This window comes from Chelmon rostratus, chromosome 24, assembly GCF_017976325.1.
Source record: "Chelmon rostratus isolate fCheRos1 chromosome 24, fCheRos1.pri, whole genome shotgun sequence".
NCBI classification, from domain to species: domain Eukaryota; kingdom Metazoa; phylum Chordata; class Actinopteri; order Chaetodontiformes; family Chaetodontidae; genus Chelmon; species Chelmon rostratus.
This window is the reverse complement of record NC_055681.1, coordinates 9,309,892-9,558,191: the sequence shown is the minus strand read 5'-3', so window position 1 is coordinate 9,558,191 and position 248,300 is coordinate 9,309,892. Positions and strand designations below refer to the sequence as shown.

The 248,300-nt window shown below is 44.5% G+C and overlaps 3 protein-coding genes across 15 annotated transcripts; 1 reads left to right on the top strand and 2 right to left on the bottom strand.

Moving 5' to 3' along the window:
* Nucleotides 1-3,682: 3,682 nt before the first annotated feature.
* mbnl2 (muscleblind-like splicing regulator 2) lies at nt 3,683-51,816 on the bottom strand. Of its 13 annotated transcripts, none has more exons than XM_041965990.1 (10): nt 51,597-51,816; nt 41,545-42,449; nt 20,162-20,326; nt 19,026-19,229; nt 16,165-16,425; nt 12,967-13,020; nt 12,392-12,542; nt 10,398-10,433; nt 9,205-9,299; nt 3,683-4,959 (listed from the first exon to the last, which is right to left on the bottom strand). In XM_041965990.1, exons 2-10 carry the CDS (start codon nt 41,716-41,718, stop codon nt 4,945-4,947), a joined length of 1,155 nt encoding a protein of 384 aa, XP_041821924.1. In that variant the 5' UTR covers nt 41,719-42,449; nt 51,597-51,816; the 3' UTR covers nt 3,683-4,944. The 13 variants fall into 13 exon arrangements, with proteins under 13 accessions (XP_041821924.1, XP_041821929.1, XP_041821920.1 ...); XM_041965995.1 differs by having other exon boundaries at nt 9,205-9,257; XM_041965986.1 differs by lacking the exon at nt 9,205-9,299.
* A 15,001-nt stretch (nt 51,817-66,817) lies between these two features.
* LOC121627411 (zona pellucida sperm-binding protein 3-like) lies at nt 66,818-71,681 on the bottom strand. Its single transcript, XM_041966309.1, has 11 exons — nt 71,247-71,681; nt 71,057-71,159; nt 70,498-70,616; nt 70,301-70,419; nt 69,953-70,056; nt 69,105-69,282; nt 68,800-68,917; nt 67,839-67,930; nt 67,621-67,715; nt 67,069-67,209; nt 66,818-66,945 (listed from the first exon to the last, which is right to left on the bottom strand). Exons 1-11 carry the CDS (start codon nt 71,679-71,681, stop codon nt 66,818-66,820), a joined length of 1,632 nt encoding a protein of 543 aa, XP_041822243.1.
* A 24,761-nt stretch (nt 71,682-96,442) lies between these two features.
* Nucleotides 96,443-236,475, top strand: pard3ba (par-3 family cell polarity regulator beta a). Its single transcript, XM_041966272.1, has 24 exons — nt 96,443-96,872; nt 104,220-104,321; nt 124,296-124,473; nt 133,060-133,166; nt 139,143-139,225; nt 142,219-142,305; nt 142,532-142,657; nt 144,067-144,542; nt 146,480-146,619; nt 146,985-147,113; nt 153,677-153,862; nt 156,645-156,806; nt 157,838-157,924; nt 164,143-164,272; nt 165,423-165,570; nt 167,320-167,429; nt 171,053-171,097; nt 181,723-181,938; nt 182,813-183,014; nt 198,635-198,745; nt 199,077-199,367; nt 208,452-208,563; nt 223,324-223,394; nt 235,182-236,475. The coding sequence occupies exons 1-24, from the start codon at nt 96,756-96,758 to the stop codon at nt 235,588-235,590; spliced, it is 3,825 nt and encodes a 1,274-aa protein (XP_041822206.1). The 5' UTR covers nt 96,443-96,755; the 3' UTR covers nt 235,591-236,475.
* Nucleotides 236,476-248,300: the final 11,825 nt, after the last annotated feature.

The following is a 248,300-nucleotide window of genomic DNA, read 5'->3' as shown; positions in this document are numbered from 1 at the left end:
ATGATGGTCAACATCCATCACCTCATGCCCCTGCAGACTAGGCGGCTCCATGACAACACACTATTCTCCTTCACTCCTGAGACAAGAGTCATACTTCCTGTCAGCTTCATGTCAACGCATCTTCGGGCGTTTGCTGAAACCACTTTTGTCGACATCCACGTCGAGACAAGAATAATCTTTCTGCAGTAGCTTGCTAGTAATCAGATAGTTTGTCTTATACCCTTTTAAGGACATCCTGTAGCATTTTCTAGTGACTGTGTAAACATAAAGAGCAATGAAAGAAAGGGGAGTTCATTTAGCATTTCTGAGCACGTAAGTCTATTGATAATTTGCATTGCATTGCAGCTGCTTGTGAATGCTTATGTTCAGAATAGTGACATAAATAGAGATGCTAACACAGCGACGGGCAACATTATGTGTTTATATTTGAAATAAATCATCTCACTGATCCATTTAGATCAAGTAAAGCAGCAGAATGATTAACAGCTTTAATGCGTTTTTCTTTTATTTCTCCAGGGACAGCTGTATAGTGGTATTAATGACCCCTCATATGGATATGTTTTTCAAAAAATGCTCCACTTCAGTAACAGGAAATGACAAAGAACAACAAATGAAAGAGTTTGCTTGTCCCAGTTCAAGGCCTTGACCCAATGTTTAACATCTGTGGCAAAAGCTGAACTCTGGAAATCTCAGATCTACTTTGATGCAAGCAGCACAAGTGTTTTCCTCACGTCTTTGTGTGTCTGTAGAGTCTGTTAGCTGCCAGTTCTGATTAGCCTGGGATCTGCTTTTTATTTACTTTTATGGTAGTGATTCCTGAAGTGGAGTTCAGGGACCAGCAGGCGTCTGAGAGGGCCCTAAAGAAAAACTAGGAGACGCAGACATTTCAGTGAACCGACGGTTAGCCTTACTCATAGACAGTAACAATCCAGCCACAAGTTCAAAATCAAATGTCTTATTGGGGTCACTGAAATGAGTCTGGGACACTCACTCTGGGGTCTTACATGACACAAACAGGAGCTTTACATGACACAAATAAAAATGAAAAATCCAGGCAAAAATTCATTTGATTTTCTTTATTTCTTTCTTTCAATAGATTTTACACTATCTTGCTGGAACCAAAGAAACATTTGACTATAGAAACATAAAATAGCACAAAATATATGCAAAAAGAATACACTTAAAAATGATTACATTGAAACTATAAATCTGATGAGGGTCTTTCAATTCGTCGTTTTGTCTTTACTTAGTTGGTAGGGTTCACTGCAACAATGATGGCACAGACAGTCACAATTCGCAACCTGTAGTCTCCAGTGTAGTGCCCTCTGCTGGCTAAAGCTGTGAATTACAATCTCTGAACAGTTCCATTGTAAGGCAATGGGACAAAAAGATCTCACTACAGATTTGGGAGACCAAAGGTAGAGACCAATGACTGTTCACTCTGTTGCAGTCGCCCCTTTTGGCCTTGCGGTGCGCACATTAAAACTTTAAAAAATGATTTTAGATATAAAGATACATACTTGAAATGAAACCAAGAAGGGATCTGAGAAGAGAGACCTTTTCGAGTCTCTTGAACAAATTTCACAAGAGCTCTTAAAAACATAAAACCTTAAGCACGATGGACTCAAGATAAGGCAAAGTGTTTGGATAAGCTGAGTCTACTCAGTTGACAAACTGCTCAGAAAGTGCTTACATTTTTCTTTTTACCATCAGTCAATCATTGCCAACACATTTTCAAAAAAAAGAAGAAAAAAAAACATTACATCTCAAGAGGAATCCATACACAAGGGCATTGTGGGTCACCAAATGAGGACAGTTTGTGTACAGACTTTTTTTTTCCACTAGAAACATTCAGTACATTATCATTTAGTAAGAAAAGAAAATATTGTTTTCTCATGCAACATGTTGAATTAAAGTTATTTACCGGTAGTATCTGCTTTAGATTGATAAACAGATTTACTGCACTAGCAGGGGGCAACAACCTCTAAACCCTTAGAAGAAATGAAAAACAGATCACATCTTTAAACAATATGAAAAGTGCAATCTTAACTCTAGAGATACATACGCCTCGAATAAAATGACTTTGTTGGGGGAAGAGTTGTACATCTGAACTTATTAATTTATAGATTATTTAGTTCTTATATATATATTTATATATAATCTATGTAACATTGATGACTTTAAATCTATGTAAGTGTTACAGTCACAGCACTACAGAGGCTGTTATTTGCTAATGAAAATATTAGGTCATTGTCATAATCTCAGTGAAGAATAAGAAATGTTCATATCTTCTTTACAATCTACCTTGTGTACAGTGTTCTAGCAAAAAGAAACAAAAATCAACTTAACAATGTCATTTACAAAAATACCGAACTTTAGTAACTGCAACATTTGGTTGCCACAGCAACAACTTAATATTGTTATGAAATACTATTATACTAGAGTGAAAAGTACATCTTTTTTGAAATTTTCTTCTCTTTTTTTGGTAAAATGTCATCTATACAATAAACATTTTTTCCAACAACACAAGCAACTCTATAACTATGCTCATTACTGCAACACCGTGATCTTTTTATCAATGAGAAGGCAAGAAAGATCCAGTAGCTTTCTATTGGTAGGTTGCCTTTTAAACCCCACCCCTCAGACATGTGCGACTTCTCATTCGCTGACCTGACAGGTTAGACCTTGAAATGACCAACTGTGCAGAATGTAGCACAGCTCAATAAATTACATTCATTTCAAAATAGAATAGTTAACAACATTGTTTTTGACTAAAATTTGACCAAGAGTAACATAAGATAAATTACAACAAAATAGAACTTTAACCACCTTCCACAAATATTACATACAAATCATAATGCATGTGACGACAATCAGAGTGAATGAAACCAAAACGTGAAACCAGAGTGCAGCACTCTCGTTCCAAGGTATGATTGTGGATTGTCAATGTTAATCAAGCACCATGAAAATTACATCTGAATTTTTGAAGAATGGAAAATACGATCAATGGGTTAGAACACGGTTTTGATGAAATGCAAAAAAACGAAAAAAAAGAGAGGGTTGGTCTAAAATAATAAAATCACAATTTATGATCTTGGCTAAAAGACAAATGATTGTTCTGGTAGAGGTGGAGATGGTGGAGGGTTTGGGGGGTTCAAACATACCTTGATAATAGACACAACACAAATTTTAAATAACTTTGAATACATTTTTAGAACTGTGAATATAAACTCTCAAAATAAGAGACACTTTACATACATTAAACAGTTTACAATACATTTTTTTTTCTCACTCACGTTCCTCATGTAAACTACTCAAACCATGGTAAGAAACGATGGTACACCATGAAAGTCACCAAACATTCTACAAAGCTATTTTTGATTTGTCGTTTCTTTAACTTCTTTTGTTTCGATAAAGTCACTTGTGATGTTAATGAACGCTCACTAGAAAAAACTGCTTCCAGTAACGAGTCGCAGAATGCGGTGTCTTTCCCGAAAGGTCCATGTAGCTTCTGACGGCCAGTGTTTTGTGTCTGTGAATTTTAGTGATGCACTCTGGATGCGTGTGTTGTTGATCAGCATTTTTTAGGCACTTCTACAGTTTTCTAAAATGGAACAGGATTATCGGTGATAGTAGGGTTGGACAGGACAACCGACGGTCACAGATAGCCCTCCAGTCGAAGTTCAAGTCATCTTTTGCTTGACGAGCGTCGTCAAATGCACCGTTTTTTTTGTTTGTTTTTGTTTGTTTTTTTTTTGTTTAGTCTTAGCACTTAAGTCCCTCACCCGCCCTCACCTGTCTCCTACCAGGCCTGGTGTTGTCATCACCTGCTAGACCTCGCTTCAAGTCCCAGTCTGCCGGCAGACCATCAGTCTCCAGGTACGAACACACATGCACACACACTCACAAGGCTTGGTATGTCTGGAACGAACCCTCGCGCTTTGTTAAGCCCTTGGCACAGACCTGAGCCTTTAGGCTTTTCGGTAATGGCCACGACTATCTTCTGTCAACACTGGGCACTGTCTTCCCCAGTCCCGACTACATGCAAAAATCCGTGCACAATCTATCCCACCACTCCTCCCGAACAAAGAACTGAACCCAGCACCAAAACAAATAAAGGGTGCGCTCGGAGCAGCTTTCACAATGGCAAAAGAGAGAGAGAGGGAAAAAAATAAACATTTTATCGGGGTGTTAAAATGTGGCTCTGCTTTCCGGCAGGTTGCTTCCACCGACCTCTTCCAAGCTGCGACTTTGGCAAGATGTTTCCGGAGATGAAAAGTTGGCAGGGGGAGGGGAGGATAAGCTTCATCATGGCATCTTAACAGCATCTGGGGCAGATGGGGGTCACAGAGGTACCCTCGCAGGGACAGTCACATTAAGAAAACATGAGCCTGTCTGCCCCAAGGACATTCAACTTTGTAGAGAGAAAAGCAAAGACCGTGAGGCGAAAACCCACTTGAAAGCACCGAGTGCGTTGGTGTGGTTGTGCACGGGTTTTTCAGTGACTCTTCCTGTATTCCACTTCAACATTAAGCACTATAGTTTTCGCATAGTGCAAATCGAGCATCTTTTTTTCCGAACCAAAGGGATGAACATTGTGCGGAGGTTTTTAGAATAAATATGAAAGAGAGGGGATCCACGGTACTTTGGGAGAACAGTTGTTAAAATGACTTCTATAGTGTGTTTGCTATGCATGTAGTACTATACATAAGAATATTTTTTACTTTTTCATGTTAATAGTTTTTTCTAGCAACACATACAGTATATATCTTTTTATTTTGTGTGTGTTACACCGGCACTGCAGTTCTTACGGTTAAATTGAAGTGTTACACTCTTAGCATGCAGGTTGCTGGACCTCTATGGGAGAGGTAAGGTAGTATTTACACAGGGGCTGTTTTGGGTTTCCTAGTGCAGCTTCGTGACACTCCGTTCCCTTCCTGACACTTACTTCAGGATGATCTGGAGGAGAGAAACAGAAAAACGAGAAAAGGAGGGAGGGGAGAAAAATTTAGTTTACCTGCGAGAGAGAAATTTGATTTACTCACATATGCTGTCAACAAAACCTGCTTTGCATGGCTCAATACACACTCAGTGTGTGAAATTTCAGCTGATTTTGATTCACTGAAACATTTAAAAATGTATTTAACAAAATAAGTACATAGAATGAATGCTTTTATTGTGTTTGGTGTCGTCTTGAGATCTGGGTCAAACAGTATTTGCTTCTTTTCTGCTTACTTAAGGCCTCAGTGTGCTTCAAAGTGCTTGTTGGACCATCTAACAACAGCAGAAACCACCAAAACGAGAACCCAAGATGTCAATTTCTGCAACTTCCTGACAGAAAATCTGACAATAATGACTGGCTGGACTGGCTGTAGTTCATTTGCTCTGGTCTGTTGGTGTGTTCTCATTGATTTGGTCTCTTTCACACGGAAAAACATTCCAGCTAACCAAAACGCATCACTTAAAGGTCACTGGTTAGATGTGTCTGGGGTGGGAACAAGAAAGTAAACACAGGAAGAACATCTGCCCAAATATCAACAAGGCAGCGTACTTTCAGGCTAGCTGCTGGTCACTATGGCTGCGGGAGTAGTTTTACCTCAAACTCGCAGAAAACAGCTTGTAGTTGGGTCAGAGCGAGGTCGGCTCATGTAATAAACAAACTCCAGAATCGCTTTGTGACCGGATGGAGAACTAGTCCTGCAAAATATTTTGGTGCGGTTGTTTTGATTGGTGTGTTCAGATCGAAATTATACCAAGATTGAAAAATGAACCAGAGTCCAACTCAGCCAAAATGTGCGCTGCGATTCCCCTTTGTACGCTAAATTGTGCTGTGACTGCGAAGAGTTCTTGGAGAGAGATCAGGAAGGCAGAGGGACGGAGCCAGGAGGAGGCTATGATGACCACCTTTGAATGTGTCCATTCAGGTTAAGTGTAAACACTCTAGCTCTTAGATGCGGACACCATGTTTGTGCTTTGTTGAAGCATTCTAAGACATTTAGGCATCAGGTGGGTGGTGTGTGCCACAACAACAGTGTCCCAAAATGTTGAGACAACGGCAGATAAATACGTATCTCTGAATAGCAGTGTCCTGTCTCTGGTGTTCAATTGCGGTTATGCCACCCGCCTGGTGTTTCATGCAGATAAGAGCAAATGCTTCCAATTATTTGCAAATAGCATTGGACCCAGGTCTGGTCACCTCTGCGTGTATTCTCTCTTTAGGAGATAAACACTAATCCAACACATGACAAAGAGAGAGAGAGGAAGAGAGAGAGAGATTGTCTGTAGGGGAGGAAGACAGGTAGAAGAGCTGCTGGCTGCCATCATGTGGTTGCCACTGGCAGCAAGCCAACACTGAACAAAGCTGCATGGTGCTTGTTAATAGACAAAAGACAGTCAGCAAAGGACAGAAGCCACTGGTCACATCGCACATCACAGATGTCACCACAGGTGGAGAGCGTGTGATGTGCACAGGCTGAGAGGAAAGCCCGCTCTCCAGAGCAGTATGGAAATAGGAAAATATTACTGGGTGCCAGATGGGTGGGATCAGCCAGATAGGATGGTACACCCCACCCGTCTGGTGTCAGAGAGGGGTAAAAACAAACATCAAGAATTGTTTGCAGGTCCTGTTTGTCTTAGATTTGGCACAGGAACTCTTGCAGCATGTTTCAGACCACAAGTCAGGAAGATGGCAGCGCAGTTGGAAAATTAAATGTGTGTTACAGAATCATGGTGGAGCTCTGAACTGTTGTCCGTTTTTTACAGATTAATTTAAGATTATTAGTGTAATTGCAGTGGATCTTGGTGACCTAGTCTGTAAATTTGAATAAATGTGATAAGAATAATGACAGGTTCTCTCCACAGGGAGGTGAGAGATTGAACCTTGGTCCTCTAGCCAAAGAGCTGCTAAATATAACAATCTCTAATTCTATTTAATTCTAGGGAATTTATCTTCCTATCAGCTTCGTGGCCAGAGTGGGCACATATATCCTGTGAAGAATGTGATGTAATGCCACATTAAGCCAGTTGAGGGCGCTGTTACTTCACAGTCTCCAGCAAGAGCGGTGACGTTACCAGAGACCCCAGCACTGTTGGCACATGGTTAATATGAGCTGGAACATGGAATGACGTGATTGGTTACTGCTTGTCATGTCACAATGACAGTTTAGAGGGTCATGAGTTGACCAGACTCTGAAGCTGTCAACATGTCTGCAACAGCCTGTCCCTCTACACATGTAGAGATGCAACAAACGTACATGATTAATCCTGTGACTGAGATCTCCTCACTAAGTTCTGTACTAACTGGCTTGACCTGTAACAATAAGGAGATGCTAATGGCGCTGCAGCTCACAGTTTTGGACTGAGAGGCTGTTTTTTAGCGAAAACAATGACGTCGGCAGTATGTGCTCTCAAAGAAAAGAAAGGAAAAGAATCCTTATCTTGGTCTTAATTCTGGAAAACCTTATGATGGGGATGACTGTCGTAAATGAGGCGTGTACTATATGCAGTACAGCTGGTGATTATAAGTGTTAACTGTGTCCTAGCTGGAGGGATCTCTGTGCAGGGTGGGGACGTGTGGGGGGGGGGCAGAGGGGGAAGAGGGAGAAAGACAGCGAAGGCTGACGTCAGTGTTTCTCCGGCTCCTTGTCCCACATGCATCTTTAAAGAGCAGCTCTGCTTCCTGCTGCTACTGTTGCTGCATGCCAATTACAGGAAGAGACGGTGACTCACAGGAAGTGCACACACTGCTGGCCTATGAGGGGCAATAAAGCACAAGGCACTGGGGCCGGATCCTTGGTTAATGATCGAAGGGGAATCTCTGAGAAATTAATTTTCTTTTTTTAGTTTTAAAATGAACCTGTGATTTTTATTTTTTACACCAAGAGCATTTTTTTTCATTCCAGATGGGACAGGAGCTATTTTTAAAAGCATTCTTTGAGACTTCAACTGCTTGAAATTGTTTAATTTATAAAGAACTGATCTTTATCCTCTAACTTGGTTGATATTTATCTATTTTCTCTGTACATTGAGGAAGTAAGAGACCAAAGAGAAAAGAACAAGTGGTGAGAAGAAGTGGTACAAAAAGGTCAAATACCACAACAAGTACTAGTTAGTACTAAGAATAATAATGTCTTTAATTTAACTCTGTACATTTATTTGCACTTTGATTAAAAAAAGCCCTGCATACAAAGAGACTCAGTAGCTCTTGAATGTCTTTCTAAAGACAGATTATTTCTTCATGCCCTATTGTGGACAATCCTCGCTGAAAATGACATGACTGTTTGTTCGGGTCCAGTTCTACCTGTGGAACACTTCTCATCTGTTCATCTGTGTCTCCTCAAGGCACCTCTATACTGAACCACCAGTAAATGATTGCCAGCTGTGTGAGGCCAGAGTGCCAGCATTGTGCTGAAATTTCCAGGTTTAAAATGGGGCACACATGCGTCACTCTGGCATTCAAACCTGGCCCTGCTTCCCAGGCTCCTGCTGACACGCAGCAACAGGAGAGCTGCCTATCAGAGGCCATTTTTAGACAGCCTCTGTGATCATTTTCCTGTGTCTGTCTCACCCTGACGAGAGCGGCCTGTCACTGTTTCCTCGCATGTTTTATTCTCCCTTTTATCCCACAACCAGGAAAAGGTAAAAAGGTGAAACTGGGAGGAGTAGAAAAAAATCCAACATGGCAGCTGTAAGTGCTGAAGAAGTTGCCTGTATGTATTTGCTTGAATGCGTCTGTGCGTGTGTTTGCATAGCACACAAGCAGTACATATGATGCCCCCTACTGCAGATGGAGAGGCTTACTTGACAACAAGAAAAGTGGAAAATAAAACTTAAAACATAACATGCAAAACAAAACCAGGAAGTAGTGCAACACAACACAACTACTACTTTGCAAATGTGGGAGCTCTGAAGAAGTGCTTGCTGGGAGCGCCTAATGGGGCTGTGCACAGCGTTTTACAACAAACACAAGAGAGGGCACTGGCACCGGCTTGCTGAGGTAGCCCCTCTGCTTTAAATCCCCTGGAAACTACCCACTCACAGGCTTTCATGCCAGCGTGAGTTCGCCCAGTGCAGGTGGATGGATGGATGGGGTGGGGCTGGGTGTGGGCTAAGGCTCAGCTGCAGGTTACTGCGGCTCACTATTAGAAGGCAGTACTTATTCAGAGCTCCAGGGACTGATGAAAGAAAGCTTTAAAAGGAGCAAACCTGATTGGCTGGTGCTGTTGCTGCGTAGGGGACACTTGTGGCAGGAGTTGTTGCTGCAGAGACAGTAGCAGGCGTAGCACTGTACATCATTGGGACTTTGTTTTGAGGGTGGGAAAAGGGAGGTGGGGGGAGGGGAGAGGGAGGAGGAACGGGGGAGAGGGAAGGAGGTGGCAGCAATGGACAGGTGGGTGGAGCATTTATGGTAACCATGGCAACCGTTGTGATGTGTGTGTGTTTGTCGACGGTATCGTTTGTTGTTGTTGATGGTGGTGGTGGCGGATGTTACAGAGAGCCAGCAAGCCATCGTTAGGGTTACACCGGCAGATGGCATGCAACCATTCACAATGCAAAGCAAGGAGGACAGAAAGAAAGAAAGAAAAAGAGAGCATGGGAGAAAAAAAAAAACAAGAGGAGAGAAGCTGATTACAATCACAAATAAGGAAATTTATACGGAAAATCAGTTTGCTGTTTTTTCCCAGAGAAGTTGAGAGGGACAAGACACCAATTACAATAAATCAATGACATTTTTGGCATCTGGGATGGGAAATCCACGTGGGCTGACAACAGCAGGGAGCATGCCAAAACATGCAACTCTCACGGATTGTTGTAATATTCTGTTAAAAATCATTGTTCCTAGTGATCGTTTTTCCATTTACTAATGCATGACCTGCTGGTTAGCCCACTGGGACTTTTTGTAATTCCCATCCCCTTTTAGCAGGGACAAATGCTCCAGCTATGCGCCTGAGATCATTTCTCTGGGAAACTGATTTAAATTTCCTGATCAACACAGCACAGCAAACAGACAGTGGCTATCCTACAGCTTAAGAGCAGATCAATCTGCAGTATCTTATCCACACTACCATTTCAATTCATAAACAGACAGTCATTAGCGAGAAAGTCAGTCGGGAAACAAGAACTGAAAGTTACGACTCTTCCAGGTGACACAAAATGGACAAAATGCTTCATATCATATCTCAGCCTAAACACAATGACAGTTTGATGAAAATCAATCCAACACATTTTTTAAAAGTTTCACCGCTGCCTCAAGAGGTGATGCGCTGTAGCGATGACCTTTTGTCTCACCTGCAAGGGTTGCAGATATTGCCCAATCATCCCGCTCCGGTCCCCCCACCCCTCCACTCTTATTTATCAAACAGCGTATGTGAGAGAGCAAAGGGAAAGTCAGGACCTACCAAGACTGCTAGCAGGAGTCATGCACAAGACTGACCCTGTTGTGTTCATGCAGAGAAAGACAAAAGAGAGAGAGGGAGAGGGAGGGAGACAGAGAGGGAGAGAGAGGAGGAAATAAATGGGTTAATTGAGGGAGGAGAACAACAAGGTTAGACAAGACAAAAAAAAAAGCTTGAGGACTTCACTCAGCTCAGATGCTACTGTTACAGTGGTGCTGTCAGCCAGCTATAGATGCAGTTAACAATAGCAAGCAGAGGAAATCTCTTACTCAGTTATGGCATTAGTGAGAAAATACAGTATACATACAGCGGCAGCTACATAAAACATCAAGCAAACTTTGTTTTTGTGGCAACGTTTAGCATGTTGCAAAGCTGGTTCACTGAGGTTATTGGATACTATCTGATGCATAAAAGGAAGAAATGATAATCAGTTACTTATTTGCAATTTTGTACTTAATTAATATTATATAATATGTACTTATTTAATAAAATTATCATTCTTTTTCTCCATATTTTTCCTTTTCTTTATCTCAGGTCTAGGGACAGAGAGTGTCATTTGTTGTATTGATTGTAGAGAAACTTAATCAATCAATAAATAAAATTGATTCGACCATGCCGGTGACTGAATTTTGCACATTTTTTACTGAGCCACAAGCAGCCACCTCATTTCTTTACACGTGATTGAATCTAAAAAAAAAGTAGATTCATTATATATTTCTATATTTTATCTAGAAAGTGTCTACTTTCTCATAATGTTCTATGTCCTCTGTGGCCCCAAAATACTTGCAATTAAATGGATTCAATTACTGGACTACATTTATATATATATATATGCTATAAAAATGTGAGAAAGATAATCAAACAAAATCTAAATAAATAATTTCTAGAAAGAAGTCTAAATAATAGAGGGACTATAGAGGTGAGAGAGCCAAACAGCAGCACCATGCAGTGTCAGTACAATGATGTGCACAGACTTCTGGATGAAATGAGGTAGGTTTACTGCATCAGAACAGTTTACATAAGTGGAGAAACCCCACCCATCTGAAACTTAACAGATTTCTTTAAAAAAAAAAAAAAGATCTGCAACAAATGAACAACTTTAACCCTGGGCTACTTCCCACACACAGACACAGAGGGAGGAAGGGATGAAGGGCTGTCGGGCATCTCACACCAGAGGGACACAAAAAGTGCAGGTAGAAAGAAGAGTGAGGGATGGCAGTCTCCTCCTCATGACTCAGTGTGGCTACAGGCTACCATATTAGCAGCAGTTAACTCATTTAGCGTGTGACCCGAGGGGGCTTAAGCGACTGTTAGTGTCTATGAGAGGAGTAGACAGAGAGAGCATTTTGTTTGGGGGGGGAAATAACTGAAGAGGAATGAGGGAGCAGACTTGAATTAATTTTGGAACACTGGCACAAAATTGCTTTTCTAATATGGGATTTTTTTTCCCAATATCAACAACTGTCATGACAATTTAAATACAAGCTGAAATTGATGCACTTTCCTTTAACATGCTTAAAGTTTAGTTTGGAAGTTGTTTGGAAACAACTGGGCTTGTATGCTTGGGTGTTGGAGAGACAGGTGTATCATATTCTAGTAGTAATATGTCATATCTTCTATTGCTCTGATCAAAGCCTGCACTGTCCTTCCACCTGGCAGCAATTACCTGTCTATACAGGCAGGCTCTAGATCAAAGTTTAGGGATGGGATAGTGAGTAGTTGTAACATTAGCACACACTATCACAGCATGGCGCCTTTATGCATCACTCAAATTAATCCCTTTCAAAAAAAAATATATATAGGATGATCAGATGTACCTGATGATGAGAGGTGCTCTCACTTTAGCATGAGAGATTCCAAACAGATACATTTGTGATGGATGGGAGGTTAGCTGAGCACATTCAGTGAGTGCGATCTGCGTCTGTGTGTGCTTGCATGCTGCGCATACTTATGAGTGCTTCTATTTGCATCTGTGTGTATCGACTGGGAGCCCTCACCTGTGGGAAAGAAAGCGGGCTGCTGGAGCTGTGCGTTGGCCAGCGCCTGCTGGTAGTGCAAAACACTGGGGTTGAACAGGGAGCTCGCTCCGTTGCTCTTCTCAAGTGCTGGTCTCTTTGGTAGGGGCTGGAGGACGCCGTGGGGGAACGCCTATCCACCGAAACCACACACACACACACAACACAGTAGATTTGAACTGTATACTTACACAAGTCAACACTGATATTTGTAATTCTGTTACTTGTCTATGCACAGCAACAACAAGGCAAAAATGGAAACTTGCTGTAACTATCACAAGGACAATGACAAACTACACCATAGCAAGGCAATCAACAACACATTAAAGAAAATAGTGTGATTACTGGAATTATTTTAACATTACATTGTAGTTGTTCATTTAAGAAATGTACAGTACAATATAAAATTGCCACTGGTGATCATAATGACAAATATTTATACTTTAAAGTGATTTACAGGGTTTCACAAAAACAAAAGAGCCAACTTAAATTTTGTGAGTGGCTACAGTACAATTAAAGAAGCTACATGCAAAGCAAAAGGTGAAAGGTCAAAGTACCAGGTCTACAGTTGCCTCGAGGGGTCGCTTCATTGCTTTGGCAGTCGACTGAGTCTTTAATTAGCAGGCAGCGAGCACATGATGGCAGTGGGCCAATGGGATTCAAGCGTATTAACATACAGGTAACAGCAAGCAGAGGTGCGTCATGGGGGACAGCATTGCATTGTGGATAGGTGAGAAGGAAAAAAACAAAAACAAAAATAATCTGAATGCAAGTATACCACATACAAAACAATAGGCATGCACATAAACAAAAAATTGTTTTGTTTACTTTAAAGAAACATTGCTACTTTTTGAATTAGTAGAAAAGCAAAAAAAGGCATCTACATTAACCTCTGGTTAAAAAAGCAAGATTCTATGATGTACTTCAAAACTACTGGGAGAGCATTTAGTAATAACGTCAACTATGGCTGAACAAGTAAATCAACTTTTTTATAAACGCTACGCAAGAAGAAAATGCAGTACTGTAAACACAACTGATTCAGACTGTCAATACTGGGCTGACACTTTATGTGAGATTTGAACACAACTTCTCTATAGTTTTCAAAGAAGTCCTACACACACAATAACTGCAGTGCTCCTGGGAGTTTTCTATTTGATGATATGAGGTGGTTTTGGGCCTGAGAAATGTCTAAAACACCCAGGACAGACAGGGATGGGAGTGAGCTCTGGCCAAAGCCCCTCACATGAGTGATCTGTGCCCTCGCGGCTGGAAGCAAGAGCTGGACACGTTTGTGTGGGCAGGTTTTAAACACTATTACTAGCAAGAGGCTGCTGAAGTGCTCTCACCCATGTGGCAGCGACAATAAGTAGTCCTAACCAAAAGTAGTTTAACAATCACATCCTTTTCTGTGTGGTGTTGATTCGGGTCTGAAATAAGTGACAAACCTCAAACTGAATCTGCATCATGAGCGTGTGTCAGTGCGATCAGTGAACTTGGGGAGGTGACGCAATGTGAGGCAACGTTATAGTTCAATCACAGAATGTGGAGCTCTGTTTATTTGTACATTCCAACAAGTATCGTAAAATCTGGAAGCAATTTAATCAGTGTTTATCAATCTAATATTAGTATGAAGCCAACCTAAAGAGGTAATAACAAATTGTTTTATTACAAGCTATTGCTTTTGTTTATCTATTAAAAAAGTCCTTACATTTGATGGCACTGCTGAGGGAAAAAAAAAAAGATGACATGAATATGATGAGCACAGCACTTAAGGGGTCCATGCACAAGCCTCTTGCTTCATGTATGTGGATTTTCTAACAGTATATAACAACATATATCCTATTAAAGAGTGACAATGCATTGCTGATTCACTGTGGTGTTAACAGACTTAAACACTGTGGTTAGTTAAAATGGAAGATGGCCAATCAAAGTGACATGAAAAGCAAAGATGACTGCATCCGACTTGATGAGGAAGATCACAGCATGGCAAGCAACACATAATGTGGCACAATAAAACATAATCTTAATAATACGATCTTCTTACTGTGACTGTATCAGTTAATATGTAACCTTATCTACAGCAAACTTTAGCCTTTTGGCTTTAGATTAAAAAAAGTGAATTATGGATAATGATATTACCTATTTGCAGCAGTGCAGCAATACAGGTTTTATGTGTCTCTGCTTCAATAAAAGTGCCTCAGCTTAGGCTAAGGGCTAAAAGAAAATTGGATCAAAGGTGCTGACTAAACAAGTCATTGTCCTAAGATTAACCCTGCTCACCTCTAACACAGCTTGTAACTGCTGATGGTAAATTGGGAACTGGGTCATAAAGTTGATAAACTGAGGAACACAGGACGAGTATGAAGCAAAGGCTTGTGAGGAGAATGCACAGGGAAGATGAACTAAGTCTTCTTGTACAGTGAAGTATTGTGTAGCTGAAGGGGAACCTATTAAACTAAGTAGTGTCCAAAAAACAGTGCTGACTGGTCAACATCAGGTTACAGGTGTCAGGCTCTCTGTTAGTTATGCATGTTTTAATTCATAGTTGTTTTCCTGCTTTCATGCAGCTGCTACAATGTGCACAAACAAAACTAACCTGCAGTCACGGACGCCTTTATCATCCACACTGTGGATTTATGGAGGAAGGACAAGGAGAGCAAGCAGCAAATGGAGCCAGCCAATGAGAGAGGTATGTGCGACGCGTAAAGCATGCCCATGCCATGGAGGAAAAAGTCAGTCAGCACACTGGCGCAGTACAAGGTGTGCGAGTGCAGCAGCCAAAGGACCATTCAAAAGAAGCCACTCAGAGCCTGGGGAGGGTGGGGCACAGCCAAGACACACTGCCAAACCTTTCTCACTGTCTGTCTGCCTGCATTTCCATCTGTATGTCTGTCTCACTGTCTCTATGTCTCTTCCTCAGCCTGTTGGGGAACTTATCCAACTAAAGACAGAGAAGGGTAAACCCCCACCGCGTGGCTACATCCTGATCCACCCCTGATTCAATTTGCACTGATCTGCAGAGAGCCACACTTATCATTGTGAGCGGGGGGCACATTGTCTCTCTATGAACCAAGGGCATTGGAAAATAAAAGCAGACTGCTGTGAGATAATAACAGATTGTTCATGCGGCATTATACTGATGCGTTTAGGTCTCACTAAACCCTGTTTATTGCATACAATGGCCTCACTTTGGGATGCCTATTGTTAGTGAATTGCACACTGGAGTCCTCTAGAATAAACCAGCAGAGGTAGGTATGTTTTACACAGTAATAAAGCAGTGCTCCACATTTTATGTTACTGTGGGTGTCATCATCAACAGCATGTGTTTACATGTTGTGTAAACCAAGATTATTTGTAGTTATGTCACGTGTATTCAGTGAGATGCTCACCAAAAAATAACTTAAATCAACTCCAAAACATAGGAATTGTCATTACAGAGTATCAGAAAGTGGTGGGCTGTGTATCATAGTACTGTATGCATTCCTAGACATTCAAAAATCTCTGATCTCCAATTTAAACGACCTGTGTCAGGCAGCACCATCTGGGCACGGCAGCTTTGTACCAGAGTGTACAGTATGAATATTATTTAGAATGCGAATAATACTGTATATATTGGGTTTACTTCAACTTCCATAGCCACAAAACCTCCAATAATAACTAGTTTATTTGTTGCCAAGTACTGTATGTGTCTGTAGTTCCTGCTCTACCACTGTTTTGTCATAGGGTACAGTAGGTAGGTAGTGCTGTGCTCTCACCATGGCTGCAGCTGTGGCGGCGGCTTGCGCAGCCACAGCTGTCTGGTTGGCCTGGTGTTGAGCGGCCTTAATCTTGGCCTGCAGGTGAGCCGGGGGATGGAAGTACTTGCACTTCTCACGGGAGCAGCGGCTCTTGATGTAGTCCATGCAGACGGTGACCGTGTTGTCGCTGGTATCGATCATGGGGCTGTCGCTCGGGTGGGCGAAGCGGCAGTCGGTCTCTCCGCGAGCGCAGTTGCCCCGCTGGAACTCGCGGCAAACCTGGGAGCAGGAGAGTCAGGCGCACAAGCAAACACACACACAGGTGCACAGGCACGCACAGATGATGCAAAACGAGAAAGCAAAGAAATATACACAGAGATATACAAACTATGATTACTTGAGCTTTCAGTGCATGTCAGGAAACAATATAAGCCACAATCACTGTGTTCACCAGGAATATCATAATAATGATGGCATTGCATTGGCTGTATCCGATTTCATGTATTTCTTGTCGTCCTCTCATTGTACTGCAAGATCAACCACCTAGCACAGTAACTGCAGCAGACATCAAAGTCTTGTTGACGATATTAGATTTTTTTTTTTGTGTGGTGGTGTTGGACTGTTTTGAAAATGAGACTCTTGATGCAATGTAAACACTGTACAGCAGGGCCAACAACTAGGGCTTCAGAACTGCAAGATTACATGTCAGAAATTCAAAAACTTGTGAAATACTGTATTACAGTTTGCAATGTTATCGATCTCTGTTGATATGTGCACTACTTAAGGTAACTTAGGTCTCTAATTATGCTGCAAGTGACTATGCAAGTTTTGCGATGTGTTTTGGTATTGTGATGTTTTATATGGCATTTTCTTTGTGCCGATTTAGCCATTTTAATGCCAGGGCTAATCACCCCCGGTCATACTCAAGACTAATGCCGTCCCATTGGTCCAGAGATAATAGAAAAGTGTTTGGAATGAACAGAGTACTTCACTGGGACAAAAGGGATTTTTGTATGTACATATAACTATCGCTTAATAAATGATGAACTGAGCACAGTACTCATGCTGGTACCATAGTTGCTTTTACTTCATAATATAAGTATATATAACATAATATTATATAATAATATAATTACTACTTCAGCTTTTTTTCCTATTTATTTGATATTATTCACTTCATTTTATTGCCTTTTTTCCCTCTGTGCTCATGTCCTTGGCTTTTTCTCATTTTATCTGTCTAATCTGGTTTTATTTTTTCTTTTGTAAAGCACTTTGTAACATTGTTAAGAAAAGTGATATATAAATAAAGTTTATTATGATTGTTAGATAAACAAGTTCCATCCCAACACTATTTCGCAAAGGCACTATGGCTGCATCCTGGGCTTAGTGCTGCCCAAGACAAGTGAGATTCAAGGAAAGACAAACAAGCCAGAGTGTTTCCCCTATACCAGAATGATAATGGGTTCGGCCAGACCTTTGGACAGCACTGGCACAGCACTGAAAAGAAGTGTGGAGATAGATCTGGCTATGCGAGTACTATCCACCTAAAGTGTAATGTGTGCCAAATCCAAATGATTGTGAAATCAGTGTTTAGAGGCCTTGCTGAATCACAGGGGGATCTGCTTTGACTTGCACTCTGGAACTGAGACACACATCGTGTGCACATGTGAACACACGCAAACACAGAGCAATTGCGCAAAATACACGTGCAACGTTAAAACACACACATATGTATGTGCAAAGACACTGGTGCACACACATAGACACACGTGTACACACACATGCTGGCTTTGTGTGGGAGTGTATACGTGTCTCAGAGGGATAATGTTTCATTAGAGCCAACTTCATTCAGTTGCTAAGTGATAGCGCTCCCGGAGAACAACACATACAGGCACACACCTACGCATCACCTCCAGGTCTTAGGGATATTATTGTTTATCTTTATAAATGTAGTGGAAAAAAACTCCCCTTTTTGCACCGTTTCGCAATCAGCAAGCTATTCTCATTCAGAGACGTTTGCCAGAGGGCAGATGGATTTACAGTCTAACTGTGGCTGTCTAGCAGGTACCAGTTTGCATTGAGCAAATTCCAATTTTAAATCACCGTAATCGCACACTCTTTTTTTCTAATCATGCCTCTGATACGAGCCTTAATTATTTCTGGAAGGGATAACACAATCAGGTGCTCCATGACTCACACTCAAGGATAATGCAGAGGTAAAGAACTATCAAGTAAGAAGCCTGATAGTGTTACTTAGATGAGAAATGACTTGTTGTATTTTTTCTGAGAAGGAAAATCATGTGTGCCTTTGAGTCTTAGGTTCAAATACTACAGCTACACACAAAACTAAGTGGTATAAACAGATGTTTTATGAGCCAAAATTGATTATTTGGCCTTCAAAATGCGTAAGAATACTGAATATTTAACAGATTGCTTTAAACTTGCATATCATTTCAGGTCCTTATGTAGGACAATATTTACAACTAGCAGTTGAATTTAAAAAGTCAATTGAATGTTAAACATGTGTTTTAAAACTACTATGAATTTCCATATAGCTGCATTCTATTTGTTGCTATGCCAACTCCTGTGCTAACCACGGAGGAAGTTGGCATTTTATATTGTTTTTTTTCCCCTGTATTTACTGCACAGCATGTAGAAAATGATTTTAGACATTACACGTATATTTGTGCCAGAGGTCTTCCTGTTCTGCTCTGGAGCTATAAATGACTCTCATTAACACCATGCATCTATTGCATCTCTGTCACACCCATAATCACAGTAAGATGTTATACTTCATGACCTCAAAGAGAACATTAGTTATGATTAGCTGTCACGCTTGTCTTGTCTGAGAGAGGGAGTACAGGGATTGGGTGGGTCACCTCCAGCTTGTCGGTACGCAGCAGTTTCTGGTTGGAGGAAGAGCCGGCGGTCACGGAGACAGGCGGGCTGCCAGGGACGATAACGGGGGTGCTGGGCAGGATGTCTGTGGGCACCAGGCCCATGCTGTGGGACATGGGAGTCAGGTACGGTGTGTAGCTCAAACCTGCGCTGGAACCCAGGCCCTGGCTGACTGGAAACGTCTGCTGCAGATGGAGAGAACGAAAAAGTTTACCAACACTTACTTGAAAAGCTCATCTCTGTTGCCAAGACTGCTCCCGAAAAAATTCTGTTTGCTTTGCGTTTCTTGTTTTAGCTATTTTTCACATTCTTAATTAAAATGGCAAAGAAATGGCTGAATGGCAAAGATGTGAAATGATGTATGTAGGGAGGGACAGTGGGAAGTGGAGGGTGAAAGGAAGAAAGAGGGTGTAGAGATGAAAATAGGGAGAGAAGTTCAAGGAAAGAGACACAAGAGACAAATAAACTGAGGGCGCAGCTGTGCAGAGTGGTGAGAAAGATGAGAGGTGGCGGGGGGTGTGTGTGACAGGTAGAGGGAGGGCTGGGGGGGAAAGAGAGGAATAGGTTTCACAGAAAAAGTGGAGAGAGAGAGGGAGGCAAAGGGTTGAAACAAGAGAGGAGGTTTTTTTTAACCTCTATGTACCCCGGGAAGATTTTGCTGAGCTAGCATGTTCTTTTTCAGCTACACCCAGCCTTACATTGATGCAGTTAAACACGTTCTCACCTGGCAGCTGCCCAGTGCACCCACAGTCTACCGCTGACTGCCGAGCAACTCCTGAAGTGTAGCTGAGGAGTTTTGTGCTTTGCTCAAGGGCATCTCAATAACTATTGTGAGAACAAATTCATGATCTTTCTATCCTGATATGTGATCTGACACCAGGAAGATTAAGTACTTAATAGAAGGCTGTGACAGAGTTCTAATATTTTCTCAGTGAATCACGCCCTGTTTGTCAGTTAAAGCTTGTGCTAACTAAGAGTAAATATTGCAAAAGGATGAATTCACAAATCCTGAAACTTGATATGTAAAGATGTTTTAACAGGAACAAAGCCAAACTTTCGAGTGTATCAGAACAAGTTTCAAGAATTCACAGCTATTTTCATAGTGAGTCACACTAACCACTGGTTGCATGGTGGTGCCGGGGATCATGAACTGCATCTGTTGAGCCAACATGGCGGCCGCTGTCTTCTGCTGGATCAGGTTATTTCGCCCATTTATCTCCAGCTGGGTCTTCAGGTGAGCGGGCGGGTGGAGGTATTTGCAGTTCTCTCGCGTGCAACGACCCTGAGCGGGAACACAAAGGAGGATGGAGGAGAGATGGGGAGGTGGGAGAGGGAGAGACAAACAAGGTCATTAACAGTCTTGTCTGAAAACATCAAGTCTCTGATCAACAGAAAAAAATGAAAGGCTGCTATCTTTTGATAACAGGTTGGCGATGAACAGGCTGTGCGTCTGCCTGAGGACATGGCACATATGTAGGCATTTGACTCCAAAACATCAAGCGCTTGAAGGAAGCATACATATTCATACTTGGGGAGTGTGTGTCTGACAAATTATGAGTGCTACGCATTGAGGAATGTTTGCGACTATCCAGTGGGTGAAGCTGGTAGTTCAGCTCTGAGCAAAAACATTGTTAACCAGTTTTCTGACTTGCTGGCTTGTGGAATGCTTGCAGGTCTTGTTCCTGCCTGCATCCTGGACACACTCACTAGCCAGCATTCAGTGCAGACAGGGAAATGGTAGACAAAGGCAGGGGCTCTAGTTCTGACCCTAGCTAGCTAGCTAATCTCTGTATCTTTTTGATGGACAGGTCATCCAGTACTGTCTGTGGAAATGCAAATGCAGGGTTGGCAGGGTCAAGCTCGCAGAGACCCTGGTGGATGAAGGCAATTACACTGTCAACCCAGAGGCTAATGGCAAACACAATAATCCAATATGGGTCCTCATTGCAGTGCTTATTGCGAGGAGAGTGGGTGGAAGACAGGAGAGAGGTCAGGAGGGAGCAACATGGTGACGGGTTGAATACAGTAGTGGGAAAAGAGACAGAAGCTGTGGGGAAAATGAAAAGTAAAGGTGAGGAGTGGAGCAGTGGAAAAGATGTGGGCAGACTGGAGTTATATGAATTAGTACAGAGAGGGAAGGGGAGATAACAGAGAAAGGCCAAGCAGTCAAAAGGGCAGGACATGACATGGCACCTGTTTGTGAATGTGAAGGAGGGCAAGTGAAGCTAAATTACAATCAGTCTGGCATGAGGAGGTTCAAACACCCCCTGACTCCATGACAGGAAGGAGTCACATCGCAGTAGCCAGATTAGCAATGCCGTGCAGTTATTTCTCTAATTTCCTCTCATAAGAAAACATGACAGCTCTGCCACAAGGTGATGGATCAGTTTAGTTACTCAAGTGCAGCACTCAAACACCAATTTAAGTCCTGAATCAAACATACAAAATGACGACAAGTTACCAAACAGAGCCATTGATTTGAGAAACTGGCAGCGCACCAGAAGAGCCGGGCTCAAATAGAACTGGAGGATATATTAACAATATATCAATATCTTGATATATTTTTTAAGGAACTGAGTCGTATTAAACAGAAAGCAGTCAGCTACAGTAGTCGTACAAGCATTGAGTCAGAAGCAAACACAGTGAGGCTGCGTTTAACTAACATGATGCTTCTGAGATGCTACGCTTTCTGATGATCTTAAATGTGCCCTGACTATTTTTCAGTCGCCACAGGAAAGGCACAGGTGAAATTAAAACATCAGTAATGACTGCATCCAATTTAGATGTGTCAATTGTCTTACACTAATGCCATGAATTGCCTGTGTTTCAAAGTTATTGATTTTACTTTGTGTAATATGTTTTGAAGCCCCAACATCACCACTCAAGTACTGACACAATACTGATGTTGATGGTTGTGGTGAAAAAAAAAATACTGTGATATTTGGTGTTGTAAGTATTGTCTGATCAGCCTTCCAGAGGTCTGGAAACAGCAAGTGAAATCAAAAACAACAATAAAATAACAGATTCTTCTTCTTCTTACACTATTCTTAGTAAAGCACATAACTGGAACACGTCCCTTGGGCCGTGATGGAATGAATAAAAGCATTATATGGATTATTTCTGTTAACACAAAGGCTTGGAAGCCCAGAGTGTCACTCACCATGCCACAGGGATTTAAATTAGCTACGAAACCTGTTTAAATCTATAAAGCCACACAGAGACCTTTTTTTTTTGTACATTTAAAGGGAAGAGAAGAATTTTTAATCAAACACAACTCAAGATATAAGCCTGGTTCTCAGTGTAAATAACCAATAATCTTCAAGTCTCATCAAAGGAAAAACTAATAAAACCTGGCTATCATTTTCTTCCTGACAGATATTAAAGACACCCCACAGAGCATCAAACACACTATTGGTATTGCTCCAATTACTTTTCTTTCAACTGATTTGAAGCTGCCACAAAGGATATTAAGTCTATAGAGACTATGGGCTTCTTTGTAATTTTTTCACATTAATAAACACACAAAAATAAGGATTAAGACGACTTGCTTATGAGACACAAACACTGGCGGGACAAGTGCCAGACAACAGGTTCGACATTCACTGAGACCCTGGAGCAGCTCTATAATGATGAGAGTCACAAGTGAGACTGGACTGACCTCTACAATCTGAACCACTGATACCCCCTTTACACAATTCACATGCATAAAATCACACCTGCCCACACATACGCATACTAAATCACACAATCACGACAAGCATCGCCCACACACACCGGCACAGGCATACATGGAAACCAGAAACACACTGCTGCACACACACGCAGTTCTGTTAAGCCCTGTCCAGACCGGAGGAATAATGTAAGTGCTGAACCCCGCAACCAAAAACCTAAGAGGTGTCAAAAGTAATTGGAGCCTTACAGTATGCACTGACACTGAGAAAAGGTGTGTGTATGTGCGTGCATGTATGTGAGCCTTGTGTATCTGCAATCAAGAGAGAGAATGCGTAGGCAGGTGTGACAGTGCATGTGTGTGTGTGTGTGTGCGGAAGAAACTGTGTGGGCGGGTGTGACTGTGTGCGCGAGAGAGGGAGCTGGTGCTGAAGCTGAGCTCTGGACGCCGTCCCAAACTGAGTCTGCAGGGAAGCACAGCACCACCATCACGCCCTGCAGAGATCACAGACGCAGACGGACATAAATAAAGACACGCACACACACAACACTTGCAAACACACACGACCACAGACGCTCACCACACACTTTGTCAGTTAGGTGGACCTGAGAGTAAAGCCATTATCTCCCCTTTTGCTCCATATTCAGTTCATCTTTAGCCTGTGTGTTTTCACAAGCTTCTCACAATTGCTCATCATTATTCCCCATTTAAAGTGATGAGGTAAATGGTGGTGAAGCTACTCGGGAGAGTATTTCACAACGCACAGGTGCTGTCACACTAAGTGCAGGCCTTGGACTCATAAAAACCTCTTTTCATCCTGTCAAACTTTGTTTGAGAGCCTTTTCTCACTGATGTGCTCATGATCTATCGCAGCACTGTGCCTGGTCTTTGCATAAATTAGGTTCTCTCTTTTTGTCTAGTTTGAAGGTGGAAGAAGCAAATAAATGAAGTACATTCACTGGGGCTGTCATGGTAATGGAAGTTCCAACACTATTTAAAAATGGTGAAAGAATTAAGTTCAGCATTCAATTTGATAAACATCCATTATTTTCAGAAAAATGAAAGGTCATATACAGTATGTGAAAGAACTATATTCAGCTACAACCATATCCTCCAATCTAGAATGCTGCTGAAGGCAGGGATGATGACTTTTTTTTTTGTCTGGTTTGTTGCGGTGTGTCATATCTCAGTGCCAAACATTAAAGTTAGTATTGATACTGAAGTCAGAGTTATCGGGTCAAAAGTTAGTGGGTTATCCAGTTTTCTTAATGGATGCATTGCACAGGTGAAATATGATCAAGGAAGTCCAGTTTGAGTAACAGATGACTTCGAGGACGGCAAACAAGACACTAAAACACTACCCAGCCCTTTGCAAAACTATGAAACAGGATTTAAATGGTGAGTTTAGGCGTTACTACCTGGACTAAACACTTGCATGGCTACATTTTTACACTCAGTGTTAATCTCAGTGTAAAAGCGTCAAATACCATGCATGCAGTGTTATTCACAGTCTTTTACTGTCTTAGACTCCTAGAGGTCTCAATGAGTAATAGTGAAGAGGATATGGATTTGCTATAAATATGGTTAACGGACTTCAAAATGGCTGATATCCTTTGGGGGTGTTAAAGCATTAGGTTTCACATAAAAGAGCAGATCAGTTCATTTAGAAGAATTTGAGCATGCGTTCAGACTGGAGATATGAGGTCAGGTGGGCCACAGCTATATATTCTGGGCTAATCCTTTCCTGGAAAAGACATCCAGGCATTCACAGCTGTCAACAAGTAACAATGTTGATAAAAAGCACACCCCCACACACATATTATGATGCATTCATTAAACTCAGGGAGGCGTTAATTTATTGGTAATGTGCACAGCAGTCAAAAAGCTTTCACCCAAATCACATCTCTGATTAGCTCCACGTAAGGGTGAAAATCTAACATCTGCTTTCTGGGAGAAGTAATTCTTGCTTTAATAAAACATGATAAGGCCAAATGCAAGAAGTGCTTAGTGATGGCTACACATAGCAATTACAGTACATTTGGAGTGTGCGATAATACAGATGATCATCAATGAGGGGTCCAGGCTGCAGCTTGCCACACTTGGGAATTCAAAGCACATACGATGAGGTAAGCTTTGTAGAAAGGCGGCACTGCAAAGAGGAATGCTTATGGCTCATGGTTTAAGCAGTGAAGTGTTCTACCGATGTGACAGTGACGGTGCTAAAAAGCAACATGCGTGGCTGATGACAATGCTGTGCCATCATCTGGTTTCAGACCTTTATCTTTTTGAGAGGGTGGCAGACACACGCAAACACACAAACACCCACACAGAAAGACACACACTGCGCTTCTGTCTCAGCCACCCACTCGGAGCAGAGCAGAAATCCATTCATCGCGGGCATTGCCTCCGAGCAGCCGTCTATGAAAAGGATCTTTGAAAGCACCAAGGCACCTCTGTGATTCACGCGCCAGCCGCCGGTGTGTAGCCATAGCTACACGGTGAAATTATACCTTTCAGCAGGGTCGCTCACATGGCAACCTCTCATTGTAGGCTGCGCCATTGCCCTCGTGTGCATGAAATGCTATGATCCATGCTTTGGGATACACTAATAGCTGCTTTGATTCAGATTGGATAATTATCTCTTTTGCGTCGCAGTAAAAAACGAACAATGTAGCAGAGATCAAAGATAAATTATCGGTTGTTTTCACTTGAAATGGATCCCCTGTCCAAAAGACATTACTGCTGGCACGTTCTTCAAATCCCCCAGCCATCGCCAGCAAGATAGCACTTATTGTAGCACTTATAAGTTTCCATACAGTAGTAATGTCAATAAAAATGTGTTCCTTATTAGGGTTGATCCTGGGGGGAAGGGGATAAAGGCAGCTAATTTCATAAACAGATTAGGATTATGCTAACTTCACCCACTGAGGCTCCTTCAATTGTTTTTACTTCTTGTAATTACGGCCCATTAATTACTTCTGGAAATTCAGTCTGACAGATTTTTTTCCTCTCACATTCAACACCATCTGGAGGCTTTTATTTCTGACATGTGCATTCCTTGATACTGGCTGCTGGTATAAAAAATTTAACCTGATTCATTCTGATCTGCTGCTTTTCTCTGTTTAGCATCATTTTGCACTGTGAGTTGGGGTATTAGTCAGAAAAAAAGTCATCTGAAGATGTCAACTCGGGCTCTGAAACACACATTTTTCTCTGTCTGACATTCATAGACCAAAAAATACATACAAAACATAAGAAATCCAATTCACCCAACACAGTGACAGTGAGTGCCGAGGAGGGCGAAACATTTCTCTTGCCTGAACACAACATAACTATCATGCTGCAACACTCCAACTATGGCTCATGGATACACAGAAGCACGTCTAAAAAAAAAAAAAAAAAAGAAAAAGAAAAACAGAAAAACACTTGCAGGGCAAACATTCATCCTCTGACAATATACATTTTGATCATCTGCCTGTGAACCACTTCCTTCTTGCAATTTTTCTTCGCCTCTAATAACGTTTTTAATGTTGGCTTTCAATGTCTTGATGTCTTTCCACAGTTACCAGATGACATTTTAAGAATGAATATGTTAATAATGTTAACAAGACACAGACGGACAGGGAGTATCTCTCGTAAGATATCAGTACCCTGTGAACGTGTGATTGAGGGCTGATACAGCTGTGATATTTCACAATATTTCATAAAGAAAGAAAAATCTGACAGAAGGTAAAATGAAAAGCATTTTTTGCTTTTTTCTATGATAAATACTCGCTCAATTACAGGAAGGCAGTCAATGCATTCAGACAAGAGCCATTATTAAACTACAACCCCTCGTGGAACTGGCCTCGAATCTGAGAAACATAATTAGCCCCCCAGAATATAACACATTTACAGGAAATACTGGCCCAAATGGTCCACGTTTAACTAGCTGCCATCTTCGTCAGTGGCAGAAACCCTTTCCCCGACCCCCCGCCTCCTTCATCAGCCCGGCTGAATGGTTAGAGTGATGACTGTTGTGTGTCTGTGGGTGGCACAGACACAGAGGGCCAGTCTTCCACCCCTTCGGCAGAATAGCACTTCAGTTGTGGGCCCCTCCGTTCACCACTGTAACATTTGCATTTGCCCTCAATGGGCGCTCTATCCTCTGGCCTGCTGGAGACACAGAGTAGCTGCCTATAGACTGCATCCGACAGAAGAGCTGTAAATGTGCTCGTAAAGGCGACTGGAAACGCGCCTTCAGATTACATCCCTGTGGTTCCAGTCGCCCCTTAATAGGGTATCTAGTGCCTTGGTGATTATCCAATATGGATGCACTTGAAATGAGGCATTGCTATTCTTTCCCACATCAACACTTCAAACCGAGAAACAATATTGATGAATCACGCAGTGAGGAATGTTGGGAGTCTGGGATGTGTGTGTGTGTGTGTGTGTGCGCGTGTGTCCTCCAGCAGCACAGAGAAGCAGGACAGGCTTTGCATATCCCTGCCCTCATGATGCCTTTCTGATGCTAGCACAGCACTCAATGATGCGATCAGTGGCAGTGTGACTGGCAGTATTGGCAAACTGCAATCCAGAAAACGCAATCAGAGCAGAAGATCATAGGAAAAACTGCTTAGAAGATGCCGGGTCAGCACTGGACAGGCAGTGGCGCTGAATGTCGTGGCACCCCAAAGGTCAGCAAAACGGACTGTGAAATGAGAGCGAAGCAGGATACTGAAAAAACACAACTATAAATTCCCCAAAGGGACAGAGTTACAGCAGAATGCTAGCATGGCCATGGTCAGGTCTTGTTTATAGAGATTTGGCTGGTACAGTAGATTTTCAGATGGCTGTACTCTACAGAGAAACTGTAACAAGTCCCCCTCTTCCTCCTCCACCTCGTTTATCCGATTGTCCTTCTCAGCGCAAGAGGAGGAGGGCCGCTGTGAGTAACTGACACTAATTTTTCTGACATGAAGCCTGTGATATGTGTAATCCCCTTAGAGCATAGCCGAAGAACCTGTTGTATCCCCACTGACCAGCAAAGGCAGGGGGGTGGACAGGCGCCCGCTCTTTCGCTAGCTCTCAATGTTCCCTCATATCTCCTTCTTTTCTCTCTCCCTCAGTGCCTTGTTCTTGCAGCGTGGCATTTTCAACCTGCCATTGATGCTATGTCATTTGCATTGTTGAGGAATATGCACAGCTCGTGCTCATCCTTTGGCTGTGTGTTTTGTTTACAGATATTTGTATTTCTGGCTATAAATATCCAAATAAGAGCATTTCTTGGCTTGCAACAGCTACTGGAACTGATCCTGGAATGATTGGTTCCAGGAAGTTATGCCTCACCTCAACAGTTCGGCTTGTTACCTCCCCCCACCCCTTGCTTTCTCTCTTGTTGCTTTTATCTTAACATTTCAGTAGAAATCCCAAACTTGCAGCACATTTTGCCTTTTTCCTAGAGCATCAATAAGAAAAAGAGTTGTTCTTGTTCATAATGTCTGCCGCTTTCTTTCTCTCCTTTCTCAGCTTGCTCCGAAAGGCTCTGTTTTCCAGAGGCTCTAACAGCTGGTTATGGGTCAGCCTATAATAAGTTCACAAGGAAACCACTTCTGTGAAAGCCCCAAGCTATAAGACACCAACAGGATAGGCACAACAGTATTCACAAGGCTGTGAAAAAGCAGACCCAGTGATCCTAGAACCCAGCAAAGTATCCAGGCGCTGGATGCACATGGACAGGGCTTCCCTTCATCCTCAAACTCAGAGAATACTCCCTCTGAAGGATCCTGTTTTGTTTTTAGGCTCTAATGGATCCGTTTGGACTAATGGATCTGTTTGAAGTGGTGAGGCTCCAGGACACCAGGAAACACTGGAAATCCATTATGAAATGATAGCCAAAGGCTTTTTGGTTACATTTGGGCTGGTAATGGAGAACATGAATCAGTGGTGAACAGTGAGTAAGAACAAGTCATTTAAATGTAAAACAGCAGAGGTACCCCAGCTCCCAAATCCTTCTCAGCTCTGATTATGTTGTGATCAGGTAGTTTTGGCCTGGCTATTAGACTACAGTACAATTAGTGATAATGTGAGTGAACAAGAAAATACCCTCAGTGCAAAGGACAGAGAGGAGGTAATTTAGAAACCATAGTGTGCCTTCTTTTTTTCACACACGCACACCCGCACACACACGTTAAGACTGTGTTGCCTCAGCAGTAATTAAGTGCCTTTGTTTCACCAGCTGTAATCCCACAGATGGAGGAGTAGTAGTGCTGCTGATGCCTGAGATTACCTAAGGAGGAGGGCTAGGAGGAGATACACACAGAGGAGGGGGTGAGTGGGATATAGGTGAGACACAAAATGTTTGCCCCTAAAGTAAACGCTCCCACCTCCATCTGAGATGTGTAATAAAGGATGTCTCTGCTGATCACATGTCCACATCCAAGTATCTTAAGCAACTGAATGTGTTCATTTATCTTGTTTCAAGTGGCACCATTTTAACATTTCATCAGTCTTTCCTTTGGCTCACATTGTTTCCTCATAAGTCACTGTGGTGAGTGCTGTACATCAGCTGAAAATCACATGCTAGTTCTGTCACTATGCAGCACTGGCACTGCAGCTAGTGATCGGTTCGCTCAGACTGCAGCTCAGGAGGTTCTATGGGATGCGGAGGCTGTTAAATGTTACACTAAGGCCATGATGTTATCACTGGTACTGAATACATGGCTGATTGCATCTGAGAGAAAAGAAAGAGAAGAAGAATACAGTATTAGGAGGAGATTTAATAGCCTCGATGAAAAAACACTGAAAAGTCCACTACAGTCAATTAAGAGGGCACTCTAAAAAGCGAGTCTTCATTAAGCTCTTTAGTGATTTTCTATACCAGTGTTCCAAAACTGTCTGAAGGAAACAAACAATATTCCTTTAAGAGCTGTGATATATAGTTGTGCAGGTTATGAAACAAGTTTTTGTTCATCTGTCACAGCGGTTGAAGGATTTCAACAAAGGAGCTTTCATGTAGTCGTGCAGTAGAGAAAAGGCACAGGCAATTTAAAAGTGCCAGCCGCAAATTAAGGTTATCAGCTTTCAGGTGGTAACTACCCACGCTGGATGTGCATGTGTTTTTTAACATAATAACCTTTTTTTAGGGAATAGTTTTTAGTTTATGGTCAAAGCGTGGCGGCAGTGGCACCGGTGTGAGGCACCTGCAGAGTCCAAGTCCCTGCTGCTAATCCAGCTGGAGGTTGAAGCCCTGCTTCAGTTAATCTGATCATCTGTGACCTGCTGAGACATGAAACCCACCCTCCAGAGCTCCTCTAATCTGCACACACACACACACAAACATGCATCCACATAAACAGATACGAGGATGCAGGCATGTAGCTGACAGGTAAACATATGATCAACACTTAGTGTGTGCCAGCATGTACTCTCTCACATGCATCCAAGCACATTTGAAGTGAAGCAACTGTCTCACTCTCCCACACATTGCACAAATACACACCCTCGAGAAAGGCTCCGCTACGACAATGCCACCACTCAGTCTGTTGATAGGTGAGTCACGGCTAAAAGACTGAGGCATTAGCCTGCTTTCGACAAGCTGTCATTTCCCTATGCTGAGAAGATAGACATTGTCAGCTTTGCAGTGATATGACAGTAGTCCCATAGCCGAGTGGAACTTGAACTAGCCATGCTTGTGAAAGATTTCATAGGTTACATGATGCTGATGCCCTAGTTTGATAAGAACCATGCTACAGCCTTGCAAGAAAACAGCAGAAAGCTAGTGGGCCCTATTTTAATTTTGCAATTTTCCATTTGTTAGCAGATACCTCAATTTCAATCACTCTCTGGGGATCAAAGCCGCCACTACTCTGCAGCACTCTAAAAATAACACAAACCCAGTACAAATGCTAACGAGAGAAATTAAACAAACAATGTGAGAAAATAAAAAAACGTTAGCCTACATCTTCTTTCCAAACTGACACTATCGACCGCGTGTCGGAGCGTGTTGAGGAGTTGTGTAAATCCATAAAACAGATAAAGGCGGATAATGAGATGGAAGGGAGAGAGCAGATCTATTCATCAAAGCCTCTTTCTAACACACTCAGCAGATAGGGGCAGAAATGTTGTATGGCTGCTTACTCTCCAGTTTGGAGATTAAAGCTTTGGTTGCTGACAAAAAAAAAAAAAAAAAGTTGAGGTACGGGTTTATGATTCCAACGACAGAGAAACAGAAAAGCTCAGAGGCACGCTCATATTCCAGTTCCAAATCTTATCTTGTTTTTGATCATATTCAGGATATAATGCCTCACAATTAATCATATCCCTGTACATATGATGAGAGATGTAACTCATACTGACGGTCGGTCTGACTAGCTATTTACATATCACAGTGTGTTGGTTTCTTGCAGAGGAGACTCCAAGACATGATGTTTACATGTACAAACAAACTGGGTGGGAAACCACAAATGTACCATGTGTCTACAGTTTTCAAACAGAGGATTGTGCAACTTAATTTTGCTATATGCAACCAAAGGGGAATAGGATCAGCATCGCCTGGATCGGCATGTTGTTTGTTGGTTGTGATGATGAGGCCTCTGAGGATGCTCTCTCCCGTGGGCTGAGCAGACTCTGCGCCCACATGGAGATGATGAAAGCGGTCCTCATAAAGTTGACAACGCTGAGGTAGAGAGGGCCAAATGACTGCTTATATTAAGTTCAAGTAATAAGTGCCCTTTGGTCATGGGGATGAGATCAATAAACCAGGATACAGTGACTCAAACAGCCTTTGAGCAGCAAGGAGTGTTTCATCTTAAAATTGTGGGTTGCAGGTAAACATATTGATCTCACTATTCACCCATGTCATCACCCTGATCTTTTTCCTGTTTTCTTCAAGGTGAGCCTCGGCTCTGTGAAGTGAATGAGTCAAAAAGAGAGTGAGAGGCTGACTGAATCCAAGTCAGAGCTCGAGAAACGCAAACAGAATGGCATTAGAAAGTAGTTTTCAGATCCAACATCTGTTCGTTAAACAACCATGAAATGCCTTTGTTTGGTAAAAAAGAAAGCATGAATAAATTGCTACCAGTACTGTGTGCAATCGCTAAACCTGACGCTCTTCCTACCATAGATGTTTTAATGGTTTGCAACGGCAAATGTGGTGCCAATTTATGCCCCCCCCCTGGTGCCACTTCTCTTGTCATCCTCCTCTCCCTCCCTCATTCCCTCACCCACCATGGGTTCACCCTACCCTGTGATGGCGCGCGCTGCCAATTAGTGTCCTCCACCTGTCACTGCGGGTCACTGGTGCAGGCATCTGCTGGGTGTGAAATTGGCCATCTCACTTTCGTCCATGAACTTTGCATGGCCCCCCTGTCGGCCGAAACACGTGCACATAGAGGCACAGATATGCTGCTATGACCAAAAGTTGACCTTTACGGTATGGCCACCCTGTGTGGTCGAAGCAAGGGGGAAGGGTGTGACACAAATAATACCTCCAGCTTGGACTGGGTATTGAAATCATATCCCTACCGAGAATACGACACATTACCATGAATCTTTTTGGGTTATCAAAAGATCCGACAGTTTGTATCCTCACTCTCTGTCGCAACATCACCACGTTCCCAGATCTCAGAAAAAAAACTTTGAGTGCAATGCAATCAGGCCCAATAGGAATTATGTCCAAAACAATGAAATAAGTGCCAAGTAGTAATAAACCACATTTACGCTTTAATAATAGACATTAAGTCTTATTGTTGTGTGAATTTATATTGTGCTCAGTGGAACAAAAGAAGCCCCAATAAAGCATCATTTAAGAAGCAGAGTCAAATCTGAATGAGTCGTGTGTGTATCGGTATGCAAATATTTACAACAAGACCCCGCTCTCCCTCTAACTAGTCAGCTGTGAGCCTTTCATTCACTAATATGTAAGAGTCATTTACACTGACTCCAAGACTTTCATCTTGCAAGCTCTATCAAATTACGCCAATTTGGAGCAGCAACACTCCAGCCTATTAAGCTCGATGTTTGTATGGAAGGCTAGATTGACCTTGAATAAATTGTCTACTGTAACCTAATGGCAGACTGCGACAGCGGTATTGTTTTTGGATAATCAGCCATTTTAGACCAGACAAAGGCACACCTACGTTATTGCATCACTCTGATTCAATCTTTCACCTCAATCTGAGGTAAATGATTGCCTCTTCATTATGTGTGTGGTGGAGGAGCAAATTAGAACCGAAAGTTAGTGTGCAGAAAGAAAGCAGCAGCTTTTTCAGGGCTAACTTTGAGGTGGTCAGTGTCTGCAGCGCAGCAAACAGCATAGTGAGTGCAGTCCATCACTGCCACTCGTCCAGCCTGAATAAGATATGAGTCAGAACACTTCTAGGAGAAAGAATGAGTTCACAGAGGGCGGACTCCATTGTCAATTAAACAAGCTTTTTAAAAGGCAGGCCCATGTCAATCACTGCGAGCGCGGTTCAAACCCCCAAAATCATTTTGGTATCGAAATACCAACGCATAGACTTAGACGTTTTCGGCGCAGACACACGGGATTGGGGTGTTATGCTAGGCCTGGCACACAACAGCCTGTTTGACACAGACCAATAGACATTTAGACAAAAAAGTGGAGGGAACCCAGTCTGGTGTAGGGCCCCTAAAGATTGCACTTCTGTTGCCTCATTAGATGGAGCCAATTAAGAAGATCTCTGTCTCATTATAAAGGCTGGCTCCTGGGAGACAGCTGGGCCTGTCTATCTAACTGTTTGTAGCTGCTAAGGTGTGTGTGTTTGTGAGTGTGTGTGTGTGTGTGTGTGTGTGTGTATGAGATGGGGGTGGCTGGGGGGTGGGATTGTGGAGCATCTTAGGGCTGTGTCTTTGTAAGTTTGTCCGTTTTATAATCAGAGGAGAATTAACAGAAGCCTGGAGGGAGCAGTCAACACATTTCTGGAGCAGCGATTAATTCCTATGTTTAATATGGGCCACAGCAAACGGCATATGCTTCAGTATACTGGCAATACAAGGGACAAACCGTGGCTGACAGGAGATGTCGCTGGCCTTTCCAGGAAAAAAAACACTATGGTGAAGCTGCTGATTTTTCAAGTATGATATACATTTTTAAAAGAAATCATGGAAGACTGAACACCGCAGACAAATAAATGCTACTCTCAGTGGGAATGAGATCATGTCAACGTGAGTCTGTCTCTGATGAGTGATGATGAAACTACGTATCAATAATTAATGAGACCGATACTAAAGGTCAAGCACACAGAAAGCCTCCCGCCTGACTCGCCATAGATCTGCCCTCAGCTTTACTGCAGAGGTGCTCACAACAGCATCGACTACTGCAGCAGTAAGGGAGTTTGAGTCCAGCTGGCTTTGAAATCACCAAATGTGAGGATGGCATTGATTCTGCAGCACTGATTTAAGTTGCTGTATTTTTTTGTAGAGAGAAAAAAAATGCAGAGAATCTAGTACTTTATCAGCACTGTGGGCAGAGAGAGATGGAAAAAGAGGATGACTCAGAGGTAGTGGGTGGATTGAGACCAGGTGAGACACTGGTACAGCAGATGGGCAGATTTTCAGTGCTCAGACTCTCCATCATGTTGCAGGCGGCTCACTGGGTGACGAACACCTACCGTTCAATCTGACTTGACCATGTAGTGCCATACATTTTCTGTTTTCTAAAGAAGATATAATAGAGTTCAAGCTCTGCCACACCAAGCACAGTGGTGTAGAGAGTAGGCAGACTGGCCTACATATGTAAGGCCTGATTCGCACTATAAAACTGCTGTAGTTTCTCCAAGCTATACATTCAAAGGGCTGATATTCTGTATGTACCACTGCCCAACTGTTCACAGGTGGCTCTGTGTTTCATTTTTAGATGCTGCCCCACATTAAATGGCAAAACTGTTCGCCAAAATTTCTGTTGCTTTTTTTATTAGACTTTTGTGGAATCAAAAAAAAAGGGTTACACTAATTGTTATTAGTGTTAATTTCCTGTAATTCCTGAATATTCTAGGAATACTAGTGTCTACAGTTGGCTTCGTCCAGTTCTTCAGCTAGACCCAGAGGGAGACAGATAAATGTGGGGATCACACACACTGACACACATATGTGGGTCAGCGCAGTGGCCCAATTAAAACGCCAACATGTACCCAGCTGTATCAACTGCTCTGATCAGTCCGTAGTAACATCAATAACCTTTGTAAACAGTTATACCAAGCAAAACAAATTTATAATATACAATAATATATACAATATACAAATTGATGCCACGAACATGAAAATGTTACATCACAAGCAGGCGGAAAATGGAAAGATATAGCAAAATGTTTATATCACAGAAGAGGAAGTCTGAAAAAGAATAAAATAGAATTGCTACAGATAATTTAACTGTGAAACACAACTTTCTACAAGCTTTTGTTTATACAAAATAAATATATGTGGTCTTTATTGGACACCGTCCTCCCTCCCTCTTATCTCTTCCTATCTTTGGAGCTTTTTTCAGATCAGCTAAACCGGGGCTGTGGGGTATAGGGGGTGAAATCACACGGATCAAATGAAATTTGGCATGGTTTGCACTGGGAAGACAGTGAATGTGCGAGCATGTGCCTGCGTATGAGGAGGCCTGTTTAAGGAACGGTTGCGGAGGGGGTCTCCTAAGGGCTCATCAAAACATGCCGCGTCCACTGCAGCCCGGTGTTAAGCTCAAGTCAGTGCCTCATTGTGTTTGTGTGAATGACCCTGGGGGAACACCAACTCCCGCTGCGCCGCATGCATTCCCCTCCACATGTTTGCTCTGCCCAGGGTGTGGCCCAGTTCAAGAGGATTACGCTGAGGAATGCAGCCGAGCCCATCTTTTAAAACAAGAGAGGAGAGGGAGGCTGAGGCCATGGGCATGAAGTTCATGTTCACTGAAGCTTCCTAAAGATCCCAAAAAATGCAAATGCAATAAGCCCAGTGGCAGTTAAGTCAGAGGAACCTCTAAACTCAAAAAAGTGGTCTTTGATATCTGTTAGTGTTTAAGTTTCACTGTCTGGTTTCTGTCTGGATTGGTAGCTATGGAGTAGCAGATTAACTCAAGGTCAGGCACTTCTGAATCTTCATAACAATCTATGGTAATTGATTCCTTGGATGGCTAAACCTGTCTATCTAACTATCTAACTGCTTACTCCTGCCTTCATTTCTTCACTCCTTGATTGAATCACATGATCTCTTCCCTTCCTTTATTATCTTAGCCATTCAAACATTAACGCCTTCCCTTCTTGCCACGTTCCCTCGCTTCTTTATTTACCGGTTTCAGCCATCCCACGCCCCCCAAAAACACTCATGCTCTTTTGAAGCACGGTCCGGATTAAGATGTTCTTACCAAGTGAGGGAAACCAGGGCACCTCAACCCCAGGGGGGGGACTGTGGCGAGTCTGTGACACAAATGAGAAAACACTCCACACACCTGAAAGTAGCTTCTATTGTTTCTCCTGCTTCGCCACTTTCTTTTTGAAAACCGCAACTTGGTGAAACATGATAGTGCCAGGATGCACCAGACTATCCCCCACCTCCCAGACTATTGAAGCTCAGTCAAGCGTGGAGGTCGCTTGGTAAAATCTGACAAGTACTAAAGAAAATCTGAACAGACCTTGTTATCACGTATCTGATCTGCTGTTTAAAGGCTTGAAGGCCTCATGCTTTGCAGAAGACACCTTGACACATGTTTAAAAACACTCTGTAGTCTGTATGTGTAAAAAATATTTTGTGCAGTGTGGAAAAATAACTACTTCAATGGCAATCTCTCCATGAGCTGCTTATATTTAGTCTTACTTTCAGTTTTTTTGTTTTTTTTTTAAGTCTGCCTATGTGCATTATGTCACATTTGTGCAATTACAAGCAAAACTGTAAATTGAGACAAACGCTCTGGACATGGACAGTCTTTTACTGCAGAGGGAGGAGATAGTACGCAGTCGTTGGTAAAGAGAAAGAAGCAAGTGAGGCAAGCATCAACAAAAGGTTATTGTCGGAGGCAAAGGCAATGTGACATCATCACATGACTGGTGCGACTGCATTGACTCCATTAATGTAAGCATTCGCACACATTTTCTCCAGCCTCCTCCCCACTCAAATCTCCACCACCACTATATCGTGGTTTCCATAGTCAAAGTGCAACAAGTCTCAAAGAACTTATAGGAAATGGCTTCAACCACAACACATTTGAAACACAGCTGGAGGCCCTGTGCCGCCTGTATTGATTATCTATCGCCTTCTGCAGTGAATGATGTTAAAGCTGCAAGAAAGGAGTGTTCGACCCAAATAGAAATGATATGTCAATCTCTCACAATGGAATAGATTTAGTCTGCTTGATTTTACTTACAAAATTACATATATATGATATGATAATACAATGTTGAGATATCAGTTATCACATATGTGCCTTCACAGACCTGAACTGTATTTGTTGAGGTATAGTGCCAATGTTGTAACATTATAGCTTTACCATGTCCTTTGGTTTATGCCTGGTGGCCACCAAGCCTCTCAACGAATGTTTAGTTTGGCTGCATTTTTTCAGAATCAAAAGATAAAGCAGCGACAAACCTCAAATGTATGGGAGAGTCACAAATAAACATACCAACACTATTGATTACAACTGGATTTAAAGAGAAGAGCTGAGCAGTGACAGGTCCTGTAGCCATGTTGCAAATCATATCTCAACATTTCCCAGTGTTCCTCCTATTGCTGAGGTCACCACACTCAGATTTTCATGTCACGTCTCAATGGAAATTGATGATACCTGGTAAGCTGCATCGTATCTACTGACCAAATGTGAATACAGCTTTAGTTGGACAAAGATGAAGCAGCTTGTCCTATTTTGAGAGATGAAAAATGTAGCATAGAGGGACTATTTCTAAAGCCCACAGTGCAGAGCAAGAGGACAAAAAATTAATCCCCTAGACATTACACCAGGCTGGAAATGCTGAGAGCAGGGTAGTGGAGTCGGGACACTGCAAACTTTATGATTGAGAGAGCAGGAGCAAACCTACAGGTAGCAGGAATGATTCCTCATTGTCCTTTGTCGCATGCAAAGCACAGCACTTTTTTGTGGTTGCTGTTGTCTTCCCAGGTTGTTCCTCTGCTCCAGAGGAATGGCCCTAGTGTAAGAGGCCACTGTTCGTCTCCTGCCAAACCCCCACTACACTCGTCCCCATGGGCAGAGGCTGACACACCTATCCTTAGCGTGTGTCAGCCTCTGCCCATGGGTCTGCTGAATCCACAGCCTGATCACAAATCTAAAAGGCCTGGTTGTTCTCCAGGTCAATAAGGATGGAAGAACACACAGGAGCATTAACTTAGTTAATACTTATGGTTTCAAATGTAGTTTATACGACCAATGACAGCAACCCGCCTGACTAGTCCTACTGCACTGCAACACCTTTTAAGAGCGTATGCCAGTAGGAGACACCAGTAATTTACTTAGTATCATCTAAAAGAACATTTTTTTTTAATTTTGTGCAGCCTAAACAACCAGTTAATCAAAGGCCAAAAACATTTTTGTGGCTCTGCTTGGCACAGCAAATGTATTATTTATGTAAAACCTTTTCAAACTCTGGATCACAATTATAATTGATTTCAAAATATGTTGAAAATAAGCCTTGGTGCAAAGACAAGAAACAAAGTTTGACATCTGGTGATACATGAGTTCAACAGGAAGAAGGCACTGACTGTTTTTACTAACTCAGTCTGAAAACAACTAGAACAGTCAGATTCTCCACTGAGTCGGCATGCTTGTCTATCGCTGCTTGACAAGTGCAACAACAGAGTTACGCCTCTTACTCGACTCCTCTGCTGGGCCGTACCTTTACCGTGTTTATGAAATGGACCCTTCTGATCATTGGCCAAGTCACGCCTGGCAGCACACTCCCCTGGCATGATAACCCTATCGGATGAGAAGACCCAGGAAGACGATACGGGTGTAATGGGGTGGAAATCAGCCTGCCGTAGAGCGAAAACACATTTCCTAATGCATAATAAAGCATTCATTCTCTTAGCTGTCACGAGGAAAGTCTTTGTGAGAGAGGGGGAGAGTTGGAGTCAAAAGTACAGAGAATCCTGTATTCTCATTCTGTCACTGGGTTGTATGGTGAAAAGAGGGGGTGAGCCAGAGTGAGAGAAGAGTAGCTGCAATTAGAGACAGATCTGTCTGTACATTTGTCAATTTAGCTGCATTAGGCTTTCGGCTGATGGGTTTTCCCAGAGAGCCTAAAAGGACAGCAGCAAAATTCCTAGATTAACAATATCATAAGCAACATATAGTAAGCAGTGGTAGGGTCACAGCCATGAAGCCCAGACAGTAGATAACAAAAAATATTCCTACTACGATGCTTGACCCATGCACAATATCCTCAATATATTCTCAATATCCTTACCCCATCCAGCACTGATTGGCAGTCATGACACTTGGATCAAACAGACCGCTAAATTTTGTGCCTTGCTTAAAATACCAATGGAGAAACTACTACCATGCACTATGCACTTCTAGGTTTCAATACACAGTCCACCAGGCTAGTCTTTCAAACAAGGACCTGATATTGAGGTGTCCATAGATTACATCAAGTCATCCACACCCAGCACTAGCTGGCTGGATTTTGTAGTTCAACAGATGATGCTGACAACAGCTGTGAAGTTGCCATGGTGATGCGCTGGAGGCAAGCAAAGGCCTCCTTTTCAAATCCCTCAAAGGAATGTCAGAACGCCTTATGTCAGACAAGGAAGATGACCCTTTTGCCCACTAAGGTCAGGTATCCTTTGCAGAGATACATACATAGAGTCTGATGAAAGAATGGAGCGGATTTACAGCCTATACTGCCAGTAAAGACAAGAGTACTGATATAGAAGCTTTTGAGGGTAATGATGAGCGGGCATTCCTCATAGTGAGACACCTCATTCATGTTATCGTAGAATGGTGTAACAGGACAAGTGACCTCAAGTTCTTCTGAGCAGCAGCCTCTGAGAGACATCTTGAGTGCACACTGCAGGAATAGGCTTTTCATTCACTCTGCACATTAAGGTAAGATGATGCATGAATTGCCACTGGATTGTCTCAAAGCCACTATTTGTAGAGGAAATGTCAATGACAACAGTCTAAATAAAAGGTAGCGGTAGTATGAGGCTGAGTGTTCTGGTCATGTCGTTCCTCAGTCAGGGATGACTGGCTGGAGCTATCAGGAACAGCAAAATCATGTCATGTGCAGAGGATCCATGTCAGGCTTTCCCTCGCATGGTGCAACAACAAATCGATCCCGATTGAATGTCAGCCGTTTGCTTATTAAACCATGACTGCATGACAGCTCACAAAATCTGGCAGCTGGGAAGTAATGCCACTCAGTGACTGACTGCAAGCCATAACTCAGCGAGCCTTACCATGAGCTAAGTCTTAGCCAGGAAAACAGCTGATAGCACCATAAAGGCAGCTTGTTTTCATAGTGTCAAATAAATAACTGGCATGAGCAACTTGTAATGAAAAGGGCTGTTACACGCTCCAAAGATCATGATGGGTTTGAAACATATTAAAAGCGCAGAAAGCTTACCATGCATTTCAGGAGGGAAAATGCACCCTCCACATGCTGCATTGCTGTATATGTGATATGCAGCTACAGTTCACACTTACAAAAAAAGACAAACCCCTCATAGTTCCAGCGTTCTGCTCCAGTTTCCTTGGCTATTTATCATTGTCACAGCTGTTTTTTGGGTTTTTTTTTTTTTTATTCCACACAGCTTAAAAATACTGGGTTACTTTTGGATGCAGTCATCTTAATTGCAGCATGTTGGGACTTGTGTGAAGCGACCTTGTTGTAACTGGGGTGGCTTTCAAAGTGCCTGGTGTTAGGCTAATTTACCACTATTTTATCACTATAAGCAAACTGTAACAGTAGTACGCTGTAATAGTCAGCATATTATACATAAATATAACAGTGACATATTATCTGATAAGAAGGGCCAACAAATAATCTACTGGCCTCTATTACAGGAATAAATACTTCAACATGGCTTTGAGTACTCAAGTGGATTCTCATACAGTATCAACCAGATTTAGTCAATAATAAGAATTCCATCGATTCAAAACTGAGATTCTGGTCTCAGGTTGACAAAGGAGATTAACCACATCTTAAAAATGCAAAACCTATATCTCTTCTTGGTTCTGTAGGAAACAAACACAACAAAATAAGCTCTGGCTGTTTGTGTTGGTTGTTGGTTATGTGTGACAGCTGACATGCACCCAGGAATAGAAGTCCTGGAATGACTCAAGGCGATCAGATGTTCACACACAAGTATAAATGATGGACAGGGCGTGGAAACATTAGACGGACTTACCGTATAAAAAAAACCCAAACATACACACACACACACACACACACACACACACACACACACACAGACCTAGCTTCATAGGTCAGGCTGGTCTGCTAACTGCAGCACAGCATGGAGACCTGACACATGGTAGTTTTGAAGACAAAAATTTGACAACTTACACCCACGGAGCATTAGGAATCACAAAGCTGTAACACTGGTGGTGCAGAGATGTACTCCAATTATTCATATTTGCTTTACATCATTTGACAGTTGCAAGAGGTTGTGCAAAGAGAAATATTAACTAGCAGAAACCATGACAATCTCTGCAGTGTTACCTATGTGCCAAGGTATTCATGACAATAAATTTACCTTGTGAAAAGTTCTAAAAAGGTCTCAGTTTTTCTGTCTAAATCCAGAACTTTGGAGGAAAAAGTATAGAATTAAAGGATAGGATAAAGTCAAATTCATAAAATCCCAACAGAACACAGCAGTTACCTGTAGTATTAAAAAGTCCTTACCTTTAACGAGTCAAAACAGGCGATAACCCTTCCATTCTCAACCTGGCAGCTTTTGGGTGGGTGGGCAAATTTGCATTCCTCATCACTGCGTGAACAAGTCCCTCTCTGAAACTGCCGGCACACTTCCAGGGTCAGCCATTTTGTGTCCCGTATCGAGGCAATGTTTAGAGCCATGTCAGCAGCACTGGCTGTAGAGCACGGGTGGAGTGGAGCCACTTGGTTTAAGGAGGAGGCTATCCTCTGAGGAGTTGTTTCAGAGTGTTCCAGTTAAAAAAAAAAATAAAAGACACGACAACTAAAACTGATGGAACATGCAGCTATAAATGATCTGCTTCAGGTCAGCGGAGGAGGTTTGTCCTTGCAGACGGGAAAGTGGAGGTAATGGACTGGCAAAGTCTCTGTGACTGGAGCATGGGACTACACTGCTGTTGTGGAGTTTGTCAGTCAAACAGCTAATTGTTCATCAATCAGTAAGTCTCAGGTGCGGACCTCTGACAAGGCAGAGGGGGCATGCTCGGAGACAAGCTCGACTAGTTGTACCAATGTCCCCAAAATGTTTGCATGAGTGATGATATCTGTGCAAGGGTGGATGTTGGGGAGCAAATGTGGTGCTATTTTGAGGTTCAATGGCACAGTTTAGGACAACATAAAGTTTCTGTTGTTTGAGTCCTCAGTACCTACTCTAGCTGAGCTTTGGCACCTTGGCCAGCAGTGTAGCAACTCCACCTCTTCACTTGGGGTTTCTTCAGACTGAGCACATGTAAGGACAAACCAAAAGGTGAGGGGTGTTTGTGGCTGAGCTATGTCCTGTCACGACTGTAGAGGGAAAAATCTGGAGCTCTTCAGAAACGCCCAGGGATCTTCAAGTAGGGATGTCGTCTCACAAGGCACTTTCTGTCAGTGATCTGAAATGGATAAGAGAAAGAGGTAGGCAGAAAGAGAGAGACACAAAAGCAGAATGAGGTTATTTTCAGTGAGAGTGAGAAAATGAACTGCTAAATATGATGGCCAACTATTTATCTAACAGGCTTCAACGGGCATTAACAGTGTTTGTGTATGCATGTCAGTGTGAATTTGTGTGCACACTGTCCCAGAGGGGTGCTAGCGCTAAGGGTATGGGGCTGATGAACCAGAGAAAAGGCAGTTGTGAGGTTATTCAGAAGCCACTGGCTCTCCAACATATTGCATACAAAGCTGTCAATGGCAAAAGCCTCTGTGCGATGAGACAGTGGACAAGAGCATCGAGTCAGAGCAGAGATAGAGAAAAGCCCCAGGGTCCAACCCGCCCAGTAGAGCCATGCACGGCGGGATAGTGCAGCCAATAGAAAACCGCGCAGCACAGCACTATTCCGGGCAGCCATCCAGCAGCCACAGAGGGACCGAGACAGATGCATATGCCAGTGGCAGTGCCAGACACGATTATGACGCTGCCCAGTGTCCTGCAATATTCACTGGTCTCCCACCGTCCAAATTAGATACTGCCTCATTGACAACAGCCTGTCAATTTACATTCATGGGGGCAATGTGTGTAGGTGTATGTGCTCCCTGCATCGTCCTGTAAAGGTACTGGTCCCTGTGTCCCTTTGTTGTCTAAGGAGAGATGGGTGAACAATTGGTGGAGCAACAATCTGAGGAAGTGACCTTTAACTTGAGCGTACTAAATCCATTATTAAGCTACTGCACAGGGAGCTCTTTTCTTGGCACATCTGGAAATGTTTTTCAGCTAACTGGGGGGCAGGGAAAGGGGGCTGAGGACACCAGACTAAAGGAAGAGAAGGAGAAGGGTTAGAAAAACCTACAACTCTGGCAAAGAGATTGCCCCTTTACCGTTCTAAACATACAAACATATCTATGGAAAAGAGACACAACCAGGACCAAGCTCCAAAAAAACGTTACATTCAGTTGGAACTATATCTTATCAACACCTCTAAAGGCGTATGACAAGCTCAACTTGGTGTTAATGGAGGCAAGTTGAAACTTGTTTCAAACCATCTATGCCACTGTTAAAGGAAGAAAAATTCCCATCATAGACAGAAGCTCAGTACAGGTGTACTGTCCTTCAGGTCTGTTCAAATTTGGGTTAGGCACAATATTTTTGTGCAACTTTCGTCTTGGTCTGTCAGTTGAACTCTCTAATTGGAGACTTCTGAATTCTGTTTGTAGTTTTGTTTGAAGTCTGAAATATCAAAGCGAGAGAAAGTCAAAAAGACCATAAGGATAAGACCATATATCCAAAACGAAAAATGGCTTATGAAAAAAATAAATCTTCCAGACTGTGCTTGATTTTTTTTCTAGTAAAAAGACAGTTTGCTTTTCTTTAGACAACTAGCAGCCGAAAGATGCTTCCCCTTGAAATCTCCCACCACTGATATATTGTTTCAAGCCTATGAATCCAGACCATTGTCTAGCTAATCATATTGTCCCACTTTAGTGCTGATCATGTGAAATGAGATGAGAAGCTTCCTTGCCCGATCGTACTGACACCCAGGCTCCACTCTCCAAGGCAGGATTTAATTTCACACCATCTCCCCAGGGAGAGAGCCAATCGCTACAGAAGAGAAAGTCAGGTAAGAATCATGTCAGATCTGACCTTTAACAATTAATCCCTTCTTATTTTTAGAAGCCATAAGAAGTCTGTGATCAAGCTAACCTACTTTGTCAGAGTGTGTGAGGGACGACGGCGCCATTTCTCTCTGAAATGACTTGGCCTCGAATGATGGAGCGAGTTGTGCTAAAATGAGTCGGAAACAAAGCTATTAGCCATTATTTTTGTGGAAAAAGCAGAGGTTTACAGCAATGAAAGCTTTCAGAAAATCGAGTAGGCCGACAGGGCGGATAAGGGTCGGTTGGGGTCATCTGAAAAGCTCGCAGGGGACTCAACAGGCAACACTCAAGCAATGTTTGTCATGAAAGATATTCAAAACAATGTGAGGGCTGAAGCTTAAAAAGAACCTCATGTGGGTGATGGTATGATAAAAATCATGCAGGAACATGACCACATGTCTGTTCCCTTGCTGTATGTAGACTATTGTATATGTGTGCAATATGCCAAGTGAATTTAACTGCTGTTTAAGCAACTACTTGTTTGTCATTATTATGAATGCTGTTAGGAATGTTATGATATATAAATATTTTCAGCTTCTGACGATGGCGCAGCATGTTAGCTAGTGCTGGTCTCTCTTTAGCAGAGACGACTGAGCCCTCTTACACTCTTGAAACATAACAAAGCCCTTGGCTGGAAAGCAAACTGTCATCCAGGGGTGGGGGGAAGCTGCTACATCTGTCGTACGACAACAACCCATAAGAGCAAGAGAAACTCAAGCACACAGTGGAAGAAAATTGCTTTGCAGTAATGACTGCTTTGGAAAACTCCAGCTGAGGTCAGAGGCAGTGCATGCAGTTTTGGTTTAGTCTGGTTTGACGTGTCCTTGGACAGCGTGCCTCTGGCTTGGCTTAGGCTAGTTTAGCTTCTGCTAGTGCATTACACCTACAGTACATGCAGCCTGGCTTAGTTTACGCTGAGCTTAGCAGTCACGCTTCAAGCACAATGCTATTGATATAAAGACAGATGGTCAGCAGGTAGAAAGGGACCATACAGCACCCAATGTTTTGACCTCAGAGATTAGCCCTTCTGTACACCTTCATGACAGAATCAGGTTCTGCTGTGAGCAGTTTTGAGTCCTTCCAGGTACAAAGATTAATATTCAACAGAAACAGAGCCTGAGTCAGGGTCTAGTCTACAAATCTGGCTCTGACAAAACAGAAATATAATGTTTCCAGTTATTATAACTAAATGGATCTCATAATCTTTATACCAGATGAGCTGTGTGTGTGGATGTTACTATGGCTGTTCACATTGGTGACTAAATCATTAATCTTGATTGTGTCACCCTTTATGTTTTCAACTGCGCAGGAGCCTAAAGAGCCAAATCCTGCACATCAGTGTATATCCTGTTTATCTTTCATTGATGAGTTCCTGTAAGAAGCCTTTGTCCCCTCTGTGTCCTCAGTACAAACAGCGGACAGACATGGTGACCTGATAAAGCAGGGCAGAGATGTGAAGAAAAGCACCACAGTACTAGATTTTATGGATTACTGACGCTTACTAAGGCCAGCTGGCAGGGGCATTATCTTGGTCAGTCTGCTTAATTGAATGAGAGTCAGCGGGACTGGGGCGTCTCGAGTGAAAGTCATTGGCTTGACCTCTGAATACCATGTATGTAACCTATTAGTCTGGTATCTGTGCACTCTGGCTGTGCAGTGCAGTTTATCTTAGCTGCTTGTATTTGTTCTGCAGAGACGATAAGCTACCTGGTTTCCATTGATCGTAAGCCTTGTGACAACGTTTACTGTGGCATCAGCCAGGTGTTGCCAGCAAAATAAAGTAGAAAGACAAATGACTGTGAGAGACAAGCACATGAGCTGGGTACCTGAGTGCCTGCATTTCCATTTATTACCATTTTATGCTGGCAAACCACTGTTCTACGGTCATTTGCATGGCCAAGAGGAACAAGTGCTCAATGTTTTTCAAGGCTGTGGAGAGAGGGCCTCATTGTAGAGGGGAAATAGGAAAATGTTCAGTTTTCCAGTGAGTAATGGAAAATGAGTGAGCCTTATAGAACTGGTTTTATCAAAATGTCCTCTATCCCTAACAAACCTAACCTTGCTTTCAGTGTGACATCACCAGCTTGTTGGCTTACAGAATGTTCCTTTGCATCTTCCAGAGAGGATCAGAGCAAGGCTATACCCCGAAGCTTAATTCGTATTTAATTCTATGGACACTATGATGCTCATGAAATTGTCTTTAGCATAAGCTACAGCTCCTTGAGTTCAATATCAAGTACCATTAGCGATAAGGACGGGTGAGTGAGCTCAGCAGAGGCTATACCAGGACTAAGCTACTGTTCAGAGGCAACACATGAAGCATTTCACAGAGTCAGCAGATAGGTGTGCCCCATATCATAATAGCCTTAGCTAAACCACAATGACCCGAATGGCCCTCCTCATGATATGGGACTCAGCTTTTCTCTCCTGATCCGTGGCCCATTTCGTAACACAGAACAGATGATACCATCATTTGCTAAGTTTTTTAACCCTGCACATAGTAAATGAACGTGTTTACTGCTTAGCCACAGGACTCAGGCAAGTCTTCAGCTAATTACAGTATAGTTGGCAGCCAGAGGTGCTGTTCAGTTTCCTATGACACTTTATTTATACAAGAATCAAGAATAAAAAATACTAGGTTAGATTAAAGCTTGAGTATGTTGAAATATTAAGTGAAACACATCAAATGAATGGAAATCTTAAGCCTTCAAATTATAGCACTTGAAAACATAAGAGCTGAATGATTCAGCAAACTCACCCTCGTGTCACAGAGCAATCAGACTCCCTCTTTCATGCAGAAGATGTCTGAGAAACCTATCAACCACTAAATCCTTTTAATACCAACTGGAGGTGCAATTTGTATGAGAGTCAATTAAGAGAAAGGGGATTTCTGTCTGACAGGGTCTTGCAGAAAGGACTTGGTGCCTGTCTGAGACGTATCCCATTATTTTCTCAACAGGAAGGGCTGGACTGATGTTCCATTTTAGAAAACACCCACTTCCCCTTGATCCGTGGCCAGACGTATGACACCACCCTGGCCTTTTCCATGGAGGCGATGATGTCCACTACTTGACCGCACCAGGCCCAGTGTCTAGCGCAAAGCTAAATCGAGGTAGACAGCAGAAAGCTAGGGACACGTCAACCATGCCCCTTCTAACTCAAAAGGTTAATTATGATGTGGGCCTTATTAGAACTGTGAAGTTCCAGCTTATTCAGGCCATCAGCTATTTGTGTCCACGTACAGGAAGAGTGTCAAAACATCAGACCCAATGTTTGCCTCTGCCCTTAGTTTTTTGGAAAATTTACACACCAAGAGTTACGAGGAAAAACTTTGCGAGACCCGCACAAAGCGAGCAGTGACAGGGCAGACAAGACTTTCGCTAGGGAGTGAAAAATATGTAGCCCATGTGGCAAAAAAAAGCTCCTGACATTTGCACTGAGGAAGGGGCAAGTCAACTGCTGTGATAATAATGCCTCTCCCTCAGGAGTGGAAAGAGAAAGTCCATTACATTGCTGGAAACAGTAATAAGGCTAGTTACTGCGTGGCTGCAAGCAACCAGCGCTCCTGTACATTTATCCCTGCACTCTCTATATTCTCTGTTCCGTTCTTCCCTCGTTTTTAGACTCACACTTTTTCTCTCGCATAGATAAAACATTCCCTCTCCCTCCTCCCCACCCAGACTGGTATGCAGCACACTGCAGCAAAACTCCTGAAAAAAATCTTTAAAAAAAAAAGAAGAAGAAGGAAAGCCAGCCAATATGACGGTTAATCCCACCTCGTTTCACTGGGTCCCGTAGCTCTGCTGTGTGCCTCTGTCTGTCTGCTGTCCCGAGCATAGGAGGCAGCCGGTGCTTCTGTGACACGGAGCTACAGTGCAGCTCTCCCTTCAGCCTCAGCGACGGGACTTAATGACCATGTGAACTGTTGTCATTCCTCGCGAGCTGCCGAGTGCTGCAGCCGGAGGTCCATGCCGAGACAGGGATTTTCTCTCGATCTCTCTCTCTCTCTCTCTCTCTCTCTCTCTCTCTCTGTCTCAGCTACAGAGCAAGTGAGGAAGGCAGGCAGGCAGGAAGCAGAAGAGTGTCTACTCCAACTATCTGGCTGAAACACTTCCAGCCAAACCCCCCCTCTCCCTAAAGCCAGCCCCTTCCTGCCTACCAGCCTGTGGCAAGGGTCCGCCCCTTCACAGCTCCAGCCAATAGAAGGTATGCTACTGTGAATCACGGTTGTCTGTGCCTCTCGATTGGAAGAGAGTGTGCTAAGTGATGGGGTGAAAACTGTGCTTACAGTAACAACCTCTGAATGCTGATCTTAAAAGGTATTTCCCCATTTTTATGCCGTGCCCAACTAGTTATTACAGTGCTTATTCTTTGTCCATCCAGCTCATTGTGAACTTGATTACAACTAAATTCAAATCAGCATCAACTGAATGGAGAAAATGAGCTAAAGAATATTAAGTCTAGACTTGCTTCTCAGACAACAAAGCAATACCAGTGAGCAATAATCAAAGAGTTGCTGCAGTTGCACAACCAAGATCAGCCCTGTCCTTGTATATGTTCTATCATCACATTTAACACCATCCCCCCAGGAAACAAGAACACTGCACCTACTCCCCCTCCTGACTCTCCTCTACCTCCCCTCAGCATCCGTCCTCTAAGCTCATCTACTCCACCATCCAGACACTCCTCTCCTCCCTTTCACTTACGCACCCCCCCGACAAATTCTCCTCATCTCTCACCTGCATTTCCCCATTTTTCAAAACTCCCTTTCAAGCTCTATTTCAATCTAATTCCTGTGTTTACTGGACTGGAAAATTGCACAGTAGTGAACATTTCTGTTGTTGTTATTGCATCAGAATTTGTTGGAATAAAAAAAAAAGATTGGTGGTGAATGGGATTTCAAAGTCTTGGTCTGTCTCCTCCCCCACCAATCCTCTCCCCTCCACCCAGCTGATGACATGCTGGTTGGCATCACATGAGCCGTGAAACCGGAGCGTCACAGAACTGATGAGTCAGAGATCCAGCTTCATGACTTTTCGATCCAGATTCAATAGAACAGCTGTACCGTCTGTCTGTCTGTGTCTCTGTCTCTCCCTGTGTCTCTCTCTCTCTCTCTCTCTCTTTCTCATACAAAGGTTGTGAATGACGCGGCAGCCTGGGTGTTTCGTTGACATCAATGAGGCAAAACATGCTTTACAGTTCCATGATAAACAAATCCATTTACTGACTGATTATAGTTTAATAGCTCTATATAATCTGATGCTTCACAGGCAACAGATTTGTCAAACAGTTTTGAGGAGATGGGGGTTGGAGGGATTAATCTCTCGAGCATGAAAAATTGTCTACCTCAGCAAATGACACTGAATACTGACGTCATCTTAGGCATCAAGGCACCTGTAATCAAATTACAAAGAAAAGGGCTCTGCCATAACTTGATGCATGAACAGGGAGGCAGGGGATATCATACTTTGTCAAAAGCAGAAGTGTCACCTTACACCTTCCCTGAAAGTAGTCTTACTATGATATATCACTGATGCAAGAGATTTGAGGAGCAGGGATGCTCATAGATGGCAACATACATTACTGCAAGACGGAATTTGACTGCTATGACCAGAACAACAACTCAGAATGTTATGATGTTATGATTCATCCAGATCAATTACACTTGTACAGGCCAGCCTGTTCCACCATTGCTGATAGATGAAGCTTATCAATTTCTCATTTGGCAGCAACTGACTTCTCAATAACCATATTACTGAATAACTGTCAATAACTGTATAACAAGGCCTGCTTGTAGCTAATTTCCACCGGCAGACCTCAGATAGCCTACCTTCTAAATAGATTTGTTCGACAGGAAAACAAACAAAAGCCTGGCAGACAAACAAGCTGAGCCACTTCCTTCCCACATGGTATCCCCTCCCCTCTTATTATCCCTGTCCTGTTTGACCCCAAATGGCTTGGCTCACTCTCACACAGCCAGATTCTGTGGCCCAAAGCAACTTCATTTTCAAATACAAAAGGAGTATTCTGAAACAATGGCTAATTACAGCAAATGAAGCTTGATGGGTTACAATTGGGTTACAATGCTCCCCAGCAATACTGTATTCTGAGTTTTTACTACTGGTTTAACACAACAGTGAAAAAAGACAGGGCTCAGAAATAGGGCACCAAAGACAGATCAATGAAAAGGCAGCTGTCTTTTTCTATTATTAGCTGTAATCAAATATCAAGCGGCAGAGAGTTTGTGCTTCCTTCCGCTTGAAATCCATTCTGGTAAGTCTGTCACACACAAAGTCGACATGATGATTGAGAATAAACAAGAGTAAGTTCAAGGCTGTGCATTAATACTGAAATTAAAAAAGGATAAAAATCAAACTAGACGTACTGGTTTCGCAACAGCAAAATTCTTACTGAATTGGGATCAAACAGTGACTATGTTGTGCAGGTTAATCTGATATTAATTTGACCCTATAGGACGTTATTGGGCAATTGTTCATACTGCTGATTATACAAATCTCATTTCCTAATAACCATAGTGGTGGTGAATCGCTTTGTCTTACTCAAGTGTACAATTGCTGTAATAGAATTTCTAAACACAATATATTCCATGCAAATGATCATCGATAAATGGATAGCTCATGTGAACTTAATGTCTGCTGCCTGTCTGCACCTTGCTTCCATTGGTGCAATTCCATTCTGAGATGCCAGTTTGTGTTTTCATAAGGACCACTTAGTGCACATGACCTAGCAGCGAGTCTGATCTCAAGTTATTAACCTTACCCAGGTGTAAAGACTAATGCTCTACCAACCTGCCGTAGATTAAAATGTGCCTCCACTTACGTCTCTTTAGAAACAATAGTTTTTTTTCTTGTACACAGCAATTAAACCTAACAATCCATTAATCCACAATTATTGTGTGAGAACATTTGCATTGTAAAGTAATAACATACAAAAGTTAGTTCGTTATACACTGGGTGCAACCTGGGACTATGACGACAACGTCATTGTTTAATCCTGGTGACTGACGATCATATATGGAATCAATAATAAATGAGCTCCGATCAAACCTATCCCCGAGTGATATTATTGTGGTCATTAGCTACTTCACGAATAGCAGACAGCACATCACAGAAAATATTGCACTGAACCGTGCAGGAGAGACACATAGGGACCACTACGACGTAATGCATGCTGATTTGATCTTTGTTTTTTATTGAGCTGCTTTCACTAGTTTGCATTAGCTATCTAGGCAATGATTGTGTGAGCTAGCATAGCGAGGCAGACACCAGCGTATTACGTTTACGATACAGGAGTATTATCATTACAACCATTTTTGGCCACTTCTCATGTCCAAAGAGCCGCTATATTCGTCATAACGCCGTATCAAGTGTGTAAAAACATGCCACAGCAAAGGGTGCTAGCTGCTAAGCTAACTACCTGCAGCTTACCTGATGACGAACCTGTCACATCCAGCTGCACTTCAGCCGCCACCAACGCTTCTCGAGAGCGCTGTTTCGGTTGGAACGGGACCCAAGCTTCCGAACAGGACGGCTAAAATGCTCTTCGGCTGAGACTTCTCGCTATTTCCCTTTTGCGGCAAACTTTTTCGCTTTCGAAATTATACTGAGTGAAAGGCAGAAGTAGGCTATCACTTGCTACACGCTAGCTCGCTAACTACTTTTAAGGCTAAGGTAGGAAGCAACAAGCGATTTTGACAGTTCGAGGAAATGTTTAACGTGCTTCGCTAGGGGTTTGTGGTAAGGTCTAAACATTAATAACGCATTTATCATCAACTATTTCAGATATTATAAGCTACAGCTAAAATACAAATGGTATTTAATCGTAATTTATTCGTATATTTTGTTTCATTTAAACACAGAATTCTACTTCTGTTTGATAAACAAAACAAATCCCACCCTACAGTAAAGGTGGTACAGTCGAGAGGAACCAAGGGTAAAGGGAGGGGGTGCTTGTTACCTAGGAAACAACAGTGAATCTCCCTGGGGGAAAAGATGTGGCCACTGATTTCTGAACCAGTGCCTGTCTGTCTGTCAAAATAGCCTGCCATCGACAGGATGAAAACATTAAAGACAAATGACAAAGCTTATTGCAATTTATTCTGTGAATTACTCTATTAATCCGCACAAGTTTTGACACTTTTATTTAACTAATGTACAGTGGCCTCCTATTAGCCATGGTTTCCTAGATAAATGATGATTTTATTTTTAAATCCTGTGGTAGCTATTGATACAACAGTGATTTAACTGATTTGACTTAGATAATTTTCCTGAATACATATCTAGATTTTTGTTGTGACACAATCTTAATTACTCATTATACAAAGAATGTGTCTTAATTCTAATAGCAATCACAATATAGATGTACTGTATAGTTATGTGTATGCTTATTATATGTTGTTATTAGTATTTCAACCCTGTCAAAAGAAATCTAATAGCAGAAATGACACTAAATTAGACTTTTTTTTTTTTTTTTTTCTTTTTACTGTAAATCAGCACTACCTGATCAATTGCAGGGCGGCATGCACATCCCCAGCATTTTGCTGCTTAATTGCATTCATCTGACTGGATTTAGCGGTCTGTGACACACAGAGACCCGTTGTCAGCAAGAAGCGCAACGAGTCAACAAGGAGCAAGTCACAAATATCCCCGGAATGAGCAGAGAGGCACAAATTTAGCCCCACTGACTGCTGCCCACGCCATGTGCTGCCTATTGAGCACATGAACAATGAACATAGCCATCACAGACTGCTCTGTCACTGCCAAGGCCTGCTTCAGTGGAATGCTAACGGGAATGAAGGCATCAGAGTTTGTGGGGACACGGGTCTCTGCAGTGTCAGGGATGAAGACATTAGTTGGCGATGAATTGACGTGAACTGTGATATTTCATAAAGAAAACAACAGTGACAGCTTGAAGCGCAGAAATGTGTGGGCTCATTTTAACATCTGTCATGGCCGATGATGGTACCTGCTGACACATGTTACAGCCTCGTGTCCGTCACAGCACAATTCATCATGCGACATTTGACGCGCATCACCGGTGGCGACGTTCAAGTTCATGTTTGCTAAACATTATCTCAGGCAGACCAGCAGCAGAGGTCTGAGAGAGAACCAAGCAATGTCTCTTTATGTTTTTCGATGAGCATTGACGTTACTCCAACCTGCTTCTTTTCAGCATTTAATTGAAAAATGCCAGAGCCATTAGTCATTTCTTTTATATGTCCATATGGCATGTTTTTCATCTGAATATAGCAAGAGGAAATGTGAAATACAACACATTCAAGGCAGCACCTCTGTGGGGGGAAAAACAGTATTTTTAAGACGTAAGTGATTATGAAAAACTGCTCACATAGGTCAAGCTCATCCCCCAAGGCCTAACGTATTGATCTCAATGCAGAGGAGGCATTTGTAAAAACGCTGCTGCCGGCATACTTCTCTAAAAGGCCCCTGAACGCCCACGCACTTGTAAACAAACGCACAAGCGCACACTGGACTCACACTCATAAAAACACACAAATACATACAGCACAAGCTGCAAATATATTCAATTTAACAAGATATTTTCTTTATTTGACTGGTTTGAAATAAAGTATGAGGTAGGAGGTAGGCGTAGGCTCGAAGCATTTGTGCCACTTTTCCCTCCCAGTTTTATACATAGCAATTTAGCTGGAAGAGTATGAACAGCATATTTATTTCGGAATCTTTTTTTTTTAATGTTTAAGTGGAAACAGGTGGCATTATTTTGAAGGACAGACAAACGCCTCGTCTTCTGCAAAGTCTGCATCACTCAACTCAGAACAACTGTTGAAATGAGTTGATTTGCATGCAGAACAAATGTAGCTGCCTCACCTGAATTGCAAAGCAGAGGAAAATGCAGTTTTAAGGCTGAATACGATGCTTAAGATGGATACAAGACGGTCGCATACACGTTCAAGCACAAAATTCAAACGTTTGCACGCCAGCAAAGAAAAACATACCAAAGCAGATGTCTCTGTGTGTGTGTTGTGCTCATTAATGGGTTCTGACTCTACATTTGTTGCAGTAGCAGTCTGTAAAGTGGACCTCGGGATCAACTGAGGGGGCGTCAGGCAGAAAAACAACCGCAGTGTCTTCAGAACACCACTGTTAGTCCCTCTCAAACACAGAATGAAGAGATCACAGTAGGAAACAGTTTGCCCCTGCAGACAGAAGACAGTAAACAGACACTCAGACGGGCAAATACATGAACACATAGGCACACACACTCGGGCCAAAGCGCCGACTCTGAGGTGCCTCCTGCATGCACACATGCACGCCAACGCACACCTACACACAGCGGGCAAAGCTCTCACGTCAAGGACGGTATTGATCTTTGAAATCTCTGTACACTAAATGAGAACACACCTGATTATGAAAGCTTTTAACCCAAATGCTTAATGCAGCGCAGGTTTGATGGAAAGAGCTTATGGCCGACACAAAGCTCAGGAGAGTGTGTTTGTGTGTGTGTGCGCGCTTTTATTGTGGTTTAGTCAATTTGATTGATTGTACGGAGACCACCTGAGCATTTTATTCCCACTCTGACTTTGATGAGCATTTTACTAATCACAAGGCCTAAGTAATGATGGATTGAAGATGGTCCTGCTGTCATTAAACAAAACTGATCCCCAGATGCGGCCCACTGCGCCGGGAGAGCTTATTCAAAATGCTGAGAGGATCCATTTTGAGGAAGACTCCACCGAAAAAAGACTACTTATGCATCATCATAAATCATGTAATGCGGCTATTTGTTCATAGTGCTCCAGCCATTCCTCCAGGATCCATTTCAGCATAAAGGAAGATACTGGACTATCCGTACTGGATCATTTATGAGTTATTTCAAAAGAAACTGGAACATGACTGGAGTCTTCAGTCAGTCTTTACATTTCACAGTCATGAAAGAAGTATTCTGATCCGTTCCTACAGTAAATGTAGCAATACTGTTAAAATGCAAAGTGCTCGATAAAAGTCTTGCATCCAGTTTCACTTCAAGAAAACGTTTGTCAGTATTATCAGCTCGTGAGATGTGAATGAAAGTGGTGTGTAAAGCTAGTGAGCGAACTTTGAGTGAAAGGAATATTTTGGGAAATACGGCCTGTTAGCTTTATTTAGCACAGAAACTGGAGACAGGTAGCCAGGCTCTGTCCAAAGGGAACAAAATCCACCAAGCAGCACTTCTCAAGTTCAGTTATTAACATGGTGCATGTTGTTTGTTCAATCAGTACAAAATGCAAATGTAAAAAACTGCAGGTCAACTTTACGACAAGTCAAGGAATGAGTCTCAGCAAGAAAAAAAACTGTCCAGCTTCTACTGTATTCTCAAGTGTAAGTCCATAATTCACTCTCCCTTTAGCTCTGTTTTGGTCTCCATCAACTTCCTCTTCCTCAGCAGCTAAATATGTTCATCAGCTTGCGTCTGACTGTGGTGCTGCGCAGGTAGCGTACAGTTCTGATCAGAGAAACGGACGAGAGCACCGACAAACAACCAACACATTTAAGTTGCCTGAATCGAAGACAGACATCAAAACGCTCTGCAGAGCTGAGAGAAGTGATAATTCTCTCTAGGTTCATCACTACGCGTGACCCCTTTCACGTTGCACAGTCATCCGATCCATTATTAACATAAAAATATTGATTAGCGCAGCATTAAGTACAGCACATATTGCCTGCTTAGTTACTTTACACCGCTGGTTTTCTGAATAGAGTGGCTCATAAATAAAACTTCAACCCTGGCATGCAGTTCCATAAAATATATCAATGATAGAGGCTCCATTTGTGTGAGTTTGTTACCAAAATACAGTGTGTGGATTTTAGGAAACATACAAGACTCATTGCATCAGAAATATATGTTCTAGTCTGTAAAAGCAGGCTTTGGTTATACAAGGACTAAGTTAAAAGGTCAGAATTATGCATATAGTGTACTATAAATCCTTTGTTCTGAGTTTTAACTGCTAGTAATTCACAGGCATGATGAGAGACATTTAAGACAGTATTAAACTCCTTCATCATTTAGGATTTGCCTCAATTTTTTAAAAGTTTTTAAGGATTTCATAATTGTAAGATCTTGTCCCACAGCATGTAAATCCAATAATGAATGGTGGCATTTCAGAGAGGAAAACTCCCAGTAATTGTGAGAGATGAAAACCCTGGAAATGTCAGGAGAAATAGGCATATTACCATGACAACGCAGCGATTGTCTTGTCAAGGTTGCGGCGCGTGGAGTTCAGAGGCAACGAGACGAGACCCCGCCTGTTGCTCTCCATCGGGAATGATCGTTCATTTGCTGCAAGCCATTATTCACCACTAAAAATTGAATTTACTTGTTCCCTGAAATTGCACGACCAAAAATCAATCAGCTGCCCCTACAGTCCAAAGTGCTTCCAAATACAGTAAGGGAACTTATATTATTCATGAGATCCAGGTTCACACGAGGCCAGCAGCTCGGCCCAGACTCCTTAATGGGAGAACCGCCCTTCATCACAGCCGAGCCCGCCCTGTGATCCCGGCTTGGCAGTCACTTAGCCCAGAGGATTGAGACTCCTTTGAAATATTCAATAATGCATTAAGGATCAGAGAGAAGTCAGCTAATTATGTTCACACACACACACATACACACACACACTCTGTTTCGCTCTTCCACACACAAACACTCACACAGTCAAGTTGGAGGTGGTAATTAAGCATTTTGCACGCTGACAAGCTGCAATGATGTTTAGATTTTTGTGAATGAAAAATAAGTGTTTGGATTTATCCTGTGACGACATGTTTTGATGTTCCCCCCTCCTAGTGTCTGTGTCGAGGAAATGCAACGTTTGTGCGTGTGTGTGTGACGTGTTTCCCTCAGTCTAAGAGACAATAATAACCTTTCTCAAGGCGACCCATCAGCTTGAAATATTAATGCTTCTGCTGCAAGGCTGCTGGCTGCTGCAGCAGGTTAGAAGGACACTACCAACGCCTCATAGAAGAGCAGGCAAGCCCGTCCATTAGCGAAGAGGCGCTGCCCTCCCCCAGACTGTGGGGCAAACCACGGAAGTCCCGCCTCTGTCTCGGTCTGACCCTCGTTCTGTGTTCCTGTCTGGATCTGGAACAGGAATTTTCCAGTTGAACAAACGCATCCACGTTTTCAGGTGTATTTGATAAAGATCTGTCATGAATATGAAATATAGAAAGTGATTAAATTGAATTTTTTTAAAGCTTTTTAAGCCACGGTGCATTCAGGTGGTCATCAGCAAATTGGAAATTGGTGGTGGGCTCGGCTTTCACACCTCACACCTATAGCACAAAAAACACACAGGCATACAAACATATACAAACATGAACACAGCCCTGGCCTCAACATCCACATTGATCCCCCACTCAATGTGACACTGCATTGATCAACTCATGATCTCTTTTGGCTTCCTTTAACATGTTTGTTGGAATTTAAAAAGATGCACTGAAATCAGGCCTGAATTGACCCACTTTAGGCAGCCTTTGCCTCTGGTGGGTTAATTCAGCCCCAATCAGCCCTCTGTTTCTCCCACCTTCTTTGTATACACAAGTTAGTAATTAGTTTTTGGAAGCTTGATTAAACACATTTTGGAAAGGGTGAGGTGAGATGAGGGAATGATGCGGGTATTGCCTATCTGTCATTTCAGTCTAGAGTGTGTTTTACTGGGGCACACAGTGTTTCAAAACAAGTTTCCATTTAATTAGATCACCGCGAGCTAATTACCACATGGTGACCCCGGCACCTCCCGGCTCTCTGGGGGTTTGGCAGCCTTGAGCAGACTGCGTTGCCAAACTGGTAATCCAGCCTTGACTGAAATGGTCAGAAAAGAGAAAAAGCGCCAGTGGCAAACTTGTGTAACCCACCTCACTTTCAGACTTGCATGTAGTGATCAACAATCTATCCAGGAATTCATGCTTGGCTTTCTTTATTCATATCCTCATTTGAATGAACAGCGACCTTAAATTTTGCCACCTGTGAGTGAAGTCTGGCTTGGAGAGCAGCTTCTACAAGAATGACCAGTGACTGTGAGCCGAGAAAAGCAAGATGCACACACACACACACTCAATCACACACACTCCACTCCTGTTTCCTGACATTCACATCTCCGTTTTCTGCACCCCGTCCTGTCAGTGGATCAAACAGGCATTCAGATGTCCATTCTGCCGCTAAATGAATCGGGCACAATGTATTTTCTCACTAATTATCGATTTCTGAGTGGCCTTGCAAGCATCATCAGTCAGAGCGTCCTTCAAGTGCAGCAATTATGATATTACTGTAACCATGGTGATTTATTTGCTGTGTGATTTGCAGTGGGAATGTATTTATGGATGAGAGTGGGTGGAGGATCAGCGAGTGTGTGTGTTTGTGTGAGTGTGTTTGTGTTGTGAGCGGTGTGCCAGTGGCCAAATCAATTAAATACCTTGCCAACACACCCTTGCACGCACACATGTGCCTTGACCTCAGAGCTATAGGCACAGCTCTGAGTGTATAGTGGATAGCTCGCCTGTGCAGAATACACGATGTTCTGCAAAATAATAATGTGATCGCTGCTTCCAAATATTTCACTGGGAAGTAGAAGCAAATCTATGGAATTAAGATGGCAGATATTAAAAAATGCTCTGATTTCTGCGACATTGTGGCCACTCTATTCGGTACAATCTATCAATGCAGCACCAAAACATATCTTGGAATATTGGAAACAGCTCTGAAACACATAGACTTGAAATTAACTACTCTTGAACAGCGTCAAAAAACATTACAAGCATCATAAAAGTAGATTTGGTGGCAAAGCAGTTTTGTTTGATTTCTTTAGATTGTTCAGGTGTGCCTAATAAAGTGGCCACTCAGTGTCGATCAGTGCACACAAGTCTGCTGTCCTTCATTGGAAGTCTTTAACTCGAATGGTGGTTTGACTGCTCCATCTAGTGGCCATAGCTGGTAACAGTCAAATGTCCCTCAGTGTGAAATTCTGCACAGAGCTCATATCAGCAGGCAAGAAAATGACTGTCTAAAGATGTGCGGCGTCTTGTGTTGTACAGAATGAAGCCCCTTCAGGCCATTTTGAGATTTGAGATCCGGAGCTGTATTAAAATCGACCTGGCTTGATGCCGAATCAGATGAATGTTCACTGTGCTTAAATAACCCAGCTCCATCACGCCTTCTGGCTTTGCACAAATCCAGACCTAATGGTCATTAAAGGGCTCCCCTAGTGATGTAGTGTTGCGCACCCATAAAGGTGGGAGAGTCATTACAGCCAGATTAAAGACAGAATTATAAAGAAGTAAAGCAGCAGAGGCTGAGATATCTTGACTTTTAGTCTCCAGCATGGGCCAAGCTCCAAAAACACTGGATCACAAAACACAACGTTCATTTTTCAGACTTTGGAAAGCTCCCTCTAGAACCAAAGAAGATATTATGCAGCTGATTACCAGACTGTGTGGAGCTCCTCATGGGCGCCCCTTTAAGAGGCTGTCCTGTAATCTGGATCTTAGCTCCCATGACCTTTAAAAACACCCCTGCAAAGCCTCCGTCTGGCCATTTTAATGAACGGGAGCTTTCAGGGTGCCTGGAGCCTCGTCTTGAAAATAAACCATAAAGAGGAACACGTAAAAACACAGAACAAAAGCACAATGCCAAATATTAAATCCACCCACGCACCCCATCCGTTTTATAATGTGTGATATCAGAGGCTGCCACAGGAGGGCAGTATAGCAAAGGCAATGGCTTCAAACGCCTCATTCACTGACACAGCCATGGCTGGCAGCACAGTAATGGAAACAGTAGTTCTGTCTCTACTCCCTTCACAGGGACTTGCAAGAAGTCTGCTCTCATTGCAAAGCACAGGCAGCCCTATTCTGTTCACATGTACTGTTCAGCAAAACCTGGATGAATCTCCATTTAAGCTCCCAGGTTTGAGTGAGTGCAAACCCACTCCCTCCTCATATCCTTCAAAAGTCTTTATCTGTGTGTGATTGGGCATGCCTGGCAAGCCATGTAAATATCTCTTAAAGGAGCTTATTGACTGCTGCTGGCTGCAGGTGGCAATGTTGCCCCGCCAGAAAGCTGAATAGCACACGATTCGGGCCTCCCTTTCGCGAGCCTTTTTGGCTTCTTTTGTTCTGTGGATGAATGGAAAAACCTGTAGAATCGAGGCATCAAAGGCTAACAGTGATTACTCTTGACAAGCTGTTTTTTTTGCCCTGTGCAGATTAGAAATCATGTCAGCAGAATAGCAGAGATGTAGGACATTAGGGGTGTACGCTTTGCATCATTTCAAAGTCATGCATCCAGAATTTTAGTACAGTATTTATCGAAAAAACATAGTAAATCCCAGGCTCTGCGGCACATAAAGACATGAGAAATCCTGACCAAGATCTGGAGTTACGGAACAAACTGGAGTCCAGTTTGTCCACAGCAGCAACAGGTGTCAAAACAGGTGTGATATAGGAGGGCAATGGTGCTGAGACGAGTAATGGGAAATATATCTCGCGAGCAGGTTTAACGGCTGACAACGTGGAAAATCCTGTTTTCTCTCCTCCTAACCTGGAAATTTCTGCAGCGTTGGGGATTTATCAGCTGCTGAAAGATATATAGGCCCAGCGCCGAAGATAAGCAGGAAAGAGGGATCATGTATGGACGGTGTGGTGGGATGCTTACCTCTCACGCACACGGAGGGAAACAACTCTCCGGGGACTGAGAACCAGGAGGACGGATCGGAGAGAAAAACAGGATTCTGCCTCCGTATGAGGCGAGGGCGAACCAAAATAGAGGTGCTGACAGCTTCCTCCATCCAGACCCGGTGGGAGCGCTTATCCAGTTTTGCGTTGGGAGATAAGAGGGGGATTTATTTATTCAGGTTGATGGCTGTGGCACACTTTGAATGATAAAGGAGTGCGTTTGTGTTGTGTGTGTGTTCATCCACTTTCAGCGTGCCAATCAGGATTAAAGGTCGTGGTCTATAGGACAAATGTGAGTCTATTAGAATCCAGAAATGAGAGGTGTGACTTTCTGCATATTTCTCGCCCCTTTGTCCCGTGGCCTTGTTCCTCTTGTGTGCACCTGATAGCTGTGATCAAACGCCGTTCAGCACATTTCCCATTAAAGCGCATGAAAAACAGCAGGAGAAAAAAACGGCCACATCAAACACAAAGGCCAGAATATTTTTTCATCTATTGTCTCCCGAAAGAACCCGCATCTAAAGTGGGAATAAACGGAAGGGGGAGGGGGGGCTTTGTTGTGGTTATCCTCCTGGTGCTTAAAAGGAAGGTGTTGAGTTCGCCATGGGATGGATGTGATGTTATTTCAGTGAGAAAAGACATCTGTTCTGCACTAAGTCACATCCGTGTTAACTTCCCTGGTGCAGATGCTTCCCAGCATGGCGATTTATTTATCTTGTATGGTGGGTTTTTGGGCCCGACAGGTTCCGCACGATGCTGTTGGCACAGCTGATGAGGAGTCATGGGAACACGGGCCTCCAAGAAACACTTTATTTTCATTCTGGGAGATGTTGCGTTTGGCTCATGTGGCACATCTACATAAGGTGAAGAGGAATGCTGTTTTGGAACAACACGACTTTAAGGGAAGGTTTCGGTGAATTAATCCTTTCTTAAGATCTTTCTATTTTGCAAACTTAAGCTCTGAAAGGTCATCCAGAGGTAGAGCACAGACATCTGAAGGCCTGCAGGCCGGCTGCAGCGTGGTTAGGAATCATATTCTGTGCACTAAGGCAAAAATATCAAAGTTTATAATCCTGTTTATTGAAATAAATTAGTGGATTTCAGCCTTTTTTTTTTTTTAGCTTTATCCCCATATGTACATTCTGTTGCTCAAAGCTACTTTGGATGGTTTATTTTACAACCACATTAAGGGCTGGACAGAAGGGCTGAAATACGTGTTACAATATTAAAGGGAACCTCAGCCAATTTTACACTTAAAGGAGCCATCAGCGTTATGTCAGCTTGGAGCTACATTCAGAACAGCAAGCTTCAGGGTCCACCTTTTTCCCATAGCTCTCAACAACGTACATCTCATGGTCTTCATCACCAGATGGAGATTCAATCATGTTAAGAAAAAGCGAACTGTTTTATTCCCAAGAATGAACCTTCATGTTCATGCTTTTGGTTGCAGTATGGGAAATGTAGGATGAAAAAAAAAAGTTTCTGCCATTCTTCGTCTCTCGTGAGTCCCTTTAATGGATATTAAGGATAAAACTATAACTTCAAATAAAGGGATTATAGAATATATATATATGTTCAAATCACCACAATTCACTGGATTACTGAACAAAGTTTCCACATGAAAATACTGAATTACTGCACAGCCCTGACATTTGCCACACAAGAATTTCCAGCATCGACCACTATCTGCTGTGATTTAGTAAAACTAAAGTAAAACAACATTTATAAAAGGCTGGGAACGACACAAAGCTCTGTCTGTCAGCGCCATAGGTGGCCACATGAGACCCTCAGAACTTGGATGAAAAACAAATCTCACAATAGCATCAAGTGGAAAACAGAGATCAGAAGGTAGCAGCCCCCATTGAGGATGTTTAGGGATGCCGTGCAGAGAGGGGGGGGTTAAGGTGTGACTCGGCGGGTCAAACCACGGCCTTCCTCTCTCCTCCTCTGGGAGGGACCCCAGTGTCTGTTACAACAGGAAGAGGCTGAAGGTCAAAGCACAGACCTATTGTCTTCCTGCCTGTGTGACAGACGCCTGTCTATCTCACTTTACTATCTGTGTCTGAAGCGCGCACTCAAACACACTCAGCATGTGGGGTGAAAAAGACAAGCAGACAGACAGGTCAAAAGAAGCCAGTTTAAGCGCGGTAGCATGCTAACATTTGCTAAATAGCGGCTTTTAGTTCAATGCTAACAACAGCAAGCTAACATGATCACTATAAGAAGTTTTTTAAGACATGCAATGGCAGGTCATTCAGCGCTGTGTTAGCCAATCAGCCGCAAGCAACCACACACTCCTCTGAGATGACTGTGTCATGCCAACAGAATATAACCACCTTCAAAATAGAATGCATTAACCAAATTGGCTGTGCTTTTGTGCTCCAGTCTTTTTTGATCTAGCCTAAGAAGAGGCAAATTTAGCTTACAAGACAACTAAATGTTAAACATAAGCAATATATGTATAAATATGTGATTGAATGTGATTAAAGGATGTAGAAACACAGATCCACAGACAGGCAAGTCATTCAGCACCGTGTTAGCCAATCAGACGCAAGCAAGCACACAGTCCTGTTAGATTATTGTGTCCAATACAACAGCCTTCAAAATAGGATGTTTTAACCAAATTGGCTGTGCTTTTGTGCTACAGTCTTTTTGATCTGGACTCAGAAGATGCAAATTTAGCTTACAAGACAACTAAATGTTAAACATAAGCAATATATGTCTAAATATGTGATTGAACGTGATTAAAGGATGTAGAAACACAGATGACAGACAGGCAGGAACTTATTTGACTGTAAGCCAGCAGGAGTTGGTGGCACACGGTCAGACAAGCAGACAGATCTACAGCCCTAAAGCCACAGTCACTTCTCTGTCTATTATCTCGCCCCAATAAAGCCCTCAGCAGCACAACTTCATAGGCATTTCCTCCCTGTGAAAGACACACGTGGCCCCCTTGATAAGATAAACTGCAGAAAAGAAAGACACGGCAAAGCGAGGCCTCCTTTTAGCTTCTCCAGCCAAACAAATCAAACGTCTATTTTAGCAGATAAGGTCGCGCAGACAGACCGCCCCACCCCTGGAACCTCCGAGACACACACTCGTCCCTTTGTGCCCCGATAAAGGAGACTAGTGGATGCATGTAATCAGCATATTATTGATAGTCTTAATGAGAAAGGCTCTGAGTCACTGAAGCCATTAGCCAGGATAAAAGAGGCTTAATTGTTTTGTGTGTGCGCGTGGGTGCATGTGTGTGTGTGTGTGTGTGTTTCATGGCACGCACATGTGCATGGGCTAAGACCAGGCTAATTAAATCCATTTCCTTCGTTAGCAACTTTTTTCTCTCTTAATTAAGAGGGTTAATTATGGGTCCGGACAGAGGTCGTGCATGTTTGAGTGCATGTGCATTCTCCAGACCAGACCCAGATGTGATATTGCAATCAAACATTCATGGCTGAAATTAAACAGCCGCTGCTATTTATTTAAATTGAAAGAGGGAGTGAATATTTTATGTTGGATGGTATCTCTAGGAAATGATTGAGATGGCCACCTTGAATTCTAAAGTCTCAGAGCAATAGCACAACATTTTAATATTGCTTAATATGAATATTTTCAATATTCTGCTCTGATCATGGTCACCTATTTCTGTCTTTGCTGGAAAAAAACAGGAATCCACTTCCCAGTTTGAAGTAATTGCAGTTTTCATGTCTAGGGGAGGAATCCACATGTTGTTTCTTGTCAAACGCATCAACCAACAAGTCTGGCGTTAATACCGACTTCTGTCATCACCACCGCTGTGTGGTTTGAGTGGACGTCTGCAGCATACCAATGGTGTGGAACAATATTCCCCAGCACGCTCCATCTACAGAAATAATATCGTTATGGCTGCCAGACATGAGAGGACTCTCCCTGCCTGCCACTGGACACACACCATTACTTTTGATGGCCCGTGTGTGCACGAGAGCCAAAAAGCTTGCACTGTGTGCGTGTGTGCGTGGGCGTGCGCTCGTGCCCCTGGGGTCACACATCCTGTCGAGGAAAATGGCTGATTCAGGACTCTCTGCCATTTTGCTTGTCAACTCGGGTCCGTGCCGCCATAACCGTTAGACATCTGCTGGGTGGGCGAGCATCTCCGCTATGATGATGATGATGTCGACGACGATCCTCCGCGGCCATAACAAGACATTAACACCTTTTACACTCTGTTGACTCCTCTCAAAGCTGCAGGCAAGTTTTGTATGTTAAGAAAAAAACAAACACATTGTCTTGGCAGCATGGATCCCAGAGTCAGGGTGTAAATTGAACAGGAAATGGTCTCAGTGGGCATTAAGCAGGGGTGAAGCTAGGATTTCTGGGCCATCTGATGAGATGATTCTGGGGTAACACAGGCGTATATATCCATCTTTTACCCTACTAGTGGCAGCACTGACAGGAAGTGGTTCTCCTATGTTCCCTTGGTATCCTTTAATGTAAAACAAATCATGTGTCAGTATGTGTGTTTTTACCATTTACTTCTAACTGGGACTTCCAATATGTGAAACAGCCTGAGATCGCTATAAGATGCACTGAACTGGTCAATACTTGCACTCATCAGGTCGCCACGAAACACGACTCCAGATGAATGCTAATGCTGCTCCTTGTTGGCAGGATGAACCACCATGTCAGCGTTATTAGGTGACAACATGCCAGGGTTGTCTTTATAGCTTGTTCTGCTGCACCAGAAAACAATCAGTTAAAGAAATCTTGCCTCCCTGCACCTAATTTTGTGTTTTTATCTCTATTCATTCTCCTCTGTCTGAAAATCACAATGAGATCCTCAATGATGCTTGTCAGGGAGAGGCTCGTGGGTGTGAGTCCATCACCGCGCCTCTGAGTGCGCATTGCTTGTTGCTGTCATGCTTCCTGCTGGCGCGTCGTTAGGTATGGCTTTTTATTAGCCTCTGGTGTGTTGGAGATGGGAGGGGGTCAGCATCGCTCCGGCAGTAAAGCAGCGCAGCCGTCAGCCGTGCACATGGGAACAAACACCCCATTAAACCAAGGCCTTCACATATTACTGTAATAAAAGCCCCTGCTCTCGCCTTTATGGGCTTTTTAATTATGTCTATTCGTCTTCCTGGGCTTGTGAGCAACAGTTCATGATGAGCCCCATTTCAGGAATACTCCACCACTGGTAGGAAGCTGGAGGGGGCGAATTAAAGGGAAAAGCTGAAAATGGCCTAAAGCTAAAATATGACTATTGTTACTGGGATGGTGTTTTATACTTCAGTTCGGGTTTTGTTTGTTTTAGGTGTGGATTAGTATAAAGATGGAAAAAGCTCATGCAGCTCATGTGAATTACATGGCAGCTCAGCAGTAACAGTGTGTATTAAATTATCTCCCCAAGATCAGGGCAGTGGCCGGACCAGCTGCAGGCTCCCTAAAAATGAACCCTACAAATCATCCATGCATGAATTCAGCATAAAGGCCAGCACTCTGGCTAATTTCATACCTTGTTACTTGCCTTTTTTGTGTATTCACACCAATGTGTGTATATAAAGGTCACTCACTGGCCGCCTCCGCCTGGCCCCCCCTTATAAAATATACCGGACACGCCCCTGCACATTATGAAAAGCTTCATCATATTCAGTAAGGCATTCATTTCTTGCATCATGCTCCAAAAGCAGTGGGAAGCCCAGTCTGGTATTAAAACAAGATGATTGATAGAGCAATATACAGGGCCTTGTTGTGTACACAGCATACATTTTATGGCTGGGTCATTTTCTGCAAGGCTGGACACCCAGGCCAGCTTGTAACACTTAACCTACAAAACAGTGCAGAGGCACCTGAGCCGCATCCTGCACAGATGCAACCGAATGAAGCCAGAAATGCTAAAACAATTCTGAAAGATGAATAATATCATAAATCTGCGTTTGTGTCTTTGTCACTGCAAAAAAGGAAAAAAGGCTCGGCTCTAAATATTTTATTATCTTAAATCAGGTACAAACGGCGTGTCCGGTGGGTTTGTGTAGTCGGCTGCAAATGACGGCACCCATGAACACCAGCAACACCACAGCCAGCGCTGCACCCACTCCACACAGCAAGGCTATGGAGGTATAGGAGGCTGAGGAGCGAGGAAGAAAAAACATTATTGGTTCCATTAGTTACAGCATTTAGCGATGGTAACTAAGAGACAACAGCAGAAATGTAAACACAGAAGGCGAGGAAACCACCGGTGCCTTCTTGCCTGCTTGGGTCACTTTATGTATTTGGACGAGAGGCCCCGGACGAAGCTCGGACAGCTCTTCCTCCAGGACTTTCTCCTCCACCAGGATCGGGCCCAGAGCAGCTGTCCCCTCCCAATCCAGATCTGCAGGAAGCGAGTCCAACATTGGGGAGGATGGAGGAGAGAGAAAATCTTCAGCACCAGCTGACTCAACCGTTCACGACGCGACTGATTGGTTGGATAATTAAAAGGAATCAGCTCAAAAATCAATCCGCCCAGTGATGCATAAACAGATAAATGAAAGCAAGTTAGCTTTTCTAAATATGGGTGGAACCTCTGCTTGTTTGTTAGTCTGTGGCTGATTATATTTCCCTCCATGTTGCCAGCAATCATTCGGGCTCATTTCTAACATAATAGCTGGAATTATTTCATAACTGGACCAAATTCATGGTGTATGTAAATGCTTTCTGTGACAGAGCTGGAGACGGTATCAGAATTTCTCCCCTGGGTCAGCACCGAGTGTGCAGGGCTCATCCCCGGGCGTGATGTAGTGTGTGTATCTGTAAACTGTACCAGCATCTGCTGCAAGCCTCCTTTGTCGCCTCTGCTCGCTGCAGCTGGTCTCACAGCAGCTACACACCTTATTGTCTCCACCTGATGCCACCCATCTGTCCACAGCCAAACATGTATCCTCTTAGAAAGGCTGAATAGATCTTTTTATGGCATTAGGCGTCATGGTAATGCAGAAAGACAAACTTGCTTGTCCATGAGTTATCTTAGCGGGAACTAACCTGTTGGCTTCAGTCAAGAACGAGCACGCTTTGTGTTGCGGGTCGATGGGAACGGAGACGCTTGTTGCTTTCAGGCGACATGTGATGTAGACCTACGAGGAGGTGAAAGGACGTTAAAACACGCTGAAATCACCAGATCACACTCTGCTGTTTCTGGTTTAAACTCAGAGTAAGCCTAACTTGGTGTCCTTTGTAACATTGCTAGCATGTACAATAGATACATTTTAGTAAAATGGAAACAGAAGCTGTCGCCACCCCACTCAGCCCTGCTAAAAGATGTGATCCAACACCTCCAGTGAGAAAAAAAGGAATGACTGACAGGGAGTTCAAGATATTTAAGCAACCTATTGCAGTGGGGCTAGTTTATGATCTGCAGCTTTTGGGTCTGATGTATTCTTATCTAAGCATTACTTGCACATATTCAGTTGTGTTCTTTCACCAAAACCCCAATAGAGGTGTTCTTTTCTCTTTTTTGAAACAGATTTTGAAGCAGTCTGCCGCATTTGGGAGTCAAATTTCCTATTTGGCAGAGCGATCAAAGTTAAGATTCATCTAGACCTCAGATTATGCTTATGGCGCGGCTCCATTCTGGCATCCTCAACCTATATTATTAGTCAGCAGTTTGGTGTCGCCTGAGAGGCCGCTCACTTCCTCCATGGGAAAGCATCTGAACTAAGCGCCGATAGCAGCCGAGGGTATTATGGCCTTCAAGCAACACTTACTTAAATATACACAATGTGCCAATTTAACACCTGAGAGAATAACGGAGCAGCTGAAAGAAATGTTAAAGTAACACCTTGGCTGGTGAAAGTTAGCTGGTCACATCAACACACACCTCCTTACAGTGATCAGAGTGCTTTAATGGAGGACAGAAGAAAAAAAACTACCTGAAAGTCAAACCTCTGACTGCACGACACGTGATCTAAAGTGTATAAACACATCTCACGCTCGCTGTACTCACTGAATTCCTGTGATCTTGGTGGAACCTAAAGGCTTTCAGCTGGAAGTGGAGTTTATCCTCCTGGCTCCTCTGCATGAAGTAAGACTTGGCTCCTGTCAGCTTAGCATCACTTAAACACCTTATATGGCGAAAGAACAGAGAAAAGGGCCAGTCATTCCATCTCTTCACAGGACAATAAATGCTCCGGACAGATACAGCGTGAAACCTAAATATTGATTATTATGACTAGCTGACTCTTTCAGACAAACACCAGCAGCTCGAGTGTTTAGATTCAGCTTCTGCGCGGCCAGTCCTCGGCTTCTCACCCGTGGTTGCTGATGAAGGGGTATCTGGGTAGAGAGCCGGGGTCCGGGGTCACGGTGGCCACACAGCTGTCCACGTAGACCCTCAGTGGAACGTGGTGACCCTGGAGGACCGCCGCCTCGATGTGCATCACGTCACTCAGGAAGTAGACACTAGAAGGTCTCTGTGACTGCCAGTTCTCTAATCAAATACAGACCAAAGAAAAAAAAATGAGTGGAAAAGTAATGCTGGGGCCATCAATTTGATTAGATGAAACTTAAATGATGCCTGTGGGGGAGATGCAGGTACTGTAACAGTAAGAGGAGTCCTCGGAAGAAACAATAAATGAATTGCAGATGTAGCATCATCATTAACCTGGATAAGAAACGGATGAGGGTCTGTGCCTGCAAAAACTAGTTTAAAACTTTGATAATTTCCTTCATAACTTCCCGCAGTCCATGTTTATTTCACAATAAGCAAATCACAGGAGACGGTTTGAAGTTCTGCCAGGCCAGTTTTTTAAGATGCACAACAAGTTGGCGCAATCTCGATCTACAGTGTGAAGCTGGGAATTAATTAGAAAACATAATCAGCTGTTTATTGATCTCTTTGTTGTGTAAGTGACCCTGTTGGTTCAGCTGCAGCCTACGAGGCACGCAATTTCAGCTCATCACCATGCATCAAAAGTTTCCCTCCTGTTTATCAAGTCGCTGTTTAGCATCTTAAACAGTCGCAGGCAAAGTCTGCAAGGCCTTGAGTGATTGCAATTAAACCCGTCGCTGGGGAAATTAAGCAAACCGTCTGGCACAAATCAAAGCTCCAAACTGTCGAACATCAGCTCGAGGTTTGTCGCTTTTCGGCGCGTCCCAACCTGTCACGAGGCGCAGGGAGAAGCGCAGCTGCTGCTCTGCCAACGCGTCGGAGGCGAACGGCGTCCAGGCGGGCCTCACGGCGGCGCTGCTCACGTAGAGCCTCCTGCGAGGACAGTTAAGAGGAAGCACGGGCATTTCACTGGAGGGATGAATGTGTGGCTCGCTCACAGGAAAAGACAGGAGCGGAGAGAAGACGTGGTAAATATGACAAAAACACGGTTGCTGCATGGCTCACATGAAATTTTTTTTTTTAGAATAACATAAAGAATGGCATTTAAAACTTGCCAAAGTGTGAAAGTATGAATAATCTGTGTTAACAGCAGGGCTAGAATTGGACTTGGCTTTACCTTCGATAGTGGCATTCAATCACCACTTCGGCGGGGTTGGTCTTTAAAATGACGGTGTTGCCGATGGGTCTTGGAGAGTACATCAGAGAAAAGGAGTAGATGAGGGCTTCGTCAGTCATCTGAGGAAAACACAAAAGCAGTTACAGCGACTTCAATTACACCAGAGTGGACGGCCAGAGAGGCAGGAAGCCACACACCGTCAATGTGCTGCCGCAGCTCTGGAGCGCCGTCTGGAACTGCAGGACGTGGTCAGCCGTGTCGAGTGCAGCGCAGCCTCCTAAGGTCAGATCACTCGGACGGATCAACTGACCGTTGCCTAAGAACAAAGAGGAAAAGGAGCGGCTTGAATGAGGCCCATTACCTGAGGCCATTTCTTTTCCTGCTCCGGTCAATAACGCTCGCAGCAAGTGGAGGTTCAGCCACAGGACAAATAAAAAGGCCTCTTAATGCATCGCTGTAAAGTCAGCGCTTGAGCGCCAAACAGGCACGCAGAATGCTCCTTCTCCGAGTGAAGAAATAAGAGGAAACATAATATTGATCGCCAAGCCCACAGTCTGTGCCATTTGCAGTAATCAGCACTGAGCGTCCCATCTTCACCGTCCCACTCAATTTTCCAATTCGGGCCTCTAACCTGACCCATTCTTTTTTCAGACATCAGAGCAGAAGGCATGTTAAATGGACCTGTGCTGGTGCCACGGCGGACAAACCCCCCCTCCTCACAGTGGATCAATTCAAACAAGCAACCGGCAGCATTACCTAAGAAGTTCCTTTTAACCTCTACGGTGACCTCTGCATCGCCGCAGCGCACTGCCGCGCTGACGGCCGGCGCGGGCACCCGCGGCTCAAACGTCACCAGCACCTGCAGTGTCATTCAGACTCAATTACAGTGAAGGGAAATGGTGCAGAAGATCAAAAAGGCTGCGAAAGTCATAAAGATAAAAAGTACCTTTGATTCCTGCCTGACAGGTGGGTTCAGATCTGGGCCTTGAATCGGCAGCTTTAACAGCTCTGGAGCTGGGGCAGTTTCTCTTGGCTCCAGCTGCTCTGAGGTCAGCTCTCCGGCCTCGGATCCCTGCAGATTTTGAACTGTTGGCGTCCGCTCTGCGAGGGGCTGGAGCGGCTTCTTCTTCCTGAGCTGGTAGATCTTGAGCCGGTAGCTGACGGGAAAACCGACCGGATCGCCGTGCTCGGTGCGGTTTGACCGGTGATCTGTCGGCTGAGGTGGTCTGGGCAGCTCTCGGACTGATGCCTCTTGTTCCTGCGAGGTTCGGTTCAAGGTCTCATTGGTGCTGGAGTTAGACCAGTTTTGTGTGGCAGCACAAAGATTTCCACCTGAGAGGAGAAACACAAACACAAACAAAACCGCCTCCCTGAACCCCATCACAGCTTATCACACAAAAAACTGAGTTTTTGGTGTTTTTAGAGAGCACTGCTGCTTTTGTCCTTCCACCAAAACTCAGTTATGAGAACCTGTCCCGGGCGCCACCTACTCCTAATGACTTGATTAGATACCAGCCTGGAGGATTCAGTCTTTGAGGCTTTCCTTCCCTCTCCTCCTTTCCACTGAATAGAACTTTAAATTTGTGATAGCTGCTTGGCCCTGCACTCGAAATATCATTTACAGCCTGTTTAGTCAGCTTCAAACCCATCTTTATGTCAAAGACTTTAGACTTTAGAGATTTTATACAGAAATGCTTCACTTTAAATAATGATGTGCGCATTTCTAGTGGAAAACCGCAGAAAGAGGTGAAAATATTGTACATTCTTTAAATATTTTGAAGGCCGTCTGCCAAAGCTCCACTTGTCATGATGGTAATGAACAAAGACTTTTATAAACAGAAACAAGCCTGACCCTAACAGTGAGTGGCTTTCACTGCTCCCACGAGGCAAATCAATCAACGCGTTCAGGGAGTTGGAACCCCGGGCTTTCTTTTTTTTCTCGTGGTCTTGAACGTCAAGGCGATGCGGTCAGCAGTCTGCAGAGTTCAGCCGAGTCGCTCATAAAACTGAGATTTACGGTCGGCCTCGGAGAGGCCTCACAAGCGTCACCGCTGCCAAGTGTGTGTGTGACAGGAAGCAGGGGGCGTGTCTCGAACCTGTGTCAGCTGGCATGTCAATCACGCGCCGACATATCTGGTTTAAATCTTGCTCAGGTGAGACATACAAAGGCAGCACAGGAATGATTTAGGTGCTGTTTCACCTCTTGAACAGTGACTCCTTAAATTTAGAAAAAAAAAGTTTGCCATACTATATGGTACTATATATTCTAAATGTGCTTCTCTGGCACTGAGGTTACACTATATGATGCTTTTAGGTGAAATAATCAAGATTTATAGCGGATATTTTACATCAAATGTATAAAATAATCTGCGTCTTTATTTTATCAGCATGATAAATTATCCTTATGATCCTTTGTGCTGATATATAAATACGCTGTAAAGAAATAAAAAAAAATCAACCACGTGGAACTTTTTCCGGTAAGACCATATGGACAAAAACCATAATAAGATTTCATTCAAAGAAGCTCCTGTTTTAAAGGCTAAATTAGTTTAAATGACTTCCCCTTTATACAGACATACTAATCCAGGCTGACCTACAGGAATACATTATAGCTCTTCCTCTCTGTCAGAATCTCCCTGCAGACTCCCCAGCAGAGAGGCTGCTATTGTCAGGAACTGGCTTTTATCTTCTGCCGATCAGCAGCAAAACAAAGAGAGGAGGTTTGTGTGTGTGTGTTCGTGTGTGTGTGTGGAGTGAAATCTGTCCACCCCTGCCAGTCAGGCCCCCTCTGCTGCCGATCTCTAACTTGGTTAGCCGCCTCTAATTTGGCCCCCGGAGGGCCCTAATGTGGCCCCTGTGGGGGCATCTGAAGGGGCCTGGCGGCTTCCACCTCGGCACGCTCACACACACAAACTGCCGCCACACCCACGAGCTTCTGTTTCCAATAATCCTGCTGCATTCAGAGACAAGGGCAGGATGGTGCAGGTAAATAGACCGGTCCTCTGCTCTGACAATAAACACACACACACATCCGTCTACCAGATGGAAAATTGTCAACCAAGGATGGCTCACCGACGACGCAGATGCTCAGCGACAGTAACACGCACACACACACACACACACACACACACACGCCCCTCGTCAGGTTTTGCTGACAGCACAAAGTCACAGAAACAGCTCGATTTGGCCCGCGCCGCACTTCACCATACGGATAACGGTTATGGAGGCTCATTAAAAACATGTAGTGGGAGATGGATTAGTTATAGCCTGCTGTTGTGGTGGGCGAGCAGCGCTCAAGATCAGCGGATTTCTATGCGTTTTGTCAGCGAATAGATTTGCGTGGGACAGGGAGATATTTCTGAGGGAAAATTTGCCTTCCAACATGTACTGGCATGTGTTTTTTAGGCACTGGCATCAGTTGGGCTGCCACAGCTTAAACCTATCTTGGTATGTTGGCAATTTTTAAAAGGGAGCAGATACGTGGATGTGTCGGGGGGGTGAAGTGGAAGAAATGTGTGAGCAGAGAAGAAGCAGGAGAGTGAGAGTGAGAGGAGAAAAGAGGGAAGGAGTCACAGTATGAGGGGGGAGGGAGGAGAAAGTGAAAGCAACAGAGGGAAAGAAGAAAAATATGGTCGGGGTCAGTGAACCTGGGGGTGAGGGATAACAGACAGCAGCCCGGCTGGTGCTCGGCGTCCCAGTGGGAGCGACATGAAATAACAGCACGCCGGGCTCGGATTCACGGCCCATCAGCGGCCATTTCCAACACGTCTCCGCACAAGGGCGCACATTCCGCTTCCACACGCTCACACGGTGAACGTGCAAAAATACACACACACGGAGAGCTAATGGACTGTTATTAGAAACATGCATCACGCCACGTCGCCTACCGACCACACACAAAGCCGCATGCACATCTGCACGCTGACTCTGCACACACTCCGGCGGGATAATGATCTCCCAGCTCTGCAACAACGGCTGATGTATCATTTAGCGGAAAGCCACGGTGACACGGCAAGGCCGTGGTGACACAAACGCGCTCCCGCTCGGGCGACGAGTTCCGGCGTCAGCCGAGAGCACTCTTTCTCCTCGCGCTCCGAGCGGGCTGACCTCGCTTTTATCACAACGTCCGTGACATTTCTCATGGAGGGATCGCTGTCTCGCTCAATAGCCCGTCAGCGGCCTTTGTCACGGTATAAAGGTCCTCGGTGTGGGTTGATTGACAGGTGTCATAGCCCCCTGAAGAGAAGCAGGAGCTGACCTTTAGCCTCCTGTCCCACCCTACATCACGGCCTCCAAAGTTTCTCACAAGGGAGCAACTCTTCATTTTTTCCTGCTATCTGATGTGATGCGTGTGCTATTGAGGAGCTAATCTGATGATATTTAGTTTGTTAGTGCTTTTTTTTTTCATTTGTTGCGCTGTGTGACCTGCAAATATTCCAAAAAGCTATACACTGTGTGCAGCTTTCAAATGTTATGCTTCTACTTAAAGGAACGCTTTGCAGGAATTGTGGGTTTTCAACAGTTTTCAGCGCTGTGTCCACCATTTTCATAGCTTCCTCTTGGATGTGTGCTACCTCTTCATAAAAGTTTTGCAGAGTTTACCTGGAATGCTGCATAAATCTGGAATGCTAATCGAATCTAATCCTTAATACGGCCACCATAAAGTGTGGTTTTAAGATTCAGAAACAAGTACATTCGACGTGTTGTTGATTTTTTTTTCTTTTTCAAGCATCACAGATCTGTTTTCTCTCGTCCTACCAAGAAGCAATTACCTTGAAGCAGGAGTCTCAAGCTGCGAAACAATTTCCTACAACCGCCCATTTTTACAAATTATTTATGATGAAATCTGACCAGAAAACTTTCTTGTTTCATGTAGCCCCCCCCCACACACATCTATTATTTAGTAAAAATTTTTCTAATAATGGTACTTTTTTTCAGTTAGAGTATATGAATTGTCTCTTCGTGTCATATTCAAAGATCCCCTCCACTCAAAACTAATGTCTGGACTTCACTGTGGAGAGTGATCTGTGTGCGGAGACAACACAGTTGGAAAGTTGGAGCCTCCAGCGCACAAATCAGAAGGGACTTTTCAGTGAAGGAGACAGTAGTTCAGCGTTTGAAATCAGCAGTATTTCTGACGTTTCAATAGGGACCCAACCTGAGAGACCGACCTGGCGGCAGCTTCGGCGCTTTGAGGAGGCGGCTGCACCACACAAAAGCAGTTATGTTGAGAACCCAGGATCATACATTTTTACACGTCGTGACACATTTCCTGTGATTCTGGGTTACAGCAGCATAATCCGCTTCCATTGCCTCCTCGTAGCTCTGGATCTGTGTTATAAATAGCAGTATTTTTTGGTAGCAGGGGTGGTTTGAGAAGTTTCTGTGGACATTTCAAACTGCTTTGATGCGTTTGAGCTGTTTTGCTGCAAAGCTCAAAGCTACCAGATCCATTCCACTGTCGTGCATGGAGGGAATCTATGAAATGATAATTGTATAATGGGCATGTGCATCTTGCATCAACCTCTTTTTTTACTAAAAACAGCACTGTTGCTTCAAAATGCCGACTATAGAATAACATATATGAATTATGCCTAAACATGACCTTTAGGTTCCCACTGTTATATGCAGGAGATGACAGGAAACAAATGATCTGAGCACATTAACATACCATATGGTGGATGCTTTTAACCGAAGTGCTTTGCAGTGCCATTTGAACGTGGGTGGCCCCATTGGGAATCAAACACTAACAGTGTTAGTGCCATGCTCCGCTCATGACCTCATTGACATTGTTTTATTCCAGTGTTGATGTCCTCGCAGGGCTTCTTTAAATAATAGCTGTGCCTCTTGGCTGCTGTGGTAGAGAAGGACATAAATGGGGTGTCTGGGCGAATGAAGGTAACGTGGAAAACCTGTCTCCCTTACATGGGCATATAATACCGTCGGAGCGTGCAGTCACACACTCAAACATCAAAGTCCTGCAGCCTCCCACTTCTCTCTCGCGCTCGGATCTCTCTCAGCTATGCTGCAATTCAAGCCTTTTGTTTAATAAACAATTTGTCAGTGATGTATTGAACGCCAGCTCTAATTTGATTGTCTGTGAAACGTGCATGGAGGTGGCTGCCTGCTCGCGCTCCCTCCATCTCTCCATCTCTCTGTCTGCAAGAGCAGCAGTGATATTCAACCCCTTCCTCTGCCCCGCAGGTGTGTGTTTGTGCGCTCGCCGTGTGGCACGTGTGTGCGCGGGGATGAGGATGGAGGAGCAATCCTTGAGGGTTTGCAATTACATCTAAACGGCATAATCGGACATGATGGATGGCTATTGCCTCTCCACAATGTCTAGACCCCAGCTCCACCAGCGCAACAAGGTTATAGGAGAGTGGGAAATGATGAAAGATGTAATAGTTTGGTTCTGCTTTGCTCCAACCAAACTCTCTTTTTCTCCTGTGAAGTCCCCCTCTGGTGACCTCACCAACATTTGACCATTTCCATCACAGACAAATCAGCTAGTTTTCTGTTTAAAATGGGCTGAATAACTTAATTCTGCCATTTGCACAAGTTTAGATTTAGATTTAAGTGGTTGTTTTTCCTTGTTTTGTGGTTTAATCCTCTTTCTTCCTTCTGAACAGCAAATAATGCAAGAATTAACTTTTGTTGCAAACATATAAATATTAAATAGACTAATTTTGCTATCAAAAGCTTAAAAAAGACAATGCTGGGCTAAAATGACCCATTGCATATCTTAGTGTAAATGCTGGAGTTTCTTTTCCTCAGTAGGTGGCACTGTGGGACCAAAAGTTTGCTGCACAGCTCATGCTCGCTGCAGCTCAGAGAAGAACAAACCATGAGTGTAGCCTTCTGAATACAGGCTGGTGGAGAGGATGAGGAGTGTGTTCTGGTTCTTGAAGTTCGGCTCTTCTTCATCCCTGCTTAGTGCTCCTCAGCACAAAGCCAGAGGAGACGGTGTGACACAGCAGCCTTGCAAATGAAGGCCTCGATGCCCGAAGGATCCGTTTAGGATCTGAGGTGTTAGACGGACAGAATAACTGGGAGATTTTGCTTTGGCAATTAACTTTGACAATGGCGTTCTTTGACTTGCCAGGTGCTGAAAATGAAACAATCGACAATCTGAGCTGGTGATAATGCATGGGAAACATTCGTCTGTGGGAGTGCAGTGACTGTACAGTAGATTCCCACAGAACTCGTCCGTGCTGTCAACAGGCTGAGTGGAAAACAAAAAGAGAGAGGAAGCTTTGTCGGCTGTGCCTCGTAATTACCCAGATGGCCCGCGTGTGTGTGGCGAAAAGTGAAAAGCGGCTGGTAAACGCCAAGCGAAGACGAGAGGTTGTCAGACACGGAAAACAGACGTCTTCCTCCGATGAATGAGGTCAATCAGGAGCTGTCCCCACTCCTTGTCACCAATGAAGAAGAGAGGAGAGAGGGACACGTTGGAGGAGCAACAACCATACTCATGTGCTTCCTGTCAAATGAATCTTTGATTGTGCTTGTTCATCTTGGCTGTGACATCACCAAGCTGGCGACAGCGCCCGGCTCTCCCATGAGAGCCTCATTACCCACAATCCCAGAGGTTGGATACGATGTTATCATCACCCGAAACCATCTCTCTCTCCCTCCATCTCCCTCCTTGTCTTTCTGCCTCGCTGAACAGGCAGGCGAAGCTGTCGCTTGGGAGCATCACACAGATGTTCGGTAAGGAAGAAAAAAAAAAGAAAAAGACAAAGAACTCCAAAATAGACATGATCCCCGGTAGAAATACACATTTCATGTCCTGGGTGAGGCTGTTGTTGTCACTGCTGATGTGTAAAACAGAAGAGAAGAGAAGCAAGGAGAAGAGAAGATGGAGGCATGTCTCATCAGAGTCAGACTCTCATTCTCCTCTAATCCACAGCCCCCCCCCCATGCAGCTGAGCCCACCTCATGCAACTTGAAATGAGCCCCTGAACCCGCACGGCTGCTTCCCACCTGCAGGCCGCCCATGTTTATCACAGCCCTTTGATCAGATCTATATTTTTCCAGACACGACTGTCATCCACTTGATTTAGTGGCCGTGCAGACGGGAGAGACTCGTGCGAGGCGGCCTCGTCGCCCTCATCTGATTGCCGCTTTGCTTCTGCCGCTGCGGCAGCTGAGCTCGACAAAGGCTGCGAGGAGGAAGTTGTCCTCGGGCGGTTATGGCGGCCTTGTGCGAAAGCAGCAATTCACACAGTTACACTTCTCTCCCCTGCTGTCTGACCAGCTCTGCCCCAAAACCCCTCGTAGTTTCCTTAAAGGCTCCTTTAACATTAAAAACCAGCGACTCCCCCTCTGCAACCAGGCATTAAAATGCAAACACCCACGCCAATATGATCATCGGAAACACGGCAGAAACAAATGACTTTGTGAAATAGCCGCCGGCAGACAAATCTTTCTCGCCCTAATGTCGGCGGCTTGCAGCTCTGACAGTGAAAAACAGAGCGGGGAAGGAAAGTAGCTTCACCCCCCTCGACTCTCCCTGTGACATTCGGAGAGATATTTACCTTGTAAAGATCTTGACATTTTGCGGCGCGCTCTAATAACATCCAGAAATATGAATAAGAGCACAGAGAGTGGAGAGGAGCCCCGCAGAGCTTTTGTTAACAGGTATTGATTGATACTGAGGGGGAAGGAAGGAAGGAGCGGCGGCCACGGGGAGCCACTCTTCACTGATCGTCTGTTAACCTTGTCAAAAGATATCGCCGGCTACCTCAAATCGGCCGAGGGCTTCCTTCGTGGTCATCAGAGAGTCTGTGATTTCCTTATCAAAGCAAAAATACAGCCTAAAGCGTAATTCACATGTTCGTCTGAGGATGTCAGACAGCCGAGTCGATATGTTGGAGCAGCGGCTGTGAGACAGCTAGCTGAAATCTCCGAGAGGAAGGCTGATGGCTTCCTCGTCTGCACAGGTCAGCCACTTTAAAGGCCGTCTGAAGTGTTCCTTTAAACAACAAGGGACTTATAGCTGCAGTACGAAAATGGGATTCCTTCTGCTTATATAACACTCTCATATTGAAGTGATGAGACGTGTTACACAATCGCCCCCCCTATGTGTGGTCTTATCAGCGGCCGTTTTATGTTGTGGTGATCTGACATCCACTTTGATTGTAGGTTTTCACTGCAAATCTGTGTTCAAAGCAAACCAAACGGCCTTATGATAGAACATGGCAGAACATCTTGAACCAAACGGAGCTAAATTGAATCGGTGGAGTTCATCTGACAGCCGCTGACTTTGGGCTGCAGCTTCTGACGGCCTCGAGAGGTCGAACCAGGACCTGACAAACCTTTGTCACCCCAGATCGGAATAAATATGGAATATTGAATCAGTCATAACTTGAAAATTGAGTTTTATGCTTTTTTCCTGCTTCTACGCTTCTGTAACGCACATTTTGTACCTGCAGACTGTTCTGAAAGTTGTTCAGGTCCGTGCTTGCAGGCTTGAGAGTGTGAACTTCTCAGTTTACGTCTGTAACTTCGTTTTTTTCCAGTTTGTGCATTCAGTTTCATATCAACTACGAGCTATGAGGCTCAAAGATTATGGCAGGATGGCGTGTGTCTGCACGCTCACGGACATTTAACTTTTGACCTTTAGCAGGAACGTTGTGTGACTATTGCTAAAAATAAAAAAAAAACAATTTACAGGCTGCAACCCACGTGTTCACACTTTGAAGCCTGCAAGCACAGACCTGAATACAAACTATCAAAACCTCTAAAGAGCTTGCAGGTACAAGCTTAAATCCACTAGCGCACAATACCACAGGACACATATAAATTGCATTTGGAGGCATTTAGTGTCTTTCTCAAGGACACTTCAGTGGGGAAGATCCCCGCTGAAGTTTGAGTGCAGGGCTTTAACTAAGACACAATGCAGCTCCACGGTAAAAGCGGATCTTTATGATTGCAGCGATCAAGAGGAACCTCAGGGAATTCAAAATGAGCGCATACATTACTGCATTTTATTCCAAACCTCCAGGAGCTCGGGACGACTGCATACATTAATATATTTCATTTTAATGGCATGTAATTTGCTGCACACAGTAGCTCTGGCTAATTCCTCCTTCCATGATACTAAAAAGCAGTTTAAGGTAATTACAAGAGATTGTTTATAATGGAAGATAAATGGCTTACTGCAGGCTGCAGCTGAATCAATACTTTACTACAGTTTGAAACAGTGCTGCATCATTTGCTGAAATTACCGCCATTGATTGGTTGCCATCAGTCATTTTAATTTAATTTTAAATGACTGTAAGGAAGGATGGAAAACTGACTGGGACATTTCTTTGTTTGACAGTATATTGCTTTTCTTCCGAAGCATATTGGAGAGGAGCACCAGAAAAACAAAGCAAATTTCCCCCCTGCAGCAATACTGAACAAACCCGACTAATGAGTGAGCTTCAGTTTTGCGTGATTCACCGTAATGCAGTGACGACGGTGTTCGTTTTTCCTGTTTTCTTGTTTGATTTGATGTGCTGCAGTCGGATGTGTCAGAAACTGCCTTAATTAACAGACGAGTCGGCTCAGCTGAACAGCTCGGTGGTTGATTATCCGTCAAAAGTCCCACCATCCAGGCTAAAAAACCGGGAGAGTGGAATGGTCAGGTATAAGGTCAAACACTCAAGTCAAACGCCGTGCTAATGAGCCTGAATCATGCCGTTGACCACCCACGCGCTGTTGACTCTCAAGCGCTTATCGATTTTCCTGCTCGGACAAGAGGTTCCTCCTCTGACCGCTCGACGACCTTCCGCTCCTCAGCTTTTTCTCTGCCCGTCTCTCGCTTTTTAATGTTTTCGCCACTGTTTCAGCTCTAAGACTTTCTCAAACATGACAAGGCTTTGATTCCTTGCGCGCTGCTCTCTCTCAGGGCCTGACTGCCGGAGTGAAGGAGGATATCAGATAACAATAAAAGCTGCTGATTCAGTCCTTGGCACCGACAGTGTGTTCAATCTAGGATCACCTGGAGGGCAGCTTGTCTTACAGCAGCGCTGCTGAAGCAATCAAAGAATACGCTCACTGTTCCACCGGAGCAGTGACACCTTGAACTCTGACCTCAAATGAAATGCATATTTGTGGGACGGTGTGTTCCTCACTGTTGTCCAGTGGAGGACGCTGACTTTACCAGAAACACTGCAAAGGGAACGTCAACTTTAATGTGCATGCAGTGAGGTAACACTACAGCCCTGTCTCTTTTAAACAGGCATAATGTGTCTCAGTAGCAGCATGGCATGCTTTGGCGCACCTTTGATGACCTGGGTTGCACCAATCAACATTTTTATATCAACTATGGATCAGTGCATGCAGCTTTAACTTGCACTTTCCTCAACTTCTCTACTTTTATCTACTCTTATGTCACACAGTTGTGTGTGTGTGTGTGTGTGTGTTTTTAATTTTTTAAGATGCATGTATAAAGTATACATTATATTAAAAAAAGTGGTCACAAACAAGCTGAGGCCATATCCCGCACATTGCTTTGTATTAAACATTGAATCCATCGTGAATTGCGATTTAAATTTGCAGGTATATAACTTTGTCGACTCACCGTGTTATCGCCTGTCACTGGGCCTTGTGAGTGTGTGTGTGTGTGTGTGTGTGCGTGTGTTTGTGTGTTGCTGCGACAGGCTGATTTACAGGCTATCGGTGTGTTTAATGGAGCCGATGAAGCAATGATCGCTCATCCAGTCCGTTCTTGCCTCCTGCCCTTTCTGCCTGAGCCTGATACTACCAGCCAACACTCTAAACACACACACACACACACACACACTCAACATCTATGTGATGCAAGAAGGTGGTCACACATATACCCCAACGTCTACCGACACACACACACACACTCACAAATCCTGCTTTATAGGGGATAATCCAATGACAGCCAATTTGCTGGAGGGATATACTTTTTTTATGCCATTCTTTATTTATCCATCGCTTCTGCTTTTACAAGGCAATTTGTTAGGTGGCCAGCTGGAGGAAGGAAGTATTAACCTAGACTTCCATTACCATGCCCCCCCTCACATCCCAACCTCCTCCCACTCTCCCCCATCCCCTCACCCACTCATCCTTTTAAGATTAAGCCGGCCCCCAAAAAAGGGGGTCCAGTGTAATCATGAAAGTGTCACATTTCAGCTGAGAGAGGAGGGAATGGTGGCTTCAGGGTCACTCTAAAATTCTCCACTCCTCACTCTCACTTTTTATTCTTTTTTTTTCTCTCTCTGTCTCCCTATCTCTTCCACCCACCCACGCTCTCTCCATCTCTTCACCACCCCCCCACATCCCCACTCGTTCTTTTCCTTTCTGTCTTCATTTCAATCTGTGTTGCTCGTCTTTGCTCCCGTTACCTCCGTCTTTCTCTTGATTTCGTCCTCCCTTTCTTTCGGTTCCTCTCCGCTCTCGTTATGCCTCCACCTCCTCTCCCTCTCCCTCTCTGACAGTGGTTCAATAAGCAGTGCCTCCAGAGTGGTCTTGCTCAGTCAGTGGCCAATTACCCAGTCACACTGCCTGTCCTCTGGGACAGACAGGATTAGCAGGATCTGTCGTCTGACCAGGCACACACACACACACACACACACACACACACACACACATGCACACACACACACACACACTCTCAGGCTTGGACACCTGTCACTTAGACATGGACAGACAACCTGTGGGTTCTTTTTTGTCCGTGATTTATATATATTAAAAAAAAAAAAAAGCTCAGGCTGCGCCATCTTTTCCACCGACAGGCAATTTGACAGGCCAGTGAAGAGAGGCGCAGAGAGGCGGCGGAGAGGAGGAAATATATGCTGTACCAAATGCATAAAAGCATTGTACAAGCTCCACTGGTGCAGGTGGTCAGGTGGTGGTGTGGTAACCAGTAGAGCAACACGCCGAGGGATCAGAACCCACTTGGAGCAAGTTTTTGCTGAAGGGCAGCCTGCTCAAGGCGACTCGATGGCAACGGCAGCACAGCCAATGAAAGAGGCAACGGGAATTTAATGCCAGTCACTTCTGCTTCCCCCCGAGGCTCAGCTTCCTCCTCGCGGTTGCATTTCACCTCTGCACGGCCCTTTCGGCGCTGCAGGCTGTACCTGCTGATGCGCCGCTGCAAGATGACCCAATGTTCCATTATTTGGCCAACAAACATCTTAAAATGCTGAAACGTGCTGGTAATATCACCTCTACGCTGCTTCAGGCTATTTCTGTTTGTTTGCCTGAGTAGGGATCAATAGAACAGGAATAGCTTTTCTTTAAAGGGTCATTTCACTCGGCATATTTTCTCACTTACTTCTAGTGGTAGGGCTGCACACAAAATTAATGGTTCAGTATGCATCTTGTTTTTTGGTTTGTGGTGTGTTTTTTTTTTGGTGCAGCAGGGAAAACAAACATAGAAGATCCCATTTTGAAAGACCTAAACATTATATGCTGGTAAACATAGGGTTTCGTTTTTTTTTTTGCTCAGACTCCTCTCTCCTGCCGCAGTTCACTATGATGACAGTGGCAGATTTACTGCTTGATGTCTCTGGTAATTTGTAAAACAATGGGTCTTCGATTTCACACTCAAGTAAACAATAGCAGCCGTCTCATTCCGTCATCTCGTCCTGTCAGCCGAAAGCGTCGCTGGCAAAATGAGCATCGCTGCCACGCTGGGAAATCGCGGCGCTCCCGCACAAGAGATCTGAATGACCCTGGAGGCTCTCGCAGCTCTGGGTTGTCTGCCAAAACTTTCATTCATGTTCTGCACGTGTTACGATGTAGACCTAATTAGAGCGTATTGGGCTAATTTGACAGTAATTACTGTATTTGGTGTGTTTGAAAGTTGCGTCCTGGACGGTGCCGAGCTGTTTGGGAGGAACACCAGAGCTCTAGTGTGTTGTTGTGTGGATTGTTTTGGCTCTTGGTGCTCACAGCATGTCAGCAGTTTTCATCGGGAGCACTGCTTTGATAAAATGCGGTTCCAATAAAAAGTGGTCACAATCATGTATCCAGGTTTAGGATAGGAGATTTGTATCTTTTTTTTGTCTAAAAGCAGACTGTTACTTGCTTTTGTGGTTTATACAATGCCTAAACTGTTAAGCACAATCCCATTCTTCATCACAGATACGATCAATGTCCAATCTCAAGTATGAGCGGGAGCTTTAGCCAGGGCTTCCACATTATTCATGCGCCTAAACCTTCCCAAAGATAACACTCGTGTGATTGGAAGAATTGCCAGCCGGGCTGTGGTTTCACCTCTTCAGCCCACACAGAGCTTGAGGTTGGGTCTGTTGTTCAGGCACATGGTGCACATGCCAAGCTTTGTTCAAACCCACAGTGCATTCAGTTCGTTTTGAATTCGAGTCAAGATCCTGAAGTTTCCAAAGATACCAAACATGTCAGGCTGAATTACAGTGAAATGTGTGCACAGTGACTCATGAGGCATGTAGAACTTTCCGTTTTAGCAGCCGTGTGCATGCCAGTCTCCCGGGTTTCAACAGCTCACTAATCTCTTCTTGGTTTGCAGCATGTACAGAATATGGTTTTCGAACTTTTAAGGAAAACTGACAGCTATTTTCAGTCCCGGGTCAAAAGCCTGTCAAGCATGTCCGGACCCTGGCAAAACTTGGGGGCCTGCTCACCTCTGTCCTGCACTTTGATCCCTATTGAAATGCCTCAACTATTGGATGGATTGCGATGAAGTTTTGCACAGACATTGATTGCAGGTATATAACTGATTGATAATCCCCAGAGGATGAATTGCAATGACCTTGCTTAATTCCTGACTGATCCAGTGAAATACTCCAACACAAACTCTGCACCATGTTCTGAAAGGATGAATCCTATTGGCTCTGGTGATCCCCTGACTTTTCCTTTGGTAGTCTGCTACTGTACTGTCTCTATTGTGATGCCTCAGCTGCACAAGAGCTACCTTGTAGCTACATTAGCATTGTGATGTAAGCTTAAAGCATCACTGTGCTTAAGTGCAGCCTCATAGAGCTGCTAGCACGGCTGGAGACTCCAGGTGTTTGGTTTTTGTCTTCACAGTTTTTGCCATTTAGCATTTCTGTGGGGTGTCAAACACTGGCCCTCACCAGATGAGTTGAGGAGGATAGATGTTCTGCTTGACATGCACGAAAAGCTAACAGAACAATACAGTAAAAATGTCATGTTTTTGACTTTGAACCTCGATTCTGTAGCTGCTCCCTCTGAGTCTTTCTGAATCAAATACACAAGGGTGTCAAAATGAAGAAAGCGTTTGGAGATTCGTCTCCCCTTCCCTTTTCTGTCTGCCCTCCCAGAATGAAGCGACCCAAACGTCTGAGTCACTGCGAACCTTCCAGGATTTTTTTTTTCTCGTTCCCCTCTCTGACTGTTCGCTGACACGGTGGGAAATGAGGCTGGAAATGATCTGAGGAAGAGCTGGATTCCTTCCTCTGTTTCAAAATCCCCTCCGCGGACTCTTTTGAACTCGCCCACATCCAAGGGCCGGCTTATCCAGCCACTTCAAAGACGCTGGAGACCGCGTGTTACATCAGGGCTGCGGTGACCACTGACGCGCTCCCTACACGAGTGGAAACAGAGAGGAATGTCCTCTAATCTCAGCCCTGCAGAGAGGGGCTTTCAAGTAAGGCCTGGCGTTTTCCCTCTCTGGTTAGAAGGGGAAAAAAGCACTTGCAGGGTTTCCAGCAGGTAAGTGGCACCCTGCCTTTTGTCGCCTCGAGGATCCTATAGAGAGGTCTTACAAATCCCTCAGGTTCACCCAACTCCAGTGGAGATGTTTTGGGATTTTTTTGTGAGTGTAGGCTGCAATTTGCTTTCAACTCAAGCTTGTTGTCTTGAGTTCTACAGAAGAACTCGATTTATTTTTCTATAAAAGCATTATCACACTCTATAAAATGAAGCCATGTCTCTACTGTCTGAATTTTATTTCCAATGTACCTTTTGAATCAACTGAATTTAAAGTAAATTGCGCCCATCTCAGGCCGACACAATGGCTGGAGGACATTAAGCAGACAGAAAGATGGGATCAATATTAGCTGTTTCTACTATTATGGGATTTAAAGTGTACTTTCACCGAAGCCCTCACTTTAAAATCACTGTCACCGAGTGAAAAAGGCACAACAGACGTATCTGACAACCTCTCATCTATAATCAGTTTATTGCTCACGAGGAAAAAAAGAAGAAGAAGAAAAAAAGCAGTGCTCCTTAGAGCAGCGAACGGGAGCCAAACAGACTCAAAATTACTATCATTCCCTACCTCTCCTCCAGAAAAGCTCTTTTTGATACCGACTGAATCAAAGAGGCGGCTCTGAGTAATTAAGTGAATTATGGTTCGGCAGAATTGCAGACTTGGTTGAGAAACTTCGCCGTATGGATTCCTCTCTAATTACAAAGGAGAGCCGGACAGAAATAGCTCTTCCTTTCATCCTCAACCTTGGTGTAGTCTGGATGAAGCAGCTGTAATCCTGGACTTAACCCCACCATCGACCTGAGAGCCGGGAGAGAGAGAGGGAGAGAGTGCCAAGAGTTTATTTCCATCCTCTGACTACTTTACTCGATCCATATTTATAGCATTTCTTGGGAAAGTGTGGTCTGGATTTAGTGAGATGAGAAAAAGAGGATACAAGTATATCGTATATTGTTGAATTAATGGGGATACATGGGCCTGGGATTAGAGGAGATAGATCATCACAAAGTAACATGTGGCCTTGAGTTTAAGAAAAGAGGCAGGGCTGTGTGTAGGATTCTTGAAATACTGACATCCCCTCAAGCAGCCCCCCCTCCTTTTTTTTTGAAACCATTTGGATTTCTCGCATTTTATTTATGAAATTCTGGTGGAAAGATGCTGAATCCATTTGTCAAATAGGTCAAATTTAAATATACTGTGTCTAAAACTACTGGAATCATCCAATTAAGAAGCCTGTCTCCTAGAAACGACATTTGAATACAACTAATTATATCTGTAGATACATAATATCTGCAAAATATCGATTTCTTTTTTCCCTCCAGTGTCGGCTCATAGCAACTGAATCCCATGTAATGTTTATGTGCAGGGACTCACAGCACTTGGTTTAGATTAGGGAAAAGATTGTGGTTAAATATCGAAAAAGACAAAAGTGGCTTGAAGCGCAGGACGAGTAGAAGAGAAAAACCTCCCACCGTCCACCCCGAGCACATTTCTATACATTCAAATCATCTTTCTCTTCCAAATATTACATTTATATGTCAAATAAATAAAATATGATGAAACTGTCTAGTAGTCTGTAAATAGAAATAAAAATATAAACCTCTGCTGTGTTTTTAATGCACTAACCATCCTTATAATCACATTTTATCAACTCCTCTCTTCTCTCACGTGGACTACGGAGGCTGGAAAGTGATCGGAGAGATTTTAGGAGCAAAACTGACTTGAACAGCGCAGGTGAGGGGACCATGAAAAGTGAGCTCCCTGTGGGAATTACGCCGTTGCACAAAGTTTCTGTCTAAGAGGCATGCTAGCTAATTAAATACCCAATTGGTGAATATCAACTCCTTACCAGGTTACAAAAATTGCCCAAATTAGCATAAAAAAATACAGAGGAGCAAACCTCAGTGTCCTCAGCCTCCGAAAAGAAGGTTCACAATGAGATTACTTCCAAAACTCATCAAACATTGTCTCAAGATATTAAGCAAAGCCACTGACTGATTTATTCAGCACAAATTCACTTTTTAATTGAATCAATATGTTCATTTTGGATTCAGTTCTGCTCCATTAAAGGTTCACAGTGTATGAGCCTCTTCAGCCCCACACACACACACACACACACACACACACACACACACCCAAAAAAAGCAGGGCGCCAATCAACTAGTACGGTCACCATAGCAACCAAATCAAATGGTGGAGCTAGCTATGTAACTGCTGCTGGGTGGTGTCTGTCAAAAGCACATAGTCATTACCTGTACCCTTGTCCCTTTGTAATACAGGCAATCACAGTCCATTCACAGCCTGCAGAAGGCAGGGAGCCTTTTCTCTCCCAGAAAGTGATCGAGCCTGGATTGTGAGAGAAATGCAGCGTGACGCTTTCCCCGCGACAAGTTCAGACCACTTTCTCCTCCTTCCACCTCCTCCCTGTCATTGATCGGGGCCCCTTTTCTCCACGCCGAGCGGCTCGCCGATACAGAATCAAGGTCCAGGCCGGTCAAGTGAATAACACCCTCCGTCTCGCAATCATGCACTGCGGCGAGTCGGCTCTGTAATGATGGGAGAGACGTCCTCATCACCAAAAGCTCTGCTCATGGAGGAAGATTCAAATTAAGGGCATTTAGGTTAAACAGAGCTTCATCGCTCCGTACTGTGCTAGCTGAAGGGATAGAAAAGTAATTTCTCCACTCCCCGATCCGTCATCTTCCCCCAAAAGTACGAGGAAGTGCAAAAGTTCCAATAACGTGTTTAACAGGGTGACAGAGCTCAATTTTTCGACTGAGGCATTTTTCTCACCGTGTCATTTTCGCCTTGTTGAACTGCTCCTCTCTCCAACACGTACCCCCATTTTTCAGTCACAGCCTGAGCCGTGGTCAGCATGATGGGATCGTTTTACGGATGCTCAAAGGCCGGCTTTTCTCCCACCCGATCCTGCATGCAAATCAAAGTTGGATCAATCTGGGATTGTCTGATGAACTAATTATGCAGTAATTGTTCTGGTCTGGACCACTGATCCATTGTATGAGAGCGGCTCTTTGTGTCTTGCCAGCGCTGATTGAGAATGATAATTGGGTTTTTTGATTGGCAGAGGGGCAATTTTGATCTCTCTTTTCTTCTTTGCCCCTGCACACGTACATACAGAAACACACACACACACACGCATACACACACTCCTCCCTCCCTCCCACACTCTCTCCCCATCTCGCCCACTCTCTATTCATCCACTACTGAATGCCAGAAACAAATCCATCTTGTGAGCCCAACTGTAAGCTGGTATGGAAACCTTTGCACAGGTTACCACGGGTTGAGGTGATGTGATGAGGCAGGACTGCTATGCATTTGCAATTAGTGCATTTGCATAACTTAATTGAGTGTGTTTGGTTGATGGATTGTCATTAGCTCTCCCATCTCCGGCGGCACATGCAGGGAAGAGCTGTGCCGACAGCCCGCTTGCGCACCTACACCCATAACAGAGGAGCAGTGGGCAGGCCTGCATGCACAGACACAACAGCAGCTCAGTGTGTCTGAGCTTTATTTCTCTTTCTCTCTCTTCTGCTGACTTAACCTCACTATGTTCTCCTCAGTATGAGCCAGGTCATAATGGCCATTACCCAGAATCCCTGCAACTTGACCAGGGTCACGCAACGGCAACAGAACTCCCTTTGAAGCCCGGTCAGCCAAAACAAATGTCTGACCCTGTGGGAGAGGTAATGATGCCCCATAATGAGGTGGTGTTATTACAGTAAAGCCTTTCCCAACTTTTTGACCGTTTGACCTTTGACCTCCGAAGCCACAACCAGTCCGACGGCCCCTCCTGCTTGTAATAAAATCCAGAATGTTTGCTTGCAGTGGTGTCGCTGACCAGCTCGAGGCCTCTGTTATGGCCTTTCCTGTGGCTAACAGGCCGGGTTTAAACCCGGATTAGTTCACCTAAATCAGAAAAACGCATGGTTCACTCGCTGTACCTCTTGTGCCATGTTCCATTCTAATTGCAAATCTGCCACTGACCTTATGTAATTTTATTTCTGGTGCTTAAAGCATTGAAAAATTCCATTTATCAGTGGGTGAATTTGAATTAAAAAGTTGCCAGTAGTTTCCTGCATAGCATTTGCACGCAGCATTGGGGAATTTTTAATTTAAGTATATAAAAGACTCCTTTTTTATATGAAGTAATCATAATTCATGTGCACATATCATCTAAAGAAGATTGTGGAGGTCTGCACGCTCAAATCAACCACTGCTTTTTACTTATGAACAATTTCCCAGTAATGTTCATATGAAAGCAATAACATCAGTGACGGATGATTCAAAACCTCAGCAGAGTATACTGATGAACAGACCTTTTAAAAGCAGAAACATAAACGACAGTATGTAATCGTGGTTATGCAGTACGTAACCGTGGTAATGACACACGGGACCGTAATGGTGCCTGCTGTAAATAGAAACGTGCTCTCGGTCAAATTAGCGGGTTGAATAAGCGCAGAAGAAGAAGTCCGTGAGGCAGAGCCGCAGAGGCGAGCCGCGGGATGTCAGGCGGATTGAAAAGAATGACATCACTGGGACACTTAGGGGCTGCAGACAGAGAAAAAGGTGCCATTTTAGAGCCATTAAACTATCTATCCTCCGCTGTCTCTTTCATTGCTACTCTCTCACTCGGCCCCCTCCACTCTTCACCTTTCCCAACCACTGCCACCGCCTTGTTTGCCTTTGTTGCAAATGTAGCCCCATAATTGTCCAAATCAATGTTTAGCAGTCTCTCTCACTGCGATTAGGCGGAAAATGAGGTTATGCGGCAGTTGCCATGGTTTCAAGGCAGCGGCTTTCTAAAAAAGATCTTCTGCGAAGCCAGAGACTGACACGGTATAATGAACTTAAATTAAAGCAAGTTCTGTCTCAATGTAGATTTTAATTACAAGCCGATTGTCTCAGACAGAAGGAACGAGGAGAGAGGGAAAAGGAGAGAGGACAAGCGAGGGGGTGAAAGAACGGGTGGAAAACAGGGTTTATGTGCCAGAGCGCTAATTTGATCCATTAAGGGATGTGTGTGTGTGTGATAGAGTGTGATGTGCTACCTGCCTAGTGAATATAAAGTCTCATTCGCACCCATCAAGGAGCATGGTGCAAAGGGCGAGAGTAGTGTCTTGTTAAACTCCAGGCTTCAGCTGAGAAAAATCTAATTAGTCTAATTAGACGTGTGTAACAGTCAAAGATGGAATGACTTCTCCTTTGTGGCTTCCTCGCGGAGAAAAGTGAGAAAATATGCTTCCTCCTTGAGAGGAGTGTGAAAATATGTGCAGACGCGTCAATGTTATCGACAAATCAACATCCTACCTCTCACCGCGGCGCCTGTCGCCTGATCTCTTCCCTCTTAACCTGCTCTATGATCCTTTATGCTGCTGCTGATGACATAATAACTCATTCCTGGTTCCCTTCCAGTGGAGCTGCGCCAAAAGTAAACCATTAACAGAAAAAAACCTTACTCATCCACTCGCAAAAACAAGACGCTTTCAGTCAGCCTCTGGCACTTCAACAACACCCGCTCAAAGAAAAGGATGCATTTCGTCAAATAGCTGCATGGCATTTAACAGCTGAATCCTCATTCCAAAAATACACACACACACACACCTGCAGGAGTTAGATCACAGATGTTTCAGATGCGTGGAGGTGGTGGTGACATGCAACTGAACTTCATGTTAAGATCTCTTATTTTGAAGGATGTTTGCATGTTTGCAAAGCTACAACAGGACTTCCTTGTTCAACAGCGTTCCAAAGAATCAAAGGAATGTATTAAGTATGATCTACAATGCACATTTTGTGAGATTCCTGTCTTTCTGTAGACTTTCAAAGTCATGTCAGTTGGAATGAGTTCAACCGTACTCCGCAAAATAAAACCCTGATAAGTTTTTCACAATTGTCGACCTTTATCTCGCAGTGGAGAGGGCCTCCAGTGATAGAAATGCGGTATAAAGGGTGGAAGTCCTACGTGGGAAGGTTTTAACAAAAAGTGCAACATGCAGTGAACCATGTAGAGTAGACTCAGACCTAAACAATGAGCTTTGATATGCTTAACTGTAAACGCCAGAAGCAAAATTCAAATATCGGAAAAATGCAAATCATAAAAATCAAACGGAACACATGCTGAAAACCATGTTTCAGGCACAATCCCCAGGGATAAACTAATGGTATCAAACACTGCAGTTTTCCTTTTAAAGCCCTTATGGTTGCATTCGGCGTTTAACACGGTGCACAGCAGTGCGCTCCAGACAGGTTAAACTCTCAGCTGACCCGGCACGACCCTGATTTTGGGCCACGAGTTCTGCTAGCTGGGGTTAACACCGAAAGCTGAGCATTTCCTGGGTCACTTGTCCAATATGAAAGGGGTTAAAGAGGTCGCTTCCAGCAGGCTCCAGACAAATTCCACTGACGGCGAGGATGATGCTGCATCGACTCAAATTGGGTACATCTGTCTGCATTACCTCTCAAATCTATACCTGTGTGTGTAATAGCAACCATAAGCCAATCATTTTCCACATTTACATTTCAGCATGCAGATATCTGAGCTGGAATTACAGTAAACTGCATATTCACTCAAAAAGTCGAACTTCCGCTTACATTTATATTTCTGCACACTTTCCCCTACAATGTACCTCCAGTGTTTACAAGAAAATCCATGAGGAAGAGGACTGCCAGCAGCGCCTCACAAAGATCCTTCTAAGTTGTAGAAGTGTAATAATCTCCAAAGCACAATACGTATCTCTGTGTGTCCATAGATCATGCCATCTGAAGACAGCTGTTTTGCTCTTAATAACTGTCATTATTCCACACAACAATTCGGGCAACTTTGGCAACACTCGTAATTCACAGGCGAGCGATTCGATTTGAGCTTTTCAGCAGCCGGGCACAAAAGAAATGCAATTTTGCAGCATGAATATTATACCTGAGGTCTGAAATGAAATCCTCATGCTGAATGAAAGTCATATTTTGTGATTGCGAGCGCTATCTCTCCTGCTCTACTTGCACAGCTACACACACACACACACACACAGAGCGAGGGCAGGTTTTTATGAGTAATCCTTGCTACTGATTCAGGGCCTGTAATTGTAAGCAGCGCAGCAGGAAGTGAAGCAAGTCTCAGCTATTGACCAGCTTCAGTCTCACACTGAGCTAAAACACAAGGGTGGTGGCACTGCCGCTGAGAACATGTCAATTTTGCTCTTTAGAAAAGGGGCACTGCTTGAAGACTGAAAGCAAATCAACACGCCTATCGACCCAGACAACCCAACCCTGTAAATTGCACTCAGAGAGACGAACAAAACAACAAAAACCATCTCTGGGCTTTTATTGACGGCCAACGCTTTGGCTGGTGCGCCTTACTTCCAGACGAGCATAAGACTGAAAAGGCTCAAAAGAAAGGCTTGATAGACCGCTCAAACACACACAATCTGCACTTTGTAACAGCAGCTTAGCTTAAAGATGTTTTCAATTCTGATGAACAACAGCAACTAAACTCTCTGAAACTCTTGCTGCTTTTGCGTCGCCTGTTGCTCAACACCAGCACAGGTGGAAGGCGTGGCAGGGTGCACGTTGCCCTCTCAGGGGTGGAAGTGACATCACGGAGTCAGCAATCAACCGCAGGAGTGTTGCGCAAACACTGGAGCGAGGCATTGCTGTCAAACTCGACCGCTGTCAGGTCAGACAACGGCTCCTTTCTTCCTTGCGTGGGACGAGATAACATCAGCTTCTCACTGCCTGCGTGTTTTGTTACAACATTCTGCATTTCTGACATTGACATCTTATCGCTCTGTTCTTTCCACGTGTTCCAGTGTGAAGACATATTGAGGCCTGTCATGCAGTGCATTGTTTGACATAAATGGGATCTGTGCAGATAGGCAGGAGCCACCTTGAACAAACAAGAAAGCTGCGGTGTGCAGCAGTCACGTGTGCTAATTTGAGAAACATGTCAGTGTGTGTATACACAACGTATGTATGCATATTTCCATCAGTACGCACAACTTCTGCAATAAATGCAGGTTGATGCATACATGAGTGCATTAAAAAAAAGGTTACTGCAATAAAAATGCAGTGCATTTTTGTGTGTCCTAAAAAAGGCTGCAGAAGCAAGCCATTTCCAATCAAGGCTCACCAATATCATCCAAAGTATTTCTGTCTGCACCTGCTGTTACAAGCAGAACATTGAGGTCAGAAAACTGTGCAGTTTGCTGGTGCCACTTTACATGATTTCTGGGTAATGAAGTCCTCCACACTTTCGAGATTTCTACCGGGAATCTCTCATTGCCACTTAAAGCTGCTGAAGTGCAAAGCTGCCAAGTGCAGCCATAAGGAAGCAACTTGAAATATGCCTATTTTTGGAACCGGCAGGTGAGTGTGGAAAGTTCACGAGCGACGGCCTCCTTTCCAACGACAGCAACAGAGCGTGGGCCTTAACCGCAGACAGGTGTGACAGAGCATTACGTTAAGCAACAGTTTGAATGCAGGCAAGTCACTGTGTCCGTGTGAAGCAGGGTGTCATCATGGGATAAAGGAAAATTTTAAAAAAAGACACATAGGATGAAGCTTTATGTGTCAAGTGAAACACCCCGCAGCGTTATCTCTCATTTTCCCAGCTCACAGGTTGCAGTAATGTTGTATGGAAACACACATGTTCCACTGCTGACTGAGTGCGACTGCAGCCAAGTGCTGGCAACAACAAAGTTGTAGCGCCTGATGAGTCAGCAGCTGCCATAATCACAATGGGCGGAACATAACCAGCATCATATACTCTCAGTGGCTCTGCAAATGGCGTTAAACCAGGTATGAAATTATGTTCTCCCTTAAAAATCAGAGCCCAGGGATTACGGACCAAGGATGCAGTCACTGCAGGATTTGCTAATTAGGGATCATCTTTTTCTTTCTTTCTTTCATTCTTTCCATCATCTCTTTATTTGCTTTCTGTCCTCATACCTCACCCCTCCCATACTCACCTTGTATTACTGGGGATGAGAGGAGTGAGATGAAATAAGAGGCAGAGAGGCTGTCGGCCCTTCATTGTTCCGTGAATTTTGGACGAATTATAGCGGCAGTGGAAATAATTGCTTGTCCCAATTATGAATCCATCTACCGTGGTGGCTTTCTGATTTGATGGGGAGGAAATTCCCGAGAGCAACACCAAACAATGCGCGGGAAAAAGGCACGGGAGCATGTCAGCGGCCATTAATATCCATAAAGGCAATTTCACAACACACCTAATGACATAAAATGACAGACAATAACGGTTAGGTAATTAGTATGTGTGATGTGTGTGTGTGTGAGTAGAGGTGTGGTGTGTGTGTGTGTGTGTGTGTGTGTGTGTGTATGCAAGGGGATTAGAGTAGGGAAGGAGTTAGGTTAATACATTTCTCTGCAAATACATGTGGACAGTTTACCTAATCGTCTCCCTGTCTGTCTTCGAAAGTAATATGACTCTAAAGGACTATTTAGGCAGAAAATATGACATTTAGAAAATTATTCTACTAACTTTTTCAGGAAAGATGTTCCAGGGTCAGCTCTGGTCAAAATGTAGTTAAACTAAACTACGCTCCATTAAAACTATATGGTAATATTTGATTATTTTTTCAGAAATTAAGGTGGAGGAAATTTGAACCATTGCACTCTTGAGTAGTTTTATCTAAATCATCGTATCATATTCTATAACATGATTATATGTTGTTATGTTAAATACTTACAAATAAATGCAGTGGAGTAAACCTTTCAATATTGACCTTGAAAATATAGTGATGTAGAAGCAAAGAAACATAAAATTGTACAGTAATTTAATAACGTACTTTTTTATTTCATATGATTCTCATGTCTAATCCAAAATCATATCAAATCCAACAGAATATACAGAAATTCAATGCAGTAAGATTTGCTTCTATGGGATTGGTGTCTCTAAATTCCTAGAGGACTGAGTGATGTTTGTATTATGTTTTAGTATATTTTTATTTTTATTTATAATAATCGGACATGATAGATAGATTTATGTATACATATACATTTAATGGCCATTTTATGCATTGTATTTCTTTGTTTCCTCCCTAAATCAGTGAATTAAAAAGGGCTCAAAGTTGCATTTGCCATTTTGTCATTCTTTGTCACTTTTGCTATTATTATTATGTTATTATTTTTCTATATGCTCAACTTTATATGTAAAATGGATTTATTACATTTCTATAAAATATGAAAAAAATGTCAGCACCACAGCTGCTGACTGAGGGAATAGTGGCAAAAGCAGGAACAGAAAAAAAGGAACGAGCGGTAGCTTAATTTAATGAATGATATTTGTACCAAAACTGCATCAAATATATAAAACTTTTTAAATATGCACATAATAATTCAAAGTTATTATAATTCTAAGTGATGTTCGAGAGTCAGCGCGAGAGTAATTTCCTGGAGTGCCGGAGTTCCTGTGATTTCTTCCGGGTTCCTCTCTCGGTTTGTTTTGTTTGGGAGTATCAGCGGACAGCTCAACGTGACAGAAAGTCACACTCTGCGGCTGTAGTCCCGCTTTTTTCCGACTTATATGACGGCTCGTTCGGAAATAAGATGTCTTCTGAGGTTTTCCACCCCCATTGAGGCGGACAAGTTCCTTCGCCGTGATTTCATCCTGACCTGAGACACCTGTTGCTCCAGTTTCGGCAGACAGGTGCTACTTTGCGCGTCAAACAGGGAGCAGCTCCGGGCGAGAGACGCGTCGGAAACGTGAATTTCTGAACTTTTTTTTCAAAAACATTGGACTTTACAGCTGCTATGAAAGTTACGGTGACTTTCGGGGACACCGTGGTTGTGGTTCCCTGTAAAGCTGGGTGGACCGTCCGGGATTTAATGGACCAAGCCACGCGCAGATACCGCAGGATTTTGGAGCAGGTAAACACTCTCATAACCGTCACTTACTACGCTTCGTGGGGACTTTCGTAACCGTCTCCACCCGCAAAACAACTCGTTTCATTCCACACATGTCATTCTCCGCATTTTGTAACAGCTAGTTCCCATACCTTGGCAGAGGTGTGGGTCACGTGACAGGCGTCTGGTAATGACGTTCATAATACTGGAGCTAACGTTAGCTGCTAGCTTGAATCAGACAGGAGAAGTCATATTATTTGCGCTGAGGTCATTATTTATTTTGTAGCTAGGTAGAGTTTGTCAAAACATTTATAAGAAGACACAAGGCTCATTCATAAAGAATGTATTCGTTCATTGAGAGAGTTTGACTCCTCTTTAAGGTTTTTGCTGTTGCTAATAGTTTAACAAGTGGTGCTATGGTGGCAAAATATGTAAGAAATATGTTGTCTTTTGTCTCAAACCTGTTACTGAAGGAATAATCCACCTTAATATTTAGAAATTGACAAAAAGTGGTAATGTGTGTTGCATTTATACTTTTATTTTATTGTGGTGGTGCTTAATATAAGAGCAGGGGCTTCGATCTATCATTTTGCACTTTTTGATGACAATCACACAGTAACAATCCATCACAGAAAATGACCAACTTGCCTCCATGTAGCAGAATGCAATGCAACCGCAGGACCTTTTGGTTTATGACTTAGAGCTGTCACATGCCTCAACTGGAGAAAAAAAAAAAAAAACTCTGCGTCCTTGGTTGCCCTCTGCACATCTGGATGCAACAAGTTTGCACTTGTTGCATTCAGCCAAACAAAGCTGAGAATTAATAATGGTGGAATGAAACTTAAGGAGTGCTGTTTTCCCCTAACTTGTGCTGTTTTGAATGCACCACATAAAGACATGAACCCCCAGCTTTCTGCTCCCTGATGTCGCAATCACTTGAACATAAATCATTCTGCCGAACTGACCTTTTATTAATCAGCGGCGTCGTATGTGCATGCTGTCCTGGCGTGATAGTGTGCTGATGTGCGTTTCATCTCTGTGGATGTGAGTGAGCGCTGGCTGCACTCTCGGCTGTCTACCTGTACAATAGCTCCCTGTTTAAGCCCTGGTATCTCACCGGGCAGGTGGAAGTTTACTGTTTGATGTCCTCAATGTGGCTGCAGTCGGGGATGTGCGCTGCGGACAGGAGGCTTTGTCCTGTGAGTGATTGGGGATTAGGATTGGTGACAGGCCCCGGTCTTATCGGTTGGCTGGTCCCCCCTCAGCCCGCCCACACACCCTCCCCCTCGGCAAGGCGAGAGGCTGGCCTGCAGAGATGGGAGAGGCCGCAGAAGCAGGGATGGAAGGACCGATTGGGCGCCTGGATGGCTCGATGGATTGTTTCAACTCAGTGAGGGAGCACACGAACACCTACACACACAGAGGAGCTCATCTTGCTCAGTGTCCCCTGAGCTGTCACGTCTCTGCCTCACTGACAGCCACAGCCATGCCCACTTTGCCCGGCGGTTCCTGTTGATTTTCAGTGAGACACACTGTGGTGCACAAGCTGAAGTAGGCTAAATGCGAGTGCTTGATTATAATGCACCGGGCCCTTGATTGCTTTTCACAGGGCATGTTAATTAGGAGCCGTTGCTAGACGCTGACTCAGCAGTCTGTTGCCTTCTCCTAATAGAGGCAGATCATCATGGGGACAGTCCGGCTCCGTAGCTGCCAGAGAGGACCGACTAGATCTGACCGGATGTGCCGGTTGCTCCTGCCAGCAGAATCCACTTAGTGCCCAGTGCCACATTAACCGTGCATTTCTCCACTCTCTGGCCTCACCACTGACAGCAGGGACAGTGTCAAAAACCTGGGTTTAATCACCGAGGGTGTGTGTGTGTTTGTGTGTGTGCTGGTTTATAGCCATGTGCAGAGTGAGCCGGATTCTGCACTGTCTCACTGTGCATTGCAGTCATGGCATGTAGACCTTCTTAATTAGCAGTTTATTTTAATGTGATCTCAGCTGTGACCCTGTACATGTTCGTCTGCTTTCATCTCTGCTGCTGAGAAAACAGTTTCTGTTCACCAACAAAGCCTCTAACTAGCTGCATATAGAGAATCTCTGCTCATTATACAGTGTGGTTTGTAAAATGTGAATGCGTGTGCTATCATGGTGAGAAAAGATTTTCCCATGCAGCTTCCGCGCCTTATTTGACGACTGTTATTGTGGCTTGTGATTATGAAAGTGGAAGTTGTATAAAATTTTACACCTAAGGTGTTAAGATTTGTATGTTAAAGTCGATATATTTGTTGAATTTTAAATGCATCCTTAACTTACAACAATCTGTCATCCATATAATTACTCAAAAGAAAAACTAGGCTTGATTTGTAGAAAATTGTCTATTTCTAAAAAAAACGAGTGTCCCTTCAAAGGCTGCAACTCACAATGTTGAGTTAAATAATGCAGAGAAATAGTGAACCTGCTCATCACACCAACCAAGCTGGCATCTGAAGTTGCTTGCTTTGTCCACACCACAATGTGGTGGACCGGCATGTAGACTGTGAGTGTTGTGCCTTCTCAGGGGAAACAGCCAGGTAGCATCTTTCTTCACCGTCTCATGGTCTGTCTGTGCAGGGCCAGTTCAGATTACAGCCCCGATACCAACACTGCGCTGACACCTGAACAAACTGGGAGCGCTTTGCTCATTTCTCATGCATGTAGGAATGAGGGCAGTTGTGCACCGTGGGTTGGTATGTGCATCACAGCTCAGCTATGCGAAAGGCATTTTTCAAGTGAGATGTAACTGTTCAAACCTGCTGTTTCTGTTTCGTATGGTATGGAAGACAAGCTGTCAGATGTGTTCAAGGAAATTGTTGGCATTCATCAAACTGCTGGAAATGTGAATTGTAAATTTATTTAAAATCCCCTTCAGTCGGGGACCATATTGGATCGTTGCATCCCTGTCACTGTATATGTTTCTGTTGTGTTCAGGAGTAATTTTGGCCTAACAGAATGTAGGTGAAGGTCAGGTTGTCTCCATCTCTGGGTGTCGTCTCCCTTCAGAGAGAACGCTCTCTACAGTTTTCCTTTCGCTGCCCCCTCACTCGCACTGTCGGATCCGACTCTAAGACAGCTCCTCATCGACATTTTCATTAAAGGCTTTTTTTTTTTTGGTCACGGTTAAATCCACACTATCCTCCTGCAGCTGTGTAATTACACATTCTTGTGAGGATCAAAGTGTGAAATAGCAACCCCAACACCGCCACCACCACCACCGCTGCAGCCCCGCTGAATTTAGCTTCACTAATCGCCCCCGACACTTCACCGTTCTCGAGTGGTGTCATGTTTGCTCACCAGAGAGGGGGGGGAGGGAGAAGGAGAGATATCGCTTTAAATGGTGGGGGACTTAATGGTGTAATTTGCAGGGAATTTACTCTTCTAACTGTCACGGTAATTCTCCTCCACTGTTGACTGACTGACTCTCGCCTCCTTTTGTTTTTTCTTTCATGGGAAGCGTTCGGGATACAAAGGGGAATTACCGGGGATTGACAATGAGGGACTTCAGAAGAGTTTTTTTATTCCCCTCTTTCCTCTCTATAGATTACTCTCCCTCTGAAGTGTCATACATTCACCTCTTTTCAGCGCTCAGTAGAAAGAGAGGAAAGTGTCTTTCCTCGGGTCTTGTGAGTTCTGGCTCAGGAAACAGAAGCACAAGCATGCCAGGTGTGCTTACACACTGCCTGCAGCGGTGATGCTAATTAGCACTCAGCCTTTGTTGTACTTGGAACCACCGATGTGCATTAATCCTCCCCAAAAAAATCACTACTAATGCCTTTTATTTCATTAAGGTGTGTGTCTTATTGTTGCTGATATGATGTCATTGCAGAAAGAGCCAATTACTGCCTTTCCTTTACTGTTGCTGTCACACACACACACACACACACACACACTCACACATAAACAGTGTCAGTGAGGAGAGGCAGAAGAATGCCAGCAGTGGTTCAGGTTGGACCAGTTTTTCTGGCAAGGTGAAAATGCTTTGCCCTGAAGTCTCGGCTCCCGGTGTATACCCCGCTGATTTCAACATCTTCATCCCACATGTGCTGCCCTACAGTACATAGAATAAAACTGCCAAGAAACACACCATTTATGATTTATTTTCTGCATTTTTGTTTTCAGCACTGTGAAAAACCACCATGTTGAATCGATATCAGGACCTTTTCAGAACATATAATCATGAGTTTAAGTCTTGTAGCCAGTCTATATTTGGATATTCAATCTGGATAAGGAAAAATGCACAACCTTCACCCTGCACATTGTAGCGCTCACCCTTTGAGATGATCCTCCATTGCTTTCACTTTACCTGAGATTCACATTTGTCCACCTTAATAGCAGGAAGAAATAGGTTCTGAATTATGAGTTAACTGAATATCCAACTGTCCGCTTAACTTATTAAATTAAGTTATGTATTTAAAAGAATTGACTGTATTTAGACAAGAGGGTGGAGCTGGGGAGGATATGCGTTGCTATGCCTTTGTCCTGATTGAATCTGACGGAGAACCCAATCACAATGTAGCCACTTCCAAAAGCAAGCCCGGTTTTTAGTCGGTTTTACTTAAAAATGGGATAATAATTCACAAATTGAACGTCATGTTATAGTGAAGACAACTGAAACAAGCGATTGAAACCCTAAAGTCAGAATATAAAAATATACACTGAGGTAATAAAGCATGTGAGAAGAAGGGTCATTTTGTCGTAAGAATACCATTAATCGGATTTGTTTTTGCAACACCCCCCTGCAGGCCATTAGAGAGACAGGCACTTAAACCATGCAGAGGCTCCATCCACTATTTATACAGTCTGTATTTCTCCAAATGTCCTTTTTGTGTTTTTTGTCTTTTTCACGTACAATACGTGTCTCTTACTTGTTTTTTCCTGAGCTTTCAACCACATCTCACAATCCACCTGTTGATGAAGACGATGAGATGCAGTTGAACGCTCTGGAAAAGGCCAGTAAGTGGAACTTGAGTTACTATTTTCAAGGTCTGTTGTGAACTTTAATGCTTATAATGAAGATCCATACAGTAGTTTTTCTTTGTGTGGCCTCAGTCATGTTGTTATGTTGGTGCGACTTCATATTTTTAACATTGACCAACATCTCTGTGCTCTGGATCACTGGATTTCCTCCTTTTTTGCAACTCACACAATGCCGTTGCTTTGTGTAAAACCTGCAGTGTATTTTTGTACGCTGGTTGTTGTTGCAGATTACTTTGCTCGCTCCATCTCTCTCAGCTCTGGCGCTTGTATTGTGGGCACTTCTGAAGAAAGGGAGGTTCTGGCTTTATTCCTGTGATTGAAATCCCAGGCTCTCCCAACCATTTGTTTTAAGAGAATGGACTTGGCCCATTGTGAAAGGCAGACACCCTCTTTTTTTTTGTGCCCTGTAATTCACATTCGGATGCAGCGGAGCAAGAACGAGCCCATTCACAGCAGGGCTCAGTGATACAGCAGAAGCCACTTGCTGGGTCTCAGCCAAACTCATTCCAGCCTCCGAGGCTTACAGCCTATAGCTGTTAATTTAGCTGGTAATGTAGTCTTGTGTTGCTCTTGACAGATTGCTTATTGGTATGGGCAGTGCCTAATGGGCCATTTTCTGCTGCACACATTGTTAGAAACGATAAGCCTGGTCAAAGATTTCTTATTTCAGTCTAGAAATGACTTTTAATAGAAAATGTGAAAAAATATTGTGTAACAAGGCTAAATTTAACTCATCCAAGAGGTTGGAGCTACATTCTGTTCTCATAATTTCCACAATTTACCATCAGCCTCATCTTAAATTGTCTCCTGTCTCTTTTGCATTGGCGCAATAGAAAGTGCGTATACTAGGTCACAAGAAGGGGTAGATGTTTTATGGATGTCTCTGTTGATTTTGATGTGGAAATAGCACACAGATTTCAGATTGCAGCTCAGTCGAAAGTCCCCGGCCTCTTTGTCAGTGGATGCACTGGAGGCTTGGTGTCGGGTGTGTTCACTCTGACCTCTGTCTTCATGGTGACAATGAACCCGGCCTGGAATGTGCCCACCACCGTTCCCCGCAGACCAGCAAAACTGGAAAAGTTCCCGCCCTCCCCCACTTCTTTCTCACATTCTTCTGTACTAACTCTGTAAACCCAGTGTTGTACATATGCAGTGTTATGTAGGTCATCTCTTCCTACTGTACCTGCCAAACATACAGGAAAATCTGTTGCTCTGTCTGGATCGACATGTGTTTATTATTGACTGACTGTCAGTATTGTGTCACATTTGTTGCTGTAAAACATTCATAGTGGAGTCATTATTTTTTAACATACTTTAGTCTGAAACAATGACTAAAATCAAACACATGTTGTAATGTGGTTGGAGTGTGTTGCTTCTAACTAAACTCCCTTTTAGCATGTATAATTTTGTATAGAGATATTGATCTGTGACCCATTAAATCTTCAGGATAATCAGCTGAGAAACAGTTTATGTATAAATTACCCATTTCTTTCAGCAAATGCCTGCTGAATCACATCACAGCATGCAATCATGTAGAATTTGCAACATTGCCCACAGGATGTCCACTGCAGACAGAGATGTTAAAGGAACAAGCACTTCAGTAAACATTTTCTAATACTTACAAATTATATAATTCCTCAAGAATCCTCCCTTGCCTTCCTCATAGGGAGCCATCACAAGAGAGTAAATTCAAGAAGAGGATGAATGTAGGATGGAGTTCTCACTTTTGTTCATAAAGGGGCCCAAAGCTGCCAAACTTCCCTGCAGTGTCGTCACATTGGAGAACAAACTTTGGTACATGGCCATTGTCAGGGCAGACCTTGTTACTGTGCTGTGCACACGCAACTGGGAAGTGTTTTCTTTTTTTATGGCCGTTCACCCCATGACAGTTATTGTCAGCATTGTTTGACAAATATAGCCATTGTGTCTCTCAACTGTTTATGTGCTTCCCATAGTTTGGCATATGTGGTAGTGTATGTATAGTCGTTGGCTTTGTGTGTCGCCACTGCATTGTAATGACTACTAATTAGCCTCCTCAGGACTTCCTGGCATTTCATGTTTGTTGAACCTCTGGTAAAAAAATGTCTTTTCATGGGTAATTAACAAGGATTTTGATTAATTTGTGTTTTTTTGTGACACTTTGATTGGCTCACTTCTGATGTTTGTTCTAATTAATTGCAGTATGACCAGTTTAATATTCTGGACATCTGAATTAGAATGGAAGCTGATTGGCTGGTTAAAGTCCAACTCCGATATCATTGGTTGTTGTAACTTTTCTCAGTTTTATTGTACAGAAATTCTGACTGAATAATGTAAAAAATAATGTTATTCACCCTTTTCTGTTTATTGTCCAGCATGGGGAAAGTGCAGTGAAGACCCACCACTTGGAGTACATTGAAGGAGGGATCCTGGACATGGACGACCTGCTGAGTGATCTAGTGGAAGACAGAGACAAGGTGAGGGTGTGTCTACGGACAGCACGTGAAACTACAGCGAACGGTTACTTACATTTGATCCATCTATGCTCACACGGTTCTGTCCTCTCCTTCTCATCCACCCTGCAGCACGTAGACATGTTGACATGTGATTGACAGTAGTTTCTCGTGGTTGGACAGCTTAGCATAACAAAATAAGCTTTCTCTTCATTGTTCACCCCTGGTAGGAAGCACAGTAAATTACAGCAGAGAAGCCATCATTCTTAGCCGTGCTTAGAGTCTGGTAGCAGGTTTATTTTGACTCCTTTTGTAAAGTATCCAGCCTGGCGGGATGACAGGATGTCCAATAAACAAGGTGTTTGTAAATCCAAACCCAACCAGCTTGTCGCTGGTTGTTAGGACTCTGAACCAACTAAATACTAAATGACAAAATGTGTTTTTCTGCTCTGGGTCTGACCAAAGAAAATGAACACTGATTGGATGTGTTTGTATTTTTAAGACTTGGTGCTCGGTTTAAAACTAATCAGCCATGTGAAGAGGGAAGTTCTCTCAAACAGCAGTGATGTAACTCTACAGAACACACACACACACACACACACACACACACACACACACACACACACACACATACACATACACATACAGACAGTGGCCCAATTTCTATAAAGAGCAAAATTCATTCCTCTTGCTAATTTCCCATAATGCATTCCTAAGATGTGCTAATAAACTGCCCGAAATCCATATTCATAAGCCCTGGGCCCCGACGAATGATGAATTCTCAACACTTAGTCAGCAAGAAGGCCAAATGAAATGGAAATGGAATATTCAGCCGACCCTGTACCACGTGGCAACAATTGGTGTTTTAAGCTGCATGAACAATGGAGTGTGTTATGTGCATGTAGGACTGCAAGTTTGGCAAAACACTCTTTGAGGAAAAAGGGGGCACAACTAAATAATAGATGTGTAAACTCAGTGGGAATCTTCTACGGAGAGGAAAAAAAATAAAAGTTTTTACAATCACAGAGAACAGAGGCTTCATTTTCCGGGATGGTGGGGTTATAATCATAAGATCTGCGTCTTATTTGTGCATAAGAGCGGGAGTCACAGATTTTAATGACTCATTTTCCAACCTAAACCTGCTTTCTCTCAGCATTCCTCAGAGTGATGATGAAGTGTCTCAGATCAAATCGCGCTCCGGCATTTGATCAGATCCCTCCACTAACAGGTTACCCTGACGTTGGCTGTCTTCTCCGAGCCGCGGTGCTTTTTGTGATTACGGGCTCTGCTGAGCAAACGCTTCGCGAGAACCTGCACCATTGCAGGAACTGTCCTATTTACCTTTTGTTTCTTTACTCTCTCAGCTTTCACCCAATTCTCCAAACGCCCTCCCCGCTTTCATCTCACTTCTCATTTTATCCTTTTGTTTCTGCCGCTGATGAAAAGATAGCAGGCGGAATAGGACGAGCGCACGTGATCTTCATAACGCGCCAGTCATCCGACTTATCTCCGGGTTTCCAAACAGTGTCGGCTCTCAAAGATTAATGAGCTGTGCCTGGCATTCTTGATTAGTCTGACTTCCTTTTGTTTGTCTACGTTTTTATTACCTCGGCAAAGCCGACAGATTCTATCTTTAGTGCTTTTCTTTTTTGTGCTGTTATTGTGGCCGGCACTGTTTCACCATCAATCATACAGGAGTGGTCCCATTGTGAGGGCCCTCCACCGCACAGCATGGTTCCTGTGTTAGCCGTGGATGCTAATGAGAGATAATGGTTAGCTATTTGTACGCCTATGGTTAGCTTAGCCGCGAGCTTAGACCTCTTTATGTGGGCAAGCCCCCCGACCGTTATTCAACCCGCACACACATTTGCACACACAGTCCCACATCTGCTGTCTCCGCCGCCTGCACCGAGCCACAGGCAGGCGTGTAGCGTAGCATGTTAGCATTAGCGCGTACGGAAGGAGCGCCACTGGTGGTTGATGAGGGCGGAGATGAGGGGGCGGCTGTGATTTGATTACAGTTCTGCCCCCTGCATCTGTGACATGTGCGCACACACGCACACACCAACGCGCATGCACGCTCCGTTCATTAGCACCCCATCTCGAGACGCCGGCCACCAGCCTCCTCATGAATATTAATATCAATCTGATGAATGTGAGGAAGGCCGTGGGGCGTTGGTTTAGGTGTGACCACATCAACACGGCGCACACTCACAGACACAAAAGACCACAGTATAAAGAGAGCATTGCAGGTCATGGTTCAGTCAATTATACCCTATGAAGCTCTCCTCTTCTTTGACCCTTCACTGTGGGTGTGCTATGTGTGTGCGTGCATCCTCTGCAGCTCTCGGATGACAGTTGGAGGCATGGCGGTTGGAGTCAGTGACCTCTCAGATACCCCGCTACTTTAATAGTGGAGAGATGTGGGCAGACATAACAGCTTTTCCATCTCCTCCTTTTTTGGCATGCTGTTTAGAAATCACTGTAGTTTAGGGACTAGTTAACCTGCTTCATACTCTATCAGTCCATCTCTGTGTTTTTTCGCTTATGTATTCACTCACTCACACACATATCTGCTGGTAGGTTCTGAAAATAGCATGATAATATCATGTGATGAGAGAAAGTTATCTTCTGTCATTGACAATGTTAGATAAGCAGGATTTCTTGATTTGACATCTATTAACAGGCTTTTCCATCTATTGTCTCACCTTTACCTTCCTTTCCTTTCTTTATTTCCCCATCTCGCCCTCACTCCTCCCTCTCTCCCCTCTCCTTCCCTTTCAAAAGCAGTTATTAACAGATGTAGTGCTTTACTTCCACACATTCGCCCATTTACCGCGACCAGAACTGTCATTCTCTCCCATTCACAGTCCTCTGGGGTCCTGCATTAGCCACAGCCATTACTCGCATACGTCTCCACAGTACACAGGCGCTGTCAGGTAGGCTGTTCACTGCCAGCACGCCATTAACATACTAGCTATACACTAGGTTTCAGGTGGTGAGCCCTCCCACACCCTGATTCCAAAATAGTTTGGATCCAGTGGTGAGGTGTAAATTTTCTATTTTCTAGTGAACAGGATGTGTGGCAGAGGATATGTGGTTCATCCTGTGTTCCTGTGGAGAGATTTCGTTGTTTGGCAGAGAGATTAGGTGCAGGATGCTGCTAGGTGCGACATCAATGAAACTCGATGCCGCTCCATTAGAAGGCATTCACATCTCTCCTTCACCCACATGCAGCTGAAATTTGCATGTTCAACATGTGCGAGTGTCCTCTCTTGTCACACGGATCTCCTCCAGAATGGGGAATTAAACTCAGGGAGCATAACGTCTCCTCATAAGTGGACTGTCACTCATTCCTTGTGCGCAGACACACATACGCAGAACTCCATACGAACCTTGTTTTCGAGGGTAGAAAAAAAAAAAAATGCCTAAAAAACTCAGCCTTCCATACCATGTAGCCAAATGAGAAATCAAATTTCATGGGAAATTTAATGGAAAAAAAACTGGAATGATTTCCTCCATCTCTCTTTAATTAGCCCTTTTTAATCACTGCGCCTACAAGGCGCCCATGAACCTCCAGTGCAGTCTCCGGTTGCTGGAATGTAAATGGTAAGGGTGCATATCCCAGCTGATCTCCCTCTGAAATGTCAAGGCTTGATTACGACGCAGCCTCCCATCATCCATCTCTTCTGCGTGCATGTCACAGTGGAGGACGCGGCGCTAGAAAAATGAGTCGGTCACATGGAAATGTGTCATGATATTTAAAGTAGGTCTTTGCTCATGAGCATCTTTCATATCCTGTAAAGAGAAATGACAACTTTGAAAAATGCCTTTATTTAATTGGACGCCATGTAGGGGAGCCTTTACACGCTTCATTTTGCAAACTGAACAGATGTGCATGAATGTTCTGTATTTGTTACACATGATGTTAAATAATAGGTAATACTTATGATTTCCTCTAATCAGAAGAGCTGTATAGTTTTATACTTCTGATACAACATGTGATGATATAATTTAAGAATAACAAGTAACCTGGAAAATTTTAAAATGACTGGTGGTGCAGAGCATCTTTTAGTGCAGCCTGACCTATGATATTTTGGAGGCCATCAATATTGGAGAGTTATGACAGAGAGAGAGTTTTTGCATTCACATAACAACAGACTTTTTTAAGACGTTTTCAAAGAGATAAAATTGCGCTGGATTACATCTATGCATAATTTTCTTGTGAATAGGCAATCTGAATCAGCTGTGGAGTGATAGAAATTGTTACATGGAGAGGTGATTGTTGAATATTAATGTAATGAAAGACTATTGCAGGAAAAAAAGAGACGATAAAAGCCATCAAAAAAGGAGTTTTATTTCATGACAATTTTATAGCTGCACAACTGTACAAGCAGACAAACTGTGTATTGTGTTTAAATGCCCTCAAACATGTCCTCTGCATCTTTCCCACCCTGTGGAGTTTTTAAACACTTGTCGTGCTATGCAGCAGTGTTTTGATGAGTGGGTGCCTGTTTTGTTCGTGTCTCTTGCCGTTACTCACACGAGCAGGAGGACGTCTGGCACCGTAAACTCACAAGCTTGTGGGAAGCGTGAGACACATTCCTGCTAGCATGCCAAAGAAACGCGTATAGCACCGTGCCAGCGAACTGCAAGGAGGAAAAAAAAGGCTTAGTGTTAGACTATATGGTACTGACCAAAATGTGTCCGTATCACCGGGTATCAAAACTGTCAAACACCGAAAGCTGGCATCGACCATCTGGTCAAATACACGATTTTTTTCACTTATTCCTTCACCAGAAACATCCTGATTTAATCTGACATTCTGTGTCACTTTTTGGAAATTCAGCTTCTTTTGTAAAAAGAAAAACATGCAAATACATCTGTAAACATGGATATAAACAATCAAAGATGCACACTGGGCATCTTTGACACCTAAACATAACTAAGAACTTAAAAACTCACAGTGAAATTTAATAATGCTGCTGCAGATTTTGTATCAGCCGCTCCTCTGTGAGTCATTTATCACATGTCAGATGTCAGCCCCTCTGACAGGCGAAAATAAGGCAATACTTAAAACGTGCTAACCCGCTGGAGAAAAAGTTTAGTGAATAGGTCGTGATTGCGAGGCGCAGACGTGCTGATTAGCCCTTGACGTTCCGTGACATCTCGCTCCCTCACCCCCATTTCCCTCATCCGCCGCCATGGCGAGCCGCGTTTGATTTTCATCTGAATAGTCAAATAACTCCTTCTGCACACCTTCTGAATGGCCAGTGATGAGCGGGAGCATGAGGTTCAAGTGCGCTGATTAGAAAATAGCAAGGCAAGGCAGTTTATTTGTATGGCGCATTTCATACACTCAGGCCATTCAAAGTGTTTTACATAATGCATTAAAACATCAGAAAAAAAGAAAGAAGGACATTAAAAAGCTAAGAACAGAGACACAAGATAGTTTGTGATGAGTGTTTAAGGTTCAAGTCAAAGGCAGTGCAGGAGTTTTTTACCTGGATTTAAAAGTGGTCAAAGTTGGTGAAAGTCTAATATCCACTTGAAGTTTGTTCCAGTTCTGTGCTGCGCAGTTTCTCAATGCTGCTCCACCATGTTTAATTTGCACAGTGGAAACAGGTAGTTTCCTTCTGGCTGGATGCATGTCGGCTCTGAAGCCATTGGGAAATTTTCAAATGTCACGCGTGTACCAGTCTAGTCATAATCTATACTCTCCTCACGTTCTGATTCTCATCCATACATCCTTACCTGTAAAAAACAAGGACCTTTAACACCATGTCTGTCTGACACAGTTGGAAATTAATTAGAAATCTTGCATGGTTTCTGAACATGGCCGGTGTGCAAAACTAGCTGCCCGTAGGTCACCTGTAGCCAGTCATTATGTTCCTTCTGATATTTGCTTGATTGATTTTATTCCTTCCTTTTTTTCTAAAAGAGCAAACCAAATTACAGAATGGTAAATGGGTATTTTAAATGTTGTGGTTTCTAGTCCCATGTACCTGATGACTTTTGACTTGATGATGGTCATATTGACCAAAAAGTTGTCAATAAGTACACCAGGAAGTTTGTTACGTTATGTCATAAACAATGACTTGTGTTTCCATTGTTTCGTCCACACCTTGTGTTTATTATGCATCCTCTTGAACTTCAGCGATACATTGATGGAGTCACATCTGCAGGAAACATACTGAACAGTATATTGAATAAAGTTAGATTATCTCTGTGTCAGGCTGTTGCCTGCAGATCAGATCAGATCAGACTGGAGCGCTTGAATGTTTTGCCTGGTGGGATTTGGTCACTTGAGCTGATTTGATCACATCTCATCAGCCTTGACCTTGATTCAACACCCCCCCCACCCCCCACCCCCATCTGAGCATCATGACAGCTCTTCATCTGATTATATTCAATTAACAATACCCCCTACACACACTCTCTCTCTCTCACACACACATTCACCAACCCCGTTTGATTGTAATTAGGATGAGAGAATGGGAGGAAGGCTTAAGGAGAAACAATTCTTGCTGTGCCTGTCTGCTTTTCATTTAACTGCATGCACGTTGACTTTTCTCATAAAGTTGCACTTTGGAATTTTAATTCCTTCAGAGGATCCATTGCTCTACCTTTTGACTTTGAATGATGGCGCCTCTCCAAAGTGATTTGTCAGTTCACTGAAGCAACGGACTGGGATTCAGTCAGGATAAGGCCTGTTTCTGTTTTCCTTTGCGTAAGTGTGTGTGACTTATAGAGGCTTCGCCAGGTCATCACACCCTCAGATCTTGTCCTTTGGTGCCTCTCCTTCTGTTAATCACACAGACTCTGTGTTGCCCTCAGTGTCACCATCACACCACCCATTAGCTCCTAATGGAGTGAGACGGTCAGGCTGTAACATGACCTGCCTGCGCCTGCTGGGGTCTGGCAGGGGGGAACCAGGGGGTGTAGCTGCGTCGAGGCCATAGGGGCACTGCGCTCCGTGGACTCGCTCTCTTAATGACACGTGCACATAATCAGTGTGGTAGAAGAAGATGAGGCATGAAGATGCCATCCGTGTCGTGGCCCATGTTTCAAATTATGTGTGTAATCCAGAGCTGTCGCTAAATGCCAAAAAATGACATGAAATATGAGTTTCAGCTAGAAAAACGGTCACATTCAAATTCCGCTTCTGTCACGTTGACTTTACTGTGAAGCTGCAGCTTGTGAAGTGTACATTGTCAGGATAAGCTTTAACGGTCATCAGCGATTTTGGCACAGCCGCCTGCAGAGGAGGCCAATCACATCCAGCTAATGATCTGTTGTAGATCAACATGTTTACAGAAAATCTACTCTCTGACCTAACCAGCCTCATGCCATCTGCTTTCCTACATAGCATTGCCCCGGACTGCCATATATACAGTATATATATGTTTGTGTGTGTGTGCGTGTGTGTGTGTGTGTGTCTGTGTGTTGTCTTAGGGTGTGTGAATGCACAGTGTGTTTTTCCTCTGCTCACCGGGTCTCCACTCACTCCAACTGCTAATAGCTCAAATCAGCAGAAAGTCACACTCTCAAGCGTGTGCGCACGCGCATGTGTGTGCGCAGCAGTGTGTACATCCGCAGCGAGTCCAGGATAAATGTTTGTAATACTGGATCCAACTCATTTAGGTTAAGTATTTAATGATTTCTGGTGCAATTGCACAGCTGAAGCCACATCTGTGCCCATTGTTTTGCACGCATGCAAACACCCTCGCACGCACACACACGCGTGATTATTGTTATTATTCATTTTTCCTGCCTCTCATCCTCATCACCTAAGTGATTGGCCTAATGAATGGAGTGCTGTGGACGGTAATGTGTCTGAATAGGCCACTCGAATTATTAGCCAGCCTACACTGACATGGGAAGGATGTATGGAAAGGAGGAGTGATTGTTTTTCTCACATAAATACAGTTTGGATGCGGCTTTGGTTGATTGCCAGCCTGTGCCCTTTACATGTCATCCCCTCTCTCTGCCCTCCTGTCTCTCCCCAGCTTACAATCTAACCCCCATGTTTTTTTTCTTTTTATCTTAAATCGGCTGTAATAAATACTTCTAAATTAGCTATGTATCCCATGACTACTTTAATGTGAAAAGATTAGCTCAAAGTTAAATTTTTTTGGTGTCACTGATGCTTATTTTGTGGAATTTTTAGTTTCCTCCACTTTAAAGTTAGGATTTGCTTGTCTAGTAAAAGCTATTACAATATTATAAACCTGATGAAAATCAAAGAAAAAAATGTTCATTAGTTTTGTAATGGATTAATCAGCTAATTGCTTCAAGTGTTTAGTTTGAATTGATTGTTAAATAGAAGCTGATATACTCTGAGTTAATGAACTGAGTGTCCTTCATTAAATTGCTCTATAAGATCATACGGTCACAGTTTAGTAGTTCAACTGTACACACATCGTACAGTTATATCTTTATGTTCAAATTGATGCTACCGCTAAGGAAACCATACAGTCGGAGCTTCAGCCCCCTCACCTTGATATATACGGATGGATGATGCTGTCAGGTGGTGGTTTGTACTTGTGACGCTTGCAAACATGTAATGAAGCACAAATCCTACTTTCCCCCTCCGGGCCTTGATGTTGAGTCAATAACTATCTAATAAGCCGTGCTGGTGGAAACACGTATGTTGATGGGTGGAAGAAAAATCTGCAGGTGAGGCTTTATTTTTTTCTCCTCTAAAACACCTTCAGGCTATGAGTGATGGGGTTTCTCCATGGCAACAGCGAGTGCTGAATGTTAGTAATGTATAGTTCACATATATATAAGCTCAAGTGTGGTGGAAAGCAAGATGTTTACCCCTAAAGAAGAATTCTGAGCTGAAAAATATCAACAATTCACGGAGGAATAGCATTTTGAGGTCATTGACCCAGAAATGGAAACCACAGAGAAGAATTTACATCACGACCACAGTGGAACACCAATAAATTATTAATAATTTGATAAATAATAATAATGAAAAGTACACATTTCCCCTTTAAACCATCCGTAACATTACTTCAAAGCTCTGTCCACACAAAGAGGAAGGCCACAGGCAGAAAGAAAGAGGTGACGTATGGTATGAAAGTCTAATGTCAAGGGAGGGCAGATGGAGCGAAGAGGAGGAGGAGGGAGGGCGGGCCTGTGGAGGAGAGAGCCACAGGTGAGAGGGCGCAGGCCTCGCAGCTCTGAGTTAATCACTCCTTCTATTTCTCTGTCAGACCCCGGGAGGGAGTAGGGAGGGAGGGAGGATGGAGGATGGAGGAGGAGGGGAGGTCGGAGGGGAGCAGCTGGCCTTGTGACGGCCACAGGGAAAAGAAAGCTGATTATTAAGCTCCGGCTCTGACTTTTGAGGACTGGAGCTGGAACATGTGTGTGATTTCGTCCTGTGTCGGTGTGTGTGTGTGGGGACGTGTGTTCGAGTGTGCGTTTGCGGCTGTTTATACACATTCATGAGACAGAGGTTATGACTTTGTGGGTGCCGAGGGAGTACACGATGTTGAGCACATTTGTGAGGGAATGTGCGAGTGTGTGTGTGTGTGAGTGTGACTTGCCCACAGATGCGGAACAGGACCAGTGTAACCACCACTGATGTGTTTGCACTGCGGGAATGATGAACGAGCCGATTTGATATTTGTGTTGCCGGCCTGAGAAATATGAGGCCTGGAGCTCCCCTGTCACCCACATCCCTCGCTCCTTCGATCCCCCCCCCCCCCCCCCCCTCCTCTTCCTCTCCCTCAGCCTCTCGGGCATGTGTGATTTATGGCGAGTTTACCCTCACCCTTTATGAGCGTGCATAAATAATAATGCGACTTGTCACCGTGCAAAGCCGGCACTGCAGTACCTCAGCTGGTGGCTCACTTTGTGGATGTGTGCACGTGTGCGGACGCTCTCACTTGGCACACACATGCTTCATCACTGTGGCTGATGCGACAGATGTGAGTGTGTGGCACAGAGAGAGGGAGAGGGAGGGAGAAAATGATAATTTACCTTTCTGGCAGTGTGCCCGAATAATCAGATGTTAATAATGCAGATTAACAATTTTTTTTCCTCCAAAACCTTTGCCTAAGTTTTTTCTCTGTTTATGTCGGCCATGTGCAGGTTGTAGGTGGACTAGGATTTAATGTTTAAGATGGGATTTCGCTCTATAAATAAAGTAAGATTTGAAATACAGAACGCAAATGGAGGTGGAAAAAGCACAAATGCAATTTGCACAAGATTGTGTGATGCTCTGAATTGTCGAGTTTTGTCGCCCATCTTCACCTGTTGAATGGTCAGAATGCTTTTAACTGGCTGGAAATATTCTATAGAATAAGTGGCAGTCACATATATGATATTTTGCCCCACCGCTGGATTGTAAGCTGCCATTTTTCCATGAAAAGTAATTGGAAGAAACTGCTATATATGATAATCTTCAGCGTACGAAAACGCAGGGAACAATTTGTATGGTAAAAAGCTTGGGTTCTCACAGTGTCTCTTTTTTTTTTTTCCTTGGGCAAACATAATAGCTTTTGATGCGAATTCACAGGAACCAGGATCCACATTTCCAGACTGCAACCCCACATGTGATATATGGAGTTTATATTGTATTGCCCTTGATCCTGATCTGGATCTGATATAATGAGGATGTGCAAAAAAAAATTTTAAAGTTATTATTGTGTTCATTATATTCTACATAATAAAACTTTTTCACTTGGCCTAAAGATATGTCTACCTCAAAGTCAGTATAGCAATTCAGATTTTGTTTTTATTGTTATCTTTTACTCTGCATCTATACTTCAGTCAGTTGTATAAACATATGCGTGTGCCATTCTGTGAAAATGGTGTGAAAAGCTAATAAAAAGTCACATAAAAGCATAAACAGTTGGACAGTTCCCTCTTGTCCTGGATGATTCTCTCTAATGTTTTGTGTAGTGTCCTTTTATGCAGAACTTGGTTTTGCATGTGGAGAGAAGAGTGTCAGAAATGTGTTTTTCTTTCCGTGTGGAATAAGTTAATGTTGCATGTTTCAGTGATACATTATGTATTGAAATAGGGTTGGACAGAATAGCAGAAACACCTTGCAAAGTGTTGCACCCAATCCACCACCACCATGAAGTCCAGCCTCAGAAATGACAGCTGGGCAGCCATTTCTGTTCCCAACATGGTTCCTCCAGTTGCTATTTTTACTTTGTGGAAGAAGTGTTAGATCTGGGTCATCATTTGCTAAATTTGCATGAATGCAGATGCATGACTGCAGCACCGACAGACTGAGGAATTTTTTACTTTGGAGCGTTCGTGTTTAGATCAGTGTGTCAGAAGCATCAAAGAGACGTTATGTTCAATGTGGAAGCACTAGCTGCTACCTGGAACCGCTGGCATCTCTTCAAACAGAAAGAAAGAAACATTTAGAGGTTCAAGTAGTGATGTCTCTGTGTATGATTCATTATTTTGAGAGAGTCCCTCACCGCGGCTTGACAAGTTAGATTGTGCATCTGTCTGTGCCCTTCACTTCACAAGTGGGAGTCGGTGTGTGTCTCTTCCACCGTCTTTGTGTCTGCGTGTTTGCTTCTGTAATCTTACACACTGCCTGTGTGTGCAGCCATTTGAGTGAGTGAGTGAGTCAGTGTGTGTGTGTGCAGGCCCAGAGCCAGGTGTGTGTGTTCTTGAGAGGTGATCCCCCACATCTGGTAGTGTGCTGTATAGATTCAGGCTGGAATAGAAGCAGGATTAGCCCTGCTCTCATCGGTAATACAACCAATTTTCTACTTGTTTAAATAACACAGGCCAAACATTCCTCTGATGGCCCCTGCGGTGCCCTGGAAAACGTGTGCATGTGTGTGTTTGTGTCGGTTGAAGATACAATTTGTGCCCTTGAATATGGATTAGTATTTGATGCATGTAAGTACTGTATATCTATGTCGGTGGTGTTTTCGTGCAACCAGGTGTCACGCTAAAAGCATGTAATACACCCACCGCTGTGTGACGGTTTTGCGTCGCCTCGGCACGAAACAGCACTCTTTACCCACCACGGTCAAGTTAGCTATAATAAATATGCAACGTTCGCTTACACTTTCAAAATAAAGCTTGCTGAAACATTTCAGGTGACGCTCTCAGTTTGCTTAAGTTTAGATACCAAAACTACTTAGTTTAGGAAAGGATTTTAAGCCAAATCGGGCTTAAAATCACGACTTCCTTAGAGTGATCAACATTGAGTATTGGCTGTACACAGAAAATCAAACTTTTTTTCCTTTGTGAGAGTCGTGTGTGTGATCCACCCCGTCCCTGGATGAACTTTGTTGCCCTTTATACTGGATTTGTCCTTTGCTCCCGTCATTATTGCCCCCTGCTTGTACACTCTCATACAGGCGTACACTTTCCTATCCTTTCTATAAAATTCAATTGACCGGTCTATAATAGTAGGTCTGTGATAGTTCCTGCAACAATCGGTGTCTCCAGGTCTACATTTCTCCATGATGACACACACACACACACACTCATAGACTCACAAGGTGAAAACAATACCAGCCGCGCTGTTGCGGCTGTTAACTATGTTATGTCGCAGCCAGATATTTCCAAGCAGCTTTAATGGAGTTCGAGAGCAATTATCTTAACTGTCGATGGTATCAGGTTTAGATGTCAGTGTCTGACTATCAAAGAGCAAGTGTCTCAGCTTTTTGCCAGTGTTGAACAATCAATAGACCAGAGTGCAATGCCGTGCTCCTTTAAGGGCCACAAAAGTCCTGAAAGGAGTGTGCAGTTTTTCATGCGCAGTCTATATTAGGCACGGCATTGGTGGGAAGAATTGGTGTTTAAAAAATCTGCTCAGCCCCTCAGCCATCGGCTCTTGTGCGGCCTTCTCAGATAGATCAGGAACGACAGCCGGCGAGATTTATTGCAGCACATCTGTTGCTTCCTTGCTGCTCTCCCACCTCATCTGCTTGCCTCCCTTAAAACATTAATATACAAGAATCCTATTAAAGTTAATATATCTGCAAACTTTGAACAGTGAGTGATGATTTGTTGGAAACAAGTACCTGCAGTTTGAGCAGAGGGACCTTGAAGAGCTTCTCCATTGCTTTGAGGCTGGCTGTTCTGTAACTTGAATTTGCAAATAGGGACCGCAAAATCAAATATATAAATTATTACACCAATAGAAAATTAAGCAAACCTGACAGCAAGGCCCCAACATTTTCAGCAGTTGTCAGATCTACCATAAGTCTCCAAGCTGGGGTCTTTGAGCCTTCTGCCATTAGTTGGTCCTCCAGTCAAAAAAAAAAAAAAGAAAACAATTGTCAGGAAAACTAGCACATAAAAGCAGTAAATTGTTGTTCTCCACTTTTTTTAAACGCTGACGAATTGAGTATAACTCAAAATCAAAGAAGGGGCAGCCCAGCCTCGTGCACATTTGAGTGAATGACACAGCTGGTGTGATGTGGCCACTTTTGCTTTGCACACTCATAGTTTAGCTGAAAGCATACGACAGGCCTTTAAATGCTCAGTGTGTGCTTGGTCAGACGAAAGAGGGATGAACGCAGTAATGCTGAATACATTACGTCCAGAATACAATAACTATTTCTCATGTTTTTCCCCCCTCTGAATTTGTCTTCTTTCTTTAGAGAATCTTGGTGTGTCTCAGACCTCTGATGGCGGACATTATCCAGTCTGTGCTTCTTACAAAATGAAAATGATGTAAGGGGTTGCATTTCCTGCAGAGTATACACAGCATCCCATCAGGCATGTTCATGAGCCAGCGATGGCTTTTGGGCCAGCCTGGCTCAAAGCCACTTTCTTTGTGCTTCCTGTGCTGACAGTTAAACATGAAAAAGAACAAAAACAGAATTAAGTTCATGTTTGCTTATTAGACTAGTCCTCAATATTTCAGTAATCGTAGAATCCCTCACCCCTCTCTGGTTTGTGCCTCAGACTGACCCTCCTGAGCTGTGTCATCTGGCTGGCTGATTTATTAAGAATGTGTTTGACCATAGAGGAACTTGACAGTGTATAAAACCTTACCATACTGAGTTACTGTTCTGGTCTGAAGATGTTAAAGTAGCTTATTATAGTCTGTCACCTCTCTCTTTTTTTTGTTTTAGACCATTGACAAACAGCCTTGAGTATTTCCTGGTCGGTTTTACCACCTATTTTGATTACTAATATGTAATCAATTTATTTTACATAAGTATTTGAATAGAAAATAATTACAGTGGAAACCCTGACTGTATGTTCTGGCCTTGCAACTTTCATTGGAATAAATGAGCACCTAAGCTAGAGCTGACAGCTCACTGTAAGCTCTCCAGGTGCATTCTGAGAAATGCAGTAAAAGTTTGTGCTGTTATGAACTGAACATGAGCTGAACATGACACATTGATATTACGCTGTGCAATGATGTAAATATCTAACACCGTCTTAATATTTTTCCAGCCAAAAGCCAAAACCTCAACATCCCTTTTCTCTCAACTCACTCATACAGGAGAGAATCACTTACAATTAACTTCCAGTCGATTTGAAACAGCAAATAACTTTCTACGCCTCGGTGCCAAATTGATTGTCATTTCTCACATGATGCCATGGATATCAAGCCAAATTTGAGGGTGCGACTCTCCACCCCTGTGTACCTGTGCGCTGTCAATATTCATCACGCTTTACAGCCATGAAGTAACCCATTCTCTACACATCAGCTCTGCTCTTTGTTGAGTAGCATCTAATTCAAACACAGAGAGGAAACGCCTGTTGCTGTCGGCGAACGCTCGCCTTTCCAGTCTCTTCACACCTCAGCCGCCTGAAATTCAGGGAATGGAAAAACAACACCAGATGTACAAATGCACAGCGAGGAGCCGTGCAGTATGGAAAAGTGTTCGTTTCTGTGCACAGTTCAATCAGTTGCGTGTTAACTGCAGTTTGAGTCCTTGCAGCCATGGTGCCTTCAGGAACATGCACACAAGTCAGATCGTCAGGTAGCGAAAGTCTTCATTTTGTGCAGTCAAGTCAAGACACTGAGAGTGGGAGGTTTATTCCCTGTGATTCACATTTTAGTGCTTGAAAAAGCAGATGTCTAAAATGGTCTTGTAAACCTGTACTTTAGTGAAGAAAGTCTGTGTGAGTCAGAAGCTCCCTGTGTGTGTACTGTATATATAAGGGTGTGTGTGTGTGTGTGAGATGATTGGGTTACCATACCTCTGTCAGGGTGCTGCTCGCTCCTTCTGAATTATGCATCTCTCGTTCAAAGAAAGAATGAAGAATAACGCGAAAGGGAGAAAACGGAGAAGGGGGGCAGTCATAAGATAAATGACAACACCACAGAAGCAGAGCATCTCAATAGACTGGTACCACACAGGCACACACACACACACACACACACAGCAGTGCTAGACAGTGATGAGAGAGGGGAAGAAAAATGGGTTGATTAGTACCAGCGAATGAAAAAGGGAAGTGTGTATGTTTGTTTGTGAGGTTCTGCGTGTGTGTGTGTGTGTGTTGCTTATGCTTATGTAAAGGCCAGAGGGTTTAGTGGTACCAGCATGCAGTAGCATTTGACAAAAGCAAGGTGGCACTGTTTATCCTCTCACTGTGAAAAGTGTGTGTGTGTGTGTGTGTGTCTGAGCTTGTGTCCACATCTCCTCTAAACCGTTTGTGTTTTTGTGGTGTGTATATATAAGTAATGGCATTATACAGTGCGTGAACATCCCTGATTGCATATATGTGTATGTGTGTGTGTCCATGCTGAACATGCTATTTTCTCCCCTGCGTGTCCTGTACAGGATGTGCTGCATTTGGCTAATTAATTCTTCGCAAGAACATCAATTATTAAAAAACACCCAACTGTTCCATCTGTGAGTTGCAGCACCATGTACTGTTTACAGCAGCTGGGATCATTTCATATCCTGGCTGTTAAAAATTCAATAATGATAACCGTGATGCATGCAAGCTCTGCATCTGATTGGCTGTTGGCTATAAGAGCCTGTGTGGATGCAATCTCAGTAATAGTGATCATAAACAATGTGCAAGTCCATTGATTAGAGTAAAGAAATGTTGTTTTCTCTTAGCCTTTGGTGACAGAGAGTTCAAAGGTCAGGCTTGGCCAGCCTGGAAGCTGGTAGGGAGTGTGTGTCCTGTGCAAGGTCACTTCAGCAGAGGTGAGGTTTCCTGTTTGACCTCACACCACTCTGCTGCCTGGAAAGAGTCATTTTAATCATCAGAGCATCTTGATTTACCACAGGGATAAAAACTCCTTTTCATATAAATAGCACAGTATGTAAGCTGTGAGTCATAGAGAACAGTCAAGTCATAGCGAAACATGAAACACCTCAGCGACAACGAGAGACGTACAACTTGTATATTATTTCAATGTAAATGCCTTTTAAAAGACCTCCATACCTACACATCACAAAATAAACAAATGGCATAATCGATAAACCGCAATGTTTATTTATACGTTCGTATTAGCTTGACCTACATTTAATTCTCAATCAGCTAAAGTGACAATTTGTGAGCAGGGTGTCCAGTTGGTGCTGGTCCACATGTCCTGGAAGACTTCAAGGCCCCAGACAAACCAAATTCTGGTCACATATTACGTGATTATGGACCCTATTTTTGTCCAACATCAGTATTTTATTGGCGCTGTCTTGATGAGCAGGAAAAGCCGAATTTAGCAGTTTACATTAAAAAAGTAATTTATTTACCTCTTTTATATGCAGTATAGCAATGATGCTGCTGAAATGTAACTCACAAAGGCTGCCTAACATGTGATCGTGAGAAACGAGCTCCAGAAGTGTATGATTCAACTTTGTCCCATGATCCAATCTAGTGTCAAAAAATTAAATACAAATGGCAATAAAGTGGAATACTTGTAGAATCGCAATAGTTAAGGATCGACAACCAGAAGTCGTGACAGTATTGATTCGGGAGAGGAACACATCGTCGCAGCCCTGCTTGTCACCTGCTGCATTGACAGCAGTTTTAAGGGTTGTAAACATGCATTCTTGGAAATGTAATTTAAATCTACTCTCAAAGCAGGAAGTGATTTGATGTAAAGTACGGCGCACAAAAAGAACTTAATCGTAAAACAACCTCTGAATAAGAGCATCAGTTCATCAAATAAAGCCAAATAATGATGTTTAATAATATTACAGGATGTGTGTGGGCGGGTGTATGCTTGCCTTGAAACTGAATAAATAAGTGTGCATTTGTCTGCTGTAGGCCACATATATTGCAACATTTTATAACTATGCGCCCCGGGCAGGGTATCCGTGCAGACACACAGCGTTTATCTCCCTCTCTGCTTCACGCCTGGTATTGTATACGGCTTTCATGTATGTCATGATAATCGTTTTGGCTCTGCGCACACACACACAAACACGCACATACACACACAGTCTTCCCTGCCAGTCTGGTCACGTTGGACACACACGCTGCGTCGTGATTTACAGACGATCATAACATGACAATATGAAGGGTTCAGCCATTTGTATTTGCCACGGGTATCAGTGTGTGTTTGTGAGTGCGCGCATGTTTGTGCGTGTTATGGAAATGAGACAAAGGGGTCACATTATTCAGCAGTAGTTGACATGCAGGCTCCCCAGGTCCATATCAATATCCCCCCACAGACGCAGCAGGAAAAATAAGGCGATTTGTTTCCTAGAATACTAATCACAGTCAGGAGGGACTGAGAGAAAGCTGTATGTAAAGTAAACACAGTGCGAACCAGTCAAGGTGGTGCTCTCCATGCTGGGGCGCAGGGTCCTCCAAAAGAGCATGTTGGTGCTGGATTTGAAGGACTGAATTTCAAACCGCTGTGTGCTTTAATAAAACAAAAACAAGCTTTTTTTTCTCCCCCAATCGTTTTACAATGTTAATGCTTTTAGTCCCTTCTGCAAGGAGCGGCTGACTGATGGCTTCAATGTAATCTGTAATGAGATGTCCAAAACCAGCGTCTCCAGTCGTACATTAAGCAAAGCTGTGAAGTAACAACAGGGAGAAATGTTGCAATATTAAAGGCTCAGTCCACTCAAATTAGAGAAAAACAAAGGATTTTCTCTGTTACCTTTATCTCTCCACGCCACATTTTTACTGTTAGTCGTGCTTCGGATTCAAACTCCAGCTTGTCGGAAAGGAATCAGCCTTTTAACATTCTGACACACTTTTATCTCACTTCAGTTTGACCCTCGTCAGCACCCATCAGCTGGCGGCTCCTGCATGTTGGCCCCCTGCATGGATCTGGGTTTATTAAATGAATTGCAGTTTCATTTTCAATTTAAAGAATCAGTTTTGTTTTAAAATGTGTTTTTTATTGGTTGGACTTTTAACTAGGAATGTTTTTGACTAGCTTATGGGTTGCAAAGCATGTGATCAGTGGAAAGTCCTCAACAATACTGAAACGCGGTGCCCCAAAAGCTCCATTTTCCTGCACTTCAGCTCGCTCCAAATGAAGCGATGCATAATTCATCTTGTTGATACTTGGTGTTTGATTGAGTGATGAGTGGAAGCAGCAGGGCGGCCTTCATCAGCATCACTCCCCGCCTGTGTCAGCCATAAAAAAAATAAACTCCCGAAAAGCAAATCATCATCACCCTCCCGCACATTAAAGGAAGTCGTCGTCGAATGACTCGTTTGTGAGGGTCGCTCGTCGCCGCGCGCGCTCACTGGCGCGTGTGCGCGTGTGTGCGCCCATCACATTACGCTCGGAGACTTCTGCTTTGATTGATGCTGTCAGCGAGTTTGGAGAAAGAGACGGAGGCTCGCGAGGGAGGGGGGAAGATAAGGAGAGGAAGAGGAAAGCAGATAAAGAAGAGAGAAAGCGCTCAAGGAGCATCCATCAAGCAGCGCAATCAGATTGTTTTCCTGGCGTTCGCTCTTTTCTTCTTCTCTGCATCTGCCAGCCCCTCGATTCCTCATCTTTTCTTTCGCTCACTTTCTCAAATGTTCACACACACACACACACACGAATGCAGTAGACGAATCTCCTTTGCGTGGCGTCGGCCAAGTGTCATGAGGATATTGAATCACGGGAGGTTGAGGTGAGAGGCGGCGTCACAGCGTGATGGATGATATATATTCGCCGCCTCCTCCGTGCTTATTGTTTACACACACGGAGCAAACACACACAAACACACACACCTACACAAACGCAGCCTCCGTGCTCCTTCGTTGTTAATTGACGTCCTCCACTCGTCTGTTGTTTCAGTCCCATTCCTCGTTCCATTGCGGTTATTGCTTTTCATTAAGTGGTCATTTCCTTCGCCTGCACTGTCTAATGAGAGCGTCACGCCGCCACGCACCCATTCATCAAACCACGTAGCTGCGATGGCACAGCCTCGCAGTCAACACACACACACACATTCCCCTTCACTCTATCTGCCATCATGTCCCTGTCTCAATTAGGATTGTTTGTCGTTCCTCTGCCCTCCATCCCCTGTTCATTTCGCCGCCCCCCGTCTCCTCCCGCCGTCTCATCGTGGCAGCCGTGTCATTGTGTTTGACAGCTTCTCATTCTCGTGTCAGATCTCATTTGACTGCTAATTTCATACGTACACACCTCGCCTCGCGTGTTAACTCCTCTGAGCCGGCCTCTGCGGAGTGGCTGGTCAGATTTTTTTTTTTCCTCCTTTGTCGAAAGATGAAGGAAGTTGCATCGATGAAGCGGCGTCTGCCGGCGTGTTAGGCGCCGCAAGAGGTTTGAGAGCGATCGAGCTGTGAATCCAGCTTTGTTTGTTTGCCTACACACACACACACACACACACACACACATTTGCACACTTGGCAGGGTGAAGCAGGTTGCATCCCCGCTGCTGGCAAGATAAATCACATAAAAACCTCACTGCGATCATGGCACAGTGGAGATGCTATATAACCTGGCAGCCTGTTTCCAGCTTGTTCATATGCCAGAAATCTCATCGTTTGGACTGTCGTGCTTATCTTGAGGAAAAACAGAGATTTCAGATCGTGTGCACACGTGATGGTTAACAGTTCAGAATAGTTAGGGCACAGTCTGAGTCTGTGTGTGTGTGTCTCTTCCAGCTGGTGGCTATTTTTGAGGAAGTCCAGCGTGGGAGGACGGACAGTCCCAGAGAGACCATGTCCAACGGCTACTCCAGTGCTGCCCCCAGCCCTGAACCCCTCCACTACTTTTCCCACCTGCAGTACCGGGATCCAATCACAGGAGAGATCGAAGTCAACGAGGCCAGCCTCAAAGCCAGTATGTCAGATCTTATGTAAATGTTTTCTTGTGCATTTTCAGACCGAGGTGTCGGCGCCTTCTCATGAAGGTGCACGAGTCACTCAGTGAGCGCAGATTTTGAATGACCAGAATTCAATATCCCTGCTCTGGGCGCAGTTTTAAGTGCAAAAGTGGAATGCAAGTTTGTACAAAACTCTCAAACACCCAAGCAATGCTCAATCAACACTTTCATGAGGTGTGGAGTGTGTGTTCGTGTATGACCGTACGTGAGAGAAAAATTCATAGAGTACATTTATGGAACAGCTGTAAGCAAAGCCCAACGTGACGGCGTGTGAAAACAGATGCGGCGTTCTCTGTTATCGTCCTCACTTAACGTTCTTTACTTAGTTTGTTCTCACACGTTGCTCAGACGGGAAGGCACAAAGGCAGCAAACCAGGGTATTTTTTCACGCTGTCTATTGGCGATTAAAGATAATGGAATAGGAAATAACCAAAGCTCTGCTCCTTCCAACTTATTTCTGCTTTGTTGGACCTTTTACACGTCTCACCTGCATCCTGCTACTCATCTCTGTCCTGCCACTGCTTAATATTCAGCTGGAAGTCTATGAATGTATTTGACGAAACATCATGATGAACATGATATTAATAATTATTAATTTTGTCTTTATCTTTTGTCTACTGACAACAGCTGCCCTCTGTGCATCATTAAGGTGATGGATATACACCGACTCTGCCTCTGAAAAAGCAAATATCTTGATAAATGAATGCATAGCTCATTATATTGTGTTCCTTCTGTCGTATGACCAAGCCTATCAAGGGCTGACTCTTACAAGCACGCTCGCACTTACTCTAAACCTCCTGCAGCCCACTTTACGCCATGTAATTGCATATACTTAACGTAATGCAGTGCTGCAAGCCAATCGCCGTCTCCCTGACGCAGAGTGCAGTGAGCAGACAGACACGTTCGAGTGAAGACGAATGAACTTGTTAAAAAATGACAGGTCACCGTGATCAAAGATGACAGCTAACTCCATTTAGTAAAGGCTCAAAATATCATCAGAATGATACCATTTCTCTTGCTGAATGGTAAAGAAAGAGCGAAAAGTCAGTAAAAGAATGTGTCAATTTATGATAAAGTGTTATTACGATTGTCAAACCCTAAAACCTGATTAAGTGAAGCTTGATTAGGCTGCATTTTTATCCTGCTGTAGTGCATCATTCACCCTCTCAACTCGTATTTTTCAAGTCTATTTTATTTGCTATCCTCTGTTTCTTACACACCCCTTGGTATTTAGCTGTTGCTCTTATCCAGAGTGATTTTATCTGCTAGTGCAAGAGCAGAAGAGCTTAAAATTCCATGTCAAGCAGTCTTTTAGTATAAACCATAATGACTGAAAAGATATAACAAATGTTTCCTTATCCTTTAAATGAGAGTGTTTTGCAGAGAAGTGCCTATTGAACTCCTGCAAGGGAATTCTGTGCTTGCTTGTGAAGTCAGAGGTTAGGGTCAGCCATAAAACACAACAGTAGAACACTTCTGAGGTTTTTCGCAGTTCAGCGGCTTGGTCGAGGCCACGTCTGCAGGGCGAATGTGAAAAAGGAAGTGAGAATGGTGCTTTGACAAACCGCAGATGTGCAGACGGTGATAATGTAAAGCTGTCGCTTTTAAATTAAATGAGCAAAGATTGCTGTTTCTGACTTTTTTTTTTATTAAATGAGCAAAGATTGCTGTTTCTGACTTTTTTTTTTTTTTTTTTTTTAGTCAGTCAGGAAGTGAAGTGAAAAAGTTACTGGGTCATGATGCATCTCCAGTGGGAAAAATCATCACTAGGCCAGTCAGTCAGACGCCTAAGGGAGCCTCGGGGGAAGTATCTGCTCTGTCTGGGCCGTGGTCTGGCTGTCCAAACATTTTACTGTAAATAATCTAGAGCTTGCTTTTTGTCTTTGCATGTCACTGTTTTCTGTTTCACTGCCTTGTATTCGTTTAATTCTTGAATGATGAGACAAAGTGAACGATAAAGGACAAGATAAGGGATTAAATGAGGGTCTGTCTAATAACTGGGCCACCCTGTCACCCCTTTCATTTTCCTCACTCCATCTGTTGGCTTTAGATAAACAGTGTGACCCCACCCATACACACATATACCCACACCTGCCCTTTGCCATCACACTCCCTCTGCCTGCTTATGCCCTATGCCCCAATATTTGCCCCCTCTCCACTCATTTCTTGCCTACTCTACTATTCAGCTTCAACCACCTGCCATCCAGCTCGCCACCCGGCCCTCCAGACCTTGACCCGTCACCCCCACCCCCACCCAATACTTTCTCTATCCCCACCCTCCCATTCCGCCCTACTCTCCCTGTCTCTGCATGGCTTCCAGCTCTAACTAGATTAGCACTGTAGCCTGTTAGCATGCCCAGGGTCCAGCAGAGCGTGAATGGACTAATTCCACCCCCACCCTGTCTTTCAACCAGTGGGACAGCTTCCTGCTGCCCCCCCCCCCCCCCCCCCCCCCCCCAACCTGCTCTCCAGCCCTGTTGAACCTTGACTAACTTAGTTATGATTTGACCCTGTGACGCCCCTCATACAGAGCCAGACTCATGCATTAAGGCAGCTTTTGTCATTCAGACGTATGCACTCACACACGCACACACACACACACACACAATTTGACAAAGGGAACCCCGGCATGCATGCAAGTTAAACAACCCAACACAGCCACAACCAGTCACCCATCCACTGCTGGGACGGTCTCAGAGGAGTATGTGTCTGTGTGTATTTGCTGCAACGAGATCAGTTATTTACTGGGTGTTATGTCACTTCTAGTATGTGGACCATTTGCAATAACATAATTTCTGGAGACTGTGACAAAGACACTCTGCAAACTGTTTTTCCAGTGTTCATTGCGGATAAATGGCCATAAATTTGCTTTGAAATCATATCAGGTTATAGTCATAAAACCTTATTCTTCCTGTTTACATCACCCAAAGCATGATGGGAACTCTGAAGGCAAAAACATTTTTTTGGACATTTCTAAACCATAGAAAGTCCCATCAACAAAACTCCCATGTGTGTCATCTGCCGTGTGTTGGATATCTTTGGACCATTTTGCTATTTCAAATTGTGTGAAAACATTTTTTTCCCTCCACACACAAAAAAAGACTGTCTTGACAACGACAATGTCCCATCAACATTACCGGAACACTGAAGTGCAACACAAATGTGGCATTCAAAGAGCATCAATTGAAGCTTTTAGCACACATTGAACATGTGACAAAGAGAGAAAATGTCTCTCATCGACATTTACTAGTGTAACACTGGCATGCCAGATGATAGCATTTCTAAGTATCCTAACCTATCCTGCAAATGACAATATATGGCATGTCATGCTAAGACATTTAGCGCCTGTTATTGCATCAGCCTCTAAATCAAAGGAGTGAAACCGTTCAAAGGGTTAAATGAGATTAGATAAAAGCAATACAGGCTGGCTGAATATTATACTGCAGCTGTGATGTAAACCCTTTATCTTAGACTTAAGTCTTAGTCAGAGTCTAACAGTTACCTACATGCAGTAGGGCTAGCAGCTGTGGGATAATAAGATATGTCAGGTTAGGCTAGAACTCATCCGTTTAGACATTAACCCATTCATCAACAAATCATGTGATCTGGGGTTACTGGGAAAACTGGATCACTGCAAACCATGTGAATGCTTTAATCACACTGTTACCTTAATCAGATTATTCACAATGATCTGGTTATAGTGTGCATGTAATCGCACTGAGTGGTGGTGGGCAGGATGAGAAGTAGTTCGGTGATCAGTCAGGCATCAACGTGTTTGTGTGTCAGGTTGGGCTGTTTGTTTGAACAGGGTGATTGGACTTCACACTGCCCCAGTGGGATGATTAGACCTGCATTGATCTGCTGCTACATGCACACGCACACACACACACACAGAGTCACACTTAGGAAGAGAGTCCTTATCGCATCATCCCATGAGCAGCCTGAGCTGGGCTGCTCTATCGATTGAGAGAGAAACAAGACCACCCTGGCCTGTGGCATGAAAACACACACACACAAGCACTCACTAACAGATGCACACAGAAGCACAGTCACTGTTTGTGATAAATGTACAAACGCACACACACACACACACACCACCATCACCAGCATACACGCTTGCTTGCACATGCAAACTCAAAAGGCAAACACAGGCACACACACTGATTACTGTTTGTACCCACACACACACACACACACACACAGTCAGACAGAAACATGATGCATCCTTGTTTTCATCCTGCCCTGGCAGTGAACTAGCGCTGCAGCGTTACAAAACTTTCACAGAACAGAAAACAAGAGGAAATTCTTAAAATAAACCTCTGTCTTCCCAGAATTGCATAAGCAGCCTAGTTAGGCAGAGAGTTGCACATGGAGAGTCAGAAGCTGATAAAAACAGAAGTGGCAGAGTTCACAAGGCCCCTTCAGGTCTCCTCAATCATAAAAATCTCAGCAGGAAGATAAGGAGGAATGTAACTTGGGTGTGTTTCAATGTGTTACCGTTTGTTTTTCCAGCCTTGAAGTGGTCACTGAGATGAGTTTGGTCGGTGAGGTCTATTTAAAGTTGGAGGGCACATCGTGGTTGTGGCTGTACAGTTCAGTCAAATTAGCAAACCTAAAATACATCCCGAGTTTTAGAGCCTCCACCTCCTCTCCACCCTTTGGCAGGAGACAGGCTGTTAAAGTCAGAAAATGTCTGTGATCTTAAAATAAATGAAAATTCTGCTCACATTGCACAGAGGGCATGCATGATGTTCAGCTCGTCAGAGCTGCAGATGCCACGCTGCTGCTGTAAGAGCGACTCGCTCTTTTCATTTTTAGCATTTGATCACATATATGATCAATATATTTCATTTTTGAGATATTCTAAGTACAGTATTTTTTCCACACCAATATCCATCTGTTTTTATTTTCATTTTTAATTTGGAACGAAAAAAAATGGCAATCTAGCCGGTTCAGTTGGTTTAGGTTGCTCGTGGATCCAAGCCATGCTAAAGCCCATTTCCACCTGCCCAGTCACCTTTGATTAGCAATGACTCTGAGGCAATCTTGTTTATGAGCGTCCTAACAGCGGCTGACCTAAGAGAGTTACAACTGTCACTCTCATCAAGATCCCTGACCCTCCGTGACACCGTTTGACCCTCCTGAGGTCAGTGCAGGTCAGAGGTCAAAGCCAGTGACCCTCAGGTTCCCTCACATGGCCGGGCCGGGCTCCGGGGCTCTCAGTGGTGGGAGGATTGATGGAGACAGATTTGACTCCGATGGATAAATGGAGGAGGATTTATGGGCCTGACCGCTGGGTAATGGACCCTGACTGTGACCATGGAGCGGCCTTGGTCACTTAACAAAGTCGCATCATCGACTTTGTGGTGATGTATAAGTCTGTGTTTGTAGAGCTCATTTTGAAAATCCATTACAGCCACTTTGGAAATAAGTTGTTTCCTACAGTTCATCACTCAGTGCCTTTAAAATCTGCAGGATCCAGTTTGAACAGGTGCTATTATTTAGTCCAGCTGGCCTTGCAGTAGTAAAGGTATTTTGGTACTTAATGTACCACTTGCCCTTGTAGTTTCATTTAATGTTGTGCAGTTTGTCACTGCATGTATGTTTTTCACATATGGTGGGAAAGTTCTTTACTACTACCTTAGCACAACCTGCTCAAAACAAACTTGCACAAGTGTGTGCGTTTGCCTTTTGAAAACCTGCTTGCTGTTCAGCGTACATGTGTGTATTTTTATCTGCATTCACTGCCCATGAACGTACCAGACAGGTGCACACAGGAAGGAGAGGGAAAGAAGCATCCATTAAGTTTTACTGCTTTCTATTCATGGTCCCTCTAAACTTTTGCATGTGTTGGTCTGGAAAATGTAAAGAAGCAGAAATAGGGCTTTTTGAGGTTGCATTGTTTGATTTAAAGCAAACGTGTGCAAATATGGTGTTTATGTTACTTGTTTCTCAAAGTTTGTTTGTCATTACAGAGCATAGGTAAAGAAGAGCACAGACAATCCGACAAGTTTACACTGACTTTTGCCCTGCAGTCGTCCAAAGAGTTATCAATGCAAATGCAAAATTCTTCAGACTGAGCAAAAAAAAAAAAAAAAAAAAGGCTTGTGTTATGTGTGCAAATTGTCCATGTTATTTGCATATGTACCAGCTCTATCGACTTTAGCTGCAAGCTAGCCAGAAACTTACACCCCGGACCCTGCGTGGGCAGTGTGCATGTGTGTGAGTGTTCACAGCTCGACCTCGACCTCTTGTTGACTTGCTGATTTATTCCTCCAGACGTCCTACATGAATTCTTATCTCTGTCAATTTATCAATCGACCCTCGGCACTCAAATTTGTCGCATTTTAAACTTGGGTGCACTCAATTTCTGCCACCTATAGGGGAGGATTTGTGAATGTATTGTGGCTTTGGCGGCTGCCTCACTTTGTGTTCAGTTTGAACACATCTTGACAAGAGGCCCTTTTAATAACATTGAAATGTATCTGCTGTGTTTGACCTATTTTAGATGCACACAAGATTAACAGGTAATCAGATGGAGAGAGCAGAAGCCGTTGATTCGCTGCGGCGCCATCTGATGTATTATTCTGATGCCTTTTGATGCCAGCTCTGAAAAGATACCTTTTTTTCCCCAGATGTTTCTGTGTTAAATCAAAGCACATTTCATTATTGCAAATCATTTTATTTTCTATGTTGTTTCTTCCATTTCTTCACCGCATCTGCTTTTCTAAATCAGATTAGACCACATTCTGTTGATTTCCTCACTGAAGCAAAAAATCAGAAACGGGAACTAAAAGCCAGAAGAGGACTTGAGCCCTAATTAAAAGATACCAGCAATTTGAAGCTTTTGGGGCTTTTCTTCGTCTTCGAATTCCCTCACAGTAGTGATAGTGAGTCAACATTGTGTATTTAAACTTCCACTGTTAGTGGAAATAGAAAGAAAGAGTGAAACAGACAGATGGAGGGTCAGACAACTGAAAAACTGCTAATTTATGCTAATTATTAACAATGATTTGACACACCTGAACATAACATCAGATGACCGGACATATGGAGATTATATGAGCCGTAAATGATAGTTGTATGTGCGTCTGGAGTGGTTTGAATGACCGTTTTTCACCCGTCTACAGTCACCAACTGCACACACACACGCGCACACACACACACACACTCTCTGAGACCCCCGCCACCTCTTCCCTTCCTACTTGCTCTCCTCCTCTGCTCTCTCTATTCTGACCACGTTAGACCAGGACCCTGTCACTGACCCTCCAAAGAGAGATTGATTACAGGAAAGAAGAGAATTTTGTTTGCCTTGCCTCTCTGTGTGTCTCAGTTTTCGAGGCTTTCTCCCTCCCTCCCTCCCTCCCTGTCACTATCTCCCGGCTCTCCCCTTCCTTTTTGTTTATCTCATGCTCTCCCCTTTTTCCCTCCCCTGTCTTTATTTTCTCCTCTGTCAAGTTAAATTTAAAAACACCCTGCCACGGGTTTTACATCCACAAACACCAGCCTGCTCCCTTTGGGGTGGATATTAAAAGCAAGAGGCAGCACAAAGGTCCAAATTAGATTCTTTTGAATTGTTTTATTGTGGATTCAGACCTGCCCATGTTGCCGCTCCTTCTCCCACCTCCTTTGGGCTTGTGGTAAGCATGTGTGCATGCGATTATGTGTGTGTCCGGGGGCATGGAGGCAACAGCTGGTCTTATGAAAATGTGTACTGCGGGTGTGGGGCTGCTTGGCCACATTACATAAGGGTTGGGTGGTTGCTGGTCCACTCTGAGGGTTTGTGAGTCATCTTAAAATGAATTACACTCCTTAAAAAAAGCCCTTTTTTTCCATCATACAGGCACAGATCTGTTTGTATTAGATGCTATCTTCTAAACCAGCCATGTCCAAACTATTCCATAAAGGGCCGTGTGGCTGCAGGTTTTCGTTCCAACCAAGGAGGAGCACACCAGGCTGGAATCAATTAATCAGCTGATCTCAGTCTTCAGCTGATAACTAATGATCCCTTGATGTTGATTGGTTGGCCTGGTGTGCTCCTCCTTGGTTGGAACAAAAACCTGCAGCCACACGGCCCTTTATGGAATAGTTTGGACATGCCTGTTCTAAACACTTCATTTCCTGTGTCGATTTTCTTCAGAATTTCCATTAGCTTTGCTCAATCAGGAGTCAGGTTCCTCTGCTTTGTTGTTTCGTCTTCAGGTCTCAACGGACGGCCTGAATTTTCATGTTTTGGTGCTTTGGTGTCAAATGCTTTTGGAGAGCTCAGTGAGCCCCAGGGGTCTCTGTAACCCTCTGAGCCCCCGTATTGCTCATTTCAACATGATGCAGGCCAGCTGCTTAGTGTGAAAGTTGCCACAAGGCTCTCCACCTCCTCTGGTGAGCTTCAGCGTGTCTGCAGTTTGAGAAATCAAATGTAATACGATTTCTTCGCAACAGACTGCCAAATAAACAACGTTACAGTGTGATGATGTAAGTGAACAGCTGACTGACCTCCAGCATTTCTCTGTATCTCTAACTCCATCTGCTTATGTCCCTGCCAGACACACCTCTGTTGGTGAGGAGCAGCAGCGACTCGGCCTTGGCCCCGCCCCATGAGATGACGGCCACGCCCCCACCTGATGACCGTAGCAACGGGTCTCCTGAGCTGGTGAGCACTGATGTGTGATGAAATATGAAAAGAAAAAAGATGCTGCTAATTTAAATCAACCATTTTTTTAAACTGGTAGATAAATTCTATTCCTGTCTTTTTTTTTATTTGGAAAAGACGTTTATTTCCTCCGCTATTTATTTAATGTATTTTTAAAGAGGAAAGGAACAGAGAAATAGGCATAGTGTTTCAGCAAAAATCTGAAAAAAACAATCACAATCTCCAGCCTCCCACAGTTCAAATTAGCCGTTCAAAGGGAGCAGAATGTTTTAACCAAAGCAAGAGGTAATGGAAAAGAGATGAAAAATGTCAAATGTAAATAGATAACAGGGAGATGAACATATTTCATGTCCCATGACGTCTGTCGTCTGTGCTCAATTCTCTCACAGAAGACAGAACCCAGTGAATATTCCTCTTGTGGTCCAGCTTCACGCCCCAGGCTGTACTTGGAAAGGGTCGGCTTTTCGAGCGCTCTGCTTCTTTTTCCAAACAGGGCGGCCATTAAGGAGGACTTTGTTTGCTGCCTTTTCTCCGCGTGGGTGACTGTGCGTGCGCGCGTGTGGTTGGCAGGACGGAGGCTGTTTGAGGTCACGCCGTTAATGTGCGTGTTCGGGGAACTCAGGTAGAGAGAGGGAGTCGTGTTGCTTCGCCCCGCCGTGCTCCACGCAGCGGTGACTAAGCAGAAATCAGGCATGGGCGGGCGGCGAGTAAACACAATGACAAAGCCCGTATTTGCTGTCCAAAAAAACGTCAGGCCTCATCATCTTCAAACTGTGCGGCCAGACCAGAGTGAAACAGGCTCATTATAGATGATTTAAAGGATCCTTACAACTGTTCTACATCTCTGCAATCTGCATCTCTCTGCTGCCTGCTTCAGACCTCAGCAGCCTTATTTAAACCAGACAGCTGCTCTTCAGCTCACTGGTCGATGCTGGCATGTGATTTGTTTTTGTCTATTTACAACCTTTTAAAGGCATCTCTGCTTTGTCATGTGGTGAATAAAGAAGAGTTATCGCAGAGACCTATAACCTAAAACATCTAAGATATACACCTTACCTATACCCTATCATTTATCATAATGTTGATTGAATAAAATGATCAAAATCCATCTATATGCATGTTTTCAAGCTCTCTGGATTGATCCTGGATCAGGGGAACACTGGAAAGGTGTTGAGTTAGCTGGGAATCTGTTTCATTTACAGTAAGTCAGTGCGATGATGTGCACACAAGCAACTTGATTACTGCGAATGCTCGGATTAACGGACACGTTTGATTTCGATATTCACATGGCGCAGTAACAGTACCAGCTAGTAATTGTTGCTTTTATGGGCTTTTGCGTTGATGAAGTTAATCATTTCACACCTTAATCACTTCATGATCTTCCAGATCACGCTTAATCTCCATATATAATTAGAATTATTAATGTGCAGTGAGTGGTATCCACGCTCACAAGGAAACCTCATGAATCACATTTTAGTAATTATCATGTTCTTTGTAGCTGAAGGATTAATTGCTTCCCTACCTGTTGGGAAAACTTGCCAGCCGATATCAAAAGGGGGGTTAGTTTCAAACCAGTCGGTTGACACTGTGGAGGTGCTCAACCCAGTGGCCAGAATACGTTTTGGCATTGTACACGGTCAGGGTTAAGATGCCTGGGTTTGTCACCACAAGTACAGCTGGAAAATGTCCCGACATCTTGTTAAAACTACCTGGCTTTTTTGCCACAAACTGGGCTGGAAAATGTCCTGACATCTCATTAAAAATACCTGTTTTACTGCAAGGAACACGGCTTGAACAGCGGTCTTGGCAATCGTCTCACCTAGCTGTCACGCCACCTCCATCACCTCCACCATATTTATTGGTAATCTACACTATGTCACTTTGATACATATTGTAGAAACCTAGATATGATACTCATGAAACATACCAGTTTAACATATCCATGGTTTGCAGAAATGTACAATGGCAACATTTTATTCTGGCAACCGAGCTGAGGTACAAAGTTTTCGTCCAGCAGTCGCAGCAGCATTGGTGGGTGGAGCGACTTCTCACAGTCATGCAGACACACATCTCCACAAGTAATCTGTCAATTCACCGTATAATCCACGTATGACACAGACACACAGAGGTGGACAAAGAATGTTTGTTGCCTCATAGTGTGTGAGTGTGTGTGTGTGTGTGTGTGTGTGTGTGTGTGTGTGGATGTGTGTGTGTAAGGCTAGGAGGCCGTCACAGCTCTTGAGCAGACTGAGTCTTGGGCCTGATGGACTTCCGTAGATCAATATACTATCAGTGCACCCCCCCCACCCCCCCACCCCCTTATCTCCACTCACTCACTCACACATACTTCAAACACTTACAAGTAACACACACACACACACACACACACACACACACTCAAGCACACTTCTGTCCCTTTGTCTTGGACAAGTTATTGAAAGCTAGATAAAATGTAATTAAGGCTGATACCGTGATAAATATGCGCCCTGCCCTTTTAATTGATTTTACTGCCTGCTATGGTGAAGGCCAAGGTTGGCCCACTTCTCTCTGTCTGTGATTCACATGTAGGCTATGCACATACCCCTCTTAGTCTTTCTCTCTTTATCAGAAGAGTTAATGAAACTGGCAAAAGGGCTGAGCAGCACTAAACATGCAGCCAGCCCTTTAATTGATTTGGACTTCCTGCCATGTGCGAAGCTAATAAATGAGACGTTTAATGTTACCATCTAACAGCAGTAACTGGTGAATCCCATTTCTCTTGCTCCTGTCACCTCCATCACTCTCCTTCTCCCAATCCTCGTTATCGTCCTTCGTTCTCTGCCTCCGTCCTGCTCCCCCACTCTGCCTCCCACACTTTTGGCTGATTTTCAACACCTCGAGGTTCAGTGATGCAATACATGTTAACACAGCAGAAAGTCTGACTTTAATGTGTTACACTCTGTCCAATGTTCCTTCGGCCGTGATGTAAAAAGCTGACACCTCAACTCGCTAAAACTAAATTCTGCTGTGTTTTTGGGTGGCTTTCTGTACAGCCTCTGTTTCTCACGCGAGCAGCTGGATGCCATGTGCATCTGCGTGTCCGTCCGTTGGGGATTTCACCACATTTGTGTGTGTGTGTGTTTTTTTTTTAAGAGAATGCAGGTGACAGGCTGTGGCCACGGCAGCCAGTTAATGTGATAGATATGAGGAGGGTCAAGGAGCAGTGGCTAGTACACTGACGCTCTGATCCTGCAGTGTATATACATACAAACACTGTTTCTCACACACACACACACACGCTATTTCTCAACCGCCTGACGTGTAGCAGATGACTACAGCACTCAGAGGAAATGCACAAAAGAAACACACACCTCATTACTCATCCGTCTGACAACAACCGCACACACAAACACCTCATCTCTCATACGTATGTGTGTCTGCACGCCGCCCTGTCCCTCACACACACCTTAGACTACAAACAGCACCTAAAACACAAAAAACATGGATGGCAGCGTGCAACACAGTAACAGAGCAGACAACCTGTTAGTTGTGCTTAGATGGGTTTGCAGACAGGTTTCACAAATTATTTGAGCGTTCATCCCGGGACCACAAGCATGCCACATTCAAATCACTCAGTGAAGAAAACAGCTTGTATAAGACAAAATGACTACAAACTCTGGTTTTTGAAGGAAGTGTTCCTGTGCTCTCTTTCGCTAATAAAACTGCAGCTTAAATATCTCACAATTCTGTTTCTTTAGAGCTTTTGAACAATGGAGTCATTGTTTAAGTTGAAACACTGAAAGAAACTGAAGCTGCAGCTTAAAGCACTGAAATAAATGACAGTAGCAGCTAAAAGTGAAAGTGCTGATAGGAGTTGAAGTGTCAGCCCGAAGACTACGCACAGAATAAGTGTTCAACATGCCGTTTTAAGCGTTAGTGTTAAAGGGAGGTTACTTGAAGTGTCAGAGCAGTTGGAAGTGCTAAAAGAAGTTCAAGTGTGAGTTCAAGAAGTGTCATCTGATGCGTCGGCACAGATGGGAGTCAAAGTGTCAGTTAGAGCAGCAACAGGAGTCGCACTGGTGGAGCTGGGTGTTGTGAATGGTATTCCTTGACACTAGAGCCTATACAGTGCTTCAGTGTTAGCACACAAAGCACCTTACTTGGAGAAGTATGACCACGCTATTCTACAAAATTCCAATTTTTTAAGATTCTCTGATGTTGTGTGTGATTGCAGTACAAGCAGTCATGCAAGAACTGTGCTGAAATGAATGAGTCTAAAATTGGCAGCATTCTGTAAAAGAAGAATGCAAATGTGTACATTGCTATTAGTAACAGGTAGTCATGCTTCATTGACAGGAAGTAAATTAAAACCTGCATCACCAAGAGAACATTTTGTGTACAGTAGTTTGTAGTGAAATCTGTGTGGATGTTGGAGTATGAAAGCATCCTCAATAATAACAGTGATCATAAGCGTCAGCACTGTAATAATTAAAAGCATCTATCTGATCATTCTAAGGTTAAGCCTTGTTACAGACATAAACGCAGTAATCTGATGCACTCGGAGGGATTGGCATTGCACTGATGTTTCTTCTTTGTGTGCTGGGATACGAGCAGTGAGCTGGGCAAGCTGATTGGCCGAGCACCAGCAGGGTGTCCAGAGAGGAAAGCTGCTGTTTTCATGTCTAGATAAACGGGAGCGGTCTCAATCAGGGATTAGATTCACACTGGGCATTATGCGTGATCCCTTAATTTTTAAGCATTAATGAAAGGCAGGTTTGTGTGTTTCTGTGTGTGCGTGATTACATCCCCTCGTGCCATATCTTATATAACACATGTACTGTACTTGTGTTAAAAGCAGACACACGTGTGTGTAGTAATTCAGTTTCACGGTGCAATTCCTATAACTGCATGAACATCAACTGCAAATGTGTTTATGATGAGTGTATACCCGTGTTCACCTGGTCTCCTGCCAACTTTGTGTTCCCAAAGGCTATGTGTCACTACCTTCATCTGTGATGAGGATGTGTGTGTGAACTGTGGGAGGAGAAGCCTGTGTGTGCTAGCTAATGGCGTTGCGGGAAGATGCACAGCGACAATGGGAGTCTCCAGCTCATCTTTCTGCCCCCGCACACACACATGCGCTCTATTGTGGGGTAATCTCGCACTACCTAGATAAGTGGGTCACTGTTTGTACAGGCAGCCTGTATGTGTGTGTGTGTGTGTGTGTGTGTGTGTGTGTGTGTGTGTGTATTCGTAAATACACTATTTTTATGTTTGCATCTCTGCAGAGGCGATGTGTGTAGGTAATAATTGCAGGAAATTTATGCGTGGTGGTGTCAGCGGGTTAGAAAGCGTGTATTTACTCTGCATGTGACAGAGGGTCCATTGGGGAGTGGGTGTGGTGGTGGGGGCTTGCTAAGGAGTGGGCTGGTGGGCGGGAGCTTTTTAGCCATTAGTACTGGTGACACAATGAAAGTGACAAGGCAGAAGGACCTAATTGCACCCTTCTTGTCTTTAGCGATTTGGGACAATTTCTCTCTCCCACTCCTCGAGCATGTTTGAGCGTCTCGCAACAGTTTGACGGCGTCGTTTTCTTTCTTACTCATCACGTTTCTCTCTCCCTCTTCCTTTTTATCCGTTTTCCCCCAGGGTTGTTGATTTTGCCGACTTAAAAATAGAGCCTTGCCTGACACAGGGCAGGGATGGAGGGAGGGGGAGGGAGAGGTAGACGGATAGAAATATACATAGAGTGAAGGAAGGACAGCGGCGCGTGGTAGGCAGCTCGGCGTCCGCGTTCGTTGTCTCTTTGCTGCCTGCAAAGGTGATTGATGGCGGCGTTAAATTGTTTTGCTAATTGGCGACGGGCCTCCTCGAATTCACAAACTGGCTACCGTTTGTTCAGTGTGTGTCTGCAAATGTAGACACTGTTAATTTGCCACTGCAGCTATTATCATCTTGTTGACTGAATGGCTCTGTTTGTGTGTGTTTTTTTAACAGGAAATCAACAATGTACTGAGAGGAGCCTTGGACCGACTTCACACAAACGTGCCCCCCGCTAAGATGAGCCAAGTCAACTTCAGGTACGAGTGTGTGTCCAGGTGTGTTTCTATGTGTTTACGGATGTCGTAGTGGCAGCAGACAGATCAGACGGTAGCTAGGTACGGCGCAGTGATGGAGACTAGGATTAACACTCTAGTCTTTGTTTGACAGCCTGACACTGGATTAAACAGTCTCGTGTGTGTGTTTGTGTGTGTGTGTGTGTGTGTGTGTGTGTGTGTGTGTGTATGAGACAGTATGTATGTGCTGGAACAGCGGTGAGTTTTGAACAGCAGTTGGAGGGAAGTTCCTCCACCCCTTTCACTCCTCCGAGTGAACACTATGAGTAGTGTTTCGTCTAATTATTGTGAGTTCTCTGCGTGCTGCAGCTTCTTTGTAGGGCACATTTCATGCACAGTGTTGGAAGTGCTTTACCGTTACACAAGAAAATGTCCTTAAGAGTTTTTTAGATGCAACCCAAAATTCAGTTAAAATTTTTTTTTTTGTTTTTGGTCTAGATGAGGCAAAGTGAGGGACATCAACATGTCAGCTAGTGGAGCTGCACCCAGTAATGTTCAGTAATGATTAATGACTTTCCTGTCAGTCCACTACTTAGTTAATTAACCAATTCAGTCACTTTAGAAAGAGTGTCAGATATATACCTATTGTGATTTATTTGACATGTGAACTAAGAAAGAAAAACTTTGTGTGTGTGTGTGTACAGGTGAATGAGGGTACTGTACGTGGGTGTGCACATCTCACCATGGCAACCCCCACTTTGTTTCTGGGCATGCACTTGCAGAACTCTGGCATGATGGGAGTTTTATCTTCATATTTTAGGCTGTCAATCAGGCAATAACTATGGCAACAGTTAACCCCTCCATCATAACCTTTCACCTGTCTCGTGCAGCAAGTAAAAGATCATTTTCCACCGTCCTCTGCAGCCGACTGATTTCCCGATTAGGAAATTGTTCTTTTAACAATAACTCTGGAGAGAATCACGGGTGCTCAGGAAAAGACTTGGCTGGAGTGGCAGATGGTGATTTTTCAGGGTTTTACAGTGCAGTGGTGTCTTGACAGCACTGTGATACAATGGAGGCACGGCTCTCACAGATAGTTTGCCATGGTAACAGATGGTTGGCGGTTGAAGAAGCCACGGTGAGCGAGCGAGGGCACATTTTCAGCGAGTCCCGGCCGCGAGTTTGTTAGGCACTCAGCCTCGGTTGATGTAGAGGAAGTCAACCAAGAGTGGGAGCGCCATCTGTCTCACTCCTCGTTGCTCTTTTCATCCGTCCCACTGTCCCTCGCCTCTCTCTCTCTTTCTCTCTCTCCCTCTCTCTCTATATCTATCTCTCTATCTCTCTCTCCCCCCAAGTGGAATGACTGTGTTTGTGTTTGTGTCAGTGGGATGCTAAAATGGGTGAGCGGAGCTATTCTGCATATTAGCGTGCAGCGCTAACAAGCGACTGCTGCCTCTGATGAGCTTGTTTGTGCTGCCGTTTGTTTTTTATATGAATGTAAATGGGCTGAAGCGGTGTGAGTATGTGTGTGTGTTTGTTTGCAGCAGGCACACAGTGTGAATGCATAAACATCATTCAGGACCAGCTTTGTACCTGTGTGCAAGAGTGTGTGCATCCTGTCCTGGCCTGATTGTTTACATCACTGAAAGTAAATTTAAAGCGAGTGTGTATGCGTGTCTGTGTGTGTGTGTGTGTGTGTGCGCATTTCATGGGCCGTGCACATGTGTTATTTAGATGTAACTGTGTTCTCTAATAGATGTAAATTTGATGCATGTGTGTATCTGTGAATTCAATTTAGGGGAATGTGACTGATGGTGTTTGTGAGCATGCAATAGATGCAGCAATAAGAATGCAAATAGGCTGCGTGTGTGCGTGGATGTGTGTGTACAGTACGTGTGTGACCCTGGCAGAGGTTAACGAGAGCGGGGTGACAGTGACAGAGGAGTGCGTTATAATGATCCCAGCTAGTCCTTGGGCCTGTGTACGTGTACCATGCACATAAACCTTGAACTTCTCTGCCTTTGTTGTCACACCCTGTCTTTTTGCAGCTTTGTAAAAGCTACGCAGGGAAACTGAGGAGAAAATGCACTGCCAATGTTCTTGGCCTCCACTTGAGATTGACCATCCAACATAACCTTCTCACATGCAGTTCAGAGGCTGAAGGAAAAATGCGGATGCCTTAAATGAGATCTGAAATTGCAGGAATGAGAAGTATTCTTCTGAGGACACACAAGGACTATTTCTCAGCTTGTCTCAGGATGCAGAGGCTGATGACTACGCATCCCTCCTCCAGGAAACCTTCTTATGAAACACCATACCTGTCAAGTCGCTGTTTTTCCCAGGATGCAGCTGTAGTTTACCCTTCTCTCCCGCTGTTCTCCTGTTTAAATATTTTCCCGTAAATACAAAACATTTCAAGTTTCAATTGACAGTGATCACAGAAATTATCCATGTATGTATGGACAGAGATTGTCGTCACCTGCGATCGTCTCTACCATGCCTCCATCACACAGATCCCCTTTCTTCGCCAGGCAGTATCAAAGGCAGCCCCCTTCTTTTCTATCTTTAGTCGTATTTTCCTTGTTTATCTGCTGTTAAAAGCCACAGTTCAGGACTCTGCAGAGATTATTAGAGAAGCTCATCCTGTTTCATCTCTATCTGCGCCTCTATCTGTCTTTCCCTTTTATCTCCTGCCCTCTTCTTTTGTCCACCAGCTAGATTGGGTATTTGAGAAGCAGGTAGCTAAAGGGTGAAGTAGCCACCTGCGTCTCAGACACACACACACACACACATCTGTCTGATGTTTGTACACTGATTTCTGTCCCTATCTTTGTAGTGGAATCAAATGCAAATAGATTTTGAAGAGCTTGCTCATAGAAAAGCTGGGAGTGTGTGTGCAGCTGTTTATTACTATACCAGTGTTAGTCTGGTTGTGTGTAATGTATGCTCCTCATTTCCACTATCTATAAAGATGTGTGTGTGTGTGTTTAAGTGACGGTGTGTATTTTCGTTGGCAGCACCCTGACGAGGGCGGTGGAGTTTCCAGGTGACTGGGGACCCCTGGGCATCCATGTGGTCCCCTACTGCTCCTCTCTCAGTGGACGGTAAGCACACGCCCACACGGGTGCACACATATGTGCAAATACACGTGCACACCCTCCTCCCACCGCGTCCACTTGTAATCAATCTGACATTCATAAAGAAAAGGCAGATGGCAATGTTGACTCATGGGAATGCATAAAGAATGAAAGCACTGGCATGTAATCATATATGTGTTTACCTCCATAAATTCACTCTAGACTATGTGTGTGTGTGTGTGTGTGTTTCAAGGACTCTGGGCCTCCACATTAAAGGCATCGAAGAACAGAGTCGTGCCAAGAGAGAGAATATCTTCCAGGAGGACGAGTGTATCGTCCAAATCAACGACACACCGCTCCAGGACAAGACCTTCACACAGTAAGTGTGCTGGGGTGTGGCTGAGCTGGAGGGTGTGTGTTTTTGTGTTAGCATCGCATTTTACCAATCTACCAATTCTCATTGGCTGTCTGCTTTCTAACTGCTTACATGCTCCAAATACCAGAGGTTCCACTTCAGAACTATTAAACTGATGACCGTAAAATCTCAAGACGATATGCTTAAAGGTTTACCTGGAGCATTCTGACTCATGACAGAAGCATCACCACTCTGTTGGTTTTTTTTAAACTGCAACGACACACAGTCCACTTATGCTTGCAGAGTGGTGTTTATTCCTCTCACAAAGCCGAGCACACATGAACGCTTGTAGAGTGCATAGTAACTGGGCGAAGGCTAGGTGTGATTTTGGCATTTTAGCAAGTTATTTAGAAGCAATGGCTGTCAATGGCAGCTAAAAATAGGTAAGGCACCTGAGTGTTTTGTACATCAAACTCGATCATTTGCTGCTAAAGAATGATGAGTAGCGATGAAGAAGTGAGCTTAGCAATCCAGATATCTGGCCAACCTGGGCTGGATCCAAAATGGAACTGGCTTTGGAAACGAATCCTAGAAATGTCTGTATGTCTTTTTGCATCAGGGATGTGATTAAAACAGAGGCCCAGAAAAAGCAGATTAATTACATCTTCCTTGTTAATATGTGAGTGTGTGCATGCGTGTGTCTGTGTGTGTGCGCGCACTGTACTCCCACTCACCCTGCCACCATTGTAACGAGGTACCTCACTCGTCACTCACTTTGGTTCCTTTATCAGCCAAAGATAAATCCTTCTCATTCTCTGCCTTTGCTATCTCGCCACCTCATCTACTCTCACAGAAGAGCCTAAGTGTGTGTGTGTCTCTTTCTTTCTCTCTGTTGCTAATTTTTTCCTCGTCCCAGCACACACACACACACACCTACATCCCCCCCTCCTCATTCTTTCTCTATGCTCTCTGTCCTCTCTGTGGTGGAGCTGAATAGGTCCATTTAACTGTACCCCACTGTGTTGTCTGTGTTGTGTGAATGTTTTGCTGATAGTAGTCTATTAAAGCTGCAATAGGCGCCTGCTGTAAGGTCTCCCCCATCTGACAGGGACCACAGTGTCCCAAACCAGCTGGAAGAGTCAGTCCGCGCTTGATCCAAATTGAAATACAGCTCCATTAATGAAGCTGCATTCTCTCTCCTCATTCTCCGCTTTCCAAATGTCTGTGTTCTCCTTCTGTGTTCCGCTTGACTTTCAAGGTCTCTTTTGCAGTTTTGCAGTTTTGTAGTGTTCCACAAAGCAAATTGGCTCAGAGTTTAGAGTGATCATCTTCCACTTTGAGTGAACACAGCTTCTGTCAGGCGTTTTCCACTTTCAATCACAGGCAAAATGCAAATATTGTGAACTGACTTGATTTTCCTCGTCTTTCTCTAGGTCACAGGAAGTGTTCCGTCAGGCCATGAACTCCTCTTCCGTGCGTCTTGAGGTTCTCCCCCTGGCCAACAAGGCCCGCTACGAGAAGAGCTTGATAGGCCAGCTTTTCACTGCTGATGGCAAAGACTCCTCTGCAAGAACAAAGAGTCCGGCAGTGGTCCGTGCTAAAACCGAACTCCAACAGGAACCCAAACAAGATACCAAACTGAACACCAAACTAGAAGTGAGGCGACAAGAAACGCGTGCCAAGACCCCAGAACAGGCTGCAGTAAACACAGCACCAGTGGAGCTCCAGTCTGGTCGTGGCTCCTTGGAGAGAGTCTCTCCGGCACCTCAAGCCAGGGCAGCGAACGCCTCACCAACATCCAGGACCCGCAGCCAGAGCCCACTGGCCAATAAGAGCCCTGTTCTGCCCAGCCTGGCCAACCTTACCAGCAGGAAGGGCGGCAAGAAGATTAAAATTGACCTGAGGAAAGGTAGCTGTGCCCAGTTACATTTTTTCCATCCCCGCAAATTTATGAAAGTGTATCACTGAATCGCTGGTTTACCTCTTTTTGATTTACAATTAATATATAGCTGTTGTTTTTAACAAGTTGAAATAGTTTTTTATCATGTGAGAATTTGCTCTTGGACTTTCTAAGTTACAAGACAACAATCGTCTGTGTGGGAAAAGTTATGTTTTGCACAATATGTGTAAAGTCTGCTTTCTCTTATTCCTTTTATTGCCCTCCTCTACCTCGCTCAGGAACTGTTATCATGATAATCCATTACTTATAGCTTTTATCTTCCAGGTTTGTTTTCCTGATGTAATACCAGGTGAACTCAAAGCTGTGGATCAGCTGATTTGAAAGCATGCTCCACCAGCACATGGATGCCTTTGAATTGTTCATTTTTCAACTTCAGGCAAAGAAGTCTCATTTAAATGTCTGAACCACTGGAAGCAATTTTAGTCCATATTGAAAGTAGCTTTCCATTTTTCATTTCTTATCTTGCTGTATAACCTTAACATACCGTCTGGTTGTTTTGCTTGTAGATTTTAACCCAGACTGAATCAGTCTGGCTTCCCAGCAGCCTTATCTCTTATCCCTCTAAAACACATCAGTGCTGGGGCGCTGATGTGTTGATAGCACTGGAATAGGTTTGTAGGACTGTGAATAGGCTCTGGTCGAGCAACCTGTCGCGGTATGGGGCGTTGAAGGGATAGCTGTTATTCTTCTATACACACACACACACACACACACACACTTGCTACAGGTACCCAGAAAAAGGCAAGAAGATACCAAGATGAAAGGATAGAAGAAATAAGTCTCCACACTTTCCAGCTCCAGTGCAAAGCTCTATTCACCGCTGTTTTATTGTTCATTTCTTTTTTTTCCCACCACCTTTTCATCCCACCCATTCTCTCCTCCTTTTCCCTCCATCCTTCTTTTGTATGTTTTTTCCCCCCTGCCTCCCTCTATCCCTTTCACTTGATGTGAGATCAGAGCAGAGGATATTATGGGGTCTCTAACACCCTCTCCCTTGGCAACAGGCTCTTTCTCTCCATGATTGACAGGCAGTGAGGTTTAGGTGCGCTAATGTAGGGCAGGCAGGGGCTTAGCTTGGAGACCAGATAGCATCGCTCACCGCCTTTAGTATGCCACGCCGGCTTTGCTCTCCCTGCGCACACACGCACACAGACACACACACACACACACACACACATGTGCACGCACACACAGACACACACATGTACACACACACACACAGAGCGTGACACATTTCACTCATGGCTTGGGGCTTGTGAGGCCGTGAAAACGGGAGAGGGTGGAGGCTCTGGGGGTTGATGGCTCGTGTGTGTGTCTATGTGGGGCCTCAGAAACACACATACACACTCTTGTAAATGTATACACACAGATAAATGTAGGCTCACACCCATAAGGAAAATCTTTGTGGAAATCACGTTGCATCCCCAGGGAAGGAAGCTAGAGAAGGGAATAATATCTCTCAGGTTCTCTCTCTCTCTCTCTCTCTTTCTTTCTTGTCCCCCCACCCCACCTTCCCCACATCTTCTCCCTCTACCTCCCTTCATCAGCCACCGTTCAGCCTGCTCACACGTGAAATTAAAGGCAGAGTCTGTCTAATCCGGCTAGGGGTGAAGTCTTCTCCCGGCAGCTCAGAGACTGAGCCAGGCAACAAACCCCCAGAGGAAAACAGGCACTTCAACAGTAGTTAATGTGGAGGAAAAGCTAAAACCACAGACCAGGTTCAGCAGGACAGGAGAGAGGGAAAACTCTGTGGCGAGCGGAGAAAGGAGAAAAGTGACAAAATAGTGAGACCAAAGGGAAAATGAAATTAAAACGAGACTGGAAACATAAAATAGGGGCTTTGATGTACCTAATACGCACTGTGCCGCTTTGCTATGTTCCTGCAGGCACAGAGGGTCTGGGCTTCACCGTGGTAACCCGGGACTCCTCGATCCACGGGCCAGGGCCGATCCTGGTGAAGAACATCCTGCCGCGTGGCGCAGCAGTCAGAGATGGCCGCCTGCAGCCTGGAGACCGCATCCTGGAGGTAAGGCAGACCTCAACCTGTTGATCTCCCACAGAGTAGGATGCCAACAGCCACAGCAACAGCCACTGTTAGCAATAACATCAGCAGCAGCAGGAAATTGAGCTCTATGGCACCCCTGCTGGTCGCACTGAATAATTGCACTTTCCCGAGAAAATGTCCAAAGAAATAGTCCCTATGAAAGTTGTGGTGGAGACAAGTCTTAGACTATATTGCTAAGAATATATCTGAAAACATAGACCAACAAAACCTAAACTTTTTTTGGGAGGGTGAAATGACCTGCAAAACATCTGTTCCTGGTGATTAACACACTTGGCTGTAATCTACTCTGATGTGTGTGTGTTGTGTCTTCTGCCACGTGTGTGTAGGTGAACGGAGTAGACATGACAGGCCGTAGCCAGGAGGAACTCGTGGCCATGCTGCGCAGCACCAAGCAGGGAGAGAGCGTGTATGTGGTGGTGGCACGGCAGGAGGACGTCTTCCTGCCTCGGGAACTGGTAAGAGAGTGCGAGCACACAAAAAACACAGCATCCACGTCCTCTCACAGCCTGCTGAACCTCCAGTGTCCCGTCTCTCGTCTCCTTTGGTCTGTCCGTCATTTCTGGTGCTTTTGTTCATCATTTGTCTTCCTTGGTGGTCTTCACTCTTTTTCTGCCTTCTCTTTGTCATCCCTCTGTCCTTTTTGAAAAAAAAAATGTCCTTCACATTGTGTGAGTTTTTCCTTTTTCTCCCTCAGAGGAGCAAACCTCTTTACGCTGATGCCCCCTTGCCTATAAACACCACACACGGACGCACACAGGAACATGCCTAGGGCACGCTCCGGCCTTCCTGTCCCACTCTGGTTTGTTGACACAGCGATGCTGCAGGAAGTCACACACGCAAGCCACAGCGGCCTTGCAGGAAACCCGTGAGCATGTCCGTGCATGTTGACACACCACGGGTGTTAAGTGACCGTTTACCTGCAGCGGCTGACGGGGTCAGAGGTCGGCGGTCAGGGCTGTGAAACTGACACAACTCGACTGTGCCTCAAGGCAGACATTTTATCAATAAACACACACTCTTAAACATATATACACACAGCCAGGTGGCCCCATGAAAGTCACCCGCTCTCTGCAAATGATGTTTTCACCCGTGCGCTTGTATTCTCTCCCCTCTGTCCTCTGTGGTTATTCTGATTATTCCCTTTCCGTTACTTCAAAGAGCTCTCCAGAAAGACACGCGGGGCTTTGTAGTGACTGATGCATGTTCACACCTAGAGTGGCTGCGCACACACTCACGCACACAAACTCTTAAACACCTAGTCCTTGATAAAAACTTGCGCGCCAGTGCTCCCTTCTCACGCACACACGGGTGCGCCAACGATCACATCACACGATTTTTAAACAGCCAAGTTACTGCTTCCGAAAATAGTTTGCCCTCATTAATGGCCCAGCAGTCTTGGCATAACAAGTGCACTTTGAAGAGCCTCCACAGTCTTCATCTAACACTTGCTTGTATTTGTGCATTAGAGACTTAAAGAGAGTGAGAGGAGGGGAAGGAGGGGAGGGGTAGTGGAGAAGGCAGAATGAGAGAGAGCCTTCACTCCTGTGTCTGTCGACGCTGGCGAAGTTGTTGGTGCCCCGTGAGATCTGGCCCTTATCTCCAGCACAGTCCTCCACCTCAAAGACGGTTTGATGTCCCCTAAGCACACGCATGCACATACCCTTGCATATTTACACACACACACACAAACACACACACGCAGCCCCTCTCGAGGTTCTGTGTCACTGAGTTGTTGGATGTGCAGATCCTCAAAAAGCAAGTGATTACCTAAACACACAGAAACTACCACAGAGAGAGAGTTCATCATTAAAAGTAGCCAAACGAGCACAAGCAAGCAAGCAAACACACAGAGATACTGTACTTGGCCACAAGGAAACCCAACAGAAGACAGATGCGGCTACATGACTGCTTCAGACACCTCCCACCCTTTCCAAAAAAGCTGCACCCTACTGCAAAATACGAACCAAGAAATCATTTTTTCCCCATTTTCTCCACCGTGCCTGTTTTAATTGCCGCACTCTTTCTCCCGCTGCTCTCAAGTAGTAAATTGTAGTGGAAATTTGTGTGGAGCGCCAGCGAGGAGCGGCTCGCAACGATTCGGTCGCACAAAAGATGTAATGATGATGGAGACGCATTAAGTCGACGCAGCCATCTGCCTCTCCCGGCGCCCAAAAATGTTTGTGAGGAGGCGTCTGTCTGCACGCCTGTGTGTGCGGCTTAGTGCACGCGGATATTTATTCATATTTCAGGGTATGTAATATCTCGTAAAAACTGCATCATATTTGTTCAAAATAACTATCAGATGCAAATCAGCAATTATCACAGTTTTACATTCAGTAGCTGCTGAGATTAATTGGCTGAATTACAATTCGATTTTTCCTCACTGCTATGGACAATGAATCTACAGCATCACCATGTTGCATATAATGAGGTTTAATTTGATCTATGGGAACATTTTGTCCAGTTCAAAGCATTCACACGATACTAGATGTTTATTTCATTTAAAAAAAGCATATCAGTTTAGATATCTTGGAGCGTTTCTGACACATTTGATAATGTGATGAGTAAGTAGGAGTTGTTTACTTGTTGGAATTCACTTGATTCCTGACCGTGCCTGCAGGTGGTGCAGTAGTAAAGACCCCCTGCCTCTGCTCCACAGTTTAATCCTGAAAAAGCCTCTGCTGTGTCTCACCTGTCCAGCTTTTCTGCACGTTCTCTTTCGACCACCCACAAACACAGTGTTTAAATGCATTTATTTAACCCCGTTATTGTCTGCAAACTGAAAGCCTGTAAACACGTTTGCTGGAAACATGGTTGTCACAGCCCTATTGGCTGGATAAACATGATTTCTTGGTGAGACTTTTTATATATGTGGACATGGGCTTGACAAAGACCTCAGGGAAAGGATCGGTCCCAGCAGTATTGAGGGATGAAAAGAAAGATCATTACTCACAGCGATGCGTCCTTGTATCCGAAATAATTGAATTCAGCGTCTGACGAAACCTGAAACTGACACCAAAATAAATACATCCAAAGGAAGTCGACTTTCTCAGCTGAACAGGAGACTATTTGTAAAATCCAGACATATTTGCACTGCAAAGAAAAAGGTTGTGCTCCCACTACTGACCCTGCTCTCTCACAAAGGAAATCTGTGCAGGCTACAGCTTCTTCAAAATATTCCAACCTTGCCTCTAATGGTGGCTGCTGGACGCACAGAAATCTCGTTATTTAGCAGTTGCGTGTAATCACGGCCTGGTTTCATGCGTATGTAAAAAGTGTTCAACATGGTCCAAAATTGGTCTGGATGTTTCAGTCTGCACCGAAGCGTTGGAACGATCATCTCGGCCAACTTTTTAAATCTCCCTTTCTTAAGTAAAGTACACTTTTGGAGGAACTGGCCGAACTGCTGATTGATTAGTTTCAATAGAGACGGTATTGATGTTTCATGAGCAGAGTATGGTTCTGTGAAAGCAGTCGGCAGTGCTGGGAGGCATACTGGTCTCTTTCAGTCAGAAGAATAACAATAAAGCCCGTAAATTAGCCTCATTATTAGGATACAAAAGGAGGACGATTTTCTACCCCATCTCCTGGACTCTCGCACACGCTCGCAGTAATTAAAAAGTGATAACTTCTAATCACAGTTTCATTCCTGTCAGCATTTCTGCGTCTCCGAACGCTCGGCGCTCTCATTATTTCACGGGGCCTCGTTTTGTTTCAGGGTGGAGATTAGAGAGACGCTTTGTGATGTGGAGAGTTTTGTCTTTTGTGGGTTTCGGCGGGAACGCGATACGTGTGTGTGTGTGGTTTTTTTTTTGTGAGTGTGCGTACGGAGCAGAATTATGAGTTTGCCAAGGACAGGATGGAGGGGTTACTCGGCACATGGTTGACCCTCGGTTGCCAGCCGGCCTCGGCCAGTTCACAGGAAAAGGGGGTCGTCAGGCAGAAAGTGACTTTGCTGTGTTTCAGCTTTTCCTCTCTGTCTTCTTTTTACTTGTCGTCTGTCCCTCCCTGCCCCTCTGCCTGTTTTCTCTTCCTGTCAGTCTGTCTTAGTGCTGAACTCCTCTTTCTTTCATTATCCTCCCACCAACGCGCAGAATTATCCCTCAATCACTCATTTTACTTTCCTTTCTCTTCGTCGTGAGGTAAAGGTGTAAAGCGGCGAAGAGGCAGACATTAAGGCGATTAATTGGCAGCTCCATCGTCGGCGCCAAGCGCGGCGAGATCTCATCTTAATTGAATGTCGCTCTCACTGCTAATCCCACCGCTTTGAAACCCCCCATTTAGAAATCCTCAGCGACAAAAGGCTCTGTGTGTAATCGCTGTGTATCACCCCCTCCTTGCCACCCACCCTGGGGTAAGAAAAAGCTCCTTTTTGTCTCCTCATTTGGGTGTTGAAGAGGGTGGTCTCTCTCCTGGCTAAAAGCTTGTTAAATAGCCATTGCTGAGGGCCAACGGCGACGGGAGGAGGGGGTCGCGGAGCAGGGCCAAGGGGTCTCAGCCGCCCTGGGGACGCAATCATCCCCCAAGGAAAGGGCATTAGAGGGGATATTGAAGTGTGTGAGCGTGTGTGCCTGCATTGGGACCACCACTGCGTTTCAGTTGGTTGTGTAAATAGATTTAAATCAGCAGTCAGCTAAAAGAGATAAACACGTTCCGTTTGTGTAACTTCGCATTTTCATAACTTTCCGATGTCTCGCTTTCTTTCCAGAGCCTTCAAAGCCTGCTGAGCTCTGATATTTGGCCACCTTCACCTTGTGTGTTATTGCAGCTAGATCACAGAGGTATTTAAAACCTCCCAGGTTGCCATCCGAGTCCTCTCAAGTGTCTCTTGAGCGGGAAGCAGCGGATTGTCTTTGTAATTCCTCTGGTTTTGAGTAACAGCACTCTGAAATGCCTTGTTGATAAAAATAAGCCCTGACTGAAAGTCTTGTATTATACTGAAATAGAAAAACAGAATCTGGGACTTTTGAAAGAGGCATTTTGCTTGTTTTATCTTGTTACCGTCATATAAAAGGAGGTGAATGGCGACTATCAGTGGAGCCAATGTCAGGATATCACAGGTGTATATGGATTGTGTGTATGTCGGGAAGAATGCAAAAAGAAACTGCAGAAATAAATGTTGTATTGGCAGCATGTTTATGTCCACCTCAGCTCAAAATGTGTTTTTCTTCTCATTTGAGCCCCTCTTGTAAAGGTTGTAAGTGTTTTGTTGTAAGATGCTGACAGATTGAGTGTCTAGTATCTGTTGGGCTCTAATTAATAGGCGCTCAGCTGTGATCCATTTTAAATGCAAAGTGAAAGGATCAGTGTGTTCCAGTGCCTCGTTTTCTTTCCCCTGACACAGACGACCTTCCAGGTTGAGCTCCTTTACCTTCACTGGGCAGGGAGCTCAGACTCACAGTTCAGAGCAGAGCACCCCTCCTGGCCTTCAGGCTTTAACAGGCTGTTGTTTTAATTAAGCACCTCGACGAAGCGGCGCAGAGTGGTGGGAGGGAGACAGACTTTCGGGGGCCGGGGGATCGTAGCGAGGTTGAGAGTGAGCTCTCGCGGTCACGAATTTTGCAAAATTGTACTGGAGGATGTATTTGACTCCCACACCCTTTAACACTGTGCCACGATGAGAGGGGAAATGTGAACATGGATTCTTGATTCAGTGGCGGTCGAGGTGCCTGATGTAAGGCTCAGCAATCCTGGTATGGATGCTCAGATCTTTAAAGCTGTGACAGCTGCTATGGCTGCTTTAATGTATATGCACATTACAAAATTTGCTTTGACTTTTCCTGACTTTGACTGAAGGTGTGGTTTGGGTGGCTGTTGTCTTTGGTTTAGATTTCTTGAACTGAATGAACCTCTGAGCAACTTTCAGTCTCTAAGAAAAGATCTGTGAACATGCATGTACACACCGTCTTAACCTTCCACCCCTCCTCTGTAAGAAAAATCAGACTTGGGAGTGAAGTGGCGTTGAGGCGCCTCCCCTCTGCGGGCCCTCTTTTCCCTGGGTGACTGAACTTGCCATTTTTTCCTCTCGTTCTCTCCATTTTGCCATCCCCTAATGACAGACATTTTCCTTTTTTGCTGTCTTTTGTCTCCTCCCTTCATTCTCCTCCGTCGTATTTTCAGGGCGACGCCGCCACCGCCACGGTCATTTTCTCCACATTAAATAGCAGTGGGTGAGATGTGGTGGGTGGGTGAAAGATGTAGAGAGAGAGAGAGAGACCTGCAGAGAGTAGAGATGGAACAGGAGTCTGGGGAGAAAGAGAAACTGAGAAAGAGGGAGAGGAGATGTGGAGAGGGGAGAGGCGTACAGTAAGATTGAGAGATTAGGATGAAATGTAAAGAGGGAGGAGTGTGAATGAGAGAAGCGGGTGTACCTCAGGGATGTGTTATTACTTTTAAATGCTCCTCTGAGCCTCCATCCTCTCCCCTCCTCCTCCTCCTCCTCATCTTCTTTCCTCCCCCTTCCTCCCCCACTGTGCTCCAGGAGGAGGTATGAAAAGGTTATTATGTTTCCTTTAGAAATGGCTCGCTCTCCGTCTGCGCCTTTCATCTCCAAATGGAATAACCTCTCTACAGTCGCTTTCTTCTTTTTCTCACTACACCTTCATCTCTCTTTCCAGTGCACAACACCTGCTCCTCTCTTCCTCTTTTCCTTTCTCTTACTGCATTTCTTTTTTCTTCCCCGCAGCCTTCTTCCATCTCGCTCTTTAATCAGTTTCTCTTCTGCTTCCTTTTCGCTCCTTTTTTTTCCACTGGTTTTTGGTGTTGAGTGTAATCAGTGTGGTGTAGGAGCAGGCATTATCAGTCGGTGCATTAGACATGGTGCTCCTACCTCAATCGTCAGGGATCATACACAGCAGTTATTATGTAAAGCAGGTATTAGGTGTGTCTATGAAGAGCCTTTTCCTGCCGAGGAAAGTAGCTTTTTATTTAACATTTCAAGAAAAATCTGAACTTGGGTAAAAAGTCTTAAACACTTGTTCTTCCCTCATCCCTCACGTCTTCTTTTTCTGTCTCTCAGAAAGGAGAAGAGGCCGGCAGCCTGCTGCTGGAGGACGGCAGGGAGCAGCTGATGTATGAGATCCCCCTCAATGAATCGGGTTCGGCCGGCCTTGGGGTCAGCCTGAAGGGCAACAAGTCCAGAGAGACTGGGGAGGACCTGGGCATCTTCATCAAGTCCATTATCCATGGAGGGGCTGCTTATAAGGTAAAGGATCTTTGTCTGTGGTCTGCACCCAGGGGCCACAGGGCCTTCAGCAACCATGTTTTGGAGGCCTTTTGCAACCCTCTGAGTTGAAAACACAACCTCTTTAATGCAATTAATCATCTTTACTATACATACTCGTTTTTTTTGTCAAAACCTGATGCCTTCATTTCCCACAATTCAACTCCACAACCACAGTTTAGTCAGAGATTCTACTGTGTTATGCTAATAGTGGCTAATGTAGCCTCAAGCCCCTAGCCTCTGGCAGGGATAACGGCTACAGACGTCTGGTAAGATCACTTCTTTCTCCACACCTCCACATGTAGTCGTCAGCGCCAAGTGACATCAGACTTCACACAGCTCCCTCTAGAGCCACGAAGGGCTTTATGCAACTTTTTTTTTTTTTTTTTTTTTACATCTTTTTGCATCTTTTACATCTTCAACACATAAAAACGGCACACTTGCCCTTTACAGGACCATCCCAGAGATTTTGAATGCATCACAGCTATTCATGCTGCTAACCATGTGTTACAGACTTTTGAGCATTCTTCTGGTGTGAACCAGGAAGTGGTTTTTGTATTGTGGAGGTTTTCCTTTTTGGATCTTTTTTGTTTTTGCTCTTTTATTTCCCCCCGTTGCATTTGTCCACACTCTTCTTCCTCTCTTCTTTTTGATGTCTTTCTCTGTTGTTTCCTCTCATCTCCTCTTCCTGTGCGCTTCTCACCTCCCCATCTCATATCCTGTCCTGGCCTTCCCTCGACCTTTGACTCCCGTTGACCCCGAGTGGCCTCGTCACATCAGCGCTGCTTCAGCCGTCTTATCTTTATCACTCAGTTGCTCACTTGAAGTTGAGAGTGCATCAGGAAGAAAAACATCCCATTTCAGCACTTTGGAGATTCCTCCACTTGGCCTCGATATCTGGCCCCCGTCACATGTCACAACTCCGCGTGCCCCTCGTTGCTGCTCCCAGATCTGCACTGAACGTCGAGGAGGCACAGAGACGAGTGTGGTGTTGTAGATAAACGGCTGGTTTGGGATCAGGGAGGCCAGACGGCGGCTCCCCGAAGTGCCTTCAGAAGTAGTTTTCTGACAGCTGCCGATGCGGATAGTGCTCCGACAGAATGGCCTAGTAAGATCTCCGGCTGGCTGCGAAACAGGTTTCTGGGGCAAGATACCACATAAGAGGAAGAAAGACACTGAGGAAGAGAGACGGACAGTAGCGAGGGAGGGGAGGAAGCCCATTGAAAGAAGACAGCGGGCGAGCGAGTTCGAGAAGGGAGGGAATCAGAGGGAAAGAATGAGCAGTATCGAACAATAGAGAGACGGAAAGAGGCGGAATAAGAGGAGAGAAAGAAAATTGAAAAGTGGAGACACTCAGCAGGAACACAATGCGGTACATAAGAGTGTGTGTGTCTGCGTGTGTGCCCTCCTCAATGTAGATGCATGCTAATGAAAAGCAGCTAAGGGGCCTGATGAGACTTTGCGGTGCCAGGAAGGTACAGAGGAGGGAACCCAGGCGTCCCCTGAGTCTGACACACACACACACGAACACACACAGACACACCATGCACACACAGACACACCATGCACACAAGCACACAGCAGGCAAAAAAGGGAGGAGATGAGGAAGAGTCATGGAGAGATCTAACCTATTTCCATTAAAGAGTTTTGGCTGCTGTCAGGGCCTGGGGCCTCAATTACATTAAAAAATGTTCTTTGACTTTATCCCTGATCCTGTCATATGATCATTTTCAAAGAGTATGCTAAAGAAAACAAATTAAAATTACATGTTGCATGCTGCTGCTGCTTACATGGAGAAGGATGATGTTAATAGAGAATATCACAGACACCCGACGATTTTGGCATAAACATCAATTTTTGATGACAGCTGTGGATTTGATGCTGGCGTGCGCGTGCGTTTTGCGTGCGTGTGTGTGCTGCCATCCAAGCCTGCATTTGAGGTCAGCCCAGGCGGTGCCTTGTTAATGAGGTGGGGTCAAAGGGCAGGACTGACCATAATGGACCGATCATGACTACACACACACAAAGAGAGTCTTTAGTGTGTGTGTCTCAAACTGTCTTCATCTTTATTGTTCTTTTTTCTTTCGCCCTCTGCATTGCTCTCCTCATTTGATCCTCTCTCTCCCTCTCTTGCTCTATCATTTGCTCGCCCTCCCTTCTTCCCTCCCTCCCGTCTTCCCTCCAGGGCACTATTCTGTGTTGCCTCTCTATGAGAGGCTGCTATTTAAAACACTTAGAAGTGATTTAGTGCCCACGGAGGCTATTCCATTAGCTGCTCTATGTATTTATCATGGCTCTCCCACTCTCAGTAGATTGCTAACTCTACAATTTTCTTGCCTTCCCCCTTCTTCCATTTTCTACTCTACTTTCTCTCTCTCTCTTTCTCTCTGTCACTCTCTCTCTCACGCACACACACTTCACACCTCTCCCAATTTTTCTTCTTCTCTATTCTCTTAAAACTTTATTAGTGATAAGTCTTATGTGCCTTATCTTGTGTAAGCGCTCTGCACTCACCTTTTCCCAACGTGGCATTTTAATATAATTTATTATTTTTTAGATATTAGCATAAGTGACATGAACAAATAGCAAGTTCTAAAAAACTGTTTTTGCTGCATTTCTTGTGCAACTAGTTTAGATAAAATGAAAATGGCCTTTATTTTGAAAATCACTTTGCTTCTTCTCGCAGTAACATAAATTGTGTGTTTTAATGCTAATTCACCTCACAATGGTTTTTCTTGTCGATAACGTCATCCTCTCCCAACAGGACGGTCGGCTGAGGGTAAATGACCAGCTGATAGCAATAAACGGTGAGTCGCTGCTCGGACGCGCCAACCACGCCGCCATGGAGACGCTTAGACGCTCCATGTCGTCAGAGGGAAACTCCAGGGGCACCATCCAGCTCGTAGTGCTCCGAGCACCCAGACAGGTACAGCGGATGGAGCTTTAAACATTTCTGTAATGTCATGGAAGTTGTACGAGTGTATCAGTGCATTTTACAACATGTTTTCAATGTCGTTGGATGGTTTCAACACAGCTGGATTGAAAATCAAACTGCTATTCCTATTTGGAAAAACAACATTAACAGAGGTGAATGACATTTTGAGGTCACAGAAGTGCTCAAGCTTCATTTTATGAAGCCATGGGAAACGCAGGTAGGTTTAAAGGAACCATGGCAGCTGTATCGTCTCACATTCTCCCGAAACCAGTTGAACTAATAAGAATAAGTCTGTCGTGTTGATATTATCATAATGAAATGTTCATAATATTCAAAATACAGCTAGGTGTTGTCTTAAGGGTTCTACTTTTTGTACAAAGAATGAAGTCAATCATTGACTCAAAAACAGCTTTAAAGGATGTGGGGCACACATTTTTCAGACTCCCAGACTTTGGTTCGATGAATTTGGTTCCATGAAACATTTAGGAACGTTGATGCATTATGAAACCGTCCTCGCAGCCTGATATGTTCAAAGATGATTGATAAGTAGCCACCAGAGTTTTGACAGCAGAATCAATGACATATCATCCACATTAGGATCATGTATCTCTCTCTCCGTTATGATCATTTGATGCTCACAGTAAAGATGCTCAGCTGTACCAGTTGTTAGCAGCTGAACTTTTGTACATGTCAATAATATGAAATCGGGGTGAAGCACTTCATAATCTCTTTACTAACCCATTTGACTGCTTTCAGGGTGATACGAATGCTGCTCTTTTATTAGTCCGAGTGTTTAAAGTGGCACCCCAGCCAAGTTATTGGAGTGAAGATTGTTGTAGCTATGCCTCAGTGTAAACACAGTGAGAGGAACCCAAAAATAAAGGAAGATGATGTTGTCATTTTATCAAGAAGAAGCATATAAAAGTTCAGTTTGTTCTTCAGGAGCCCTTTGATAAGTCATGCAGCTGTTAACTAACACAACAATCCTCTTTTCAAAATGATTTTACTACTCTTTCCTGCAGGTGGGCAGTGCCAATCCTGCACCAAGCGCAGCTACAAATGGGTCCGCCGCCTATCAACAGAACACCCAAACTGGCTCCAGCAATCAGGTACGAGTGGGTGACGCCTTCCACCTGCAGCAGCAGCAGCAGCAGCATCAGCAGCCGCCTCCGCCTCGCCGCTCCTCCTCCCTCCTCCCCACTCTGAGGAGGCGAGCGTCAGAGCCGCTGCCGCACAGCCACAGGCAGCGTTACACACAGAGGCCAGGGGAGACGCACACCAGATACACGTTTGGTTTTAACCAAAGGGAGAGGCGTAGTGCTTACACGTTTGGCTTCACACAAAGGGATGTTGAGTACAGTGATGATGACGCACAAAATGATGTGCACGGGCCAGCTACGAGGTACGAGTTTGGGTTTGTCTCTCACAGTCAGATGCCGGGCAGCTTCGACAGAGCCACGGAGGGGAATTTAAACAGGGAAAGCTTTGATTACGGACACGCACATGGTCACGCACGTAGCCGAACGCCTGCAGACATGCAGGGCCGCACCACACTCGATAACACACACAATGACGTGCTCGGTGACGCTCAGGGCAACACGCACGGCTGCAAGTCAGGGCACGCACGCAGCCGCACGCTCGACGCCATCCACGGGCACGTCAGCTCTCAGAGTGCCAGTTACACTGAAAACATCAGAGCGATGGCAGGGCAGATGTACGGAGACCCACCGACACACAGCAGGATACCCTCCCGAACAGCACACAACAGAAACACACACAGATCTGCAGACAGATACCTAGACGCACACTCGCACAACTACGCACACAACCGGGCTCTCACCAGACACCACCACCACCTCCGGCTCTCTGGTGGACTCTGACACAGAGTGTGTGTTGTTTGCTCGTCATTAAGTGCAAAGTCATTTTTGCACTTAATTGCTCAGAATTTGAACAAGTTAATCTCTGTAAAACCATGGTTGGTCCCTGCGATGAAAAGAAAATGTTCCTCCATTGCACCAAATCCTTCATGCGTAAATACAGTAAGATTTTAGTGATCGATGGTGTGGACGCATATTAATCTGGCTGAAAGCTTTTCCCTTTGCCAACGCCACTAACTGTCACAGCATTAACTTTTAGCTCTCTTTTTAAAATATTACCCGTAAACTCAGCACAACACTAAATTCTTCACTGTGTTCGGCCTCCTTTCTGTCACACTGGTTTTAGCTCACTAAAATTTTAAGTTTTTCCTCACACCACTGGGTTGTCTTCACACTGTAAAGGCTTATTCTGCTCTTTCCTGTTTTGTCTGTTTGTGTAAAGTTTTATGTTAACTTTCACTTCTAATTCCGTGCTTTTTAAGGGACTGTACTCTTGCTTTTCTGCCTCACCTGCCTGTTCCTCCTCTCTTGAATAAAGCTAATCTGAAGCCTCCTGCATGCCTGTCTGTTTCTCAGTTGGATTTTCAGCAGCTCTCCTTTGCTCCTCTCCCTGTTTATTAAATATTTTTTTGGTCTCTATTCCCTCTGTTTTGGCCTCAGAGTCTCTTTTCTTTCCTGCCTTTTTTTTTAAATCATTTGTTACTCACTCCAAGCAGAAACCAAAACACGTTTCATAAAAGTGAAAAACCATAAATGTCCCGCTAGAAAACCATGAGCACTATTCATTCTTTGAACCTAAACGTGCCAAAATTGTAAATTAGTCACAACAAAAGTCTCACATTCACAGTTATATGAGATATAATAAACATATTTTAGGAATAGCTAATGAAAACTGACATGGAAAGTGTAAGCTTTCATGAATGCTCCATGGAGCTGTGAACACACTCCCCTTCAGATGTGATAAATTTGTTAAAAAATCAGACTGCATGGAATGTGTTAACCTATTTTTACCTTTTTTCTCTTTTGTCTGTTGAGGTGCTGTTCATAAAAACAGTTGACATGAACTTTCTAAAAAAAAAAAAACGAAAAGAAAGAGAAAGTCCTCATTTTTCAGCGACAGTGTCTTTATTCCCTGGTGGTAATCGTGCGAGCAACATTAGAATCAATCACACAAGAGGTTGTGTTCAACGAACGCTTGAAAAGCAGCACAAATTCCCGGATAGACGGACCAATGAAGACATCAAGCATGACAGACGGTGAAAAATAGCAGTTTCTTTGTTAAGTCTGTCTATTCAGCTTGATGTTGAACCATGACTGATGATTTCAAAAGCTCATAAAGATGTTTCACGGCAGTTAAAGCAGATGCTCGCTGTGTGCGCGTGTGACGACCGGAGGGTTTCTGGGTTGACTGCCGTTGACCTGCCCATTGTGCCATTCACATCTCATCTACGCCGTGCTCCCGTCAGTGCCTGTGTGTTTGAGTTGCGATCAAACCCAGTTCAAAGTTCAGTTTATATCCGCGCAGTGCGTCTCCTGTCATCACTAAGTCTGGAGACCGCATGGGGCGGCGCGATAAAACAAATGCTCCCTGAAGCCAAAGCCCCTCAGCGTCTCTCCTTTCTCTCACTGTCGGTCTCGAGCTCGCTCTCCACGAGGGCCACGTGACCTGACCTTAAATCATAATCACAGTAAAATTACCACATTTACTTTGATGAACGTAATGAAACTATTTTGCTTGAAATACATCAATGCATTACAGTATATTCCTTCTCTTGTCTTGGATGACGTCTGAGGTTTGTACTATTAAATTTCAGTCTGACCAGTTAAAGCTTCTGAACTGTGGTTAAACCTCTTGTTACATGTAGCTGGTTGTTGGCGCTCTTGTCAGTGTAATTATATGTGATTCTGACAATTTATTGATGTTGGCAGTATGAGTAAATTTAGGTCTGTAAGAGATCCATGATGTCCATAATTTTCCAATCAAGTTTTTTTTTTTGACACCCTAGATGTTTGGCTGTAAGGATGCCAACGTCTCTCTGTCCACCAGTTTGGACCAGAATGAAATATTGTGGATGGATTGCCCTGTAATTTGGTACAAACATTCCTTGTTGCCTTTAGGGTGAACAGTGATGAGCAGATTCCTCTAGCGCCTCCATCAGGTCAAAATTTGTTGATCTAAAACTTTTGGTTTCCGACCAAAAACCTGTTAAACTGACATTCCCATCAGCCTCAGCTGCACGTCGTGTTTTGTGCTGATAAGCAAATGTTAGCATGCTAACACGATAAGCTGGTGATAAGCATTATTCATCAGCATGTTAGCATTGTCACTGTGAGCAAGGAAGCATGTTGATACTAGCACTGAGCTCAAAGTTCTGCTGTACCTAAGACTGTTTCAGTATATTTGATTAGCTGTGGAAGACAAGTTGACATCTGGCCACAACATTATATTATGAACATCTTGCCCCATATCGACCAATTCTTTGAAAGAATGAGTCCTTTTTATTTGCTCCCATACATGTGATAAAAAGTCTCACTCAATTGCACAATTACGTGTTTATCACTCACTCAGTCATGAAAACTGGTTAGTGCAGTTTAAACTGACAAACTAATAAGACTACATCAGAAAGATAAACAGTAAAACAGCATAAGTAAGTAATATTAGAAGTAGATATGAAAATTAAAGATAAAGAGAAAAAAAACAGAATTTTCTGTGTTTGTTCTCTTTCTTTTGCTGTTTTGCTCTCCATCCTGAGCCGAGTGAGATGTGGGTGACACAGTAGGGCGAGGCAGGGCTAAGCCTCTCTCCCAGAAGCCTATTGTATGCAGCTGTAGGTTGGGGCTGGCTGGGGAGATGGATCCCCCCTGTTTACTTATTGTTGTGGGATTAAGATATCTGACTGCCTGACTGCCAGGCTGCTGCAAAAGCCTCAGGCGAGTCGTCACTTTGTGGAGACTGATGGAGGGATGGATGGATGAAGGGAGGGCTGTGATGTGATTTATGTGTCATTGGCACATGCAGGAGAGCTGTCAGAACTTTGTGCGCAAATGCACGCAACACACATATATGAGCTCCGAATGATTGACAGCTATGATGTAGTGACATATTAACATGTATGGTAGATGCTAATGATACCCCAGGGACTCCACGACATTGTGAATACACCCCATCCGATGCTTTGATATGATGAAGATACTGGAACACCTTTCATTATTGTACACTGTGTCTGAGGATTATTTTTTTGTCATGCTTAAATAAGCGTATAGGTGTGTGTTTGCTCCTGTGTGTTTGCTCGTGTGTGTGTGTGCTTGTATGTGACAGCTGTAGCTCCAATCTCTTTGACCAGAAAAGGCTTCTTTCATCCTCCACCACCAGCACTTCCCGTCCCCATCTCCATCTGTGGGGACGGGGGGGGGGGTCCTTTGTAGTGCTGGATGGCTGTTCGATAACATGCCTGTCAGTGCTCTCAGGATTATCTTAATTACCGTGTTTCCAATCGTGCACATGAAGAGAAGCACCGTTTTTTCAAGATACAGTGAAAACGGGTCTTCAAAAGCACTGCCAAAGGCATATCAATATATATATATATTTATTCATGCTTTTCTTGTAATCATGCTTGTAATCCACAGTCCACAATAAGATGTTTTCCTCTTTCAGATTTCACACCTTAAAAGTGTCAAATTCCTCCATGTCAAATATGAAAGGGTAAAAACCTTCTCCTCTTGCCAATCCGAACAACACCAATAAAACAGTGCAGCATAGATAATGGCTAAACGTCGATCTGCCATTAAGCAGAGAGAACTTTTTTTTTGTCCGAGTTGATGACAAATTTCTTTCTCAATTAATATCAGCTCGACTATTTTGTTTTTTTTCCTCACCCACGCTCCACGTCTAGCCAAAATCCTCAGAGGATTGTTCTAAATCTGCTCCTGTTTCCCTCAAAGCTCTGTTCCCATATCACCATCTGAGGCGAATCATAATTGATCGCTTGTGAGATCTGACTGTATGACTACAAATTTAATGTAAAGTCCTTGTTGGACTAAACTGCAGTTGCTCTGTTCCCATGACTTTTTTTTGGCTTCCATCAGAAGTGAATCTACCTGTAGTATCAATGCAGAAAAGATCCAGCATAAATGATGAAATATTATAGTGGCTAACACAGTACAGTAGAGTAGACAGCATCACTGCATTTGCAGGATCATTCACACAGTAAAAATGTCACCAAAGGCTGCTTTCTAATCTTTTGAGCCTGGTTTGAACAGGCTCTTGTGCGTGTGCCGGTTTGGTTTGGTTAATTTAGGCGGGTGTGAAAGCTGTCAATCAAACTTTCGTGCGGACCAAACAGCCGCATTGAGGCTGCTTGAAACGGTGGGATCGGTCCACATTCCAAAGGGGACTCTGGTGCGGTTTGTTTGTGGTGTGAAAGCTGCCCAGACTAACCACAGGACTGTGCGACAGTAGATGTTTGATCTGAGCTTGAACTCAAAACCTAAACTACTATTAAATGTGTCTGCTGTTTGCAAAGGGAGCTTTGAGGAGTTCTGTAGAAGCGATATGAAAAATATATGGGAACACATATGCACATCACCACCGAAGCGCAGCGACTTTTCTTAAAACATCAGAAAGTGTGAGAGGAGTTAAGAGAGATTTATTTTTGTGGGTTTTTAGCACTTTGACGTGAACGTAGCAGCCACACAGTCACTATTTTCCCTGAAACACTGGAGGACAAGATGCCTCTTTTTTTTTTTTTACCTGTTTCTACCTGTTGGTCATTATTTTTGACGTCCAGCTGCAGTCTCATCTGGTAATGCTTATAGTCACTTGTTTCTCCGTGACAACAGAGAGGATAAAGAAACACATGATGTGCAGTAAAGTGCAGCGTGACACGCTGTCAGTCGCTTGCGTTAGATTTTTCCTCTTGAGTCCATGCTGGGCTGATAATACGAGATGACCGTGACCACAAATGTCACATGAGTGAGTTCTCTGTCAGTCCACATGACCTCATGTTTACAGCTCTCTCTTGTGTATTAAAAGCCAGCGTGCACACGCCCATGACCAGAGCTATAAAGAAAACAAGGCATCAGTTCTTGCATCAGTTTTAAGAATGTCACCAGAAGAGGAAAAACATAAAATTGACAGTATGTTTGGATTAAAGATTATACTTTCAATGAGAGCGATGCCATCTGGTATCTTGTGCTAAAATGTTTAGTCTGTACTGTATATACCAGCCATAGACAGCATTTGCTAATGTGTGATAAACAAAAGATATAGAAGACATGAGTCCAGTCCTACTGGGTAATAAAAGAAATGACTTAAATCCTCTGATGTGTGAGGCAGCATCATAAATATTTCATAGATTATGAATGGTGGCTTGGATTTGGCACATATTTTTGCATATGAGCCCTCAATAACCATTTTTATCATCTCTCTTCATCTCTGTCTTTGTTGACAGGAGCCTTGGGCCCACAATGCATACCAGGGGCCCTCAGGACCCTCCAGACCCCCAAACGCAGAGCCCGCCATGAACGGCGGCAGCCATACAACGACGACCAACAGCTACGCGTACGGCAGCTCCAGAAGTGGTGAGCACACACTCGACAGATCGTGCTGTGCACAATATTTGTCCGTTTGAACCGTCAGATAGTCAACATTTGGCTTGGAGTGTTTGTGTACTCCCCTTATCTGCAACCGAGTGTGTACACACAGTATGTTTGTCAGCCTCTGCGTGTGTGCGCTTACATACGTGTGTGCGTGTGTGCACAGCGTGACGCCCAGCCAACACTCCTGTCATTGTTGTGTTTTTTTCAGGTCACCGTAGCGGCCACCCCAAGCGTCTTATAGCACCGAATTGCAGAATTGTCCAAGCTCTGTCTTTCATATCTCATTTCACTCTCGCCCCTGAATATTTATAGCAAGAGAAAGGGAAGTCATTAACTATGTTTTTCCGAACGCGACGCTTTCTTTTCACGTGCAGAAGATCTGACCTTGGAATCATTACGCTGATGAAACGACTTCTAAGTGGGCCAGATTTGCATACAGGGTATTGTGCTGCATGCATGCCGCTGCGTTAAGAAAAAAAGGGAAAGGCGACTAACAAACTGCTTTAAATTCATTCTTTATCTCTCTCCCTCGTCTCCCCCTCCCTCACCCCCTGGGTTGCAGGGAGCTGAGAGACGCTTTTCTCACTGAGATCCAGCTCTCCATCAGACTGGAGCGGCAGTACACTTACAGTCATTTTATACGGGAAGTGGGGGCTTTACAGTCTGGGAATGATATGCTGCCGGGGTTTACAGTTTATGGAAATGTTGTCGGAAGTGTTGCAGGGAAGCTGAAATGAGGCTTTCGTATGGAAATGATTATTTTGTTTGTTTGAATGTGTACTGTGTATGTGTGGTTTTTTTATCTAAAGCACATGCTTTCTAAATCTCTGACCTTGCTAAGCTCTGTATTGACAGCATTGATCCTCAAATGAAGGACACACTTTCTTTCATTGTTTCTGATGTCTTAATTTAAGTATCCCTCTGTATACAGTGTAGATAACGCAGATTCACACAGCTTTACTTTCGATTATGCAGCAATAAGTAAAATCAAAGCAAGAAAATAAGAAAATAACCCCCCAAAATACTTAAGCACCTTGTTAGTGGTTCATGTTTTCTTTGATTCCACCCTGACAAACAAACAAACAGATGTTTTTTGTTTTTTTTTTGGTCTGATCATTGTGTTCCTCCTCAGCTCCACATCACGCCGCTCCCGCCGATGGAAGCTACGGTCACTACGGCAACGACAATGAGGAGTTGGAGCAAGGCTTCCCCCCTCCGCCCTCCCCCAGCTCCGTGGAGGAAATGAATAGAGACTTACCATTAACTCCCTCGCACCACAGGTATCCCCCCTCATAACACACACTGACAATATACAGCACACTGCACCATCAGCACTCTATTAAACCACACACAGGGCCAGAGTTATTATATTCTAATGACACTCTTAATATGAGCCTCTGTGTTATGAGATAAAGAAGAGCCATTACACTAAATATTACAACGCACATATGCATTATTTAGATTGTACGTTAATTGCAATAGCCTATTTGCATTATGCATCAGTTAGTATAGTGATAGCAGAATAGAGTAAATTCTGTAGGAGTTTGAAGGCTTGCAAAGAGCTACGATACTTTTGTTAGCATCCCACTGACAACAGCAGCACTCTTTACACAGCAGGCAATGTACGTGAACCATGAATTCTGTACGCGCTTCACGAGGGATACGTGTTAAGAAAATATGGCTGCCGTGATCAGGCACGGCTCCTGAATAAGTTTTAATATTTTGGAAAATTAAGCTGTTCATGAAATGAGCAGTGTCAGAGTTGATCCATATCTTTGAAACAGCTGATTTTGAGGAATTTTTAAACATAGCTCTCACTGTCATCGCTTTAAAGTCTCAGATCTGTTATGGAGGCGTGCTTTTTGGTGGGACACATTCTTTACGGATAATTTCATGTTGCGTAAGTTCAGCATTTCCTGGTCTTCTGTGTATTGGCAGTTCTTAATCAGGAGGTCAGTGCACTTCACACTTTACATTTGTACTAACAGGAAATTACAGTGGATGTCAGTCAAACGGCAGGTTTGTAGGCTTTTTTTTTGCCTCGCCACCATTCATTGTTTGTTTCATTTTTGTCCTGCGAATCGCAGCTCCTGTATTTCCTTTGCGGGGCAATGCCGTCCATCAACAGTCAAAAAAATCAAAGGCATTTTAGATGCATTCTGACTACCCGAAACATGCTTAGAATTAATATGAGGTATGGAATTGGGACACAGCCAAAAGTCCTGAAATTAACTTTCATCTCCCTGAATTTGATGCCGATAAGGCAGAGTCGTAATTGAAAAGAAGCGATTGGTGCAGCGTGTTGTCCGACCACATGGGAAATCAGATGTGTTTAGACCTGATTCCGAACGGCCACACTCCAAGATCAAGCGAAAGGCTGGCTGCCATGGAAAGTTTTGGGGGGGACATGATATCGTTTGAATGTGGTTCACACATTCGCTGCCACCGTTTCCAAAAGCTCCACAAATGGTTGCACATAGCCCCCCAAATCAGACATCAGAAAGGTAAGACGGGGGGGTATTCGAACATCCGACAAGCAGTTGTGATGGAGTATACTGGCCCCTGTAGTGTGGGAGCTCATATCTCAGTGTGATAGCATCTTATGAACTATAAAACACAGTTAGTCTGCTCACTGAAATAACTGCGGGTCCACTGAAGGAGTCGGTTTGAAGGCCATAAAAGTAAGACTGTCTCCTCCACGACAACAGCCCTCTGAATGAGTGCGTTTCAAAATCTGTGTGTGTACCGAATCTCATGTGGTCAGAGTCAGAATCTGGCATCGATATACTTGTTTTCTTCTAAGTTTAATGGAGACAGTGCATGCTGTTGTATTATTAAATGATCCCATCTGGTGCAGAGGAAATTGAATGATCTGTTGTCTGTGTGTGGATTTCTTTCACTCTTGTTTGGGTGATGTAACCAAAAAGTCACAGAGAGAGTTTTTTTTTTTTTTTGCACTGCAGGCTGCTCCGGTTCAAGAGTGAACATTGATTGGCTGATTGATGTTAATTGTGACTATTGTTTTTCAGCGAGTTTCAGAGGCCGCCCAACATGACTGCAGCTTTCTATGCAGACAGCCAGCTGGACAATGACAGGGACAACATACCTCGCAACAGAGCGTCCAAGAGCATGGACCTGGGTGAGTGTGTGCACACTCACACACACAAACACACAGGTTTTTGTCAGTGAAAGAAGCTGTTGTTTACACTACGATTGAACGCTGTTTCTGGGTCAAAAACGTACAAACCATACTGTTGTCTCAACCGTCACAAGCCACTCAAACACACAAGTCTAATCATGGCCCCAGATTACACACACACAAACGACCACGGCAGCCATCACATGCTCTTATCAGGACATTTCTTTGTTGTGATACGGAGCCCGCTCCTATTATCCCAGGCCTGAGGGGATTTGACCTCTTGAACTCATAAACCCAGGGGCTTTCCAACGGACTGGATGAACACGCTGTCTGGTCTGTGTGTGTGTGTGTGTGTACACACGTCTGTGCGTGTCCTTTCTTTTTGCGTCTGAATTAAAGCCGTGAGGTTTCCAATCTCTTGCTTGCTGTGTGTGTGTGTGTGTGTGTGTGGAAGGCAAGAAAGAAGGGCTTATTTCCTCGTATTAACCCGAGCTGACCCCTCCTCTCCTCTTTTTCTATCTGCCTCTCCAATCTCCCCATCTTTCTTTATCTCTCATTTTTCTCTTTTTGATATATTTCTTCAATTTTCCAGTTATCCCTAGCTATGGGCACATGGTCAGTGCTCTTTTTCCTTTCTTCCACCTCCCCTTTTTCTTCCTCCAGCTTTGTTTATCTCCATTTTTCCTTTCAGGACTTTCTTTCTCAACCGAAAGCCGATGAGTTCATTGCTCTTGCTCTCTTTCTTCTCTGCCTCTCTCTGATGTCCAATCGCGGTTCATTAGGTTCAGTGGATTGGCTTTCTTCCTGCAGCACACGCCTCTGCCACCCAAGCTGATTGGCTTTCATTATGGACAAGGGTGGTCTGCGCACGCGGCCATGCACACACTCTCTGCTCTATCCCACTGAGGACCCACTCCAATACCCACCGCTATCTGTCTCCCCTCTCTGGCTTCTGTCTCCATCTCTGGCCATCCTCCATTTCAATCTTTTTTTTCTCGCTTTTTTTATGTTATCACTCTGCTTCTATTCATCCCTTCCCTCTCCAAAGTGCTCAGGGCTGAAACAAGGTAGTTAGCAGAGCCCTGCGTGAGCGTGCGAGTGGGTGCGTGCACATGTGGAAGGATGGCTCTGAACACACACAGGACCTCAGATGCTGACCCTCTCGACACCTTTTGTATTTAAAGAGCCAAATGATTTTTTTTCCCCCCTCATGTCAGTCTTTACGGTCACATGTATCTAAGCTTTAGCCGCACCACAGAGCAGGTTAGCTTTTATTAAACGCCACTTGACAGAAAGAGGTGAGCTTCTATTATTGACCCTGGATGCCTCGGCAAATAGTCTGTTGACTCAGAGCTTCCACTCGCTCACAGAAATAATCCCACGTGCCGCCTCCCGTGCCGAGATGAGAAGTCAAGTCACTGACACTGTGCCTAAGTTTCTTACCAAAGTGATGTGGATTTGATCCAAAGGTTCCTAGAATGATGAATCAGTTTAATCTAATGTCCTGAAAGCAACAGGAAAAAACTCTCATTTGCATTCTCCTACAACTGTAACATAACTAACATGAAAATAAAACCCGCAAGTCTGACAGTAAGTCTCTGCAACTGTATTTTTTTCCACTGAATGAGCATTAATGGAAACTAATGCATTTTTCAGTCTAAAAAGCTATGGTCTGCTTTGGAAAATGTTCTGTATGGATTGACTTTAAGATAGCCAAAGTGCCTTGAAACACCAGACCTTTTAGGAGACGTGACGCCTGTGGACTACACTTTGAAGTCAAAGTTGGCGTGCAGCGACTCGGGCAGAATTTAAAAAAGAGTCATCTGATTCTTCAAATGACAGACTTAGGTTTTACTGAGGCTATAACATAAGTGGAGTCAACAGGAGAGCAACCGTCAGCCAGCGTGGCACGAGGAGTTTTCCACACAGTAAGGTCAGTAATGTTCTGGTGTTGTGTGCAACAGACAAACAGTATGGGTCCATAAAAGAGCCAACAGAGACTAGGCCTCAAAGCACGTTGACTTTCATCCTTTTTGGGGGGCATTTTGTGCCGAAAGTAAATAGTGTGATAGCTAATAGGCAGACAGGAAACGTAGGAAGAGAGAGGGGGGGTTAACAGCTGGATTTTTTTTTTTTTTAATGCATGCACAGTAACCCTTCGGCTACAGAGGTGCTCCATAGACATTCATACTGTCAGAGGCCACGAGGTCAGATCTGGATGTGAAGCAAAACCCAAATTCAACAGTTCCACCTCACACACACACACACACAGAGCCAGACTGACTCTCTCTCTGGCTCATTATCTCTCTGCCTCTTTCTCTCTGAACCTCTCCTCTCACCCTGCGTCTTCTACACTTCTTGCCTTCCCTTTCCTCTTGTCCTCAACTTACTGCCAAATTTTGTCCGTCCCCTGCACATTCTTTGTTCATTTTTTACGCTGCCTTGCTCATCCAGAGCCCATCCTGCCCTGCCACACTTCCACATGCTGGACAGTATGTTTTTATTTAGGTTTTACACAGTGTCCCAACTCTTTTGGAATTGGGGTTATACATGATGTCCAACAGTATGCAGTAGTGTCATGCTTCTGCAGGTTTGTATGAATGTAATGACATTAAATTGTTCTCTTATCCAGTAATGGAGGACATATAAGACTATATGATCGCTGATTGGAGGTTAAAAGAGGTTTTCTACATTTTTAGCCTTCCACTGTGGCAGGAGGAGACAAATTTGGCTGCTGGCCATACAGACTTTTATCTTTCCTCCACAGAACAGGAAGCTTTTCATTATCTGGCAGGGTTATGTCGCCTGGAAAAGTTTCTTCCTAACTTTGAAAGTGTTGAATTGTTATTTTATCTTGCACGTGAGCACAAGAAAGGTCTTTCTATTTCTTTGTCTTGGTTGCTACAGACGTTTCTTTGCAGGGTTTCATGAAGCAACTCTTTTTGATTTCAGGTTTGCTCTCACTGATTGTGTTCCTTTTTTCTTTTTTGTAACCTCTGTTTTTCTGACACACCCAATCAGCTTGCATCTGTCACTTCTCGCGCCCTCTCCCCACTGTTTATCACTTTTTCAGTCTACTCCGTGCCCTCAATATTCTTGCTTCCTCTCATTTTCTCGCAGCCATCTGTCCGCCGGGAAAATTGACCTCATAAAAAATGAAAAGGATTATTTAAGAGAAATGGCAGCGTAATGAAAACCTATTATTGTATCCCATGGTGCACCGCCTGTGCCGGCTGCTGCTGGCCGACCGCACTCCTGTTTAGTTAGATTAGGCGGTGGTGGGTGGGGTATTGGTGGGGGTTTCTTCTTGTTTTCTTTTTCCTCCCTTTATTATTTCTCTCATTTTCTCACCTCTATCTGTTGTCATTTTCTCTCACAATCACAATGTCCCTCTCTCTTCTGGTTGTCTCATATTTCTGCTTCTTTTTCATTTCCTCTTTCACTCTGTCTCATTTTGTCCCTCACTCGTCCTCCCCTGTCTGATACTCCTACATGGAGTCATTTACAGCGTGTGCCAGCACCAGTAGCCACCATTATAACCATTTGCGAAGCTGCTCCATGTTTCACATAACAACATGAGCCATTTACTGTATGATTTAGCCTGTTTTTTTTCTGTGTTCTAGTGGCTGATGAGAGCAATATGGGTTCTCTGGTTGGGCAGAGGAATGGTAAGTGTTTGATGTCACCTTGCACATGCACACTTTTAAAGAAAAACACTCCTTTTTTGTCTTTGACAAACCAGTCTTCTGCATTTCTCTTTTTATCTCCCTTGTTGTCCCGCACAGTTAAATCCATCCAGACACACCAATATAAATTAAGAGTCTCATTTCCTCTGTTTTTTTTCCTTATCGGCTCCCAAACATTTCTTTATTCCTCCTTCTCCTTCGCCTCCCCCTTCTAGCACTCCGCGGCTGACAAAGTTGAGTTGTGAAGCACTTAGTGTCTGAGCTCTCGCTGCTTTATGGCCGTCCAGGTCAGCAGGCCCACAGTGCTCAATCCTCACCCAGCTGACAGCAGCCGCATTGCATTACAATGGCTTCCGCCTCAGTTATTTCTCCACACTTGGTTCCGCCGTCTTTCATTCGAGAAAATTCTGGTTAAGATAAAATATGAAGTCAGTTTTACTGTTTCCCTTTCCCTGAGTGACATTACACAGTAGTGCATCGAGTTCACCCTCAGGGATCGAAGCGCTTTATATTTCTGACTGCAGGAGCAACTGTTCATTTGGAATTGTCCCTGACAGAAATCCCGTTCAGACGTATGCCTCGTTACGCAAATCTGATGGCAGTTTAACATGTCAGTCTCATGTCAAAAGTCACTTTTATATAAAAGTCCTGACAGCAGTCTGACGAAGTCAGCCTTAGTGACAAGTGTCTGTTACTTCTAACACGGCACAAGTCTGAATTGAATGGCGTCAGACAAATGTAAATGACACAGAGAGATTCAATGCACATCCGCACTGTAATAACTGTAAACTACATTATCATCTGTCATGCACAAAAAGTAAGATTATTTAATAAACCACAAAACAGCATGAATTAGCCAATTTAAGTTGTTGAAAATTTCACCCTCATGGCATGACCGGGGCAATAATCCTCCTTTTCTGTATCTTCAGTTGTCATTTATTCCTGTTCCATGTATGAATCAGTCAATATCCAGCAAAATGCTTTATTTACATGTGAGCAGGCAGGAATCAAGCAAGACTCATTCCATGTTTGTCATACATTATAAAACAGGCAGGAGAAGTTTCGGATAGCGTAAAATTGATGAGAATAGTTATGAAGGGATTCACTGTGAGAAGGGGCGGAGGGGTCTAACACTAAAACAGTCTGGAACTGCTGCGTCCAGACCTGCAGGGCCTCTGCAGGGTGACGATACTGAGAAAGCTGCAAGCAGCAGTACTGGAGGCCAAACAATCGGCCTGTTCAGAACAGGTTTGAACTGGCACTGCACTGGTATTATTACATTTGAGGAATAATGGACTATAACAAAGCCTGCAGTGAGGGTTTAGCATTGAGAAAATAGTCAAAAATGTCTCCAAGCACTGCTGACAACACTAAAGATAAAGACTGAAAACAGTGGTTGCAAAGCCCAGTTCCAGGGCTGAATTTCAGGGACAGTTTGTGCAGCGATACAGGCCGATAGGGGAGCAGTGAATTTCCACTGAGTCAGATTTAGCTGCTCCCGCACTGGCTGGAATACTGTATGTAGTTGTTCTGGGCATCTCCACTATGAATATAAATCAGTGTGTTGCTGACAGAGCGTGCACGCTCAGCTGACCGTCTCCAACTGGGCTGCAGAAGCCGTGATTTTAAGTGTGGAGTTCGGCCCTGTGGACGCTGTACGTCCATTTAGAACATCTCATTCAGAACACCCACTGTGTCTTAATATGGCAACACGGCTTGTTTACGAGAAGAATCGACAGCATTTTAGCTCCGATGTTGGAAGACAGACCTGCTTTCCTTCCTGGCTGTCTCTGTGACACACACGCACGTACACTGATATCTTAAATCCACCTGCAACAGCCAAGTAAGCCTGTTGCCGCTGGAATACAAATGTCCCGAGCACCACAGCTGACCTCAAATCCCCCACACTCAGCATTCCCACAAGTGGCTTTGCCTCCGCCCTCCTCTCCTCCCTGGTACCAACCCCTCACCCCCCTCGCTATGATCTTCCTGGAATTTCTGATCAGCGGCCATAACCCTATGACAAATAAAGTGATCCATTTCTCCATTGCGCCATTCCTTTCCTCTTGGTTTTTTTAATCTCTTCTCCTGGTGACTCCTTAACTAATGCGTATTGACAGGGCTTTTGCATGTTTTTTTATTTTTGCTGACGCAGTGTATTTGCCTTGCTTCCTGCACTATATCTCCCTCCCAACACACACACACACCCCCACACACACCCCATCCTCCCTCCTAAATGGCCTCAGTGTTTCTTTATGGGCTTTGACATATTTCATTAGGCGGATGGTCTTAAGAGGCCTGCCTGGCTTCTTTAATCTGGCTAAAACCCTTTTTCTCTCTGGCTAGAGCCGCTGTGAGGAGCGCTTCACTCCTCTAACTCTCCCTCTCTTTCCTCTCGCTCCTTCTTTCTCTCTGTCACATACTCAGGCTGCCCCCCCCCCCCCCCCCCCCCTTTCTTCTCTCTTGATTCTCCAGTCTTAGGAGTCTCCATCTCCAGTTGAGCCTTTAGTTGTTTTTTTTCCGCTTTCATCTTTGCTACCACTCTCGTTTTTCCCGCTCCTTCTCAATCGCTTCTCTCTTGATTATCCTCTGTCTCCTGCTCTTTGTCGCCAGGCTCATCCCCATTTTTAGTATCCTCTCAATCCCAAACCTTCATCTCTCTTCTTTTCTCTCCCTCCTCCTCTCCTACATCCGATTCTCTCTTTATCATCACTTTTGTTTTGTTTCTCTCACCAGGCTGATCTGTTTTTATTCACTCTCTCTCTCTCCGTTATCTTCAGTCCTCTCGCCATCTCTCTCTCTCTGTCTCTCTCTCTCTCTTTCTTTCTCTCTCCATCCTCTGCAGCTGTATCTGTTCCAGCCTTATGTGATTATGGTGAACATGCTCCAGTCTCGAAGCTTCCTTTACTGAGTCAGACCCAGCCCAGCATCTCCGAGTGCCTCTGTGGTGTGTGTGTGTGTGTGTGTGCGTGCATGTGTGTGTGTGTGTGTGCATGTTTGTGTGTGTGAGAACATGCCGCAGATATCCAGAGTAATGGACAGATATCCCTTCATTCATCCCTCCATTTCTCTCTTGGCTGCAGGCTGCCCTCTTACAACACACCTGGGAGCTCATCCAACACACACACACATACACCATATGCATACACACAAGCACTGGGGCTGTGCAGAGGGTCCTACTGCATTACTGCATCTCAGCCTCATGCACATCTACTTGCGTTTGCTTGTGTTGCCTGCTTTTTGAAGCAGTTTCTGTTTGTTTATATGTGTTTCCAATCTTTTGTATATTTCTTTCCGCGTGTGCATCTGCTCATCATTTGAAGGCAGCGCGGACTCATCCGTTTTTGTCTGGATGTTTCGTGCTGCCTAGCTAACAGCTAACCCTGCAGCACAGCCGCTGGTGCCATTGCTCTGTGAGCCCATTAGTCCCCGTTGTTTCTTCTCTGCACAATAAGACTTTAAATCCAGCCGGCATCCTGCCAGCGTTGAAGCCTCTGCCTTTGTTTTCACACTCTTTGTTTGGGTGCTGCGTAACTCTCCTTCTCGCTGTCATTTGCGCCTTACCTCACTCAGTCTCCCTCTCTCTCTTTTTCCCTCCCTCCCTCCATTGTTTGCATCCAGCGTGCTGTTGTTGATTTCAGTTGAAAGTCACAGCGTTGCACCAATTTGATTTGACTGATCATTCTGTGTCCACCACGTGTGTGTGCGTGTGTGTGTGTGTGTGTGTCTTCTATTTCTGTCCTTACACAGCAAGGGCCAGTTCTGCTGATGCGGACAAAGACATGAATGAATGAATGTGTTGGGTAGGGTCCAGTTATATCTTCACTGGTCTCAGGTCTGTGTGTCAAGGCTTGTTTGGATCCATTGTGGAGTCATCATAAGCTCTGATCACATGGCGCATCATAATGAAGGAAGGTGGCAAATGTCTTATTTATGTTTAAAAGTCTATTGTGAAGCCTTTGTTTGATAGCTGCTGGTGGAGAGGTGACAGGACATTAGCAGAGGAAGTCGATGGGAGGCACACACAACAAAGATTCACAAGCAGACAAACCAGGGACTCCATGATTACATGGTCAGCGTCTTAGATCACAGGGCAACCAGGTGTGAACTGTGAAGTGAAGTGCTGCTGCCAGTGTTGTGTTCTCTCTTAGTTTGGATTTGTTCAGGTCGACTGCATTTTGGATCCGGTCTAATTATCCCCGGGTCTGTAACGGCTGAGTCTGATTTTCCCTTAAAAACGAAATTATGCATGTCAGTTATGGAGCAGGTGCAACATTTTCTACCCCTAAAAACCTTTATTGGTGATGCCTCACAAAACCCAAATGGTAAGACTAACATGCAGAATTATTTTTTGTCTTGACATCGACAATATGCTCTCCACCCTTTGAGTATCATCCAGGTGGTAAAACGCAGGAAGCAATGATTAGTCTGTGTTCCACCTGTAGATTGACATGTCTCTCAGCTAAATCAGGACAGGACTACAGTGACCATCTTAACATAAATGTCATGCATTCTGATTCCCGTATTACAGTCAGTCAATGAAAGTCTTCACAGGTATAGCAATACGCAGGTCTGAATTTATGCACTCTGCAGTTCGCCCTCGATGCACAGGCACTTTTATCCTCCACACGTTTACAAATGGCATATGTCCCACAGCACACAGTTTGCTCCAACCCTCATCCATACTCTGCCAACCCCCCGCGCTGCTGTAATCCAGCAGAGGTAAGCAGTAATTATGAAATGGCCTTTTAAGTCCCCTTCGGTTATTAAAGCCATTCATCTAGTCGGAGGCTAAATACATACGGCCCATATGTCCCCATTCTCTCATACATCTAAACAACTAAACCCAATTACTGCCAGAGTAGCGCCTCCATCCAGCTTCATCGTCCGCCTCTGATATAGCTGAGTGCATTCAAATAGTGATGGAGGGACGCTTAGAGATCGGACAGGTCTTTAATTGAAGTGGAGCTTTGATTTGCCATAACATGAATTGGATTTGCTCTTACTGGCTATACAGTTGTCTGAAATGATTCGGTTTGAAGTCAGGTTTGTCACATGATAAGAAAATAATTAGCGTATGAAGACAGAGCATTAATGCCCCCACTGCTGTCCCAAAGCACGATTCACTTTTTAGAGGATGAGGCTGGCAATAGTCTATTTTTTTATTATTGTTAGCCAATCCCATGAAATGTGCAAAACCAAACACTCACAATCCAGTCCAATGTGTATTAATCCGCCGGTGAAAATAGTCCCTGATAAATGCACTGCATACAGAAAGAAACTACACATTTTCAATCCACTCTTAAAGATTTACATCTTCAGGAGGAACCAATGGGCCTGGGGATGTGGGAAGGTTTTGACAGACAGACCACTCATGCTTTTTACTTATTAGACCTCTCACATGTCATCATAGATTTGCTCTAATAAAGGTTTTAAAAGCCTACATATTCAGTACATTTAATCTAAGGTGAAGCAATGAAGATTAGTGTCACCAGAGACCTTTGTGTGTTCTGTCCATTTCTTTGTGTGGTTTAAAGAACTTAAGTCCACTCATAAACCTTTATTGAGATGAGATTGTTCATGTGCATTGTAATCCAAGTCTTTTAAGGCTCCGATTGGATGAGAGAAGTTTTATTGAAACAGTCTGACACAGGAGTGGGCGATTCTGTCCCTTGTAATGATGTATTTAATGCTTCAGTTGGATTAAATTCAATAACCTTTATTGAGAAAGGTGAGTCTGAGAGCAGGCTTTCTTTTTACAGGTGTGTCATGTGCATGTGTCATGTGTTTTATAGGAAGCGCAGGTCTGGGCCTGTTTTACTGGTCTCCAGAAAAGCGGCTCCGCGGTTTATTGGCCGGTCGTGAGATTGGATACGAGATGGAAAAGCGTGTGTGTGGATCTGTGTCTCACATGTGTGCCTCCATATGCATATGTGATTGTGTGTATCCGTGTGGTCGTTCGTGTGCGTCTGTGCTCTCTGTCCCTCGATTTAAAGAACGATGGCCAGGAGCAGCAAGCCCCTTTTTAATGTTGGCTAAAGTGTCTCCCTGGCAACTCACCCCAACTCCTCTAACACACACACGCACACACACGCACTTCTCTGTACCTCCACCGCCACCCCCAGCGGTTTTGATGGAGGGGGCACTTTCTTGTAACCGTGGCAACCAGTCTGGTGCAAAGCTGCTTGCTGTGGAGCACATTGTAGTCCAGTTGATAGGTAAGTGTTAGGACCCTGCTGAGACACTGTGGGAGGGTTCAGCAGTGTGCCTGGGTTTATATTGGGATGTGTGTGTCTGCTTGTTTGTGTGTCGTGACTGGAACAACAATGTCAAATTTAATATAAATAAGACAATATCCTGTTTAATAGCTTGGTGTTAACCACCCAGTTGATTGGATAGTGTAATTGGTGAGGAGGGTTGTGTATGTGTGCACAAGTCTGAGTGGGGTATTTGTACTGCCCACAGAGTTTGTATGGCAAAGCCTGTAATTTGGACGTTTTTAGTTCATTTACTCTTGCGCTCATTGGGTGAAATAATTAGAGAGCTGTGTGCAGACAACTTTTATTCACAACTGATAGTTTGTGCCAGCTGTGGCAAAACACACGGACACTTTAGAGTCAGGCAACAGTTATTTTTTAATTACTCACTCAGAATATCATTATTGATGAAATGATACATAAGCTGACATAAAGCTAGAGAACGAGTCGTATCAGTTACAGGTTGCACGTGGACTGTCAGCGCGGCGGGACCCAAGGCTGCGTTCCAGGCAGAGGCTTCATTGCTGTCTGCTCAGCGGAGACACTACAGCAGTCAACCTTGACGAAAGTCACGATATACACATCACGTTGAGCCGTATGTGGGTCGGGCAGGTGTGCAGGTGGTTTTTGGCGTGTGCACGTTGGCATGCATCTACAGTGTGCAAGCGGCGTGTAGAATGCAAGCTGAAGTGACCATAGGCAGGTTCTTTGTTTTCAGTTACATTTTTCGGTGTCAAGGATGGTCTCACACCACATTTCCCAGAAGTCAGTTGTCTATATAAATATTGGTATGGCACTGGTATTCACCACTGTAAATTCCCAGAAACAAATAGCTTTGTTTCTGGGAAGTCACATTTTTTTCTCCCCAATCACACATACAAACACTGGTGATGCGATGCCAGATGCCACTCATTATGACATGAACACAGAAAGGCCTGTTAGCGCTGCCCACTGCAGCTCAAAGGTGAACTATGTAAAAGAGCTTAAAATAGCTGATTGTCAGCGACTTCCAAATTTCTGTACAATGTAATTCAAACAAGCTACCTGGACTTGGATAAGAAAAATGATGCATGGAAACACATGCAAGGGAAAAGAACACTTTATTTTTGCAGTTGGAAGCAAAACACCTGACAAGAGCAGCTGAAAACTGTACATCAAATATTCAACTGGTAATCCAAATGCTGAATCTGTTATCAGATTTGTAGAAGGAGTAATCTTTAGCTTCACGAACGAATCTTTAAACCCTGTAATTGGATGCTTCTTACTGAAATACCCGTTCAGAGTTGGATTTAACTTTTCTCCTGAAGTTTATATGAACACAGACTCATACTTTTTTAAATCTTTGATGATTCAACCGGGAGTTTTATGTCCGTCCAAACCTTTTGAAGTGCTCCAACTGCTGTCACCTAACATTGTCTTTGCAGAAAAGTGTTCGAAAGCGAAGACGTGACATTATCGCTTCATCTTGGATGGAGGAGCGCTGCAGCTGTGAAGGGCATTCGCCATCGTCCTGGCCTGCTCGGCTGTTAGGCTGTTTGTCAAATATGTGCACCAGCTTGAATCAGTGGCAATCAGGCAGACATGATGCGAACGGATCCGCGAGAGCATCTGCTGGCACAGCGGGCAGCGATATGTGATAAACGCTGATTTCACCCTCCATTGGATCGAGCTGGCGATGATAGCCACCTCTCCCCCGCTCATCCATCCTATTAAACCCTCATTATTCATTTACCTCCAGCCTCAACCGCCTGACATGCATGGAATGAGTGCACTCACAGCCCCACACACACAAACACACGCACACACTCCAGCAAAAGTGAATTGTGCTCATGTTTCTTCCCCTATTTCATCTAAGGCGGTCAAGGACACACACCACTATCTCATACAGGCAGTATCATGACTTTAATAATTTTTTTTTTTTTTTTTGGAACAAAATTCTCACATTTTGTAGTATAAACACACACGCATGCCCGCGCACTCAGACACACACAGTTTCTCTGTGTATAGTACAGCAGTGCGCTGGCAAGGAGCTTAATTCTATCAGGCTGCGAGCTGGACAGCCGTAATTACATTTGTGACACAAATCCTGCCTCTCAAATTGAGCGTTTTATTCCTGAGCGCTCCCCCCTCTCTATTTATAACCCCTTATTCCCCATAAATCCCACTTCCTCACAGAAAGTCAATTTAGGACTTAAAAGGCAGCAACGCTCCGCTTACTTTCCCCCCCCTCCGTCGACTCTATCGCCGCTTCAGTTTCACTTCCCCTTTTCCCCGCTCTACTTCGGAGCTTTGAAGCCTCTGAAATGACAACAAAAAAAAACGTCTTAAGCAGTGAATGCCACGATGTGAGAAAGTCATCCCTACAGGAAAGTTTCAGAAAGAAAAAAAATGCTGCTTGCAACCTGTCTGTAACTTCTTTGAAGAGTGCTTGTCACTGTTTCATTGTGATACACAACTGCGGTGGGTTGGTGTGTAGTTGCCTCTCTGTGTTGAAAAGGTTTTCCCCTCGCCAGTCTTGGTCAGCTGTCCTTCAGTTTCTCCCAGCGTGAAGGCCGGGTACCGCGTCGGCATGATGATTCTCTTCTCCCCTTTGTCTCATTTTTTCCCGTTATTCTTACAGCTCTGCCTCTCCTCGAATCTCCCCTTTTCCCAGCGCCTCCTCCTCTCCTGCTGAATCAGCTGTGGCCTTCATCGCTTTCCCGCTCCTCCGTCTCCCCTTTCTTCCTCTCTTGACTCAGAGGCCATACCTGAGTACAGTATGATGGCAGTTCATTTATTCTCCCTCTCTCTTGCTTATGCATGAGCCTGTCAGTTCCCATAGTGCTGCTCCTCACCTGTCCCTGTACCACTCCACCTCATTCATCGTGTCTTTTCCCCTCCTTTATGTTGCTCCTATAGGATTCTGACTTTCTCCCCATTCCTGTCAAGCCTGTTTTTCGCCCTCTCTCCTCTGCTTTTCTCTCTCTCTCTCTACATTTCATCTTCATAGCTTTATAATTCTCTTCTTTTTTTTTGTAAGCCTCATTCGAAAAAGTCAAATCCATTAGGGAGAAAGTGTGAGCTGATTGCTCAGGTTAAAATCAGGTACAAAGTTTGAAAGGCTGACTTAAACTACATCTAAGTCTTCCAAAATGTCAAGCCATCAATATATTTAATATATGCTTTTTTAATAAAGATTTGAATTTTCATTCATTTTCAACATTTCATTAAATTTCTGATGAATTGTGAACATAATAGCAGGAGAAAAGAAAAAATACAGATAAAAAAATCCTGAAGTTTATACCGAGGCCTTTTTTTCTCATATCACAGGCATTCTGCAAGGATCTGGCTAACTTAAATGCTTTATATGTGAATAGCCAAAGCACTAAACGGAAAAGTATTGCTGTGTTCCCAGTAAAAAGGGCTGCAAAAAAAAATTAACATTGAACGCATCAAACAAATCCACTTCCATACTGACATCCTGTCCAGCCTCAACACCGAAAACAAGAGAGTCAAGAGCATGTTTGACCCGTGAGCCTCGAGAGGCGGGTGCAGAAGATTTCCATTTAATTACAATCAAGCGCCGAGTAAGCAAGGTCAGAAAAGCGCGTCTACTTTCAAAGAAGAGTGTTTTTTCTCCAAATATCGCAATGAGAGCACCGGGCTCGACCCGAGTCTCATAAATATTTAATATATGTTTTGAAAATATCTCACCAATAGTTTTTGCAGGAGATGGGCATGACTTAAACATGTGTGAAAGATTTCTCAGAGACTGATTAGTCAAATCAAGCCAGATTTATTTATATGGCCCAATATCACAAAATTGCCTCAAGGGGCTTTACAATCTGTACAGCAGACAACACTGTGAACTCTTCGATATGTTACAACTTGGGTAAACGCTGCCATAAATTTTAGGCCGCCTTGATTTAGTTCAACAGATGCAATGCACGACTTTACACTAGATAAGGTCTAATCTGGAACAAATGGACGAAGTCTGGCCTCATTCCAGCGCACCCTCCCATAACTCATCCCAAACTTCTTGTCCCAGCTCCTTCTTTCCCCTCTGCATTTCTCCGACAAACTGATCTTAACCTCTCAGGGAGCATTACGACGTAAGAAAGTTTAATGTAGACGCCCTTTAAATAAGGAAATATGACTGTCGGGGATGAGTATCGGTTTAATGTTTTGTAGGCTGTGGGGTAAATTTTGCTAAAAGCTTTAAGATCTCAAAACACAGAGTCACTATAACACTTAAAATCATTCTGTCTCATTTTGTAGCGAAATTCCCTCCTCCTCCATCAGCCAGGCTTCTTTATTTTCCCCTGCCCTCCCCTCTCCCTCTCATCCTCTCTTGTCTCTTTTGTCTCTCAGAGCCTTCAGCCGGTGGAGCGCTTGGCCCGACCCTGGGCCTCTGGAAGTCCAGCTCCCTGGAGAGCCTCCAGACGGCCGTGTCGGAGGCCCAGCAGAGCCGCATCCAAGCCCAGGTGCCCTTTCACCGTCCGCGGCCGCATGTCGTCCGGGGGCGGGGATGCAACCAGAGTTTCCGCATCGCCATCGACAAGTCCTACGATGGACCCTCTGAAGATGGTAAGACTTCTCATCGGCACTTTCAAAACAGAACCGGTTTTAGAAGAGATGTAAAATTGTGAACTGTCGAACTGCTGCTGCCAAAAAAAAGACAAATCCTGTCCTTTTTTAAAGAATGTCCCTTTTTAATTTACGACTGTCACTGTTGCTATAATATAGGTTTCTTTCCTAGACCTTGTATCCATTTTAAATTAGACACTGCACTGCCAATGCACATCCCTTAGGCTTTATAACACACTGGCACTCAAGAAGAGCCAGAGGCCTGCCAAGGGACAGCGCTTAGCCTAAGTACCTTAATGAAATGCTACATGATTTTATCCACTCAGCAGTTTAGGAAGAGCAACTTTATATCTTACAGCAGCATATTTTTAATGCTCCACCTTGTGAACCCACAGACATGTTAGATGTTGAGCATGTGTGTGTGTGTGTGTGTGATTACTGAGAAAATGATCCTCCGTGTTTGCTGAAATGTGCGAGTTGCACAAACAGTGTTTTGAGAAATCTGGAGTGTGAAAAATGCCATGAGAAGTCAGATTTTGGCAGAGTTTGCTTCAGCTTTACAAGTTGCATTTTGCACAGGCTTCTGTCTTTAGCAGGTCACTCAGATCTGTGTTCTGAGACTTTAAATCAAACATTAAACCAAAAATGATAAGAATTTTGATCACTTTTAGATAGATGTTAGATGGATATGACTGCTGGCAGAGCTCATCCAGCAGATGTCTCAGCAGCACAGAGAAACGTGCATGCAGAATAAAATGATTAATGTAACACATGCAGCTGCATTCACGAGTCTGTATTCCAGCTGTGTCTCTGCATCTGCCTCTGCCCTCTCACACCTCTGTGTCTAACGGCGTCAACCGTTCACCCTCCTCAGACGACGACCTGTCGGGGCACAGCTCCGGTCACGAAACGCCCGTCAGCAGCTCCTCTCGCCAGGGCCTGGACGCAGAGGACGGAAAGAAGAAGAAGGCCAAGGGGAAGAAGAAAGAGAAAAAGAGCAAAGAGAAGAAGAAAACCAGTGATTCTGTGGAGGATCTGGAGAAGAAGCCCAAAAAGAAAGGATTTGGCCTCTTAAGGTAGCAGCACTGAATGTCTTTTAATACTTTAACACCAGTCATGAGTCAGTAATGTCACTCATTTTATTTTATTTTAAACATCATGCTGTTTGTGTGAGCTTTCCGGCATCAAGGTGACTCTTTGTGATTTGTTTGTCGATGATAAATTAGGCAAAGCAGCTCCAAAGGCTGCCACGCCAGAACCTTGATTTCTCCAAATTGAAAAGGTCACCCGCTTAACAAGAAAAATGTGAGCTAAAACAGAGCAGGTAATGAGGCTTGTGGCTCATCACTGCTCCGAAACCTCAAGGTCTTTCTGGAGCGTCAACAAAGCTGTGATTACTTAAGTTTTGTGGTCAAACTGAACTGATTTTCACAGGAGAATCCACAATTAAATTTTCTGTCTTGTGGCACAGATTGTTGATGGCAGTAAAATGTTGGTTTTATGTAGAAATTGATGAAAAACCGGCAGCACCCTGCCCTACTTTCCCCTGGTCATGTTTCAACAAATTACCCACTGAGCACAGCAGGATTATGGGATATAGAATTATTGGATGTGAACACAACCTTCTCTGTAATGGAGGGTATCCATTATCTCTCAATCCAAGTAAAGTCGCACCGACACAGTACCAACCCAAACCGCTTGTCACCCCTTTATCAACATGTCCCCATCGTGATTGTGGTGGTCCAATCCTCCAACAGCAATCCTTATCTATTGGCGGTGACACGGTGTGGTCAGTGTATCACTGCACTTCCAACACTTGAGATTCAATTAGGCTGTGGCGAGAGATAGCGCAGGCTGAGCGTCGGCCTACAGATGGCAGATAAGAATCCAATCGGCCACAGTGTCAAGGGCAGTAATGGAAGAGATGTTCACATGGTTAGGCTGAAGGTGGCGAGTAGGACAGGGATGAGAAGGGCGAGATGAAGGACGCTGACACAGAGCCAGAGTTGCATGCAGGAGCATGTGTATCAGATAGGCCGTAGCTGAGTGGAAACCTACCTAAAATCCACTTCACCCAGCGCTCCATTTCCCCAATAATGTGCTCGTCTTTGCCTCGTGGCATCTGAAATAGCTCCATTTACTGCGGACATTAAGTTTCTGCTGTTCCTCTGCAGCAGATACGTAAAAGCTGACGCTGCCGGCTGTGTGACAGATTGTGCTTCTATGTTTGGAAAGAAATGTCTGCATCTGTACTCCACAAGCATCAAGCTTTTCTCATTTCTCTGTTTATAAGTCAGAACTGGATTTATGCTCATCTCCTCTCTCGTTGTATAGTCTTTCGATCACCCCACTCTCTGATTGTAATTCAGACTTATTTGTACAGTGTTACGAGAAACTTAATTTAACAGCTGTCTTCATTAGGCCTGCCCTCTAAACATTAATGAGTCAGTGAAACAGCCGCCAGTTCAATCCTCGTGTTGTCAGCCGGAGCATCAGACTTTATTGCTGGGTCATCGTACATCGGCTGAACACTGATGGAAATAGGGGAAGGGGGTGGAGGGGTAGGGGTGTTCAGCTGGTTGCAGCCTGCAGCCTCACTGCTTGATGCCATTAAATCCTAAACACTGATCCTTGAAGATTTTGTGATTGGGATGCTCACTTCTTGACTGTGTTGAAATCTAAAGTTTTCACGTCACAGATTATCCTGTTAGATGGCAGTAAAGTCTTTTAGGTAAAATTTGAGATCCCTCCATTCTGGCAAATCAAGTTTGACAAAGAAAACTCTGACTCAGTTTTCATCCCCATGCTAGCTTCTCTCCACTTTTTGCACACTTGTGCATGCAGTTACCCACCCGCAGACGCGCACCTTCTCGTCTTTCCCTCTGCAAACTCAGCCTTTTGAATTGGCAACAATAGTCGTAGACACTGCAAACCAGCCCACTGTTCATCCAGGCACAGATGCCGAGTGCTTTTCTAACTCAACAATAGAAGCGAGCCTTGTAAAAAGCCTCCAGATTGTTGCACCACACACTAGCCATTCTCTCTCTGGCCTTTATCTGGCCGTCTTGATCGTTATTGAACTTGAAATATGACTTAATTAGCTGGAGTATTGCGCGGCTCAATCTAATTGCAGCTCTCAAATGTTATTTTACTCCAATGGCAGCATTAGGAAAAGGGCAAATTATAAACATATGACCTCAATTTACCTCTGCAGTGAAAGTGTGCGCAACAGCAGCTAGCACAACAAATGTTGGAAGCCGGCCCCGTCCTTTCAGCGGCCATAAATATTTAGTTTCGCTGCGCCAGTATTTGAAGATCAAGTTGTTTTTGGCGGCAGTGCGTTGATAACAGCTGGGTATAAGGTGACCTCTAGAGATCACATATTTGTTGTGGGAACATTTGTTTTGGTTTTTTTTTGCTAAATCCATTTGTGATCCTCTTTATATGAAGCGCATCATTTCCTAACTCTGCATACAGTTTATTCTATCTCAGCACAACTGGTCTGATTTTAAAGAACTGAGGAGGGTTTCACTGTTTTACATTATTACACCTACTGGCATAACATTGTTCAGTATTATCATAGACTGACTTTTAGAGGAATTGTGTCGTGACCGTATGATCATATTGTGTTATTGTTTCGCAAAATTAAGTAATGATCTGAAAGCAGACTGCAATTAATGAGGTTTTTGTTGGACGCATGCAAATACTGTGTGTTCTGGTGCAATGTTTAATAGTGAGGGATCATTTTAGATGATTTTCTGTACATTTGCCACATTTTGATATGGATCAATGGTGGAAAAATGCTTGTATTAATATTGTGTTGAAACTTTAAACAATAGTGCTCAAAGTAATTAAAAAAGCATGATTGAAAGCACCAGAGCTGCTTCATATTAGACCTCACACACAGTGTTACTGATGGATGAAGAGGTGCTGCATCTTAGGGTTCAAGACTGAGGTTTCCGAGTTTCAAAAAAAATACATCATTGTGAATTTAAAGATTTAACGACTCACTGAGCATCAATTTTGTAGCTGTAAGCAAGTGAGCAATCGTGTAAGAGTCGCTGGTGGTGGATGTTTCATCTGGGAGTTATTAGTCAAGTGTTGGTGTGGCTGTGCTGTTCTCTCGGTCCGTTCATGACCCCGTTACTCTGGAGCGACATGTGGCTTCTCCTCTTTTTCATCACCAGCCCCGTTCGCACCTCGTCTCCCCGCTCGCTAAATAAGCCAAGACAAATGGCAGTACCCTTCAGACCTTCCTCAGTAGAGGTTGACTGCCTGTCTTGTCTGTATTCAGCAGACAGCAGTGAAATCTTTGCCTGGGAGGCAGCCTCGGGGGCTGCGCCACTGACAGACCGCAGAAAGACTAACACTGGAACTCAGCTGCTCAGCTGTTTTCTCTCAGTACCGCTGCCACATCCGCATACTCCTGTGGAACAAAGAGGATAACCTGGTCAGTGGTTTCAGATGTCTTTATCAAACAAGGATATTTACATTAGGCGTTCTGATTTTAATAAAACATTTGCCAATGATATTATTATGCTCTGCCCTTATGCTCTATGCCTCCACCGAAGTGATATTTTTACAAGTTTCTCATCCTTGGGAAGTTGATCTTGGCATTAATTCTAGTGTGCACAGCTTATGCTTGAGCTCATACTTGGTCTTGTTTTTGTGTGAGGATTAGACATATTATGGTTTCATCCAACATGACTTAATCAGGAGGTCAGGGTTTGAAGGATATGACTTGTGACTAACATCCCCTGATTGTGTCATCGAGCGAGTGTCGCTCCGAGGTGACATTCGACATGAAGCTGTGTGTGCTTTTGCGCCGTTTATTCCGCAGATGCGTGCGACTCCGTCTGCTTGAGCGTGTCACCAGTCACCGGGTTCGTCATTGCTCAACTTCCCCACCAGCCCTGCTGGGCACTGACACATCCCGTCTGTCCCGGCGTCCCGTCAGTCACTCAGTCAGTTGGGATCAATGTTTAGCCGCCGCTATCAGCACACGTCCCGCTGCGACAGCTCACCAACACCCTTCCGCCAATTTAAGGGACATGAAAGCCGGGGGTTTTGATCCGCTGTTTACAAATCCACATACAACATGATATATCCTCTCCCCCACTCCTCTGTTTGCAGCGCTGAAGAAATCCGACAGGGAAGCAAGCCAATTAGCGCCGTCCGTTCCGCTCTTATCCTATCGCAGAGCAGCAGGATGTGCAGGGTTGAAAGGTAGTCACTGGTGGGCTGTACTCCACAGAACCAAAGCCTTGTTGTCAAACTGGAGGGGCCCGCTGCACGATGATTTCTGATGGATTACCGCTGTTATTGTGCACTCCGCCTCCTCATTCCCTTTCCATGAGCCTTTACTCCCTTCCTTTCAGTTTCATGATGAGCCCCCTCTCCCCAGCTTGTCCTGAAATGCATTTATTTCCACTCCTCATGACCTCAATTGTGCCCTTTTCCTTTTCTTCCTTACTTCCTAACTTCTTTCTAACTTCTGCAGTCATGTCATCTCTCCACTAACCCCTCTCTACTTGAGCGTTTCTTTCCTAATTCATCCCTCTACTTCCCCGAATGAACCATTGATTTAACCAGGCTACATCAGACAAAATGAGCTCCCGAGTCCCGCTTGAATTCACACAAGTTCACGATTTCCTACAATTAAGTGTGCTAATATGAGCTCTGTGAGGTCCCAGAGACCTCCTGCTAATTAAACAACCACAAGGCATGTTGCTCCTTGGATTTTGTCTTTGTGAAGTTTCTGTCATTTGCACTCTTATAGCTTGTGATGCAGTAACTACTAGGCAGAGATATCCCAGGAAAAGATCAGCTGGGTAATGGGCGTTTATAACACAGGACAGGCAATGTGGTGTACCAAAACAGACCTCAACAGTGTTACAGATGTGACTTTAAACACATAAGAACAGCAATAATCCAAGGAAAGGAAAGGAAGGAAGTAAGGAAAGAAGGATAGGTGTAGACCACTGTTTTTACAGGCTCTGGTTGTCAAAAGTGTTGGTAGGCATACCAAAATCCCTCTGACATGTTTGTGTGGGTGTCTTAGCAGTGACTCTAAGCTGCGACGGGGGTAAATTGGAGGTGCATTACCTAATCCCACCGTTGGTTAATGCACTGCAGGTGGATTTCTTTGATCCACCATCTCATCTGGCATTTAAGGGCTATTAGCTGCGCTGCTATGGAGAGGAGTCTCCAAGAGAGTATTTAATAATGTTAGTATTCTCTTTTGTAAAATATGCATAAGGCCATACATTCTGCACACGAGACAAGCCCATCTCTTGTGGATAAGCATTATCGCCCCTTCTCACTTCATCTCTATTCACCTCTTAATCTTTCCATAAATAATCTATGCGAAACCACAAATCACTTTCTCTGCAACACTTGACATGTATGGAACATGCCGCTGCAGCTTACTAATCAGTGCTGCTGTAAACACATGTTCCCAGGGAATGTGTGGCTGTGCAGACTGTATTCATTCACTTGCACATGTAAAACCCGTTGTTCGTGTTGGGCAGAGGTTGGAATGATTGAAGTTGAGACGGCAATCATGCAAATCCCGCTGGGGGTTAATATCGCCTCCGTCACCTATAACTAGAGGGGCATAGACGTAGTTATTTGTTTGCATGTGTGTAAAGATATATACAATAAATACGAGGTGTGAATCAGTGTCAGCATATGCTCTATGTCTTTGTACTGTTTGTCAAATTTTGCTAAATGACAGTCCCTGTTTTCTGAAGCCATTATGGCTTATCTGCCATTACAATTCCTAATGCCGTTTTCCCATCAAACCCCTCAACCCCCAACATGCACCGCAACATTAAAATACTGTTAACAGCAAGCCGTGAATCCCCCTTCATAGAGAAAAAAAGTAATCTTAAAATGACAGCTATTTCTTTTTTCTTTTCATAATTCAGATTTGTGCACAATTTGCTCCCTGCAAGACGCCCGCCAGCCTAAATATAAAAAGCTGCCAGGTATTTTTCCAGTCGTTGAAAATGAGCTTCGCTTCTCGTACCCGCTATTGAGGCACAATTCTAATTTGCAACTTCGCCATGGAGGCAAACAGACACGGGCGCTATCACCGTCGGCAGCCGCCGGAAAAACAAATTAACTTTTTTCCTCCATTTCCACCCCTCCATCCGGCGAGATGGGCAGCTTTCCTGAAATGATGTGCGGGTTTATTGGGGTTGATGTGAGCTGTCAGTCAAAAATCAGAGGGACGGGGAATTGACAGTGTAGATGATGAGGAAATCCTCATGCATATATATCAGCTGATAAAGGGGCAGTCACAACCGGCCTCCGCCTTTCCTCCCCGCCCCTCCCTCTCTCGCGCTTTCTGTCGCTCTCACTCTGCACGCCGCTCATGCCTTCCCCTTGAAATCCCCCCTCTCTTCTCACACGAAAGGCTTTTATGTTCCTTGTCTTTCATGCCCCGGCTACACCTGCCTCACTTCCTCTTCTTCAACCACACCGTTTGGCTCCGAGCTCTCTCTTATTTCCAGCTCCAGCGTACAGCGGGGAGGGGAGGGGGGTGAGGCAGGGATGCCGACTCACTCCTCTTGCAGTTTGACCGTGAAGAAGCTCCACCGGAGCAGTTGGAGAATTAATTACTTTATTCATAGGCTTCCAGACAACTTGTTTACCTCCCATTTCTAGAGTTTCCCAGGAAGTTTTGAAGTTACAAGGCCTATATTTATAAATTACATGTTAACTAGCTTAACGTCTAAAAATGATTTACATGCTCTGTTATGTAAGGAGCAATCTTCAGAAAGCTAATCACTCGATAGAGTTTTGCCAGCCATCATTTTACCAGAGTCACGTTTTTCAAACGGCACAGATCTCATTTAGGAATGAAACGCTTCATTTTTATCTCTGCCGGTAACGCCTGTGACTCATCCGACTGGGGAACATGATACCCACATTTGTCCTCTGAATTATTGCCCGAAAGGTAATCGCCAAATGAGACTTCCATTTGCGTCGATCAGTTTCACGATTCATCAATTCCTATCGAGTTATGACATTTGGATTGACCCCGAGGGACGGACGCTTTGAAGTGCAGACACATTCGTATCGGCCAGACAGCTCAGCGGCATTTCAGCGGCCGACTGTCCATCACTCACCGGCCAATTAAAGGTATTCATGTGGCCACAGGAAACAGTCACGACCAATTAGCATTTGAGCTTACATTCTCGTGCACACACATACACTCGAAGCACCGGGCGCCAGGAAGCGATTACACCTCCAATGGCGGTTATGTCCTATCCAGTCATCTTCATGCCATGAGTGATGGATGGACTTCCTCCTGTCATTTAAGGGTCGCTAATGTGGCACATATGCAAGAACACACACGCCCCCCCCTGCCTGTGTCGCTCCTTGCCCCCTCGTGCGTCTCCCACTAAAACACACACAGACCGTGACCTCTGCTTTCCAGACGGAGAAGGTTAAGTGTTTCTTGTCTGAGGACGTGCGGAGGGCCGGAGGAGCCAGGAGTCTAACCTTTCCCAGTCTGCCAGTGGCTCTCATGTGGAGCCATGGTGACCTACCCTTTTCCCCAGCCTCCAGCTGAGAAAATGTGCAGAATTTTTCAAAAAGCATCACAGAGTTCACGGATAGTTTTCAGCGGTAAATATACCAACACTCTGCAGTTCAGGGTATCAAAACATTTTCTTTCTTTCTTTTTTTTTTCACTCAAATTAAAACGGCTAATCTCGCAGGATCCGAATCATCCAACACAAATTAAAATACATGTATGCACATAAATTCTTCATGCATTAATATGCGCTGAGTGTTAAAGGGAAGAGACACAGAATGCTAATTAAACCTGTACATTTTGCTCTCCGTCAGTGCCATGCAGATGGTTCTGGTTTTATTTGTTTTTCCGAGATTTCTGCCTCCCCCCCCCCTTATGCAATTCATGTTTGTGGTGCTCAAATCACTGAAAAAAACTGATTTAAAAATGTCAACAAGAACATAACTTTTCAAAGTGACCCTGGTACACTGGATTTACTATGAACTTCTAATTCTAATTTTCTTTTTAAATAGGAAATCTTCCACTTTTCTGCAGTACGTACATTTTATGCAATTGTCATTTGAGTGTTGCATCATTAATATTGGCTCTACACTGTGCATGCACTTCAGAGGCCATCTAAAACACCTGAAATGTATTAACATATAGGACAGAGTTTTTTGGCCTGTATATGCCTTTTATACGTATACACACACACAGACACAGAGACGACATATAAACAACCTTCCACAATGGCAGGGTGTGAGACTGAGGTGTGTAGCCCGGTGATCTCGTTTAATATTAATGGCAGAAGTGGGAAGGCAAGACAAATTTGCTGGCGGCGACGGATTTTGTGTGGAATCACTAAAATATGCCACACATCAGAATGCAAACAATTAAAGGGAAGCCCATATTTCACCAGGCGGCCCCTGGACGGCGCAGCACTCACGCTGTCGGAAAAACCTCCCCTTCTCCATTCGTTCTTCCTCCCCCTCCTTTACTCCCATACTCTGTTTGCCTCCCATGCTCGGCTCTCTGTTTCCCTTCCCTCGCTCCCTGTTGTCTTTTTTCTCAGTGTTTGTTTCAGTTTTTTCTGCTCTTTCATGTCTGTTTTCTCTCCTTCTCTTTATTCTTCTGCCTTCCCCCCCTCTTCTCTTTTTCTTCTTCTCTTAACTTTCCTGTTGTCTACCCTGCAGCCGCTACATTGTCCTCTCCCTCCTCCTGCTTTCCTTGCCTTGTTCTTTTCCTTTTCTTCTTCCTCGTCTTCACCCCTCCCTTTCCCCATCCCGCTTCTCTCCTGTGCCTCCTTCTCTTTGTCTCCTCATCTTTCCCAGTGTCCTTTCCCTATTCCCTTCTTCCCTGGCTCCTTGCTCACCCTCCCTTCCCTTTTTCCTCTCTTCCCTCCATCGCTCTTTCCTTTGTCAGACTGAGGCATCAGTACTCGGGGGACTGGCCAGGCGTTGATTAAGAAAATAGCTCTCCATATCTGCTCTCTGTTCCCCTGAGAACAACCTGCTGTGCATTCATACCTGTCTGTCTGCCGCCATCTTTCCTCCTCCAGGAGTAAAATTAGAGTCATTTAAAAAAGACTTTAAAATGATTCTCTCCCTTTTGACCATTTGTCAGGTTGTTTACCACAGCAGCAAATTTTCTCAGTTTGTCTGGTTTGGATTTGCTCCGCAAATGCTAGTAATAACATATAACTCAAGAATCAAATCTGAAAATAAGAACTAGCAGATGAATCCTCCACTCGCATCCTCCGCCGTACATTATTAATACGTTCTAAGTGGAGCTGTTTTAACTCCGATTAGCATTGGGTGGATCTTCCTTAGCTGCGCTTTTATCTCTCACACTGTCTCCTTCTTTTTCAAGTCCTTTCACTGCTAATATCAGCCATTAATGGAAGCTGATTCAGGCCAAATTGCTAGTATGCAGTGCAGGGCATATGGAGAGGAAGTCAGATAAATAGATTTAATTATGCCCGGTGGGGAAAACTCAGGACCTGCTGGCTGTTTTCATTATCGAACAGAGGCGGGCCTTGCTGCAAACGGGCCGGGATTGGTCGGTGGCGTCGTCAGTCACAGACAGGGGCTTCAGTGGCCTGGCTTGACCTTGTTGTTGGGTGACAGTCTACTTGTAGCCTGATCCTCAGTTCCACCAGGAAACCACACCAATTTTAAAGAGCGCTTGTTGTCTATTTTTTGCCACGAATGTTATTCTGTCTATTTCGAGCCTGAAATATTTTCCGAGTAGTCTCACCGTGAAGCAGCGCCGCGTTGCCAGAACAGGAGAAGGAGGCACCACATTACATCACATCTCTCTGTAGTGTTAATCTCTCTCTGTGTGTCTCCCATTTCTCCCTCAGTCTCCTCGGTTTGTTTCTCTTTCACCCTCCCTCTGTCTGTCTCCCTCTTTTCTCTCTTTACTGCGAACTCCGCTGGGATATGTGCGCTCCTCTCCAAATACATACAGAGCAATCTAATTACTGCGATAACATTTCTGCTTGGCTGATTAACTGTTCTCCCTGTGCCTCTGAACGCAGCAGCATTGCTTCTATATATTCCTAAGCTCCTTATTCCTCCCCAGCCGAGCTGCACTTTCACGGAAGCTTTGGCTCACCCATCCGTCTCTCCTCTTTTCTCTCACTTTTTCCCTTTCTCTCTTTCTTTTCCGGCTGTTTCTTATTCTCACTGTCTCTCGTTTATTCTCCAAGGCAGATAGGCTATTTAGCCAGCTCTTGCTTTTTCTGGCTCGCTCATTTAATTCCTTTCTTCTTACTTACTCATTCTGTTTCTGCCTTTCTCTTGCTTTCTTTTCTCTTTCACCCACTCTGCTCCTTTTTACCTCTGCATCTTACACTCATTCATTCTCCAAGACAAACAGGATATTCGGCCAGTTTTCTCACTTGCTCTGAGCTGTTTTCCGCCTTCTTGTTCCTTAAAACAGATCAAGCCATGCAAGAAATCACTGTGTTCTGCAGTAATTTAAGTTTTGAGCCTCATACCACGAGGCTTGTCAAATCATGTTGATATCACCTTGGAAATAAGATCTATTTCAAACTTTAGAGACTTGATTTTTGCAACAGCCCTGTTCATTTCACCAAAAGTGTATTGACAGGCTACAGACTGCACGGAACTCAGCATGCCAGGCTCGTGATGTTTGCGACAAATGCGTAAATGTAGGGAACCGGCTGCGATGTGAGCATCATCATTCACATGCTTGCATTGTTCTTGGAGCACTGATACGTATATCAGGACCAAATCACCCCTGATCGATACCAGACTATTTTCAGATCTTCAGATTTTTATCACAGCAGAAAAAGATCCGTTCCTCCTCAAAACTTCATGCCGTCGTTGTTGTTGTTGTTGTTGTTGAGTGTGCTGCTGGCTTTGCTTTACAGACTGCGTCCTGGTGGAGAGGTGGCATTCATTTTCTGAGGACGCACACAACAGACGCTCCTAAAGGGATGCCGGACGCATGGGGTGGCCATGAATGCATGGTTGATGCGTACCTGTTTTAAGCTCTTTACACTGGCTCCCAGTGTGATTTAGGATAGATTTTAAGATCTTGTGGCTGACTTTTAAGGCTCTTCTTGGCCTATTACCTAATTTTACTAAACTTCCATATGAGGCTGTATGGATCTCGAGATCTTCAGCCGAAAGTGGTTTGGCTGATACAAATTTCCTTAAAACTAGTGAGGGCAGAGTCTTTGTAGTCAGTTTTTAATTGTTTGTTTTGGGGGTTTATGTGGTGTTTTACTCACATTTATTTTATTAAATGTCTGAGGCACTTCGTTGTATATTTTCCTTCTTTCATCTTTATATTCCTTCCTTTCTTCTGCATTCATCTTGCCAGCTTCCTTGCTTCATTTCTTCTTTCCTCTATTTTCAAGGTAGACAAGATGCTAAACCAGAGCCCTTCATGCTCGGCTGTGCCATTGTGTCTTTCGGTTTGTGCAGAACTTTAGCTTGTGTGTGTGTGTGTGTGTGTGTGTGTGTGTGTGTGTGTGTGTGTGTGTGTGTGTGTGTGTGTGTGTGTGTGTGTGTGTGCAGGAGCGGGCACCTCACCTCAAACACTGTATGGCAAGGTGTTTCTCGAGTTCCATCAAGTCTGCAGGCGTGTGAGCTCACACATATAATGTACACGTACACACACGTCAATTAAATCCTTGTCCTTGTACTGAAAACATGACTTCCTCCACACACACACACACACACACACACACACACACACACACAGACACACACACACACATACAGTGCAAGACAGCATTCTCACATCCCTCGTTATGCCTGGCGATAACCAACCACCCACTGACTCCCTGCTGCAGCAGATAGGAAAGCTTATTAAGACTACACTCACTCAACTCACACCGCACACCGTCAGAGTTGTTGTCACAGTTGCAGAAAACAAAGCAGCCCTAGCACTGCGAGCGGAAGCAAAGAGATGATTTCTTGAGAGATTTCTGGAGAAAAGGCCGCCGTGATGCTGTTCACTCTGCAGTGAGATGAATTGTTAAATTCATGGCTGCACAAATCCGTCGCAGTTTGTTAAGAAAATGATGTGTAATGGTTAAGTTTGTCCGATAGACTGAGCTCTTTTTTCTCTCTCTGGCCCTCTCCCTCCCTCCCTCACGGGCTAATTGCACAGGTCAGGTGGGTGACACCACCGCACTGGCTGGCTGTGATTTCCATGTTACATATGGAGCCTCATTAGGGCACGGTTAACCAATCGCATGCACGTTGTCCCCCTCCCCTGCAGTAATGAGAATGACAGCAGCTCTAGTAATTACAGTCAGTCGAGTTTCTTAGCAGCCGCTTGCTTTTTCAGCGACTGGCTGGCTGCATCTTTCCAAAGCAGGGTGTTGATTTTGCCAAGCGCAGTAGTCATCGTCGATGATGACTGACTTAGGTTCTTCACAGGAGATTCCAGCAAATAGAAAAAGGAAGAAGAAGAAGAAGAGGAGTGGCCGTTGATTCTTAAAGAAGTAAATGAACTAATTAGTTTCAAAACAGCTTGCATATGCAGAAAAAAAAAATCTTCCTTTTTTGGAATTTCCTTGTAAATTTTAATTATTCTTCAAAAATCCAATAAAAAAATACTAAAATATACTCGTAATGCATTAATGTATAGTGACAAATATAGGAGCAGAAACTCTAGTTCCCAGTTCAGTGCACACTGAACAGCCCAACATCGTCTCTCTCAGGATCCCGGGCCTGCAAAGGTGACACCAGGGCGACGGCGCCTACGTCGGGCTAATGATGACAGCGACACACTAATAATGGTTCCAAGTAGCTCCTATGACAGTGGGGAGTGTGTTAAATGGGACACCAGAGCAGCCTGACTCACCCGGACCCCCTACTTCCCCCTAATGAGAGTTTGATGGAGTGGTTGTGCAGGTAGATAATGCTAAGTTAATGAGATGTCCTATTCCATGAGACTGTTTGCAGTTCCCTACAGAGTTACTGTGTGTGTTGCTGGTGTTGATGTATATTGCTGTCGACTTGAGTGTGTGTGTGACTGCTCACCTGCGTTTTTGAGCAATATATTGGTTTCTAGATTACAGTGTGTGTGTGTGTGTGCTGTTTTTGTGTGTGTGTACAGTATAGCGCTGTCATTCAGCAGTAGTGTAGCGCTCAACAGGAAATTAACTGTCAGATTTCTGAAAGAGTGACAGTGCAGAAACTGTCTTAAGAAGAGACGGAATTAATAAACGAAACAAAGAACAAAGAGCCAATAAGAAAAAAAACTCAGCAGAGAGAGAGGAAAGGAAAGCAGTGAGACATTGTTAACAAACAGTTGGCTCACCGCAATGGGGAAAGATGGGAGTTTTGGCGATGTAGAAGGGATAAGATAATGGGGGGGGGGAAATAACCACCTCCCTCATGGCAGGTACATGTCTCTAATTGGGATTCCCACTCCCATTCTGCACCCCCCTTTCTTTTTCCTTCCATCTCTTCTCAGACAATGCAGTGAGAAAAAGAGGCTTTCCTAATTAATGCAGATATAATGATGGGTCCAACTGTGGACCTCTGCCCCCTCAGAATGTTGATTAAGGCAGTCTATATGGGTGTGTGTGTGTGTGTGTGTGTGTGTGTGTGTGTGTGTGTGTGTGTGTGTGTGTGTGTGACTTATCTATCAGGCAGCTCTGCCAGATAAACCTGGGATTCTGGATAATCGTATATTTATGTGTGATGTAATTACACGTCTATTGATGCATACTAAGATTAATAGTGCTGATCTTCCTTTCATACAATGCTGAATTCTATATGGTTATCACTGAGGTAATTGGTAGTCTGCTTTTGGCTCCGGCTTAATGTGGGAGTACTTAGGAAATCAAATAGTTCCAAGAAGGAAAAAAAGATGCTGCTGCAATAACACACAAAATACACAACTGGGTTGCATTTTGGGTAGTATAGTATCCAATGGTTTTGGAGCTTTACCCATGCTATGGACTTTTTTTACAGTAGCAGAAATAATCAGCTGTAATAACTGAAAGCTCCTGCAGCTTCACTTCACCCACGTTAATTGACACCTGTAGGACACACTGGAAGCATCATGCCGACTGAAGAGGTAATCAAGGTGTCGTAGCTCGGATGTGCCCGTGAGCTTCTCTGGGTGTTTAGCTGAGCGTCATACAGCTGTAGCGTCACCCTAGCAGGTGCAACGAAACTAGCAGGAAAATGACATGTCACTCAGAGCACCGTCTGTACACGAGAGGAGGTCTAATCAGCAAGTGTTAGGTGAAAACAGTGTGTGTGTGTGTGTGTGTGTGTGTGTGTGTGTGGGTGGACCATGAATGTTCAGCAGCTTTAAGTTAATTCCTTAGTGCATAGACTTGCTTGCACGGGGCCACAGAGACAAACAAACATAAATTGACTGTATCAAAAAGATTATTTGATTGGTCACCTCTCTGTGCCTTCTTCACGGCAAAACCTAAGCAATGTGAATCTCCGCCTCGCTGTTGGCAACGTTACCACACACAGGTACAAGTGAGGTGGGTAGATTAGCTAAAAACAGCGCTAATTGCTTTGCAGGATGGCGCCAGGCCACCGTGGCATCCCTGTCCAGGTTACACTGCACCTCTGATGCCGCGTGCTGGGCTTGGCCAGGCCAGCAGGTTACCATTCAAGCCACGTATCCGCCTGTAGCAGTAATGAGAAGTGCCTCGGCGTTAATGAGATAAACACAGACATTAGATTTGCTCAGCAGGAGCTCAGAGGAAAGGAGAGGGCGAGAGGAAGAAGAGAAGTAGGTTGGCGGGTGAGGGAGGGAGAGAGAGCGAAAGAGTGGATTGTGGTGAGCATTGTGAGAAAGATGATGTGAAGGGGAGATAGAAGAATATGAAATATTTATGGCAAAAGGCTTGGTTAATTTCTTCAAAGTGTGAAGTGGAGCTTCATTATAACTCGGAACAGAGGTGACAAGTATATTTTGCCTGTGAAACGAGAGAATAAGCGCTCCAGAATGATAATGATGATGATGGTCATAATGGAGAAGTTGATAAGAAAAACAGAACTCACTGTGGGGTAGCAGCTATTTTACTGGGTGAAATGTTGAAATATTCATGCTCCATATGCTGCATGACAACTGTACCCCTTTTTCATGTGCGCGCACACACACACACACACACACACACACACACACACACACACGCATGCAGAAGTACTCTGGATTGCCAGTGCCTGCTGTGACATTTTAACCATATCTATCATTAAGCAGACTTTTTCCAGGCAAGGCCGCTAATGAACACGCAGGAGTAGCAATGAGCTTGCCTGGCGGTGGGCGAGCATGCATGCGTGCATCAACATTCGGAAATGTGATGCAAGGTGGAGTGTGTGTTTTTGTGCGCGTGCTGCGTTTGCATATTGTGTGAGTTAAAGAGCCTCTTTCATCAACTCGTGCAAGCTCTGTTGCCTGAGTGAAGATTATTGTTTCATCATAAAAGTCCCCAGAAAGATCCTATTAAAGCACATAAACCTCACCTCCAAAACAGAAGTGCGTTCAGCAGCATGCAGTATTGTCTACCTGAGGTTTTTAAGATTATAAAGATGAGCAGGAAGCTGCAGGGATAACTCGCACAATCTCAAAACACAATTTCACAGAATATCACAGAATCCTTAGGTCATTTAAAACTCACCTTGTTGCGTCATTGTCCCTGTTTGTGTCGTCCAGGTTTGGCAAGAAGAAAGACGATAAGAGCAAAGACGCTGCCAAAGCCTCCAAAAGCAAACTGGAGGCCCTAAGTGAAGAGGAGCTGGACAGGATCCCTGACAACAGAGACGGGTATGAATCAGACGTGGGTGGAATACGTTTGTGTGTCGGTTTTTCACAGCTTCGAGTGTCAAAAGAGAGGGATTTACAACACGGGAAAGTGCTGAAAGAGCCAGAAAGTTCACACAATCATAGAGGAGCATTTGCCAGTGTGGTAAAGTGCTTTGATTGACAGCTTACCTGACAAGTTGTGAATCATCCTGATGTAGCAACATGCACCCACCTAGTCCTGCAAAACAACTGCTCAGTGTAGCACAGCTGTCCGTAATACCACCAGATTCAAACTGAAGGTTCAAGAAGTAAAGAATACATGTATTTGTCCCTGTGCCCCCTCCCCCCACAGCTATGATCCACGTTACGCCGAGATCCACTCTGGCCACGCCACCCCGGACCCAGCCTCCCTCCCTGACGTGGAGGACGACGACAGTGACCCCAACTACGCTCGCATCAACAACTTCCGTCAGCCACCCTCGCCCCAGACGCTTATCAGTCGCACGCCATCCCCTGGAGCGCTGACAGGGGGGCCCAACCAGCCACTGGTGTCCTCTGAGGAGCTGGATGGGCTCTACGCCAAGGTCAACAAGTCCAGACCCCCACCTGCTCTACAGAACCAGCATCAAACACAACCAGACAGGTGAGAGAGGACCGGGACGGGCTTGATCATTTATATAATGTACTTGATTTGACCTCACCAGTATTGTCATACATATGTGCCTGTTTCCTAAATGCGTGTGCAGCATTTTGCATCTGCAGTTCTGTGCAGATACACAGAGTCGTGCGTGTAGGCGTGTGAACACAAGGTCACGGAGCACGGCTTGACCAGCATGACTGAGTATTTGCACGTATCTACATTCATGGTCTGCCAAGCCAGAAAATGCATAAAACATGAGTGCATGCTTACACTGTAGTTACACACCACCTCACACACACTTGTACAGTAATGGCAATGAATGATTTATGTAACTTCTCTGTTATGTTTGCGATCATTTTGACCTTTGTGAATCTTTAAAATCTCTGAAAACATGATGATCATCTCTACTTGATAATTACATTTTTTCATAATATTCATAGAAAGAACGGGGTAGTGATATGCACAAAAGTTAGTTTGTTACCGCCAAGCTTAAAATATGGAGAAATATTAATGTTTCACATGTTTTTCCTTCCTTTTAAGAAATTGCTAAAGGCTCTGTTGGGAGTCCCACATCAACTATAGGCTGTACTATTTGCAGAGCCCTATCCTCTACAAATAGTACATCATCTCTCCCTGTGTCTCATTCTCTTACCCATTCGCCTACTGACATGTGCACACACACACACACACACACACACACACACACACACACAAATATATACAGAGTGCAGGTGCAGCAGAACACATCCCGGAAAGCACAAGGTTGCCTCCGCTCTCTCCAATTTAATGTGTTTGAATTTCAAGCCGCCACACTTCTCAGGCCACCAGCTGTATCCTCGCCTGTTCAAACTTGGCACTATAATGCGTTCGAGGGCGATGCGAAAACAGTTCCTGATACAGATATGATGCAAAATCAACACAACTGGACTCGAGACATTCAGAGGTGTCCATGGATGCCATACGATGAATAATATATATGGATGCATACGCAGCGAGGCTGAAAAGAGCGTGGGCAGCGACACATTTTTGCTCTGTTTGCTTTGTGCACATTTAAAATGAAAGAGAAACTATGAGGAAGTAGGAAGTGCTAACTCTCAGCTTTTGATTTAAGGGTGTTAGGAGGCCCTTTTTGGACATCGTCCCGCATTTTAAGAGACAAAAAGCTAAATAATATTCGTGAATAAGGCCATTTGCTGTTAATATCCATGTGAAGTCCTCCACAGACAGACATCAGCACACAGTTCTTCTTCACTGCTCATGCTCTGCCAGGCCCGTACTGCCACACATGCTCAGTTGAACAGAGGTCAGGTGACTCCCTCGGCCAGTTAAGAACATCGTGTTTGGCCACAAAAACCTCCTCCGCTTTGTCTCTATGTATGACATCATGCTTGCTGCACAATCCCGCCTCTCAAGTTGTCATAAACACGTTTTTTCATATTTTATGACACGAATAGAGCCACAGCCATGTGCAAAGAAGAAATTGTGGAGGCTCGGGTATTTTACAGGCGATTCAAGGTATTATAATGACAAAAAAAGTGAGCATGAATAGAATTTGATATTTTGTACAGGTGTCAGAGTCAGCTGTTCCAGTGTAAGAGAGGGGTTAATGCTTGCAGGAGTACACTGCTTATCAGTGTTGTCATTCCTTCCATATTATATATTATTACTGCTGAAGTTTTTGAGTTTAACTTGCTGCCACTTTTGTATGTGTGAGAGAAAAAGGAGAAAATCTAGAGGAGATTGTAATGCAAATGTATCATTTCCCATATGAAATAATAGAGGCCACATTAAAACTTCCCTCAACTTAAACTGTCTGACAGAAATGACTATTGACTTGCAAATCAAAAACTAAGCCCCAGACACCCAATTTCATCCAGAAAAAAAAAGAGGATACGCAGAGAGAGAGAGTGGTTGGAAATGGAAAGGAGACAGATGGGGATGGAAAGAAGTGACAGACGGAGGGACGGAGAGAAAAGAGAAAGCAGGAGAAGAGTGTACATAAAGAGGGAGGAAAGACGGAGCCAGAATGGAGAGAGAGAGAGAAAACGTGTTAGGCAGAGTAAATTCGAGAGGGAAGAAGTGACAGAGGAGAGGATGCAGACAAAAGAGGAGGAGGGATAATTAGCCACAGTCTAGCAGCCTGACAGATCTGTTAGACCACTTTAGCTCTCATCCACTAGTGGTGGGTACTTCATTACCAGCCTGTTCTCTCCCTCTTCTCCCTTTCTCCCTCAGTTTCTTTCTGTCTCTGCGTCTCTCTTGCACTCTTGGCTTGTCACTTGTCCGTTCTCCCTCCCCCGTTTTGCTCGTAATGTATATTAGATAGTCTTTAGCATTAGCATGATGGATGAGGGGTCTTCTTTGGCTTGTTAACTGTGCGTGAGGGAGTCTCCAGAGACAGAGAAAGACAGAAATAAATGTCTGATAATGTTGTTAGAGGGAGGTCACTGCTGGTTTTTAGAAACGCAAATAATTAAACTAAATAGTGGCTGCCAAAAACATGCATTCATACATATGTCGTTTTTGTTGTTAACCTTTGCACAAAGAGCCTGTAAGTGATATGTAATGTATTAGCAATCAGTAGTTAAAGGATAAGCCTGGAAATATTTTGTAATTAGTACCGACTGTGTAGCCAAAGCCTGAGATAGCCTCTTTTTCTCGGCCATAGAGCTCCATTGTCTTCTTTTTTCAGGCATTTATTTGACATATTGTCACAGATAGTGATAGTGACAGGAAATAAGGGGAGCAAGAGGTGGGACAACACGCAACAAAAGCCCCTGCCTGAAGATGAACTGAGGGTGCTGCAACTGCAATGCTGCAGCACGGTCAACATCAGAGACCCTCGGAGCACCAGGATCACACACTTGCCATCCTGATGGGAATAAACACGAATGCATTAAATGTATTAAAATAGTCCCTGATGAATGCAACTTAATATTTGTGAGCTGTTTAGAAAGATGGACTTCTTAGTTGCTTGGTGATAATATGCTAGGAAAATAAAAGCCAAGTTGTAAAACAGAATTTACCTTTAAATACCCTAGGTGGCCATGCTGATGTGTTCCATGGCCGCACCCATTCACATCATGCACTCACACTCCCACATGCTCCCTCGCTGCCGGCTATTTCCATTCACGCCGCACCACCTGTGGCTTGGACCAAGGCGCTCATTCACAAAGTCGGTGCATCTGTGAAAACACACGCAGCTCGCCATGAGGTTGGAACCCCTCGTGCCTTTCATTCACACAGACGCACACGGATATACACACGCGGTCAGAAATAGACGCACACCCAGCCACCCACGTGCAGTGTTTCTGAGAGGAAGCCCAGCGTAGCCTAGCAACAGTGCTGTGTGTGGTCCGGTGAGTTTCACAAAAATCCAGAAAATGAAAATCAGAGGCGTAATCAGAGGTCTTAGCTTATAGCTTACTGTGTGTGTGTGTATATATATAATTGGTAGAGCAAATGCTTTTTCTCTGTCTTATGCTCCCACAAAGCAGTCCTTGATAACTGCATGCTAATTTTTTATTGTTTCCAAGGGAACAACATATCTGGTTCTTTCATCTTTTACATTACACTGTTTTAAGGATGCTGAGGAAGAAATATGTGCATTATGCATGTGGGATATGGTGTGTGCTTGTGAAATCCTTAATGCTAATACAGCTTTATCCAGTTGTTTCTTGGAGTCAGTCTGCATTGTCCGCGTGTGTTTGCATAGTTTGAGACATGCTCGTGCCCCCCCTCCCCTTCCCTCCCCTCCCTTGCTGTCAAGGCCCTCAACAGTGGACTCCCAGCACTGTCTCCCTAATTTACTCTCGGACATTTTCATTACGCCTTCAATGGCAGGTGTGTGCCGTGATGGGCGTCACATTTGATTAGAGCTATGCTAGAGGCTGACCTGTGGAGAAAAAAGGTTAGCTATGCTTGTCAAATTTTATTAGCCAGAAGGCAGTCTTTGTAGCTGGAGCAAGGAACAGGGAGATGAGATGAAAGAGGAGTTGGGGGGGAGAGAGGCCAATCCGGAGAGATGTAAAGAGTCGAGAGAGGTGTGTTGTAAAATGCGCCGTTGTGCTAAGAACAGGAAGATGAAGGTGAGATTGTAAGCTACGACAAGTAAATGACACATCAGTGAGTTTGCTCCCACATTTTTACCATGGATCACGCAGTGGCACCAGGAATACATGCCCCTAAGTTTACCTGACAAAGCCCCACTCTCAAATCACTCTGGACAGGCTTGACTAATTGTTGAAACATTTTAAAAAAGAAGCTACAAGGTCTTTTTGATGTAGTTCCACTGATTCTCTTTACAAGCCATGAAAAACGTTTGTTTTCGCCCCTGTTCAGTTTTTGTCCCTGCCATTTGTGTGCGACACAGTTTCATTCCCCCATAGACAGAAAAGACGGGAAGCAAACAGCGTGAAGGAACTGCAAAGCTGACATTATGGAGGAGACTTTCCCATTTAGGTGCAGAAATCCACTTTCCTGTATTGTGCATTCAAACTCTTGTTGTCTGTTGTGGATTTAGTCGTCAGGCAGCACCTGCCTGAGGAAGAGCTCAAAGAGAGAGGATATGTTGTTCCCTTGAAAGCAACACATCGTTATTCATCAGTACATGCATATTAAGCCATTTTTTTTGTCCTCTTTGCCTTTAGAGCACCTTTTATTGGCGCTCTAGCTGAATAATTAAAATGTTTCCTTTTGCGCTTAAGCAGCTTCCAGATTTTCTTTTGTTCATGGTCAGTTACACAGAGGAAACTGACTGTTACCGGAAGCTAGTGTTAGATTGTGAGTTAATCAGGTTTGATTTTTATGGCTGCGCGCTTGTCTAATAACAGAAAACAGATACGTGGTGAGTAATGTGCCTGTTGCATTAGATGCCGGGGTGCGTTGTGTTCAGCGAGACACTGGTTCCCGGCCCTTTTGGTTTGTTGCCCTTTAAAATGAGCTGCGACCGGTTTTAACCAAAGTAGGACTTTTTCTTCTCGGCCTGTTTCACTTGAAGGATTTTTAGGGGAGTGTCAGAAGTATTTTCCAAGAAAACAGCAAAGTCAAAAAATAATGATTATTTTGTGTTGTTTGTAACCAATATGTGACTGACTTTGTTAGCTGGCTTCAAACCACATTTCCATGATTCCACAGAAAACACACACTAAATTTCTGGTGACATGTGGAGCAGTAATTAGGGCCAAATTAGTGCACTATTGAGTCACCATGTTTAAGGGCATTACACCAATTTTACACATGCAGATCAGTTTGCTCGTCATGGAAACAGTTGTGCCTTTGGAAGTTTTGAGCTTGAAAGATGTGGGTATTATGTTGTGGACTTTGTGGGAAGCGTTACATCCAGAGCTTTTGCAGCTTGAATGCCTTTGTTGCATTGATTTGGACCATTTTTTATCCCTCTTTCGTAAGTCTGAACTGCTCGAAATGATCACAACAGTCGTGTTCAGGCCTCCTCTGATTGAAGTTCGTCATTATAGCTTCAAGGTGGATCTCCTGCCGTTCTTTATAAAAACTACAAAACCAATTTTAAATCAGTCATGTGTCTGTCAGCCAGTCAGGACCCAGTGATGTAAGGCTCAGAATAACTGATAACAGACCAGTGTTCAGCACGAGTGTAAAAAGGTTTCCGGGAGGCAGCAGAGCCTCTTTGTTTTCCCATCGCTTCCAGTTCAGAGCGCCACTGAGTTTCTGTCCGACTCTTATTCCCGATTCAACACCAGGAAACCAAACACTGACCGTGCACTTTGATGTGTGCTTACCTCCAGCACGCAGGCAGCAAAGGAAGAAACTGCCTGCCTGAGCTTTTCCCCCCAGTGTGTTGTGTTTAAATCAGCTGGCCACAGCAAGACGAAGTCGCCGAACCAGCCGGCGGCACTGCACACTTCCTAATTAGTCTGCCTCCACACTGGCTAACACCACAGGATAGTTGCTGTTCTGACACACTCTCTCCCGCTCGCTTTCATACCGCAGACGGTTTTGTTCTCACTCCAGCTCCCTCGCTCTTTCTTTCACTCTTTTCCAAGTTCCCATCTCTGTCTTTGTGTTGATGTTTGGTTTTGCTCTCATTCTGTCTTCTGATGCGTCTTTCATTTCCTGCTCCTGTGCCTCATCCTCTCCCCCTCTTCCCCATCCTCCTCCACGTTTTCCTCTCTCGGCACGCTCTCAGATCAACCTGCATAGTCAGATACTCTGAAATATGTATGAAATATGATACTTGAAGGTGAAACATGTCTGACTTAAGCGCTGTCAATTTCTGTGGGTTACCTAATACAGCAAAATAAGACTTTGATTTATTGATTAGTTGTAGTCTATTTGCAGACTGTGCGGGTAATAATTTTACAGTTCATCTTGGTGTTCATCTCACAACTTCTTGCTGTCTCCGTCTCACTTCTTTTTGTTTGCGGATCTCAGTAATTACCTCGGTGACTGCAGTGTTGATATAACCAATAGGAATGTGGGCCAAAACTACAGAAAATAAGACCCAAGTTGCAATAAACCAGAGTTTTCTTTTAACTGGTTATCCCCTGTCCCTGTGTTGAGTTTATTCTGGACATAACATTTAATTGGAGTTTCCTGTTTTCTTATATCACACTGCTCTATTGAGAGAGGTGTAGATCACTGTAAAGCTTAGATCTGTTGTGTTTATGCAACTGGCCTCAGGCCTGCAGACAAGCAATCTGCAGCAGTTATTAGCTCCTGATGACAACAGGGGAGCCTACCTGTCTCCCTCTGAACACACACACACACACACACACACACACACACACATAGTATAGGACATGCAAATGTGGGTACTTATACAGACGCATGCACACACTGATCCCTCTTCCCCTCCTCTGTCACTGTTTGGAAAGCAGCCTGCTGAATTGTCAACCCATCAAACTCCTACTCAACACCCCCCCGCCCCTCACCCCCCCCCATGTTTTATCCAGAATCAGCCTCAGTCTTCAGCCATTAATATGATAATATTTGGCGTTGTCAGTGATGGAGGCCGCGGCATAATGAGATAATTACAGTGTTGTTTCATTTGGAGAGCGACACGCACGCTCAATCAAAATGGCAGCCCTAATTACGGGCCCAGGGATTGGCTAATGGCTTCGGTAGAAGAGGGGTGGCGTGAAAAAAAAAAAAAACATGCACAAAACTCTCAGCTTGGCTCAGTGGATCCGTTCTCTGAGGGTCCGTTTGTTTGTTTGTGTGTGGAGTGGGACTGGTGGGCGGCAGAGGGTGAGGAAGAGTAATAAAAAGCGAGTCATGAGTGAATAAATAAGTAATACAAGAGATTAAGTGGGAATATCTTAACAGCAAGGTCGGACGAGGAAGAGGGGGTGAAGGGGGGGAGACAAAGATTAGTATTGATTATCTGTGTGTTCAAACGAACCATTACACCAATCTCAAGAAGCAGCAATTAGCACAGCACCGGGCCTGATGCCACCTCACATATCCATCTCGATAAACCCGAAGCATCTGCGCTGCTTTTTTGTAGCAGAACGGAAACTTTTGGAAAGTTCTCCCCTCGTGGCAGCAAGTCAGGATTGACTTGTGCGTCCTCAGCGTCGACAGGGACTCTGCAGCACACACACACACACACACGTTCATGTAGAATAGTAGCAACACCTCGCATGTGAACATAATGGCACAGAAGTGTGTATGACTCAGCCTTCTGTCCCCACTGACTCGGATAAAAGGCGGGCTGCATTAAATCAGGGGAGGTATACGCACAGGCACTGTCAATGTGTCCCACATAGCAAATTACAAGGATTAACTATACGCACAGAGAAATACACACTTTTGCACATTCCTGAGGTTGTCTTCGCACACACACACACAAACGCACACTCAGAGTCTCAGCCAGATTTTCTAATTAAAGGCAGGGTCGCAGGAGAGACTTAAACATGTAAGCTATGTACTCCGCTAATGAACCTCTCTATCTGCTCTCTGTCTCTCGCCCGCCCTCTCTCTCCTTTGCTCCATTTCGGTCAATATCTGCCTGGAGGTCAGACCATTAGAATGTAAGGCACAACGGCTGTTTGGTGAAGGCTGTGTTTATGTGTCGGACAAAGGCCTTCCCTGTGCGTAGCCGTTTGGGGGTTTTACAGACGCAGGGCGAGGGTGGAAGTTTTCTCTCTTTTTTTTTTATCCTCCTCGGATTACATCTTTTTTTTTTCTCTCTCTCTCTCTCTGTTTGAATATTTCGTACAGTTTGTATCGCCTGAAGACGAAATAGCATATCAGTGTCAATATTAGATACCTGTTTCCAATGCAGCCAGTAAACACAGATAAACGACAGCACTGTGTCATACTTTGGTCGCACATCCTGAAGGATTATGCTCACTCAGACGCACAATTTTTATTTGTTGCCTTTTCTGTGTGTGTGTCTTTGTGTGTGTGCGTGTGTGTACCCATACTCTTGTTTATGTGCGCTCAGCTCTGTACTCTCAGGTGTGTGTAGCTTATCTACCACTAAGGTCCAGTGAGCATGATGATGTTTCTCTTTAAGTTTTGTCCCCATTCTGTCCTCAGTTCTTATCTCGGTGCCGGCAGTCACCGGCGCTTTTTCCCCTTCTTTTTTCCTCTTGTTGCCGAGGTGTTCTTCTCCTTCTCCTTTTGGTCACTTTCTGCAAAGGTCGGGTTCGGCGGGACGATTTGGGTGTTGACGGGGGAGAGTGCTGCGTAGGTCTGCCTGATTTTTAAGTGAAAAGACACATTCATCAAACGTTTTTTGTTCCATTTCTTTTCCACCTTGGTTTTCTCTGTCACCTGTAGAAAGTTTAGTTCAGGCGCTGATGCCTTCTCTGAGGCAGCGCTTTGTGGATGTAATCTGCCTGCCTGTCAGTCTTCCTGCCCTGTCAGGGGTTGTCACCGCAAAGCAAAAAGAGTAACACTGGATTCAACAAAGAATGAAGCTGAACACACTAAATTTGACCTGGCTTTTTCTTCACTTTCAAGTCCAGGCTGTGGTGAAAGCGTTCTACTTCTGGAATTTGACTTTGAGACCATGACGGGAACCCTGCCTTTAGGTAATAGCTCCTCTCTGAACACCAACCATCTGGCATTATTTACACCTCCATCTGTGTCTCTCTGCAGCGATCAGCGTCTCCAGGGGCTGCGCAGGGAGTACCAGCAGGCCCGAGCCGCCCCAAGCTACGAAGAGCTGGACGCCGCGCGCCGCCGAGTCCTGGAGCACGACCCGCACCGGGTGAGTGTGCATGTCTAGAAATGGTTCAAAGCTAGCTTGTTTCTTGCCCAAAACATGGATAAAAATGACAACTAGTTTAAAAGATTGGCTAAATGAAGGAAATATGTGTGTATGTGTCTCCAGAGCACCTCAGTGTTCCTGTGTGCTCAGCCTGTTTTCCCCTGCGCCCTTCTCAGGCTATTTTAAGCTCTCTTGTTAACATTTTGAGGTGCTGTGTGCCACCGAGGCGGCGCCCGCTCTCCTCCTCATTTAGTTTATGGAGAGATCTATTAGACCGGTGACATTTCCATCCACCCTTTCTTTTAGCTTTATACCACAGCCCTCTCTCTCTCTGTCGTACCCTATTGCGTTTCCATTTTTCCGTTATTGTTGCCCCCCCCCACCTCATTCCCTGTTCTTTCTCTTTCTTTTTTTGTCAAGAACAACAATGGCCTGAAATCTCTCACCGTAGTTGCCTCTCCTCACCAAGCTGCACCGCTAAATGTCCCTGAACTTGTATTGATCCAGCCTGAGGAATCATTTCATTTACCTCCGTACACTCCCGAAGTCAGCATACTCGCCACGGAGATCGATAGCCATTTATCAGCCATTTTAAGATGGGATTTTTTTAATAGCGGGCCCAAGGATGCAGAAAATCACACTTTGATCCGAATCAGAATCACCGAATCTGGCCGCGGCGATTTGCGGAGGCATTTCCTCAGAGCTCGATTTCTTTTTCATCAAATGACACAACAGAGCAAAGAGGGGAGCTGAGGCATCTGGGAAATATGGGATGGATTTACTGACAGCATCGCCGATAACCAATCACCTGACACAACCTGCCTCCTGCTGGGCTCGCTTCCCTGCTTATTGTAGTCTCTGTTTATTGAGCAATGAAGCCCTGTGAACCAGTCTTCATTAGCCACTGGCAGACACACATCGCGGCTGCTTTCCTTGGGCCCGAAGGGCTTCATCACTCATTACACATCCCCGCTCGGCGTGTTTTTCTGCCTTGCTTCGCCGTGACTCAGTCGGTACCGAAACTCTGATGCAATTAAAGCGCAGCAAGCGTGAGGCGCAACCTCTGATCTGATGGTTGTTTTTCACCCTAAAAATGACAGCGGTGTCCACAGGAAAAACCAGCGGTGGGTTCCTCCCCTGAGGAGCCCGATAATGAAACACCCCACTCACAATCACATGCACTCAAACACATACAGTACAAAGTGACAATAGAAACACCAAAACACCAGAACATCACAGTAGTAATATTATGTACAAAGAAGCAGAGGAAAGATGATAATGGGATGTTGTATTGAAACACAACAGGGTGGCTGAAAAATGACTGCGAAAGAATATTTTAATCAAACAACAAAAATAAAGTACTTTTATGTCCAAAAAAATTCGCTTACAACTTTTTGATGACATCTACTTCTTGTTCCAGAGGCTGAATGCACTCGTTGTGAGTCGCTTTGGACAAAAGCATCCGCCGAACGAATAAAACTGAATGTAGACGTTTGTCGGTTCGGTTTCAGGAAGTCGAGAGGGTGTCACTAGAAAGCTTTTAGGATCCATAAACAAGAAGAATGAAAACCTGAAAGCATGCTGCTTCCTGCATTTCTATATATAATTCTAGCTAATGACATGATGAAGTATTTTATCCCATTTTCCATAACGATGGCAGTCTGAAAAACATTGAAAATGTTATGTAGTTGCTGTATTAACACACTAATGGCCGAAAATCACATTTTGCTAGGGGAAGGAGATCTGATGCTTCATGATACATCTTAACTAAAACACACTGAAGCTTTTACTGTCTTATGGTGACAGAGACACAAGTAGATTTTCATACGGCAGTTAGCGCTTTCGTCCCGTGTGTGTCAGCTGATAAGATGGACACATGACACCCATTTAGCTTAATGGAAGGTAAACCTCGAAACTAGCATTTCTGCCAATCACAGAACAGCCTTGCATTTAGACAAAATCATATCAGTGTGAGACTAAAATAAGACATTGAATGCAGTCATGTTTATGTTGATGGTTGGTCCCCATCAGCTGCAGACAAAGTGGACTTTCACCAGCACGTTACTCCACACACATTTACCTATTTTCTCCCCGGGCGTGCTATGAGAAGACTGTAAATGCACACCACTTGAGCGCAACGCTCACTTGCTAGCTTTGGCCTTGTGCGATCAGCCTTTTAGCTGCCGCCTCCACCACCGCCGCGCCGCGCTGCTCTTTGATGCTGAGCCATTTCTGTAGCCATGAATGGTTAAAAAGGTTTTTCAAGCTCTCCACACAAGGCCAGGAGCACCATTCTCCCTCCCTGAGTGGTTTATGTGTGATTTAAAGAGAAGATGAGTGTGTGTGTGTGTGTGTGTGTGTGCGTGTTCATTTGCCCTCCCGAGCTAGAGGATTCTGGGTAACACACTAACCTAAGCTGACATAAACAAAAGCAGGGATAAAAGACTGTGGTTACGATATCTATTCATGTCTCTGTTTATTCTTTCAGCGGTCTATCTACACGATCTTAAGGTGGAGTTGCCTGTGTGTGTGAGTGTGTGTGTGTCACCACTTTAGGCGGGTGTGTGTGCAGCTAAATCTGGTCTTCAAAAAGGACTTCATGTCCCTTCCTCATTTCCCTCCTCTAGCCCCTTTCCCTCTGTGTCTCTGCCTGTCTATCTGTCTCTAATTTGACCCTTTCCCCATGTTCCCTGTCTGTGGATAGGTCACACTTCTAATTATGACAATCACACTGTCCCCCTCTGTCTGTCTGTTTTCACTATATGCTAATGATAGGCTCTCTGTAATGACTTGATGGCCAATTAAGCCACCAAAGTACATGAGCAGTTTCTTTTTATAGACTTCTTTGTTCTGTAAAATGAGTCAGTAATGACTTTTTCCACGTAGACACCGAACTGTTGTTGTAGAGACCAATGTAGTTTTCAACTCATTCTTTCAATCGCTGCCTGCGATTGTTGAATTGTTCAGTGACACCTTTCAAAGGGACACTTACTTCCTTAAAGGTCGAGGTCTCTTGACGTTTGAGAGTGAGACAGGTTATAAAAAGAACGGTCAAAATCGATGCAGCCGAGGCAGACATAACCATTCTGGTACTGGTGAAACTCCATAAATGCTTGAGCCTACATTTCCCATAATGCAACAGATAGCATCTTTTCAGTAGATGCTCCCTGCCAGGTAAATGCACCTGTCTTTTTTGACTTCACACCCTAGTTTGCAACTGGCGTCTTGTTGATTGCTCATCATGCTGCTGTCACTGTTAGTGATCAGTGAGGCTGTGTTGGGCTTGACGCAATTTGGATCAGGATTTGGATCGTATTATCTTTGGCTGTATTTGGTCTGGGTCTGATAGTGTTCTGGTCACTTTTGGATTGGGTCTTTTTTTGGAGAAGGAGTTTATGCTCTTGGATTTTCCAGGGATGCGTTGAAAAAGCCTTTTCCGTCATTGTTTTCACCATCTTGACAAAGCTCCTCCAGAGCAACAAAAGTCATTATATAACTGATTTCGCAGGCGGAGTGCTGCAGCTCATGACTGATCCTCATGTGTAAAACTGATGGAGTTCCCCTTTGAAATTATTCCACGTTTAAAATCTGCTTTATGTTCCCAAGTTGAATGACATAAAATGACTTTTTCTTGCCTCTTAAAGGGATGGTTGCGTTGTAGTTTATTCATTTTATTTACATTTTTCTAATACGTGTTTCTGAACACCTTGTCATTCATTTTTAACGGTTCTGGAAATTATTTATGATTTTTTATTTTTACCCTGAAGGGAATTGTATAATTGATTTCGAAATTATCCCACTCGTATATTCATTAATTCATTCTTTCTGTCATTCATTCATTCGCTGTTGGCCTATTTGCCCCCTAGTGGTCAGTATTGGACGCCCAGTGTCGTCTGCAGCCGACGCACTTAGCAGGATCACCTCCGCTTCACGTCAAGCTTACTGTGTCTCTGTTTACTCTGGTCCTGATTACTCGTCTATGATGTTTATTACAATGTAAATGCACTTTGGGTTCATTTCAGCTGACCATGCATAACGTGGTCAGCTGCAATGAGTGACGCCTCAGTGAACCAGAATCTTGTTTACCCACTCTAGCAAAGACACAGAGGCACGCGGTATCGGAGAAACACACACACACACACATGCACACAAACTCATGCATCTTATCTTCAACTCATTACCCTGTGAATCGTAAACAACAGTGGCAGCACATGTGACACCTTAATAAACACAGAAGTCCCCGAAAACCACAAACGCAGCTACACACTCGGAGTCATTATGAAACACACACAGAGAAACACTCACAGAAGTCCAGATACGACTTGTCATCCGTTGCGCAGCTGTTTTTTGTACTTCTCTCTAATGTTGTGTGTGCGGACATCCATCACCTTGATGATATTTTAATGTCACATCCTCAGGCTGTCTCAATCTCTCCCCCCTCTCTCACTTTTCTCTCTCCCTCCCACACGTCGGCCATCACTTCATAAATAAACCCCCACATCATTAAGTAAACACGCACTAGCCTGTCACGGTGATAGATGGCCGACACACACTCGCAGACGCGTGCGCACGCACACACACACACACTCGCTGCCAGTGGTGATCTGTGTGGGGTGCTTCATGCCCACAGGCGAAAGGCCCCGGTGTTTTTTTTTTGCGCCCACTATCCTAATGAATGCACACATATTCATCTGTGAACTTGCATCTAAAAGCTAGTTTTAGGGGGGAAAAAAAGCAGCTCAGTTTTAGAAATAGAGTCAGAAAGTTATTATAAACAGTAGATTTCAAAGTGCGGTGGTAACACACTTCAAAATGTGCCCACAGGCCCTTTGTGGTTAGATATTGATATTTAGTTTTGTTTACTGGTGAGATTCGTTGGCTCCTGCTGTGCCCCAGCGGCTGGCCCTCGCTGCTTTCACCTGACAAGCGCCTCCTCTTGCCACACACCTTCCGCTGCGAACAATTCAGGCTCACTCACAGAAGACACACACTCACGCAGAGCGCAGGTGTAATGGATGTGCTGGCAGGCTCGTCCCGCTGCGCGCCCACTGTTGGGGAAGCTGCCACCAAAATGGTGTCGCCCAGCAGAAAGCTGCTTATAAAGACAAGAGGGGGGCCCGAGGGAGAGGAATGGGAGAGAGGGATGAGGGGAGCGACCAAACAAGAGAGATAATGCGAGGGGAATGGAGAACAGGGAAGGGGAGTGGCGGTGGGGCAGCCAGTCAGGAGAGCAGAAAGTGAGAAGGGAAGAGGGAACATATGTGTTTATGAGAAGGAGGCGGGGGGGCTGAGGACATGACTAAGCAACAGAGCAGAGTCGACGCAAATAAGACTGTAAGAGACGCCTCGGGGGGGAGGCAGGTGGGATGAAAGATAGCACGTCTAACAGGGGGAGCTGGATTGGCACGAGGAGGGAGACAGATGGGACGGGGGAACTGAGAGACACACGGAGGCATCGACATAAACGACTGAAGGAATGGCGCGGGGGAGGGAGAGGAAGATGTGACGGCTTCAGGTGGTAGATGCAGCTCAGGTGGTATCAGTGGTTAGAGAGACTGATGCAAGCATCCGCCCTGCTGGTGCGTCCTTGAGCATGATATTAAATCTCTACATTAAGAAGGAAATTTCACACCGGGGATCAGGGGTGCTCTCACATATAAAGTTCAACTGCAATGCGTACGTAAGGGTTCAGACAGCCAGACGTCCCTGTGTAACATCTCTAAGGAACCAATCGACTTGCAGTGGGGGGTTATGGTGAAGCGATGGGTTCCAGAAGGGAAGCCAGGTACAGCTTTGTATCAGTGTTTTGCAAGCTAAGTTTCACGTGACTTTGGGGTTGTCCTTGTTCGAAATCGATTCCATTTTGCACACAGTGGCTAGCAAAAAGACAAAACAAGCGGAGGTCTTTCTGTTTGGTGAGCCAGTACTCTCCAGGTGCAGGTGAGCAGCGGAGGGGGCGTGGGCGAGGATGGAGACCAGTACTTGTTACATCCCTGCATACTAAATAAAGTTCCATCTAAGCCGTTTAAAGGCATGAAGGGTTTGTTTTTTGCATGAAAAAAAAAACTTCTAAATATGTCATTTTGATGAACAGACTGAGTTTTTAGGGGTTTAATCAATGCCTGGAGAGGAGCGGTGAAAATGTAGATTTATAAAAGAGGATGAATTGGAGAAAGAGAGCGTGGGAGGCCGAGATGCTAGTTTGTGCATATGGAAGAAAGAGAGAGAAAGAGAGCAGCTGGTCCGGGGGTGTTTCTCCGAAGGAGGCTGCACTAATGTTAGTCTAATGTTAGTGTTAATCAGGTTAGCATATGCCCTGCGTGTGTGTGCGTGCGTGTGCGTGTTTGTGTGTGTGTGTGTTGATTTTAGGTATCACTGAGGCACCTGCACTATCTTAACGAAGACAGAGAGAAGGCGAGCATACACCATCCCTCAACATCTCTTTCTTTCTGTCTGTCTCACTTTATTCATGTCTCACACACACACACACACACACACACACACACACAAAAACACTTACAGTCCCCATGGGAGAAGCCACATTTGAAGCACTTGGATCACCAAGCAAGTTGGATTAAGTCCTGCTTTCTATTTTTCACAAACATGCTCACAAGTTTAGAAGTGTAGTCTTCTCTGGTATGACACACTCACACACTCTCACACACACGTGCACTCATGTAATAACACAAAATGCGTGCACATGCACACACAGTTCATATAAATGAGCTTAAACATAAGCTGCACACAACTAACATACACGTATATAAACACCAGCTCGCACATTTTATAACAGACTTTTAAGAGGTAACACACCACAAACACATAAAAACACACAATCCACAATCAACCATAGAGAGGCAACACGTACACACATGCACACACACACTCAGTCACCATCAAAGGGCTGCAAACCTCAGCTTTGGCCAAACTGAAGCTGTTTTCAGAGTTCATTTCCCTGTAGGAGGCTCCAGCAGACTCTCCATGCTGGCAGCTCACACACACACACACGCAAACTTTTTGAGCAAAATCCCATCATTCAGTAATTACAAGAAACGCAGCCTCCTGATCCTGGTCTCCTCATGACCCCCTCTGAGATCACCCTCAATGCCGAAACACAAAACACACACCCTAGCCTTGCTGTCGCACACCCTCCCCTGCCCACCTAGCCTCGCGCAGCAGCCGAGGCTCGGGCTGATTAAAGGCTGCCCGTTGGTCCCGACTCTCCGGACCAGGCTCAGTGCTATTCTGGCCTGTGTAATTACACATGCCCCACCACAAGTTAGTGTTTGGAACATACACCCCAGAATTACCGTGAACAAGCTACTGTGACAAGCTACTGGAAAAGCGGCAGAACAGGAGGAAAAATGACGAAGGAGAGAGGAGGCAGGAGGTGGAGCTCACAGGAGCCTGTTCTCTGCTCATGTGGGGAAGTATTATTCCTTCTTACAAGCCATTTAGTCCAATATTCAGCTTTGCAAGATCATTTTATATGTGATTTTAATGCTGATTCCAACTTTGGCAATAGAGAGGCAAAGATAGTGGGTGCAGGACATTCATTTCCATGATTCCTACATACCTTCCTGCTTTTTGGCCACCTATACCGGTTTGCACCACCTGCTCCTTGCCACTGTTGTTCATATCATTGTTTGATGGGCGCGCCCAGGAGCGCTCTCCCTGTCGCTATCTCAAACACACACACACACACACACACACACACACACACATAGACTCAGACTCAGACTCAGGCACAGGCTGAACTCTTGCTCGCACTCCCGGGACACAAATACAAGAGTGAACATCTCACTCGAGCGTTGTGTTTCCACCCACCGCTATCAAGAGTTTTCACACACACGTATCGCACCTTTCTCCCGCTTTTCTCTTTGCAAAGTCACAATGAGCGATTCCATCCACGGACTCCTCCTCTCTGTCCTTGTCTCATCCCCGAGGCTCAACGCACTCGTCTCTCTCTCTCTCTCTCTCTCCTCTTTTTTTGTTTTAAGTCACTTCATTCCGATGCTGCACAGCAGCCGGGTGAGGCTTTTTATTTTTTTTTCCTGCCTCTTTTCCCTCCTCCCCATTTGGGCCGACAAAGGCCTACAGGGACTTATTTGGTGTCTGTCTTTATCCCCACAGCTTGTCTCTGGCCTACGGGCAAACTGCAGAGTGTGATCTGTCTGCAAGTTGATAGAAATCTCCCTTTCTCCTCCTCACTTGCGCCCGCTCTCACTTCAAAGCTTGTCACCACTCTATGTTTGAATTTAAGAAGGGAAGGTTCACCGGGGTCGGCTATGAGTGTGCGTGTGTCTCTTTGCTGAGGTTGTACTACTCCACTAAAAGAGTTTGACATGATTTCAGAGCAGATACAGAACCGATCAGTTGTATTGTTGTATTAAAGCTATTTAAACAACGCATACCGCAACACAAAAGACGAGAAACAAAGATGTTCTGTGCCCAAATCTGGATACTTCCCTGTTTGTTGTGCTTCAGACCGACAATCCACTGCTGAGGAAATTTGGGCGAACGGACCCTTTAAAACCAACGAAGCTCTCTCGGAGGTTCAGGAGTTGGCAGGAGTTGCATCAAAGTATCTGAAGGTCAAACGCATCAACCTCACGACATTTGCAGCAGGCCATTGGAGGCCATGAGGAGTTGGATTCAGTCATCAAAGCGTCCATCACCGGTGGTGGCGTCGACCCCCACATCCGCAAATCTGTGGCAGCGAGGAGGGGGCGACAGAAGACTGTTTAACCTGCGCTGTGAAGACGGTGCCGTCACAGAACGCTGACACACGACTCGACAGAACCGTAGGGGGAGCTGTAAGAAGATGTGATTTTGCAGACTGTGTGTGTGTCTGTGTGTGTGTGTGTGTGTGTGTGTGTGCGCGCAAGATCTCGCTTCAAACATCAATGCCGTGCCCACGCTCATGCACACCCAAACACACACCCTGCATGACTGTTGTATCGCAGCGTGGTCAAGAAGAAACCGAACAAACTCTCTCTCTCTCTTACTCACACACGCCCTATGACATACTTTTTGGGGTATAACCTGGAGAGGCAACAGCGAAACCAACTGCATGCACACACACATGCACACACACGCACTCAGAGGGGTATTTGGATGTTATTTCAGTGAACAGTGGGGAGGCAAACAAACCCACAGAGGGGGAGAGGAACAGGGACACAGCCCCTGTAAATAAACAACACCCCATGGCCACTGCCATGGCCACACACACACACTGACACACACATGGAACAGGTTTAAGATGCATGTTGATTGCTGCTTCATGTGGTGGCAAAGTGCACACATGTGCAGGTTCCCCAAGTTTAAAAAGTGTGTGATTTTGTTTGGTGGCCCTTGATCAGTAGTTTAATTAACATGACTGATATTGTGTTTTCAGTCAGACTAACCCAGCAAGAATACGAGTGCTTCCTGTAACCACGTCAGATGAAACTGACCAGCCCAGTCCACACTGCGTCATCCTGAAGGGTCTGGTTACGCAGTGTTCGTGACTAATGGCCACTTCAACGCATAAAGTACACTCTTGGGTTGCAAAACATATTTTATCCGTATGTGTGTCCACTTGGAGTCGGTGGCATCGGTACGTTTCCCAGAGAGTGTAAAACGCTGTTCTGAGTGTGTGCTTGCTCTGATGCATGTAAACACATTCAGTTTATTTCAAATTCATGTAAACGGTTTGAAAGTTTAAACCAGGGCGAGTTTATTCAGATAAAAGCCATGATGGAAGTAAGCAAGAGCACGGTGAACTCTTTTATTTCTAACGCAGCTAATGAGCTAACTTTTCACACTACCTGTTACATCCTCAGATGGGAACATTAAACTGTAAACACACACACACGTGCACACACACACAATTCAGAGTCTGAGCACAACTGTATGTAAATTCGAAAAGCCATTCTGAGGTCAAGAGTTGAGGCCTAAACAAACACTAACAATGAAGACAATTACTAGCAGATTGGCCTATTACCAAAATAGACTGCATTCCAGTCTGAGTGTGTGTAACCTTTGGTCCCTGTGTGTGTGGGTGTGTGTGTGTGTATACCATCTGCTGCTAACGAGCTCAGAGTGAGCAGGGTCCAGGTGTGGGAGTGTTTAGTGTACACTGGGGGGCAAGTGAGCCTCCTGTTTGAGGCGCGCACACACACACTCAGAGAGCCTCCTACTACAGCATATCTGGCAACAGGCTCGATTTGACGAGCATGAAAGGGGTGCTTTGACCTTTTTGAGTTTTAGTTGGTTGTTTGTTGGTAACATTTAGAATTTTAAGAAGCTTGGTTCGCAATGACCAAACTTTTTCAGGTTGTTTTTGTGAAGATCTCCATCCAAGCTGCAGAAAGTCTGATCTGATTGCAGCTCATTTCGTAATGCAACCTGCAAATCGCTATTTTATGATCGCTGTCTTAAAAAGTAACATACTTTAAATACAGCCTAATGACACCTGTATCACTGATTGCATCACAAGGCGAGAGTCAACAAAAGCTAAATTTGCTAGGTATAGTTTTCAGAATTATCCACTCTGGAGAGTCTCTGTTTTCAAAACAGGAGGGGAAAAAAGTGCATTCAGCCAGTTTAGTGTTGATGCAGTCTATGAAACCGCTGAACCATACGTATCGTCCTGTCTATCTGTATGCTATATTTTGTCCTTGAATGCATCAAAGGATTTCGGCAGTGATACAAATCAACTGTCTCACTTCAAACACAGTTTCTGTTCTCTAGTCTCCTAAACAAACTTCCAAAAAGGTGAGATGAACAGCCTCTAACAGAGGAGGTGTTTTTACATCATGCTGCATTATGTAAACATGTGACTGAGTGTCTGAGGATATATAGGTGTGGTTTTCCCGTATTTCAGCTTTTCAAGTTCATGCTGCAACTGTCAGCAACCGGTGGCAGCAGTCGTTAGACTCTGTGGCTCACGAGTTCCTGCTGTGTTTTATTTTGCGTCCACCTCTGCACACATCTTCAACAGCTTCTCTGTCAGTTTTCACTTCTGCGCCAGCTCAATTCTCCCCCCGTCTTATCTGTTCCCTCTCCTCAGCAGAATCTCATCACAGAAATGGGGGGGGGGGGTATCGGGTGGGTTCCGCATCAGTTGTGCCAGTCAGATGCAGGACGTGGGGGTGAGGCTGCCAACAGGAGGTGGGCACGGGGTGCCAGGCAGAGGCTCCACACTGAAACACTTGCTTAATTAGCATCCAAGATGGATGGAGGCAGGAAGAAAGGGATGGATGGATGGAAGGAGGAATAGATGGCAATACAGAAGGCTAATTACGCTGTTTGAAAAGAGATGGAGGAGGAAAGCGGTTTGGAAAAAGCAAATCTGAGCATCTCAGTCGCAGGATGAAAGCAGTGCTCAGGCATTGTGTCAAAGCACTTGGACTCTCATTTGAGGCTTATTGTATGTATGAGCATCGCAAATTTACAGCAAAGCCAAAAGTGCTCCAAGAAATTCATTTCCTGAGCTCCGGCAATACTTTGTGATGAATGCGACAGCTGTGCTGCTAGAGTTGATTGGTGTGTGTGTGTGTGTGTGTGTGTGTGTGTGTGTGTGTGTGTGTGTGTGTGTGTGTGTGTGTGTGTGTGTGTGTGTGTGTGTGTGGGTGTGTGTGTGTGTGTGTGAGTGCCTGTGTGTATGTGTGTGTTCCAACGCGTATCATCTGGCACTGTCAAGGCACGGCTTTCTAATTTGGAAAAATGGAAAAGTGACTTTCCGCTCATTCACACTCGCACACACGCCAACCATTCTGTCAGAGCGTTTGTCAGCTGGTGAATTGTGGAGGACGCAATGACTCGACACAATTATGCACTTTATAAAAAACGTTGTTGTGATACATTTAAGCTCGTTTGCTTTCCCTGATGAGAAAGTATTGAAAGCTGTCTGAAAATCTGCTGATTGGAAGCGCTGGGCTTAGAAGCATGTACATGCACACAACCGCAGTGAACTCCAAGATTAACAAAGTCTGCTTTACCACATGACACTCATGAGAAATAGGAAATTCCCCATTGTGTGTGTGCATCTGTGCATGTGTGTGTGTGTGTGTGTGTGCTGTGGTCTGGCATGGAGAATCTGGCTTTCTGTCAGCTACTGTCTGCACAAGACATTAACTTTTCCACTGATAACCACTTCCACACGGCGCATTTACAGTAGATACACACAGCACTACACATGACGTCACCAGGTTCAGGACGAGGACACGAACTTGCACGGCGTGCGAGGAACAGCCAGGCGCCCATCATGGCGCTCCACCTCTGGAGCTGTGAAGACGAGGCTCTTTCCTCACTGACCGCCGCCTCAAGTCTGATTGCTGCATTTTCTCTCCGGCCTGGATGAATTTCATATTGCTGTTTTACCAGTTGCCATGGTGAGACTGAGACTTGTTTTGTGTGTTTGTTTACTTGCATATGAGTGTGTGTTTGTGTGTGTGTGTAGTAGTAGTAGCAGTGTTTTCAAGGCACATCATCTGGCACTAAAGCAGGCCGTCTAATTTGGGGAAATGGGCTTCCGCATGAAAAGCACCCATATGACAGACATCCATAGTGTGTGTGTGTGTGTGTGTGTGTGTGTGTGTGTGTGTGTGTCTGTGTGTGTGTCTGTGTGTATGTCTGTGTGTATGTCTGTGTGTGTGTCTGTGTGTGTGTGTGTGAATAAATGAATTTTCCAGACCTATGGCTGCAGGCTATTATGTTAATACAATCAATGGACAAAGAATTTCACTAATTTTGTCTAAACTCACATTTCCCTCCCTCCTCATCATTCTCTTGCTCATCCTCTTCTCTTTTTTCGCTCAGAAGATGTATTGGGCCTTGTTCAACACACACACACACACACACATCGCCACACACACACAGAAGGTCTTCCACCTGAGTCCCAGCTTCTTGCTGAGACTAATGCCCCCTTTACCTCACATTATGCACCTCTTTGCATAATCCCCCCTACCTAACACACACACTCACTGCCATCCAAAGATGGAGCATTCACTTCCCGACATTATATCAAATCTGCACACAAAGGCACACATCCCTCCCCCGGCTTCCACTGCATCAACATACATGTCTACATGCACGCCGACACAAAGCCACTCTGGAGAATCGGGCAGCAGCCTTGGCTCTGATGTGCGTTCACTTCCTGGATCACATTCAGAGACATTAGCGCTCCCTACATTGCAGAGACATGCTAATGATATCTGGTAATGCACCACTGCTGCACTGACATGCATCATGCGTGCATGCGAAACACAGCAATAGACTGGTCCTGCATTTAGCCATTCAGACGCTTCATAGTGTGTGTGTGTGTGTGTGTTTGTGATAATAAATTCTGTGTATGTGGGTTGTATTGCTTTGATAGCCGGGATCAAACGTATCACTGTTTACCTCTTTAGATTTCCATGTGTGTGTCTGCCAAACACAGTGATTGCTTGGTTATGTACACACGTGCATGTCAGTTACTGTGCGATGGCTGCTTTTGTGTGTTTGACCACCGTGCCCGTGCGTGCACGCTACGCTACAGCGGCGTGTGGTGTCTTTGACCGATGAAATGTCCATTGAATAAACAGCCTGTGTTTGTATGTGAATACCCCGCAGCCTAGATTACACATAATTGAAACTGTATGCTCTCTTGTCTCTGTGTCCCCTCAGCCTCCAGGCATAGCTTGTTCAAACCCCCTTCTATTGTTGTAACCTCAGACCACGTCCACACTTACGCAACTACATTTGACACCACGCCTTTTTCTGTGCATGTTAGCCTTCAATCTGCACTGTCGGTGCTTTTCACACCAAAAAAAGGATGATAATGTTTCAAAATCATTTGGGGTTTTGATGATGGCGGCCGAGAGCGAGCCTCCAAAGTGTCCCACAGGTGTTCAGTTGGTTTGAGATCCATATGATTTCCATTTTCATATTTATCAAACCATTCAGCGAGCCCTCGCGATCCGTAGGGTAACATCTGCATCCCTTCTGTTCCTCCACTCATGTATCCAGATTTTTCCTTCAGATTGTCACCCATCTGCAAGTCTTCATGTAGAGCAGGAGGTGACAGAATAGAGGTTTATCCTGCTGAGACCAAGCTGAGTAAACTGCTGACTGCCTTGCTCCCCTACCACATGATGCCTGTAATCCAGTTATTTGCCAACAGACAGAGAATGAAGAAGAGGAGATTTAGCTGATTTTATACTGCTTTGCTGCTCTCGTGTGCATGGAAAATGGACTGAAAATGCTATTGTGTACCAAAGTGGGTTTCATATGTACGTAAACAGTGTTTCCAGTTTCCTCCTACTGAGCGTGGACGTGGCTTTAATCAGTCACTTCCTGGTGTGTGGATGAGAGCATTTTTTTTCATGTGACTGGCGTGTTTGCATGAACCCTGCACACACATGTTCATCGGAGGGGCTGCACGCTTGCATATGGTTGCATGTGTTTATGTTAGCTTGTGTGGGGTACTCCATGATTTCTCCCACGTTTCCACTGAAACTGCGGGGCTGCACACAAACACATGCTTTAAATACTTCATCTACACCCCCTGAGTTCCATAGCACTGAAATATTACAGAGGTTAAACGTGTAGCCTGAGGACATGTGTGGGCTGAAGACTTAGCCGCTTGATTAGGCCTAAAATCTGCAAATAACTCATTGAACACCGCCTGAGTGACTTCCAGTGAGGGAGTTATGGCTTCAGTGCCTTGCTCAAGGGTGTTTTTGACCAATTGAATTGATACTGTACTTACATTACTTGTCCTGTGTCTCCTCACAGATGGCACCCAGAGAGCCTCTATCTATGCCCCACTACGAAGAGAAGGACCCACATTACCCCACACACCCCAGGTGAGACCACTCAGTGCGGGAAATGAAAGGATAACTTCTTGCCACTCCCTCTCTTTGTGTCCCCCACTCACACAAGCACACACACACACACATACACGGCACAGACTAATCCTCTTTGGAGCTTATAATTAAATCTGGAGTGTTTGCCTTGGGAGTGTCTACTCATCCCAGGAATAGGAGTGTTCAGCTCTCCAGAGAGCAGGGCACAGTCAGTAGGATCACACACACACACACACACACACACACACACACACACACAAGCACATACGCGCATGCAGAGAGGATGGTTTGCTCTTATGAAGAATGTATAACCTCTAGTGTGGGTTTAATGGAACTGCACATGTTCCTTCTGTTTGTTTTAACGTTCTCTTGTCAAATGCGTACACACACACACACACACCTCTTCTGTTGTCCCTGCGAGTGTTTCCCAGCGCATACGCCAGTCCGACCACACCAGAATACTGCCCAACTCGTGGGTGTGAGCGCGCGTGTGGGTGTGTGTGCGCACGCTGAGCAAACGGCGTCTTTATGATGGTCGCGGCCCAGCAGCTAAGTGGAGCGTGGAGTGGCGCGGTGTGAGGAAAGTGAGAGGAGGAGAATTAGGAAATAGAGGGGACACCGGGATGGAGAGGAGGAGCGGGAGAAAAAGAGAACAGTCATTTCACGGGTTATTGCCCCTCCTGATGTGACAGGCACCAGGGAGCACAAACATCAGCACTGGCTCAGGGGGGACGAGACACACTGAGAACCCGGGAGAGAGAAAGAGGGACATGACGACGCAGCAGAGGGACGGAGAGCTTACCCAACTGTAACTATGGAGACAAACCAAAATGGAGACAGACACACTGAGGGAGACTTGGAGAACCTTTGACAGCTCAGTCTAAACTATACTTAAGTACAGTAACAGAAAAGTCAGATCTCATGCCATCCACTTATTGAAGCTTTCCCCAGCCAGTCTGGAAGATTGACAACCTTCCCAGCCAATCAGACTGGCAGAACTGAAAGCTGCGCCCTGCATTTTATCACCGAAATCATGAGTCGACAACAATTTTGATCATCCGTTAATCGTTTCGATCACTCTTCAAGCCAAAGGCCAGGCGTCCTCTTTTCCAGCCTCTCTAATGTGAGGATTTGCCGCTTAATTGTTCCATCAGGCGAAAATGCCACGCGTTCTGTGCATTCAGAACAGCACCTTTCCATTTCTGCTGGATTTTACGTGAACAAACAACATTTCAGATCTGCAAGCTACACAGGATGACAGCTGAAATACAGCTCTTGTATTTTAGTGATAAAGCAGTAGCAGCCTTCATATTCTTGTATATAATTAGGTATAAAGAGTCAGGTTCAAATAATGTTCATTACCTCAAGAAATACTCTCATTGTTATTGAACTGTTGTTCATTATTCATCTCCCCTTTGAAGACCCAGAGGATATCATCCGTTTGAGATGCTTATGGTTCAGTTAACATGCTTCCTGGGACGTTTGCCTCAGCAGAAGAGCGAAATCGAGAGCAACAAAAGGCAGAGGAAAAGTTCCACATAGAATCTGAGCACTATTCAAACTCACACGTTTGTGTTCTTGTTTCTGATTTTTCTGTAAAGATAAATCACGACTCCTCAGTCCCCCAAAAGTCCTCTGACTCCCCCCAGCATACAGAGGCGAGAGGAGGAGGGGACGCAAATATATTCCGGGAATGTTTTTTTTTTTTTTTTTTTTATCGAGGGATAAAAAACAGGAGAAAGAGAGAGCAGACACAGCAGTGAATTGAATGCATTTTTCAAAGTGGAGCTGAACTTTGTGCAAAATCCCCCCGGGGGCCGCCATTATTGAAAGCCATTTCCTCTCAAAATGAGTGCGGCTCCACCATTGGCCTGGCTCTCATTAGCATACATTTGGCCTGCCTTTGTGTGGAGCCGGCTGGGGCTGCAGCTGGAGGGGTGGGAGTGAAGGAGGTGAGTGTTTGTGATTGTGTGTGTGTGTGTGTGTGTGTGTGTGTGTGTGTGTGTGTGTGTGTGTGTGTGTGTGTGTGTGTGTGCATAGTACAGGAGATGTAGCAAATCACCTCGCAGATGGGAGCATATGGAGAGAGAGTAGAGGAGAGGTAAGAGTCAGACGGATGGAGATGAAATCGAGGCTTTCAGGCAGACATTTAAATATTTCACTTGCAGTGTCGTGCTAAGTGTCAGTATGTCCATGCACATTATAGCTCTCCTAATGAAAGCACACAAGTATGGTCTGTTAAATTCGTTTTTTTCGAAATCTTGGAGGTGTTTAGATCGAGTTTCATCTTTTTTTTCCTCCCGTAGGACCAAGTTATTTGGACTTTTGTAGCTTTAAGCTTTCCTCGCAGTCAAACAAAAACAGAGCAGCGAGTCAGAGGTGGCCCTGTTACCTTACTTACTTTCCTCACTGTTTCGGAAAACATTTCTCATCACAATCCTGCTGCTCAGATTGCGGTTTCATTATACTGAGATCTGTCTGGCTGCCTGCCCACCTCTCAAATCAAGAGTTTCTTTGGACCTGAAGGAGCGAATGCCAAAGCAGCAGAGCTGATGGAAAGAAAGTGGACCTCAGCCTGGGACTTAGTGCTGAGGGCTACTGCGCGGCAGCCAACAAGAGAAGCTGAAGTCTGGGAAAGAGGATTTGGAAAGAGGGCTGGAAGTGGCAGCGTCGAGAGGTTTGCCCCAGGGAGGGTGATAGTGCTGCTTTGGCGCGTACCTCCCCCTCCATTGGCCATTAACGCTGGGGTGCAGCTCAGCCTGCGGATAGGCCCCGTGCTTGGGGACACACACAAGTGCACACACACACACGGCCATATGGAGAATATTAACGTCATTACCAATTCAAAGCAGCAGGTCATGGGCGCAGCGACCCAGCCCCTGGTTATCCAATCAGAGCACCTCCTGACCCACTCCCCCAAGGTGATTGGATTAGGGGGCCGGGTTGGCGCAGCAACGTTGCTGGCCAGCGCTGATAATTGGCTGATTAATGTGCAGCCGATGGCCAGTGAGTCAGAGAGCACAGGGCTCCAACCAAGAGACCATACCGGCCTCATGACGCCTCTGTCACACCCAGACAAAGCAGATGACACACTGAGAAGGACACGAGGTGTGTGTGTGTGTGTGTGTGTGCGTGTGCGTGTGCGTGTGAGTGTGCGTGTGTGTATGTGTGTAAAGGTCTTCACAGGTCCTCTTGGTTCATTGTAACAAGACCAGTCTGTGCACTCCTTTGGTATCAGCTACGATATCCCAACTGCTATTGGATGGGCTTGAATCAAAGTACAGCTTATAGATCCACAGGTGTGGCTATGGACTTATTTAAATACAACAGGTTTGGGTTCGTTTTTCACAAGTTGGTTTGGATCAGGTGTGAAGTTTTGGACTCTGTCGCGCACCTCTGTGCTTGCTTTTGCAGTCAGTCATTCCGAGGAGCCTCTCAGGTTCATCGTTTGAGGAGCGACTGAATGCTCAGCACTCACACTAAGTGCTCTCTGCCCCTCCTAAAAAAAAAACAGAGGGCAACATCTTGATTGTCCTCAGCATGCTGAGTATCCTCTGGTATGTGGGAAAGTCTCCCTTAAGGACTCTCGTCTGACCTTCCTGAAAAGTGCACACACTGACTTCCCAGACCTACAGCCACTTGGTTTTCTCCACCATGTCTCAGCACAGGAACCTTTTCACCCCGCCGGTGTCAGCTCAGGCCCTAATGAGCCATGTCCGGACTGGACACACCTAGCAACACAGAATAGAAAAGAATAATTGACTCAGCCCCCCGCTGAGTGAAAGCAATCTGTTCATTAGAATGGGATGAATAAATAAGGAAAGATGAGAGGAATATTAAAACTGAAAAACCCATCTGAAATGCTCTTATTTACTCATTAATTTCTGCTTGACTGTCCCCCAAATTTCACTCCTACCTCGCACGGTTGGACGGTTGTATTTGTTGCAAAGGTCTGTTATTAGTTTAGCGCAGTAATATTGTTACGGCCTGTAGTTTGGCACGCTCTATGAATCGGGTGGCTTTTTCAAGGTCAGCGGAGAAATCATATTTTCGCTGCACTCGCCCCATCTTTATTAAAACCCAATCCTTCTTCTCACAGTTTCATAAGTGATCAGCGGTTTCCCCACCCGCTGCTGTCCAGCTGTCGAATGACTCACTTTAAACTCACCCAACTCAGTTAGAGTTATTGTCTCCGTAACTCATTTAATTTCTCGGGTCCCGGAGAGCTCGGAGCGTGTCTTTTTCACAACGGTTTTTGCCCGATAGCAGCTGGTAATGTCTTTCCAGGACCCTGCGTGATTGGTTTAAAAGGTGACGCGACCCCTTCTTTTATTGTTAAATAAGCAGCCGTAGAGCATCTGAAGCAATGTGCGGATTATTTTTGTTTGATTTCCCGGGAGGTGTCCTGACCCTTTTCTTATTTGCGGGCCCTTTATGAAGGGAAAAAGGGCCCCGTCGGTGTGCAGAGGCAGCGGTGTTTGTCCAGCTAACGGTGTTTGTGCTCAGACACAGGAAAATGTAATGGAATCAGCAGTAGGAAATGAAAGGGCTTTAGCCGGCTCTGCCACATGCACAGCTGGGGCACCAGTGGCTCTACCTGTTTACAATAACTTCTCTTTTTCTGTCCTCTGCATTTTACCCTGATTCCATCAATCCGTTTGTCTGCATCTTTGTGTCGCTTCTGTTTATATCTCTCTTACGTCCCTTTGTATCTCGTCTCGCTCTCCATCTTCCCCTTCCTCTCCATCCCGCTTTCCCGCAGCCTCGCAGGTCTGTGTATGGGAAAACGAAATCATGCCTTCATAAATAAAACAAAAGATATACACTTTGAGGCCTCGGCGCGCCCCACGAGCTCGGTGAGGGATACACAGACTGTCGCGTACAAGTCTGCGTGACATTCGGCCTGCAAATACAGATGGACGGGCGGCTCAGCGGAGGAGTCACCATGAATTCAAATGTTCTCTTTAGCACAGAATCGGATAGAATAGAATAAAGTAGAACAGCCACACTGTGAACTTGGCTTGAACTGTGAGGAATCTGTGAAATTGAATATGAGTTGTGGTCAGCTTAAAAGTTTCCCATCTGTTTGTGTCGTTAACTCCTACTTTACTGCTTTTCCCCAGCACGTCTCTATTACATGATCACTCTCCCCCTTGGAGTACTGCGCAAGAAGTGAATCCGACCTTCGACCTTCTTAGTAATGGCTGTATGTACTTATTGGTGGCCCAGGAATGTAATTTTTTTATACTTGCGCAGTCATTTTAATTCACTTTGCATAAGCCAGCAGTTAAATGCCTTAAATGTTGTGCAAATCATTAGAATAAAATAGAATATTGTTGACGAAATAGTCGCCTGAAGCATGATATCACTAAACTGCTGAATGAGTCATTAAATGAGCTTTATGAGAGAGTTCCTCTCCTGAGTTTACATCCATGCTGTTTGCCCTGGTGCCTCCCGTCTCTCCTCGCCTTCTCATTTCCAACCGAAAGCTCCCACGGACCCACCGCTACCTGCCACTGATGCTGTCCACACTCCTTGTCATTGCTCAGTATATAGTAGCAGAGAGTGTAAACACCAGCCCATTTAGATGGGACACGTGCGTCTAGGTGAGAGCCAATTTCCACCGCTGTTGTTGTCATAGCCCGGTTTGATTAGCAGAGCTGCCTCGACGGCCAGGGCCAGAGCGGCTAATGGTTTCCTCTGCCACAGAGCCAGCCGGGTCTGCTCTGTGTCTGTCGCACTCGGCTAGCGCAGCGCCATTAGCGCGCTGACTTTGTGTGCGAGTGTGTGTGCGCATGAAGGCGGGCAGGGTTTGGACAAGGATGAATTTGGAGAATCTGGAGAATGTTTTATACGCTAATGAAGATGTCAACTTGCTAAATACACTGTACTACCAGTACATCTTTTAAATAAACAATTTTTGCAGTAATTGATGGTCACACTCCTCGACCAGAGGAAATGTTTTGGCTCTGGCTACAACTTATCATCTAGATGCTGCCACGGAGAGCGGTTTCACTGCGTTAAACCACAGATTGAATGCAGTAAATGAAGGCATTTCAAGCTACTTTCTCTGTAACGCCGCTGATACCTCTGCAAATGATGCCACATTAAACATTTTACCCAGGAAAGTGTGGGCATGCATATGAATGTCTGCGCGTGGGAGTGTTTGGCAGTGAGGCGCAGCAGCTGTTTTTTGCCGAGCAATTAATGTATTTTGCATGCAGTGCGTGTCTGTTCCTCGTCAGTTGGCTAACAGGTGAGCACATAGCTGGCAGATGTGCTTACATATGCATCTGTATGTTCTCTTCATCTCTGCAATCAGAACATTAACGAATTAAATGTGCAAATGTAATTTAGGTGAGTGCTGTTCAATGTCTGAGCACTTGTACTTATTATTCATGCATGTGTGTGTGAACAAAAGGAGGCAAACGTGTGTACAGCACTAACTGTAAACAGCATGCAGAGCAGGTAAGTCGTAGTAAGTAAAGAATAATATAGACTGTAGATGCACCATATTGGTGCTTGTTTATTTTTCCCCTATTTAACAATTTACCACCAGCACAAAATAGTTATATAGACAAGCAAAAACTTAACATAGTTTTTCATTTAATTCCCCTCTGTGATCATCGTCACCAAATCTTAACTCAGCCAACCCCTGCAGATTTTAAGGCATCTGTTTCTCAAAGATTTTAATTTAACCGAATGCAACTGCACCGAGCAGTATGTTTCCTTGAATCCACCTTTATTTGGAGTTCTTCTTGTTTGTCTCTGTAATATATATGATAGATTTATATGAGCTGTATATGTGTTGCCACACATCTCCAAGCAGCAGCTGAAATATGATCAAAGTTTGAAATGCAACATGCTGTTGCAGTATTGCAGTATTGCAGTATTTGTGGTACAAGTAAGGTGGCATTCTTGTTCTGTGCTCCGAAATCACCCTGTTTTCCTTTAGATGACACCAGTTTTACTTAAAATATAGGAGAATTCAAGCAAAATAATTATTGTTTAGCATAGTTTTAAAGGTTTGTGTGTAAAAAAGTCATAAGAAATGTCACAGTTTGCACAAGGGAAGGAAAGTTTGACCACGAGTCTGTCAGAGACACATGGTTGTTTTCCTGCTGTTTAGGACCAGGGGTATTTGGGGGACCGAGATTGTGAGTTAGGGGGTCTAATAAGGAGCTGGGAGTTGGGAGGGGGGGTTGCTAATTTCCTCCTTCCGTTTCCTAGGGGCAGGTGCAACATAACCCCAACCCCCTATTCCCCATGCTGCCACCATACACACAAATTCTTCACTGTCATAAGGCGGAAGATGGGCCTAAATGGCAACTCACACACACACACACACACTCTCTCACCCTCACTGTCCCAGATGGTCATACACACTCACATTTTTCTTTCACTGCTGAGTATGTAATCATACACACTCCCAGCACACATTCACATGCATATAAATATGGATGTAATATTCAGTCTGTCATTTGCTCTCACCACACACACACACACACACACACACACTCTCGCACACGCACACACTCTCAGAGGGTGGTTGGGAGTGTGGTATATGGTGCTGATGTTCTGGAAGTGTGAGTCAGATGTATTACACGGCGTGTCATTACAGCTTTCCACTCTCGTTGGTCCCTGTGGTTCACATCACACCCTGCACTGCAGCTCTATATAGACCTCAGAGGGACAGACGAGTGTCTGCGTCTGTCTCCCTGCCCGTCTCCCGCTCAACACCGACTCGCTTTTTTCCCCGCTTGCCTCTCCCTTTCTTTACACTCGCTCCACTTTCAGTCGAAAATGTACGTAAAAACATGACAAACAGGGATGAAGATGTATCTGCTGGTGAATAATGGAGACAAATGATTCAGTTCCACTGTAAAATAGATAAAAACCTGTAAATTACCTCTTCCTCGCACAGCCATGTAGACTGTCACTGCCATGTCTGTGCTGTATTACATTATCAATATTACATTAATTAGTAACAGAGAGAGAGAAAAAACAACTTACCAAGTACTAATTCATTCTTGAAAGCCTTTCCATTTCCCTTTTTTTGACATTAATTCAAACCTGTTTATTTGTTTCACGGAAACATCTCATTTGCATTCGTTTTTTAATTTTAGTTTTTATTTTGACATTTCAGACGCGTGCTCAAAACTCCCTTGACAGCTGAATGAACACACACCTACTGTCCGCATGTGTCTTGTTGTCATAAGCTCTTTTCAAGCTAGATTAGCGGCGCTGGCAGAGATCCTTTAATTGTCACTACCAGCGGTTTTATTCTGGCAGGAATCTGCCATGTTTGGCATGTTTTTTGTAAGTCAAAAGCAACGGGAGGAAATTTCCAGCCTGTCCTCGGGAAACTGTAACTCACTCAGTTTTTAGTGGCAGACGGGTAAACCAGTACACAACTTCATCTTTCACACATGTGTTAATAATCTTTCTTTCTTTCTGCTCTTCATCATCCTGTTTTACCTTCTTTTAGTTCCTGCTTTATTGGCGTGTTTGGATTCTCACTCGTCCCCTCTTTCGCATACTCGTTTAGAACATATCGCACAAACTTACGGGTGAATTGCGCAAGTTAGCGAGTAAACAGGAGATCTCATTCTGACACTTAGAATACACAAGCGCAGCCGTGCACTCTCGCTCTGGCTCGCCGCCTTACTCGCTGAGACGCACACAATGCTGGAAGTGTTTTACGTGGAACTGCGCGAGGCCCGAGGAAACCGAAACGTGTTCACTTCGCTCCATCTCCCAGCCAGGCTGAAGCCAGCTGCGTGACCCAGGGATGAGGAACTCCCTTTGGGTCACTGGGGCCCGTGGACCCCCTAATCCCCCAGCTGCTTGGCCGGATACACACACAAATTCATACTCTCATGCTATTCAACACAATATCTCAGAACTGTGTGCTTTTATACAATGTAATATCAGATATTATACATTTTGAATCTGTCGGTAAAATGAGGTTAAACCACAGACTTAAGATGCTCACTTCCCTTTGGCTCCGCTTGCAAACACATTGAAACTTTCAGACATCCACCTCCCTGAAGGAACATAAATACTTCCATATGAGCAGACAAAAGGCAGCCCATGCACAGCTACTCCTCTACGAGGCCGTGTCATGCCAGGGTCAAAGGTCATCCAGACCTATGTAGCATGGCATTACAGGAATTGATCCTACATCATTTATCACTTTGTCATCCAGAAAACTGGACAAAGAAGGCATTGAAGGATGCGTTCACACCAAAACCGTTTGCAATTTGCATCCATACTCTGCTCAGGACGCTATATTTTCAATTTATTACCCCACACATGAATTTATCGTTGCTCATATGAGTGCATTGCCCTCATTATTACCTTGGGGGAGCTAAAAATAGCGCTGTTGATGAGAAAGTAGGAAAAGAGGAGGTGGGAAGGTGACGGAGGCATTTAAATAACAAAGTGCGTGAGGAGGTGATGAGAAGATATGAAGGAGCGAGGTCACAGCCGTGATGGATACGGAGAGCAGGATGAATATTCAAGTGGAAACGAGGTGGAAATTGATGATCGCAGAGGGGGGAAAAACGAGGAGAATGATGAGAGAAGAAAGGGCAAGCCGGCGGAGGTTCTTGTCTGTTTGGGTGGCCCTGAGTCAGGTTTAGGACCCAGGTGTTCCCTCCTATATCACTCCATCCCTCTTTCTTCCCCTCTCTTTGCCTCCCCTGGTGGCCTTCACCATTTAATCTGGATTAATGAGCAGTTTGACCTTCGTCTCTCTTTCTCTTTCGAGCTCTTTCCACTCCTGCCTCACAAATCCTCTTCGAGTATTACGTGGAAGAATATGTAGTTTATACTCAAACTCCCTCCACATCTGCTGCTTTTGCTTCACGTCTTCATTTCAAATCAAATCTCTGTCTCTGTCCTCTTTCTGCCTCTCAGATTACTCTTATTTTTTCCTTTTTGGCCCTTTTTATCCTTCATCCCCCATTTTTCTTCCTTATCTCAACCCATGGCAATTCATGTATATATGCCTATCTGTGTGTTTTTGTGTGTGTGCGTGCTCCATCCTTCCTGCTCTGTTGACTGACAAAGCAGTGCTGTTCATTCCTGGGACCACCTGTGTATCCTGCCCTGCCACTCTGTTTGGGTGGTCAGGCCTCCCAGCCCACAGAAAACACACTCCCCTGATATCTGGGACACACACACACACACACACACACACATATAGAAATCCACCTCGCCACAGTGCACGAATATCCTCAAGGGAAGTCCGCTTATGCACAAGCGCAGACACACACAACCAAGCTGTGTGCGACCTAATCTGTGGTGAGTGAGTCATTCTAATTGGCCAGTCAACAGGTGCTGAGCTCGACTCGAGGGAGCGGACAGAGGAGACGCAGGGATATGATTGCAGAACAAGGGAGAGGCTAAGCTCAAGGCTTCTGTATAATAACTACAGTGGCAGCCATTGTCGAGGGGTGGGAAGTAAACGTCCGGATCTGTTTTGCTGCTGTGCTGCTGATTGATACACTATAATAGCGATTTGAGCTGTAGCCAGTTAATGAAAGCTTAAATTACCAGGTGACTGCTAATTGATTTCTTCATTATTACGGATACAAGAAACCCAGTTTTTGTAATCAGGGTGGTGGATTAGAGGGAACACATTTTTCTCCAGCTACTTTTATCCAGAGAAGTCCAATTATTTGTCCATCTATGCATGTGACAAGGCTTCTTTTCACAGATACGCACATGCGTGACAGGATGAAAATGCTTCCTGCTTCTAATAGGTTACTTTGCAAAAACACATGTGTCCATCAGGAAGCAGCATCTTGTGTCCCTGGCACACGTTGCCCATGAGCCGTTTGCCTTCGGCTTGAGCGTGCCCTTTAACGTCCTGCAGCATGTGGGCAAACTGTTGCAGCGATGCCGCTTTTTGCTCAAGGCGGCACGAAAATTTGTTTAGAATCAAAACAGGAAGACAAGTTTTGCGCATGCAAAGACTCATGTGAGGCCGAAAGCTCTCGTTCATGATGTGTCGCAGATCTCCACTTTTAAAAATAGGAGGGTTTCCCTTACAGTGGCGCAGATGAAGATCCAACTTTTTAGATTTGCTTACTCGCTCTGGCGAGACATGTGTGTCACTCAGCTCTGGAAACAGCACATAAGATGGAAAGCATTTGAATGGGCCTTTGAAAGGTGAGCAGCCCTCCCCTTTATTTTCTCCCCTCTCTCTTTATCTTCAACTCTCTCCCTTTCTCTCTCGTCCCGTCTCTGTCTCAGTCTCTCCCTCGCTCTCCTCCTGCCTCCCCGAGGCCCGCGTGTCGCCTTACCCACGGGTTTAGCCTCTAATCACCCAGAGCTAGTGGGAGGGAACCGGAGACTTCCAGCTGGCTGCCTCGTTACTGCAGACCCCTGGGACACACACACACACTCGCATTCCTACACACACAAGCTAAACACACACACAACCTTATATATGCTTACCAAGGCATTTGCTGTTATCTCTTGGCATCTCTCCATCCACGTCTCCCCCACAACTCGATCCTGCCAAGGCCACAGCCTCACCACGTAAACTGAATAACAGGAGGGGGCTTACCGCAAGGAAGGGCCAAATCTCTGGCACTTCCTCTACTCAAAACCAGTTTAAACCAGTATTAAATATTGTCTTACTCTCAAGCATACATGCTATATAAATGTGTGTGATCCTGTGTGATTGTGGCTTCAGTAGTGGTGTCAGACAGCCCTACAGGCCATCTCCAGTCACTGCTTTCTAATTTCTTACAGACAATTATCTTTCTCTTTCAGGAGGGATCCATATGATTACCCCACCCACTCCAGACCAGTGCCAAGAGAGCAAGCCCCCTACCCGGGCCAGTACCACGACCCTCCCGCTTCCAGCCGTGTGCCGCTCCCCCAGGCGGGCGCACAATCCCATCAGGCGCCCAGCAACCTGAGCTACTACCCCTCGTCTCCGCGCGCAGGACAGCAGCACCGTGCACCTCTAAGGCAGGATGTTCCCCCGTCGCCCACCGCAGGCCGCAGAGTGCGCCACTACTACGAAGCCGCCGGGGGGCGAGTGGACGCCTACCAGCAGGCCAGCTCAGAGAGGTACCCCGCCGCCAGGGAGCACTACACCAGCCCCGAGCGCTACGACTACGGAGACGACAGACAACCTGACCCGAGACGGAAGAACCCCATGATAGGTGCAGTGTAAAAGGTCGCTCAAGTGGCTCCTCTCACCTAAAAGTTTGGTGAAGTTGAGTCAGTCACACAAAGAATATAACTCCAAATCCTCGTGTTTCCACATTTGTGAAACATCACGTCAGCAGTCGCCTCGGCTGCCACTGAGGAGAAGTGAGATTTTGCCATATTAATTTATCTGATCAGAAACCCTGAAAGCAGTCAGTGTCTCCACAGGCCAAGACACATTGAACAAGCATTAAGGACTCATACGTGTGTGTACATATGTTTGCAGTGTGCCAGTGTTTATACAGATAGGACCTTATTTTGACATAGATTTTATCATGTAAAATTGAAATTAAGGGCAATTAAATTAATGATATATGTCGTGAACTTAGCATATGTTGTACAAGATCGACTCTATTCCTGCAAACTGGCAGCGAGAGCAGTGCTGACTCGCATTTTGCACAAGCTGATCAAACTGAAGGAAGTAAAGAGGGATCACCTTGACCCGCTGGACCGCTATATCAGAAGAGACACAGGAAGCTGAGGTCAACAAACAGGAAAAAGGAAGTAACCCCTTCAAAGTATCTTCTTGTCTTTAATGTTGTCTTGTCTCTTGGACTTCCTTTACATCCCTCTGTCTCAGTTTGGTTGTTTTTTTTTTCCATGTTTGCCTTTCACTAGCCGGATATGGATGATGCATTTACTGTACATTTGTTAAACGTATAAATGCAAATGAGTAAATTTGTGATATTTTTGTGGTGTTTCCAATAAAGTGTATAAATCCTGATCCTCACACATGCGACAAGCTTGAAGAGTGTGCGGCTAAGCTAAAGAACTTAACATATCATTGCTAACCTCCACTGGAAACTCACTAAATGTGTCCATGCTGCCAAATAAAGTTTTTTTTTTTATATACAAATATTTTGCATTAAATATTTTGAAATTCTCTCTGCGCCGCACCAAATCATTTTGGACCATGCATATTTAAAATATTCATCCAAACTGTGACAACACCATGAGTCATCACTTTAAAAATTCATTACGGCAATCGGCTTAATTTCTCAGAGCACAATCTCCAGATAAATTTGCCCTGTGAGATGACTGATAAGAGTAGCCGGCGTCCTGATAATGACTAAATCATCTTCAACAATTAGAGGCAGGGAAATCTCCACTAGAAAATGATTACTGCCCAATTTGCTCTCAGAAATAAAGATGGCACTGATTGGTGAAATTAGACTTGAAATGGGGAATAATTAGAGTGTGGAGAAGCTTTTTCTATCAGTTAGTGTTTAATTAGCATCAAGGCCAACAGGGACCGGGCCTCTGCTGATCTGTCTACTGTCTGTGCTGCTTTGACCCTCTCCTGTCTGAGCTGAAATAGACGTTTCAAACCAGCCAGCACAGGCTTATACATGTTTTTTTTTTTCTCCTATTAAAGAATTTTAAGCGCATTTAACCCTTTCCCACATCAGTAATCCTTGGATCAAGCTCTCTGACAGACTAACAGTAATAAACAAATTTCTATTCATTCGTACTCTTCAGACCAGAATTCCAATGCGTCACAAACCAGAATAGATAAAAGCTGGGTAAACAATAAAAGGAAGAGGCACAGCAGCCGTCTGCTGACCATCCTGTGACGAGAAAATCCAGCTAATACCTTGAAGCGCATGCAAAGATGCAAAGCCGCTGGATTTGTTTAAGATCGTTGAATGAAAACGTGCAAGATTGTTTTTTTTCTCCTTTCACTTCTCCGTCACATTTCACACTTTTTTTTCGCGTGTTTTAATTCATTAACAGTCACATGTGCCATGTCTTTACCTTTACCACAGGCATTAGCAATAGCATCATACGATTGTAATGCAGTTGGAGGAGCAGGATGGAGCGTTTTAAAAAGCTCCCTTTGGTTGGCTGTTCAGTGACACTCAAGTATCTTAACTTTGTCAGCTGCAGAAAATGACCCATTTAAGGGCTGTTTTGTAGACAGTAAAATCTGGGAGACAAACAATGGGGGGGGGGGTCTTCAGGTCAGTCCCTTCTTACGATTACAGTACATTTGACCTAAACAATACAGAAACCCACTTAATAGCTTTTTCCAGGGCTCTTTGAGTGGCATAATCACTGTGCTTTCACAGTAGCTGAGCAACTCCATTCACTGAAAACTCCCAAGAAAAACGAGCAAGCGGACCTTGAGTTAAGGTCAAGAATGAACTTTCACATCCTGTTGGACTTAAAGGCGATAAAGCAAAGAAACAACTGGCTGAAGAGGTGAAATAGTCCAGAATGCAGTCCTTAAATCCCACCAATAACCAGGGTGGAAACATTTTCACGTAGATCTCTCATTCTGACTGAGGGCGAACCAATTTCCAGCACTTAAGCTGGCTGCTTTAAAGAATAACTACGCAGTAAACGGCCTCCTTCAAGTGCTTGTGGTCAGTTTGCTGCCAAAGACAATAAACAACAGCAACTGAACATCCAAGAATTAATTACAACCATTAAACAAAAGCTTTGAAGTCGCTGTCAGGAGCGTTTGGCTGTAACACACATCTTCCTGAAGTTACTCGTCCGTCCACTGGTTAATCAGTTGCGGTGCGTTTGTCTCGTGAGCGCCCCCCCTTCAGGTCATGGTTATTTGGAAGGGATTCTTCAGTTTACCCGCATGACGCAGGAAGACACACACCCTCGGACTGGACTGCCGTTCATACACATGATTTTCATGCCTCGTATGAGCACAAACACTCGCCATGTGAGGAGGTTTTCCTCTCCCGCTGCGTGACCTCTGATTTCAAGGAAGGCCGTGCCCTTCCTTAAAAGCTGCTTCACTATTCTCCGCACCCTTTCCTTGAAGTTCCCTTGAAGATTCGGCGAGTGAAAATTCACACTTTCTTCTAATGTTTTGGCTGGGAATTAATTTGACACCTCCTAAGCCCACGTTCTTGTTCCCGAAGAAGAGGGGGAAGAAATGCAGAAGCTGTTCCCCAGCCGATTGTCATGAACTACGGGTTGTGGGAGAATTCCCTGGTTATGTTCTCTTAGCATTACCCATTCAGCCGGCGCCCCTGTCGAACACCTTAGCTTGTTAGCATGTGTCAATCAAAAGGCGCGCTCGGGGGAGGGCAAAGTGGAGAGCTGAAACAGTTATCTCTCTCCCGCACAGCTCCCCAAAACGACTGAAAGAGATGGAGTTGGTGGATGCAGTAGATAGAGAGTGTGTGTGGGGACCATACAGCCTCGCGCCGCGGAATGAAGGTACGGGTGAGCGCCCACGGTGACCTCGGCGTGCTCTTGCCCCCCACCCTTTCATCCTCTTCATTAAAGGCACATTCCACCGCATTAGCCCGCTGTCCCTCTGTCCTTCACCTGCTGCCATTCATTTCAATTCGGCGCTCGTTAAGGCGTCGTGGCCTCAGAATCGAGAGCAGTCGGAGCTGGGCCGAGCGGAGCTTCTCATTTAATTATACAGTTCATTAGAAAGCCGGCCCGCCCCCTCCTCCCAGGTCTGAGACAGGCCATGGGAATAGCTGGTGGCTAATGTGCAGTTTAAACGGCCTGAATATGGAGATTGGTCCAGTTATGGATTACCGTTTCCCGTTAGCCTGCCCTTCACCCACCTCATTCGCTTTTATGTCTGCTGTGTAGCCTTTTGATACAGTATCACTCAAGTCGGAGTGTGCTCTTTGAGCCAGCGTGTTTGTTTGATATTGTTCATGAGCTGTGAAATTGAATTTCCACAGTTGGGCTGATATTGGAAATAATTTCATATCCTGTGCAATATTCTTGCTTGGTTTCACCTTGTGCTGTGTTTAAGACATCCATTTTTACTCAATGCTTTTTTTTTTTCTTTTTTTGCCAAGTCGATGCAGCAGCGCTGTTCGCCTGCGCCGTATTTACCCTGAGAGCAATGCTCGCTCGCTGACTGCCTCCCGTTTGCCCACACACCACAGCCAAGCCACCAACCACCATCTTTCACACCAATTGTCACCATGGCAACGTGGCCGCCGCACCTGGCACAGCAGCCCCTTTTCGGAGCTGATGACATCGTCGTGGCAACAATGAAAGGTCCATATATCCCGTTATGGACATTAGTGGGGATTTTTTTTCTTCTTGGGCAGGGTCACTGATCCCCTCCCGTGCTGTAAAATCCATGATCAGCACCACCAACACTGGCACTGAGTGAGACACTTTTTCAAATAATTTGTCATTTCACATCAAAAACAGTCAGTTTGTCTTTTTTTTAAACCAGTGGATGCCACATCAGCCTGAGACCACTGACTGGTTTGGAGACCTGGTCCCTGTGGGCTCCCACCTGAGCAATGTGTTCCTCCCAGGATGAGGACTGCTGTGTTTATTTGCTTTCTGCGCTAAGGAGGCTCAGGGCTGTTAAACTACTCAGACCCCTGCCTCTGTACCCTCTTCCACCCCTGCCAGCCCCGGCATCCAAACCCTCCAGAATCTTCTCTTTATATATCTCCCCCGACCCTCTCAGCTTTCCTGCCGCTCCGACAATGAAAACACCAAAAAGCGCTGTGCACTCTGGTGCGAACCCAAGGCTAGCTGGTGCGGTTCAATGGGTTGTGATGTGGCCAACAACAGCTGAAATCCGTGACCCCTGGACCCCATCCATCAGGCTTTCAGCACCAGCCCTGGCCTCTGACACACACAGGACTTCAGCCAGAGAGTGGAAGCACGCAACAGGGAAATGCATCAATGTCAGAAAGACACTGGAACCATATAAAATTATATGTAGTCACTTTGTCCAACATTTGACATGCACTCAGTGCGATTGTGCCTGCATGCGAGTTAACACACACACCAGCGTGGCATGTGCATGTGAATCTACAGTTATAAATGTTTCCAGAGCACTGGCGCTGCCAAGCTGCGGTTTTGTGTGTGTGTCCAGACTGAGCTGCCCGTCATGCGCACGCTCTAATTCTGACATACTTCTACGCTTCCACTGCTGTCTCTCACATACCCGCTCTCTGCTCACACAAGCCGCCTCTGCCGACTCACAGCACATCCGTCCCGCTCTGCCCTCGCACACATGTTCCCAGTATGTGTGCGGCGGAGGCTCAGCTGACCGCCTGGCAGTCGCTGTGAAATTGGCGCCCTTCTCATGCAGATGCCAGGTGTTATGCTTGGCAGCGAGGGGCTGCTGGGGGTGAGCTTGTGTCAGGAGTGTCGGGTTGCTGTGAACGGCAGGGAAAGGATGGGGCAATGTGTCGTGTGTCCCTGTTACCGGCCACTTGGCTACGAGCGAGCGCTGCCGGGCCCAGGAGGCGTTAGGGACTGCCGAGTTTCCCTATGAGCTTGAAAATGGTGTGAAAATCAGGTGATTTCCCAAACACCACTTAAACTCGACAGTGTGAGCCATCATTATTCTTCAGTTTAGCATATTTTAGTGACTGATGCATAATGATGTCAACCGTGGCATTCTGGAAAAAAATAATTTAGCAAACCTGGAGAGCGTCTGATGCAAAATGCAAAAAGCTTCTCCCATGCAAACTTAAAAGAAAAAAATCCTGGTTATGATTCGTTTAAAGAATCGCATTTCTGGTCCTAATGGGTCAGAAGGTCAAAGGTCAAGTTTTCTTGGGGTGAGCACAAGCACATCAGACACACTTTATGTGTCATTAGCGAGCATCCAGATTATTTTTAATGCTCGTGTCACCAAATACATGCCAAAATACATCAGTTAGCAAGTTCGCTCAGGCCTTAGGTGCACACCAGTTGGTGTTTGTGCTTGCCAAGGTTTCATTTTAGCTTGTTAGCTCGCTAGCTTTAAACAGAAGCTGCTACTGCTGCTTTAAATAAACTTGCAATCTAGCTGAAACACCAGTTCCCATACAGTGCATACTTGCTCCAGTTTCATGTCAGCACCCCCCGGCATATGACTGAAAACTTGTGACACTGACCCACACACACACGCGCCGGCATGTAAAAGACACTTACATGCACCAACACACACACACACACGTATTCACCATGTCCTGACTGTGCTCATTGTGTGCTGCATGGCTGCATTTGACTGCTGGGGTGCACTCGCTTCCTGTAGTCGAAGCATATTTCCCAAAATTTTAAATTGTCCTTTTAAAATTTCAGCTGGAGAAAACATCAAAACACAAATACTCAGTAAAACTACTCAGCTAAAATAATGGCAGTTAACATTTGATATTGCACTTCTACAAAGTTGAGAGCCTTGAGAGAGAGATTCAAAAGAGAATGGTCGAAATCCGTGCAGCCGAGGCAGAGCTATTACAGACCCATAATGCAACATGATAGCATCTTTCGTTAGCACCTCCCTGCCTGGTAGCTTCCTGGTGCCTGGTTCATAACAAAACCAAATGGATTTTGACAAGTAGAATAAGTGGAGTGTCTCTTCAACATCCTCCATGTTTCCACAAATCCTGCATGTGATGGAGTCAGCGCTGCTGCTGATTTCTCACTATTTTGATGAAATTTGAAAGGATGATGCATTTTGAAGTGGCTGCATTCATTCCCTCAGCATGTTTGCTTTCATTCTATTCTTTATTGCATTGCATCTTTATACAGAACTTGTGTTTTCTGACAACATTGCTCCCGTTGGACGCCGAATGAACACTGTGTTTGATGCAAATCACACCTTCTGGCGCCAACACTTTCTTGCACTCCAGTTTTGGACCAAGCGGAGTTTAATTTCTCAGATCACACGGCCGTCCATGCAGCTGTAACAAACAGGCAGGTCATTTGATTTCCGGCCTCATTTTCATTTTGCAGAGATGGTCATTCCAACGTGGATTAGATAAGGGTGAAGACAAAGTGGAGCCTCATTGGAAAGTCGCTGTAGCAGCCAGCAGTGTAATCCATCCACGCATTCCTTCCAGAGAATGCCAAACAGCTCGCTGAAAATGAGCTGCGGACCCGACTCCATTAGATCTCCGCTCTGTCTCTCCGCTTTCTATCTTTCAAAAACACACACACACACACACCTCACGCTGTAGCTGCGAGTGACACACACACACACACACACTCTCTCTGCGCCTGCCACCAGCTTCATTAGTGCTAAGAAATGTCCTGCTCGTTAAGGCGAGGCAATTAGCGGCTAATTGAGAGTCTCTCTGCAGCGAAGACAAACTAGCTTGTTCCGGCGAAGTGTGTGCATTCTGACCAGTTTGTACATCTGGATTCCACCTCCAACTCGTTTTCTGGAGGCGATTGTTCACTACAGAGCCGCAGCCTGAGGAAGATAAGGCGCCAACCAAAGAGAGAACTTTTCAAGCCTTTTGATGCAAGTGTCTTTTTATAGGAGGAAAGACTTTCTGGTGGATGACACTTTTTTTTTGGATAATTGTTTATTTATTGTAAGTGTTTTGCAGTTGGCTCAGACAGCTAAGAGCCTCTTTTGCCGAGTTGTGTCATGCGATACACAAAGAAAAGGCATAATAGGGAGTTCCAGAGTCATTTTAATGTGCTTTCCCCTTCATTATGCCTCCTTTCTAGACATAACAGTCAAACTGCCACAACTACACTCTCCACTTTCTCACACACACAAACATGTGTGTTCCCAACTGCGTGCCCTTCTCACTCCGCAGCTTGACTTTCCATCCCTCAGTCTCCGTTTCTCTCCGCCGCACTCCTCCGTCTCCTCTTTCCATTCTGTCACTCCTCTCCCCCAATTCTTTGCAGTCCACAGATAAGCTCTATGATAGGGAGGAAATGAGGGTGACACACACACACACACACACACACACACATCAGTCACAAGTCACTTAGATAAAAACTCCTATGCCGATATGACTGATTAAACATGCAAAGGCAAAGAAATGTATTTTATTTACATTCACTTTTTTATGATTTGTGCTAGCGACGCTGACCCTGACTTTGTCCTGCAGAGGGCGGAATCCTCGCCGCCTCAACGCACTTTGTACTTGTGTGACCTTTTCCCTGATTTACACATTCCCTGGCACGGCCTGGCACTCACAGTGTACCATCGCCTTGAGTGATGCACAATCTTTCCCGAACAAACATAGATAAAAATGATGACTATCCAGTCAGCGACACACCACACACACACACACACACATACACACACATGCTTGTTCTGCCTCCTTGGACCTGCTCACATCATGGATTTCCCCTGTAAACATCAGAGTTATGTGACCTGCCCGCTCTGACCACCCTCTGAGAGAGTGTGTTTTTATAACACGCCTTATCTCAGCCCACCCCACTTCAGAGGGAGAAGGACTGGTGGGGGCTCCGGGGATTCCCTGTGTGCTTAATTCCCAGCTAGCACACACACACACACACACACATGCATGCACAAACATAACGTTTTCATGCAATAAAGCAGAATAGAGTCACCTTTGCAGCGACTGTGTGCAGTCACATGGACTCCATACTATTAGAGGTGAAGGTCTGGCCACACGTAAGCCTGAGGCTGACTTGACTTGGTAATTGACTCATAAAAGACACACACACACACACACACACACACAGAGACACACATGCCCGGAGGGGTGAAGGCCTATGGGTGTCCATGAGGGCAAGTCACATCCTATTCCTCCTCTTGAGTGGAGAGCAAAGTGAGCAACAGCCCTATACTGCAGATCCCAAGTCACCTTATGTGTGTGTGTGTGTGTGTGTGTGTGTGTGTGTGTGTTTACATGTGCATTTTCTGTGTGTGTGTGTGTGTGTGCAGAATGACAGGAGATGCATGAGTCAGTTAAGCACAAATGACAGTGTGTGGTCAGACTTTTTCTTTGAACATGAGTGCAGGATGCTGCCGATGCTGAAGGCTATATGTGCATCATCTTTCAGCTTTTTCATGATTTTTGTGAAACATTTGCATTCGAAAACAAGGTGAAATCCTGTATTTCTAATAGTTATCGCTTCACACTGTTCATAATTTAGCAGCTTCATGGTAATAACCCGCAATGCAAAGCATTCTGACACTAAAACAGTGATGACAGCGGTATTTTATTTTTGTTAAAAAAGAAACACAAAACATGAAAGGCGTCAGCAAGAAGAAAATGTTCCTATTAACTTTAAACACATGTCGCTAACCAGCTATTAAGACACATGCTTTTAAGTAGTTAAAGCAGCTGCTGAGAGTCTCTTTGATAATAGTTCCTGTTTGCTTGCTGCCGCTGGATTCATGATATGTCCGACGAGCCACTCGCCAAAAATAACACTGATGTTGGATGATTCTGCAAAACCCTGGATTAGGTTCAGTGTCAGACTCATTGGATGTAACGTCGCTGTTAATGAGAGACACTGGGTCATTTCAAAAGCATCAGAGGAAGAGGATTTATTTTCGCTGCGTCCACATTGTGCGTCTCATTGTTCTGCAGCTAATTGCATTGGTGTGAATATCACTGATGCTTCGTATCTTACTCTGCCAGCATCCCTAGAACTGATGCTGTTTACTCTTCCAGTAAATCCCACATATTCTGTGTGAGTGACTTTCTCCAGTTTGCTTGCTACAATTTCCGGAGGCTGCAGTGAACGCACCATCAGTCTTGATTGGTCGACTTGCCAGTGAGCTAACGCTAGTTGAGGTAGCATACGTAATGCCACAGTGTGCACGAGTAGCAGTCAGGTTCCATTGCAGTGGGACTATTTAGAGGACAAGTTTTAATTGCTTCCTGGCAGTGGCACTGTGTGTGTGTGTGTGTGTGTGTGTGTGTGTGTGTGCATTCTCAGCATCTTGCAGCAACCACGTCAACTTTTACGGTGAAGTGATGAGACCAATCTGATAGCTGTGTTGGAAAATACAAGGAAAATAAGGTCCAGGTTGAAATTAATTCCGTTCTTTATTATGAATCCTGTGCATATTTGAATGATAAAGAAATGCATAAAGATATTAGTACCTTGGCATGTGTGACTAGAGAGAATGCCCAGCATGCACGTGCTCTCAGTCTCCTGCAGCATCCATGCCCTCCTCCTCCGCTTCCCCTCCTCCTTCCCTCTCCGGTGAGGCATATTGATGCAGTGTGAGAAGGTTAAGCCATCGGTTTAGTGTCCGGGCGGCCGTGACATTCTGCCTCGCCGGCCTGTAATTGACTCGTCGGTGTGTGTATCAGTTAAACCTCGGCTCACCTGCTCCACGCGTGTCAAGGGGGTCGTGATTGACAAGCTACTCTAATGCCCCGGCTCTGCAATTTAGAGTGCGCTGGGGTTTCTTCCGCTCTGTTTTTTTTCTGGCAGGTACTATTTTTCCTACATTTGAAGTTATTTTTTTCCTCCTTTCAGCCTTGCACTTGCCATTTCGCACACTTGTTTTGTTTTCATCTGTCTGCCGCTGTATTTCTCAGTCTGTTTGGCTGTCAATCTGTCTCTCCCACTCCCTTTCTCTATCACTACCTTCGTTTTCATCCTCCTCAGGTCCTACCCAGGCCTTCTTCCTGTTGGATCCACGGTGTCAGTTCATGTTAGTGGAGCGTAGCGGCGTTAAAGTTACACCACTCTGTAGATACCAGCTGGGGGTCTCAGTTACTCTGGAAAGTTTGCTGCTCATGCTACAGGCATGCCGTTCTGCCTTTGGCTTGGTTTCAGCTGTCTACTGCTGTATATGTACACACACATGATGCCTCTCCCTCCTTCTCTCTCTCTCACACACACACACCCACATACACACTCACATGGACCATATGTTCAGCCTCCCTAGTGACTGGACCCCAGTACAGGAGCATTATCTATTTAAGGCCACTAACTCTGCGGATTAGATCAAGATTCAGCCCCATAATGGCTAGTCTGGCACAGCACCCTGCTTCAATTAAGGCCTGTCACACACACACACACACATCAGAATAATGTGATCTCACTCACACCCAGATGTGATCACACATGCAGTAAAAATGAACACTTTTTCAGAACATGCACTGAATTTAATTGTATTTTTCCGAGTTTCACTTTTTCCTTCCAAGGCGACATTTAATTATTTGCAAAAATCTACGCCCTCTCATATAAGATGACTGCTGGCAGACCACAGGTCATTATTCGCATCATGAGACATATTAACACCTTTCTTTCTAAAGAAGAAATGGTTTAGGGAATATAGGTGTCTGTGCTGCTGTCATACACTTTTAATCGGCTAAATCTGCATCTTTTCCTCTCTGTTTTAACCTTTTATCAAAGTTTTACGCACCTAAAAATTGTGCCTCACATCTTTCTCACACGTGCAAAGCAAAGTTTTGGCCAGCTTAGTGTGAACTTCGCCTTAGACCTCTGGCATTAACAACCAAAGGACAGGCATGCATACGCAAACATTCATGCATAAAGCACACGCTTTTCCAATTATGGTCAGCCATAAAATTGTAACCGGCGATGTTCTTCGCATACTGTCACTCTCGTAAAAATTATATAAACCCCACTTTGCGCACACACACACACCATCTTCCCATAATGATGAAGTTGGGCCATTTGCTATTCTGGGCCCCTGTTTTTGTTTGTTTATATCATGGAAGCAGCTCTGTGGAGTACTTAGAGTTGGGAATGTTAGAATAATGAGGCAAGCCTGTAAATAATGAAACAAAGGATGTAGTGCATCAATTAAGAACCATTTACTGCCTCACATCCATCTCATCTCTGTGTGTGTGGTGTTTTTTTTTTCTGTGTTTGTGCCTGTGTGTGACTTCAGATGTGTTTTCGTGCGTGGGCTTTTTGCGACTACGTCCCCGCGCGCTGCACATGTCCTTCTGAAAACACATTAATCAAATTGCGAAACATCACGGGTCTCCTCTGATATGAAAATGAGCCGGCCGGAACATTGAGGTTCCGGCCGTAATTGCTCTTTGACAGCTGCACACACACACACATGCATGCAAGCACACATAGCATAATCTTTAATTGCCTCCAAAATGTTTATGTCAAGATGGCATTGCTAAGATAATGGCTTGAGACTGTCTGGCCCACACTAATGGCATCTCTGTATTTAGCGCTCCACACCAGCAAAGAAATCGGCAGAGCCCATCAGATATTCAGCGCTGTGCAAAGGCTGCTATTGTTGGGGTAATACTGTGCTGCTGGATGCCCGCCAATTCATTAAAAAACTTATCGCACCAGAAGGAAATCTAGAGCACAGTGAGGCATAGCAGGAAGATTTTAATAAATATAGCTAATGTGACATTTTCAATACCCTGCTTCTCTGTTTACATGCTGGAATTTTCCTCTTCATGTTGCTGTAGCGCCCAATTGTCTGGTGCAGCCATTGTCCCATCCCGCTCTTCTTTATTTGTTACTTACATTCCAGAGTTCATTAAATCCAGACTTCTCTTTATGATCATTGCGAAGACGATGATAAAAAATTAAACAGCGCTGTTTGTTATTCATGAAGCGGGCTATAGTGGAAAACACACTGAAAATAGCAGCTCCAATCATGTCCGAGACATGTGGATACATTGGATAGATACTAGAAAGATTGTGCAAAAGTATAATAAATCATCCAGTTCATCTTTTAGCTGGCAGCGTCTTGTTAAATTTCTTCCATCTGCATTCATAATTTTAGCAAGAGGACTGTGATGAAGACCGCTCTAACCATGACTTTTCTGCCTTGTCAATAAGGAAGAACAGACATCTGTTCCATCCATCTGAGGGACAGTAGAGGAAGGAGCAAACACAAGCTCTAAAGCTGCCGTAATCAATATTTTTGTGTGTACAACGGATCAAATGCCAGTGTAATGACTGTAAAATGTGCAATGTGAAAGTGATCGCTCATAGTGACACACCCGCAGGGAGTTAGCCCCCCAAATCTGCCGTTCTGCTGAG

Bases quoted from the DNA above. Each gene is read 5' to 3' on its own strand.
- pard3ba (XM_041966272.1), top strand. From the start codon at position 96,756: ATGAAAGTTACGGTGACTTTCGGGGACACCGTGGTTGTGGTTCCCTGT. The intron at 142,658-144,066 runs GTAAGTGTGCTG...GTCTTTCTCTAG, and splicing joins CAGGACAAGACCTTCACACA to GTCACAGGAAGTGTTCCGTC. The intron at 223,395-235,181 runs GTGAGACCACTC...TTTCTCTTTCAG, and splicing joins CATTACCCCACACACCCCAG to GAGGGATCCATATGATTACC.
- mbnl2 (XM_041965986.1), bottom strand. From the start codon at position 41,718: ATGGCTCTAAACATTGCCTCGATACGGGACACAAAATGGCTGACCCTG. The intron at 12,543-12,966 runs GTACTTTGACCT...TTCGGTGGATAG, and splicing joins TCGAGGCAACTGTAGACCTG to GCGTTCCCCCACGGCGTCCT. The intron at 10,434-12,391 runs GTGAGGGCTCCC...TGAACACAACAG, and splicing joins GCCCGCTTTCTTTCCCACAG to GGTCAGTCTTGTGCATGACT.
- LOC121627411 (XM_041966309.1), bottom strand. From the start codon at position 71,681: ATGGGGTTCAGGGAGGCGGTTTTGTTTGTGTTTGTGTTTCTCCTCTCA. The intron at 68,918-69,104 runs GTGAGAAGCCGA...TCGCCATATAAG, and splicing joins CCCTTCATCAGCAACCACGG to GTGTTTAAGTGATGCTAAGC. The intron at 67,716-67,838 runs GTTAGTTCCCGC...GGCTGTGGACAG, and splicing joins TTCTTGACTGAAGCCAACAG to ATGGGTGGCATCAGGTGGAG.